The sequence below is a fragment of the Staurois parvus genome, unplaced genomic scaffold, assembly GCF_062004578.1.
Source record: "Staurois parvus isolate SC_StPar_1 unplaced genomic scaffold, SC_StPar_1.0 ptg000013l, whole genome shotgun sequence".
NCBI classification, from domain to species: Eukaryota; Metazoa; Chordata; class Amphibia; order Anura; family Ranidae; genus Staurois; species Staurois parvus.
Window position 1 is genome coordinate 5,685,881 of NW_028317809.1, and position 263,669 is coordinate 5,949,549.

A 263,669-nucleotide genomic window follows, 5' to 3' on the forward strand; every position below is an offset into this window, starting at 1 on the left:
AATGTGCAGGAGCCAGAAGTAGGTAGCTGGGTGACAGTTAGAAGAAGGGGTAGAGGGAAGAGCCCTAGAGAGGCTAGTGCTAAGTTGATACATCCCAATAAATATGCCAAGTTGCATGATGTTGGGAATATCAGCTCAGGGGTGGCATTGCTGGAGCGGTCTCTCTCCCCTAGCTGCCAGGGGAATTTATGCTCCGGTAAGGAGAGGGGCAAGGATACAGGCAGGGCAAGGCAGATACTGGTGGTAGGGGACTCAGTTATTAGATGGACAGATAGGGCAATCTGTTACAAAGACCATGATTGCCTAATAATATGTTGTTTAACGGGAGCTCAGGTTCGGCATATCGCGGATCGGATGGACAAATTATTGGGTGGGACTGGGGAGGACCCATCTGTCTTGGTACATGTTGGTACCAATGACAAAGTTAGAGGAAGGTGGAGCATCCTAAAAATGATTTCAGGGACTTAGGGACTATATTGAAGAAAAGGACCTTCAAGGTGATATTCTCAGAAAGGAACACAATAGAGGGCATAGAGTACCCTCAGAAACCAGTAGTTTAAAAGAGAACCAACGGCGGTGTAAATAAAACCAATAGCTTTATTATACTTCATAAAAATTTGGTAATAGACTTATTAGGTCAAAGGATCCTCCATTCACATCAATAAAATGGATAATGTTATCACTTTAAAATGGCCTGGGCCACACTTACTCAGAATATAATATAGTACTACTACCTTGCGTCTTATGTGAGCATAATATGGGGGTCAATAGGTCAGAGTCTTGCATAGTGAACTAGCCACTCTGGTCAGTGTATCAAAACCCAAGACCCTGAAGAACCACTCTCCAACAAGGACAAGGTCCACCATGGATCCAGGACACTTGTAAATGAACAAAAATTGGGGTAATTAACTCATTGAGTTTAACCAATATTAAATCAGCAGGTTAACAGTTTACCTCCCATATAAAATGGCGGTCACAAAAATTGTTAATATTAACCACATCAATTTGACACCTTACAGTGATTACTATATAGGTTGACACATTAACTTTCCCTATAGGGAATGGCAGTCACAAAGAATTGTAAACGTTGACCTCACAGTTGAATACTGCATATTGAGTGATTTAGTGGTATGATCAGATATTCTCAGAAACACTGCCTGTACCTCAAGCCACACCAGAGAGGCAGCAGGAGCTAAGAGAACTTAACAAGTGACTGAGGAATTTATGCAGGAAAGAGGGTTTCAAGTTCCTGGAGAACTGGGCTGACTTTTAAATCAGTTACTGGTTCTATAGTAGAGACGGACTGCACCTTAAACTGTTGCTAAACCCATGACCCTGCCTTCACTATATCTGGTCTCCCACAGAACATGAAAATGCGATAATTTTAGTAAATATAAACTGCAATATACCTTTTTTTATCAGCAGTTAGAGCAGTCTTGTGACTTCTATCAGTGTCCAGCAGAGCACTGGTTAAAGCTTCTAGGAGGAGTTTTCATTCTCCTCTCACTATCCTATGAGACTTCAGGACCCCTGACCCTCTGTATGGACAGTGCTGATTGGCCCTGTGCTGATCACATGCACTCTCCCAAGAAAAAAAAAAATCTCTAGCAATACACACTAAACTGAGCATGTGCAGCTTGCCCCCAGGCTCTGTTCTATCAGCAGATGGATTGGGGACTGTGGAAGAAGGGGAGGATCAGAGAAGACGGGATCAAACATCCTTTTTACACAATGCAGAGGATTAACCCCTTAGACTCCACAGTGAGTATAACAAGCATGCTTTACTGCATATAAAGACTGATTTTACTGTTGTGGGTTTAGTAACACTGAAATAGGAAAGGTGCAGCTCTGTTGGGAGAAAGAATGGGCAAAGAGCTGGAGGAGCTTTTAAACTAGGTGGTGGAAGGGAGAGATCAGAGAAAGTGATAGCCAGCAGTTAGCAAAGGTCAGAGGGTTCTATGACCATAATACCTAAATGTCGGGTGAGTACGTTGGCAAAACATAATCACAACCACAGAAAAACTAAGAAGGAAATAAAACTAAGAGGTATGTACACAAATGCTAGAAGACTAGCTAACAAAATGGAAGAACTGAAGCTTCTGACACATGAGGAGGATTTTGCCTTTGTGTGAATAACAGAAACTTGGTTTGACAGCTTACATGATTGGCCGGCATGTATCCAGGGGGTATTCCTTGTATCGGAGGGACAAGCAGGGTAGAAGGGGTTTGCCTGTATATCAGAAAATGATTTGCTAGTGAACGTGGGGGTGATATTGCAAATGGGGCATGGGGAAGGTGGATCCCAATGGGTGGTACAGGTACCCATAGATATTGAAGATCTCTGAAGTTTCAAACTGTACTACATTGAAAAATAAATGTTAGGCCCAAAAAACAACCAATGTATTTATACAGGTGTAAATGGGTAAAAGTGAGCGCTTATCCTAATAAGCCGCTGTGCACTCAAGGCAACCAACAGAAATCCTTATAAAATGAGAAATAAATAAAACAGTGCAGCGCTAATAGTGATAGTAAAGATGTCTAGATAAACAATGAATAGGGTAAAAAACATATGAATTAGTTATGCCAATATAGTGCAAATAATCACATCTGAGATGTGTAATAAATGTACAATACTGGAAAGCTATAAATAAAGTGCTGGAGGAAAAAAGTCCCACAATTTCAAACCGGTGTTGGTGTCCTGTGTTAATATGAGAAATGCGCACTCACCGGACGTGCACTATTACGTGCATTGTATAATATATCCTGGTGTCAATGAGTGGTTATCTGGATCAAAAGGTGAAACAGGCTCCCTCTTAGAATGGCCAGGATCCAGGGACTTGATGTTGTTACTCCAGGGGTGTCCAGATTTCCCCTTTGGGGATGAATGGGTGCAGCTCTCACAGGATTAGACAGGAGGCTCCCTCTCTGGATACTTAAGGCATTGGGTGTCTAAAGAAAATGATACTCCCCGCAAGGGGTCAAAAACAGAAGAAAGCCCATAGTGTAGTAGGATTAAAAGCAATTTATTGAGTCAATAAAACAGGATGCATCCAGGAAAGTGAAAAAACGGATAAAATCGAGCAAACGGACTAACCATCCCTAAAGGTAAATGGCCGCCGGAGCTCCTGTTTTATTGACTCGCGGGGAGTATCATTTTCTTTAGACGCCCAATACCTTGAGTATCCAGAGTGTATCCAGAGATGAAACCAAGATTGAGTTGTTTGGGAAGAACACACTACACTATGTGTGGAGAAAAAAAGGCACAGCACACCAACATCAAAACCTCATCTCCACTGTAAAACATGGTGGAGGGAACATCATGGTTTGGGCCTGCTTTGCTGCCTCAGGGCCTGGACGGATTGTTGTCATTGTTGGGAAAATGAATTCCAGAGTTTATCAAGACATTTTGCAGGAAAACGTACAACCATCTGTCCGCCAACTGAAGCTCCGCAGAGGATGGGTGATGCAACAGGACAATGACCCAAAGCATATAAGTAATTCAACAAAACAATGGCTGCAACAGCACAGAATACGCCTTCTGGAGTGGCCCAGTCAGAGTCCTGACCTCAACCCGATTGACATGCTGTGGCATGACCTTAAGAGAGCAATTCACACAAGACATCCCAAGAATATTGCTACACTGAAACAGTTTTGTGAAGAGGAGTGGTCCAAAATTACTCCAGATCATTGTGCAGGTCTGATCTGCAACTACAGGAAACATTTGGTTGAGATTATTGCTGCCAAAGGAGGGTCAACCAGTTATTAAGTCCAAAGGTTCACATACTTTTTCCTCCCTGCACTGTGAATGTTTACATGTTATGTGCAATTAAACCATGGTAACATCTAATGTTTGTGTAGTATTATGTTCAGCAGACTGTGTTCTTCTATTGTTGTGACTTAGATGACGTTCAGAGCACATTTTATGCCCAATTCATGCAAAACTCCACGTAATCCCAAGGGGTTCACATACTTTTTCTTGCAACTGTAAATGCATTGAGTTGCTGCCATGTCATTGGCTAATCTGCAATTTGTGTTGCCAAGCAGTTGAACAGGTGCACCTGTAAAGTGGCCGGTGAGTATATATATATATATATATATATATATATATAGATACTTACCATATATGCTTGTCAATAAACTTTACGGATGAAAATATGTAAGTAAAGAAATGTACAAAAGGTTGTTTACATATATTTCAGTTATTTTACTGGATAATCCATCAATCATTAGCCAGTCCCCTGTGCAAACTTTGCTGCAAAGACATTGCTGGACCCTAGGAGATGAGAGCACTGCTAGGCTAGTCTGTACTGGAGGTATAGTATGTTTATGTATACATGAATTTGCTCAGGGGCTCAAGAAAAGAGATAGGGCTTGCACATATCCTTTTATTTTTAGCAATTCCTAAGAACTCCTTGTATGTGTCTAAAATACATGATGTGTTTGAAAGCATTTACTAATTAGGAAGGGCTGATCATGGTGAGGAACTATCTCCATTGTGTGGCTTTTTACAGCATTCTTCCTGTTATTGATTTGAGGTCTATAAATGGGTGTTAAATGGAGACACTATGCATCATTATCCTGGTTACTCATTCACAGTAACACAATATACAGTATATACATAGTGATAGATTGCTTTACTTGCTTAGGTCATTTGCATGGGAAAAGCACGTGAAAAGTTATAACAAACTGACTAAATTATATAAACCAGAATTTTATGTGTTATAACTTTGTACAGGTTCAAAATGTTGCAGATGTACTAATTTTTATTTTTAGGGATGCTTTAAAGAATGACCTTATAGCTGATAATTTTGGAAGTTTTTATGTGTGAAGTTGTTATCATTATGACATGCATAATAAGAACTTCCAGGACTCTTGTAGACATACGTCAGTTCTGATTTAGGCATAGAGGTCAAATACAATTCAAAAAGAGATTTTCTGAGTGTACCTGTCAAACTTGCTAATCACCTTGTCTTCAGTCAGGAAGAAAGACTACAGAAGAAATGCCAGAGAGAAAGTATTACATTGCTTAAGTAATCCTGGAAAGACGCGTGAACATTTTTTTAGCATGATCCAAAAACATCAGACATAAATGCAAACATTTTTTCCATCCAGCAGTGGTAATAAATTAAAGGATAAGTTAACTTTTGAGTGCCTTATATGTTTTACCTATTTTTAGGGTGGAACATGTAGCATGTTCCCACCGCTGCAGCAGCTCCCCAACCTGCTGCCTCTGGTGACAGCGAGCCGTGGATCTTCTCCCTGAAATCGCTATCACAATTCTTAAAGAAGTGGCCATGCAGCACTCAGCCCACCCGGTGGCGTCATTCATTCTGTGAATAGGTATACTGCAAGTACAAACAGCCTTTGTGGCTGTCGGCTTGTAGTTCTTAATGAACTACCAAGGCTCTGTTGGGTGCTCTAAGTAGTTAATTGAGTCTTCCTCTCAGTGTGTACCTGTCTGTATGAGGTGCAAGCAGACAGCATACTCTGACAGTGGAAGACCCTTGCATTGCACCTGCATCCTGCTGATCACAGATGTAATGCTTTGCAGGCCCCTAGTAAAAGAATCAATATATGCACATTTTTTTACCTGCAAAAAACATGTGCATTTATTACTTTTTTTTATAAAGGCACACTTATCCTTCAACCGCTTCCCGACTGCCCTGTAGAAGATATACTGCTACAGGGAAGCATGGGTGCGCAAAATCACGTATATATATATGTATTGCATTTCCAGGTAGAGGGCCGCGGCTGTCGAACACTGGGTCCTGGCCGGTGATTACATGTCGGCGCCCGGTGATTGCCAAGCATCTCCGACAAGTAGGAGAACTGTATGTAAACAATACAGTTCTCCTCCCTGTCAGCATGTGCACACTGCTTTGGACAGCACAGCATAGCCATGCAAAGCAGCGTGATTACAGTGTAAAGCAGATACAAGTAAAACAGCACACAGTTAACCCTTTGATCTCTCCTCATGTTAACAGAAAAAGCAAGAATACAAAAATTCAGAGGGGAGCTCAAAGGCACCTACATCCCAAATGGCAACATGATGCAAGAGAAGGGAGGAGGGATAAAAAAGAGGAGAATGAACTCTTCACTAAAAAAAGGGAGCTGATCGGGACTTTAAAGGTGCCAGTAATGATGAGAGAAATTTTATAAAACATTACAACATTTATTTCAATCATTTAAAATAGACAAGTATAACATCTACATTTGAGTGTTCAAAATTGGTAATAGTACTACAATAGAATGCCGGCCATGAGCCTGAACAGATGTCTATCGGTTCTCAGCACAGCAAGCTCCAACGTCACAACACCACCTCCGCATCACACAAAAAAGATATCGCAAGTGGAAATGTGTACTCCCAAACCACAAATGTTCAAACCCAGCTCAAAGTGATTAATATTTCTTCGATTCAACTGTATCCTGATGAGGTCCACATCCTCAGTCTGGGCCTGACATTTTGTCCGGCCCAGAGGGTGGACCAGTTTGACCAGATTAAGGATATACATTTATTTGCACGATGATTGATGTATAAAGTAATTTTTGATAAAGATTGCACCAAATCCAACACTAATTCTCTGGACAATCCTATTTGACAGGATATAACTATACAGGACATGCGTTCACTTGGTGACCTCATGGAACTATGGGAGGAAGGTAACTGTGAAACCAGTGATAATGATAATGAAAACAATTTTTCTTTTCCTTCTCCAATATCCCTCAATTTTTTTAAATGTGAAAGATCCAAAAACGTCCACCCTATATGCTCTGCCCAAGGTCCAAAAAATTCTACAAAACCTCCAGGCCACCCTATAGTATCGGGTAGAGGTTGTCTTACTGAAAAGGCTAGTCAATTAATAGACGAGTACTTATATCCACATGTTATCTCCTTGACCTCCTTTGTCAAGGACACGATTCATTTGTTAAAAACCTTAGATGTTATGCATGTCCCCGAGCTTGGTTAGTTGCTGTAGACGTTGAGACTTAATTCAATCACCATGATCTAGGGATGTCCACAGTCAAACAATTTTTGTCTGAACGAGGCCATTCTGCCCACCAATACAGCCAGTTTATTCTAGAACTTTTGCAGTTCATTTTGACACACAATATTTTTCTATTCAAAGCTTCTATTACCTCCAGGTACAGGGTTAGCTATGGGGCCTGTTGTGCTCCCTCCTATGTGAACTTGTACCTGGGGGGTTTGGGGCATCAACTTTTCTCAAGGGAGGACCCAGGATTATGTGGGTCATATAATCACCTGGCATCGTTTCATCGATGACGTTTTGTTTATTTGGGAAGGCACCTATTCTGCATTACAATAATTTTTGTCTAAAATGACTAACAACCAATTCAATTTGAAATTCACTGTAAATTGTGACCAAAGAGCTATTAAATTTCTGGATGTTACAATATTTGCTAACAACGATCGTAGCATTGGTTCCTCACTATACAGAAAACCCAGAGCAGGCAATACTATCCTTCATGTCTCAAGTTCACATCCCAAGCCCCTGATATTGAGCATTCCCTTTAGTCAGTATCTCAGAATCAAACACAATTCTACAAATTTTATGGATTTTGCCAATAAAGCCAAAGCCTTACAGACACGTTTTCTACAGCGTGGTTATAGTAAGTCCTGCTTGAGGAAAGCCTATAATAGAGTTTAAAACGTTAATAGGTCTCAATTAATTCATCAATCTAAAATTCAACCACTTCCTTCGACTACTAGAGTAATTACTCGTTTTTCAGGCGAAGAGTATCTAGTGCGTGACATTTTAGGAAACATTTTGGTATTTGTTGCAGGCAGACAATACGGTTTTCAAAACAAATTGGTCCCTCACCCCAGATTACATTTTGCAGATCCAGATCCTTGAAGGATCATTTGGTACAGAGTCACTATGTTAGAACAAATATGCCCAAATCTAGATCAAGGGGAACATCTCCCTGTGGTAAATGTAATTATTGTCATTATCTGTTAAAGGCTACTGTTGTCAGTTTCCGCAACGGACGTGTTTATACACCAAGATGTTTAGTCAGTTGTCAAACTATCGGTGTAGTCTATCTAATGTTTTGTGACCGAAGGGCATTCTATGTGGGTAAAAAACAAACAAATGTTTTTTGAGCGCATCCGTGACCATATTTCCCTAATAAACAAAAAAAGACCAGAAACACCTATGAGCATACATGTAGGTCTTTATCACAACTATGACTTATCCAAAATAATTTGCTTTAGAGCACATCCCTATCCACGAGAGAGGTGGGGAAGTGGACCGTCTTATTCTGCAGCGTGAAACCAAGTGGATTTTACTCTGCAGGCCACTAAACCTCAAGGTTTAAAGGTTCAAATCCTTCCTATAGTTCCAATATCTCAGTTGCGTCTGGTCCTATCAATGGCCATTTATGGTTCCATATGTTTTCTGCCTTTCATTGAATTTGTTATGCATTTTCATATTAATATTTTTTATCCTTGAAGGGCATCTTTGTTTGGTCTAATTAGTTTATGTATTTTGTAGTCTTCTTCGGATGCATACTCTTTTGTTTTCAACTTGGATGTGTGACGCTTTGATGAGTGGTTTACATCTAATGGGATGTTCACCGTGCCTTCCATGTACGACCGAGATGGATTAATCTCTGATGCATTGTAATTCGCTGGTTGTCCGCTAGATGGCAGTTAGGTGCACTGTCGAGCCCTTGACACTGCATGGTGTGTAGATAGGTATATTAGTGTTGATAAAGGGGTACAGAGGCCCAGATATATGGTAAGTATAACATATGTATCAAGGAGTGAAACTCACCTCCTCATTAGGTGAACATAGTAAGGCCACTGACTATTCCCGAGGTAGTATACACCTTAGTTAACTCTAAGAGGCCAGTATTACATATAGAGGTCTGTGAAGAAACACAAAAAAAGAAAATAAATTGTTTATAAGGCATGTAAGCCCTAGCAGCTTACAGACAGGACCCCGGTCTTAGGTATCTGGTTCAGCAACACGGGAAGGGGACAAAAAGGAGGGGGATCATCATACCTCACTAAAATGTTCAACGGGGAACTCAAGACTCTTGATCGCCCCCCAATATTGACCAGATGGCTTAATAGTACTCCTTCTGGGCTGAAATAAATATCCATATTAAGGCTCTCCTGTGTGGTAGGTAGCCAATCGCCAATTGTATATTTGTCTACAAATATAAATATATATATATATATATATATATATATATATAGTTGTGTTCAAAATAATAATTTACTAGCAGGTGTAGTAGAGTAATAGAAATCCAACAGACCCAACAGTCATGACATGCATGCTGCTGATTCTGTGTAATTGAATCACTAATTGAAAGGGGCATGTTCAAAATAATAGCAGTGTGGAGTTCTATTAGTGAGGTCATTCATTCTTTGAAAAACAGGTGGCAATTCTTGCCCTTATTTAAGGAAGGAAGGCAGCAAATGTTGTACATGCTGGTTACAGTGCATTTCTCTCTGACATTCTGAGGAAAATGGGTCGTTCCAGACATTGTTCAGAAGAACAGCGTACCTTGATTAAAAAGTTGATTGGAGAATGGAAAACATATAAAGAAGTGCAGAAAATGATAGGCTGCTCAGCTAAAATGATCGCACATCTTTTAAAATGGCAACCAAAACCTGAAAGATGTGGAAGAAAGTGAAAAACTACCATTCGAATGGATAGAAGAATAGCCAAAATGGCAAGGACTCAGCCAACAATCAGCCCTAGGAAGATCAAAGAAGGTCTAAAGTTACCTGTGAGTACTGTTACAATTAGAAGACACCTATGTGAAGCCAAGCTATCTGGAAGAAGCCCCCCGCAAAGCCCCACTGTTGAAAAAAAGACATGTGCTGAAGAGGTTACAATTTGCCAAAGAGCACATTGACTGGCCTAAAGAGAAATGGCGCAACATTTTGTGGACTGATGAAAGTAAGATTGTTCTTTTTGGGTCTAGTGGCCGGAGACAGTTTGTCAGACGACCCCCAAACACTGAATTCAAGCCACAGTACACTGTGAAGACAGTGAAGCATGGTTGTACAAGCATCATGATATGGGGATGTTTCTCATACTATGGTGTTGGGCCTATTTATCGCATACCAGGGATCATGGGTCAGTTTGAATACATCAGAATACTTGAAGAGGTCATGCTGCCTTATGCTGAAGAGGAAATGCCCTTGAAATGGGTGTTCCAACAAGACAAGGACCCCAAACACACCAGTAAACGTGCAACATCTTGGTTCCAGACCAACAAGATTGACGTTATGGAGTGGCCAGCCCAATCCCCGGATCTTAATCCAATAGAAAACTTGTGGGGTGACATCAAAAATACAGTTTCTGAGGCAAAACCAAGAAATAGAGAAGAACTGTGGAAGTCCAATCATCCTGGTCTGGAATACCTGTTCACAGGTGCCAGAAGTTGGTTGACTCCATGCAACACAGATGTACAGCAGTTCTCAGAAACAGTGCTTATACAACTAAATGTTAATTAAGTGATTCAAAGGAAAGCAAAATCTTCAAACATATTTCAGTTTATATAGTGAATGTTTGAGTTTGTAAAGAATACAAACACTGCTATTTTTTTGAACAGTCTAATATTCACTTTTCTTCAATTTTTTTAGAGGAACAACACAAATTTGATATATTTTTCTTCATGTTTTGATTTGGAATAGAATGTGTAGTGTTCCCAATACATTTGTGTGTAGGGAAATAAAAGCTATTAGAAGGATTTTGAGCTTTATTCACTTTTTTCAACACACTGCTATTACTTTGAACACAACTGTATATATATACAGTATATATATATCTATATATAGATATATATAGATATATGTCTATATATATATATATATATAAAACCCCTTAGAAAAGGCCCCAATGGTTAGCATAAATCAAAATCCCATTATGACATGTGCCATGTCTGCTGTATCTTTAGATCCTTATACTCACCTTATTTTCCCTCCCCCAGTTGCCAAAAAAATAAAATAGAAAGTAATGTGTAAACTGCAAAGTACAACTTCGAGCTTAAATTTGGTTGTGGACTCCTTGCCCCCTGGTCACAAGGCATCCCCAATAGGAACAGGAGCACAATCTCTTCCTCTGGTAACTTCACACTGTCAGACCATGGACCTCCATAGTATTGGTCTCTCGAGTTGCTGACTAAACTAGCTGTCCATTGTTGTACCATTTGGTACAGTGTCCAGTGTCCGCCTGGCAAAAAGTTAAAAAAACTGGCAAGCCAAACCTCTATTTTCCCTCGCTTTTCGACAGGGGTGACAGAGGATATGTGCAGTGCTGATTAGCATGCATATTATGCATTATCAGTATGGGAAGACTGTCTCTCAGTGCCATCTAATGCAATTCTCCTTTACATCTGCTAAATGAAAACGGTAAGCATACTTTCAACTCAAATTACTACCCCCCCCCCTTCTCAGCCCTTGTATGCTAAATTATACAATAGCCCCTATTACCCTAGCTGCTCAGTATCCTTAGGACAGGCATGGCCCATTCTAGGCAATATTTATATCCTCCTGGTGCAATGTTCTAAAATCTAGGCGGTGCGCCGACATAGATTTGTGTAGGGCTTTTTCTTTCAACTACAGTTACATGGGAGATGACCCAGCTTTGAGAAAAGATTAGCTGTACTTAATTGATTCTCTCTTGAGAAGAGAAGGTTAAGGGGGGATATGATCAACATGTACTGTATAAAAACATATAGTACCTAGTCCATATAGGTGTTTGTTGGTTTTTTTTCCCCGTGGGTTGAACTGGATGGACTTTTTTAGACTAACTATGTAACTATGTACGTAACTATGGCCATATACATATCTATGAGGCCAACATTAAATAGAATTGCTGTCAAGGGGCAGAAACAAAGCTGTTGCTTGGAACACAGCCTTCCTCCAGAGGTAAGCAAGTAGATAGGATGGTATGGGGTTTATAATAAAGTCTAGCTCAGGAACACTAAGGAGCAAGGTGGGAGTTACAGAACATTCCTTGACATTACACTTACCCTTTAAAAGTCATGGCTTTTAGGGAATCTATAAAGAATTAAACATTATATGTATTTTCTTAGAGATAGTTTTGTTAAAATGTTACATAGAATCAGTAGAAATTTCAACATGGATGATTTTTTTTCCCTTGATTTTCAACTTAAACACATATACTTGTATGTCCAGATAATAAAAATAGAATATCACTTCTGATATCTTTATCAAACTTAAATAAAATAAAACATAAGCAAAAACTGAATGTAACATTTCTGGAAATGTAGAACTTGCCATTAATCCCATTTATCTATTAGGCTGATGTCAGAAAGATGATTCTACAGTACTGATAGTGACAATATCACCAGAGTCAGAATCGTTAAGAGGTTGCCTGTTTGTCCTTATGGAATTGTTCCCTCACCAGCTGAGGCATCTAATTCGCTCCCCTGAATGCTGCTGAATCTTAGTTACTAGTGATGGGAGTGACTGCTCGCTGCTTCAGTTAGCAAGGGAACAACTCCATAGGGAAAGACAGCCAGCCTCTTAACAATCCTGTCTCTGGCAAGTACAGCTAATCACCAGCAACAGAAGCAGCAGAGTTTCCAGTCTAACATCATCCTAAAGCTGGCCATGCACTGTTCAGCAGACTGAAAATAAAACCAGATTCCTCCATCTACCCAAACTTGGCTGATGGAGAAATTAGGTCTGCCAGTACAGGAGGGAGCGGATGAGGAATGGAGGTTTATGATCCTGAATGCATGAGGAATGTTTCAGCAAAGAGGACAACCACAAATTCTGTGCCGTGTTTATGTCAAGTTCATGTTTTGAAATGCTTATACTCAGAAGGTCAGAAATTTTTGTTGAGAGTCTTCTATCTACTTTTATTACTGAAGGCTGAGGTTTTTTTTTTTTAAATCATTTGCTGTGTGAGGTGATTTATGTGTGATTGTTATATGGTTTTTGAGATTTACCTCACTATGGAGTTGCTGATATTTTGATACCAGTATTGCACTGATGGGAAGCCGATAAGAGGAATAGGAGTACGTTCTGCTGGCCAGTACTTGCCTGGTGCAGGGGCGGACTGATCATTTGGAAACTCGGGCACTGCCCAAAGGCCCGGGGTCATTAGGGGGTCCCATGAGATGCCCATGGTACCTTTTTCATAGGCTTTTTTGAGTTTGGGCAAGGACACAGGGGCCCCATGATCCCCTATTGCCCAGGTCGCCCCATGAGTTGTCAGTCCGCCCCTGGCCTGGTGGAAAAAAAGGGGGAGAACCTGGATGTCCTGGCAGATATTTCATGGAAAGCATTTTATGACTCACTGTTAAACCTGTAGTAAAGTCCTTCAATTCAAAAAAAAATTGGGCTGCGGTTGGTTTAAGTCATGCACTACATACTAGCACATTATGACAGACTCATTCACACTGGATGTTTTTACAGCTGCTGTTTTTGACGTTTTTTTCTACAGCCAGTAAAGTCCCCAGCATGTTATCCTATGTGTCCATGTACACAGACTGTAATCAACGTTTTTTGGCAGGGACGTTTTTGTGGCTGGAAAAAAAAAAGCCAGAACTAGAGGGTTTCTAGAGGAGTTTTTTTAGCTGTAACAACGCTCTAACGCTGAAAAACACAGTAAATCACAGCAAACCAGCGTTTTTTGACTTTTCTTGACCAAAAAAACCTCCAAAAAAGGCAGCAAAACACAGCTAAACGCTAATACAGAAATATAAAGAACGCTAAGAACTCGCGTTCTAACGTGACTTTCTACAGCTAATGTTACCATCGTTATTAAAATGCCCAGTGTGCATGGAGCCAAAACAAAGCCCTTCAGCTGTGTGCTGTCAACACTATCAAAACTTCCATCTTCATCCGTTCTTCCTTCTGGTTTCATGCTCTCTGGACTTTTGAATGGCCAGGCCTTAATTACATCACTTCGGCACATTTGCAAGGGTGACACAGTTGAAGCACAGCTCTATCAATGGACGGCATACTCCAGTGTGCCAACCATTCAGAGTGCAGTGTGCATGGACCGTTACAAATGTCAATATCTCCTAAACGGTGCACATTTAGGAGATACTCACTGTACCTATTATAGGCTTACCTGCAGGTACAAGTCATAAAGTGGAGTTTACTACCACTTTAAGGAGTCATAAATATCCAGTAAGACTTTTACTTATCCGGTATATTTTTGAGCATGGAGGTGGAAAGATTTCTGAATCACCTAGTTAAGGATTATAGACTATATCATATGGACAATAAATCATTGATAATTACACTGGATTCACTTTCATTTTATATATATATAGATATTTCACATTAGTATAATTTGTCACTATTGTTTGAATGGTAATTTTTCATCACATAGTTTCCTGATCTCATAGTGCTTGATTGCATTAGTTTCATACGCTAAGACTGGCCACACACTATACAATTTTCTGTACAATTTCTGCCCAATTTCTTTTAGATGTACCTTCAACTATGTAGTGCAAAGGCCTGCCTAACTGGATACAATTGAAAGTGTTGTTTAGGTTTGACCTCATATTATATGGTTTTTGCTAAATCTAAAGCAAAAATCTCAAGAAAATTGTATAATGTATGGCCAGCCTATGAGGTACTAGTTTATTAACAATATCTGGGGATGTTTATTTTACTTTTGCTAAAGCACAGGGTAATTATTATATATTTTCAGCTTTAGGTAGTGCTACAGAAGGTCATTGTATTGAAGTCTTTTGGGCAGATACTAAATCAAACACACAGCAACGTTGAGTTTGAAAGCCCCAGCACACTTAGGTGTCCTTTTATAATGCAGCGGTAAATGACTGCTGCTCAGTTCTCCGGCATTCTCAGAGGAGACAGTTCTCCTCTGAATGCCTTTTTATGAAGCGGTGTAGATCGCTTCTCCAAATGAGGAGAGAAGTGATCTACAAACGCTTTGAACTATAGAAAACACCTGCTGTTACTGTAATCTCGTGAGATTACAGTAAGAGATCAATCAAACATGACGCCTCCTGCATGGAGTTTGCATGTTCTCCCTGAGCTTGCGTGGGTTTCCTCTGGGTACTCCGGTTTCCTCTCACACTCCAAAGACATGCTCGTAGGTTAATTGGATCCTGTCTAAATTGTCCCTAGTATGTGTATGTATGAATGTGAGTTAGGGAACTTAGATTGTACACCCCTTGAGGGTTAGGGACTAATGTGAATGTACAATATATATGTAAAGCGCTGCGTAAATGGATGGCGCTATATAAGTACCTGAAATAAATAAATAACATCATTTACTAAGCAGCAGTAAATTATCGCTGCTTCGTTTTTGGTTCCCCTGATTCTCCAGCTCTGGGCTGGAGAATCTGGAGGGAGAACACAGATCGCCAGTGAAGGGCTGACATCGCTCCTTCATATACTGGCCATCTGTGTGCTGAGATGATCAGTAAAGAACATGTTCTCCACTGATCATCTCTGTTTCCTAAACCACAAATGATCGGAGATCAGCAATGATCCTTAGGATCGCCACTGATCTCTGTTTCATAAAAGGGCACCTTACTGCATATTTACAACACTAAATACTGTTCTTAGTAACTATTATATTTGGGTATTTTTTCAGCAGATAGAAATGCTTGATCATTTTGAATAAATATAAAAATACTGAAAATGTAAGTTTGCCTAAAACGGGTTTAAACATCATTATTGTTTAAGCCCACAGATGATAATATGATTTGACATTATGAAATCTCTCCTGGGATGAAAGCATACATTTTAACAAAAATCCATCAGCCCTTTTATTCTTGTCCCTCCAAGTTCCCCTTTTTTCTCTTCAAGCTGATTCACTGCTTTAAAAATAAAGATCATGAACAGTCAGCTGCTTGTGATTTTCTCAGTCACTGATCCTTTTTAGAAGCATGCAACCCATGGTGATAAGAGACTGTTGAAAATGATTCTGCCCAGCTATTTTCCTTTCTGTTTATAAGAATTATATGAGGTTTTGTTTGTAAGTATATGTAAACCTAATCAATAAAATCTCACGTAGGCTTTATTATGTTTAAATAAATTCTATATTTTCTAATAATTTCTTTATGTAATTATTTTCTATAAAATTTGCAGTTTTCATTAAAACAATACCTGTTGATCCTGCCAGGAAGGTGTTTGTTCAGACACTTCAGGTTATAGGATGGCAACACTGTCTTTTTCATCTATTAGTACTCCTGCTTTGTCACCCTGTCAGACAGGTATCCAATAAAGGCTGCAAGTGGCTGTTTCTACACACATTACATGGGCATGATCCACTGTTGTCACCATCAGGATGATATATGCCATGCAGCTATAGTTGAAGCCAGGGGCGGACTGACAACTCATGGGGTGACCCGGGCAATAGGGGATCATGGGGCCCCTGTGTCCTTGCCCAAACTCAAAAAAGCCTATGAAAAAGGTACCAGGGGCATCTCATGGGGCCCCCTACTGACCCCGGGCCCTCAGGCAGTGCCTGAGTTTCCAAATGGTCAGTCCGCCCCTGGTTGAAGCGCATGCTTGTAGACATGAAGTGGGTGCAAAGGGGTTGCAGGGGTTCAGCAATATTTGGAACAAAAAAAAGTATTTTATTTTTTATAAAAAAAAAAATCACAAGTTTGATTCTTTAATGAGTCAATTACCTTTCTTTAACCTCTTCTGCTTCACAAAAAAATGGATCACCTTCCTTGGGATGAGCTGGCTATCTTAGGCAGCAGACTTTTTCTCTTCGTTGATGAGCAGGATGTTTTAACCGATAACGATATTGTGAACAAAAAAATCCAGTTGAACAACAGTGAAAAATGTTGTCGTTTCGCATACAAACGACCGATTTGACCGGTATGACGGTTGCACAAAGAAAATCTATCAAGCGCTATCATGCATGAGCGGAAACAGAAGATGACCCGGATGTTTATGTCCAAGGAATATTCGTAAACACGAACAAAAAATCCAAATGTTAAAAGTAGATTGGCTTAATGAGATAATGAAACCAGAATGATGCATATTATATTTTACGTATCACTATTTATGTGTATAGATAAAGTAATAAACTATATTAAACTCATTGCTGGTAATTGTTGTGTATATCGCTCGTTCTGGCCTGAAGGGCGTGGCTACAAGGTCACACGCACAATGCATCACTTCCACTTGTACGGAAGACATCAACACTACGTATTGCCTGATGAATGATTTTTTTTAGATTGGTTAATGTGGACCACGATTTCGACCAATGAATTAATGACTCTCGGTCGTCGGATGACCGTTGATTTTCTAATCGTGTATTCCCACCTTAAGTATAGCCATAGAAACCCACACAGCTGCTATGAGATCTGGAAGTGAGATGGAGACCTCATTAGGGAGGCTGTTGAGGCAAATAAGCAGAGTTAAAACTGCTATGACAGCTAAGGTTTGTAGTTCTACCAAAAAAAACAACAAAATCTGAGCTAAAAGGAGTTTGTATGAGGGTTTTAAAGTAATTGCGTACAGGAGCACTAAAACTGCTTCTACAACCCTTTTTTTTATTCACCAGCAGAAAATGAAAACCTAACAATTGGGCAAAGCAAGAAATCCCTCTCCCCTCTAGCTGATCATTAAAACATAAAAAAAAATTCTATTTACTTAAAGCCATGGTCACATAATGTTTGGGTCCCGAGTCTCCACTTCTTTCAGGTGTCCACATTACTGCCTGTGTTATGTGTACACTTCCTATTGATGGAAGCACAAGTTTCAGCAATGTGAGTCCTATTTCAGAGGCAGCAAAAATACAGGGGGCAGTTAGGGGACCAGTCCCCAAGAAGATAATGAGCAGCTGAAGCATTTGGTTCCCAGGGCAGTAAACAAGATTTCTAGAGCAAGGAAGAGATGAGTGCTGAAGACTCCATCTTGTTATGTGCCAGGATGAGGTGTTTATGGAACCCACCAAGGAGAAAGGTACGTCATTTGCTATATATTGTTAAAATTTTGCCCAGAGTTGGGCTTCAAGGAAAAATTTATTCCAGTTCACTTTTCCTTGGCAACTTATACCCACAGCACTTGGTCTTTGTAGTCTGTTGACTATTGTATGACTTGCTGTTTGCACTTGGTTTAGTATTGACACAGCTGATACTGCCAGGAGCCAAGGAGAGAGGCCCGATGGGCCCTATAATCTACATGTATGCCCTTTCCTGCCCAAAAAAGGAAAAAGCCTTCTTGTGTTTAAAAACCCGGGACTGTTTATTCAGTCCCAGCCCCAAACCCTGAGCATCTGCCATTCTGGGACCCAGCACTCTTGTACATTCACCTGTCACTTTATTAGGTACAACTGTTCAATTGCTTGGTAATACAAATTGCTAATCAGCCAATCATATGGCAGCAACTCAATGCATTTAGGCATCTAGATGTGGTGAAAACAACTTGCTGAAGTTCAAACCAAGCATCAGAATGGAGAAGAAAGGGGATTTAAGTGACTTTGAACGAAGGCCTGGAGCCTTCTGGGACCTGTCATGTGTCCCAGAAGACACCAGACCATTCACAAAGTGTGGCGCTTCTCGCGCATGCGCAGTGGGCACCCGGCTGTCACAGAAGCCACTGCGGGAAGACTGCAGCGCTGGAGCGAGGAACAGGTAAGGTCCTGCAGGAGAGAAGAGCTGAGCGGCCGGCCCGATATTCTGACATGGTGACGGCAGAAATACCGGATCAGCCACTTTACATTCGCTCCATAAGACGCACTGACATTTTCCCCCCTTTTTTGGGGGGAAAAAAGTGCGTCTTATGGAGCAAAAAATACGGTAACTATGTAACGGTTCAGGCTGGTGGTGGTGGTGTAATGGTGTGGGGGATATTTTCTTGGCTCTAGCAAAGTGTACCTAATAAAGTGGATGGTGAGTGTATGTCAGTACTATAATTGGGAAGGCCACTTTTTTAAAACAGCACTGGAACTAAAGCAGTTAAGCAGCTACTGGAACTTGGATGAAAAAATTCCATAAAGTACTCTGAGATTTAGAGTTGACACCACATTTATAAATAAACTGTAAGCAAGGAATCTAGATAAGCATGTGAATTATCACCCTTTGTGATCAGTTAAACACTGAGGACGAGGTTTTACAAAAAGCCGCTGCTGAACATTTCTACCCTTTTTTTGTGCATTCATTTGTTCTTGAAAAGACACAGAAAAATGTATAATTCACCTAAAACAGAAGACACTTTGCAGTACTAAAAGTAGGCTAATTAAGTAGAGTTTAAGCATATTTACACCTTAAATCAGCAAATTATCAGTATTTCCATGGAAATGCAAGAAATATTTAGCTTGTATAAAAAGAAAAAGCAAAAAGACTTACATAATATAGTCTTTAACAGAAGTCTGCTGAACCCAACTAAATCATGAAAGCAAACCAGCATCATGCCAAATAACCTTAAAGTGGAACTGTACTGCATCTGAGCACCACAAACCAAAAATTCTATTTAATTCATTGTTAATATTCAAAGCAAACTCACCCTTCCATGCATGTATGCATGCTTTATTTTGCTGAGAATTAATTTTGAAAAACACCCCCTGGTATTTCTGGCAGTGGCCATCTTGAGTAAGGGCAAATGATTCAGTAGCATTTACTTTCTGAAATCTGTGTGCCCTTAGCTCAGGCAATGGCTGAGCTGAGAACCCTCCCTCCTCTCCTGAAGGCTCCTGGGATGTGTGACATCATTTGCCTAGGCATAGAAACCAGGAAGCAACTGAAGAAATGTAAAAACATTTTTTAAAACAAGTAAATATGATATACTTTCCTATCTATTTACTAATGCTAGCAGCATAAGGATTAAAAATAGTCAATGTTGTTTGAGAGAGTAAAGTTCCACTTAAAAGAACAACTGTACGGACCTCTTCCTCAGAGTGCAGCCCACCTAAAGAAAGACTTACCTTTGTCCCTGATCCAGCAATTTTCACTGTGCAGCCTTGGCTGATGCCACGCAGTATGCTTCAGAATGTGCATCTGCTGCGTCCTCTTTAGCCTGGGCATGTGCGCAATGGCCCTGTTAATTCTGATTCAGTACTCTGAAGGACTACTGAATGCCACCATGAATGGGATTGCGACATGCATGCACTGGATGAAGAGGACCTGGCTTTCAAAAGCAAGACTGTGTGGTTCTGAGCAGGTCCGAACAGTGAGGACTGCTGGATGGAGGGCAAAGGTGCATATTGCCCCAGGTGAGCTATACTCAGATGGGTAAAGGCATGCCTTAAAGCACAACTTGCACCACTGGCAAAGAAAAACAGCTCCCTAAAGCTTCTCCTCATGCCATAATCAAGCAGAAGCAGGAAAGTGGAGGAGCAAGAGGCGAAGAAGGAAGGGTAACGGAGGTCAGTATCTAGCACAAGCAGCCCATGGTGAAGAGTAGTGATAAAAGACTTGTAAAACATTCAGGTATCTTTATTTCTAGGTAACATCTTTTTTTGGGGGAGTAAATAGGGAATATCTGGGCGCCCCTTCTTATTAAAGTGGATTTCCAAATTCGAATAACCCCTCCACCCACTGATCCCCCACAACCATTGGTTAGGGCATGTGGCCTTGTATGCTTTAGAAGGGTGTGCCCCTTTCTTTCCTTAACAGCCAGGCTGCATGCTAGGGTTAAGGGTCTGGTATGGATTTTTAGGGGGACCGTATACATTTTTTTGTGTGGAGACATCAAGGTCTGGTTCGGATTTCCTGGGGGACACACACTTTTTTTTTTTTGTAAGGTACCCTCTTAAAATCCATAACAGACTGAATCGGTATGTATTTTAAGGGGGGACTCAAGTTTTGGTTTAATTCTTGCTGTAGCTACAGCAAAAGTGACATTTAAAAGGAAAAAAAAACAGTACACTGACCCCCTCCAAATGTGCCCAAAATACATAGCAGACCCTTTGAGGGGCCTGTGTGCTTTTTTATTTTATTTTAAAGAAGCCAGGTGTGAAATGTAATTTGTCAGCAATTGTAAATACTTTTTTCTTTGTATATTAAGTGTTACTCTAGTTCTTTTTGTACAGGGAGGATTAGTGCACCCCTAGGCATGTTATTTAAAAGAATTTGACATGTTTAATGTTTCATTTTAAGCATTATTTTTATTATTATTATTATACAGGATTTATATAGCACCAACAGTTTGCACAGCACCGTAACCTCCCTAGCGGTATTCCCGAGTGTAGCCAAAAGCGGTAACCCCGAGCTACACTCGGGCTTACCATGCGGCGTTGCTCAGGGATTCCCTGCAGCGCTTACCTTGTCCTTCACTCCCGCGATGCGTCCCCTGCAGCATCCCCGGTCATCTCCTCCGGCCGATGCCGGCATCCGGCTTCCGTGTTCTGGTCCCTGCAAGCTTCGAGACGTATGAGACGTATGGGGGCCGGAACCAGTGGCAAATTTAAAAGTTTTAGAAACTGTCATTTTCTAATAAACGAATATGACATAGTAAAACATTACTGTATCAAACCATTTCACATACATTTTGTCCCTACTGCTTTGTCCTGTGCCCTGCCTGCATTTTGACTGTTCTTTCTGCCTGGAAACTGAGAAATGTCCATGGCGTCCAAAAAGCGTCCCTTTAGGTCAAAAGCGGTTTTAGACCAGCTAGAGAACAGCGATAGTAAATCAGAACCACTTGCAGAATTGAGTGGGGGAATTCCTCATCAGACACTGAAAACGATTTTGCGACTTTGCTCAGTGATGTGCGAACTTGGCGCTATATTTCAAATTTCAGTGCTTTTGGTTTTATTATATTATTGAATTAAATTTATTATTATTATATTATTATTTTTTATGATTATTTAATATATTATAATTTATGATTTTGTGTTTCAAGTTTTATCCTACCCGGGATGTTTACTAGACTCTTGTTCGGACAGATTTCAGTGAGTTATTCCTAAAAATTACAGGCGTACAATAAAAAAAATACATATTTCCATGCAAAAAAATGTACCGCTTTGAGCACAGAAATATGGACATAATCATACCGCTAGGGAGGTTAATATATAAGTGAGACAGTACAATTACAATACATTTCAGTACAGAAGGAATAGGAGGGCCTTGCTCATAGAGCTTACATTCTAAAGGAAGGGGGAGGTGATAGCTGCGGGGGATGATCTGGTGGAGGTGATTCAAGTACAGTTCTTAGGTGGAGGTGGGGTAGGCTTTCCTGAATAAGTGAGTTTTCAAAGAGCGCCTAAAGGCAGACAGGGTGGGGTCTGACCCAACATACTATGGTAGGGAGTTCCAGAGGATGGGAGAGGCTCTGGAGAAGTCCTGGAGGCAAGCTTGGGAGGAGGTGATGAGGGAGCTAGAGGGGAAGATGTCTTGGGAAGAGCAAAGCGGGCGATTTGTACGATATCTGTGGATGAGGTTGGTGATGTAGCTAGGAGCAGTGTTGTGGATGGCTTTGTAAGCTGTGGTTAGTATTTTGAATTGTATACACTGGGTTAGTGGAAGGCAGTGAAGGGATTGGCAGAGAGGGGCAGCAGATGCTGATCAGTTGGTAAGGTGTATGAGTCTAGCAGCAGCATTCATAATAGACTGAAGTGGGGGGGAGCATTTAAAAATCCCTGGTGCTGGCTGAATGGAATTTTTTGAAACTTTTTTGCATTGTTACATGTTCCCCAGGACAATGCCTAACCCCATACTATTTTTGACATCATCCATGTCTATTAGCCTAGAAAAAGGGCATTGTTATTTGACAGATTCTGCTCCCATTGATATCAATATGGTTTGAGTTCAGCATCTGAGCTTCTGTGAAGTTTGCTTTGTTTGAACCAATGTCATCTATAGACACTTATTCGGATTATTGATCATTACGAATTAGCAATGCAAAAGAATAGAAATAAGTTGCTTTTTATTTTTCTACAAATTTTAAATAATCTTTACTCCCCAGCCCCTCAGGATTTGGTGCCTCTTACTGGCCTTCCCATCTTGAGAGTAACACCATCAACCAGCAAACTGACCAGGCATATTTTACAGACAGTTAAAATAGGAAAAACAATTGAAAAACAAAACCAAAGCACACCAGATTGTGCAGCAGATCATTTAATAATAATGCAGCCCATCCATAATGTACACATAATGCTGGTATGAGGAAACTGTTGTAAGATGTAATCTACCCTCTTTTGTCCAGCCTAATGAGAGAGAGACCATGAAATGAATGGAATAAATGGCAAAAAAAAATGCTGATGGCAATAACCAATAAAACATTGTCAGCTTACTGTAATCAGTGATTTTGGCTGCTAAAGATTGCTGCATTTTGCATATTATAATTACTTTGTGCTAGTTATTGTTACTCTCTAACTTCTGTTTAGCTGGAATTGGAAGTCTGGGGAGGTTTGTACTATTGCAGACCACTCTGAACTTCCCTTTCCTTCTTGGTCAAAAACATACACTTGTTGGTATTATTTTACAGCCACACAAATATACACATGATTGTATCATATGAGTTACTATTTTCTTTTAAAGATACAATCATCATGTTTCACAACTGCATAGCCACAAGCAAAGAAAACTACAGATGTGTAACACTTTGTATCGCTATGGCTAATGTTCTAATATTTTTTCGTTTGAATGTGTTTTGTAATGGAGTAAGTAGTTACTGTATGTTGAGCAACACTGCACGCTATCCAGTGCAGCAGAGTGCAAACATTTTCACTGCAGACGTCCGACATTTCTTTCATGTTGAATTACAGCTCTGTCATGTGTTTTTTTTTTTTTTGCTAGAAAATTAATTAGAACCCCAAACATTATATATGTATATAAATATTTTAAGCAGAGGTCCTAGAGCAGGCATGTCCAAAGTCCGGCCCGCGGGCCATTTACGGCCCGGGGGTCGGTTTAATACGGCCCTCCAACAGCCCTCCCTGCTTTGTGTAATGTGGCCCTCCCACGGCCCTCCCTTCTATGGCAGACAGTCTTCTGCTTGAGAGCAGAGGGCAGTGCGCATGCCTGACTGCGGCGCGTTCTCCCTGGTCTGTGTAAATGCGGCTGTCACACGGCCCTCCCTTCTGTGGCAGACAGTCTTCTGCTTGAGAGCAGTGCGCATGCATGACTGCGCCGCGCTGGGAGCGACAGAGGGCGGTGACGTCAGGGCCGGGCTTCCAGCGTGAAGTGTGTTTCTCTTCTCTTCCCGGCTGCCGAGCAGAGACTTCAGCTCCAGCTACCTTTTTCACCCTTCACATTAGTGCAGGTAAGTTTTTTTTTAATTTATTTTCAATACATTGTGAAAACTCAGCTGTCAGTTGATCTTAATGTTATGAAATGAAATGTCGTTTGCAATTAACTTGGCATAAAATAATTTATTTCCATTTAATTGTAATGGTTCAAAGAATGTTCGGAAAAATGTTCGGCCCTCCACCATGTTCACTTCATCCAATCTGGCCCTCTTTGAAAAAAGTTTGGACACCCCTGTCCTAGAGAGTAAAATAGTGGGTGTTGCATGTCACACAGTATTTGTACAGTGGTTTTTCAAACTTAATTTTTTGGGGAAAAAATACATTTTAATACATTTTAGTGCACACAAACCCAATATACTGTAATATGCATTTTTTTGTGCAGTGGTTTTTCAAATGCAATTTGTTTGGAAAAAATACATTTTAATTAATTTTAGTGCACACAAACACAATATACTGTAATACACGATTTTTTTTGTAAAATATAAAATGATGTCATGTCGAGTAAATGGATACCAAATATGTCATACTTTAAAATTTTTCATGCCCATGAATGATGACAAACTACGGTACATTAGTACATTACATTATCCATAGGTGACGTTTTAAAAGTCTGTACAGGTTACCCGTTTAGAGTTACACAGGATGTCTAGTGCTAGAATGATTGCTCTTGCTCTGGCGGTCACAGCGGTACCTTACATGTGTGGTGCAATCACCATTTACATATGGTTGCGGAATCTAAGCGTGCATTGGAGCAATTATTAAATACTACTGGGTCTGTGCCCCAGCCTTGTGAAAGCCCATCACTCCCCCCATTTCTCTGTGGCTGTCCAAAATTAGTGATACCTAAGTTATGGAACATCTTACTGCTTCTCTCCACCAGTCTGAGGTAACATTTTGAGATATGTGATTCCAAGGTTGATTTTTTCCTTCTCTGATACCGACTAGGATTTAATGTGTCCCTCGGGACGCCTCATAGGTAATCTTGACCTTCCCCCAGATCTTGATCCAATGGTTCAACCTAGTCAGTCACAAGTCAGCCTATACTTGTTAATTTTGGTATCATCTGCAGGTCCCCCTTCCTTCTAGAGCACCCCCCTCTCCCTCCCCCACTTCTTTCTTTTCTTTCCCCTTCTTTTTCCAACTCTTTTTTTCTTCATCTAAAGTGTAAACAAAGGTAATATGGTGCAGCGCTAGAAGAATAAAAACTGAAGACAGTCAAAAGTCAATGTGATAGTATCCGTGGTTTCTTATATAGGGTGCAGACTTTCAAAGCTCTTGCGGCCTTAAATAATAGCAATGCGCACTCACCAGAAACGCATGGATTATGCGCATGTAGGAATAATCATTCCATATGTCAGATCCTCCAACATTCAGATGGCATGCATCCCTCTCACGGTGGGTCCCCGAAGACTCAAAACCAGATCCTGAGGTCCTCCTTAAGGTGTACCAGGCACTTCACAATGGTGGTGGGACTCTCTCCACTAAATGGTAATGGCACCTTCTCTGTGGGGGTAGCAGCTCCAAAAGAGGAGCCCCTTGATTTTTCTACACAAAGGGATCCAGGGTTTATGACTCTTTCTTTTCTCAGAATCTTATTAGGTCCTGTTCTGGGTCTTGGAGTCTTTGTAAAGCTTTGAGTGGTAATTAGTTCTTATCCTTAGGTCCACATCTTACCTAGAAGCCATATCTCCTCAAAAGTCTCTGTGCATATATGAGTTGACTGATGCTCAGGGATCTCTCTTTCTATTGCTCTGTTTTCTGTGGGAGCCTACTGCTGGTTGAAAAGACTGAGTGCTATTGTACACAGAGGGCTGGAATGAAGAGTTGATTTAGAGCTGGTTGCAGACTGTAGATGTTTTTCACCAACCTGAAAAACATCTACAGTCTGCAACCAGCTCTAAATCAACTCTTCATTCCAGCCCTCTGTGTACAATAGCACTCAGTCTTTTCAACCAGCAGTAGGCTCCCACAGAAAACAGAGCAATAGAAAGAGAGATCCCTGAGCATCAGTCAACTCATATATGCACAGAGACTTTTGAGGAGATATGGCTTCTAGGTAAGATGTGGACCTAAGGATAAGAACTAATTACCACTCAAAGCTTTACAAAGACTCCAAGACCCAGAACAGGACCTAATAAGATTCTGAGAAAAGAAAGAGTCATAAACCCTGGATCCCTTTGTGTAGAAAAATCAAGGGGCTCCTCTTTTGGAGCTGCTACCCCCACAGAGAAGGTGCCATTACCATTTAGTGGAGAGAGTCCCACCACCATTGTGAAGTGCCTGGTACACCTTAAGGAGGACCTCAGGATCTGGTTTTGAGTCTTCGGGGACCCACCGTGAGAGGGATGCATGCCATCTGAATGTTGGAGGATCTGACATATGGAATGATTATTCCTACATGCGCATAATCCATGCGTTTCTGGTGAGTGCGCATTGCTATTATTTAAGGCCGCAAGAGCTTTGAAAGTCTGCACCCTATATAAGAAACCACGGATACTATCACATTGACTTTTGACTGTCTTCAGTTTTTATTCTTCTAGCGCTGCACCATATTACCTTTGTTTACACTTTACATTTAAAGGCATTGTGGTTGCCTTCGGTGCTTTAGCTGCTGTGTTCAATAAGAGCGCTCACTATTATTCGTTTTTACCTTTTTTCTTCATCTGCCTCTGTTTATAATTTGCTCATTATAGCATATTTTTCTTTTTAACTCACATGCAAAAAATGTTTATGTCAAAAAGCAGGGATTTGGATCTTCAGCAGGCAACCAGTGTGGGAATCTTATCTGGTTCTTATGGAGGGTCACTTCCGTTTCTTATTTTTTTATATTGTTTCTACATAAGGTCTTGATGTTGTTATTAGAGGTCTCCAACATCATGCACATTTCTTGTTCTACCTTTATAATGCCTCAGCTGTGTCTGAGTTGCCTTATTTCTGTTTCTTTTCTTGTCAATGTAAAATGAGATTGTAAACCCTTGTCTTTTGCTAAATAAAGAATTAAAAAAATGAAAGATTTTGGGCATCCCCTGCAACAAAAATGTAATTTTTGGTGAGATAATTCCAAAGGCAAATCAGGTCTAAAGAATGCAGACCCTGCCATTTTCCTTTTGAGAGCTCTTGATAATTATAAAATCACTATTATCAATCAGCTGATTGATAATTATAAAATCACTCCCATTAGATTCACATTCCACATGGAAACAAATAACTATTTCTTCAGAATAATAAAAGGTAGTAATCTGCAGCATATGTACAACACAACACAACTATATGTACAACACAATCTTTTTTTTGTTAAAGAAAAAAAAAATGTAATGCCTCTCCACCTCAAGTGAAGCAGTCCAATAAGGGATTGGTGATTTCCCTGGCTTGTTATCTGTGTGTATAAATTTTCAGTTAATGCTTGGAATAGACTTCAACCAGTGTAACACTTCAGAATGCTCAGCAGTTGATGCTTGGAATAGACTTCCAGCAGAGGTAGTAGGTTCATCACAGTAAGTGGATTCATACATAAAAATTAACAACAGGTGCACTAGACGGGGAACAACGACCCCCAAAACAGAAATGGTTTTACAGGTGGAGACCACCAACATTTTTTTCCCTATTCATCTTTTCTGACTGTTTTTCCACTAGTTTTGCATTTGGCTAGGGTCAGTGTCACTACTGGTAGCAAGAGGCAATACCTGGATCGTACAGAGGTTGCACAGACAGTCCAACTCCTCCAGGATGGCATATTAATATGTGCCATTGCCAGAAGGTATGCTGTGTCAGGCTCAAGAGCATGGAGGAGATTCCAGGAGAAAGGCAGTTACTCTAGTAGAGCTGAACAGGGCCATGCAAGGTCCTTAACCCATCAGCAGGACCAGTATCTGCTCCTTTGTGCAAGGAGGAACAGGATAAGCACTGCCAGAGCCCTACAAAATGACCTCCAGCAGACCACTGGTGTGAATGTCTCTGACCAAACAATCAGAAACAGACTTCATGAGGGTGGCCTGTTCTCTAGTGGGCCCTGTGCTCACTGCCCAGCACCACAGAGCTCAATTGGCATTTGCCATTGTACACCAGAATTGGCAGGTCCGCCACTGGCACCCTGTGCTTTTCACAGATGAGAGCAGGTTTACCCTGAGTACATGTGACAGACCTGAAAGGGTCTGGAGAAGGTGTGGAGAACATTGCTGCCTGTAACATCATTCAGCATGACTGTTTTGATGGTGGGCCAGTGATGGTCTGGGGAGGCATATCCATGGAGAGACACACAGACTTCTACAGGCTAGACAATGGCACCCTGACTGCCATTAGGTATTGGGATGAAATCCTTGGACCCATTGTCAGACCCTACACTGGTGCAGTGGGTCCTGGGTTCCTCCTGGTGCACGATAATGCCAAACGTCATGTGGCGAGAGTATGCAGGCAGTTCCTGGAGGATGAAGGAATTGATACCATTGAATGGCCCCCACGCTTGCCTGACCTAAATCCAATAGAACGCCTCTGGGATACCATGTTTCGGTCCATCCAATGCCACAAGGTTGCCCAGGAGCTCAGTGATGCCCTGGTCCAGATCTGGGAGGAAATACCCAGGACACCATCCTTCATTTCATTAGGAGCATGCCCAGATGTTGTCATGCATGCATACAAGTGTGTGTGGGCCATACAAACTACTGAGTACCATTTTGAGTTGCTGCAATGAAATTTCAGCAAAATGGACTAGCCTGCTGCATAATTTTTTCACTTTGATTTTCTGGGTGTCTGAATTCAGTCCTCTGTAGATTGATCATTTTAATTTCCATCAAACAATGGGGCATACTTACATTCCTAACACATTACCCAGTCCATATCAGTAGAGATATCCAGCATGATTTTTTTCCCCATTGAGATCTGATCAAAGTGTTCCTTTAATTTTTTTGAGCAGTGTATACAGTATATAAATGGGGCAGACTTGATGGACAACTTGGTCTTTTTTTGCCATCACTCTTCTGTGTTACTGTGTTTCTAGTTCTATAACCAGCAGTCTTTTTTTCATCAATGTGGCTTAAGAGCATGTAGAATGAGTGGAGCATTACAGATACTGGCTAAAAAATGTACAAAATATTATTATGATATATTTCATTTTTACCTGACTAAAATATAAACATATTTAATGTGTATAATAAACAATGCATAAGTAAAAAATATATATATACAAAACCACTATATATTCCTTTTAATGGTATAACTTTTTCACATGGGAATTCAAGAAACATTATAAAGACTAAAGCCCTTTTCATCTCTGATCAGAGCAGAATATACAATTGCCTTCCATAGTGTTCATCTCTGATCAGAGCAGAATATACAATTGCCTTCCATAGTGTTTCTTTCAACACTTGTGTTTTACACTTACCTGACCTTAATGTGATATTGAACTTTTTTTTTTCTTTAAATAATAGACATGTCATATTTACTTGCTCTTTGCAGTGGTTTTGCATAGAGCAGCCTCGATCATACTCATCTTGGGTCCCCTACCACCAGTACTCAAGCACCCTCCCTCCTGCCTAGTTCCCCCATAGCAAGCAGCTAGCTGTGCGGGCATTGGAGCAGGCTTGCTTCCTAGTCACTGCTCTGTGTGTCCATTCACACATGGAGAGCATCTCAGCCATGCCCCCGCTCTCTCTTCATTGGCTCACTGGCTATGATTAACAGTAGCGGGAGCCAATGGCTACCGCCGCTGTCTCAGCCAATGAGGAGGGGGAGACCCAGGGGAGTTGAGGCACTTTGCTGGATCTTGATGGGGCTCAGGTAACATTTAGGGGGGCTGGGGGCACTGCTGCACACCGAAGGTTTTTTACCTACATGCATAGAATGCATGAAGGTTAAAAAACACCTTGAGCCTTTACAACCACTTTAAATTCACAGCAAATCAGAAAGCCAAATTGGATTTACATACCTCTTATACTTGTAAGATGGGAAACAGGGACACCCTTTTGCAAATAATGTTTAGGTAATGACCACACCAGGGGCGGACTGACCATTTGGAAACTCGGGCACTGCACGAGGGCCCGGGTCAGTAAGGGGGCCCCATGAGATGCCCCTGGTACCTTTTTCATAGGCTTTTTTGAGTTTGGGCAAGGGCACAGGGCCCCATGATCCCCTATTGCTCGGGGGCCCCATGAGTTGTCAGTCCACCCCTGGACCACACCTATACTACACATACTGATTACATGGCCCTTGGCTAATCAAAGAACTAGAATGAACCATTTAATTTTGTATACTTTTTCATTTCTATTTTTCCTTTATAGTAGCAGTGAAAGTTATCAATACAATAATCCAAAGGATGAATATAAAGGTTAACACTATAAATAACTTTGGCAAGATATAGTACATACAATCTCTACAGCAGAGTTAAGAGAGGGACATTTTAGAAGGGATAAGGGACAGATAGATTTGTTGCCAAAACAGGTACAGTCCCTTGCAATGAAAACAGTTCAGAGATATGGATTTACAGCAGATCAGGCTATTTTTCTCAATTGCAGACTTAAGGTATAATGTTTAAAGTAAAACCAGAGAAGACATTTCTTGGAACAAAACAGATGCCAAAAAGAACATAGACAGTGTTGTATTCTATTTGTTTAGTTACCAGCCAGCCCATTAGCTATTTCTGTCTACATTATGTCAACTGAACCCTGTTCCACAACCACATTAGCCATCAGTGACTAAGTTCATGCCTTGTTACACGTCTGGACTTGGTCTGAAGGTCACATGGTAGTTGAATGCAAATCAATGGAATTAATTGAACAGCACCTACCCAGCCTATCATGGTTTGACTCATTACTAAGTCTGTTGCTAAAATGTGATAAGAATCTCTAAGCAGTCAGTACACGTCTAAGCAGTCAGTTACCAGAGAAAGAGCCTGTGCAAGGGGAAACACATGACACTTGTAATACATTTCTTGCACTGGCTTGATTTTTTAATTAGCCAGCATATCAATCTGTTTAAGTCACTTTTCACATACAAGTTAAAATTAGTCCATATGCTAGTTTTATTTCTGTCAGTCTGATGTCTGTCTCCTGGCCACTTCATGTCAGCATACCCACAGGTCAGTACATCCTTCCCTGACTCCATAGGACCACCCCTAACTAGTTCCAGATCACCTACATTACTTTATATTACCCTCTTTATTTTATCACTTGCCCACCCAGGTTAAGCCTCTCCTGGGATGGAAAGTTTTCACTAAAGTTAAATACACTGGGGTCAGGGTATGAGAAAAACATAATAAAACTGCTTTTAAAATGTCTATGGGCTGACTTGTAAGTACAGGGTCACTCCGAGATGTACTGTTTTCACTGCCTTTGTGGGTGTCCTATGTGTGTCGATTTGGGATAGTGTATGCTGTCAGAGAACTAATTTATAAACACTGGCAGGCTGTAGATAGGAAATCAAGATCCAAAACAGATTTGTGAAACTTTATCAGTTGTAGATGTCAGATTACTTGTTATGGGACTCTCCCACTGGAGTTGATGGTTCACTCTGCCCATGGACCCTCCTTAAAAGAAACCATGGACAGAAGACTGGATTTGGATGTGAAGACAATCTGTACTTCAGTTTGACTTGGATGCTGACTGTTGCTTAAACATTGGTGGCAAGAGCATTAGGAGCAAAAGGGGACAGCCTTAAGAGTGCTGTTTAGCTGGATGCAGGGAAAGGTATTTTCATATGGAATCTTTGGAAACTATTAATTATCTCTGTATAAAAAAAAAGGGTTGGATGGTGTCAATAAATCCTTTGAATGCTTACTTCCAAATGTAAGAAGCCTTATCAGAGATACAGATTAGTCATGGGACAGCATCATTTTTAGTCCAAGTCCCTTCCCTTCAGAATGTCAACATCTCCCCACACCTTCTTGAAGATTCTGCTGTTAGTCATAGTGATCCTACGGACCCATGTAATAAGGATTTACCATTACTTTGATAATATTCTAATTCTTGCAAGCTCTTCAGACAAGCTGCAAGATCAGGTATGTTCTATAGACCCTGTCCACATTTGGGTGATTGATCAACAAGAAAAGAATCAACTGATTTCTTTCCAAAGGATGGAATATTTGGGGGTGTCCTTCAACACTCTGGTGGTGAACTTTACTTACTACCAAGGAGGATCAAAGAACTAATTCTCTCTTCACAGAAGTTCCACCTGTTTTCCCAAATCCCTGCCAGAGAATGTTTGTCCTTCATGGGAAAGATGTCCTTGATGATTCTGGTAATCAAATTGGACCACTTGCATCTCGAACAGTCAGTCGAACAAGAAGTCATTGTCTCAACTCATTTTTTCCCATCAAAAGTAAGTCAAGATCTTAATTGTTCGAAGTTATAACAGAATCTGTTAAAAGGTAATCCCTCTATCTGGAAAAATGGATGACTCTTACCACAGTCCCTTTGTCTGGTTTTCCATATACATACAGAAGTGGTCATGCCCCCACCAAAGTCCTTGAACTGCTGTGAAATAAAAGCTACAATGGAAATACAACAATTTTGCATTCTCCTGGTAAAACAAGTCATATTATTAATTGGCAACAAGACTACAGTCTTAAATTTGTCCAGACAAATATTCTCTGAGCCCTTATATTGTTACCAGGACTGAGTGGATATTAAACTCCAACATACTAAGAAAAGTATTTAAGGAAAAGGTGGAATCCTGTTGTGGATCCTGCGGCTTTGCCAAAAAAAAAGCAACTGCCATTGTTCTTTTCTCATTTTGAAGATGATGGCTTTTGGCCACAATTCTTAGTCAATCGGTTGCAATTTTCCACTGGTGTATGTTTTGTCCCCTGACAAGTCTTATTCAAATCAACAGAGCGGAGGTCGTAGTGATAATCCAGTATTGCCAAAAGACTATGGTTTCCTCTTATGCTGAAAATGTCCATTACCCCGCCATGGCAGTTGCTATCCAAGAAAAATCTTAGGGAAAAATTCTCCATCCAGAACCAAGTAATCTTTATTTGACAGCAAAAAATTGAGAGGAGAAGGCTTTCCAAGTTAGGTCTCTCCGTGCAGGTCATGTGGACTTTGCTGAAATATAGAAAATTGTTGACAAATAGCATCTACTTCCTAATTTGAGAAACATTCTTTTAGTTGGCATCAGCTGTGGGTTTGATCCTTTGAAACCACTACTGGGAACTACTTAAGTTTCTACAAACAGTTCTAGATAAGAACTTACATAATTAGTCACTCAAGGTGCAAGTTTTGGCATTATTGGCACTGACTGGGTATAGGTGGGCAACCGTCACCTTAATTTCTTGGTTTGTGCAGGCTGCATTTAAGTTGAATTTGCCAAAAGTGGGACCTACCTATCATTTTATACGCTTTACACAACCCTCCTTACGACCTTCTCTACAACACTTACCTAAACTTTCTACACCTTACCCTCAGAGTTGGGAATTGGTGTTGCCACATTCCCTCTGGCATGTGGAGACAAATCCAATCTAAGAAGCCTTAAAGATACGGTATCTTTAAGGCTTCCAGTCTTCTTCAAACAACTTTGCTAGCCCCTTCTGTGTGGATATGGTTGTTTCTTTTTATTTCTTTGGGACTTCAGTTATCTTTTCAACTATGGCTTCTAATAAAATATTCCTTTTTTTTCTATGTTCCTCCCTGTGATTTTTAGCTGGCTACATTCTGTGAATATGCTGCCATAAAATAGCTAACAGGGGCATTCGTACCATAAGATAATTTGAGGAGGCTTCCTCAGGCAGCAACTATAGAGCAATGGCACTGAGGCCAGAATGTCTGCATGGACACACTGGTCTCAGCACTGTTCAGTAAGGCTGAGTCTGGTAAAATCACAGGCTCAGGGTTACAGATCTGCCTGTCTTAGCCACTGCACCTGTCACACAGGCAGGTTCAGCATTCAAGGCTCCTTAGTGCAGACTCAATGGGATTGATTTACTAAAATATTTTCACATTGCAAGGGAGTATTACTTTAGCTTAGTGAATGCGGTGAAAATTCACTTTGCAAGGAATACCCAATCACATGCAAGGAAAAAAAAAAATACTTTAGTTTGCACATGATTGGACAATTGGAAGTTGTACTGGGTCATACCAGAATTTCCGTATGTTTAGTAGTACTTGATATGAGATCAGAATGCAAAAAAAACATGAACAATCATTCACCCGACATTCTTATGGTGTGTACTAGGCATTAGGGTGGTTTGTTAGCGTATGTATTTAGTCCTGGCAGCATCACTTCCAAAAGTGATGTACCCTGCGGGCTGGTTCACACCAGATGCGTTTCTGCATGAGCATTTTTTACATGCTTTTGATGCATTTTTGCATTTTTTTTGCATTTTGAATTGTGGTGCGTTTGTATCCCTTTTTTTCTTCGTCTTAATTGGGACATGTGAGTTCCGGTGCATTTTGTCATGTTCCAGTACAGTTCTGTGAAGAGAAAATGCTGCATGTTCTACTTTTTTTCTGCACTGAAACTGACTGCACTGGCACAAACTATGCTATTGGAATCCATATACCTTACTACCATATACTATACTACTGTCCATGCATTTTTGATGCAGAAAAAAAGCACTGGACTTTGCATCTGGTTCTCTTTCAGAGCTCTCTCATGAATGAAGACACTTGTGCATCCTCATTCATGAGAAAACATGTAAGATCATGAATGGTGCAGATCTGGTCAGGGCTGGATGGGACTTGGGTGACATCAAGCTTGGAGGGGCTGTGCTGCTTGAACAGACACCGAAAAGGGTACCAGGAAGTACCTGTGAGCAGCCATATTCGGTTGCACAGGCACAACATTATCGGCGAAGGAGAAGAGGATCACTAAATATCTACATTAGATGGTTGTTTCTAAACAGACAGTTAGCAATTCAAATAAGGTTTCTTAAAAAAGTTTATTATAATATTCATACAAATAAAGGGTAGTTTTTTTATTTTTAACTGGAATTCCACTTTAAATCACTAAATGAAGCAATGAATCCGATGAAAACAGGCTTTTTGTATCAATAAATTGTCAAATATATCACAATTCTGTTTCTTTGAACTTTGTAACACTTTGGAACATCAGGTCCTGTGCATACTGAACAGGGCTGCTGTTAGAAACCATACAGCCAACCTGACAGCCCCCCCCCCCCCCAAAAAAAACCAAACAAACCTGCACTTCAGTTATGAATGAACACAGTGAGAGATCTGGATTTATCACTTATTGTGTTAACTCAGGAGAGAAATGGACTGGTAAATATGACGTTTATCTGACCCTTCTCCCACTCTCTATCCTGAAGGATCCTATTGTGTGCTTGCAGCTGTCGGTAAGAATGGGCTTGGGCAGCAGGGGAGAATGTATCAAGCACAGGGAGGGAGATGGGTGTGGCGGGGGGAAATTACTGGAACCGATCCTTTATAGCAGCTGAAAGCTAGTGAGAGGGAGAAGAGAAGAAGCCAGCTTTCAGCTGCTGTGGAAAGAGCCATACAGGGGATCGGTTCCAGTAATTGCCCCCACGCTGTGCTGATCACCCTATCTGCCCTCATCTGATTCACCCAGCTGCCTGGACCCCCCAGGTGGCCTGGGCCCTGTGCAGGAGGACTGGTGGTACCCCCTTATCCACAGCCCTCATTTGGAAAGGGACAGAGATTTGACTTGCATTACAGTAAGCAATATCCCTTTAGTTGCCAATAGTGTTGCCAATAGTGTAGACTTCAAAGTGAGAAAAAAAGGTGCTATATTTTTATACATCCTGTAAACATAAGGATAAAGGCTCTTGCCTCCTGCTGTGTTTCAGCCACTAAACTACTGTAGACAGTAATAACAGGCACTCAATTAAAGTTAACTATATTGGTTTTAAGTTGATTTTTGTTCAAAATTTATACCTTGTAACTGTTGTTTTTTATCTGTTTATAACCACTTGCTGCCTACCCACTGTAGTTTTACTGGGAACGGGTGGCCCATCAAGGCTGGGTGATGTACTGGTACATTGCCCAGCACATATGCACTAGCACATTACCCGGAGTGCACAGTGGCACAATCCTGTCACTGCTGTTGTGTCCAGCGAATCATAGCGATCACGATATTTATGTAAGCAAACTGTCATGAATGGGTTTCTGGGTCGTACATACAGCTTGAATATGGTTGTGATGCTGTGATTGGCCCACAGCTATCACATGGTACCTGGCTACCACTATCATGACACTGAACTACTCTGATCAAAGTATGTGAAAAAAAAGTAAAAAAAGAATAGAAAAGTTAAAATATTAATAGTTAATAAAATATTATTTAATTTTTTTTCTTTTTTGTTTTAATATACTGTCACCAGTCATACGATGATGCTGTACTGCACCGGTGACAGTATGTAAAAAAAAAAGTGAATAAAAACACAAATTTTTTAATTCCTTCATTTTCCATAAAATTGTGACAAAAAAATTACAACTTCAAATAACTTGCAATGCCTCTCACTAAATACCTTGGAATGTCTGCTTTCCAAAAAGGGGTCATTTGGGGGGGTATATGTACTGTCCTGGCATTTTAGGGCCTCAGTGAGATAGTCCTTCAGTACATTAGAATTGATCAATTATCAAAAATATATACAATAGTTTGTAGACTCTAGAACTTTCACACACACTAAATAATATACACTATTTTGGGTTGTTTTCACAAATTTTTTTTAGCAAAATTCATTTTGGCCTAAATTCATGAAAAGAGTGCAAAGTTTTATAACAGAAACTAAGAAAACTAAGAAAATAGTTAATACATTTTGGTATTTTTTTTATTTATATAGCACAAAATAAAAAACCCAGTGATTAAATACTACCAAAAGAAAACTTTTGTGTCAAAAAATGTATAAAAATTTAATTTGGGTGCAGTGTTGCATGACCAAGTTAAAGTAGCACAGTGCTGAATAGCAAAAAAAAATGCCCTGGTCATGAAGAGGGTAAAACCTTCTGGAGGTGAAGTGGTAAGATAAGTAAATAATCTTTGTTTTACAAATAAAGTATTCTCAAAACACTATGGCTTAGCTAACAAGTAGCGATGAGCCAAATTTGGGTGGGTTCACCGAACATTACTGAAGTTTGGGTGCTTAATCCAAACAACATTGAAGTCAATGAGAGCCAAATCTTACAAATCAGTCATGGCCATTTTTTAACCTCCCTAGCGGTCTGATTATGTCCAGGTCAGACCCCACCCTGTCTGCCTTTAGGCACTCTTTGAATACTCATTTATTCAGGGAAGCCTACCCCACCTCCACTTAAGAACTGTAGTTGAATCACCTCCACCAGATCATCCCCCGCAGCTATCACCTCCCCCTTCCTTTAGAATGTAAGCTCTATGAGCAGGGCCCTCCTATTCCTTCTGTACTGAAATGTATTGTAATTGTACTGTCTCACTTATATGTTAACCTCCCTAGCGGTATGATTTTGTCCATATTTCTGTGCTCAAAGCGGTACATTTTTTTGCATGGAAATATGTATTTTTTTTTATTGTAGGCCTGTAATTTTTAGGAATAACTCACTGAAATCTGTCCGAACAAGAGTCTAGTAAACATCCCGGGTATGATAAAATTTGAAACACGAAATCATAAATTATAATTTAATAAATAATCATAAAAAATAATAATATAATAATAATAAATTTAATTCAATAATATAATCAAACCAAAAACACTGAAATTTGAAATATAGCGCCAAGTTTGCACATCGCTGAGCAAAGTCGCAAAATCGTTTTCAGTGTCTGATGAGGAATTCCCCCACGAATCATTATCACTCAATTCTGCAAGTGGTTCTAACTATCACTGTTCTCTAGCTGGTCTAAAACCGATTTTGACCTAAAGGGACGCTTTTTGGACACCATGGACATTTCTCAGTTTCCAGGCAGAAAGAACAGTCAAAATGCAGGCAGGGTACAGGACAAAGCACTAGGGACAAAATATATGTGAAATGGTTTGATACAGTAATGTTTTACTATGCGATTTTAGTGAATTTAGGGAATGTCACTTTTTGTCATTTTCAAATTTCCCGCCGTTGCGTCCCCGTACGTCCCGACGCTCGCAGGGGACGGAACCCAGATGACAGATGCCAGCATCCGCCGGATTACATTGCCTGGGACACCGTAGGAGGGACATCGCGGGAGCGCAGGACAAGGTAAGTGAAGAACAGATGCCGGAGCAGCGATGCATGGTAAGCCCGAGTGTAGCTCGGTATACCGCTTTTGGTACTGAAACTTTACCCCGAGCTACACTCGGGAATACCATCAGGGAGGCTACCCTAATAGGCAGGGGCGTTTGAAACAAATGGAATTCTGTATGATAGAGAGCAGCAATTTTAATAATGCTTTATGGACAACATTAAAAATTAAAAATTCCTCTCAATAACATGCTTGGGGTATGCCCTCACACAAAAATATGGTGTAGTGCCCCCCTAAAAATCAAGGATAATGGTGCAGTATAGATTTTAAATAGGACCCCCTATGCAAGTAAAAGACAAGTAAAAAAAAGTGTAGAGAACCCCCAAAACCCATAGCAGACCCTTATCCAAGCATGTGACATGGGTAACCAGGAAAGGGGGGGTAAGAGTGCACCCCAATCTTTCTGAACCATACCAGGCCACATGCTCTCAATATGGGGAGGGTACCTTTCAAGGGGAGACCTGGCAAAGCACCTTGTGTCCCTATTGATGAGGACAAGATCATCATCCTCACAATCCTGACCCAGTAATTTTGGGGATCTTTGGGTGGGGGACTTCTCAGAATTTGGAATTCCCCTTTAAAATAAGGGGGCACCCTAGTACTGGCCTACCCTACATAAATGACTAAGGGGCACACAATACCAATACTCATTAAAAAAAATGTAAGTAGTAAATAAACACACTTTTTGACTAGCCCTTTATTTTAAAAAAAACAAAAACCACTATGTAATTCTATCTTCAAACACATCATCCATTGATTTTGCTCCTCCTCAATCCCAATGAATGATACCGGATGACCTGCACGATCCCGTTGCCCACTCACAGCTAATGACAGCTCCCAGTTTCCACCACTGGAGGTAAACTAAGGGGCGGAGTCTCCCAGGTAATATCACTAAATAAGGATATGACCCTTTTGTTTTCATTCCACAGCTGGGAACAGGAGCCCCCCCCCACCTACACACACACACACTCATCCCACCTTTCCTGGCCTGTTTGTGGATGGATTTTTTTCATAAACTCCCATAGAATGAATTAACATCATGTATTTATCAGAATTAAATATTTTTTTTTAGGGACATAGGTCCTTCAAACGCTATCTAAACTGTTGTTATGTAGGATGACAGGTATTCAGGCATCCACCCTGTGTCAGGGCTCCCGGGTATGACCAGAGGTGTGTGACTGACGCAGGGAAACGCAGACTTCAGATATGTTATAAACAATGTAATTTATTAACACTAACCATACAAACATAAACGCAGTGCAATACTAAAACATAACACAGTGCAAACAAACCAACCAACCACCCACAGATAACAGTACATACAATGCAAGCGTCGTCAGGCAGGCCGGGTCAATATCAGTCGGGCAGGTAGGTACAGGGGGAGCAAGCGGAGAATGGTCGGGGTCACAAGCCAGGTTCAGCAGGTAGCGGGCAGCGTGGTACAGAGGGTCAGGCAGAGGAGAATGGTCAGACAAGCCAGGGATCAGAGCAGGGTCAGCAGAGAATCAGACAGGAACAGAGAGCAGGAACAGGATACAGGGCCCAAGAGAAACACAACACCAAGGCAGAGTCTGCAGGTCTGAATGTCCCTTAAATACACCAGTATAATTAGTTCCAGGTGTTTGACTGGCTGCAAGGTTGAGTCTCTGATTGCTGGGAGCACCCGCTGGCCAGCCCTGGTACTGCAGCTCATAAGGCAGCTGAGTCCCACTATTGCTGGCCAGTCCATTCCTGACAGTACCCCCCCCTCAAGGAGCGGCCTCAGGATGCTCCAAACAGTCCTAGCTGGGCAAAATGTTCCACCGCCCGGGTCTGGTAACTGGCGGGATATCAAAGACTGGCACACCGGGCAGGACTCCGGGCAGCGGCACACCGGGCAGAGGCACATCGGGCTGGACTGCGGGCAGAGGCACATCGGGCTGGACTCCGGGCAGAGGCACATCGGGCTGGACTCCGGGCAGAGGCACACCGGGCAGAGGCACATCGGGCAGAGGCACACCGGGCAGAGGCACACCGGGCAGAGGCACACCGGGCAGAGGCACATCGGGCAGGACTCCGGGCAGAGGCACATCGGGCAGGACTCCGGGCAGAGGCACATCGGATTACCAGGCGAAGCAGCAGGCAGCGGGCCACCAGGCGGAGCAGCAGGCACCGGGCCCCCAGGCGGGGCAGCAGGCACCGGCCCCCCAGGCGGAGCAGCAGGCAGCGGGCCCCCGGGCGGAGCAGCAGGCAGCGGGCCCCCGGGCAGAGCAGCAGGCACCGGGCCCCCGGGCGGGGCAACAGGCATCGGGCCCCCGGGTGGGGCGACCGGCATCGGGCCCCCGGGCGGGGCGACCGGCATCGGGCCCTCAGGCGGAGCGGCGGGCGCCGGGCCCCCAGGAGGGACGACAGGCATCAGGCCCCCAGGCGGGGCGACAGGCGTCGGGCCCCCAGGCGGGGCAACAGGCCTCGGGCCCCCAGGTGGGGCAACAGGCATCGGGCCCCCAGGCGGGGCAACAGGCATCGAGCCCCCAGGCGGGGCAACAGGAATCGGGCCCCCAGGCGGAGCGGCGGGCGCCGGACCCCCAGGCGGAGCGACAGGTCTCGGGCCCTCAGGCGGAGCGGCGGGCGCCGGACCCCCAGATGGAGCGACAGGTCTCGGGCCCTCAGGCGGAGCGGCGGGCGCCGGACCCCAGGTGGAGCGACAGGTCTCGGGCCCTCAGGCAGAGCGGCGGGCGCCGGACCCCCAGGTGGAGCGACAGGTCTCGGGCCCTCAGGCGGAGCGGCGGGCGCCGGACCCCCAGGCGGAGCGACAGGTCTCGGGCCCCCAGGCGGAGCGACAGGCCTCGGGCCCTCAGGCGGAGCGACAGGTCTCGGGCCCTCAGGCGGAGCGGCGGGCGCCGGACCCCCAGGCGGAGCGACAGGTCTCGGGCCCTCAGGCGGAGCGGCGGGCGCTGGACCCCCAGGCAGAGCGACAGGTCTCGGGCCCTCAGGCGGAGCGACAGGTCTCGGGCCCCCAGGCGAAGCGGCGGGCACCGAGTCACCAGGCACGACAGTGGGCTCCGAGTCAACTGGCATGACCGCTGGCACTGGGTCAGACATTGGATCGTCTGGCTGGACAGCGGGCATCGGGTCACCAGGCATCAAGTCATTTGGCTCGACAGCGAGCACTGCGTCATCTGGCAAGGCAGTGGGCTCCGAGTCAACTGGCATGACCGCGGACACTGGGGCAGACATTGAATCGTCTGGCTGGACAGCGGGCATCGGGTCACCAGGCATCAGGTCATTTGGCTCGACAGCGGGCACCGCGTCATCTGGCAAGGCAGTGGGCTCCGAGGCAACAGGCACGACAGTGGGCACCGGGTCATCAGGTACCGGATTGTCTGGCTCGACAGCGGGCATCGGGTAACCAGGTATGACAGCGGGCACTGGGTCACCAGGCATCAGGTCATTTGGCTTGCCAGCGGGCACCGCGTCATCTGGCAAGACAGTGGGCACCGGGTCACCAGGCATTGGATCGTCTGGCTCGACAGTGGGCATCGGGTCACCAGGTATGACAGCGGGCACTGGGTCACCAGGCATCAGGTCATTTGGCTTGCCAGCGGGCACCGCGTCATCTGGCAAGGCAGTGGGCACCGGGTCACCAGGCATTGGATCGTCTGGCTCGACAGCGGGCATCGGGTCACCAGGTATGACAGCGGGCACTGGGTCACCAGGCATCAGGTCATTTGGCTCGCCAGCGGGCACCGCGTCATCTGGCAAGGCAGTGGGCACCAAGTCACCAGGTACGACAGCGGGCTCTGAGTCAATTGGCACGACAGCGGGCACCGGATCAGGTACCGGATCATCTGGATCAACAGCGGGCATCGAGTCAACTGGCCTAATAGGATCGTCAGGCTGGATCAGTTCATCATGCTGGGTAGAGGCATCAGGCTGAATGCCGGTGTCCGGCTGAGTAGAGGCTTCAGGCTGAGTAGAGGCTTCAGGCCGAATAGAGGCTTCAGGCCGAGTAGAGGCTTCAGGCCGAGTAGAGGCATCAGGCCGAATAGAGGCTTCAGGCCGAGTAGAGGCTTCAGGGCGAGTAGAGGCTTCAGGCCGAGTAGAGGCTTCAGGCTGAAGAGAGGCATCAGGCTGCGTACAGGCATCAGGCTGAGTACAGGCATCAGGCTGAGTACAGGCATCAGGCTGAGTACAGGCATCAGGCTGGGTACAGGCATCAGGCTGGGTACAGGCATCAGGCTGAGTAGAGGATTCAGGCTGAGTAGAGGCTTCAGGCTGAACCACGGAAGGCAGGTTCACCGGTTTGGATACTGGCAGGATGGTATTGGTTGGAAAGAATTTTCGCTTTTTTCTGGTTTTAACTACTGGAGCACTGCAAGTAAACGCAGGTCTGCAAACGAATGGAGCAGCTGGAGACAGAGAAGAGCTGGAGGATGGAACAGGGGAGGGAGCAGTTGCTACAGAGGGCTATTTTACAGGGTTAAAGGCAGGATAGGTGCAGCGAGTGGGAACAGGGTACTGACATGCGGTAGATAGCAGGGCAGGAGGAGCTGTTGGGAATGCAGGAATAGAGTTTTGAGGAAATAGATTAGAAGCAGGACTGGGTCTTTGTAAGCTGACTGAGGCTGGGTGCAACAAATCTGTCCATGTCTGCAGTATGGGTTGAACAAAGCTCAGCTTACACAAAGCCTGTCTGACCAAAGACTGCACTGCGTTTCTACAATCTCTTAGTGTCTGTGGTGAACATGTGGATTAACGCTCCAGAAAGTAACCCACATCATCCTCTAATAACCACACCAGGGACTCTACCTGGTCTGCACTAAATGGTAGCAAAAATTCATCCCTGCATTCGGGGGTACCAGATGAAACCAACTCAGCACAAACCTCAATCAAAGGCTGCACCTCAGAGAATTCTGTGCCCTGATCTACTAGAACATGAGCGAGCCGTATACATTCTAGCAGTTCATCCCGGGGATACTCCTTCAGAGTTTGATAAGCATACTCTCTGTCATCAAACACTAGCAGATATAAATACACAACCTCATCAAGATCCATCCTTCCCATCAACAAACCAAGATGGCTTCCCTGTGCAGCCACTTCTGGTCAGGAATGGCCTTGGTGTAATGTCAGGGCTCCCGGGTATGACCAGAGGTGTGTGACTGACGCAGGGAAACGCAGACTTCAGATATGTTATAAACAATGTAATTTATTAACACTAACCATACAAACATAAACGCAGTGCAATACTAAAACATAACACAGTGCAAACAAACCAACCAACCACCCACAGATAACAGTACATACAATGCAAGCGTCGTCAGGCAGGCCGGGTCAATATCAATCGGGCAGGTAGGTACAGGGGGAGCAAGCGGAGAATGGTCGGGGTCACAAGCCAGGTTCAGCAGGTAGCGGGCAGCGTGGTACAGAGGGTCAGGCAGAGGAGAATGGTCAGACAAGCCAGGGATCAGAGCAGGGTCAGCAGAGAATCAGACAGGAACAGAGAGCAGGAACAGGCTACAGGGCCCAAGAGAAACACAACACCAAGGCAGAGTCTGCAGGTCTGAATGTCCCTTAAATACACCAGTATAATTAGTTCCAGGTGTTTGACTGGCTGCAAGGTTGAGTCTCTGATTGCTGGGAGCACCCGCTGGCCAGCCCTGGTACTGCAGCTCATAAGGCAGCTGAGTCCCACTATTGCTGGCCAGTCCATTCCTGACACCCTGGTAAAAGTCTTAGGGGACACCTCACTAAAGATTATCGCATGTGTTATGTCGGTTAGATGACCACATATCGCATGTGATACTGAAAATGTCAATTCACTATTGCTAGTATGCGATATTTACTTCAAGTAGTAAAAACGCTCTGTAAATACTGCATGAAAAGACATTAAAGTCATTTCAGAGGGAAAGAAATAATTAAATGCATGCAGTAATTAAGAAGTGGCCTGGTATGGATTGATATGGATTGAACTCATGCAGTATTTTAGTAGCGTTTTTTAGTGAATGCCAACAAATGTTTTGAAAAACGCTGTGTGACATTTTACTGCATACTTGGATGTGCTAAGATACTGCTTTGTGAATTGTCTCCTTAGTGAGAAACCTAGAAGACAGGTTTGCTTTTACCAATCTTTGTTAGATGGGGAGTGTGACCTGGGTTTTTATTCCTAAAGCTGAATTTCACATATACATACATTTGATTTTAACTATAGTCAAATGACGGCCGCGCGAACCTCTTGTCCCTCCGGTAGGGTGTCATATGACATCCTTCCTGGATCGTGCCTTGCGCGTGCCTGTAGGGCCGCTCTGTGGCGAGATCTGTCACTGGCTGTGTACCTCAGACAAGGTCGATGACAGATCTGTGTACCGACCCCATTGTCAGTCCCATGTGACCTGCTGTGACCAATCACAGCAGGTCACATGACAGTTGTATACAATGGATGGCTTCCTTTCATGCCATCCATTGTATACAAGTGTGTCTAGCTGTGAATGGTCAAAAAGATCACATGCACGGGCTGGACCAGTCACAACCCAACTGTGTCATGTGATTAGCCATGGCTAATTACAGCTAATCACAACAAAAAAAGCTGAATGAATCGATTTCATTCAGTTAAATGCTTGCTTATAGCAAAGAAATTCTTTGCTATAAGCAATCAAATTGTGTAAAAAAAAAAAACAAATACTGATCATTTCCCCAAAGTAGTACAATATTACTATGGTAACATTATACTACTTTGGTCATAGTGTAATATGAAAAACAAATCTTAAAAAAGAGAGAAAAAATGTAATATAAAAAAAAAAAATTTTTTTTTCATACTGTCACCAGTCAGTGTCCCTGATCACCTCCACACCAGTTATATGATGACGCTGTACTGCTTTGGTGACAGTATGTAAAAAAACAATTGGGAAAATAATTTTTTTAATTTCTTAATTTTCCGAAAAATTATGACAAAAAAATTACAACTTCAAAAAACTCGCCATGCCTGTTAAGAAATATGTCGGACTGTCTACTTTGCAAAAATGGGTCATTTGGGGGATATTTGTACTGTTCTGACATTTTTGGGCCTCAAGAAATTAGATTGGCTGTCAGTCCTTCACGATTAGTCAATTTTCAGATATATCCCATAGTTTGTGAACTCTATAACTTTCCTACAGACTAAATAAAAAACACTGAGTTGGGTTATTTTCACCAAAGAAATGTAGCACATTTCTGTACATACTGGCCTAAATTTATGAAGAACAATTATTTATTTGCAAACTTTTATAACAGAAACAAAGAAACGTGTTTTTTTTTTCAACATTTTCAGTCTTTTTTTGTTAATTTAGCAAAAAATAAAACCCCCAGTGGTGATTAAATACCACCAAAAGAAATCTCTATTTGTGTGAACAAAATGATAAAATTTTAGTTTGGGTACAATGTTGTATGACCGCGCAATTGTCATTCAAAGTGTGAGAGTGCTGAAACCTGAAAATTGGCCTGGGCAGGAAGGGGGTAAAAGTGCCCGGTATTGAAGTGGTTAAATGTAAAGCCCACTCTTCTCCTAGTTTGAATAAATGTATTTGACCATTATATACTTATTAGCTTACCTATATAAAATTGTGCCCGTAAAGCTTTTAAATTGGAATGATAGCAACTGACAAATCAGTATAGGAGCAATATTTTGCAAAGTGTGATTTCGAAAATCGATCTGATGTTTTGCATTTTCCAGTGTCATTTCCAGTTTTATAAAAAGTGATGTAGTTTTTACATGCAATTATATTGATGTTTCACAGCTACTTCTAAAAGGTTCCCTGAAACAAATATTTACTCAAGAAATCAATAGGAAAATTATAGTTTTGCCTCAAAACAACTCTTCTTAGCAGAACACCTTTTTATGGTTAAAAAAAAAAGATACACAATTAGCATCCATTTTATGCATCAAAGCGGGATTAATTTTCTGTATAGCCGAAATTGGCTGGAGGCCTAAGATGACAGGGCTGCCATGGGTGGCACACAGCCAGCTACAAATATTACAGACCAGGGGCGGACTGACCATTTGGAAACTCGGGCACTGCCCGAGGGCCCAGGGTCAGTAGGGGGCTCATGAGATGCCCCTGGTACCTTTTCATAGGCTTTTTTGAGTTTGGGCAAGGACACAGGGGCCCCATGATCCCCTATTGCCGGGGGCCCCATGGGTTGTCAGTCTGCCCCTGTTACAAACAATAAGTAACACATTCCCATGTATGAAAACAATGGAAAGTTAGGCACTTTTCGGATTTCTGGCTAATCAACAGGTATTTTGTTGTACTTGCAGGAGGTTTAAAGGGATAAAACATGGGAATATGGGCATGTTTTGTAAAAATGCACTGAATATGTTTTTATAGATTTTCATTTTAATATAAACCAACATCTTAAAGATTCTCTGCATTTGTTCTTCAGGCAAACTCACTGGAGCAGGGGCGGACTGACCATTCGAGCACTCAGGCACTGCCTGAGGGCCCGGGGTCAGTAGGGGGCCCCATGAGATGCCCCTGGTACCTTTCATTGGCTTTTTCATAGGCTTTTTTGGGTGTGGGCGAGGACACAGGGGCCCCATGATCCCCTATTGCCTGGGGGCCACATGAGTTGTCAGTTCGCCCCTGCACTGGAGTAAAAACAAAAAAAACTTTGAGCCATTTCTGCTGTTCCTGTGATTCCAAAGTGCATTTTCCCCCTACTCTATTTCCCATTTTTATTTAATGAACAATTGAAACAGGAGGTCAATGATGACTTAGCAGCATAGAATGAGCATCACTGTAAAAGTAATGTGTGGATTTCTGAATTGTCATTACAGAGTAGTATTAATACAGCATTGTTTATTTTAATTTTAACAAAGAAGACGTTTTGGCTGGGTTGATAACAAATGCTTTGTTTTAGTAGGCATCTTTCTGTCTCAATACGTTTTTATAGAAGTTTTGTATTGTACATTCCAATACAAGTGAAGGATCAGGGGCGGACTGACAACTCATGGGGCCCCCAGGCAATAGGGGATCATGGGGCCCCTGTGTCCTTGCCCAAACTCAAAAAAGCTTATGAAAAAGGTACCAGGGGCATCTCATGGGGCCCCCTACTGACCCCGGGCCCTCGGGCAGTGCCCGAGTTTCCAAATGGTCAGCCCGCCCCTGTGAAGGATATTAAACATTGGTGTTGCAACACACCAATACAAATTTGAAGAAAATATTGTAAGATAAGCTCCATACATAACACAATACGCAATAGCATAAGATCAATTTTTATTAGTTCAATAACTAGTAGGCATCTTTAACGTGTATGACGCTGATCTTTTTGCTATTTTAGTGCTTGTTAGATCCCATTTTTGTCTGTTTTGCTAAATTTTTAATTTGCATATTGCTATGATAAATGCAGCAGAACACAGTAAAGTGCAGAAAAAAAGCATTAAAGTGGTTGTAAACCTCAATCATGAAAAATGAACTAAACACATCCCTCTATAGTGTGTACTAGCCTGAACCCAAAGCACTGAGCCTGGTTCTTCTATGATCTCTGCCCTCTCTCTACTATCTGCATGACCCAATTCCCCGCTACAGCGGATAACTCATAGCCCCAGCTCTATGTTTCTCTGAACCTGTGGAGGAGGGGGGTAACATTTTTCCTCCAATCAGCTGTGTGCTTTAACTCTGCAGGTTGTGTGACATTAGATCTCCACCCCCTGCTTTCTGCTACTGAGAGATGCCATGTAAAATGAAAGCTTTAGGCCTCATGTACACTGGGTGACACACAACATAATGGGTGACACACAACATAAAAAAGGCAGAAGTTATCACCATTACCAAAACTAAACAAAAACTTTTCAGCTTTAGACTGGTCAGAGTTGAGCTGATTATACTAACTCAGGGCGGACTGACAACTCAATGGGCTCCTGGGCAATAGGAAATCATGGGGCCCCTGTGTCCTTGCCCACACTCAAACCACACCCAAAAATGCCTATGAAAGGTACCAGGGGCATCTCATGGGGCCCCCTACTGACCCCGGGTCCTTGGGCAGTATCCAAGTGGCTAAACGGTCAGTCTGCCCCGTACCAAATCAACCTGTTTGCTGTGACTTTTATAAAAAAAAACAAAAAACATGAGAAATGTCCTCATTAGTAATATACTATAGGCTTGCAGTTATGTGGGAATGGTGGATCTTTTCCTTGCTGGTTAGATAGAAAGACAAAGACATAAATATATACTGTAAAATGGGAAATAAAATTAGGAAATCATTTAGGTAAGCATAAAAAATACATATTAAAGTGGTTGTAAAGGTTAAAGGTTTTTTACTTTAATGCATTCTTAGCATTAAAGTGATTGTAAACCTTCACCTTGTAAAACAACCCATTCAGTTTAAAAAAGAAATGTAAGGTAAACCATTTGTGTTTATATAGTATCTCCCAGAACTGAGTACACCCCTCACTTTTTTGTAAATATTTTATTGTATCTTTTCATGTGACAACACTGAAGAAATGACACTTTGCTACAATGTAAAGTAGTGAGTGTACAGCTTGTATAACAGTGTAAATTTGCTGTCCCCTCAAAATAACTCAACACAGCCATTAATGTCTAAACCGCTGGCAACAAAAGTGAGTACACCCCTAAGTGAAAATGTCCAAATTGGGCCCAATTAGCCTATAAAAAAATGTGCAGCGCTGATCAATAAATTGAGTAAATGGAGCATGAGTAATGCCCCCACTATGAAAGACATAAATCAGTGACAGTCTATAAAGTGAAGATATTGCGGTATACAACTTCAATCCAGTGGTGGTGCTCCCAGTGGTAAGGTAAGAATTACGCACTCACCAGAAGCGTAATTCAATTACGCAGTATGTAAATCAACACGGGTCTCCTTCACAGGTATAGGTCCGGACTGGAACTCAGGGTGATTCTCCCTCAAGATGATAAGGATATGAGCCCTCAGAGGATGTGGATAGATCCAGCTGGCCAGAGGTTTCTTTAAGGGATAGGTGGGTACAGATGCCTGCTTACAGGTGCTTCCCTCTCTGGATATGATGGACTTGTAACTGGATCGAAGCAGGGCTCTATAAATAATATAACTCCTTCCAATTCTTGCTTGCGAAGCAGATCAAATGCAGACTCTGTTTTATGAGTAGTTACTCATTAGAAAGATGAGGTCACAAGGAAACACATAACCACACCACCTCCTTACCATCTTGAGGAGTTCCAGTCCAGACCTATACCTGTGAAGGAGACCCGTGTTGATTTACATACTGCGTAATTGAATTACGCTTCTGGTGAGTGCGTAATTCTTACCTTACCACTGGGAGCACCACCACTGGATTGAAGTTGTATACCACGATATCTTCACTTTATAGACTGTCACTGATTTATGTCTTTAATAGAGGGGACATTACTCCTACTCCATTTACTCAATTTATTGATCAGCGCTGCACATTTTTTTATATGTTTATGACAAGGTTTTATTTGGTTTCCTTGAGTGTCCAGCTGCTTACCTCAAGAGCGCTCACTTTTATTGCCATTTTTATTCTGGGCCCAATTAGCCATTTTCTCTCCCCTGTGTCATGTGACTCATTAGTGTTACAAGGTCTCAGGTGTGAATGGGGAGAAGGTATGTTAAATCTGGTGTTATCGCTCTCACTCTGTCTTACTGGTCACTGGAAGTTCAACATGGCACCTCATGGCAAGGAACTCTCTGAGGATCTGAAAAAAAGAATTGTTGCTCTACATAAAGATGGCCTAGCGTATAAGACAATTGCCAAGACCCTGAAATTGAGCTGCAACAAAACAAAGCCAGTGATAAGGGAGGGGAGCAGAGCCGAGTCCTGATGTTTGTGCCTATACAGGGCTTGGGAGGGTGCATGCAAGTGGGCCCCTATAGAAAGCATTTACCTATGGGGTACCACTGAAAAGGAGTCAGGAGCCCTGGCTTGTAACCTAAAAAGAGGAGGATCAGGGCTGCCCTGTGCAAAACCATTACACAGAGTAGGTAAGTATAAACCTGTTTGTTTTTTTATTATTATTATTATTATTGTTTGCAATCACTTTAATTTCTTGGAATTTGCTGATTTGGGTTAATTGTTTTTGTTATGTGGCTCCCTTTTTTGTTTACAGATTCCAATGGTTTCTTTCATTTTAGAAATTTCAAATAAATCTGAAATAAAGTTCAATTTATTATCCTAGTATATCATATTCTGTGCACTGAATTTCTTTAGGATATCTGTGCTTATCTAGGCGTTTTCTCCCTCTTATCCAAATTCCAACCCGTGATCAGGTGTTAGACACTTCCTAGCTCCCCACTGTGCAAGGAGTGTATTGACCTATGCATAATATTGATGAACACCCAGCAAAATTCTTATGACAGGAATCTGCCAGAATGACTTTTTTCTGATACAACACCAAGATGTGAATCTAGTTCCCAGACTCTGCAGTGTGTATCTTTCCACACATGCATGCTTTTCCCACTAACTGGCATCGATTCCAGGAGTCTAGAAACAGCAGCTTCTATTGCTGGAAGGACACTTCAGTTGTGATAACAGATTTCCTGAAATGTTGATTTTGTTTGTGTTACAGTCCTATAGTAGCACTTTATGACACCTTCCACCTTACTCCTGTCCTGGAGATCACCAATGCTGGGATCAATATAATAAAAAATACCTTTATGCTGGTATTGTTATTCCAAAATCAATCACCATGATCAGCAGCTGACATCTAATAACATTCTCTATGTGCTATCATAAATAAAATAAATCAAAATAGTGCAGCGCTGTACATGCCCTTCAGAGGATTTACCCCTCTCCTGACCAAACCATTCTTTGCGTTACGCAGCTGCTTTATTTTAGCTGACAATTTCCATGGTCATGTAATGCTGCATCCAAACAAAATTTATGTCTTTTTTTTCCCCACAAATAGAGCTTTCTTTTGGTTATATTTGATCGCCTGTGCGGTTTTTATTTTTTGCGCTCCAAACAAAAAAAAAACAAAAACTACAATTTTGAGAAAAAAACTGTATTTGTGACTTTTTGCTATTAAACATGCCCAATAACAAAATGTAAAAAATCAAATTTCATCATAAATTTAAGGCAAAATGTATTCTCCAACATGTCTTTGCTAAAAAAAATTCCAATACGTATAAATTAATTGGTTTACTTGAAAGTTATAGCGTTTACAAATGACAGTATAGATATTAGATTTTGTTTATTTTTTACTAGTAATGGCAGCGATCAGTGACATATAGCGGAACTGTGGCAGGCATTCTGACACTGGGGGGAACTGACTTGGTGTCACTGACATCCCCAGTGACACCAATACATTGATCAGTGCTAATAAAAAGCACTGACACTGTACTAATGGCACTGGGCAGGAACGGGTTAACATCTGGGGTGAGCAAAGGGTTTACTGTGTGCTGTTTCACATTATGTGCTCTGTGTGCTTTCAACTGTAAGCACACTGCTTTGTATGGCTCTGCTATGCAGAGCCATACAAAGCCGTGTGCAAGAGCTGACGAGAGAGAACTGTATTGTTTACATACAGTTCTCTCCCCTTCTGTAATACTCGCCGATCACCGGGTGCCAGCGAGTAATCACCGGCCAGGACCCAGTGATTGACAGCCGAGTTCACAAATGGTGGCACGGGTAGGGCGTGCCGCCCCCTACCCGGAACTGCTAAATCATGTATATATACGTGATTTTGCGCACCCGTGCCACCCTGTAGCAGTATTTCTGCTATAGGGCGGATGGGAAGCGGTTAATCAAGGTGACCATAAACATAAATAAAGCATCTTTCACATCAACAGCCCCAAAGTGTATCAGTTCTTGTGCCTCTCCCTGTAAATGTGCTTTCACGCTCTTGCAAATAGGTGTCCAAACTGTCACTCCTTTACCTTCAGTGCTATCGTAACACTAGGTATATTTGACCCACATAAAATGTCAAGGTCAAAAACAGCTCAAGTCCCCTTTAAATGGAATTCTGTATGCCAAGCGGGTCACAGCACCAGTTTCCCTTTAAATTAAATCCAAAAGTGCAATAATGTAAAAGCACGTTTAAAGGAAGAGCCACAAGGGCTGATCTACTTTGGGACTGTTGATGTGATAGATTATTTTTGTTTGTGGTCACATTTATCAAGAATTCTAGAATGACAGCTTCCGTTTTTTGGAGAGGTGTATGAACTTTTGCATTTCGAATAACAGTCTCAGTAGGTAACTAATTTAACCCATTTCAAAACAATTTGTAATAGTTTTAGGTTTAAATTGACACTTCTGTATTGTACATGTAAATATAATGACAATAAAACGGAGAAAAGGGTTTTATTTATTATGATTTCCAGATTGATGTACAGTGGGGCAAAAAAGTATTTAGTCAGCCACCAATTGTGCAAGTTCTCCCACTTAAAAAGATGAGAGAGGCCTGTAATTGGCATCATAGGTAGACCTCAACTATGAGAGACAAAACGATGGGGGAAACTGTTGTAAGGGGGGAGTATATTGGACACACTGATGTAAGGGGGCATTCTGATGGGGTCCCCTGATGTAAGGGGGTCTCCGATGGGGACCCTGATGTAATGGAGCACTCTGATTGAGGTCCCTGATGTAAGGGGGCACTCTGATGGCGGCACCTAATGTAAAGGGGGTACTCTGATGGGGTCACCTGATGTAAGGGGGTCTCTGATGGGGACCCTGATGTAAAGTGGGCACTCTGATGGGGGCACCTGATGAAGGGGGTCTCTGATGGGGACCCTGATGTAATGGAACACTCTGATTGAGGACCCTGATGTAAGGGGGCACTCTGATGGGGGCACCTGATGTAAGGGGGTCTCTGATGGGGACCCTGATGTAATGGAGCACCCTTATTGAGGTTCCTGATGTAAGGGGGCACTCTGATGGGGGCACCTGATGTAAAGGGGGCGCTCTGATAGGTAGGCCTGATGTAAGGGGGCACTCTGATGGGGGCACCTGATGTAAAGGGGGCGCTCTGATAGGTAGGCCTGATGTAAGGGGGCACTCTGATGGGGACACTGATTAAGAGGGAGTAGTCATGATGTAAAGAGGGACCCTGATGGGGACTCCGGATGTAAAGGGAGATTCTGATAGGGACATCTGATATAAGGTAGCACAGGTTCTGTTTAGTCACCCTAATTTAATGAGTCTAATACATAATAGTGTTTCCCATGACCTGACATTGTGTGACAGACTGTCAGAAACTCACACACAGTGTTACCATTATGCCTTTTTTTTTTTTTACTGCTCCCCCAGATCAGATTGGCTATATCTGGCCCTAGTCAGCAACATATGTGGGTGAATAAGAACCCTCCCTGGCAGCCCTATTGCTCTAGGTCATCTATGTAGAAGTCTAGCCCTGAGGGTAAAACCTATGCACAGTACAAGCTAAGATTTGCTCAAACCATTCGTGAACAGAAACTCTCAGCAAGAATAAGCATTCAATGTTTCTGTGTATATAAGATCTCTTTTTTGTGACTTTTTCTGTAGACAATAATTATTAAAATTTCATGCATTTTAGCATGACACTCAATGTTACTGATATCAAATATAGAATATGTAATTCAAAATAAAATATTTAATTAAAATGCATTATAATAAGTTATACATGTTAAAAGATTTTGTTTAATTAGATTTTGCTCTTCCTTCTGGTGTACCTAGAGCAATATTCAGTACAGCCTTTGACAAATGCAATTGACTTTATATAATCTGTTTTACTCTTCTCATTTGATTTTCATATCATGTTATCAATATTAATCCCTACCCTAAACGCATTAGACAGCATTTTTCATAATAAGAAAAAAGAACTCCAAGATGCTAGGGCAATGACCCCACATTTTGAATAATATGTCTTGTAAAACGGCAATTAGAGGCAAGCTGTGCATTATGGCACAGTTTAGCTTCTGCTTTATGATTATTTAATGCATTATATATGATTAGCATTTGCACATTCATTAAGAGCCCATCATAGGGTTTTGCACAAAGATTTTTTTATGACTTCATTTTATTTATAGCATTTTAAAACAGTTTTACTTGCAGAATGCACAGTGATTTATGGAATGGCATTGAATTACTTTATGTACTGTAGATTTATATTATATCTTCCTACCCTGGGTGTTTGCATTTGCACAATGGGCATATCTCTTGTACAGTTATTTTCAAATACAATATGCTACAAGACACATTTATGAAAATGAAATACTTTAAAATATGCATGATTTGGTGCCAACATATAGAAACACCTCTGGGTCCAAAAAATAAGGACAAATTGTCTATGGCAGCATTGCCAATCTGTTCTTCAGATGTTATGGAATTAAAAAATATATTGTGGCAAATCCTGTGCCATATGTATAGCAGGGCATGCTGAGACCTGTAGTTGCAGAAGTTGGAGAAGGCTACTCAAAAGCACCTCAGTTTTATAATGGCCATGTAGCAACCGGGTAATAGATAGATGAGACTGTCTAGTGTGTTCAACTCCTGCTCCAAAAGGAGTTGCAACTTTCACAAGAATTCTGCTGTGTTGTAAACTGACCCTGATTATTTTTCTCTAAGAGCTGGTTCGCATACATGCGGATTGGATGTGGTTTGAACTGAATCCAATCTGCATGACATAAGAAATAACAACATTGTTTTCTATGGTGTCTGTTTACATATGTCCGGTGCACTGGCAGTACAGATTCAATGCAGATTGAAAAAGAGTCCTGTCCTATTTCTGAGCAGTACAATCTGTTTCAGGTGTGGATTACAGGCTATTGCCTTGTATGGGAACTGCGTCTGAATTGCACATATCATATTGTGAAAACGATTTCAGGCCATTTATTTCTCTTGATCCTGATGTAAACCTGATCTAATCTATACCTGATCTGAACTGCTGAACAACTACTCTGTCAATTAGCTGTGAAAACAGAGCTTCAATTCACAATGCACATGTGTGAATTCACACTAAAGCACCTATTCAGTTTTGAGTCTTTAAGTATTAAGTCAAGTGTGATTTAAAGCAGAACTTCACTCTCCCAATCAACATTGATTTTTTTTTAATCCTTATAAAGCTAACATTAGTAGATAGGAAAGTATATCATATTTACTTGTTTTAAACTTTTTTAAAACTTATTTCTTTGGTTACTTACTGGTTTCCATGCCTAGGCAAATGATGTCATACATCCCAGAAGTCTTTAGGAGTGGAGTAGGGGTTTTCTGAGCTAAGCACACCCTTCTGTCTCCATGCCTAAGCTAAAGGAAGATGGATTCCAGGAAAAAAATGATACTACCCTTATGGCCACAGCCATAAATACTAGGGGGTATTTTTCAAAGTGATTTCTCAGAAAAATAAATCATGGAGACATGGATGGATGGGAGAGTTTGCTTTGAAAATTAAAAATGGTCTAAATAGCATTTTGGGTTTGTAGTGCTCAGAGGCAGCGTAGTTCTGTTTTAAGTATCAAGTCCATTTCATTAGAGTCCTGTGTACAGAGCTAGAGCTCAACACATGTGCTACTGTGCCGCAATTGTGAAGCTCTACGTGGTAACTACTAAAACTAGGGGTCCATTGGCAGCATACCTCACATTTTTTGGAATAGGCTGGCAGGGCACCTTTACACGGAGTCCTGTGTACAGAGCTTGAGCTCAACACAAGTGCTACTGTGCAGCAATTGTGAAGTTCTACGTGGTAACTGCTAAAACTAGGGGCCCATTGACAGCATACCTTACATTTTTGGAATAGGCTGGCAGGGCACCTTTACACTGAGTCATGTATACAGAGCTAGAGCTCAACACATGTGCTACTGTGCCACAATTGTGAAGTTCTACGTGGTAACTGCTAAACCTAGGGGCCCATTGACAGCCTTGGAATAGGCTGGCAGGGCACCTTTACACATAAAAATTTGGACTGTTTTTTAATTCAGAACACCTTAACGCACAGTCTATGCCATATTGTACACTGCAGTGTCAATGAGTCACCTGCTACTGTAGTAGTTTATTGAAACGCCATTTAAAATGAACAGCACCATAACGCACCAAAGTGTGGTGTGCACATTACAGCATTGTGCAGTAATACATGCACCATGCTGTGGTACATGCAATTACTCAGTCAAGCACATTGTTTCAATCTAGACGTGGGGAGGAACGATGCACTACTGCAGTGCGTCATCCTGATATTTAACATTTTAATGTCATGCCTGAGTGATGTTTTTGGGGTCTACACATTGTTTTCAGTTGTTTTCAGAAATCTGCTCCGCAAGTTTTTTTTTTATAAGATCCATTGAGTCCAGTAAGCTTGGGGAAAGTGATGCCTTTTCTTAAATGTATGCCTAACTTTCAGTTAAGAACAGAAAGAAGAGGAAATGGCTAAATCTATTAAGAAAGGAGACAAAACCTTTTTAGGTACATCAGCGATGGAAGGAAAAATATAATGGGATTGCTAAAATAAAAACTGGGTACAACACTTATGCTGGGGGATACCTGAATGTACCAAACAATTTAAACAATTAGTTCTGTTTAGTCTTCTAAGAAATAAATTGCATTAACAAACAAAAGCTACAATACCATATTGATTCTAGGAATGAAGGCTAATTTTTCGGATTTCTAGAGACAGGAACTAACTGGGTTAAAGCAGTGGTGTATTTTGGTTTTGTGCTGCTCTAGGCAAGACTTAAATCGGGCACCCCCCCACATCTAAATTTGTCCCACCCTTTACTGTTTAAGATCCACCCCTTCACCTGCAAACTCCACCCTTTCCTCTTTAGACTCCACCTCTTCCTATTAGAGCTCCACCCACTGACAACAACGATGGGGCACTATTCCTCCCCCTGACAACGGTGGGGCACTATTCCTCCCACTGACACTAATGATGGGGCACTATTCCTCCCACTGATACCAATGATGGGGCACTATTCCTCCCACTGGCACCAATGATGGGGCACTATTCCTCCCATGGACAACAACGATGGGGCACTATTCCTCTCACTGACACCAACGATGGGGTACTATTACGTCCACACTTATACCAATGATGGTGCCCCATCATTAGTGTCAGTGGGAGGAATAGTGCCCCATCATTGGTGTCAGTGGGAGGAATAGTGCCCCATCATTGGTATCAATGGGAGGAATAGTGCCCCATCATTGGTATCAATGGGAGGAATAGTGCCCCATCATTGGTATCAGTGGGAGGAATAGCACCCCATCATTGGTGTCAGTGGGAGGAATAGTGCCCCACCGTTGTCAGGGGGAGGAATAGTGCCCCATCATTGGTATCAGTGGGAGGAATAGTGCCCCATCATTAGTGTCAGTGGGAGGAATAGTGCCCCACCGTTGTCAGGGGGAGGAATAGTGCCCCATCGTTGTTGTCAGTGGGTGGAGCTCTAATAGGAAGAGGTGGAGTCTAAAGAGGAAAGGGTGGAGTTTGCAGGTGAAGGGGTGGATCTTAAACAGTAAAGGGTGGGACAAATTTAGATGTGGGGGGGTGCCCGATTTAAGTCTTGCCTAGAGCAGCACAAAACCAAAATACACCACTGCTTTAACCCAGTTAGTTCCTGTCTCTAGAAATCCGAAAAATTAGCCTTCATTCCTAGAATCAATATGGCATTGGTGTCAGTGGGAGGAATAGTGCCCCATCATTGGTATCAATGGGAGGAATAGTGCCCCATCATTGGTATCAATGGGAGGAATAGTGCCCCATCATTGGTATCAGTGGGAGGAATAGCACCCCATCATTGGTGTCAGTGGGAGGAAAAGTGCCCCCTCATTGGTGTCAGTGACACCAATGAGAGGGGCACTATTCCTCCCACACTGACACTAATGAAGGGGCACTATTACTCCCACTGATACCAATGATGGGGCACTATTCCTCCCACTGATACCAATGATGGGGCACTATTCCTCCCATTGATACCAATGATGGGGCACTATTCCTCCCACTGATATCAATGATGGGGCACTATTCCTTCCACTGACACTAATGATGTGTAAGACACAGCAGCCCCTGTCCCTATCCCATGGAAGTGTCTCTTCCATGGGAAAGGGGGGGGGGGGCGGCGCAATGCTGCCACTGCGCCGGTCCCCTGAGAAAAGTGCTGCCCTAGGCAAGCGCCTTGTTTGCCTCACGGCAAATATGCCCCTGGGTTAAAGCTTAATAAATCAATGGGTCCTGATGGTATTCATTCCAGAGTTCAAACAGAATTTCGAGGTATAATTGTTGAACCATTAAAGTGTTACTAAACCCAGAACCCTGCATTCACTATATCTGTTCTCCCACAGTACACCGAAATGCAATCACTTTAGTAAATATAAACTGCTAAATACCTTTTCTCATCAGCAGTTACTGTCACAAGTCTGCTCTATCAGTGTCCAGCAAAGCACTAGTTAAAGCTTGTAGGAGTAGTTTTCATTCCCCTCTCACTGTCCCTCTGTCTGGACAGCGCCAAATGGCCCTGTGCTGATCATATGCACCCTCCCAAGAAAAAGAAAAAACTGCTGTAGTAATACACACTAAACTGAGCATGTGCAGCTTGCCCCCAAGGCTCTGTTCTATCAGGAGATGGATTGGGGACAGTAGAAGAGGGGTAGGATCAGAGAAGACAGGATCAAACATCCTTTTTACACAATGCGTAGGATTAACCCCTTAAGTTCCACAGTGAGTATAACATGCATGCTTTACTGCATATATAGATTGATTTTACTGTTGTGGGTTTAGTAACACTAATTTTTATTTACTCAATCTCTTCTAACAGAAGTTCCTCCTGACTGGCAGACCTATCCACAAGAAGGGCAGCAAGGTAGAAGCTGGCAATTATAGGCCAGTGAGTTTAACATCGGTTGTAGTCAATTTAATGGAATCACTTCTAAAAAGAAGCATCGTTGATTACTTAAAAACACACAAATTGGTGGATCCAAAGCAACATGGCTTTACTGAGGGCAGATCACATCAGACAAATCTGAAATTTTTAGACTATATCATTGTTTTGGATGAGGGTGGTGCTGTGAGCCTATCTTGATTTTAGCAAAACATTTGATACAGTTCCACATAATGATTTGATAAAAAAAAAGTTGTACAAGCTAGAAGTTAACCCTTGGGTGGTTCAGTGGATATGCAGTTAGCTGAAGGATAGATATCAGAATGTGGTTGTAAATGGGGTTCATTTGGAACAGAGAGCAGTCACCAGTGGGGTACCACAAGGCTCTGTGTACTAGGTCCTGTTCTATTTCATCTATTGAGATATAATTAAAGGGTTGGTAGGTAAGGTATGCCTTTTTGCTGATGACAGAAAAGTGTGCAATAGGATTGATATCCCTGGAGGTATCTGTAACACGGAAAATGATCTAGCATTGATGGAAGATTGGTTGAAGCAGTGGAAACTGCAGTTCATTGTTTCTAAATGTAAAACAAAAATGTTTAAAATAACTTTTCACAGGTCCATTTTTAGCCCAAGAGGGTGGAGATTATAGAACAGAGATCTTGCCAAAATTGCTTATTGGACAGGACCATTAAACATGGTAGTAGCTGCCTTGAACAGGGCAACCCCTAAACCAGCAGGGAAAAGAGCCAGAAAATGCCTTGGCTATATGCATTGGTGCAAGATAGCAGCAAATCAGTAATTTGTTTCTGAGGGAAAAGTTTTACTCAAAGACTTTGAATATTAATCATAGCCAGCCAATTGGTAAGAGGGGTTGGCATATATCCTTCTCCCATTTCTGTATATAAGAAGGGGGTGATGAATGGCCTGAAGAGGATATGGAAAGAGAGGAGGTGGTAATTCTTTTGGGTGAATGGGGGTTATTCTTGCAGATAGATTCGTAGGGAGTAAGATGTTCATTTATGAAGCTGGGATCGCTGCTGATTTCAGTACATTAGTGGTTTATGAAACAGAGACGATCAGCAGAGAACATGTTCTCTGCTGATCTTCTCAGCACACAGAGAATCTGCAATTGACAGACACAGAAATGGCTAATATATGAAGGAGCGGTGTCAGCCCTTCACCGGCGATCTGTGTGAAAATTCTCGTTCCCAGATTCTCCATCCCAGAGGTGGAGAATCTGGGAGAATCGCTGGAGTTCTGAGGGGGAAGGAGAAAGTTTTCAGACGTTCTTCTTCCTTCAGAGCCTCCAAGACAGTGGGAAAGCCCCCCCTGCGTTTCATAACATCCCCAAAACTCTAGAGCAGTTTATAAATATATTTGTGATTGTATGTAGATATATATATAAAATGTTTTATTATTGTGTATATGTGTACAGAGAAGAGCAGCCACCTCAGCAGAGGTCATTTACCACTGCTTAATAAACTGACAGCTGTGCATTTTACTGATCTCGTTATTGTAATCTCACTAGATCTCGCGAGATTACAGTAACAGCTGTTTTCCATAGTTCAAAGCGTTTGTAGATTTCTTCTTTCCTCATCAGAAGGGATCTACATCGCTTCATAAACAGGAGCTGTCTCCTCTCAGACAGCCAGAGAACACAGTAGCAGTCATTTACCACTTTATGATAAACGTACACCTAATTCTGTATGTCATAAGAGAGGAGGTCATTTTTGAGATGTAAGAATCAGATTTTGAAGGATGGAATATTGTCTGTGTTCTGCAGACATTCAAAAGACTTAAGGCTATTACGTAGTTTTACGTTTTAAGAATTTAGCTGAATGCTACCATTGGAAGGATTATGGGATTTTCCCTCAGGACAGAAAGCGAATGGGGTAATAGATGTTTTCAGAATTTATTGTTGGCCCATATCTGTAATTGATGTTTAATGATCTGATTAGTAATATTTTGTCTACAAAGAGGGGGAAGCACAAGGGTTCCAGTGTTGTTGAGTGGGGCAGCAGCATATGCTTCCATGCTTACAAATAGTAAGACGTTGGTATACACATGAAAAAAAAAAAAAATTGTACAATTTGGGCAGCACAGTACTTAATTGTGGGACATTCAGGCCCACAGAGTTTAACTCTGTAGAAAAGAGAAGGGGTTATTCTGGACAGCCCAAATAATTTGTCATTCTTAATCGCTGACTGCACACATATAATGTATCCTCCCTGATGTAGGTCTTATTCTGTGAGGCCGTATAGATGCGTACCGGTGTTTGTGCTGGACATGCACTGCACAACATGCTCCCAGCACAAAGACTGAGATCTCACAGACAGCCCTGGGTCTTGTACTAATGATCAGGGTTGGCTATCACAGTGATCAGTCACTGTTCAGCCTGCCCGTGTTCATTTCTCCTCCGCTTAGGGAGAAAGATTAGTGGTGCACCAAAATGAAAATTCTGGTGCCGAAACCAAAAATTCAAAGTACAGTTGGCTAAAAAGCGAATGGCGCAGTTTTTAAAAATGAATATATATTTTTTGGAAAAAAATACAGTTTGCTTAAAGAAAACAATATATACCCCAATTTTTTTTCTAAAATATGAGAGGATGATAAGGCAAGTAATTAGATACCCAACATGTCACGCCTTAAAATTGCGCACACTTGTGGAAAGGCGTGAAACTGCGGTACTTAAAAATCTTAATGGGTGATACTTTAAAAATGTCTACAGGTTAGCAGTGTAAAGTTACAAAGGAGGTCTAGTGCTAGAATTATTGCTCTTGCTCTGACGTTCGTGGCGATACCTCACGTGTGTGGTTTGAACACCGTTTACATATGTGGGCATGGCCTACGTATGCATTCACCACTATGTGCGAGCACGGGGGGACGGGGGCACTTTAAACTTTTTTTAAAAAAATTATGTTTTTGGTTTTTTTGTTTTTGCACTGGCCGGAACCAGAAATGACAATGCTCTGGTTCTCCAAGGGCATAGAGATGAGTGGAGGCCATCTTTCCTTCACTCATCTCAATGCCCAGCACCGGGATCACTCGATGGTTTCTCAGGTAAGGCTCAGAACTACCGAGCGGCGGCCAGTGGCGGCGGCGGCAGCGGCAGCGGCAGGGTTTTTTCAACACCTCTATCGGTGCTTTTTTTTTTTTTTATTTCGGCTGCCGGCCGAAAGGCGAGTTTTCGGCTGAAATGTGTCAGCCACTAAAATGTCGGTGCATCCCTAAGAAAGATACATTGTATTTTTCTCTCCTAAATAGAGGAGAAAAATGTAAGAAAACAAAAGTGTGTAAAAAATAAAAAAAAATAGCCAAATCAAAGTTTGATCTAGGCCAGTGTCAGGGATTGAGTTGGGGGGCAAAAATTAAAGTCAGAGCCAATGGCCAGGTTCAATGGTTGGGATCAAAGCTCAGGGTCAATTTATCCTAGATTGTAAGCTCGAAAGAGTAGGGCCCTCTAACTCCTCGTGTGCTGTTTGTTGTTGCTTCACTGTTTCATGTATTGTCCCCCCCTCTCTATTGTACAGCGCTGAGCAAACCCTTTGGCACTATATAAGCTCAATGTAATAGTAATAATTTTAGGCAGGATTATATATATATATATATATATATATATATATATATATATATACACACATACACACATATATATACACACACACACACACACACACACACATACATACATACACATACACACACATATACATACATACACAACCCCCCCCCCCCCCACAAAAACAGTATCAGTGTGTTTTAGGTAGGATAAAAACAGTGTGTTTTAGGTAGGATAAAAAAAAAAAAGCATGGTTTCTGAGCCCTATTACAGGAACAAATAACATAATGTACATACAGTATCTCCCAGAAGTGCATACGCCACTGATTTTTGTAAATATTTTATTCTCTTTTCATGTGAACACTGAAATTACACTTTGCTACAATGTAAAGTAGTGAGTGTACAGCAGTGTAAATTTGCTGTCCCCTCAAAATAACTCAGCACACAGCCATTAATGTCTAAACCACTGGCAACAAAAGTGAGTACACCCCTAAAGTGAAAATGCCCAAATTGGTCCCAAAGTGTCAGTATTTTGTGTGCCCACCATTATTTTCCAGCGCTGCCTTAACCCTCTTGGGCATGGAGTTCACCAGAGCTTCACAGGTTGCCACTGGGGTCTTCTACCACTCCTCCATGAGGACATCACGAAGCTGATGGATGTTAGAGACCTTGCGCTCCTCCACCTTCAGTTTGAGGATGCCCCACAGAGGCTCAATAGGGTTTACGTCTGGAGACATGCTTGGCCAGTTCATCACCTTTCCCCTCAGCTTCTTTAGCAAGGCAATGGTCGTCTTGGAGGTGCGTTTGGGGTCATTATGTTAGAATACTGCCCTGTGGCCCAGTCTCCGAAGGGAGGGAATTATGCAATAAAAACAGCCTCCCTCCACCAAAAAAAAAAAACAAACAAAAAAAAAACATTATTAATGTTGGTGCAAAATAACAGGAAGTAAGGGAGAAGTCTTCCTGACCGATGCACAGCAGTTTCCAACAGTGCGTTAAGGGGTATTAAACCCAAAAACAGAAAGTTTAATATATCACAGCTGATCTATCCATAAATATGGACCTGCAATATTTTTTCTTTTCCCTTATTTTTACCCTGTGACCCATCCAGCAACACACTTCCTGTCTCAGGGTGGCTCCTCCATCTATGGAGGAGCAACAGAATACAGCAGCATTGTCTGGAGTGGGTAAATATTAGATAGGCCTTAATTTCTTAGTCGCATATGTTGAGTCTAACACTTTTAAGCAGTTACACAAATAGTTTCTTTTTCCTTTGAATATAAAGGTTTTACGTAAATGGAAAAAAAAAACTTCCACTTTTCCTGCACAGCTTGGTCTGTTAAAGAAATTTAAGAAATTACAGCAGGATCAACAGGTAAAAAGTTACAGGGCAATGCAGAAATACAGACTTTGTATATGCTCGTGGTAGACTGCAACATGTATGGCAATCAGCTGTAACATTGTAAAACTGACAGATATAGGGAACACTAGGCTTAAAGGATCTGCTACAAATAGCTTGGTGCCAGATACCACAGCATACCTTCAGAGTGAAGTCCTAAGCCTTGAGGGGTCAGGGTTGTTTTGGTGGCCAAAGGTGACCTACACAATATTAAGTGGGTGATCATAATGTTATGGCTGATTGGTGATCATTTTTTATTTTGCCTTTAATACACTTTAAATTTGCCCATTCCCTGCATTAAAATTTAAAAAAAAATAAAAAAAAAGCCCCAAAAACGATATTGCCACCTGCTGTTCCCCCCCCCCCTTTTACTCCAAACACTTTACAGGGTACAAGATTGCCAGAAGTGGAACCCAGAAAAAGGGGTTCAGGACCATTCTGTGCAATAGTATAACATGTTTATTAACTTAATTTACAAAAAAGTTTTCCTTTAGAAACGCTTTAAATAAATAAAAAAAGTTTGGCTTGAGCTACATTTTAAGCCTTTAACACCTTCCCGCCCGGCCTATAGCAGATTGACGGCTGGGCGGGACACTTCTCATTGTGACTGGGCGCCATATGACGTCCTGTTAAAAGGAGCCACGCAGTGGCACGATCTGTCACCGGCTGTATCCATGGGACACAGCTGATGACATATCACTACACCAGCCTGTTGCCAGTGTCATGTGATCGCTGTGACCAATCACAGCAGATCAAGTCAATTGTATACAAAGGATGGCTTCCTGTCATGCCATCCATTGTATACAATTGTGTTGTTAGCTGTGATTGGTCAAAGCAGTCACATTGTACAGACATGGCCAATCACAACCCATCTGTATAATGTGATGAGCTTTGCCCAATCACAGCTAATCACAACAAAGACTGAATGAATCAGTTTCATTGAGTAAAAGTGGTTTGCAAATATCAATGAAATACATTTGTATTAGCAATCATAATGTGTAAATAATTCCTGATCACTTGCCCAGTGTAGTTCAATGTTACTATGGTAACATTGTATTGCTTTGGTCACAGTGTGTTAAAAAAATAAATAAATAATTTGCAAAATTTTATAACAGAAACGAAGGGGGGGTTAGTGTCCAGTACTGAAGTGGTTAAAGGGTATACCAAGAAATATCCTGTATTTTTTAGGATTCTGTTTAGTCGGTTTAATATGCAAGTTACACTTGCATATCTTACTTGAACTGGCTGGTAAAAATTGGGTATTGAGAAATAAGCATAATCTACATTGTTTCTCCACTTGTTGAAACTGTAATATCACCTATTACTAAAAATTCTAATGTATTAATGCAGCTCTGAAAACATTGATAAACTACTTGAATTAAAAATAAACATAATGGTTTAACCCCTTGACTCGGATGTCACACAAATATGCAGCCTCACAGAACTGGGCTTTTTTCCGTGGGGCCACATATTTGCGTACCTGTCTTTGTGCTAGGAGCGCGCTGCACTGCACGCTCCCAGCACAAAGACCGCGGAGTCACTGAGAGCCCCGGGTCCCATTTTAACGATTGGGACCCGGGACTCCTGATTCTGGGTCACATGATCGCTGTGATAGCCTCTGATTGGCTATCACAGTGATCAGTCACTGTGCAGCCCGGCCCCCTTGTTTTTTCTTTTTCTTTCTATGAATGGAGAAGAGAGATACATTGTATCCAACTCCTGGCATAGAGAGAAAAAAAAAATATTAAAAAAATACCTAGATCAAGGTTTGATCTAGTTCAGTGCCAGGGTTATTGTTTGGGTCAAGGTCAGGGTCAAAGGTCAAGGTTAAAAGGTCAGGATTTAAAAAAAAAAATTGGTGTAAGTGTCTTTTAGGTAAAATAAAAAAAAAAAAAAAAAAAAAGAAAAACAAAATGCGCACTATTATTTCTGGGCTGTACTACAGGTACAAACAACAAACATACACATATATGGTACTGCTGTGATCGTCAAGAGCTGGAGAATTTATTTTGGGTTGTTCTTTGGTGGTAGGTTATGGTAGTAACAAGAAACACAGCTAAATAAAAAAAATGATTTTTTTTTTACTATTTTGGGCCAGTTTTCTTTTGATAATAAAAAAAAAAAAAATAAATAAATCTATCCCTTACCATTTGCCACCAAATGAAAGCCCAATTTGTCCTGAAAAAAAACACGGTATAATTCACCTGGATGTACAAAGTAGTTGTGATAAATACGGTTTTACTAACACGTCAATGTTGCAAAATTGTGCTTAGGCATTTAGATTTATTTTACCCTTAGGTGTGAAGGGGTTAAGTATTTGGATTTGTCCTGGAATCAGCTTCTTACAGGGCCTGTATAGCAGAGCTGGAATATGACCAGAACAAACAGTACAAGGAGCATGCTGAAACTGTAAGCAGAGTGACAGTGTGATGAGCTCATCAATGTGCTGCTTCTCCTTTCACTGTCTAGGCTGGGGCAGGTCCAGGACAACCTGGGCTCAGGGAGTAAACGGTTCTGGCCGTCAGACTGGAAATATCTAGCAGCAGCATAGTACTGTGGTGGAAAAATCTGAATTTAAAAGGTGAATACTGCAGCAAAGCTGCTTTTTAGTTTATTTTAGGGACAATTAGCTTTGTTTTTTTGGCTGCAGTTCAGCTTTAAGCAATTTAACCCATGAGCTGACACAGGCCATGCAAATGCTGCACAGAAAAAAAAATAAAAAAAATACAGACACGCATTTTCCCATTGGAAGTCATCACTGGATCTGCCTATTTCACAGTTTAGTATGATGGAGCATAAAATTCTCATAGAGGAACTAATGAAGCGTAACAAGCAATCTTCAGTACCTAATATGTAGAACTTTTGGAAAGAATTTAAGACATCTATGGACTACTTACAGCCCTTGCAGTTGATCTAATGACCCACACACGGTTTTCTTTCAATGGACTGTTGAGCACCATAGAGATATAAACTGTTTTCTGCAGAAAGATACTTTTGTAAAGGGTTTAAGCATAGGGGAATGGATGCTCTTTATACTATATTACTATATTTATTACTACTATATTTATTCCCCGTGCCCCCCCTACCATTTTTTTGTTTTTCTTTTCTTAATGTGTTTGAGGTTTATGTGTAACATTTAAGTAGTACAATTGTAACGTCCAGACTAAGTCTGAACTGGAGAATGAAGTGTTTGAGACTACATTTCTCTCTCAATGAAAACAAAAAATACAGATATACCTTCTAATTAATTCACTTGTACCATGACAAGATGGCTAATAAAAACACACAGTACACAGTATGTTTTAAGATTTTATTTTCCAGAATCTTATTTTTGTCATGGTATAAAATAAAATGTGCCTTTAATACATATAATTTCTAATATATTCACACAATTCCAGAGTTGCTTTATGTTAGATATTTTGCTATAGCTTAGCACAAAGTTCATTTTATTTCAAGACCTTTCATTAATATTGAATCAGCAGCCTCTCCTAACTGTGCGTACAGACACATACAAGTACAGATCAAAACATTATATTAAAGAACAGGGTTTCCCTGAAACTTTATACTGCATTTGTGCTGGTTCATGATCAGTGCAAGCTGCTTTATGGCACAGTTTGACACACACACACAAAAAGGTCAGCTATCTACAGACTGAATGTAACTCACATGACAAACACTATGAACGATGCACACCAGACAAAAATAGATTTTAAGCCAACTATATTAAAATGCTGCATCCAGTGACTACACTAACAAGAGTTCCTGTGGAAATGACAAAAATAACTACCACAGAAATATATGGGGCTTTACGTGTAGGTCTAAATAAGTCATTTAGACCAAATGTTCTTAGATGGACTGACATATGCTAAAATTAATAAAATGATGACTGCTGATAAAAGGAAGATTCTTACTAGAAATAATTCTAGTAAGGCTAGGTCATTTTGCACTGCAAACTAATGCATATCATAAAAGGTCTAACCACTCTAAAATTGGGTGCATCACTAGCTACATACGTTATATGTACTTTGGCTTACAAGTACATATGTATGTATGCAATATATGATGACTAACCAAGACATGGAAATGAGAAACATTTAGAATGAAGCAGAGGAGGGATAAACCATGTACAAATTGAGGGTTTCATAATGAGAAATTAGAAAAAAAATAGCAGCATTTCAAATAGAAATCAAGATCAAAATTTCACCATGAGGATGGAAGACAGCCTCCAAATATTTGTACAATGGCAGCATCAGTGTAACTTTTTTTTTCCTAGGTAACGTTCATACACTGAACATTTAAACGTGCTCAACAAAATGATCAAAGTAACAGCGCTAGTTAAGAGCGGACAGCATCAGCTTTTGCCCCCCTAGCACTGCTGTCAGCTAGTGTTGTTTTTAAGTCTCTATGATGAGAACAACAGTTCACTTTAAGTACTCTAAATCTGTTAAGTGCTACACATGGTTCCTGTAAAAATCCTACTTAAATCACAAATGAAATGTATTCTTGAAATATGTCATAGCAAAATAATATATTTATAAAATATATTTAAAATTAGAAGGGTGCATCATCAATTGACATAAAGGCGCTACCAAAATTACATCTCTACATATATCTGCATATAAACTGTGCAAGAGTCAAAGCTCCAGGGATTACTCAGAAACGGATATGTAATACACTTGAATATGTCTCACAATGATTAAAACAGAACTGCTTGTAACATTTGGTTCCTGTCACCTTAAGGGCATCAGTTAAATTCAATGTATTTATCTTTGTGGCAGATATTAAAGCAGAAGTCAAGGCTACTTTACATAAACAAGCGTGTATGTAGGGCAGAAACAGCACCTTTCAAATTGCCTAAGATTTCTTTAGAATCTCACCTCAAGGTATCTTTATGGAGTTTCCTGGCAGTCACCTGACCACTGTCTTACTCTCTCTGTGCTCGTGGATGAGGCTGTGAGTGGGGAGATGCACTGCCAGAACATTTCTTCAGTTTGCACCATTTCTGTCAGTCAGCAGGGACTGACAATAAATGGCTATAAAAATGGCAAACTTCAGCCGCTAGTGACAATGTTGAGCCACTGGAGGAGAAAGCTGCGTTTCAACATACAGAAGGCTAAATCTGTAACAATGCTGTAGCTAATTTTATAAGTGTTGTCACATATAGGTATGTGGTCACCCAGGACTGCCATTTCTAGCAGGAGAAGGAGACAAAAACTAGACAAGGAAGGATATGATGAATGGTAATGTACTTGTCAAAAGATATGCAGTTTTCAAGCGAACAGCCAAATTCATACTCTTGGCTAAACTTATACTTTAAGCTAATCAAACTAGATATTTCTGAGGATGTTTGGAGAATCTGATGGTATATGGGAAAGCAGCTGTACAGCCACCGGGCATATGAATGAAGCATTCTTGCAGCCCTGTGGAAAAGGAGGAGCACAGAGAGGTAAAGGACACATGAATAGGTGGTATAGTATTCTAAGTAACAATCATATGAGGAGGCAGGTCTCAGTAACAAGTTATCCAAACTCTCAGTGATTTTCACACCAATGGCCGGACCATAGCTGGATATGTTGGGGTAAGGCTGGACCATTTAAGGCATTAAAAAAAAGGAAAGAGTTTATTCACTCTTTAAGGCAGTAAAATGAATCATCTTATATTTTCCCTTTTTAATCAATGTGTTAGTCTGGTTTTGCAGCAGAGGAGTATTTGGAGTAAATACTGAAAGGATTTGTGTCACTTAGCAATTATGCTGCCGAGCAAGCGTACTGATTTTATTTGCTTCAAAAAAAGTTAAAAGAAACTACAATCAAGTCACATCATCCAAACTTTGAAATTAAATAATGTACTTTTCAATCTGGAACCAGTATAACAGGTATAGTCTGGTATGTATAAGTATTAAACTGCCAATTTTTGCTACAGCAAATAGCACTAAGAAAAAGGATTTCCTTTTGCTCATGATAATCACCTACTTCCTTAGACTTTTTTTTTTGTTGAGCTAATTCAGAGGTCCATTTGTGAGGATGACCAGTCACAAAATGGTAATTAGGGAGGCAGTATGCATACAGCGCCATTGAGATGGTAATCAAGGAACAACTTGTACCTATTCCAATAGGCAATGTGGTTAGGACTTCAATATTGGTCACTGGCTTTAGAATGGACTAGTTAACAAAAAGGAATTTGGCCTACATAATTTGATCAAATTCTAAGCCAGCCATTTCCTGACCTTTCACTAAACACATGGTTTTCCACATGTCACAGCCAAATGCAGTTGCTAATCTATGAAGATCTGAAAAAAGGATTTAGTAAAACTATATCATTCCAAAGCTGGGAAGAGTGACAAATGCTAAACTGGTGATCTGCAGCAGCAGGTCACATGTTTATATGTCTTGGTGCTACTCCACACTTATTAATAGGATTAATTTGGCTTCATGACAGCACTACTTGACTGGTTTAAAGACTTGGGCAAGATGAAGTTATGATACACAAGTAACTCCTCATCTCTAATAATGCAGTGCAAGTTCCCTCTTTCTTTGGTACTCTCCTATACTTCTCAATAAATTTGGGAAATGCACCAATGAAAATATGCGTATATATTTACAATGACAAACTGCTATACATATAGATCTAGTAATTGGATGCAATGTTTTTTTCTTTACAACTTATGATCATCTCATGTGTTTTTTTTCCAGTACTTCTAGCACATAATCCATCATAAACCTACATCTGTGTATAAAACTTAAATATACCTCCCGTACCTCGCTTATCACTTACAGTATTTATCAAGTAGACATGGGAATCTTTAATATTCCATATTATTACTGAATATTAAAAAAAAACAACTCACAAAAATAATACATTATGTACAGCTCTTATCTAGATATAAAAGGCTATGCGATTATTCCCATCCCAAATGGTGATACTCTGGTAGTGTTACCTACTATATGCAGTTAAAAAAAAAAAAAAATTATATATATATATATATATATATATATATATATATATATATATATATATATATATATATATATATATAATTTTTTTTTTTTTTTAAACGAGCCACAACTCACCATGTCACCAATATGACATTATATACAGCAGAATAGTCACATCAAGATGATGATGATGCATTGATAAGTATTAGGGCCTGTTATGTTCAACGCTGCTAGTGAAATAGCGGTCTAAAATATTGCTGTAGCTCTGATTTCCAGTATACATTAAAACTGAAAATGGATCTTGGTTTAGAAGTCAGAGGTTACATGATCAGACGTAGGGAAGGATGCCATACTGGAAGATTGCCATGACTCCCGCGCTGAAAAGACCAGCTACAGGTACAGTCACAAACCAAGCCAAAAAGATGTTTCTAAACAAACGCCAATCAACAGCTTTTCTTGAGCGGATCCAACCAACAGCCACCACCGATCCAACCTTGTGGGGAAGAAAAATTAAAACAAATAAGTACCCCATAATGAAAATAACAAAAGACAAAATCCAATGTGTTAAAGTTAATTGTTCTATCTGTACTAGATGATTTTTTTTTTTAATTCAAATAGTTACTTAAGGGTATACTACAACATAATGTGTTTGCAAATGAAAAATGATTCTGTAATAATATAGAGTATTACATGAGCTATAAACTAGTGATCACAAGGTAGATAAAATGGAGAGCAGTGGTATCAACTAGAACTAAACTTTGCTTCTAGAAGAAATATTTGCATATTGGAAGAGAACTTTATTAAATATTAGTCATGGAAAGGAAAAGAAGCGGTTATGGAATATAAGCAGATTAGAAATAATTTGCAGGTATATAACATAATAGAATACAATACAACAGACAGTTGGCTAATCATTTCAGCATTTTGCCTTTATTAAGCAACACTTGTAACATCCCAACACTTCACTGTATGTGCATAGACAAAACATATACTTCATCCAATGGGAGATAGTGTTAAGGTATGGCCTTTGCCACATTTATGATTTTTTTTTTTGTCCTGTTGGCATGTTTCCTACTATAGACAAACACGTAGCAAAACACAAACATGTAATTGCACAGAAGTGCAGTTCAGTGATATGAAAGGTGTCACAAAGTGTTTTTTTTTTTTTTTTTTTTTTTTTTTAAGAAAAGGGAGCTGTGTGATGTGATGAAACATGGATCACACTGACCCGCAGCCAAAATTGCTGTGAGAGAAGCAGCGGTTTGGACTACAAATCAGTATTAATGGCTCTAAAACTTATATCCTACTACTTAATATGTACTCAACTAAAAACAAACTGTTCTCAATTCTGAACAGTAAAGTTATGAAAAAACAAAAAAAACAAAAAACTCTATACATACCCAGTGCAGATACCTTTTCAGGAATATCGAAGGTACAGGAAACCCTGCTTAAAATGTGTTACCAGGCCTGTATGTTATTGATGCATTTTAAAGACCAACTACCCTTGCACTTCCCATCCCCAGTCCCCATAGAAAGACTGAATGCTCATTAAGCCTGAGGAGGTTGCAAAAGAGGCAGCGTTTATTTACAGTCGACTCACTCTAGCAGGCTATCTGGATTCGTCTACCAGTTCACCCCAGCCACCTTTTGCAACCCATTTCTAACTTTGGTCGTACTCCTTTCCCTACCCTGTACTGCCCCATGAACAGCCCTGCACTGTATGTGATGAAGCAGAGGCTTTGGGGAGGGGAGAACAGTGCCAGCACTTCCTGAGACAGTGATTCAGGCAAGTAATACAGCCTCTTCTGCAACTTCTTAGCCTTAATAAGGATTTAACCCTTGCAATGTGAGGGGGCCCCACTGCAAAGGTTTTTTTTTTTTGATGTGGCTGGAATTGGGCTTTAACATATGAAGGCAAATGTGCAATGACTAGCCATCTGTATAATTTTCAACATTAACACCAAAATATGTCTATTACCACTGCAAACCCAATACCTTGCAATGAGTGGAGCTTATGGGTATACCCACATTAGAGGATACTAGTACAGTTAGCGCACACATAACTTCAATGCAAAATCCACTGTAGGGAGAAAAAAATTACAAAAAGATAGTTTGAAGAGTGAAAGATAAGCAGGAACCACATGCCATGCATGCACTGAGACTAGTGGATGTGACAACAGGAGAGCATGCAGTTCTCAGTGACTGGCTGTAGATCAAATGTTTAATAGCACAAGTGGAATAATCATTGTCCTTTAACCTGACTGCACTAATGTAAAACTTTATAAGTATGCTGTGTTTATAACTAAAGGAAAGCCAGTATTGCTAGCCTCTTATCAAACGCCAATCTCTTTATGCAAACTTTATACTCGTTTATACCCATGTGCTAAATCAGGCAACAAGAGCAAGAATGGCAATTCAGTCCAGTTCTTTACCGGATACCCTCATGCCACTAAACATTGATCTTAACCACAGAAGGGGAAATTGGATAGTTGAACTACTCCAGCAGCAGTCACATGACAAAAGCATACCTTGCAGTGTGTGGTACTGATAGGGAGTCCAATATTTGAAGCTACCACAACTGTGACCGCCGAAGCCAACTCAATAGTGAAACCACTGCAGGGAGCATAAGAAAACACTTAAAAGTCACATTTTGCTTGCAATTGTCAACCTGCTCTGCAGGTCTTCAACAATTTCCTTACCGGAATAGTCTTCTCACAGAACGTTGTACAGCAGACAGACAATTCGTTCATAGACCACAACAAATATGCACATCTATATGTCAATGAATAAATCCAGGACTAGAAGAACAATACAGAGTTGACAGAGATACACAAGAACTTCACCTGGAATGTGAAATAATTCGGTAGAGGGAATCATCTAACTGAAACATCTGTTTTGGTGGCAACTGTCAGAGGTGGGATTTTCACACAGTGCACTTATTCTTTTTGTTCCTTTGCTCTGACCTAAAACGATCCCACTCTCCCCTTTGACAGCTATATAGTTACCTAGATCCTATAGTCACAGCCTCCAATGCTTGTACATTTAGCGGTAAAAAGTTTTCTCCTGGCTGCACTTGCGCAGTACAGCGCCATCGACTTGTACGGAGTTTGTCTACCTCCATCTCCCAGCTGGGAAATGCCTCTAAAGAAGTCTATATCAGGGCTGTAGTATGCAGGTGTTGCCAAGAGAGGGGAGCTTTTTACTACTAGATGTACTGTAAACAAAATGTTGGGTCTTGGCAAATATATACCTGTGGAGGGGGGGCTTAGGATCATGCACTTTGAAAGCAAACAAGTTTGTAAAGAACTTGTTTGCTTTCAAAGTCCATGATCATTACCATTTAAATAAATGTCCACTTTAACTGCTTGGATGTAAAATAAATTATATATATATATATATATATAGTAATATTTAATGATAAAGTATAAATTACAGAAAACCTGTGAAAAACCTGGGTACTTTAAACTGACCATATAGCATTCAGTGAAAAATGCACACCCAGCAAATAATGGACCCAGAGTAACAGTCAGCTGAAGTTACTGTATATGGAAATCTTGACTAACTGTAAAAGTAGACTTTAGTGGGAATAGTCAAGAAATGCATACAATTTCAGCTGCTTACCTTTCTGATCTATGGACGGTTTTGAGATGGGGCTTTCCGGGAACCACTGCTCAGCCCAACTGTATGTAACTGATGCAGTGCTCCCAGCAGGAACATCTGTCATTAAAACAAAGTTTGTTTTGGACTAGCTTGGTCTAAACTACCCATTTACAGTCACAAGACTTGAATTTGAAAAATCTTCTTTCATGTTGTGTCTGACTGGTCGCCATCTCTTTCCGCATCTTTCTGGATTCCCAGCATGTTTTGTGGCCTCTGCTGGTCACTTTCAATTTCTAAAGACTACATATCCCATGGTACCGTGCTGCCTGCAAGCAGCGATTCCTGTGCCTCCTCAAACTCCTCCTCTCAGAACCACTGTAGTTCAGAAGTCAAAATCTGTGACATATGTGACAGTACTGCCTACTCACAGGGCATAATGAATAGTGAATATTGTTACAGATATCAAGGAAGTAAATGTGTGAGGATCTTCACAAAGTACATTTACATACTTCAGATTAAAAAATAAAAGTAAAAGTAGGCTAGAAATAATTGAATTACAATGTGGAAATGAATATAGGATTTTAAGTTTTGTCCACAGATACGCTTTAACCACTTAAGTCCCAGGTGCTGCTGGGAGGCGGAGGGTGCTATAGTGATCTATTGCTGCCCAAGTGCAGCCAGCAGTAAATCACTATTGTGATTTGTTGCTTCACAACTACATTGGGGGGGAAGGGGCCTTGGTCAGATCTCCACTGCCACCAACAAGAAAGCAAGTGTAAAATAAATCATTTTAATGACCTTGTCAAAATAGGCGTGTTTTTTTCTTACAAATAAATTTAAGAAAAAACAATATAGATTAATCCCCAGTTCCCAAAAATGACAATCTGAATGATATTTGCATCTACTGTGTGAGTGTCAAATGTTCACAGAAATTAATGCATTTAGATTTTTAGCGACAGCAAGCTTGTAGGAAGGCAAACCATCATGCTAATTTGTGTGCTCACCAACCTGACCCAATTTTATCTTAATGTTATGAGAACAGTTTATGAAAACCAATATGTTCCCTGGAAAAAGTACAAGAAATTTATTTTTCACTGTAAAAAATAAACAAAAACCTCTAAGATATTTACAAATCTGCTACCAAAGCCCTATTTGTCCAGTAAAAACAAAAATGAAAAAACAAAAAACTGTATAAATAGATTAAGGTAGGATACAAATGCTAAAAAGGCATGATGTTCAGAACAGAGATCACCAAAACTAAAAAACATGCTCCAGGATTCTAGGAGGATTATGAGAGGAAAAAAGCCTGGGAACTCAGGTGTGTAAGAATTGTTCAGGGTCAGGTTTTATTTGTCGCAGTGCCACTTTAAAAGAATATGTAAACCCAACATTTAATATTCCTGATATGTACCTGCTGTACCATGTACTTGTATGAAAATGTATCCTGTTCTCTTTGTATAGCTTTGTGTGAAATCCCTGGTATTCCTGGCCAGTCCCTCTGCTTTCCTATTAAAAACTGACCACACTAGGCATGAGAGCATAGCATGGTCATGCTGGGAACTCAGCCTGCTCCTCCAACGATCAGGCCTGTCCTGAAATACCTCCCCTGCACAGCAATGCACTGGGAAGATCTGTGTGCTGCTGTTTCTCCTCCCTGACCCCCTGATGCAGCTAAGAACAGAGATTATATGGTCACTTATAATGATAAAAAAAAGTGTGACAGAAGAATGGATTTTTTTTTTCTAAATCATACTTACCTAGGTGAATGCAGCATTGATCTGATGCTGCATATGTCCCCCACTGGCTCTACAGCCCTGGCCAAAAGTTTTGAGAATGACAACTATTAATTTCACAAAGTCTGCTTCTTCAGTGTTTTTAGATGTTACTATGGTATACTAAAATATAAATTATAAGCACTTCATAAGTGTCAGAGGCTTTTATTAAATTACATCAAGTTTATGGAAAGAGTCAATATTTGCAGTGTTGACACTTCTTTTACAAGACTTCTGCAATTCATTCTGGCATGCGTTCAAATCAACTTCTGAACCACATCCTGGCTGATGGCAGCCCTTTCTTGCATAATCAATGCTTGGTGTTTGTCAGAACTTGTGGTGTTTTTTTTGTTCACCCGCCTCTTGAGAATTGACCACAAGTTAGGATTAAGGTCTGGGGAGTTTCCTGGCCATGGACCCAAAATGTTGATGTTTTGTTCCCCAAACCACTTGGAGCACCTTGCCATGAGGCAAAAGTGATAACTATCATGCTGGAAAAGGCATTGTTCCTCACCAAACTGTTCTTGGATGGTTGGGAGAAGTTGCTCTCGGAGGATGTTTTTGTACCATTCTTTGTTTACGGCCATGTTCTTAGACAAAATTGTGAGTAAGCCCACTCCCTTGGCTGAGAAGCAACCCCACACATGAATGGTCTAAGGATGCTTTATGGTTGGCATGACACAGGACTGATGGTAGCGCTCACCTTTTCATCTAAAAGGACAAGGTTTTTTCTAGATGCCTCAATCAGAAAGGGGATTCATCAGAGAAAATAACTTTACCCCAGTCAACAGTCCAATCCCTGTTCAGTTTGCAGAATATCAGTCTTTCCCTGATGTTTTCCTGGAGAGAAGTGGCTTCTTTGCTACCCTGCTTGACAATAGGCCATCCTCCAAAAGTATTCGCCTCACTGTGCGTGCAGATGAAACCCACACCTGCCTGCTGCCATTCCTGAGCAAACTCTGCACTGGTGGTGCGCCGATCCTGTAGTTGAATCAACTTCAGGGGACAGTTCTGGCGTTTGCTGGACTTATGGACACCCTGAAGCCTTCTTCACAACAATTGAACCTCTCTGCTTGAAGTTCTTGATAATCTGATAAATGATTTATTTTAGGTACAATCTTAGTAGCAGTAGTATCCTTGCCTGTGAATCCCTTTTTGTGCAAAGCAATGATGACTGCGCATATTTCCTTGCAGGTAACCATGGTTAACAGAGGAAGAACAATGATTTCAAGCACCATTCTCCTTTTAAAGCCTCCAGTCTGTTATTCTAACTCAATCAGCATGACAGAGTGATCTCCAGCCTTGTCCTCATCAGCACTGACACCTGTGATAACGAATCACTGACATGTCAGCTGGTCTTTTTGTATCAGGGCTGAAATGCAGTAGAAATGTGTTTTGGGATTAAGCTTATTTTCATAGTGAAGAAGGACTTTGCAATTAATTGAAATTCATCTGATCACTCTTCATAAAATTCAGGAGTATATGCAAATTGCCATCATAAAAGCTGAGGCAGCAGACTGTTAAAAATTAGTATCAGAGTCATTCTCAAAACTTTTGGCCAAGGCTGTAAGAGTGAGAACTCCACCCCCAGCGCTCACTGCAACGCTAGGTCGTGATCTGCCCTGGACTGGCACTGTGACACCAGCCGACAGCTGGCTTTAGCCTGCTGTTGGCTGAAAATCGGTCCAAGGAGTGTAGGACAAACTGCACTCCTGTGATCAACAGGAAAAGTGCGGCCGAACGAGCTTTGGTTGTACAGCTCCATTCATTTTTTTTTATACCTATATACGATTGTTTTGCCTTTCATTTCTATTTTACACTGAATGGGTTATTTTTGGTGAGGGTTTACATATACTTAAAAAAAAAACAATTAGGAAGAATATTTAAAAGGCTGAAATAGTATAAATCAACTCCCTTAGATAATAGAAAGTTTCTAACTTTTATTGGGTGTGCATTTTCTACTTGACTGAACAAGATTGTAATAATGACAAGTATGGTGTGTGAAACCCATTTAGCAAACTTAATTTCTTACCACAGAACAAGAACATTTATGAAACAGTTTTACTTTTAAGCTGAGCACCGCACAAAAATGCAACACAGAGGCAAGCAAGCAATGTCATTTTACAGAATTTTCTTGTTTTTTTCTTTTACGTAAACATTTGCATTGTCCATGCAAAGCAACAGTTTTACTATAATGATCCCCTTACTTTAATGATCCCCTCACCAGGGGACGGGGGACGGGGGTCTATTATTGCTGGCTGCAAGGGATCCATTTTACTGCTTTTCTTGTTATCCATACAAATTTAGCACCACATAATTATACTTGGTTCTGCATTCTCTAAAAGGGGTTGGACTGGGAGGTGTGTGTGTGTGTGTGTGTGTGTGTGTGTGTGTGTGTGTGTGTGTGTGTGTGACACACACCAAGGGATGGGTGCTCAGAGGGTGGGGGGCACGGAGACAAGGTGGGACTCAGAAAGGGGGAGCTCCTGCACCTATTCCGAGGGAAAAAAAAGCCCTGGTTATTAACATCAACATATATATTTCCCTCTGAGCTTACTGACTATTTAGCTATTAATTTTAAATCATACTACATGTTAATACCCGAAACATGTCAGAAGTTACCAAATTAGACAACCCCAATTGCAAGAAAAACAAAAAATGGGATGCCGATCTACATAAAAGCAGAAAGTAATAATTTGCAAAGCTTATAAACCATTATTTGTTGACAACAGAAACTCCTCCTAATACTCCTTCTTTGGAATTGGGGTTGTATGAGGAACACAATGTAAGGGCTAGTTACACCAAAGTGACTAGGGAAACAAAGCTTTAAGACATTGCCTCTATCTGTAATAGAAAAGAGACATGTTTGATCTGTACACAGTCACAGCTCTTTATGATCAAATAGACTAGCTAATCCATAAAGCCCAATCATTTTAGCCTTAAAGTGTTACTACACTCAGGACCCTGCATCCACTCTATCTGGTCTCCCACAGTACACAGGAATGCAATTATTTTAGTAAATATAAACTGCTAAATACTTTTTCTCATCAGCAGTTAGAGCAGTCTTGTGACTTCTATCAGTGTCCAGCTGAGCACTGGTTAAAGCTTGTAAGAGTTTTCATTCTCCTCTCACTGCCCTATGCGATTGCATAACCCCTGACCCTCTCTCTGGATAGTGCTGATCACATGCACCCTCCCAAGAAAGAAAACCTCTCTAGCAGTACACACCAAACTGAGCATGTGCAGAGTGTCCCCGAGGCTCTGTTCTATCAGGAGATGAAATGGGGAACGTGGAACAGCGAGCATAACAAGCATGCTTTACTGCATATACAGACTCATTTTACTATTGTGCGTTTAGTAACACTTCAAGCTACCCACAGACAATCATACAGGACATCAAAGGGAAATATAAATTATTATGATTTTGATCATATGCATAAACATAACTATTTTTAGGAGTAGGAATACTGAGAAAAAAAAAAAAACAAACTAAAAAAAACTAGAGACACTAAAAAATAAATTGACTCACACTGGTTTCACTTCCTAAAGCTTTCAATTCATATAAAAATCTTTATTTTCAAATATCACTGGATGCAGCTGAAATAATTTTTTTAATCACATAAAGGCTCCAATCTCACGCGCTTGAGTTGCACAGAATCGCATGGCAATGGAAATCACATTGTTTTTAATGGTGCCTATTCACATCAATGCAACTCAGCATTGGGCAAGTTTGGGAAAAGGTTATGTGCTACTTTTGGTGCGATTCCAGCCCCATGTAATAAGCAAATCCCATCTAATAGTAATAGAAAGTATAATTTTCCCGGTGTGCCTGCTTTGTGAACGGATTCTGCTGTGTTGCTTTTTGGTACTTTTTAATCCAATTACTCTGAAAAACCAAGATATAGATTTTAATTTTTTAGTGAAATGGGTGGAATTGATGCTAGGCTTCTTTTACAAACCACTGCATCGGAATGTAAAGGAAAGACATAATATAAAACACACTATTATCTTAAATCACATTTATTGATTTACTCTAATTCAGCCCTTCTATTGATCTGACGTTCTTCAAATGAGAAAGGAAAACCACACAACTTCAAAATAGCCAGAATAGCAAGCAGAATATTTACCTTGATGGTGTTATTGGGGTAAGATCTTTACCCATTGTCTGGATGACTCGCCGACCCCATACCCAGAGACCAGCACAAATACCCACGCCCCCATACAGGAGCAGCCACACGGGTGTAGAGGCTTCTTGCATTACTCCTCCTTGTTGGTATATTAACCACAAAGCAACTAGGGGCCCAATAGCATTGCTGTAACGGTAAAAATACTTTTTTAGTTCAAATATCAATGCAAGATGAGCATTTACACACATCAGGAAAACCAAACAAAAAAAAAAAAAAAAATTTGATTTCCAATATAATTATGTGGAATACATTTATATTTTCAGTTGTATGACCAACCCTGAAGATTTAAAGTATTACTAATACCAGGAGCCTGCATTCATTATATCTGATCTCCCACAGTACAAAACATGGAAATGCAATTATTTTAGTAAATATAAACTGCTAAATACCTTTTCTCATCAACAGTTAGAGCAGTCTTGTGACTTCTATCAGTGTCCAGCAGAGCACGGACTAAAGCTTGTAGGAGGAGTTTTCATTCTCCCCTGATTGTCCTATAAGGCTGCAGGACCCTGACCCTCTGTCTGGACAGTGCTGATCGGCCCTGTGCTGATCACATGCACTCTTCCAAGAAAAAAAAAAAAAAACTCTAGCAATACACACCAAACTAAGCATGTGCAGCTTGCTCCCAAGGCTCAGTTCTATCAGCAGATGGATTGGGGACAGTAGAAGGGGAGGAACAGAGAAGATCGGATCAAGCATCCTTTTTACACAGAGGATTAACCCCTTAGGTTCCACAGCGAGCACAACAATCATGCTTTACTGCATATATAGGCTGATTTTACTGTTGTGGGTTTAGTAACACTAAGATAGCTCTGAGGAGTATCACTATGTAAGTGGTCAGGCTGCAAAATCAACTCTAAAGAGTTATATAAAAGGTATTTTTTTTTTCGTTTGGCATATAGTAGGGAGGGGTTAGACTCTGCTAAGATGTATTGCTGTATGTGCCACCCCCTTATATTTGTCCTGGTTACCTTTGTCACTGACAAAATTATTGGGAAATCCAAAATTTTAGTGGTCTCCAGAGCAAGAGGTGAACAAAATGATCTCTTGACAAGACAACTGTCTAAGGGGGAAATTCTCCTCACTTTAATGCGATTCCTTCCCAATTTCCCACTGCATCTCCAGGACAAATAGTAAAATGTCCTTAGTGGGAGAAAGTAAAAACAACCTACCAGGGAATAAAACCCTTACATACACTTTAACTTAAAACTGTTCTACAAGAAATACGAGGTCTGATATTGCTAAACCCTCCCAGACTACAGTTGTTGACCATTTGAACACCGCACTCTCTTGTGGTCACAGTTTATTTCTAGCAGGATAAAATGCCACCAAAAAGCACTCATCTCCAACTGGTTCCACACACTTTAAAGGTCTGTGCACACGTTTATTTTGGAGCCACTGTAAACTGGTAGCAACTCTGGCATCAGATGGAGCAGGAGGTCCTTAAACTAATGTGTGGCCCTTAAACCTAAGAGCATGGACTAAAATCCAAAAGAGTTTTCCAAGCAACCTGTGGCAAACAATTTAGGCTGTTTTGGAAGAATCAAAGCTCTCTCTCTCTTGAGATAGAAAAAAAAAAAAATCTAACCGAGTGGAAACCTAACTTCTAGTTAAACAAGGTAAGGTATATGATAAAGAGGCATATTCACAATACTAGTTATGTTCTAACATACCAATAAAGTAGAACAGAGTTTGTTTCTAGGACACAAATGCAGACTTTTTATTTGCATAGCCTGCGACTTCTAACCTGGGCCAGAGTTATAGTTAACACCTACTCTATCTTGCAACCAAATGGTGTTTATAATTTTGATGTTGTTAAGAACACCTAGATAACATGATGCAAACAACACAATATACAACCCCTGGCAAAAAAAAAAAAAAAAAAAAAAATATGGAATCACCACTCTTGGAAAATTTTCATTCAATTGTTTAATTGTGTAGAAAAAAACAAAAACAATCACAGACATGCCTCAAAACTTGATTTCATTTAACATTCCAACCTTCTAGCTTTAAGAAACACTTAAAAAAAAAAACTAGTCGATTGCAACAAATTGTAGATCAAGCAGAGGGAAAAAATATGGAATCACTCAATTCTGAGGAAAAGATTACGGAATCGCCACGTACTTTGCAGTTCTAAAACAAACATCTGCATCAGATCACATATGCTAATTAGTCTGCTATTAAAAAAAAAAGTGCTTCCACACCTTGGTGACCTGTTGTACCAAGCTGATTGACATGAATCATGGCTCCAACAGGAAAGGTGTCAGTTGAAACAAAGGAGGATTATAAACCTTCTTCAAGAAGGTAAATCATCACAGAATGTTGCAAAAAAGAAGCATACTGGTAGACCAAGGAAGACATCAAAGCGTCAATATAGAAAACGTAAAGCAATATGCTTTGAAAACAGAACAAGCACAACAAAACAAATGAGGAACAAAATGGACAGAAGCTGGAATCAATGTCTGTGACCAAACCGTAAGACATCGCCTAAAGGAAATGGGATTTACATACAGAAAAGCCAAACGAAAACCATCAACAACACCTAAAAAGAAAAAAAACAAGGTTACAGTGGGCTAAAGAAAAGCAATCGTGGACTGTGGATGACTGGATGAAAGTGATATTCAGTGATGAATCGTGAATCTGCATTGGGCAGGGTGATGATGCTGGAACTTTTGTTGGGTGCCGTTCCAATGAAATGTATAAAGACGACTGCCTGAAGAAAACGTGCAAATTTCCACAACCATTAAGGATATGAGGGCGTGGCCTAAGGATATGGGGTTGCATGTCAGGTAAATGTACGGGGGAGAGGAGTCATTAAATCTTCAATAAATGCACAAGTTTAGAGATTTTGGACACTTTTCTTATTCCATCAATTGAAAGGATGTTTGGTGATGACATTTTTTTGGGATAATGTATCTTGCCATAGGGAAAAAGCCATGAAATGTTTCCTTCAAGAAAGACATATGATGTCAATGGCATAGCCTGCAAATGGTCCAGACTTCAATCCAATTGAAAATTAGGGATGCACTGAAATGTCGGTGACCAAAACGTTTCAGCCGAAAAAGCACTGATACAGGTGCCGAAAATAACCCCGCCCCTCGGTGGTTCTTAGCCTTATCCCGATGCTGGGCATAGAGATAAGTGAAGGAAAGGTGGCCTCTGCCCTTGGAGGACCAGAGTGACAGCACTTCCAGTCTTTTTTTTTTTTTTTTTAAAAGCACTAGATCAATGTATTTTTTTATCCAATGCTTTACATTGTAGAGGAGAATTGTGGGGTCTTATTGACCCCATATCTCTCCGTAAAGAGGACCTGTCACTACTTATTTCTATCACAAGGCATGCATGCATTCCTTGTGATAAGAATTAAAAAATTTTTTTTTTTTTTTTTTAAAAAGGGAGTGTAAAAAAAAAATTTACATAAAAAAAAGTGCCCCATGCTCTCCTGTAGTGGTGAACACATTCGTAGGCCACGCCCTCATATGTAAACTGTGTGTTCAAACCACACATGTGAGGTATCGCCATGACGGTCAGAGCAAGAGCAATAATTCTAGCACTAGACCTCCTCTAACTTTACACTGGTAACCTGTAGACAATTTTAAAGTGTCACCCATGGAGATATTTAAGTACTGTAGCTTGATGCCATTCCACGAGCGTGCACAATTTTAAAGCATGACATGTTGGGTATCTATTTACCCGGCGTAACAGCATCTTTCAAATTTTACAAAAAAAACTGGGGTATATATTGTGTGTGCTTTTTTTAAATTATTAAAGTGTATTTTTGAGTCTGTGATTAGTGTTCTAAACAATTAAATGAACAGTTTCCAAGAGTGGTGATTCCATACTTTTTACCAGGGGTTGTATCTACAGCTGTAGTAATATAAACAAATATTGTAAAAGTATTGGAACAGGTAGCAACCAGATTCTTACCCTAAAGTGGTTGTAAACTCTTATACATGTCCAGTGAAAGTACTGGCCTCAGGTGATACAGAGATGAAACAAATCCACCTAGATAAGTTGCACCTGTTTATCTGCAGTTTTCACTTCTCTACAGTCCTTCAAAGTCCAGAATGTATACAGCTTTTTGGAGCTTTTAGAAAGCAGGAGGAAGGCAGCTGAAGTTACACTCTGCAGAGCTCAGTTAGAGCTGACTGAAGGGAAAAGACACACCCCATTTACACAGTACACAGGAATAGAGCTGAAACTGTCAATCACAGGCCATCACCTTTTTACCTCTTGTTAGGAAAACTTATCAGAAGTGACTCATACCCATAGCGGAGAAAGAGGCAGCAGGCAGAAATTACACTTGGTGCTCTGGATTAAGACAAGTACAAACTATAGAGAGCTTTGTTCACATCATGTTAGGGGTTTAAAACCACTTCCATTCTCACATATTGCAAAGGAAGAATCTGGTTGATGTGGGGCAAAACAGACTGGGATTTAAAGTATGATTTGGAGATCACTTTAAAGTTGTAAAACACATTACAGAAAATGCCTTGTCCAGAAAAGGTTCCTGTACCATTTTGCATTAATAGAGGTCTATATATACGTACATACCTGCATAAATACAAACCTTTTCAACACAGTGCAGCTTTCATATAATATGTTGAAAAGGTGGACTTAGCCTTAGCAAACGTAAAAAGGCTAAATGCTCCCCCCCCAAGTTTTGGAAAGTGTTATATAAAGGGCTAAAGCCCCTTTCAGGTTATTTCTGCTCTGTGCGTCTCATTGGGGAGATGTTCTGTCATTTCCTGCTTAGAAAGTTCTAACTAGGTCATTTCTCCCAACTCTATCACTTGCTCTGAATAAAATATAAAATGTTGGATTTACAACTCTACATTCTCTCAGTAACAATGGTCACCAGGACAAATATAGGGGTGAATCTCCATAATGCAGACACATACAACAATAAAATTTTGACAGAGGGTACATGCCTTCAACCTATCCAAAAGTAAATTTTTGTAATGGTTTACCTCTATAGAAACGTTAATGTCATATATGCATTTGTCAAAGAGAATGGAAAAAAAAGCCTGTAGCACAGTTCAGTGCTTCTCACCTGACATCATTTCCTCCATGAGCAAAAGATCCAAAGCAAGCTGTCAAAATCTGCAGAAAGTGGAAAAGCAGGTGAACTTGTGACTTGTCTTTCTCCTCTTTGTCCTCTTCTAATGAATCATCTGGAACTGGATTTTGGTCAGTTAACTCCGTAGCAAGCTTCATCTCTACTCCACCTTCCTCAGCTTCAATCTCTGCTTCTGCCACCGCATTGCAGTAGCTAGAATAGCTGTCATAGCGGATACGTTTCTTAGAATAAGACACAGTGTCTGTTACCAACTTTTCACTATCCTCTGGAGTTACAGGATCAAAAGATTTGAATGTTGAATGAACAGGCATACCACAGATAGCAGCAGTGTAACATGTATAACTATTGTTACGTCTCAAAACTCTGTAGTTGTTTTCATGTGCAGGGCGATCATCAGTTACTCTGTCCAGATGTATTTTATGTAACAAGTCCTTGTATAGCCCTGAGTCCTTGTGTACAGTATGGTACACATGAACATCACTTTTAACGTTGTGACCATCAAAACTAAATGTACCATTGGAGATTGGAGATCTAACCGAGCCATTTGTCATAGAAGCAGCCCTCCCTGGTAATAAAGAAAATCAAGGTAGGATCAAAACATAACCTTCTACATGAAATAATCACTGAAAAAAAAAAAATTTAATACTTCAAAGTCACCCTGTTGCTAGAAAAACAAGTACAACTGAAATAAGATTATTAGAAATACTTAACAGTTCAGCCTCAGCAGGTACTATCTCAAATTTGTTTTCTAAGCTACAGGGCACATAAAAAAAAAAAAAAGAAAAAAAAAAAAAGAAGGAAACCACATTGTATATGACATTCTACCCAGTTCATGGCAAAGAAACTACATTTTAGTTAGGCCTGCATCATTCTGTACTCGAGTCCCTCATTTTGCTAGAATTGGGTGGGCTTAAAAAACATAAAATCCTAACCCCTTCATCTTCTGTCTGATGCTAAAAGCAGCACCACTACAAAACAGTAACTATGAATGGGAAGCTTTGCCAAAAGGCAAAAGAACAGGTCCTATGCACCATATTCTCAAAATAATGCAGGATGACCAGAAATTCCAGCTTACTCACAGTGATATGAACGCCCATGAAAGCTGTAAGCCTAGGTTCACACTAATGCTGGTGCAGCATGATATTTCCAATGCGATTTTGTAGTGAAACATAGCTTGTTGATGCGTTTTTTTGTAGGAGGAGACTGGATTTTATACACAAAACTCTACTAAAAACGTATTAAAAATGCACATACATGCATTTTGGGTCATTTTCATTGACATCTATGGGGCCGAAATTGCACTGTACCAGTACCAAAGTAACACCTATACCTTTTCCAAAAATGTGCTGCAGCTGCACTGCACTGATATGAACAGGCACCTTACAGAATAATGTGACAATGACAAGGCCAAGCTGTGCTGTGTGTGTATGGACGCCAAAGTCTGGCTCAGGAACACACTTGCATGGCTTGATAAGGGGGTATCTTGATGAAGAAGGAGTAGAGAGTGCCAGTGGGAAACTCCAGAACAGGAGGTAAGAGGCCCCTCCGTGCAATATTGTTGCACAGGAGCAGGTAAGTAGAATATATATATACACAAATACACTTCTTTAATATCTCTATAAGCAGACATAAATGTAGCTTTATTTCCACTTACGTATTAAACCCTAAAGCAAACATTTAGTATATTGCAGCTTACAAATTCTTAAAATGTGATAGCTGCATTTTATTTATTTATTTTTTTTTAAGGTCAGCAACAAAAAGGTAAAGTCGCTGACAGCCAGGCAACTAACAACCTTACAAAAATTTAGCATTGGCATCCAATCATACTTTCAGGGCAGGTTATGTTTAAGACATTCTAGAGTGAATTTAAGTGTCACATAGACATGGTCAAACTATGACAACAAAAAAAAAGCAACAATCAGCTAAAAAGATTTACTTTCCTGACATGTGAATGCTAGCTTATCAAAAATATCTGTATAATAGAACAAAAGCCATACCATATGGTATTCTGGTGTTTCCGTTTGCAACTGTGTCAGATCCATTAGCACCTTCAGTGGTGGCACTAGTAAGAGGGACCACACTTTCATCATTGCCCTTTGCACCAGGCAACTCTTTAAAAACAGCAGCATCTTCATCCTGGATTTTATCAAGGCTTTCCTCTGACATATGGGACAGCGCATCTTTCTTTAATCGACCTGCACAAACATTAATAGAAATGCATTTATATTACAAAAGAAATCTAAACTCAAAATACTTCCTGCACAAATATGGCTTTTACAGAGATAACAAGACACAAACAGTAATGGCAATTATACACACTATACATTATTTAAAGGAAAGGGGTGCTAGAAAAAAGATGTTAACAAGACATAAGGATGGGAGGTCAATGTCTTCATTGAGGTGGAATGCTGAAACCACCTTCAGAGTAAAGGATGGCCTTGGGTGTAAGAGATCCTCGATCCAGGCGATGGCGGCTGAGAGAATCCACTTACGAGTTGCTCACACCGAGGATATGGATAGCAGAACACACTAGAGCGCGAGTTTCTGTCCAACAGATCATCTGGTTCGCTTTTTATCAAGACAGCCAGACTCCTTGTGACCCCTTGATGGTTGATGCAGGTCATCGTTGTTGTACTGTCTGACTGCACCCTATCACTTCAAAAAAAGGGGGGGGGCAGTGCTGCAGGGCCAGCTTGATTGCTCTGAGCTCCAAGGTGTTCATGGGTAGCTTTTAAATCTAGAAAAAGGACAAATACCCTTGTTCGGTTTTGGTACCATGAACAGGTTTGAGTAGAATCCTCTGAATCCATCTTGTGGCGGTACTAGCACAGCAACTCCATGAAACAAGAGGAAGTTCAGGGCAGTGTGTAAATCTAACTGTCCTTGGGACGTTTTTGGTTGATTTGAAAGAAGAAAGTAGTAAGGTGGTAAAGCTTTGAACTCTATTTGTACCCTATTTGAAACTACCAACTGAACCCAGGAGAGATGCAAACTGTAAAAGCCTTCATCCACACTTAGAAGGGTGCCCCTTCATTAGGAAGAAGGCTTTGGGAAAGACTTGGTGGCCTTGGTGGGCAAAGCCTTGCACTGAAAAAAAAGGCTTAACTAAGGTTTTGAATTTGAAGCCAGGTAAGAGCAAAGAGTTGCTCTGTATTTAGAGGAGCTAGGGGATCCTAAGGAGGGTGGGTTTGGGACCATCAGATGTCTTCCTTGAAAAGGAATACACTTGAGGTGCCTTTTGCAGGCAGATTCAGCAGTCCAAGCCTTTAGCTATAAGACTGTGCCCTTGTGAATAGAGATTAGAGTTATTCTGGAAAGGTTTCTTTTAACATGTTCAGTCTAGGGTGTCTACAAAGCAGAAAATCAGAGCAGAAGGCAACTGCTGTAATTGCTGTGTAACAGCAGGATCCCAAAATATTGGATCATGCTGCTTGTTCATTGTCTTAATCCAGTCAGCTGCAGTTTGACATACTGAAATTGCAGGAAGAGCTGGTTACAGGGCTTGACCTGCAGTATTAAAGAGAGCCTTTAGGAGTGTCTCAAACCTCAAATATTTGAATGATAGAACACCTTCAATAGGAACAGCAAGATGTTTGTTTATGACAAAGACCGCAAGATCAACTACAGGAATAGCCTAATTCTTTTTTGAACACTTTTCTACTGGATAGAATTTAGTACAGATTTTGGGGGACATGACCCAGTCATAGACTGCACATTTCATAATCAGGTGTTTTCCCACCTAAAGGGTTACTTACTTACAGTTAATTTTAGTTGATATTATGTGGTTGGTTTGTCTTTTTTGAGTCACATAGTATTTGAGAGACTACCTTGGAAATGGACTAAGCACATAAGAATTTATGGAATCTAGGGATAGGCAGTTCATAGCAGGAATAATATTTTTTCATTAAAACATGACCATGAAAAAAAAAAAGCATACTTGCTATTTTCTTTCTCATCCATGGGCAAACAAAAAACCAGACTACTAAAGCAAATAAGATGGCAATGCCTATAGATAACAGACCGGTGGCCCACACTGGAAAGGTATGCATTCCCAACACTGCAAAAAAAAGAAAAAAAAATATTTTACTTCACAACTCTGCTGGGTACAAAAACAAAGCTGGTTATAAACCCATATCTGAACAGTCATAGGTAAATAAGGCCCTGAATTCAGAACTACAGTTCTATCCAATGTATACAATCAAATTCACCACACCTCCTATGTGAATAATATGACAAATTAGGGTGTAAGCATAAATGAATGCTTTAAATCAGGGCCTTTTTTAGCCGAAACGTGGCAGAAAGGAGTTCTGTCACCCCGGGCAGTGGCCAAGAGCCTACCACTATCTACAGTCACTAAGAAACACAGAAGTGCGGCTTCTGTGTTTCCAAGTGACAGTGCAGCTGAGCTCTACCATCAGCAACCACACTACACTCCCTGCCACTGCTCTCAGGGCTGGGACAAGTAGGAAACAGCACTTACTTTGTTGGTGGTGGTAACTGATGCCCTCTGAGCTGCAGCTGCACCTGGCACTTGTAGCTTAAGCTCAAAGAAAATAGTCTCTCTCTGCACTGCACCTGCCCTCTGTAAATGGGGGTGCAGAGATGATGTTTGGACAAGGATTGCAGAGGCGAGCTGTGGCCTGTGAAATCCACTGGTTAACCCTGGAGTGTGTGTATTATGCACCCATGGTTTTATTTAACAATGTCCCTTTAAAATGGACCTACTGTTTGTGTAATTTGGTGGCCACACTTACATGACAGTGCACACAGCATGCCAACCTCTGGGGGGGGGGGGGGGGGGGTTTCTAAGATCCTGCACTTATCTGACAAAAAAAGCCCTGCTTTCAATGGTTTAAATAATGGTTAAAAATAAAGGCTTCCACTGCTGCAAAAGGCAGAATGTGTGTGCAGGAAACACTGCTGATAAATTGTTCAATCAGAGGCAGCCAACATGCGTGCAAACCCCTGACCTGAAAATTGCCAGTTATTTTGTTATCAAAACATTCAGAGACCATTTTTTCCTGCTTGTATACATGTATGCCACATTGGGATCTCTACCAATTATTCTAGAATTGGAATACTCAAAACAATGAGGATGGAACCTAAAAGCTGTGTATTATAAGATCACTTTATCACCATATTTAAGTGGAGTTCAAATGGCAAGCTCTGAGAACAAAAAAACAGTCCCCTCTGGGTGACTGAGATGTAAACATTGAAAGGTTTTTTTTACAAAAATAGTCCTATAAGTTTCTGTTTTCAAGAAAAATGTTCCCGAAGGTTCGTGGAATATGGATTCCTAAAGAGGAGTGTCTGTGTTCAATCTAATCTGCTGATGCACTTGCAGTGCTCTAATGAGAAAACATGCAGTGTTTGCATTCCATTAGAATTACCCCTTGGGGAGTATCTCACCAAAAATATAGTTTTTTCTGATTGCGGGTGATGCTTAAAAGTTTACTTGCACCTTGGTGCAGACTTATGGGAAAGTCCATGAGCCAATCACACAAGTAGAAGGGGATTTTTTTTGTACTCACCATAAAATACCTCTCAGAGTTTATTGACGAACTCAGTGTCTTCCTCTTTAACAATAACCAACCAGGGTTTTATAGCTCCACCTATAGAAATAGGACACTAATGAAGAAAAAAAAAAAAAAAAAAAAGGACTTGGCACCTCCTATGGACAGTCGTCCTTGGGTATAAAACCCCCTCTGTGCTATAGGTCTCCAGTCCATCACAAGCAGTATCAGAGGAAATATCCCCCTAGAGGGGTGGGTGCTGTGTCCGTCAATTAACTCAGAGAAAGGGAATTTACACCGAGTACAAAAAAAATCCTGTTTTCTCTTGCATTCACTTGACAGACACAGCATCTTCCTCTAACTACAGCCAAGCAGGGATGTTCTCAAGCAGTGCCATAATGAGGGATGGGCAAACCATTCAATGGAGAAAAAACTCCCAGGTCAACAAGCCAACACTCCAAAAGAACCCAAACATGGTGCCGAGGAGCCCTAAACAGCCGCCTGCAACACTGAGGCCAAAACTAGCATCAGAGGATGCAAAGACATCAACTTTATAGAACTTCGGAAACATGTACACAGATGACCAGGTCGCTGCCTTGCAAACTTGAGAAACAGACGCCTGAAGTCGGAATGCCCAGGAGGCACTAACTGCCCTAGTGGATTGAGCCGTAATCAGGAAGGGAGGTTCCTACCCCTTAATAGCATATGCCTGTACAATAGTCTGCCGAATTCAATGAGAAATAGTGGCAGAAGATGCTGCCAGGCCCTTCTTCGAACCATCCGTGAATACGAAGAAAGAAATTGGACCTCCGGAAGGCAGCAGTTACAGAAAGGTACACAAGATTCGTGCAGACCACATCCAGGGAATGCAGAGCCACCTCTTTAGGATGCGTCGGTTGAGGTGGGAAAAACAAACAATATCCTCATTCAAATTTGACATCAGCGTTGGTAGAAAGGAAGGAGAAGGTTAAAGCACCACCTTGTCCCTGTGCAAAACCAGATAAAGGCAGCTTACAGGGCAAAGCTGCCACTCCGACACCGTCCGAGCAGAAGTGATAGCAACAGGGAAGGCAACTTTTTGCAAAAGTACATGCAAGGGGTTGTCCCGAATGGCCTCAAAGGAAGACTCTGAAGAGCTGACCGCACCAAATTCAATTACCACGGTGACAAAGGTGAGCACACACGTGGGACCAAGTGACAAAACCCATGAATGAAAGTGCGAACCAAAGAATGCGTAGCTAAAGGCCACTGAAAGAAAACAGCCAGAGCAGAAACTTGACCCTTGACTGTACTCAATGCAAGCTTCTGATCCAGGCCACGTTGGAGAAAGGCCAATGTGAAGGAACGAGGATGGAACCCCAAGGCTTCACATCAACCAATACAGGCTCTCCAGGTGTGAAAATAAATCTTCTGGGAGGTAGACTTACAGGCCTTCAACATAATGGGAATCACCAAGCCTTGTCTTTCAGAACCTGGCTCTCAATAGCCACGGTGTCAAAGCCAGCGACGGTAAAGCAAGGTGGAAGACCGGCCCTTGAGCCAGAAAGTCTTTCCGGAGAGGCAGCCACCAATCGCACCATGTCGGAGTGCCATCAATGACGAGGCTAGTTCGGAGCAACAAGGATGACCGGGAAACCTTTGGCCTCTATTCTGCGTAGTAGATGAGGAATCAGTCAGAGGGGTGGGAAGACATAGATGAGAGTGTACGGATCCCACGGCGCCACTAGTGCATCTGTTGCTTCTGCCAGGGGATCAAACGATCATGCCATGAACTGTGGAACCTTACAATTGAGGCGGGAAGCCAGAAGATCCATATCTGATGTCCCCCAGCAAAAGCAGAGCTGATGGAACACTTCCGGATGTAGGGACCACTCGACCAGATCCAAATGCATGACAGCGAAGATAATCCACTTGCCAGTTTTCGACGTCCGGAATGTGTACGGCAGAGCCGGAACAAACCTCTCCACCCATTGAAGAGTGTGAGATGGCTCCGGCACTGCTGCACTTCTCGTGTCCCTTGATGATTAACATACACCACCGCAGCGGCGTTGCCCAACTGAATCCTGGTCGGCAGACCCGACAGGTGGTCCATTCAATGTGTCAGCAGCAACCTGAATGCCTGAAGCTTCAGGGTATTGATGGGTAAGCAAGTTTCCTCCACAGTGCAGCGACCCCGAGTAGAGTCCAATCCCTGAACTCCTCCCCAGGCCGACAGGCTGCCATCTGTCGTGACCATAGTCCAGGGAATGGGGAAGAAGGACTTTCCATTCCATAGAGCTGGAGATTGCATCCAAAGAAGGGAGGCCCTAGTCGATGGCTCCAGGTGAATCCAAATGTCCAAGGAGGTGGAAGCCCTGTTCCATTTAGATATTTCCCTCTGCAGTGTTCTCTTATGAAAGTGGGTATATGGAATTGCTGTGAAGGTAGCCACCATCAGCATGCAAAAATGCAGGGAGGGCCACCTGCAAGCCAAGAGTTGTTGGAACGCCAACTGGAGCTTAAAAAATTTATTTGATGGAAGGAACGCCTTGGCCTGCTCCGAATCCAGGATCAGCCCCAGATACTCCAGGCACCTAGACGGGGTCAATACCGACTTCCTGAGGTTCAGGACCCACCTGAAGTCCCATAGAGAACGCATGGTGATCTCCACACTGTCTAGTAGTAACAAGCAAGTTCCCGCAGGAACAAATTGTCCAGGTAGCTGATCACTGCAACCCCCCCTTGTCTCAAATAGGCCAGGACCTTGGTAAACACCCGGGGTGCAGAGGCTAGACCAAAGGGCAGATCCACGAATTGGTGAAAAGGACCCGCCGGAGCACCACGGCTACGACAAATAGTTTGGAGAGAAGGGGTATTGCATCAAGGGAGGTGTCACAGATGTACTTTACTTTAATCTCAGGACCAACCGGTCCACCAGTTCCACATACTGTTGGGGTAACTGACTAGATGTTAAAAGGATAAGTTCACCTTTTAGACAAAAATAATAAATGCAGATTTTTTTTTTGCAAGTAAAAAAAAATGTGCATATATTTTTGTCTACAGGAGCCTGGAAAGCATTGCACCAGAGATCAGTAGGTCGCTGATGCCATGCAGGTCTCCTCCAGACCTGTCAGAATATCTGCTTGCCGTATGGGATGTACGAGCAAGCAGATATTCTGACAGTAAGCTTCCAGCGCTCGCTGGTCAGACTGCGCTGACCACTGGATCTAGATTATCCAGCCCGTTTGTAAAAGATCTCCGCAGGAATACAAAATTCCAGGAAAAATTAAAAAAAAAAAAAAGTTGTGAGACCACAAGTCCCAGCAAAACTTCACGTCCATACTCCTGAGACACTAGGCAGAAAAGACTGGAAACCAATAGCAGAGAGGGGATTTTATACCCAAGGAGGACTGCCTAGTAGTGTCCTTGCTCCTGTAGATGGGGCTATAAAATCCTGCTTGGTTATTGTTAAAAAGGAAAACATGTCTGTCACTGAACATAAGAGGACATTTTTGGGAAAGTTCTTAACACCAACCGTGTACAGAAAGGTCTTCCGGTTGCCTTATTGCATTGAGTATTACAGAAAATTACAGCAGCTACAGACTGAAAAGGAAAGTTTATTTCAGTATTAAAATTACAATATAGTTTGAGTAGCAATTGTATGCTATATTATCTTTTTTTCCCCCCTCTCTCTTCACAAAAGCAGAGTTAGCCTTCAATTTTTTTTTTCTTTAAACAGTGGACAATAGTATATGAATTTAAATAACTTACGTGGGGCCCCTGTATATAAAATAGAAAATACATTAATTCCTATTGTAGCAGCATAAAATACTGGGAGTGCTCGCAGTCCATTAGGCACTGGATCCTCCTAGGTGGGAACAAAAAAAAAAATATGTTTCTCAGATTTGGTCATAGAAAAGTTAGAACTAAGATATATAGTTAAATCACTGGAAAGAGTTTAAAATTCTAGATTCCCCTCTCCAACGATAGAACTGTATTTATTAAAAGAACACTTTTATTATTTAAAACACTTACTATTAAAATAACACAAATACTCTAACCAATTTGTGTCACATGGATTCTAAAACGGGTTTCTTGCTGCACAGGTTTAAGAAAAACAAATTACTAGCAGGTTCTAATCTGTTACTGCAAGCATAATCTCATCTCTTCATGGAACTGGAACAGGAAAAGCATGATTATACAATTTTTATTATATTTAACAAAAGTCTTCCAGAAAGGGATCTTAATACACACACACACACACTTGTATATACAGTACATATACACATCGTGCAAAGGTTATACCACGAAAAACTTGGGAAGCATTCACACCACTGTGATTTACCCCCGGTTCACATCTATGTGGCTGCATTTCGCACGGGCACCAGAGCCCATTTATTTGAATGGACTCCCGTGCCCGTGACACGCAGGGAAGAAGTCCCTGCACTTCTTTGGAAAACGCAACCCACACGGGAACCTCAGTTCCCAGTACGGTTGCGTTTTGCAGTACGGGCTGCGTGCCATTAGAACTAATGGCACCCGCCCAAGGGTCCGCATTTCTCTGTGCGGGTGGTGCGGCTGCACAGATTTTTGTGCAGATCTGCAGCGGCACCACCCGCACAGATGTGAACCTAGGGTTAATGCATGTTTAAAAACACATGTATAATGCATGGCAAGTTCTGCTAAACAGAACTATTCTCATCATGCTTTAATGCATGGTGCGTTTTTTAAAATAATTGTAGCAATGTTTTAATGTGGTTTTCCTTGATAACAAGTGCTAAATAGGTATGAGCAATGACACATTAAAAAGCATGTAAAGTATTGATTCCTACTGCGACAAGCTGTCCAACTCCCAGTGAAGCCTTACCCTCTCTGCCCTTAGCTGGAAGAGGGACGACTTGCGTCACCCCCCCTCCCTTCCTCTTTCCCTTGCCTCTTTTCACCCCTTACCCCTCATTCCATTTTCCCCGCCACACTCACATCTTTACGCCCTACCGACTCAGAACTTCCAGTTATTGGCAGCATTGCTCTATTCTAATGTATGTTGATGCCTTTAGTACATCTCTAGTAGTATTGCTACCTCTACTGTATACGTCACTCATCGGATCTCAGGACTTGTATGACTTAGCCTTGGTGAATGTTCTTTGTTATGTTTGGATACTAGAGGATTTCACAGATTTCTCTCTGTTTACTCATTCGAGACTGTAATACTAGAGTGACCATATGTTTCTGGTCAATGTTTGTGATTTACCTGACCCCTGAAGATAAAGGAATTACGCAAAAAGCAAACAAAAAAAACCCCACACACATGTAAGAGCATTTTACGTGCCTTAATGCACAAAAACACATTTAAATGTGCATTAAAAATACACCCTGTAAAATCAAGAGGCTGCCCATCATTTCTAGTTGCCTATCACTATCTACTAATTGACAAACCATTTTCACTGAAGGCAATTTTTCCTTCAGCATTTTTGCATTATGTCCAAGATTGTGACTTTTAATATTTAAAACGTTTTAACCTCTTCATTACAGAGGGTAAAACAAATCCTGACACCTGATCAGAGTTTTGTGACAGACATGTGTTAGTAAACCTACGTAAAATAAAAACAAAAAAAGTTTGAATTTTCTTGCCATTACCATAACCAACCACCACACAAAAACCCAAAATAAATTCTCCATCTCCTAATGATCGCAGAGATACCGCAGATATGTGTATGTTATTTGTTGCTTGAACCTGTAGTAAGGTCAAGAAACAGCATTTTGCTTTTTTATCCTGCCAAAAATATACTGACCCTAACTCTAACCCTGACTTTGATCAAACTCTGATTTACCTACATTTTTCTTTATTCGTATTTATTTTTACACACGTTTTTGTTTACATTTTCTCCCCGAGCAGGTGAAAGATATACAATGCATCTTTCTCTCCAATCAAGAGAAGAAAAAACAGAGGCACAATGACTGATCACTGTGATAGCCAATCAGAAGCTATCACAGTGATCGGGTGATTGGGAACCAGGATTCAGCGAGAGCCTGGTCCACGTGCTGGGATTGCGCTATGTGGCACAATCCCGGTACAAACACACATATGGGGTTTGCGGAAAGAGACTCACTTCTGTGAGGATGCATGCGTGTGTACACGTGGCATGAAGGGGTTTTTAACAAGCAAAGCAGTGGTATGCCCAAATTACAGAAACCAAGATAAGTTTATAAACTAATATGTAAATATATATTGTAACTGTTCAAATAAAAAAAATTAAGAGCATTTGCTTGACATAGGAGATCATTACTAGGATAACTAATGTAGCTATCACATCAAAGAATTGGTAAGATGCAACATAACAAATATGTCCTTTTGGGTTTAAGACCTTTAACCACTTGCCCTCTAGAGGATTTACAACCCCCCCCCCCCTTCTTGACCAGGCCATTCTTTGCGATACGGCGCTGCGTTACTTTAACCAATTGCACGATCATGCAATGCTGCACCCAAATTAAATTTGTGTGCTCTTTTTCCCCCACAAATAGAGCTTTGGTATTTGATCGCCTCTGCGTTTTTTTTTTTTTTTTGTGCTATGGGAAAAAAAAAAAAAAGACCAACAACTGCGAAAAACAAAACACACAATATTTTTGACTTTTTGCTATTACACATGTCCAGTAAAATTAAAAAAAAAAAAAAAAAAAAAAAAAAAAAAAAAAAAATCAAATTTCATCATAAATTTAGGCCAAACTGTATTCTGCTACATTTGCTAAAAGAAAAATCCCAATACACGTAAACTAATTGGTTTACGTTAAAGTTATTTATTTTGTTATTTTATTTATTTCAGCGTGTACAAATGGTGGTATAGATACTGGCATTTTTTTTTTTTAATATAAAATACTAGTAATGGCGGCGATCAGCGACTTATTGCGGGACTGTGGTGGGCATACTGACACTGCTGTGCAGTGCAATACAGGGGAGAGATCTGTATTGTTTACATACGGGTCTCTCCCCCGTCGGTGATAGCCGGGTGGCAGCGGGGAATCACCAGCTGGGACCCGGTGATCGACAGGTGACTGTGGGTGGGGGACGTGTGCCCCCTACCTGCAAATGCAAAATCACGTATACATACACACACATGATTTTGGACACCCCTGCCGCCCTGTAGCAGTATTTCTGCTTTAGGGCAGTGGGAAAGCGATTAAGCAGCAAATAATGCAACTATTTACCAAAGTGCAAGAGTGAAGACTTCACTTGCACTTAGCTGTAAAAATGACTGTTAAACAAGTAAGAATATTAATGTGATTTACCTTATTCAAGATGAAATACCTAATTAACAAAAAGAGTGCACCAGACATCAGGCCGGATAGCAGGGGTGAAATGAACCAGGAAGCAACTGCAATGGAGATTCAAGAGTAAAATACTTACAAAAAGCATAATATACATTCCATATGCTTAAAATGAAAACTAAGCACAATATAATTTTCACACCAACCCCATGCATTCAAGCTAGCATGCAAAATCATCAGGCCACTGTACAAATTGTCCCATGGTCACTTTGGTGTCAAATATATAATAAATAATAATTAAAAGAATCTAGAAATTGGCATCAGGTATACTCAAGCAGTGCTTATTTATAATCCTCATGATGACAAATAATGACAATGAAAGCCTAATACTCCTAATATTACAGCAATGCAAATACAAGAATTTAAATATTCAAATTGAAATTGCATTATCCTAATATTTACACCTATTAATCAAAAACGTATGCTCTAATTTCAACTCAGTATTGGGAAACAACACTTCTCTCTTAAGAAGAAAGGGATACAAATAATATTGGTGGATATTCAACATCCCTGCCTTTCACTCCTGTAGCTTCAGCTACCACCAATACCATCTGTGGCTGCAGTAGTCAGACCTCATGTTTCCCACAATTTCCTGAGTAATGGCTGTGGTTGTATTTTTCTTGAATTAGCACTAGCAAGAGTAAGTGCAGGACTGGAAGGTTGCATCGCTGAAGCTGGAAAGATCACATCAAAGTATTAGGAACCTTTTCTAACACCCGCTATGCTTGTACAAACCAACTGCGTGTCCAGAGGGAAACAATATCATAGGAAGTGATCTATTAGAAGAAAAACATACAGAAAAGCAGAGCCTGATGCATCGCTGGGCATACCAAAATGCATGGAAACATGTACCCCCCTACTTTTCCTGTTAAAATGTAGTGTTTGGGCTATACTCGCCGTATAAGACTACCCCTCTTCCAATGCACACCAGTGGGAGGAATAGCGTCCCATCATTGGCGTCAGTGGGAGGAATAGCGTCCCATCATTGGCGTCAGTGGGAGGAATAGCGTCCCATCATTGGCGTCAGTGGGAGGAATAGCGTCCCATCATTGGCGTCAGTGGGAGGAATAGCGTCCCATCATTGGCGTCAGTGGGAGGAATAGCGTCCCATCATTGGCGTCAGTGGGAGGAATAGCGTCCCATCATTGGCGTCAGTGGGAGGAATAGCGTCCCATCATTGGCGTCAGTGGGAGGAATAGCGTCCCATCATTGGCGTCAGTGGGAGGAATAGCGTCCCATCATTGGCGTCAGTGGGAGGAATAGCGTCCCATCATTGGCGCCAGTGGGAGGAATAGCGTCCCATCATTGGCGTCAGTGGGAGGAATAGCGTCCCATCATTGGCGTCAGTGGGAGGAATAGCGTCCCATCATTGGCGTCAGTGGGAGGAATAGCGTCCCATCATTGGCGTCAGTGGGAGGAATAGCGTCCCATCATTGGCGTCAGTGGGAGGAATAGCGTCCCATCATTGGCGTCAGTGGGAGGAATAGCGTCCCATCATTGGCGTCAGTGGGAGGAATAGCGTCCCATCATTGGCGTCAGTGGGAGGAATAGCGTCCCATCATTGGCGTCAGTGGGAGGAATAGCGTCCCATCATTGGCGCCAGTGGGAGGAATAGCGTCCCATCATTGGCGCCAGTGGGAGGAATAGCGTCCCATCATTGGCGTCAGTGGGAGGAATAGCGTCCCATCATTGGCGTCAGTGGGAGGAATAGCGTCCCATCATTGGCGTCAGTGGGAGGAATAGCGTCCCATCATTGGCGTCAGTGGGAGGAATAGCGTCCCATCATTGGTGTCAGTGGGAGGAATAGCGTCCCATCATTGGTGTCAGTGGGAGGAATAGCGTCCCATCATTGGTGTCAGTAGGAGGAATAGCACCCCATCATTGGCGTCAGTGGGGGGTGGAATAGCGCCCCATCATTGGCGTCAGTGGGGGGTGGAATAGCGCCCCATCATTGGCGTCAGTGGGGGGTGGAATAGCGCCCCATCATTGGCGTCAGTGGGGGGTGGAATAGCGCCCCATCATTGGCGTCAGTGGGGGGTGGAATAGCGCCCCATCATTGGCGTCAGTGGGGGGTGGAATAGCGCCCCATCATTGGCGTCAGTGGGGGGTGGAATAGCGCCCCATCATTGGCGTCAGTGGGGGGTGGAATAGCGCCCCATCATTGGTGTCAGTGGGGGGTGGAATAGTGCCCCATCATTGGTGTCAGTGGGGGGTGGAATAGTGCCCCATCGTTGGTGTCAGTGGGGGGGGGGAATAGTGTCCCATCGTTGGTGTCAGTGGGGGGGGGGGGGGGGGGGGAAGTGCCCCAATGTCGGTGTCAGTGGGAGGAATAATGCCCCATCATTGGTATCAGTGACACCAATGATGGGGCACTATTCCTCCCACTGACCCCTGTTCAGTATGGTGCTGCTGCAGCAAGCATATATGGTTGCAGCAGCACCTGTGCACGGCACACTTACCTTCACTTGATTTTCGTGGGGCCGCTCGGCTCCGCCTCCTCCCCGGTGATTGGCCGCCTGTGTGCCTTTCCTGAGCTACAGTTCTGGCGGCCAATCACCGGTGAGGAGGCGGAGCCGAGCAGCCACACGAACATCTAGTGGCCGAACTGAAGGAAGGAACAGCTGCGCTTCCTGGACCGGATCGTCGTGGGACCGGAGCCAGGTAAGAAACAGCATGTCAGCATGCCGTATACCGGCGTATAAGACGACCCCCGACTTTTGAGAAGATTTTCAAGGGTCAAAAAGTCGTCTTATACGCCGGAAAATACGGTAGGTACTATTGGTAGTGGTAGTCTGTGAAAGCTTCAGGTGGAAACCCCATGGAAACTAGGATTTTGAGGCACTGGCAGCCAATTTGAACTCAGAGTGGGGATAAAAAAAAACAAAACTTTTTAGGTAAAAAAAAGACTAAAGATTAATCTGACCAATATACTGCATACTTTTTTTTGACGACATCCTCTATTTTGTAACATATGAGTTTCATCACATCTACTGCGAGGGTTGGCTACAGTAACGGATGCCAAAATATAAGTAAATCTCAGCTATCGAGTAATGCATTAAGATGTAATGAACTCCAGCCAAGAGTTTAGTGGCAAAGAATAGATGAAAAGAAAATTCAAATTTACTTGAAGAGGAAATCTCATTTGAGGAGAAGCCCACAGACAGGAAAATCCTCAGAGCTATTATAGACTCTGCTTGTCCATGCCACTGGTGAACTTTTAAACCTACCACAAAATGTTGTGTGATGGCTTATGTAAAGTAAATCATCACTTTATACATAAAAATTCTCTGACACAAGACCACGGTTGCACTCCTTATAAGGGCTCGTTCACACTAGGCTGTTTTGCCAACGCTTGCCAAACACCCCTATAGCGTTTGGCAAGCGTTGGTCCGGCGTTTGCGGAGCGTTATTAACGCTCGGCAAACGCCGCATGCGCGGTTTAGCGGCGGTTGCTAGGCGTTTGCCGAGCGTTAATAACGCCCCACAAACGCCTATAATGCAGTTTGAGTGGTGTTACCGCTCCACAAACGCCCCGCAACCGCGTCGCAACCGCACCGCAAACGCCGGCCGGGCGTTTGCGGAGCGACACCATAGACGAGAATAGGAGGCTTCAAAGCCTCCTGACTCGTCCAGAGGCGTCCGTTTTGCCACGACGCGACGCAAACGCTCCCGTTAGAACAGCACCATGTGCTGTAATGTGCAGAATTGGCAGAGGCGTTTGGGAAGCGGTAAAAACGCTTACCAAACGCCTCTCTGCCGCCTGCACACAAGGCTAGTGTGAACGTAGCCTAAGAGTCTTGTCCCTTACACCAGTCAATCATTGCTTGCAATTTTACTTCTGAACATTGGATATGGCATGTTTCCTTTCTGATGAAAGATTGGATCATTTTAAGATAAACAAGCTGCCTGCAGGATGCATCAGAAAGCCCTACATGATCAATATCCACCTAAATGCTGAATAGGTGTGAAAGAAAATCAAGTTCCAAGATGAATGAGTCTGACCTAAATATATTTCTGCTTCATCATCCAGCAGTTCCACTCAGTCACCAAATACAAGGATGTATGTACATCCAAAAATCAGGCCACTTGAATCTAAATGGGCCAGAGAGACCTGATCACAAAATGAATGCCTAGTTTAAATGTAAAAAGTACACATCACCATGTACATCTATTTTATAATTAATATCAATTTACACTTTCTACTGTAGGATTCTTCTTTTAGACAATTACCATAAGAATTAGACAATTGTTCTATTGCATTAATTAGAACACTTAACTACAGAGGGACAAAAAGGCGGAACGGGATCATGCACACACACCACAATATAGCTGCTTTTCTGTTCACATAAAACTAAGAAAATTAATAAGTTGTATGTAAAAAAATGCAATCATATTTAAAAAAAAAAAAAAAAAAAAAAAAAGAGAATAAAGTACAATGTGTGTGTGAATTTATTATGATATTCATGATACCATGCCTCTTACCTACACCAAGTACATAGATTTACTGACATGTGAGTGAATGTTGTGCATTTAGGGAAGAAAATTGTAACTGAAAGAAAAAAATCTTCCACACTATATATTGTGACAAATACACTATGTTTAACCCAGATATTTCTTGAAATGTATTCCACATACCCTCACTCAATAAAGGAAATGTCAATTACCAATCTTGACAAGCTGCATCCACTGCACGCCATGTGTACCAATGGCAACCAGGGAGAAGCCAATTGTTGCTCCGACAATGCAATGCGTTCCAGAGATAGGAAGCTTCAAGAAAGATGCTATCAGCTGCCACACAGCGGAACCTGCAAGAAATAATTCTGATATCAGATAGTAATACATACGGTTTAGCGGTTACACTGGTAAATTCCCCCCACAATCAACATGCTAATGAAATGTTCAAACATATCCTCTAGGTTTCCATTACATACTTTATTTTAGACCCAGTGACATCATAACTGGTTCTCACCATTTCTCTATGCAATGCAAGCAGAATATGGCTTGTGAGAGGGGCCAGCAAGGTGGTGAAATCATCACAGCACCCTGTCTCAGTACTTCTCTCAAGAGCCATCAACCCTGATACACGCAAGGTTCTAGCTCTTGGGATGAGTTATGCAGATATCAAAATGTCTTGATGGATGGATGTCAGTCAGGAGGAGTATACTTTGCTAGGCAGACTGTATTTGCATCTAGTCTCCACTAGGTAATGACCACATAAGGGCATCCATTATTGCAAGAGCTGAAATCCAATACATGAAAAGGACAGGCCAGGGACAATAAGGCTGGGAAGGAAAGAGTTAGATAATACTGGACATCCTCCAGACAAAATAAGTCAGGCTCTGCCTGAGTTGCTACAGCTTTTAAAGTACATTTTAAGAAGGTCACATAAAGAGTAAGCAATTTTAAGAGCCTGTACAACTGTGCAAAGTAGGTTGAAGGTGAAGGCTGGAGTTCCATTTTAAAATGGAAAATATAATGATTACAGTAAGTTGGTTTTTTTTGTACTTTTTACCAGAAAATACTTCTTGATGCAATGTTTAGATTTTCTCCTTTTCACTCAGGGAGGAACTGTAAAGGCCCATAGAGATAGTCACCAAAACTAGCCAATAGCTTTATGTTCCTCATCTGCTGGGCACAGCATTAAAAAAAAATAGTGCTGCAGCATCTGAACAGCTTTGCCTGAAATTATGACAGCTGCTATGAATTGTATTCTACTGTTTCACTAGCCTTTAGAGCTTGTTCACACATGTAGCTAGGTGTGGTAAAGACATGGTTTTATCGCCCCCCCCCTTAACCTTACACAGAGCCAGAGGGAGAAGTACGCATACTGCAGCAAAAATTATAACCCTTCTAAGGTGCTCTGGTGGGGGCTTTTCATGGTTAAAAACAGGATGTGGGGAAGCTACACATTGCCTCCCAGCCACCTGTCAAAAGCCCTCTGAAAAGGAGAGGCAAGGGTTGCCACCAGTATAGACGAGCCTTAAAAAAAAAAAAATAAATAAATAAAATCATGGCAGTAGACTTTAAAGCAAAAGCGATATTGCACTCTAATGTTTTGTGTATGAAATTTAATCATGCAGCAATACTAAGCTGAAAGCACTGACTGCATAGGAATAAGCATTTATGACTGCCATCAAATCTGTAGGAGTAATATCAGAATGAAGCCATCACCAGCAGGATGCATGGGGATTTGTGAAATATTATCTTTGCCATCTGAATATTCCTATGTGAAGGTTTGATGATGGGAACTCAGATGATGCCATTTCAGGAGCAGCACAATAATGTCATTACTTTATGTGCACATAATCCTACAACAATGAAGCAAAGCTACACTTCTTCAATCCAGGCACTTTTTTTAGTTGTTGACAGAGAGGTGAATAATGGGAATCTCTATGACAGGGCTACTGAATTAAAATTCATGGAAGTCCAGCCAGTAAAATATTCTTCCAGATCACGTTTGTGCGATGACTCATTGTTCACATCACAACCCCCCCTCTTCTTACACCAAGTTTACATGAAATCTAACGTGATCTTGACCTGCATAGAAATGTGCTGCACTTTAGTGAACATGCAAGAGTGCCATTCATTCTTAAATGCACCCCCACACATCGCCACCTATGGCAAACGTTCGCATGCACCAAACTGCATGGTGCTGAAGCAACATGAGGCTTGGTGCAGCACGAAAAAAAAAAAAAAAAAAAAAAAAAGGCCAGGGACTCTCTCACATGTAGAGTTGCCCTTTGGGCTGCCCTACCTACAACGTGCATGCACGTCCTCTTCACATTACGGTGCTCTGGCCCCATTGCTGTCCTTCGCCCCCCCATTACTGTCTTTGCTGCCCTAAGCCCCCTAAAACTGTCCTAAGCTCTATCCTCAGTGTCCTTGACCTCCCCATATTTCTCCTCAGCTCCCCATTACTTTAGGTCCCCCATATACCGGTCCTCAGTGCCCCCCCAATAACTGTGCTTATCTCCCCATCTTACTGTTCTTGGGTCCACTGTCTTAAGCAGCCTCTCTTCACATTGCCTCCCTCCTGTCCTATATTACACAGGCAGGGCAGAGAGCAGGAGGGACAGCTGGCCTGGACAGTGGGCAGGAGCTGCAACCAGCCAATCACCTGCTTGTTAAATCAGGAAGCAAACCCTTCATCATGAGAATGACAGTAGTGACAGCTGCAGGGCACAACAGTCTTCTGAATGGCGGGAACGCAGCGGTCTAGACAAGACCGTGAGTTGGTCCAGATGCGGACGGCAGTCCACCATTTAGCCATGCCTGCTTTAGAGGTTCTACATAATGGTGCACCGAAAATTTCGCCGATACCGAAAATTCTAAATGCACTTGGTCGAAAACCAAAATGCGCAGTTTTTAAAAATGAATAAATTTTTTGGGAAAAAAAAATACACTGATTAAAAATAAAAAAAATATATAGATATAATTTTTTTTTTTTTTAAAATCAGTGTATTTTTTTCCCCCAAAAAATTATTCATTTTTAAAAAAACTGTGCATTTTGGTTTTATATATAAATTGGGATATATATATATAAATTGGGATATATATATATATATATATATATATATATATATATATATCCCAATTTTTTTGGGAAATATGAAAGAGGATATTACAGTGAGTAAAATAGATACCAAACGTGTCACGCTTTAAAATTGCGCACGCTCGTGGACTAGCGTGACACCGCAGTACCTAAAAATCTCCATGGGTAATGCTTTAAAAATTTCTGCAGCTTAGTAGTGTAAAGTTACAGAGGAGGTCTAGTGTTAGAATTATTGCTCTTGCCGACGTTCGTGGCGATACCTCACGTGTGGTATGAACACGGTTTACATATGTGGGCACGGCCTACGTATGCGTTCACCACTGTGTGCGAGCACGCGGGGGCACTTTAAACTTTTTTTTTAAAAAAAATGTATTTAATGTTTTATTGTTTTGTTTTTTGCACTGTCCCTTTAAAAAAATTTTATACACTTTTATTCTTATCACAAGGAATGCATGCATCCCCTGTGATAGAAATAATCAATAACACCCCACATCTCTCCTCTGCAATGCAAAGCATTAGAGAGAAAAAACCAAAAAAAAAAAAAAAAACCAAAAAAACCACATTGATCTAGTGCTTTAAAAAAAAAAAAAAAAAAATGACTGGAAACGGGAAGGGACATCACTCTGGTCCTCCAAGGGCATAGAGTGGCAGCCATCTTTCCTTCACTCATCTCTATGCCCAGCACCAGGATCGATGGTTTCTCAGGCAAGGCTGAGAACTACCGAGCGGCGGCCGGTGGTGGCGAGGGACAGGTTTTTCCCGCACCTGTATCGGTGCTTTTTTTTCATTCAGCCAACGGCCCAAAGGGGTGTTTTCGTCCGCAACGTTTTGGCCACCGAAATTTCCGTGCATCCCTAGTTCTACAGCCATCCAAAGCTCTGTTGAAGAGATTTATCTTTACTTTCTGTCATGACCTTGATTTCACCAGACAGAAAGTGAAGGAAAAATCTGCATAATGAAAGAAAGCTCATAGAGGAAGAATGTTCTGGTGTTTTTTTTTTTCTGTGCTGCCACTATAAACTGTGTGCATGAAATCAATTTATTAGCAACAGATGCAAAACACTGGAATTTCAGTTGTAGGGCGATTTGGGAACTCAAATCGACAGAATGTTTTCTTGTTTTTGAAACCCACATTAAACAAAAGTTAGAGATTCCCATTTGCTTCAATAGTGCAGTATAGACGGTCATTGTGAGGATTTGTTTGACCCGAGTTTGCATTGTAGGCAAAACAGATCAAAAACACAACGCTGCTGTATTTTTAATTTAAAAGATTACTTCACCTATTTAGAAAAAATAAATAAAACAAAATGAATACATTTTTTTCCTGCATAAATTTCTGCATTTTTTTTCCTGCAGGAGCCTGGAAAGCATTGCACCTATGATCAATGGATCAAGGGTGCAATGCCAGGCTTCAGCAGATAAGCCCTGCAGCTTTCAGCCCAAACCTCTATACAGACTGTCAGCTTGAAAGCTGAAGGGCTTGTGAATGAACTGCAAGGGTGCTCATCTGTGACCTCACAGTCCATTCTGAACTATAAGCCATCTGCTGCAGTGGCTGATGGTACATGTAGGTAATTAATTCAAAGGAAACTGTGAATGAATGACATGGTCATGGGAGTGGAGACCCGCAAACAGGGCTATTTTTGAATTGTGACAGTGAGAAGATCCCCTGCTCACTGTCACAAGGGGGGTGGGCTTGGAGGAAGAGGCAGCAGGAGTAGGTTACATTTTCCACACCTTAAGTACAGGAGGAACATGCAACATTCTCCAAAAAGGTGAACTTGTCCTTTGAGAGCTCTTGCCAGCTCTTACACAGGCCAGCACAGCCAAAGATGGCACAGGGGCCTGAGGAAGAAAAGCAGCAAAAAGAATTAAAAATGTATCCACAATATTCATGCTAGATTATATCTTTAAAATAATATGATTTGTAGGCTAAAGCATTAAAAAGTATCCTGCATGCAACAGAACACAAAATATTTATCCTTAGAGGCCACAGGTCCCTGTGAACTTTTCTAGAAAGTTCAGTGAAAAGGGATAAAAAAACAAAACAAAAAAACAAAAACAAAACGCAAACATTCCTTTCCCAAACTTGTCCCTCTTTCTCTATTCTAATTCTCTAGTCATCATTTCAAATGCCTTTACTATAAAAAGGCATAATATTACTCCAATTCTAAGACTCATTTATTGGCTCTAATGGTCAGTATATTGCATTAGACTAAGTATTTGTGAGCATCCATTCTATAACAATTTAATGACAAACAGTAAAAGATATGTTTGAGTTTTCCATTTCCTGCACAAAAGTCTTCATTTTATAACAAACATTTTTAAAACTAAGCAGTATGAACAACAAAAAAAACCCTAAAAAACCCCAAAAAGCAAAAAAGGAAATATCCAGCAAAGTCACTTACGTTAAAAAGTTAAACAAGCAAGTGCTGCATAAAAAAAAGAATGTTGGTCAGGTTTTGATTTTTTTTGTTTTTGCTTGTTTTGATTGAAAAAATTGATAACTAGGTCCAGTCTACTTAGATTTTCCACAAAGAAAGCAGACAAGAGAAACAAAAAGAAAACAAAAACACAGGCATGAGAATACAAAGGATGTTTTTAGCACACCCACAAGAAACTACACTTTGGATTCCCTATCTTGATGTGAACAAGCTTAAAGACCCATCATGGGATAAGGCACATGAGGAAATGCATCATTGGACAACGTACATGTAGTACTTTATCCCATGAAGCTAGATGCTTCCTTAGGCAGCTCAAAGATCAGTTTCATCCCCACTTAGCTAATGTATTCTGGCAGCGGGAAGACGTCCCCGCTGTCAGAATACACACATCAGCAATGCTGGGTAAGACTGCAAAAACTGAGTGGGAAAAATCCAACAGGGCGGTTGTACAGAAGTAGAACAAAAATCAACTTCTGTACAATCTATCTCCCTGCCCATACATGGATTGAAATTCAACAGGTCTCTGCTGAACCTCAAACAAGGGGGCAGTCCTTAATGCCTGAAATTCATAGCCACACCCTTCACATCATCCTACTGGTCCTCCCCTGCATCTCCGCCTCGGTTCCGGTCTCTGGTTAGCAAGGTATCCCATGCAGGCTTCCTGAAGACGCTTTTCCATCCTGCCCGTCTTCGGTACTGCCCTGTCATCTTCAGCAGAGCTTCTGTAGTAACCTTTCTGCACAAGACCATCCAGCACACCTCCTGGCACAGTTCTACCACAACTCCAGCCGTGATTCTGCCAAGCTTTGCAGATGGGACTGAAGGATGTCACATGCTTTTATCCACTTGATGTGAGTGCATTTGAACCCTTTACTTGATTTTAATAAAATGTCTACACTCAGGAGGTTGCACTCTTTTCCCTTTCTTGTTTTAGACTACAGCATGCACATCCTATACTCTCCAAGGGGGCTGCAGCCATGTAGCGCGACTCTCATCAGACTTCGAATAGGATTAATTTTTTTTTCCCCATCTGCCACCCCAGCTTTTTAGCATCATATATACATGTACATTGACAGAGACTGTGTTTAAACTGCTTTGAGTTGCGGTGTCTGAAGAAACGCATGGCAGGTCAAATGCACCCTTTTCCTGTCAAGCATTATGCTTTCTATTCAAACACATGAGTTTGAAAGGCACTGCATTCAAATAGAAAAAGCTGCCTTTGACAAAAATGCCCATCTACATGAGCAGTACATGTGCAAAGGTCGAAATTTTCCAGAAGACTATACAGGGCTTGCATCAGTAACCCAATTACAAAAGAAGAGAGATAGGGATTCTAGGAATGCCTGTCCACAAATGGTACACTCTTGTCACAGAAAATGTTTGGGGATTAGGCCAGCTCAGTAACTGAAATTTTTGCTAGCTGTGTTGAAACAAAAAATTAAAAATTGTAAAACCAACAGATTGTGAAGCACAACTGCAGTTTTGAGTATGTGCAGCCAAAATCCTTCTTTTCCTAATTAGTTCTGGATGCAGCAGAGAATGTTAAAATCCATCAAGTTTATTTTTCAATTTCTTTTCATATTCAGTCTCAGAGGCAACAGAAAAAAAAGGCAAAAATCTCTACAAAGTCAGGACAATTCCCTTCTTAGACAGTTGTCAGTAGAAAAGGTGAGTAGAAAAGGTGTCCCCATTGGAAGATTTCCCCTCACCTGTTTTTGTAGTTGACAGCACCAAAAAAATGCAAATTTCTGACAATGGTCACCAGGACAAACAGAGAATTTGCCTTGTGGGGTCACAGACAGCATTAAAAGCCTAAATTTAATTAAAATATTTATATATAATATATTTACACACATACTAGCAGTGCGATGTGATCTGTCTGTGCTCTCCTACCACCCACTCCCCCCGACATCTCTCTGTAATATTTCAGTGTGGAAGGGGTTATTAGAACCAAGGAAGCTGTGATAGGCACTCCTAAAGACTGCCTGACAATGTGTGCCTTTCTTTCTTAGAGGCTGTTCTATCGCTCCTATGAATGAAAAGTAATCTATGAATAGAGGGTGGTTGGAGGATTAACCGCTTTTGGACAGCCCACAGTAGATTTACTGCTGCAGGGCGGTGCATGTGCACAGGATCGCGTATATATATGCAATTCTGCATTTCTGGGTATGAGGCGCACGCCCGCCCTACCCGCGCAGCCGATCGAGGCCCCGGGTGTCAATCACTGGGTTTCGCAAGGCATGATGGACCTTGTAGTTTGTCTTCCTGTGTAGCATTTGGTCGGTTGCTGGCTGGCAGTTCGGAGTGTGGATCGCACATCAGGAGGTGAACTTCTCCTTTAAACTTCAATCCTTCTGCATATTTTGTACTAGAGTGCTGGCAATACACACGGATCTTTTTTCTGTCTTATTAATATGATCCTGAGTGGGGAGTGAGCTGTATTTTGGTACCTGTGCCAGGAGGAACCTGAGCGGATAAAGTGGTGTTACTGAAGGGAGCTTATGTGGCATCTTTCTCCTGTGACAAGAGAACATCCATAAGGATCGTGGACCCTCTCGGTACAGATTGGCGGCAGTGTACAGAATCTGCTTAGTACATTAGTGCATGGTTTATTCATTTAACCCATGTACTAAAGGTTGGAAGCTTGGTAGAAGCGACTGACCTACAGAAGCGCACTCAGTGCAAAATTTTTGTTTTGTAGAAGACATACTTGGCTATTTGCTCCCCCCCCCCCTTTGTTTTTCTTTTTCTATCTTTTATTTGGGCAAAAACGTGAAGATGGTAACCCAGGAAGATCAGTTAATACGCCGGTACCTGAGACTACCCGATGAGACTGATTGACCTCTGTGATCTAAAGGGCATCAATACAGTTGGCAAGACAAGGTACCAGCTCCTAGGTGCTCTGATAGAGATGGCGTTAGAAGAGCTCACCATGTCGGTGGAACCCTGCAACTGTGCCACTCCAGATGACTGCGTGAATCGATCTGACTGTTCTCAAACCCTCTCGGTACAAGGATTTTTGTCTGGGAACAGCCCTACAGCTTTTGGGAAGTGATAACCTCGAGTTGCAGTTTCAGCTCATTTCCGAGTTACTACAAATTAAGAGAAAGCACCAACAGTGGGTGGAGCAAACAGAGAAGGCACAAAGCCGAGAGGGTCCAAATCCAGCAGGGTAATGCATTGTTTCCTCCATCTGCATCAAGAACTACAAGAGCCAGACCTACATTTATGGAGACCTGGAAGTGTGTTATCTGTAACCAAGTGGGACATTATGCACGGCCCTGTCCAAACCTGAGAATATCTAGCCCACCAGCAAAAGTGGAAAATGTACCTCCTACTGTGTTTCTTCTTGGAGAAAATGGAGGAGGCCGAGCGGATAACCGACCACTATTTACTGCAATTAACAGCGTTACAGTTGGACTACAAGGTACGTGATCAGAGAATGCCCTAGCTTTTCCAGAATTGAGGAGCTGTGAGGATGTGATCCCAGTGGAAGGCGTGGCTGTCACAGGGGCTGGAGGAGCCATCCCTGCTGTGCCTATGGCTTGTGTTTCTTTGAGCCAGGGATCTGGAAGTCAAGTGAAAGTGGGCAGAGCAGATCCCACTAATGAAGGAGGCCATGTGGATAGCCTGCAGCCAGTTACCGCAGGCAACAATGTTTCAGCTGGACTCCGAGATAAGGGACCCAAGGATGTCCTAGCTCTTTCTGGATGGAGGAGTCGTGAGGAAGTAGTCCCAAAGAAAGCCAGTTATAGGGGTTGGAGGAATCACCCCCTGTACTTCCTACAGCTTGTGTTGCTTTGCCCCAAGGATCCAGAAGCAAAGTGAGAGAAGTGGGCATAGCAGATACCACTAACATACTATCGGGTACTGACCTGGGGCGGTTGGTAACCCAGAACAAGTCAAAGTCAACACCCCTGAAGTCTACATTTCCACCTGAGGCCTCGGATTCACGTAACGTACTGTTGAGTGACTCAATGCACACTGGGAATTCTGGGGAGGGTCAGGGGGTGAAAGACTGTGTACCAGGGCCTGGCTCTAGTGGATGTCTGGAGACAAGGCCTGGAGAAGAGTTTCAAGTCGCAGAGGACTCTGTAACTGATGTTTTATGTGATTCCAAATGTAATGACATGTGCAAGGCAGACCTTCCCTCTGCTGCAGTGGTGACTCGGGGTGCCCACCAGGTGGCCCCGGACCAGTCATTGCCCACTGCTACAGAGGAACTGTCTGTGGATGGCCCCAATCTAACTGGGTTGGTCCCTAAGGTCTCATCAGACTGTTGTCCACCGGGCAAATAGCTCTAGGTCCCCTGCGGCTGTGAAAATTGATGGCAGCCCAGAGGATCTCAGGGGTTTTGCTGAAGGACCGCCAGCGGTGGATGGCAGGATGGGGTTGCATGGGCAAAAGGCACATTGTGTTTCAGTAAGTCCTGGTATAGACCAGTGTTGTGTGCCTCTATCCCCTTGTGGGATGAAGTTTTCTTTTGTCTGCTCCCCTGTCCCCACAGATACCAGTCATGCCATTTTGGATACTGGGCTGTGGAGCACAGAGGAGGGACCACAGGGTGAGGGTTTAAGTCTGACTCATTCCGACTCTACCCCCTCAGTAGCTGTGGCTGAAGGCACTGAGTTTCCAGAGGCTGTTACATTTGATGCCAGCCCAAAAGGAACTCAGGTGTGCCGACAGACGCTCTGCTGAGGATAGGGTAGAAGTGTGTGACGTGGGACGGAGGACAACCCCTAGTGAATCCTTTCTCCTGTAACTTTCCCCTCTGTCACCACAGTCGCGGATGCTGCCAGTGCAGACTCATTTCTGTGTGTTGCAGAGGGAAATCGGCAGGATGTTGGGGCAAATTCAGCCCAATCAGTCTCTTCCACCTCAGCAGCTGCAGCTGACATCACTGAGCACTTCCAGGCTGATAGGTTTGAGGTTGGCCAGGAGGAGCTCAGGGGTTGCGCTGACAGATGTTCTGCTGAGGAAGACAGAGTAGAAGGGTGTGGCACAGGTCAGAGAATGACCCCTGGTGGAATAAAGTCTTCTGTGGATTTATCCTTTGTCCCCACAGCTATGAGTATCATGATTGAGGATTCATTGCTGTGCACAGCAAAGGGAGGATCACAGGATGATGGGGGAGCACTGACCCCCTCTGAATCTGCTTTCTCAGAGACTGTATCTGACAACACTGTATTCTCACTGGCTGATAGGTTGGATGTCAGCCCGGAGGAACTCAGGGGTTGTGCTGACCGGTCTCTGGCTGAAGCAGAAAGAGCAGAAGTGTAGGAGACAGGTCAGAGGGTGGAGGTTCTGGTATCCAAGCCATGGAACCAGGACCCGATCACCCAGGAACAACCTTATGCCAGGCTCAGGCATCTGGGTGTTGCAGCTAATAGAGAACCACCAGATGACCCTGGCCAGTGGCTGGAAATGATGACAGCACACAAAGACAGGTTTGCCTGTACCCATCCAGTAGAAAGTTGGAGGCCAGTGGATGAAATGCATCCACGGGGTGATCTGCTGGCCAGTGGTGACCAAACCCTTTAGGATCAGTCAGAGAGCTGTACAGGAGCCCTCTCCCATCGGCAGGGGGGACGGGCTGAGCTGTCGGCAGTGTCAAGCTTTAGCTGGGAGAGCTCCCCCCAACCTAGGGAACCTTCCTGGCAGACGCGTTAGCCAACCCATTTAGGCTCAGCTATGCGTCGTCTGGAAGAGGGGAGATGTAACGTACGTGTAAGATTTGAGTAGATGAGATGTGATCAGTAGCAATATGTAATCGTAACCATAGTGCATGCACGTGTGACATAAATGTACAGATTTGAGTAGATTAGATGTATATTCAGTCAGATGTACTTAGACAGTGGTCATCAATTACCATCACTTGCCTTCTGAAAAGCCCGGCTTCCTGGATGTGACACCTTTTGTGTTAAGGTTGTCACCTTCTGGGAAAATCGGTTTGGAGGAAATGACAGCAGACTGGTTGTCTGCCTGACACTGAAAGCTCTAAAAGGAATATACATACAAAGAAGTACGTTTTCATCCTTCAAAAAAGCTAAAATATTAGTTGCAGAGAGATGAACATGCTCCCTTCCTGTAGGGCATTCTGTGCGCTACATCTGCATATAAAAACCATAATTGTGGCTTAGGTAGAATGCCAGGAAAATGTAGGGAATCGTTAGGTGGCGATGGATTGCGACAGTCGAATGGTGTTTGGTACGGTCGCGATCGGGCCGATGCGCTGGTGTCGGAAGTTCAATCCCCGACTTGGTGTTTGGGCCGGCCTTGGTCCGATTGAACTTGGGTAGGTCAGCAACCAGAGCATCCTGTGGGTGGGTGCAGGAGCAGCTCCCCATGGTCGATTGGCCGAGGACTAATGTTCCGCCTACGTCCATATCCAGATAAAAAGGAGTACCCGGGCATTGGGACATTGGCTATTCATACGGAGCTGGTTCGATCGACCAACGGATTGCTGATTCTCTGACTTGCTCCAGTCACAGGGTAAATACTGGTAAAGTTTTACTTCTGTCTTTTATTCCCTTTTACTTTATAGTGAATAGTCATTTGTGGGTCTTCTTGTATTTTGTACATATTTTATGCACTGCCCATTTCAGGAAATTAAATCTTAAAATAATTAGTGACTTCTGTGTATTTAAGCAGGTGCTCATATCTTCAGGAGAGATTGGATCAGAGAGATTGGATTAGATTGTATTGTATTTTAGTGCCTTTAAACGCTCGGTCAAGCCCATTGCCAATCCGTATGCAATTGCACTGTGTGTGGGCAGATTGCGTGCAGATTGTAAAAGGTAACAGATTGGCCAGACGGAGATCTGTGTGTGTGGGGTGTCCCAGCAGACCGCTCTGCGAATAAACTGTTGTGTGGTGGCAGGCTACCTTTTGGTGGTGGGTCTGGTACGGGGGGGGGGGGGGGGTGTGGACAGTAGAAGGGTTAACAGCTGGGTTCAAGCTTTAGCTAGCTGGAGGAACCTTAGAAGGGTGTGTAATTACTAAGCTGGTCCTCAACTCTAATCAGTGCACCAGATTGTATGTAAGATTTGTATCTGCCAGTGTGTGGTCGACCTGCTGGATTGCAGTGGAGTCTCCATCTGGTGGTGGCCAAAGGTAGTGTGGGCTGTGAAAGTGTGGCACGCCTGATCTTATATATGGTTTTATATATATTCAAAGTTAAGTCCCCTTTATTCCCTCTTCACCTGTCACAGCCGCACGTGCGCACCTCGGTTAGCCAGTCGCTGTGCACGAAAGTAGAAGCGCTCTTGGCTCTCTCCCACTGCCGTTGATCATAGTCAGTGAGGAGAGAACAGGGGCAGGGCCTAGCGGCTAGTGTCAAGCAGCTTGCAATGGGGGCATATGCTGGAGGGGGGAGAAGAACAGGAGCCAGCAGCGCCAGTGGGGGACCCTAGAAGAGGAGGATTGGAGCTATTCTGCGGAAAACTACTGCACAGAGCAGGCAAGTATACCATGTTTCTTATTTTTTAAAAATGTGATCCTTTACAATCACTTTAATGCAGTGAATGCATCAAATTAAATAAACATTTTAACTTTAGAACTACTTTAACCACTGTAAAAAATATTGCCCCTTCAATGGCTTTAGTAAATACCTAGGGTCCGAGGAGTGCAGGTTGGGCACCAAGAGCTAGTCACTGCCAAAGAGTACAGGGCCACACTGTTGCTAAAATGTTAATCTTGTTGCCAAGAACATTGTATTGGGAACATCATGCCCTAATCTACTTTGAATGAATGAAGTAGGGGATTCCCATCTGTTCCTTTAGTCTTTCAACTCTTGAATGTCAGAGTAATAGGTCTCCATCCAGCTCTCTCTGCTTAACTATTGGCTCCTTTTCTAATCCTTGGCATTTTCTTTCTAGATCCTCTCCATATAGTTCCAGCTCCCTCTGATTTCATTAGGTCACCAAACTTCACTTCTTCCATTTCAAGTCTCTGAAGCCTAGTCTTTTACCATTCTGGGCAATACCTACTACACACTGAATACACTATACCCTACAGCAGCTGCTCCAGAGGAAAAGAGAAAAGCAGCTAGAAGGGGAATGACTGAAGCAAATATTAAAGGCTTGGGTTTTTAAAAACAAACAAGCAACCATATACCGTATTTTTTGCTCCAGAAGACGCACTTTTTTCCCCCCAAAAAAGGGGAGAAAATGTCAGTGCGTCTTATGGAGCGAATATGGAGCGGCCGGTCCGGTATTTCCACCGCCGCGTCAGAATACCGGGTCGGCCGCTCAGCTCTGCAGCAGGACCTTACCTGTTCCTCGGTCCAGCGCTGCAGTCTTCCCGCACCGGCTTCTTTAGTGTAGGATCTCGGCTTGACAGCCGGGTGCCCAGTGCGCATGCGCGAGAAGCGTTGCACTTTGTGAATGGTATGTCGTCTTCTGGGACACATGACAGGTCCCAGAAGGCGCCGGACCAATCACAAAGCACAACGCTTCTTGCGCATGCGCACTGGGCACCCAGCTGTCAGCCGGGTGCCCACATTAAAGGGAGGACAACTCCGCGGAAGTGGGAGCGGGTACCTGTCAAATTCAGGTACCCGCTCCCCCTCCCTCCCCAAAGGTCAGCAGTCTCTGGTCATCTCCTGTACCGTGTCCGCAGTCTCTGGTCATCTCCTGTACCGTGTCCGCAGTCTCTGGTCATCTCCTGTACCGTGTCCGCAGTCTCTGGTCATCTCCTGTACCGTGTCCGCAGTCTCTGGTCATCTCCTGTACCGTGTCCGCAGTCTCTGGTCATCTCCTGTACCGTGTCCGCAGTCTCTGGTCATCTCCTGTACTATGTCCGCAGTCTCTGGTCATCTCCTGTACCGTGTCCGCAGTCTCTGGTCATCTCCTGTACCGTGTCCGCAGTCTCTGGTCATCTCCTGTACTATGTCTGCAGTCCATTGGTTCAGAATATTTTTTTTCTTGTTTTCTGCCTCTAAAACCAAGGTGCGTCTTATGGTCAGGTGCGTCTTATGGAGCGAAAAATACGGTACAGGTCATACTTACCTGCTCTGTGCAATAGTCTTGCAGAGAACAACCCCAATCCTCCTCTTCTTGGCACTTCTGGCCCCTGAGTGCAGCTTGCTCTAAGAGTACTCACATGTGCTTGCTCCTAAGCTGCTTCTGTGTCTATAAAGACAGAGGGCAGCTCAGCCCCATCCCCCACTCTCTCAACAGCTGTGATTAGCAGCAGTGGGAGCCAATGACTCCCGCTGCTGTGTTTCAGCCAAAGAGGAGAGAGATCCAGAAGAGCCAAGGCTCCTGTGCACATCACTGAATCGAGACTGGGATCAGGTATTATGGGGGCTGTGGGGGGAGCAGCACAAAAGGTTTTTTTTACCTTCGTGCATAGAATGCACGAAGGTAAATAAAAAAAAAAAAAAAAAATCAAACAAAAACAAAAAAACCCTTCAGCCTTTACAACCACTTTAAAAACCGTTATTAAACTCAAATATAATCTGTTGCAGCTTACGAATCATTGAAATCCCTTTTGGGATAAAAGGTTTTACATAAATTATTATTATTATTATACAGGATTGATATAGCGCCAACTGTTTGCTCAGCGCTGTAAATAAATCAAAAGCTGGTCATTGTAAGCACCTCTGCCAGTGTTGAATGGTTATTCCCATCTCTAAACAAACATCAGAGCATCTTCTTTTGTAAAAACAGCAGCCTTATTGTCTGGATCACCAGATGGAAACAGAAGAAAGCAAGAGTAACCACTAGCCTACCGGGCACTTATACCCCCTTCCTTACCAGGTCAATTTTCAGCTTTCAGCGCTGTCGCACTTTGAATGACAATTGCGTGGTCATGCAACATTGTACCCATATGAAATTTTTATAATTTTTTTCTCACAAGTAGAGCTTTCTTTTGGTGGTATTTACTTGCTGCCGGGGGTTTTATTTTTTGTGCTATAAAACAAAAAAAGGTTTCTTTGTTTCTATTATACAATTTTGCACAGGTAATTTTTCTCCTTTACTGATATGCGTTGATGAGGCTGCACTGATAGGCAGCACTGAAGGGCAATAATAAGCGGCACTGATAGACAGCACTAATGAGGTGCCATGGATAGGCGGCACTGATGATGGGTACTGATAGTCAGCACTGATAGGCCGCACTGACTGGCGGCACTGCTGGGCACTGACTGGCACAACTGCTGGGTGGCACTGATGGGCGGCACTGATGGGTGGCACTGATCATCAGTGCCCTGATTATCGGTGCCGATCCCTGCTCTGACAACTGCCGGTTCTCGGCAGTACTTTCCCCACGTTCTGATAGTGTGAGGAAAGTGCAGCTGAGAACCGGCAATAGCATTTCCCGCAGATTAGCGTGTCATTGGACATGGCTGATCACGTGGTAAAAAGCCTTTTACCACATCACGTGATCAGCTGTGTCCATAGAACACAGCGATCACGGAGATCACCGGGGGGCGCGCAGGAGTGCGCGTTCTGGGAGGACGTCATATGACGCCCTCCCAGAACTGGCCAGCCGCAGTGTAGCCATCATTCGGCTATCTGCGGTCAGCAACTGGTTAAAAAAGAAAACTAATGCAGCCATCACATCCAAGAATTGGAAAGCTGTAATATAACAAATTATTGCTTTGGGGTTTAATACCACTTAAAAATATTATTAAAAAAAAAAAAAAAAAAAAAAAAAAAAAGGTACACAGACTAGACCTTCTAAACTGAAATTTAATGAAACAAAATTCAATATCTGTGAATAAAATGCCCCTTCTTGTTTGAACACTGCTGTATTTTCAAACATAGTAAGTTGTTATATGAGGTAATTTCTTCAAGAACATACCGTTTCAAGGTTCACAAGCAATGATTACGCAATTAGCAGATAACATTATAAGGACCAGTCATAACAAGCAGAATCATTAGTTTCTGATAGTGGAATACCCAGACATACGATTAAACATTTATCCCTCCAGGCATGCCTTTCAGCTCACTGCTCCTACAACTTAGCTGCATGTCTACAGAAAGCTGTTGGCCAAAACTCCCACACAGTACTATTTTTTTTTCCCCAGCAGAATTTTCCACAATGACTAGTTTTCAAGACTGCCCAATAATAAAAATCTTGTTTCCATTTTTCTTTAAGCAACTTTCTATAAGATTTGTTGGTTTATGTTTATTAGGCAATTTACTACAAAAAGGATAAGTTTTAACACATTATGAAATAAAGCAAGTTGAAGTTATTTCATAGTCAGTAGCTAAAATAAATTAAAATAAAAAAGCTGAAAAGCATCAACATTATTAGAAATGCTCGAAATACCCAGAGTTTTCAATAATCTTCAATACATCAGAAGAAAACATCATGCAGTACTGTATATTCAAACTGCTAGATTTAACTATTGTAAGGAGAAATGTTATTTCAGTCTACACAATCCTTTCGTTGTAGCTTTATCAGTTATAACATTATTCTACCCCCATTCAAACTACCATACGCCACGTATGCACACATTTTCATGCTTAGCACAGGGCATTCATTTCGATGAGATGCCCTACATGTGATAAACATGGAAAAAAAAGCTCAAGTATCTTTTTGAGCTCTGCATGTTTAAGCAATCTCTTCTAACAGAAGTTCCCCATGACTGGTGGACAGTGAATATTGCACCTATCCACAAGAAGGGCAGCAAGGTAGAAGCTGGCCATTACAGGCCAGTGAGTTTAACATCGGTTGTAGTCAAGTTAATGGAATCACTTCTAAAAAGAAGAATCATTGATCACTTAAAAACACACAACTTGCTGGATCCAAAAAGCAGCATGGCTTTACTGAGGGCAGATCATGTCAGACTAATCTGATTGGTAATACAGTAAAAAAAAAAAAAAACTAAACATTTTTTAGAGAAGGGTGACACTGTGGACATAGCATATCTTGATTTCAACAAGGCATTTGATACAGTTCCACATAATGATCTAATACAAAAGTTGTACAAGCTACGACTTAGCCATTGGGTGGTACAGTGGATATGCGGCTGGCTAAAGGATAGATACCAAAGTGTGGTTGTAAATGGGGTTCACTCAGAACAGAGATTAGTCACTAGTGGTGTACCCCAAGGCTCTGTATTAGGTCCTGTTCTATTTAATCTATATGTCAGTGATATAACTAAATGCTTTTTGGGTAAGGTATGTCTTATTGCTGATGACACAAAGGTGTGCAATAAGGTTGATATCCCTGGAGGTGTCTGTAACATGGATCATGATTTGGCATTACTAGAAGATTGGTGAAAAAAATTGGAAATCACACTTCAATGTTTCAAAATGTAAAAATGCACCTAGGGGAAAAGCATCCCTTGAGAGAGTACAACATTGGGGGTACAGTGTTGGCCAGCACTAAAGAGGAAAAGGACTTGGGGGTACCTATTTCAGATGATTGCAAAATGAGGAAACCGCGTGGCCAGGCAGTGGGGAAAGCAAATAGAATTCAAGGATGCATCACTAGAGGGGTCATCAGCAGGAGGAAGGAGGTCCAGATTTCCATATATATTTCTTTATAGTTAGACCTCATTTAGAATACTATGCCCAGTTCTGGAGACCTCTTTATAAAAAGATTGATAGGATAGAAAGAGTCCAGAGACGGGTAACAAAAATGGTGAGAGTTCTGGGGGATTAAACAGATCAAGAGAGACTTCGGGAACTAAACATGTACAGTCTGGAGGAAAGAAGGGAAAAGGGAGACATGATTGAGACCTTAAAAATACATTGAGGGGGTGAATAAGGTTCAGGAGGGCAGGATTTTCAAAATGAAACCACAATCAAGAACACGGGAACATGACCTTAAACTGGAGGAAAGTTCAAAACTAATCTCAGAAAGTATTATTTTACTGAAAGGATAGTTGATGCTTGGAATAAACTTCCAGCAGAGATAGTGAGCCAGTCAACAGAAAATAGCTTCAAACAAGCTTGGGACAGGCATAGATCTACACTTAGGACAAAAAAAAAAAAAAAATCCCCCCACAAAAAAACAAACAAAAAACCAGTCAGACTCTATGGACCACTCGGTCTTTTTTGGTCATCACTTTTCTATGTTGCCAATTCTTTCTGCGCACAAAACTGAACATCTTGTTTTTCACATCTGAGGTGCCATTGACCATGAAAGGCACCACACATTTTTTACATTTTTTTTGAACATATACATAATTGTGCGATTATGCGCTCATGTATGCACTACACAAGTGCAAACGTGCTTTTAAACAAAATGTAACTTTAAAACACTGTCAGCAATAAAAAAAAAATCAAGAAAGCCAAATTTTCATTAACACGACGATAGGACCGATGGATAAAGTGAGATGCCAGACTAACAAAAATGAAAAGGTTAGTGGATGTTATCCTGGGCTAAACTATTACAAAAATGGTTTTAACAAAAGATTCCTACCACGTGGGTGCAATTTGGGGACCCAAGACACAACCATGAAGTAGTGGTGCACCAAAATGAAAATTCAGGATGCACTTGGCCGAAAACCAAAATAGGCAGTTTTTAAAAATGATATATTTTATGGAAACAAATACACGGATTAAAAAAAAAAAAAAAAATTGGGGTATAGATTGTGTTTTTTTTAACATATGAAAGAGGATGTTACGGCGAGTACATAGATACCCAACATGTCACGCTTTAAAAATTGCGCACGCTTGTGGAATGGCGTTAAACTATGGTACTTAAGCAGTGATGCTTTAAAAATTTATACAGGTTAGCAGTGTAAAAAGTTAGAGGAGATATAGTGCTAGAATTATTGCTCTTTCTCCGACGTTCATGGAGATACCTCACGTGTGTGGTTTGAACACCGTTTACATGTGGGTGTGGCCTAACTATGCATTCACCACTACATGCGAGCACGGGGGGATGGGGCACTTTACATTTTTTTTAATTCATTATTTTAACACTGTCCCTTTAAAAAAAAAAAAAAAAAGTTAAAATCACTTTTATTCCTATGCATGCATCCCTTGTGACAGAAAGAATTAGGGAAAGGTCCTCTTTATAGAGAGATATTGGGTCAAGCAATAGATGGTAAAAAAAAAAAAAAAAAAAAAAAAGAAAAAAAAAAAGACTTTACAAGGTGCTGGAATCGGACGTGACATCACTCCGGTCCTCCAAGGGCATAGATATGAGTGGAGGCCATCTTTCCCTCACTAATCTCTATGCCCAGTGTCGGGATCGTTCAGTGGTTTCTCGGGTAAGGCTCTGAACTACCAGGTGGCGAAGTACGGGGTTTTTTTCGGCACCTGTATCAGTGCTTTTTTTCATACTGGCCAACAGGGTGTTTTCGGCCAAAACGTTTCGACCACCGAAATTTTGGTGCACCCGTACCATAAAGTATGCTTGCTTAAAGAAAACGTGCCACCAGAGCAATTATTTCACCAACACTCTTTCCACAAAACTACAGAATATATTTAAATATTTTAAACATGCTATTTACTTGTAAAAGGCTCCCTTGTGTAGAGAAGACATCAAAAATCCTTGAGACTGCTGCTGGGCAGCCTCAGTAGATTCACAGCTGTCACTTAGCCCTGCACACACTGATGCGAATTGTCATGTGATTTGATTGTTCAAATCGCATGACAAATCGCATCCAATGATCAGCAATGGAACCACTCTAACTGATGCGACTCAGACTTCATCAGTCGCATCAATTAGAAAAGTAGTTGCTGCACTGCTTTTGCAGATTTGGGGTGCGACTTGCATAGACATTTGTGCATGAAGTTGCACTGATGTCCATGAAGTCACACCTAAAGTCATATTGCCATCTGACTGACTTCACTTCAAGTCGCATGATTTCAAAGTTGGATCCTGTGTGAACCAGGGCTTAAAGTGGAACTGAACTTTCTGTAACAATATTTTATACTTTATCCCTCTCCCTCTCTCAAACAATTACCAACATTTTTTTTCGTTTTTTTTTTTTGTGCTGCAAAGCAGCACTTTTGGGCTTCTGGCCTAGGCTGGGCCCTGCTACCTTCTGGGATTGCTATATCACAGCTATACCAGAAGGCAGTATGTTACCAAGTCGCAATCGTGCGGCACATGTGCAGCGGACTTCCATAGAAGCACGCTTTAGAAACAAATCTAAACACTAATGTTTACACATACACTATATTGCCAAAAAGTATTGGGACGCCTGCCTTTACACACACAAACTTTATTGGCGTCACAGTCTTGGTCTGTAGGGTTGGCCCACCCTTTGCAGCTATAACAGCTTCAACACTTCTGGGAAGGCTGTCCACAAGGTTTAGGAGTGTGTCTATGGGAATATTTGACCATTCTTCCAGAAGTGCATATGTGAGGTCAGGCATTGATGTTGGACGAGAAGGCCTGGCTCACAGTCTCCGCTCTAATTCATCCCAAAGGTGTTCTACTGGGTTGAGGTCAGGACTCTGTGCAGGCCAGTCAAGTTTCTCCACCCCAAACTCGCTCATCCATGTCTTTATGGACCTTGCTTTGTGCAATGGTGTGCAGTCTTGTTGGAACAGGAAGGAGCCATTCCCAAACTGTTCCCACAGACACGTCCATTGGATTGACAGACAGAGAAGCACGATTTGTCACACCAGACAACATGTCTCCACTGCTCTAGTTTCCAGTGGCGGTGTGCTTTACACCACTGCATCCGACGCTTTGCATTGCACTTGGTGGTGTAAGGTTTGGATGCAGCTGCTCTGCCATGGAAACCCATTCCATGAAGCTCTCTATGCACTGTTGTGCTAATCTGAAGGCCACATGAAGTTTGGAGGTCTTTAGCTATTCACTCTGCAGACAGTTGGCGACTGTGCGCTGACCCTGCTCTGTCATTTTACATGGCCTACTCCTTCATGGCTGAGTTGCTGTTCCCAGTTGCTTCCACTTTGTTATAATACCACTAACAGTTGACCATGGAAGATTTAGTAGCAAGGAAACTTCACGATGGACTTATTGCATAGGTGGCAACCTACCTACGGTATCACGCATGAATTCACTGAATCCCTGAGAGCGACCCACGCTTTCACAAATGTTTGTAAAAGCAGTCTGCATGCCTAGGTGCTTGATTTTATACACCTGTGGCCATGGAGGTGATTGAAACAGCTGAATTCAATGATCTGGAGAGGTGTCCCAATACTTTTGGCCATATAGTGTAGTGTTGGGAGTGTAGTAACGTCAAAGTGATGTCAACATCTGCTGCACCTCTATCCAGCCACTCCCTACAGCAGTTATTGTGATTACGGCTGGATGATTGTGTAAAAAATATAAAAATATTGAAAAATAACATGATAGATACTTACTAGAAATAAAAAACAGACCCTCCCAGAATGGTTACCTAGGTCTTGCAACAATGACAGATACTCTAGATCAGGGGTCTCCAAACTATGGCCCTCCACCTGTTGAAGTACTACAAATCCCATCATGTCTCTGCCTCTGGGAGTCTTGCCTGTGGCTGTCAGTCTTGCAGTGACTTTCAGTTCCTCAACACATGGAGGGCCATAGTTTGGAGGCCCCTGCTCTAGATGGCAAGGATCAAATGCTCATGTACATAAATGCAACGTCTTTCAGAATTTTAGCTATCGCACACCTGTGAAAAAAAGTCACTGTGCTAATTTGTGCCCTTGACCGACAACCCAACTTGGGGGAAAAAAAGTGTCTTATGGAGCAAAAAATACGGTATCTGGGATAGCAAGACTGAATTTTAAATGGCTCTATCCACTATATACATGTACAGGGCAACACACACACACACACACACACACACCTGAGTACACCCCTCACGTTTTTGTGACAACACTGAAGAAATGACACTTTGCTACAATGTAAAGTAGTGAGTGTACAGCTTGTATAACAGTGTAAATTTGCTGTCCCCTCAAAATAACTCAACACAGCCATTAAACCGCTGGCAACAAAAATGAGTACACCCCTAAGTGAAAATGTCCAAATTGGGCCCAATGTGTCAATATTTTGTGTGGCCAGCATTATTTTCCAGCGCTGCCTTAACCCTTTTGTGCATGGAGTTCACCAGAGCTTCACAGGTTGCCACAGGAGTCCTCTTCCACTCCTCCATGACGACATCACGGAGCTGGTGGATGTTAGAGACCTTGTGCTCCTCCACCTTCCGTTTGAGGATGCCCCACATAGGCTCAATAGGGTTTATGTGTGCACACATGCTTGGCCAGTTCATCACCTTTACCCTCAGCTTCTTTAGCAAGGCAGTGGTCATCTTGGAGATGAGTTTGGGGTCATTATGTTGGAATAGTGCCCTGCGGCCCAGTCTCCGAAGGGAGGGGATCATGCTCTGCTTCAGTATGTCACAGTACATGTTGGCATTCATGGTTCCCTCAATGAACTGTAGCTCCCCAGTGCCGGCAGCACTCATGCAACGCCAGACCATGACATTCCCACCACCATGCTTGACTGTAGGCAAGACACTTATCTTTGTACTCCGCACCGGTTTGCCGTCACACGCGCTTGACACCATCTGAACCAAATAAGTTTATCTTGGTCTCATCAGACCACAGGCCATGGTTCCAGTAATCCATGTCCTTAGTCTGCTTGTCTTCAGCAACCTGTCTGCAGGCTCTCTTGTGCATCATCTTTATAAGAGGCTTCCTTCTGGGACAACAGCCATGCAGGCCAATTTGATGCAGTGTGCGGCGTATGGTCCGAGTACTGACAGGATGACCCCCCACCCCTTCAACCTCTGCAGCAATACTGGCAGCACTCATACGTCTATTTCCCAAAGACAGCCTCTGGATATGACGCTGAGCACGTGCACTCAACTGCTTTGGTCAACCATAGCAAGACCTGTTCTGAGTGGAACCTGTCCTGTTAAACTGCTCTATGGTCTTGGTCACCATGCTGCAGCTCAGTTTCAGGGTCTTGGTAATCTTCTTATAGCCTAGGCCATCTTTATGTAGAGGAACAATTCTTTTTTTTTCAGATCCTCAGAGAGTTCTTTGCCATGAGGTGCCATGTGACCAGTATGAGAGAGTGAGAGCGATAACACCAAATTTAAAACACCTGCTCCCCATTCACACCTGAGACCTGATAACACCAACGAGTCACATGACACCAGGAGTGAAAATGGCTAATTGGACTCAATTTGGACATTTTCACTTAGGGTTGTACTTACTTTTTTGCCAGTGGTTTAGACATGAATGGCTGTGTGTTGTGTTATTTTGAGGGGACAGTAAATGTACACTGTTATACAAGTAGTGAGTGATGAGACCAAGATCAACTTATTTGGTTCAGATGGTGTCAAGCGTGTGTGGCGGCAAACAGGTGAGGAGTACAAAGACAAGTGTGTCTTGCCTACAGTCAAGCATGGTGGTGGGAGTGTCATGGTCTGAGGTTACATAAGTGCTTCCGGCACTGGGGAGTTACAGTTCATTGAGGGAACCATGAATGCCAACATGTACTGTGACATACTGAAGCAGAGCATGATACCCTCCCTTCAGAGACTGGGCCGCAGGGCAGTATTCCAACATGATAACGACCCCAAACACACCTCCAAGATGACCACTGTCTTGCTAAAGAAGCTGAGGGTAAAGGTCATGGACTGGCCAAGCATGTCTCCAGACCTAAACCCTATTGAGTAACTGTGGGGCATCCTCAAACGGAAGGTGGAGGAGCGCAAGGTCTCTAACATCAACCAGCTCTGTGATGTCATCATGGAGGAGTGGAAGAGGACTCCAGTGGCAACCTGTGAAGCTCTGGTGAACTCCATGCCCAAGAGGGTTAAGGCAGTGCTGGAAAATAATCGTGGCCACACAAAATATTGACACATTGGGCCCAATTTGGACATTTTCACTTAGGGGTGTACTCACTTTTGTTGCCAGCGGTTTAGACATTAATGGCTGTGTCTTGGTTTATTTTGAGGGGACAGCAAATTTACACTGTTATACAAGCTGTACACTCACTACTTTATATACACACACATATACATATATATATACATATACATATATATATATATACATATACATATACATATACATATATATATATATATATATATATATACACACACACACACACACACACACACACACACACACACACTCAAAAAAAACTCAAACAAAGCTAACTCAGCAGACTGTCAGAACCAATGACACAGTGTACCCAGTGTCGTTTGATGCTGCATGAGCAACTTGCCGTCTGCATTCTGAACACATACAGGGGGTTGCTTGCTTGGCACCTCCATTATTAAGGAAAAGTCTTTATCTTTTTTTTTTTTTTCTTTCCAATGAATACAAAGTGTTCTCTCACTGGATGAGGAAGAGAGCAGGGGTGAATGACATCACTAGGTGTGCTTCTTCCAATCAGAGAACCCCTTATATTCACTGAAAACATACAAGACATTCTCTGAGTGGCAGAGGTGCAGAGTGAGAGACCACTGCCAGTCTTAAATATATAAGCGGGCAAGTTTCTCCAGAAGCACCTGGAAGAGACCAGCACTGACTATGTGTAGCACAGGCTACTATCGTGAATTTCTGTATGCCCAGCAACCCTCTGGATTAAAGATTAAAAACAATTAGCTGTAACCAAGCAGAACCAATGCAACTTTAACTGCTTCCCACCCAGCAACTGCACATAAACGGCCAGGTGGGAGCTTTCCAGTTCTGTGAGGACATTCCTGAACGCTCTCATAACATGTGCCGGGTGGCGCGCTCCTGTGATGGCTGTGTCCGTCAGACACGGCACATCACAGATCAGGATACGGGCGCTGTGATTGGCCCTCCCGATCATGTGAAGGCTGTGTCCAATCACAGCCATCATTCAGTGTAAACAGACACACATGTAGCTGTGTCGGCTTTACCCACCGAGCTCAGTGTGGGGTGGGGGAATGCTGCATGCCTGTGACAGCTCTCTGCATAGTTGATGATTTTAGTGTTCAGCTATGCAAAGAACACACAGATTGCTGCCATCCCCACACAGTACATGAAGCACCATCATCTGTCCCTGTCCAAGTGTCACATCAGCATCTGTGCCAGTGCACAAAACATCTGTGCCAGTATACCAATGTCCCATCAACATAGGTCACAGTGTAAACTGCAATAGTGTTCCAATCACAACAGAAACATCTGTCACGTCTGCCGGTGGGCAAACATCTGTAACGATGTACAAGTGCACAAAAACCTCTGTCAGTGAATCTGTGCTCAGCAATAAATAAGAAATTCAAAGCAGCCCTGTCCCCCTGTGCAAAGGTGAACGTACATGTAAACGGCAATTGCACCACATGTGAGGTATTGCCACAAACGTCAGAGCAATAAATCTAGCACCAGTCCTCTTCTAACGCTAAATTGTAAAGGCCAATAAAACATGGTCTATTGAGATTTTTAATTCCCGAAGTTCGGCGCCATTTCACAAGCATGCGCAATTTTAAACCATGGCATGTTTGGCATCTATTTACTCGGTGCAACACCATATTTTATATTTTACAAAACAAATGTGGTATTATATTGTGTGCATTAAAATATATTAAAGTGTATTTTTGCACTAGTGTGTAAAATTGCTTTAGGAAAAAAAAAATATATATATATTTTTGCTGTGCAAATACCATGTGACCCACTATTTTATGCTCTATGACCTCTGATAAAAAATATATAATGTTTGGGGGTTCAAGGTTTTAAAAAAATACTGCTTTTTACTTTTAAACAAAAAGTGTCAGAAGGTGGCCTGGTCTTAAAGTGGATAACGCCTGAAGGTTCTCCTTGGATGTTGGGCCTCTTTATGCGGCTATGCTGTGAAAAAGTTTAACGCATGGGGTATTGCCATACTCAGGAGGATTAGCAGAATGTGTTATGGGGTGTAGTTGCAAGTATGCCTGTGCTGTGTGTGAGAAATTACTTGACATTTTATTTAGTTTCTTAATTTTCCAAAGAATTGTGGAAAAAAATTGCAACTTCAAAAAAACTCGCCATGCCCCTTACTAAATACCTTGGGGTGTATACTTTCCAAAAAGGGGTCATTTGGAAGGTATTTGTACTGTCCTGGCATGTTAGGGCCTCAAGAAATGAGATAGGCCATCAGTACATCAGGTGTAATCAATTTTCAATGATTGGTACCATAGCTTGTAGACTTCAGAACAGAAACTAAAAACACATTTTTAAAAATTTTTTTTTACAAATTTGCGGTCTGTTTGTGGCGCAAAAAAGTTAAAAAACCCAGTAGTGATTGACCACTTGCCTACCGGGCACTTATACCCCCTTCCTTACCAGGCCAATTTTGAGCTTTCAGCGCTGTCGCACTTTGACAATTGCGCGGTCATGCAAGACTGTACCCATATGAAATTTTTATCATTTTTTTTTTTTATCATTTAATCACCACTGGGCACTTTACTTTTTGCGCTATAAACAAAAAAAGTGCAAAAAAATGTGAAAAAAAAATTTTTTTCTTTGTTTCTATTATAACATTTTTCAAACAGGTAATTTTTCTCCTTCACTGATGTGCGTTGATGAGGCAGCACTGATGGGCACTGATAGGCGGCATTGAAGGGCACTGATAGGCGGCACTGATGATGGGCACTGATAGGTGGCAATGACTGGCATCACTGCTGGGCACTGACTGGCGGCACTGCTAGGCATTGATTGGCGCAAATGCCAGGCACTGACTGGCACAACCGCTGGGCACTGACTGGTGGCACTGACTGGCAGCACTGCACTGATGGGCACAGGTGGGTGGCACAGGTAGGTGGCACTTATGGGCACTGGTGGGCGGCACTCCTGGGCGGCACTGGTGGGCAGAACTGGTGGGTGGCACTGCTGGGCACCGATCATCAGGGCACTGATCATCAGTGCCCTGATGATTAGTGCCGATCCCTGCTCTGACAACTGCCGGTTCTCGGCAGTACTTTCCTCACGCTCTGACAGCATGAGAAAAGTGCAGCTGAGAACCAGCAATTGCATTTCCCCGTGATCAGCGTGTCATTGGACACGGCTGATCATGTGGTAAAAGGCCGCTGTGATTGGCCTTTTACCACATCACGTAATCAGCTGTGTCCTTAGGACACAGCGATCACGGAGATCGCCGGGGGCGCGGAGGAGAGCGCGTTCTGGGAGGACGTCATACGACGCCCTCCCAGAAATGGCTGGCCACAGTGTAGCCGTCATTCAGCTATCTGCGGTTGGCAAGAAGTTAAATACCACCAAACGAAAGCTCTGTCTCAAAAACAATAAATGTCATATGGGTACAGTGTTGCATGACTGAGTAATTATCAAAGTGTGACAGTCCTAAAAGCTGAAAACTGGCCTGGTCAGGAAGGGGGGGGTGAAAGTACCCAGTATTGAGGTGGTTAAAGAAAAAAAGATATAAAAAGGTCATGTTTATTTTATTTTATAACTGTAGGGGATGGTGGGGAGGAAGAGGGTTGCACTTTTTTTTGTATTCTTTTAAAAACAGATAAGAAAGAACAACAGACAAATGTAACACACAGGTATCCAGAAAGATACAGTAAATATGTGGCACCTCCTTTTGTAGACTAGCAATATTTCACTTCCAACCCTGTAGTGACAGGGTTGCTTTGCAGCTGTAAGTACCTCTCGCTTCTACAACGAATACTGGCTGGGAACATTACATAGATGTATTGCACAGAGTGGCCCCAAACCCCCTACTCTGGGGTCCCTAGCCAGCGCTCTCTGCTCCTCCACTTCCGTGTTTGTCCCCAGAAGCGAGATGCTTATTATGGGAGCACACCAACAGGCTCACTCCTGAGCCGGGCTGTGCGCATCCATAAAGACAGACACCACAGCTCAGCTCCATCCCCACTCCCTTCTCACAAGATTCGACTGACAGCAGCAGGAGCCCTCTCTTCTCTACAGCCTTCTAAAATAGCCTGATCAAAGGCTATTTTTCAGTCTGAAAGGCAGGGGACGGGGATATGATGTCACACTCAAGAAGTAGGGAGCAGAGTAGAATCTGAGACCTAAGTGGAGGGAAATGACACACTCCCTCTAAACAGTGTCATGGGGAAACATGCACAGCATAGGCTGTCAATTACCTTCTGGAGGAAGGGGGGGGGGGTTCCTTCTTCAAAATGTGTGGTGTTGGGATAACCAGATATGTGTGGTGTTGGGATAAATAAGAATTGACTTTGTAGATAGAGGGCATAGAGACGAGATAGAAATCACGCTTGGTGCTTAGAATTGAAAGTTAATACACGCTATAGAGGGACCCGTTTCTTTTTTATTTCAGAGGTTTATAACCACTTTAAGGGAATCTTAAATCTAATGAAATAAGATGGCCTATTTCTGAACCCCGAGCATGCCTAACGACCTATGAAATAACAGGATTTCAGTTGCAGCAACTATAACAATCACTGCAATTCTGCCAGTTTTCACACAGTTTATGAATAGGCTTGCAAAAACTTCCATGTCCATGACCCCAAAAAGCATTACTGGCATGTCTTTTGGCTGGGCCTCCACTTTAAACAAAGTCATCCAAAAGATGCTGCCAAGGGGGACAAGAGTCTTGCTGTATTGGAACAATTTGGCACAAAAAAAAAAAAAGAAAAAAAAAAAAAAAGGGTACCACACGTAAATATTATATTTTTTAAGCAGCAGTAGTCTACAAATGTGTAAATTGAAATAAAAAATAGGACAAAACTACAAACAAATTCTGTATTTATACATAAAATATGTTACTTACCAACCATCGCACTAACTTCCCCAGCCATCAGTAAATCCACCGAGTTGTTGTAAAGGTTCACATCGATGATACCCTTTCGGATAGTTTCTCCAACCTTTGCTCCCAGCAGCACCGAACCCGTTGTTTCAAAGATTGACGCCAATATGCAAGCTTGCTTTAATGTAACCACTCCAGAACCCACGGCTGTGCCAAATGAATTAGCCACATCATTGGCACCCACAGAAAATGCCAAGATAAAGGCTATGATAAAGCCAACAATAACCATCCACAAGTACTCATCCAGAACCATTTTGGCGGTTTGTTTTTCCTTACGGTGACAAAAGTAAAGAAAAGAAATGTAATAAATAGTAAACTATAGGAGAATTGAAAGAACTTGTGCCGAGCGAAGTTATGTAAACAAAGATCAGCTCGATCTGGAAACTGCTAGTTGGTGTTCAAGAGAATGAACAAACTGCTAACTGAGGATTTTAAAAGTACTGTCAAAGTTTCTTTGGGTGTGCTCAGTCAACAGTAAAATGCATTCCATATTTTTCTCCCAAAATGAGTTAGCTTGGTTTTCTTCTTTCCTGGAAAAAAAAAAAAAGAAGATTATTTAAAAATGGAAGCAAAAAAAACCACTGGGAAATAATCTGCTAGAGGGAGCTGAGCTGTAGCATGTGACATTTCAAACGTAAAAGGAGCAAAAATAAGATTATTATAAGACCCGGGCTTTGTTACATAAGCGTGTTTGAAATTTAGTACTTCTTGGCCCCAAACAAAAAAAACTGTCTGGTAAAAAATAAATCTCAGCATCAATATTATCCTCATTACATAAATGTCTAGGTCAATAAGATTCAGTCTCTTAAACCCATGCTGCAATACATACATTATGCAACAAAGTCACTAAATCACTAAAGGGTGAGTCAGTCACCTAGTTTTATTAGTACTCACCATTTGCTTTTTTGTGAATTTCTTCACAATGACTACACTAGTCGGTCCATACCAATGTAAGATAGGAGGATCTATCATTTGTTAGCTAAAATTTATGTTTAACAGGCTTTTAAGCACACTGTAGTTCGAGCTTAATTCTTGCAGCACTGGGACCCTTGGTTCAAACCCCAATCTGCAGAAAGCGTGCATGTTCTCCATGCGCTTGTTTCCTCCAGGCACTCTTTCTTCCAACACTCCACAGACACACTAGTAGGGTAATTGGTTTCTGCCGAAATTGTTCTTAGTATGTGTATGTATGTATGTATGTAAGGTAGGTACATTAGACCGTGAGCTCCTTGCAAAGGGATTGATGGGAATGCACAGTATGTAAATCACCGAATACATGGTCAATGCTATGTAGAATCCTGTAATAAATGTGATGCATTCTTATCAAGCAAAATTACTGACGGATTCAAATCTCTATCATGAGCTACGCTCTGTGTGTCAATAGACACACTGTGTGGCTTGGCCCGCCTCCTGCTCTCTCCCCATAGGCTGTGATTAACTGCAGTTGGAGCCAGTGGCTCCCGTTACTGCCATCCAAGTCAAGTGAGGAGAGAGAGCGAAAAGAGCCAATGCTCTCAGGCACAGCGCTGGATCGAGATTGGGCAGATAAGTATTTAGAAAGGCTAGCGGACAGAAAATGCATTAAGGTAAAAAACCTTCTGCCTTTACAACCACTTTAACATCTACATAGCGGTAAAGCAAACCTTTCCTCTACTTTAACTGTCCCTTCCCCCATGGATCCTAGGGACCATAATCTGCCAGATGAAAACTTTGAAGTGTCCCCCTCCATGAAGTGTAGCTAAACCCAGTATTAGCTCCTATACAAATGCCACACTTCAGAAGCCTATATCTACATACATTAAAGTATACCTATAGCCAATTGTTGGATAGAAAAGGGGAAGGGTTAAAATCCCTGCCAGGTTATTTTTGAATTTGTCCATGTACCATCGGCGACATTTCTCTTCACTTCCTGTCCCAGAGAAAAACCAGGAAGTTGAAGGCTCTACCTTTAGCAACATGTTATGTCTGTATTAAGGGTGTAACATGTTACTAAGCACTCCACCGCCAAACTCCAACTCACACTTCATAATCAATTACAACAAACTTTTTTTCCCCTTTTGGGATAAAGGCTTTACATGAATATTGTAATCACCCCTGCCAGTGGTAAACAAATGATCTCATCCATGTACACTGATACACTCTGCTCATGTTCCAACGCCTGTATACTTTATTTCTCTTGTGAGTAGCCATTTGGCTATATTACAAATAAACTTTTCATACATACTGCATTTAGGTTGGCGTCCCCTTTTGTTTTCTTATATTTCTACATAGTCTGCTTCACTCTATGGGGAGCTACCTGTAGTGCCTACACTATGAACTATATACACTTGCTTTTAAATGTTTTTACCAATTTACACTTGTGTTGTTACTGTGCCATTGTCAGCTCTCACCGTCAAATACTTTTTTTTATAATTCTAGCACCAGACCTTCTCTGTAAATCTAAGGTAATCTGCAAAGCTGTGAAAAAGTGGATGGATAGTAAAATTTAGTTTAGTATTGTGTTTTTTTGCATTAAAATTTGTAAGTGTATTTTCTTCAAAAAATTCCATTTGAAAATACTGCATTACATAACACAACATTTCAAAACCAACCAATGTATTCTCTATGGCCTCTGTCTTAACCTCTTGGCGCCGGCCAAACGCAAATGTGCGGCCTCCTGGCGTCTGGTCCTAGACACCGAGCGACCGCACATTTGCGTTCTATTAAACAAAAAAAAAAAAAAAAATGCTGAGAGCGTGCGCCCTGGGCGCTCCCAGCACACGTCCGGTACTCACGGAAAGGTCCCGATCTCTTCTTTCGATCGGGACCTTTTTCCAATCATGTGACCGTCTAAACCCCACCCTCCCTCCTGGCTTCTGAAACCCTTAAAGGGTCAGGAGGTGCTGGCGCCAAGGGGTTAAAATAAAAAAAAATTATATTTTTTTTGTAAGGGTTCTAAGACATTTTCTACCAGTTTAAGTTGCCGTAAAGCCCTTTGCGTTTTAAAAGTACCTCTGCCTAATGGAAAAAAAATTTTTGCCAGGATAGAATTGTTGATTTTTTTTTTTTATCAGGACAAGTAGATTGTCATGAGGGACAAGTAGATTGGATCTCCAGTTTAGTCCTTTGGACAAGTAGTTTTTTTAAAACTATTTTCACACCCCTGTAGGTCTCCATTTTTTCATGAGATCACAAATACTACTGGTCAATTTTAAGGAACCTACCCAAAAGTTGAACTCAAAACACATGTGAAGCAGAACTAATATCCCACAAATGAATACTTCATTTTGCAGAGTACTGCAAGTAAAATAAAATTATTTCCTATTGTTTAATAATTACAATTCTCCCCTTAGGACCATGTCACACCAGCAACTTTGAAGCACAGATTTTTACAAATCACTGGTTATTTTCTCAGGTGATCTGTAGCTAGTCACAGAGCGGATGTACTTGACTGCAAAGCTTACTTAAGTAACTACAACCTGCTGCTGTGCCATGGTCATCAGAAGCTACATTGGATAATATGAGTAGTTACTAAAGCTGGTAATCCTGTTGCTAACTCCAAATGCTGCAAAAAGTCAATTGCTTAGCAACGGAGCGAGAAATCACTTGGAATTTCAATGACATACCTTTCATTGACTGCCATTCATATTTTCCTAGCAACAAAATCACCAAGGAAAGCTATTCTGTAACCACCACAAAATCCCCAGCGTGACATGGACCTTTGTACAGGTTTTCACTCCCCATTCTGTGCACATCCTGTAGACTCTATGTACAAACTTCCTGTGGATGTGTGAATGCTCCAGCAGCAGCTGATTGTCACAGCTTTATTTTGAGAACTACAGCAAAATGTACTAGCGCACTGTACATCGGGACAGCTGCTTTTAGTTCAACTCAGGAGTGCCAGAAAACAGTAACAATGATGCACCTCAACTATGTGCTGTCACCCTAAGTAAGAAAGTATCCATACATCTTGCTGGCACAATTTACTTGAAATCAGGACTGCAGCATTCACTGTAGCTACAGTGATCACTGGGGTGATTCCCCACTTCCAAGATGAACAAATGTAATTAAAGGCCAGCTTTAGGGCCTCATTCACAATTAAGGGTATGGCAGATCAAGGCTCCGAAATGCTCAACATCCAAAATCCCATGTATTTCAATGATGCCTGTTCAGATAGGAGCACACAGATGTCCGTAGTTTGAAACCTGAGGCTGTATTTGTATTTAGCGTTTCGTGAATGTGCACAAAATAACGCTGAGCACATGTATAGGGCAGTCCATTCGTTTCAACAGGCTACTACACAGCTGCCAAAGTAGCTCATACGCCTTTTTTTTTTCAGTGTTCAGTGTCACGTTTTGCTGCATCTGATGCACATTTGGGGCATCATTACCAATGCATGGCAACGTGACTGCAGCATGTATTTCAAGCACGTTTCGGAAATGCAAGTGTTAAAGTGGTTGTCCAGCCCTATGTTTTTTTTTTATTACCTTCATGCATTATATAAAAAAAACCCACACCTGTGTGCAGCTCTCTCCATAGCCTACCTAATACCTGAACCCCCTCTCGATCCAGCGATGTCAACAAGAGTCTCGGCTCTCCAGGGACTCTCCCTCTTCATTGGCTGAGACAGCAGCGGGAGCCATTGGCTCCTGCTGCTGTCAATCACAGCCAGTGAGCCAATGAGGAGAGAGAGGGAGCAAGGCTGAGCCACAGACATACAGAGCAGCAGCTTGGCAGCAAGCCAGTTAAGATGACCCTATACCAAGCTGCTTGCTGGGGGCACTAGGCAGAAGGGAGGGGCCAGGAGCGCTGGCAGGGGACCTTGAGAAGAGGGGGAATGGGGCTGTGCAAAACCACTGCATACAGCAGGTAAATATGACATGTTTGTTATGTAATAACAAAAAAAAAAAAAAAATTTGCCTTTACAATCAATTACTTTTAAGAAACCCTATAGTCAGGGGCGGACTGACAACTCATGGGGCCCCCAGGAAATAGGGGATCATGGGGCCCGTGTCCTTGCCCAAACTCAAAAAAGCCTATAAAAAAGGTACCATGGGCATCTCATGGGGCCCCCTACTGACCCTGGGCCCTTGGGCAGTGGCAGAGTTTCCAAATGGTCATTCCGCCCCTGGCCTATAGTGTTAATGCAGCCTGATGCTCCAAAAGCTGCAGAACTACTTTTGAAGCAAATTTGGGCCCTATAGGCTTCAATAGGAACATCTGAAAACACTTGAATTAATGTTTTTTCAGGTGTAGTTATATTTCAGACAATTTTTGGCCTGTAAGAACTTATCTCCTCCCTCTAGTGCTTTTCACTGGCTAAAAACAAAAACGCCTCAAGCTTGAATACACATGTAAAACATTTTTATTTTTTTCACGCTAAAATGCCCACACCCTGCAATTTTCTATGCTCAGGTGTAAGTGCACTATTACAAGATGCATTGCATTGGATTAGGTGGCAATGTGGCCTAGTGTTTGGTCCCAGATACACTTGAATGATTTTGTAATAAATGGAGAACTTTTATTAAGCAATGCTTTCTATCTGCCTTTAGCCAGTTGTCAAAGTCCTGGGCTGATGTCAGTGGGTGTGAAAACACATGCAAATCCCTCACAAATCTGTCATCTTAGCTGCTCTTGGTTGGTCTTTATAGCTGAACATACTGAACAACCCAAAAACAAAATTAATATACACACCTACACACTATATAAAAGCAGTACAAGAATAAGTGCAACAGTGTATGAGTTTGTGTATACACACACACACCTACTTACATACACACACACACACACACACACACACACACACACTAGTGAAGCACCGAAATGAAAATTCTGGTGCTGAAAACAAAAATTCAAAATGCATTTGTCCGAAATGCACAGTTTTTAAAAATTAATATATATTGTTGGGGAAAAAATACACTGATTAAAAAAAACAACAAAAACCCCTATATACACCCCAATTTTTTGGTAAAATATTAAAGACGATGTTACGGCGAATAAATAGATAACCACCATATCAAGCTTTAAAATTGCGAACGCTCGTGGAATGGAGTGAAACTGCGGTACTTAAAAATCTCCATGGGTGATGCTTTAAAAATGTCTACAGGTTAGCAGTGTAAAGTTACAGAGGAGGTCTAGTGCTAGAATTGTTGCTTCTGCTCCAACGTTCGTGGTAATTCCTCACGTGTGTGGTTTGAACACCGTTTACATATGTGGGCGTGGCCTAAGTATGCGTTCACCACTATGTGCGGCCAGCTTTCCTTCACTCATCTCTATGCCCAGTGCCGGGATCGATGGTTTCTCAGGTAAGGCTGAAAACTATACAGACACACACACAAAGACATACATGAACATGATGAATATGTAAAGAAAAGAAACAAGAAATTATATTTTACATTATATCCACTTGACTGCTGGAAGATTACCCCCCCCTTCTTGATGACCAGGTCATTTTTTGCTTTTTGGCAGTGAGTTAATTTAACTGACAAATCATGCAGTCACGCACCGCTGTACTCAAATTAAATTAATATTTTTTTTTTCCACACAAAGAGCTTTCTTTTGGTGGTATTTGATCACTACTGGGTTTTTTTTTTTATTTTTTGTGATATAATTAAAACAAAAAAATCTAATTTCTTCACAAATGTAGGCCAACATGTATTCTGCTATTTTTGGTAAAAAAAAAAAAAAAAAATACACCAATACTAGTATTTTTAAACACTAGTAATGACGGCGATCAGCAACTTATAGCAGAACTGTGATAGTATGGTGAGCAGTCTGACACTTTGTTGGAAACAATAACTGTATTAATGACAGGCTGGGAAGGAGTTAAAAATCTAGGGCAATCAAAGGGTTAAACGTGTACTGCGAGATGCTTTCACTAAAGAGATGTGCCAGTTTTTATTCCTTGCTTTTCAGGGAAACAAAAACCAGCACATCCCCACTGACAGTACAGAACTATGCTTTATATATATATATATATATATATATATATATATATATATATATATATATATATAGGCTGAGCTCTGCCCTGTCTTCCTCCTTGCTGATCAGTGGGTGCCAGCGGTATAATTAATGGCCAGCACCCGCTGATCGGCTTGTGCTGTGTCCAATCACAGAACAGCCGACGAGCCCCCCTACCTGGAAGTGTAGGATCACGTACTAGATACATGATCAGGCACAGGAGGGCCACTCCGTCGCCGTATTTCTACGGGAGGTGGTCAGTAAGTGGATATTTTAAATACACACAAAAATAAAGCATGATTTTTTTTATATATTTTACACACATACATCACGTGATCATATATATCTATATCAGTGTTGCCAACCTCCTGCAACATTTTTTACTGACAAAAAATGGAAAAGTTACTGATGGAGTACTTTTTTTTTTTTTACTGACAACCTGAAAATGACATTAAAAACTAAGACAATCAATATTTAAACAGTATAAACACAAGATGGAAACACTGACAATACCAAGAACAAGTAGTTTGACTGGTTTACACTTACAAAAGGTCAACACAGCATTACAAATAATCAGCCACTGATGTCCACAGACAGTTGCAAAAATCACTGATTTTTACAAACTGTCTGTAAAATGACTGATGGCTGGCAACCCTAATTATACAAGTCATGTAATGTATGTATGTATATATAAAACACACACTATAGATCTATACATACATACACTGTTCAAAAAAATTATAAGAACACTGAAGACACAGGAGATCTCAATGGGAAAAAAATCTCATGCTGGATATCTATACTGATATGCACTGGGTAATGTGTTAGGAATGTAAGGATGCCCCATCGTTTGATGGAAATGAAAATGACCAACCTACAGAGGACTGAATTCAAAGGTGACCTGAAAATCAAAGTGAAAACATGATGCAGCAGGCTAGTCCATTTAGTTGAAATTTCATTACAACAACTCAGAATGGTACTCAGTAGTTTGTATGGCCCCCACATGCTTGTATGCATGCCTGACAACATCAGGGCATGCTCCTAATGAGACGAAGGATGGTGTCCTGGGGTATTTCCTCCCAGATCTAGACCAGGGTATCAATGAGTTCCTGCACAGTCTGAGGTGCAACCTGGCAGCATTGGATGAACAAAAACATGATATCCCAGAGATGTTCTATTGGATTTAGGTCAGGCATGCGTGGGGGCCGTTCAATGGTATCAATTCCTTCATCCTCCAGGAACTGTCTGCATACACTCGCCACATGAGACCGGGCATTGTCCTACACCAGGAGGAACCCAGGACCCCCCTGCACCAGTGTAGAGTCTGACAATGGGTCCAACGATTTCATCCCGATAACTAATGGCAGTCAGGGTGCCATTGTCTAGCCTGTAGAGGTCTGTGCGTCCCTGCATGGATATGCCTCGCCAGACCATCGCTGACCCATCACCAAAACAGTCATGCTAAGCGATGTTATAGGCAGCATAATGTTCTCCATGGCTTCTCCAGACCCTTTCACGTCTGTCACGTGCTCAGGGTGAACCTGCTCTCATCTGTGAAAAGCACAGAGCACCAGTGGCAGGCTTGCCTATTCTGGTATTCAATGGCAAATGTCAATCGAGTTCTATGGTGTCGGGCAGTGAGCACAGGGCCCACTAGAGGACATCAGGCTCTCAGGCTAACCTCATGAAGTCTGTTTGATTGGTCAGAGACATTCACACCAGTGGCCTGCTGGGGGTCATTTTGCAGGGCTTTAGCAGTGCTCATCCTATTCCTCCTTACACAAAGCATATACCAGTCCTTCTGATAGGTTAAAGGACCTTCTATGGCTCTGTCCAGCTCTCTTAGAGTAACTAGTGACTTTCTGAAGACGCCTTTTTGGGCGAAACGTACGTCGGAGCATCATTGCACCACTTCCAGGTCCGGGAATAGCTAAGTGAAAGAGAGGCTTGAAGTGCAAAGCGGCCATCTTTAAAAAAACATATACCTGAAACACTGGTGCTGGTTTACAAGCACCTGTACAATATTTTTGTCTATGTGATTTTGATTCCTATTAAAATTACTACACTTAGATAAGCTATTCACTTGTCTGATACATTCAATGGCTGACTGCATTCCTTGGGGAGGAATAACTAAAACCAACCTAAAGTAGATTACTGGAAAAACCTATTAGAATCCCTTATATCTGGCTCTAATCCATGGAGATTTAGAGGTAGAAAAATGGAGAAACCAACAAGAAAGGGTGGTTCCCTATATAACCAAAGGCGTATTTGACCACCATAACTGGGGTCAAAGGATCTGGTGAGTGAGTCATCTACACTTCACAGTTATGAACATGTGGTGAAGATCACAGTCACATTTATTTTTTATATATTATATTTTTTCACATATTTTGAACCTCTGTGGAATTTTCTAATACTCTATTTTGGGACAGTTACAAACGTTGTCATCATATTCATGTTTTGCATGGACCAAAATTGAGATATCCCTTAGGTGGCACTTATCTTGTACTTATTGCACTATATGAAGTTTATTGTTTGGGCAAATGTAGCACCTATTTATATTATATTTGCTCCTAGAGTAACTGCCTGTCTCTGGGAATCTTCTCTATGGTCTTGAGACTGTTCTGGCAATAGCACAATGTGCCACCCTGGAGGAGTTAGGCTGCCTGTGCAACCTCTGTAGGGTCCAGGTATTACCTTATGCTACCAGTAGTGACACGGACCCTAGCCAAATGCAAAACTAGTGAAAAACAGTCAGAAAAGATGAGTAGGGAAAAAAATGTCAGTGTCCTCCACCTGTAAAACCATTCCTGTTTTGGGGGTCGTCTCACTTTTGCCCATCTAGTGCACCTGTTAATTTCATTAACACCAAAGCAGCTGAAACTGATGAACAACCCCCTCTGCTACTTAACTGACCAGATCAATATCCCAGGAGTTTCATTGACTTGATGCTATACTCTGATTAAAAAGTGTTCCTTTAATTTTTTTTGAGCAGTGTGATATACAAAAACACGCATACACACAGCATGACTGCAATATATACATACACACAAATACACATATAGCACTAATTTTATATTTTTTATATTATACAGGGTTTATTATATGTTAATAATATTTATAGGTAAAGTTGATCCAGGGAATATCCGATTGCCTCTCGGGGGACCAGAAAGGAATGTTTTCCCCTGCAGGAGCAAATTGGATCGTGCTTTGCAGGGTTTTTTGCCTTCCTCTGGATCAACTGTGGGTGTAGGATTATAACTTTTTTTTTTTTTTTAATGTTGAACTGGATGGACTTGTCTTTTTTCAGCCAGGCTAACTATATATATATATATATATATATATATATATATATATATATATATACACACACACACATACATACACACACACATACATAACAATGAGTAAAAGAAGAGATGTGTGATGTGACATATGGCATAGGATCCTGAGATGTGATGGGTCTGATTGTGGATGCAGTGTTGTAGGAAGCCTGTGGATCCAGGTTGTGTATCAGCACAGAGCAGCTCCTCTCTCTCTCCATACAGAATGAAGTAGTGTCTTCCCCGAGCTGTCAGTCTTCATGCAGGGCAGCGATCAGTTAGTGTAGCATTGGTGTAAAGCAGAGCTCATCCCGGACAGAGCAGAGGGGAGCTGCGTGTAGATTAGGGGGAGCCCCGGTCTCCTCTCCCCCAGCCATTCAGCACGTTGATAAGGATCGGCTCCGGTACATCCACACCCCGCGCAGCATTGCCGGAACCCCGGGCTCTATGTCAGTGCGGTGTACGTCCTCTCCTCCTCCGTCCATTTCCTGTCACACTTCTCCTCGTGTTCGCAAATGCAGAGAAGCCGCCGCTGCTCCCCTCCGCGGTGCGGACTGTCACTCCGGGGTAACAGTGACAACGGGACCCTGACAGACACCTTCTGCCACCAATGGGAGCCGCTGGGGGGCGAGAAGCCGTGCTGCCTCTTGACAGAGAAGAATCCCCTCACACCTTACAGAAAACACCGAACCGAATTCCCAGAACCGCCCGCCACAGCCCTTCACTCACCTGGCTTTGTCAATGACAGAACACAGCGCTGCTCCTCCGCGGCCACCGCTCAATGCCGACTATTCCAGCGGGAGCTCGGCGAAGGGGCTGAGCACCGCGCCACGTTCCGCCCCCTGGGTGATGTAAATGCGCCCAATTGCGTCATGCGCAGGGAGTTGCACGCACGAGATAGTGCGCAGCAACAGGATAGTTAGCTGGAGGGGGGAGGCTGGGGATGGAGGAATGTTCCTGGTGCTGGAACACTGCACCTAGGTGTGAGGAGAGGAGGGGGAAAGGGAGAGGGTGATTAGACGCAGCAATAGCGCCGCTGCCAGCTATGTCACATGCTTCTCTCTGTAGGCGTGTGGACGCACACGGGAACTACTTGGACGAGTTTGTTGCTCTCACGTCCCATGGTGCTGAGAGGAAATGAGATCTCCCGCTCCTTTGGGCCATGAATGTTGTGGGTGAAGGAAAAGAAGACGAGCAAACACCACCTGAGCTAGTATGAGGAGCTTATTGTCTGCTGAGGGGCCATGTGCTGCCTACTGGAGTGTACAACGTGCAGCACAGCAAATAGTATATTATACTTAATAGAGTATATATAATTAATATTATACATTATATAGCGCCAAAAGGTTTGCTCAGCGCTGTATATTATAGTGGGGGAAAGAACATGAGACAATACAGTAACAAAACAATACACGAGGGGTTCTAGGGCCCTGCTCCTTGGAGCTTACAATCTAGGAGGGAGGGGATAGTGGTACGGGAGGAAGTGGCTGTGGGGGATGGAGTGGTAGGAGGAGGGTAGAGTGTAGATCAGCTGTTAGGTCAGGGTGGGGTAGGCTTCCCTTGTTTTAAATACTTGCCATTTACATGGGATATGTTTTATCTTCCATGGATTTTTTATTTTGTTCAATCAGACTTATGGTCTAGGCAGCATAGAGGTGAGGAGGGAAGGTGACAGTCTGATGGATTGGGGTGGTGAGTTCCAGAGGATGGGGGTGGTCCTGGAGAAGTCCTGGAGATGGGCATGTGAGGAGGAGACCAGGGAGCTAGAAAGTAGGAGGTCTTGTGAGGAGCGAAGATTACGGGTAGGGTGGTATTTGGGTATCAGGTCGGTGAGGTAGTTTTGGGGTAGCATTATGAATGGCTTTGTATGTCAGTGTTAATCGTTTGAATTTAATGTGTTGGGCAATCGGGAGCCAGTGGAGGGAATGACAGAGGGGGGTGGCAGAGGAGGAGCGGTTGGTAAGGTGAATGAGTCTGGCAGCTGATGTCAGGCTCCTCCCAACGGAATCTCTAGTGGTCCACGGCACGGGGTTTCCCAGGACGCGGAGTCTAAGTCCCAGTCTGCCTTTTCACCAGGGCCCCTGATGGTGGGGATGGACTTGGTGCAAGACTGAAACCAGGTCGCATCCCTGGGCACCCCCGGCGGCGGCAGAGGGGTCCCGCTGAGGGTATGTGCCCGGGTTGAGCCTGCTGTGAAGGGGACGACAGATCCCGATCTGAGCGGGATGGATGGGATGACAGATCCCGAGCGGGATGGATGGGCAACTATCAGGAGTAGGCGAGGTCAGACTAGCCGGGTCGGTATTGTGCGGGCAGCGTGGTACAGGGGGAGTAAGCGGAGAATGGTCGGGGTCACAAGCCAGGTTCAGCAGGTAGCGGGCAGCGTGGTACAGAGGGTCAGGCAGAGGGATGGTCAGGAACGAGCCGGGGTCAGAGCAGGAGAAGGTCAGCATAAACAGAACAGGCAGAGTTTGGCAACAAGGAAGCGTACTTACAGGACAGGAACAAGACCTTGCGGCAACTTGGAGATGCACAGGGCAGCTTTAAATAGAGCGCCCTGCTGTCCCATTGGTGCGGCCGCGATCGCTACTGCGCATGCGCGACCGCCGAGGACTCTGCGCTCGCCGGCTGGGACGGATCGGCGGTCTGCGCATGCGCGCGCCGCCGAGGACCCGGGATCCCTGACATTGCCCCCCCCCTACGGGCAACCTCCGGATGCCCAACCGACCCCTACTCAACGGCTGGTTCCGAAAAAAATTCCCGCACAAGCCTTGGGGCGTGCACATTTTGGGCCGGCTCCCATGAATTTTCCTCCGCCCCATATCCTTTCCATTTAACCAGAAACTGAGTTTGGCCTCCCCTCTTCCTGCAATCTAAGATAGCTTTAACTTTAAATTCCTCCTCCCCATCCACGTCTACTGCCTCCGGTGGCTTAGACCTTCGATCCGGGAAGGGGTCTGGAGTTGCTGGTTTCAACAGGGACACATAGAAGACCGGATGAACCTTCATAGATTCGGGCAGGGCCAGCTCGTATGCCACCTCGTTGATCTTACGTTTGACCCGGAAAGGCCCCAAGAACTTGGGAGCCAATTTCTTCGAAGGGCAGGACATTTTTAAATTTGCGGTGGACAACCAAACCTGGTCCTCTGGCCGCAAACTCAATTCCCCTCTTCTTTTCCTATCAAACGCCCTCTTATTGTCATCCTGGGCCTTTGCCATTGCTTCCTGCAATACCTTCCTATTGGTTGACAGAAAGGTCAACATATCCTGCGTGGCTGGTACTGTGACCTCCGGGATTAGATCTGGCAGGAATACAGGGTGGAACCCATAGTTTGCGAAAAACGGGGACTGTCTAGTAGCAGAGTGACTTGCATTATTATATGCGAATTCCAAGCGGCAGGAGAGTAACCCAGTCATCTTGGAGGAAGGTGGTATAGCACCTGAGGTACTGCTCTAGGGTCTGGTTTGTACGCTCCGTCTGGCCATTGGTCTGTGGGTGATAAGCGGAAGAGAACGATAACTTAATTCCCAGGGTTTCACATAGAGCTTTCCAGAACCTGGACGTAAACTGAACCCCTCTGTCAGATACAATATCCCTGGGAATTCTGTGGAGTCTTACCACTTCCGTAATAAACACACGTGCTGTCTCAAGGGCCGTAGGTGTGTCCTTTAGAGGTACAAAATGGGCCATCTTGGACAGGCGGTCTACAATCACGAAGATTGCTGTGTGGTCCTGAGAGGGTGGAAGTTCCACGATAAAGTCAATGGAAATCATGGTCCATGGCCTGTCGGGTATGGGTAATGGGCGCAAGAGACCCCAAGCTTTATTCCTAGTGGGTTTGTTTCTCTGACAAACGGGACAGGTCTTTATGTAGGTTTCGCACTCTCTGGCCATATTAGGCCACCAGAAAGTACGCTGCAGCAGCTCCAAGGTCTTACGTACCCCAAAGTGCCCGGCCAGTGGGTGATCGTGGCAGTATCCTAATACCAATGTACGGGCCTCCTCAGGGACCACAATCTGATCCTCCTTCCAAAAAAGTCCTTCCCTATTTAGTAAGGGGACACCAGGTGGACCTTGCATCCCTACGGACGCGGTCTGCAGTTGCGAATGGAGCTCCGATTGGAGGGCTAGGAAATTTCCTGGGGATAGGATAGTGTCTGGCTTGGGATTCTCTTCGGGATCCCCAAACATGCGGGAGAGCGCGTCTGGTTTTGTGTTCTTAGACCCTGGCCTATAGGTTATATGGAAAAAGAACCGTGAAAAGAACAGCACCCACCTGGCTTGACGTGGCCTCAGACGTTTAGCTGTCCTCAGGTATTCTAGGTTCTTATGATCCGTAAAAATCAATATTGGGTGTACCGCCCCCTCTAACAAGTATCTCCATTCCTCTAGTGCCACCTTAATCGCCAAGAGCTCCCGATCCCCGATATCATAATTCCTTTCCGCAGGAGTTAGTTTCCTGGAGAAGAAAGCCACCGGGTGCATGAGTTCTTTGATGCCCTTCCTCTGGGACAGGATCGCCCCGACCGCATTCTCGGATGCGTCCACCTCCAAGATATATGGCAAGGACGAATCAGGGTGGCTCAGAATAGGAGCTGCCGTAAACAATTCCTTTAAGGCTTCGAAAGCCATCTGTGCCTCAGGTGTCCATTGGAAGCGAACCCCCTGCCTGGTCAGCTGGGTGATAGGGGACACTAGGCCCGAAAAGTTCTTAATGAACTTTCTGTAGGTTTGCGAAGCCGATGAAGCGTTGGACCGCTTTCTTATCGGTGGGGGCTGGCCAATCTAAAATGGCCGAAACCTTTTGGGGATCCATGGCTATTCCCGTGGGAGAGATGGTTAGACCCAGAAACGAAATGCTACTCTGTTCAAAGCAGCACTTGTCTGCCTTGGCATATAAGCTGTGTTGGCGGAGCCGTTCTAACACGCGCCTCACGTGACCTCTATGGTCCTCCAAGGTTGGGGAAAAGACAAGGATATCGTCCAGGTATACGATGACGAAGATATCTAGGTAGTCCCTGAACACATCGTTTATGAAATGTTGGAAGGTGGCAGGGGCGTTGCATAGGCCGAAGGGCATAACCAAATATTCAAAGTGTCCGAATCTGGTACGGAATGCTGTCTTCCACTCGTCCCCCTCTCTGATACGAACTAAATTATAGGCACCCCTCAAGTCTAGTTTAGTGAAGACAGATGCTGACTTCAGCCTCTGAAAAAGCTCGGGTACTAGTGGTAGCGGGTAACGGTTCTTTACTGTGACCTTATTCAAGTCCCGGTAATCTACGCAGGGCCGGAGGGACTTGTCCTTTTTCTCCACAAAGAAAATGCCCGCCCCGGCTGGTGACGTGGAGGGTCTAATAAACCCCTTATGGAGGTTTTCATCTATATATTCTTTTAGTACCCCTAATTCCCGCTCGGATAAGGGGAATATCCGCCCAAATGGGATTTCCGACCCTGGGAGGAGATCAATTGGGCAGTCATAAGCTCGGTGCGGGGGGAGAGTGTCCGCCCCCCGCTTGCTAAACACATCCAGAAAACTATGGTAGACTGACGGAATGACTTGCTCCAGCTCCGCATCTGTCTCTAGACACAACAAAGTCGGTGGAATCGGGGAGATCTTAGGGAGGCAATGCTGCTGGCAGTATGGGGAGAGGAACTGCATAGAACCCGCCTTCCAGTCCACCTGGGGATTATGGGCTCGTAACCACGGGAGCCCCAAAATAATTGGAAATAGTGGGGATGCTATGGCGTCCAACCGAAGGAGTTCTTCATGATGGGTCGATACGGTAGTACGGATAGGTGGGGTCTCGTGGTCCACCACCCCTGACTTAATACGTGATCCATCTGCTAGAAAAATATCCTTTGCTGAACTGCAAAGTCTAAATCTATGAAGCAACTACACGCCCCAGAATCCACAATAGCCGTGGTCACCACTGTTCTCCCCGGCAGCTGAAGTGACACAGGTACCGCTAGATAACTAGTGTTGCCCACACTGTTAGAAGTGACTGTAGAGAAAGCAGCGGAACACTTACCCCTCTTGGCTGGACAGGTACGTACCACATGGCCTGCTCCCCCACAGTAGAGGCCGAGATGGTTGGTAAGACGCCTCTGGCGTTCCTCAGGCGTAAGTGTCGGCCGGATCCTTCCCGATGGCCCGGTCTCGGGTGTATCCATAGCATCCTGATTCTGGCTTGCCGGCTGTAACTGGGTTGAGGCCTGAGGGGGTGTTCCAGTTGATCCTTGTCCTTGGTTGCATCTTTCCTGCCTGCGCTCCTGCAACCGGCGGTCAATTCGAATAGTCAAAGCTATCAAGGCCTCCAAAGTGCTAGGTATGTCTATTCGGGCCAATTCGTCCTTCAGGGATTCAGCTAACCCTACGTGGAACTGGTGGTGCAGAGCCGCCTCGTTCCATTGGCAGTCACTATGCCAACGCCTGAATTCGGCGGCATAGTCCTCCACTGTCCGGTGACCCTGCCTGAGTGTATATAGGGCCCTCTCGGCCGTTGAGGTGCGCAGCGGGTCGTCATACAAGAGGGCCATAGCCTCAAAAAATACCGTCACTGACTTCAACAGTGGGTCTCGCTTCTCTCAGAGCCGGTGGACCCAGTCTTGGGGTCCCCCCTGTAGTAGGGAAATAATGAACCCTACCCTCACCGATTCGGAGGAAAAGGTCTGAGGCTGGAGGTCAAAGTATAGCTGACAGGAGTTACGAAAGGCCCTGAATCTACTTCGGTCTCCGGAAAAATGTTCCGGTGTGGGGACACGGGGTTCTGGTGCGGGTAACAACCCCGGAGTCTCCCTAGTGGGTTCCCCAGACCCCCTGGTAGAGGTAGCTAAGGTCTGCATGCGTCTGTCCAATACCGTATAACCTTCCTGTAGGCCCCTAATTCCCAGTGTAAGGGTCTCCATCTGTTGGCAGATGTCGTCCAGAGGGGAAGTTCCCCTTCCAGGCTCAGTCATGGCCGCAAGGTACTGTCAGGCTCCGCCCAACGGGATCTCTAGTGGTCCACGGCACGGAGTTTCCCAGGACGCGGAGTCTAAATCCCAGTCTGCCTTTTCACCAGGGCCCCTGATGGTGGGGATGGACTTGGTGCAAGACTGAAACCAGGTCGCGTCCCTGGGCACTCCCGGTGGCGGCAGAGGGGTCCCGCTGAGGGTATGTGCCCGGGTTGAGCCTGCTGTGAAGGGGACGACAGATCCCGATCCGAGTGGGATGGATGGGATGACAGATCCCGATCCGAGCGGGATGGATGGGCAACTATCAGGAGTAGGCGAGGTCAGACTAGCCGGGTCGGTATTGTGCAGGCAGCGTGGTACAGGGGGAGTAAGCGGAGAATGGTCGGGGTCACAAGCCAGGTTCAGCAGGTAGCGGGCAGCGTGGTACAGAGGGTCAGGCAGAGGGATGGTCAGGAACGAGCCGGGGTCAGAGCAGGAGAAGGTCAGCATAAACAGAACAGGCAGAGTTTGGCAACAAGGAAGCGTACTTACAGGACAGGAACAAGACCTTGCGGCAACTTGGAGATGCACAGGGCAGCTTTAAATAGAGCGCCCTGCTCTCCCATTGGTGCGGCCGCGATCGCTACTGCGCATGCGCGATCGCCGAGGATTCTGCGCTCGCCGGCTAGGACGGATCGGCGGTCTGCGCATGTGCGCGCCGCCGAGGACCCGGGATCCCTGACAGCTGAGTTCAGGATAGACTGAAGCGGGATAGTCTGTGATGAGGTAGGCTGTTGAGGAGGGAGTTGCAGTAGTCGAGTCGTGAGATAAGGGAGTTAACGAGTTGTTTAGTAGTGTCTGGGGTTAGAAACGAACGTATTTTGTAGATGTTGCAGAGGTGGAGCCTACATGAGTTTGCCAATGATTGGACATGGGGTTGGAAGGACAGGTTTGCGTTAGAGTGACACCTAGGACTTTGGCTTGCGGGGTGGGACTGATGGTGTCGTTGGTCGTGATGGAGAGGGTGGGGGCACGGGCTGGGGGGAAAATTAGGAGCTCGGTTTTGGAAAGGTTCAATTTTGAGGAAATGGAGCGACATCCAGTCTATGTTGTTCAGTAGGTGGGTGATACGGGCGGAGACTGAAGGGGTGAGGCGAGGGGTGGAGAGGTAAATTTGCGTGTCATCGGCGTAGAGGTGTTAGTTGAAGCCGTGGGAGTGTATCAGTTTGCTGAGGGAGGAGGTGTAGATGGAGAAGAGAAGGGGCCCAAGGACAGAGCCTTGGGGGACCCCAACAGAGAGGAGGGTGTGGTGGTGTTATAGGTAACGCTGAAGGAGTGTTGGGATAGAGAGGAGGAGAGCCAGGAGAGAGTGGAGTCTCTGCTGCTGAGGGAGTGTAGTTTATTAAGGAGGAGGGGGTGGTCAACTGTGTTTAAGGTCGCGGAAAGGTCGAGGAGTAGGAGGACTGAGTAGTGGCCATTAGCTTTGGCGGTTAGCAGGTCATTAGTGATTTTGAGTAGGACAGTTTCGGTGGAGTGTAGGGGACGAAAGCTAGACTGTAGTGGATCGAGGAGGTTGTTGTCAGTGAGGTGGGCGCTTAGGCGATTGTAGACTAAGCGCTCAAGGAGCTTGGAAGTAAATGGCAGCAGGGAGATGGGTGTAAGGTTGTTCAGGTCGGTGGGGTCCAGGGAGGGTTTTTTGAGTATGGGAGTGATGTGCGCGTGCTTTACGGGGGAGGGGAATGCGCCAGTGGAGAGGGAGAGATTGAAGATGTGGGTGAGGGAGTGTAGGATGGAGGAGGAGGGTGATCGGAGGAGTTGTGTGGGGACAGGGTCAAGGGGGCAAGTGGTGAGGCGGGCTTCTGAGAAGACCTTAGTGACCTCCTTAGTGGTAGCAGTGCTGAAGGAGCGGAGTATTGGGGAGGATAAGGTATGCGGGATGTTAGGTGTGGTGGGGGGCAGGGTGGTTGCGAGGTCAGAGGAGGGAAGAGTTGATGGGGTTATAGTGGGAAGGAGGCTAGGTGGGGAGGTAGGTTGAGCATTGGCGATGTCCTTACGGATTGCGTCGATCTTATTTTGGAAGTGAGTGGTAATCTCGTGGGCGGTGAGTGAGGTACTGGGTGGGGGGGGGGAGAGTAGGGAGTTGAAAATAGAGAAGAGCCGGCGAGGACAGGTGGAGAGGGTGTTGATGAGGGTAACAAAGTAGGCTTGTTTGGCGGCATGGAGGGAGGAGGTGTAGGTGAGGAAGGTGGATTTGTAGAGGGAGAAAGCTCGAGGGGATCTGGTTTTACGCCATAATCGCTCCAGCGCACGACTGCGTCGTTTAAGATTTTTAGTGTGGTCATTCTGCCAGGGTTGAAGCGGTCGGGGTCTAATGCTACGTGTGGTCAGGGGTGCTAAGGAGTCTAGGGCAGCTGATAGCGAGTCATTGTACGCGGTAGTGGCCAGGTCAGGGCATGAAAGTGGGAGGATACTGTCGTACAGACGGTCAGCTGCAGAGTGGAGAGGAGCTGGGTTCAGGTTGCGGAGGTTACAGCTGGTGATGGTTTGAGGTTCGGGGGGGGGGTGTTAGAGGACGGGGAGATGGAGAACGTAATGAGGTTGTGGTCAGAGAGAGGAAAAGGGGTGTTTGTGAGGTTGTGGAGGGTGCAGAGATGGGAGAAAACGAGGTCCAGGGTGTTCCCGTCGGTGTGGGTGGAGGACTGTGTGCACTGTGTGAGTGAAAAAGCAGAGGTTAAGTGGAGTAGTTGGGATGTAGCCGGGTTGTTGACATTGATAGGGATATTGAAGTTTCCAAGGATGATGGTGGGTAGCTCAGAGGAAGAAGGGTAGCCAGATGGAAAAGTCGTCAAGGAAGCGGGATACGGGTCCAGGAGGCCAATAGATTACTGCAATCCTCAGAGGGGTGGGGGAGAAGATACGGATGCAGTGGGCCTCGAAGGAGGAAAAGGATAGAGAGGGGGGGTTTGGGAGGACCTGGAAGGTGGTCAGCAGTGACGAGCATGCCGACCCCACCACCTCTGGGGCCGCTCGGTCTGTGTGAATAGGACCAGACGAGACCTCCATAGGAGAGTGCTGCAGGGGAGGTGGAGTCAGTGGCTTGGATTCAGGTTTCGGTGACCGCTAGGAGGTTGAGGAAGTGGGAGATAAAGAGGTCATGGATGGCGGTGAGCTTGTTGCAAACCGATCGGGCATTCAGGAGTGCAACTGAGAGTGGAGGGGTAGATGCGGGGAGGAGGGGGACAGGTATAAGGTTGAGGGGGTTGCGGCGGTTTGTTGGAGTAGGAGGGTGCCTAGTGGGTGAGTGAGGTGGTGAGGGACCAGGGTTCGGGGAGATATCCCCGGTTAGGAGGAGGAGAAGGGTGAGAAAGGTGGCATGGGAGCGGGATGTGCAAGAGCGTGAGGGTCTGTTAGTGGTGGCGTGTGGGTCGGTGGGAGAGTAGAGTATCAGGAGGAGGTGGTTAGAGCCATAGTGGGGAGATGGAAGTAGTGAGGGTCCGATGTATAGTTGTTTTGGGGGGTAGAGGGAGGAGATTTTGTGAATGTAGGAGAGTACAATGAGGGGGAGTACACGTGGCATTTTAGGAGGGTAGGCGGAGTGCTGGTCAATTAAGGGAGGTGAAAGCTTTCACATCAGGCCGTATAGATGCGGAGAGTCCGTCGCGCAGTGGAGGAGGAATTCATCTGTGGGAGTGGAGGGAGAGTGGTGGACAGCTGGATCTGCTGCTGGCTAGTCACGGCAGTCTGTGGGTGCTGTAGGCCGGCGTCTGGAGGTGATGTAGGGGCCAGCGTCTGGAGGTGCTGTACAGCAAACAATCAGGTTTTAGGGGTTCCTACAACCTATTTCCATCCCCCAGTGACATCATCACAATCTCTCTTCTCTCCTTTTTCCTCTCTCTTCTCTCCTCCTCTCTCTTCTCTCCTGTTCTCTTTCCTCCTCTCTCTCCTCTCTCTCCTTTCCTCCTCTCTCTGCTTTCCTCCTCTCTCTCCTTTCCTCTCCCTTTCCTTCTTTCTTGCTGTCTTTTAACCACTTGTCCTCCAGAGGCTTTACCCCCCTTCCTGACCAAGCCAATTTTTGTGTTACTTTAAATCCTTCACGCCGGTGCCTCCTGGCTCTTTAAGAGTTTCAGGAGGCGGGGCGGGGTTTAGGGTCATGTGACACGCCGTCACGGTGGTCACATGATCAGGAAAGGTCCCAATCGAAAGAGGAGATCGGGACCTTTCCGTGAGTACCAGACAGTTGATCACCTGTGCGGTTTTTATTTTTTGCACTATAAAAAAAAAAAGACCAAAATTTTTTTAGAAAAAACAATATTTTTTACTTTGTTGCTATTAAACACGCCCAGTAAAAAAAATAAAAAAATCTAATTTTGTCAAATTTAGGCCAAAAATAATTCTGCTACATGTCTTTGCTAAAAAAAAAAAAAAATCCCAATATGTGTAAAGTAATTGGTTTACGTGAAAGTTATAACGTTTACAAATGGCAGTATAGATACTGGGATTTCTATTTATTTTTACTAGTAATGGCGGCGATCAGCAACTTATAGTGGGACTGCGGCGGGCATTCTGACACTGGGGGGAACTGACTTGGTGTCACTGATATCACCAGTGACACCAATACAGTGATCAGGGCTAATAAAAAGCACTGACACTGTACTAATAACACTTGGCAGGAAGGGGTTAACATCTGGGGCGATCAAAGGGCTGTGTGTGTTTTACTGTGTGCTGTGCTTTACTATGTAAGAACACTGCTTTGTATTACTCTGCTATGCAGAGCAATACAAACTAGCGTGCTGGAGCTGACAGTTGAGATCTGTATTATTTACATAATAATATAAAAAGCGAGCGCTCTTACGATAAATGAATACATCAATATACTAAATAAAGCAGCTTGCAAAAGGATAAAACCTCTAAATCCTTAAAAACATCTATATCACAATTGCAGCGCTACAAATAGTAATAACAATATATAGTGATAAGTGAAAAAGCGCTAACTAGGAGCGCAAATAGAGTGACAAAGGTGCGTCGTCCTATATGGATGAAATTATAGTGTCATAAATGCACAATGTAAATGTATAACCATCCACATAAAATCTTCCTTAACCACTAGCCTACAGGGCACTTACAGTTGCAAGAAAAAGTATGTGAACCCCTTGGGATTACGTGGAGTTTTGCATGAATTGGGCATAAAATGTGCTCTGAACGTCATCTAAGTCACAACAATAGAAGAACACAGTCTGCTGAACATAATACTACACAAACATTAGATGTTGCCATTGTTTAATTGCACATAACATGTAAACATTCACAGTGCAGGGAGGAAAAAGTATGTGAACCTTTGGACTTAACTGGTTTACCCTCCTTTGGCAGCAATAACCTCAACCAAACGTTTCCTGTAGTTGCAGATCAGACCTGCACAACGATCTGGAGTAATTTTGGACCACTCCTCTTCACAAAACTGTTTCAGCGTAGCAATATTCTTGGGATGTGTGGTGTGAATCGCTCTCTTAAGGTCATGCCACAGCATTTCAATCGGGTTGAGGTCAGGACTCTGACTGGGCCACTCCAGAAGACGTATTCTGTGCTGTTGCAGCCATTGTTTTGTTGCATTACTTGTATGCTTTGGGTCATTGTCCTGTTGCATCACCCATCCTCTGCGGAGCGTCAGTTGGCGGACAGATGGTCGTACGTTTTCCTGCAAAATGTCTTGATAAATTCTGGAATTCATTTTCCCATCAATGACAACAATCCGTCCAGGCCCTGAGGCAGCAAAGCAGCCCCAAACCATGATGCTCCCTCCGCCATGTTTTACAGTGGGGATGAGGTTTTGATGTTGGTGTGCTGTGCCTTTTTTTCTCCACACATAGTGTTGTGTGTTCTTCCCAAACAACTCAATCTTGGTTTCATCTGTCCACAGTATATTTTGCCAGTAGTGCTGTGGAACATCCAGGTGCTCTTTTGCAAACTTCAAATGTGCTGCAATATTCTTTTTGGACAGCAATGGCTTCCTCCGTGGTGTCCTCCCATGTACTCCATTCTTCTTTAATGTTTTCCTTATTGTAGATGTGTCAATAAAAATGTTAGCATGTGCCAGAGATTTCTGTAGGTCTTTAGCTGACACTCTGGGATTCTTCTTTACCTCATGCAGCATTCTGCGCTGTGCTCTTGCAGTCATTTTTACAGGACGACCATGCCTAGGGAGAGTAGCAACAGTGCTAAACTTTCTCCATTTGTAGACAGTCTGTCTTACCGTGGACACATGAACATCAAGGCTTTTGGAGATACTTTTGTAACCCTTTCCAGCTTCATGCAAGTCAACAATTCTTGATCGTAGGTCTTCTGAGAGCTCTTTTCTGCAAGGCATGGTTCACATCAGACAGTGCTTCTTCAAACCAGTAAACCCAAAACAGGTGTGTGTTTTTTAAGGGCAGGACAGCTGTCAGCAACACATCTAATATCACACTGATTGGAGTCAAGGTTGGCTCACTCCTGGCTCCAATTAGCTCTGGGAGAAGTCATTAAGCTAGGGCCTCACATACTTTTTCCTCCCTGCACTGTGAATGTTTACATGTTACGTGCAATAAAACCATGGCAACATCTAATGTTTGTGTAGTATTATGTTCAGCAGACTGTGTTCTTCTATTGTTGTGACTTAGATGACATTCAGAGTACATTTTATGCCCAATTCATGCAAACCTCCACGTAATCCTAAGGGGTTCACATACTTTTTCTTGCAATTGTATACCCCCTTCCTGCCCAGGCCAATTTCCAGCTTTCAGCACTGTCACACTTTGAATGACAATTGCGTGGTCATGCAACACTGTACCCATATGAAATTTTGTATCATTTTTTGGGGACAGAGCTTTCTTTTGGTGGTATTTAATTACCTCTGGGATTTTCATTTTTTCTTAAACAAACCAAACACCACTGAAAATTTTGAAAAAAAAATGTTTTTACTTAGTATTTGTTATACAATTTTGTAAATAAGTGATTTTTCTCCTTCACTGATGTGCGCTAATGAGGCTGCAGTGATGGGCACTGATAGGCTACACTGATAGGTGGCACTGATGGGCATTGATGAGGAGGCACTGGTAGGTTGCACTGATGGGCATTGCCAGGCATCACTGGGCACTGAAAGGCAGCACTGATATATGGCACTGATAGGCAGCACTGACAGGCGGCACTGACTGGCACTGTTAGGCGGCACTGACTGGCACTGATTTGCACTGATAGGCGACACTGGCACTGATAGGTGGCACTGATTGGCAGCACTGATAGGTGGCACTGATTGGCATTGATAGGTGGCACTGACTGGCACTGATGGGTGACATTGAAAGGCAGCTCAGATGGGCACTGATATGTGGCATTGATGTGCACTGGTATGCACTGATATGTGGCATTGATGTTGCACTGATGGGCACTGGCACGTGGCACTGATGAGCACTGACAGGTGGCACTTCTGGGGCCACATTGATCATCAGGGCACACTGATCAGTGCCCTGATAAGTGTACATGTCCCCTCCGCGGAAAGCCGACAACCGGCATTTCCGTGTTTACATGTGATCAGCTGTGATTGGACACAGCTGATCACATGATCGAGCCGACATCTTCGGCTCTTTCCGTGATCCGCTGTGTCCGAGGGACAAAGTGCACCGGCGATCGCCGGGCTGCACGCTCCCTGAGCCGCACATGCGCAGTGAGTCTGGTAGGACATCATATGACGTCCTATCAGAACGAGAGAACCACCTTGCGCCCATCATTTTACTATAGGGCGGGCGGAAGGTGGTTAAACACGTGCTTGTATCATCCAGCATGTGCAGGTAACAATAGCTCCTTTACAGATAAAGCGCTCGTGACTCCTTGTGGGTAAGGAAAAATAGGTGTGCTTGCACTCACCGGACGCACACTTTAAATGTGCATGTAATCAGTAGATCTAGTGGTCATCCAGGAACTGATGGGAATATAGTACTTCTCAGGTACTCACTACCCCCTTCACCAGACTGCAGACCTCTCCGCGGGACCCTCACAGAAAATAGGACTGCTCCTAGGTGTCAACTCCACCCGGTTATTACAGCAACCTAGTAGCGCTGGATTTCCACCTTAATAGTAGCTCCAGGAATAAGCCACCAGAGAAAAGCTAATATAGTGTAGTAATTTTTATTAGCCAATGATGAACAGCTTATAATTCAATATAGCTGGCAGCCATTTTTACATTGGAAAATGTCATTTTTACAATTTTTGGGATTTTAGCTTCCAGCAAGTTTTCCTGTTAATGTCAGCATATGTTCACATATATGCGTATGCCTGCTTGACTTACATGCTGGATTAAGCTGTTATACATGGTTTTTGACCGCTATATTGAATTATTTTGAATTCATTATTTTCACTTATCACTATATATTTATTATTACTATTTGTAGTGCTGCAGTTTTGATATAGATGTATTGTTTATTGGTTATGATGTATAACCGATCTTGTATCTAAATACCCAAACCATATACTCCGCTCCTCGCAAGACCTCTTACTCTCTAGCTCCCTTATCTCCTCCTCCGATGCTCGTCGCCAAGACATCTCCAGGGCATCACCCATCCTCTGGAACTCCCTACCCCAATCTATCAGATTATCACCTACTCTACTTGCCTTTCGGCATTCACTGAAAACCTTTCTCTTCAGGGAAGCCTATCCCGCCCTCTGCTAATTCTGGTATCCTCTACTCTTCCAACCACTCCATCCCCCACAGTGACTACCTACTGTACCACTCACCCCGCCCTCCTAGATTGTAAGCTCCAAGGAGCAGGGCCCTCTAATCCCTCTTGTATTGAACTGTATTGTTACTGTATTGTCTCCTGTTATATTGTAAAGCGCTGAGCAAACCATTGGTGCTATATAAATCCTGTATAATAATAATAAAATTTTTTACATATAGACCTCTCCCCTGTCAGTGTTCCTTAGCAATCGCCAGGTGCTGGTGAGGAATCTCCAGCTGGGACCTGGTGATCGACAGCTGAAGCCGCCAATGGCAGCACGGGCAGGGCACACCGATGCAATTTCCAGTTGCCGGTGGGGAATCTCCGGCCGGGACCCAGTGATCGACAGCTGAAGCCACCAATGGTGGCATGCACAGGGCACGCATGCGGCGCCGATGCACCCCCATGGCACTGGGCAGGAAGGGGTTAACATGAGGGGCGATTATAGGGTTAACTGTGTGTTGAGAGTGTTTTACTAGGGGGTCGTGTCAGTGTGCTTCACTGTAAGCACACTGCTTTGGATAGCTGTGCTGTGCATTGGCTCTGTTGTGATCCCACTGCACACCAGGAACACAGCAGCTGCTGTGAACTATTCCTTAGTGTTTAAACATTGTTTTGACACTAAATAGATACAAAGTAAGATTGTTACTTTTGTATCTATTCTGTTCATTCCTCGCAGATCAAAGGGATTAACTTCCATCTGCAGATGATGTCAGTTAAAGCAACCTGACAAGTGGAAAAAAAAGTAGTTTTTTTAATAAAATGTTCCTCTGTTTTCCTTATTAACCCTTAAGCTTTATTCACATTTAGGCGTTTCAAATTTTGGAGGGAATCGCCACGAAAGTGCGGGACATGCGACGCTCAAAAAATTCCAAAACCGTTTTTGCGTGATCGTGGCATTTTTGCCACAGAGAAAAATGTGCCACGATCGTGGCAAAAATGCCCCGCATTTTCAGATGCCATTGGAATTAATGGCACCTGAACACGCGAATGCGCATTTTCACAGATCATTTTCAAATCGCGGGCAGAATTGCAGTGTCTCTATCCATGATTTGAAATGCCTAAGTGTGAATGGAGCCTTAGTTTACTTTAATTAGCCCTAATTAACTCCTTATTAACTCACCATATTCTCTTCAACTATTATTTTCCTGCTGATTTGTTCTGTTCATTTCTATTTTATTAAGCATACACATTTCAACTTTTTTTTTTTTTGTTTGTTCATTAATATTTTTACACATTTAGGGTTCATGCACACTGGCTTAAAAAAATGCTGCTCCTAGAGGAGTGTTGTGTTTTGCCTGTAGAAGCAGCTCAGTGTTACCCTATGTATCCATGCAGATTGGTATGTTTAGAGACATATTTTAAGCTCAACAAATGTTTTTGGGGAACCTACCTAATAATGCGGTAGTGTGATATTTTCTTTCTCTTGCTTTCAATTTGACATTATATGTAATTTTTTTTTGTATTGCAATAAAATTGTGCAAACATTTTTTAGAAACATTGTGCTGTGTACATGGAGTACCGATAAAGTCCATACTTTTTTTTTTTTTTGAATGCTTAGTCAATAGGATTTAGAGGAACACTTTTGTCATTGATCCCATTTGTTTTTTTTTTTCACTAACTATGGCAGATGCAGTGCAGGAGAGGCTGGAGAATGGGCAAGTTAGAGCATGCAGGATGGTCCTATATTCTACATCATGTTTTAAAAGCAGCTTGGGTGATGTGCTTGCCCCTTTTAACCTAGTGAGTGTTGCTGTTGGGAATGAAGTGGGATAGAGAAGCTAACTAGTAGCAGAAATGTGGGCAGAGGCATAATTTTGCATCCAATTGGCTAGCTTGACGGGGTAGCTCCACTTGGGTAACTATGCCACTGACACCAATAATCTGTGCGACTATTCTCCCCTTGGGAGCCACTATCCCACTGTCACAAATGATCTAGGCGGTTATTATCCCCCTGGGGGCCACTATGCTACTGTCACAAATTATCTAAGGGATTATTCTCCCCCTGGGGGACCATTATCCCACTGTGTCAAATGATCTAGGGGACTATACTCCCACTTGGGGGCATTATCCCACTGACAATGATCTGGGGGACTATTATCACACTGCACCGGGGGGGGGGGGGGGAGGTCACAATTCTACTGATGCCAGTGATATTGTTTTCCCATTGGGGCCCCACTATCCCACTGACACCAATGATCTGAGGGACTATTCTCCCTCCCACTGGAGGGCGCTATCCCACTGACACCAATGACCTGGGGAACTATACTCACACTGGGAGCCACTATCCTACTGACATCAATGATTTGGGGGGGGGGGGGCTAGTCTTCCACTGGGTCCACTAACCCACTGATACCAATGATCTGGAGGACTATTCTCCCACTGGGATCCCTTATCCCACTGACAGCAATGATTTGGATGACTATTCTCCTGCTGGGAACCCATATCCCACTGCCAGCAATGATTTGAATGACTATTTTCCCACTGGGGGCACTATCCCACTAACACCAATGACCTGGGGAACTATTCTCCCACTGGGGCCCACAATCCTACTGACACCAATGATAGAGGACTATTTTCCCACTGGGGCCCACTATCCTACTGACACCAATGATACGGAGGACTAATTTCCCACTGGGGCCCACTATCCTACTGACACCAATGATCTGAGGGACTATTCTCCTGCTTGGGCTATTGTTCCATTAACACCAATGATTTGGGGGACTATTATCTCACTGGGGGCCACCATTCCACTGAGACCAATGATTTGGGGGGCTATTCTCCTACTGGAGGCCACTTTATCTTCCTGTTTGTTTAAGTTACAGTCACCTATATTTTAACTGATTAGTCTCTTTTTAATACATTTAAATTCATATATGCATTCCCGTACTTTTACTGTATGAGTATTAACTTTTTTTTTTTTTACTCTTGGAGCATGGTAGGGCATGGTAGAATTTTTCATTATCTCGTCCTCAGTGTTGAGGAACAATGATATAGAATATAAAAGGCAGTGTACACTCTTTTCATTGTATAAAAAATGTAAAGAGCAGTATACTGTGGGGATTGTAGAACATATAGGAAGAAACCACTTGGAATATAAAAGGTACAGCACAGTATACAGAGTGGCACAGTGAGCAGTGTAAAACTGCGCAGTAGGAAATGCAACCTTATGTAGAAACATAAACAGTATTACAGTGATTAGTGATCTGGGATATTATTTCCACAGACAACTGTTCTTGGAAACAATGGACAATTGCCAGATATGAGTGTTTTATGAACAAGTGGCAAACAATGGGTGAATGACATCTAAAAGAAACTAGATATCGTAATGGGCTGTTACGCACCTCTGTCACATGATTTATGTGTTCTCAATGTTGCTGGTACTCCAAGTACAAAGACCAAAGGATTGCAGCTCCCACAAAGGACTCCTATGCCAAAGCACCCACACCCCAACATATAAAGTTTTCTTACTTGAACACAGATTCTACCCCCTAAAATGAGTACTTAACAAGTAGGGCCTATTCACACTTTGCCATTTTGTGTATTAGCTTGCTTTGTGGTACCAGATCTTCGTGAACTTACCCCTTGGGGGTTTGTCATCCACCAGGCCTACACTCACAGTATATCTGCACAATCTGTGTTTACATATGATCATGATTTATTATAACATTGGCTGTGTAGATTACACTCTGTGATCTGGGTCCTCCAGAGAGGGCATACACTTAACTGCCACTGTTGCAGGAGTTATGGGTGGCAAGTAGACCTTTCTGGTGCACCCAAAAATAAGTAACTACCATTTTGTGTTCCAAGCCTATCTTTCTCATTTTAAAAACAAGACAGCATGATGTAAAATTAAATGATTCAGATGTATACTTACACAAATGGGAAAAAGAATATAGTAATTTGTAGGCAGGCCATAGAATATGCGATTTTCTGTCCTTCAACCACAGGTAACTGCTCGGTTCCCCTATCAACATAGTCAGTGTTGATGGGGGATCACTCCTGTGGCGATATTGTCTTCTCCCAGTAGGGGGGCTGCCAGGAAAACACAGTGTTGATTGCTAGTGGCTATAGCTGCTGGCAAAAATTGCATGCTAAAAATCCAACATGCTGGTTGTACCCAAGTTGATTGATCGATTGACATGGGTCCAATCAGCCTGCCCATAGGTGGATCAAATCTTGCCCAGTCTAGTAAGTATACTGGTAAGTATAAAAATCATATCATTCCCGTGTTCCTCAATAGACTTTAAGAAAAAGATTTTAAGGCGACTACAAAAATTGTCCTATTTTTAACAACATATTCCTCACTAATTAACAGATTGCAAACCATGTTAAAAAAAAGCTTACATTATAAAAGAAATAGGTGGGTAAGTGGTTAGCACCTCTACCTGACAGCGCTAGAGTTGTTGATTTGAATCCCACCCATGACGCTTCTTCCTGCGCCTGCGTGGGTTTCCTCCCACACTCCAAATACATGCTGGTAGGTTAATTGGCTCCTCTTTAAACTTGTGTATATGAATGTGATCATGTAATGGGATCTTGTAAGATTGCAAGCCTCTTGAGGGCAGAAGGTGATATGAATGTACAATTATATATGTAAATTAGCAGTGCTATATAAGTATCTCAAGTAAATAAATTAGATGTCTGTTTTGTACGGACTAGAAATAACATCTACATAGCATTTGTTTATGAACAATATAGTCATTCAGCCAGTTCCTGGCATCCCTGGGTAAGTGAGCTAGGAACTGCAGTATTAATGCTAGTGTGCTCTCATATTAGTGCCACACTAAACAATGTAGTATATCATTTTACATCTTACATAGTATCAGTCTAGGGGCCACTGTACAGTTTCAGTACAGTCACTGGTAAGGAGTGTTCAAAAGTATATTGTAACACATGCTGGACACAAGTGTGAGATAGTGATAACGGGATGATTTAGTTAAAAGATTAACGTGTTATAATGGGTCGTTGTTTCAACCTAAAAGTTATATGGTTAACATGGGTCTTTGGAAAGTAAAGTGTCTCTAAGTCTAGGTGCACACTTGCTTACAGTTTGCGGGCTGGTTGCGGGTGCAGGAATCACACTTTCCCACACCTACAGCTAAATTGCACTGCTCTTCATTCTCAATGGCTCCCCCACTCATCCCAGCGTTTGCAGGTGCAGGAACTGCAGGGAAACCATGCAGCCACATTTTTTTAAAAAAGGTGCATGTACTATTTTTGCAGAAAACAGGCACAGCAGCCCATTCAAATGAATAAGCTGCCGTGCCCGTGTTTTCCTGCTTGTTTTCCATGAGCTCTCAAATCTTTCCCACTCATTTTCCAATATTTGAAATGAGCAGTGCATGTTAATTGTAGTCACTTGCACTGCTCTATGTACACCAAAGATCCCATTTTCCAGGAATTTGGAGGAGGCCGAAAGCAATGAAAGATACTTTTTTTGAGTTAAAAGTACATACTTGAGTAGAATATATTTTTTTAAACCAAAGTTTAGTGTCAATTTAATTTGGAAAATGGCTAGGCTAGAATTTTGTTTAAAATTGAACACATATTTCCTTATGCTGTAAGAATGGAATATCTGTTTACTTGCCAGATTGGAGCAGAGTTTTCAGGCTTATTCGCACATGTTGGTGGAATGCAGTGCCATTTGTTCTAAATGGCACTCTCAAAGTACTTTGCCGACAGATGTACACTGGTGCTAAATGGTGCCAAAGGTGCTACCTTTTTTGTGCATTTTCAAATGAATGGGCTGCCTAAAAGAACTCATGCTTTAATGCAGGACAGTAATGTAAATGGTCTCTTATAGTTAGGGTGGCAGAAGTTAGGTGATCAGAGGTTCTGTTATTTGTCCTAGGGGCTCCACAGAGTTCACTTTGAAAACTAGTGAAGGTACAGTACGCACGTCATGCTTGCATTTCAACATTATCATCACTTCAGAATAGGGATGAGGTTGGAACTTGTCTGAACATAAATTCTCAGTACATATCACATTCATTTTGGACAGGTACATTTTAAGCATATTCCCAGTCAGTAAATTTATTTTACAACTCCACATTGAACCATTTGAAAAGTTATATCTAAAAAATGTAAAGCTGGTGTTCATTAAAAGCACCTCATGTCATCACCTTGCATCTCTGCATCCCTCATGTGACATTGTTTGGGCATGGTGATTGGCTGCTTGGACCAGGTTGCTGTTATATGGTTCAGGTTAAATGCTCCTCTGTACCCAGAAAACTTGCTCATGGCAATGGAAAGAAGGTCACAATAGAGCATTAAGGTAGCAAAGAGCATGGCTAAGAGAACATACCCTACTGAGTCAATGGGTAATCCAAAGACACTGCTGTGGATTGAAGAGGGTACTTTACTAAGGGTGTGGGCAATCAGGAGATGCTGTAACTTTGCCCTGAATAGTCAAAGTAATAGCAACATATTAACCACTTGCGGACTGCCTACCCGCAATGTACTGCGGATAGGTGGCCCGCACAGGCAAAGCGTCGTACATTGCTGCCTGTTTCCGGGTCTCAGGCGCATGATTGTACACAGCAGGAGTCTGTCAGCAAGTCCTGGCCCATAATTCATGGCTGAGACCCACTGATCAGCTGTGTACAATCACAGCCCAGAGCTCTGTGTTGACAGTCAACACAGGGCTCTGTACAGCGGGAAGGAGAGACTAAGATCATTTGTAAAAAGCAGCACACTTTACACATATTACACATAGTTAGGCACAGATGACAGATTTGTCATTAGTACTGTGACAGTGTATATTATCAGCACTGATTACTATAATAATATCGCTGGTGATGTCAGTGGCAGTTAGTCAGTTCCCCCCAGCATCAGTTAGTGTCAGACTACCCGTCACATCACTGATCGCAGTCACATTATAAGTCGCTGATCACCACCATTAGTAGTATAAAAATGAATTCTAGTATATATATATCGTAGTGTGTAGGCTCTATAACGTTCACACAAACCAATCAATATACACTTATTTGGACTTTTCTTACCAAAGACATGCAGCAGAATACATTTTGGTCAAAACTTATGAAAAAATTGATTTCTTTTATTGGATATGTTTTCTAACAGAAATACTGGGGGGGGGGGGGGGGGGGTGTTTCAAAATGTTCAGTCGTTTTTCATTTATTTCTAAAAACACAGTGGTGATGAAATACCACCAAAAGAAGGCTCTATTTGTGTGAAAAAATTATATAAATTTTGTGCAATTACCAGTTAAATGATAAAATCTTAGGGAGCTCAAGTGGTTACAGTACGGATGCCTAAACTATGAAAAACTATGAAGCCTCTATTGCCGACATCTCCTGAAATTGCTAGTTTCCTTGCTATTATGCTGTTTATTTTATCTAAATCCTGTAGATGAACCCTTACAATTCTAGTTGGATATGCTTACTTACAGGGGTTTAGTTACTAAAGGCAACTAGACTGTTCATTTTACAAGGAAAGCTGCAATTTGCAAAGGAATTTTCTTCAAAGGTAAAGCACTACTGACTTCCATCACCCAATCATGTGCAAGCAAATATCTTTTTTTTTTTAATTTCCTCCACGTGATTGGGTATTTTTTGCAAAGTGAAATTTCACCACACTCAATAAGCTCTGGGTAAAATTCTCTTGAAAAGTGCAACTTCCTTTTGCAAAGTAAACGTCTATTTGCCTTTGGTAAATCAACCCCACTAACCTCAGTGCTTTCTTATCAGCCCAAGACAAGTATGCTGATTATGAAATTCGGAAAAGAGTCAAAAGTTTTTATCTGCATGCTTGTTCTGGTTCAGTGGCTCACTCGAAACTTAAGCGTCAGCATAAAATCCAGACAACTAGCATTTTTAGAAGAAGATGTCTGTAATGGCAGACTTCAGGTTTCTCTTATAACAGGTGTTCTTTACTGCTGTTGTTTCAAAAAAATATGAAAAGGAACAAAAGCTCCCTGCAATGGAAAGCTCTGAACACTTACCTCTCAGATAGGGAGCAAGTACAGACTCTGTAGCCTTCAGCAGTTAGCATTTATTACTTCCAGGAGTGTCAGATGCCTTCCACCTTGCTGCATAACGTATTACTTGCTGGCCCCCATGTCACTCACAGAATATAATATTCACCTAAGGGGTGATGGAGGAATCTTTCATAGTTGGAGACCAGAAATTTGGCACACCTTGAAGTAGGTCGGATGCAAGGAACGTGAAGTTCAGCAAGGTAAGTATTTAGAGGTTTCTATTGCAGGGGGCTTTGTTTACTCTTGTTTTGAAGAAACAGTCCCTTTTACCACTTGCCCTCCAGAGGATTTACCCCCCTTCCTGACCAGGCCATTTTTTGCGAAACAGCACTGCGTTACTTTAACTGACAATTGCGCAATCATGCAACGCTGCACCCAAATTAGATTTATGCCCTTTTTCCCACAAATAGAGCTTTCTTTCAGTGGTATTTGTCTTTGCTAAAAAAAATCCCAATACGTGTAAATCAATTGGTTTACGTGAAAGTTATAGCATCTACAAATGGCGGTATACATAGCAGAATTTCTGATAATAAATGGCTTCATATGATCATCATCCTTCAATAAAAGAGCATTTTGTGGCATGATCAGTCATATTTTCAATATCAATGCCAAAATTTCACAATTTCTGCCAGATTATGTAAACATTTGAGCACAACTGTATATATTTGATTTTGCGCAACCCTGCCACCCTGTAGCAGTAGTTCTGCTATAGGGCAGTCAGGAAGCAATTAAAGAATATCTCCTTTTTGTGATTTATTTGGTGTTCACTTATGTGAATGTGGCTGTGTACCAACCACCCTGCACTGCACGCAGTAGCAGCATTTTCACTGTTAAAGCAGGTAATGAGGAGGTAATATATTGTCTCTGTAAAGCAATCCACTGCGGATTACTTTCCAGAAGGGCGGAAAGGGCTACTGCACATATGAACAGTCCCTAAATGGCAGGAAAAGCATATACAGGTAAGACAGAAAGAATCTTGGAGGGTTTATTTAGAACTCTAAATGTGGTCGAGTGTACAGTTGTGTTCAAAATAATAGTAGTGTGTTGAAAAAAGTGAATAAAGCTCAAAATCCTTCTAATAGCTTTTATTTCCATACACACAAATGCATTGGGAACACTACACATTCTATTCCAAATCATAACATGAAGAAAAATATATCAGATTTGTGTTATTCCTCTAAAGAAATTGAAGAAAAGTGAATATTAGACTGTTCAAAAAAATAGCAGTGTTTGTATTCTTTACAAACTCAAACATTCACTATATAAACTGAAAAATGTTTGAAGATTTTGCTTTCCTTTGAATCACTTAATTAATATTTAGTTGTATAAGCACTGTTTCTGAGAACTGCTGTACATCTGTGTTGCATGGAGCCAACCAACTTCTGGCACCTGTGAACAGGTATTCCAGCCCAGGATGATTGGACTACATTCCACAGTTCTTCTGTAATTCTTGGTTTTGCCTCAGAAACTGCATTTTTTATGTCACCCCACAAGTTTTCTATTGGATTAAGATCCGGGGATTGGGCTGGCTACTCCATAACGTCAATCTTGTTGGTCTGGAACCAAGATGTTGCACATTTACTGGTGTGTTTGGGGTCGTTGTCTTGTTGGAACACCCATTTCAAGGGTATTTCCTCTTCCGCATAAGGCAGCATGACCTCTACAAGTATTCTGATGTATTCAAACTGATCCATGATCCCTGGTATGCGATAAATAGGCCCAACACCCTAGTATGAGAAACATTCCCATATCATGATGCTTGCACAACCATGCTTCACTGTCTTCACAGTGTACTGTGGCTTGAATTCAGTGTTTGTGGTCGTCTGACAAACTGTCTCCGGCCACTAGACCCAAAAAGAACAATCTTACTTTCATCAGTCCACAAAATGTTGCGCTATTTCTCTTTAGGCCAGTCAATGTGCTCTTTGGCAAATTGTAACCTCTTCAGCACGTCTTTTTTTCAACAGTGGGACTTTGCGGGGGCTTCTTGTAGATAGCTTGGCTTCACATAGGCGTCTTCTAATTGTAACAGTACTCACAGGTAACTTTAGACCTTCTTTGATCTTCCTGGAGCTGATTGTTGGCTGAGTCCTTGCCATTTTGGCTATTCTTCTAGCCATTCGAATGGTAGTTTTTCGCTTTCTTCCACGTCTTTCAGGTTTTGGTTGTCATTTTAAAGCATTTGCGATCATTTTAGCTGAGCAGCCTATCATTTTCTGCACTTCTTTATATGTTTTCCCCTCTCCAATCAACTTTTTAATCACGGTACGCTGTTCTTCTGAACAATGTCTGGAACGACCCATTTCCTCAGAATGTCAGAGAGAAATGCACTGTAACCAGCATGTACAACATTTGCTGCCTTCCTTCCTTAAACAAGGACAATAATTGCCACCTGTTTTTCAAAGAATGAATGACCTCACTAATAGAACTCCACACTGCTATTATTTTGAACATGCCCCTTTCAATTAGTGATTCAATTACACAGAATCCGCAGCATGCATGTCATGACTGTTGGGTCTGTTGGATTTCTATTACTCTACTACACCTGCTAGTAAATTATTTGCCATGCAGAAATATCATTTCTACCAAAAACAGTGACTGATCAGGTTAGTGATGTCTGACTGCTATTATTTTGAACACAACTGTATGTTTCACTAGTTATCTTTTTATTTTAATTTTCTTGCATTTTCTTGCCCTGTTATGTATGCTTCTTTAATCAAATAAGCTTCACTTTTTCTCTATTCCTAGTATTCAGTGATGGTGATAGGTTGACATAAATCATTTCAATCAAATCATTCACTGTACCTTTAATCCCATAGTCTTTAAAAGTTGGCTCCATCATGTGAGTTGACTGCCCTATTCCATCTTTGTAGTGAATGCCGCTACCATGTATTTGCAGTAATATACCTGTAGCAGTCAGTCTGCGTGATTCTACAAGGTTGCATAGGTGCATGGTTGTACAGCCAGCTGTTACAGAGATAAGGAGCTGGTGTTTACCTAGGCTGGATATGGTGTAATTCATTCCAGCATGTTGTCAGCACTCCAATTATATATAAATGTTCAATAGGTCAGTGCTAAAGACATGGGTGCTCACTTGTAGTAAATCTAACAATAAATTGTGTTTAAAGCACTTACAGGAATTTTCAAGAAGCAAAATTCAACTCTGAAAACTGGATTAGGTAACCACCTAACAAAATTGGGTCGTGTCCCACTGAAACATACTGTTAACTAATTTCCCGAGTTGAATTTTGCTCTCGAAAAATTCTTTTGAGTGCGGTATCACAACTGAATAATGCTCAGAAGTGTGTATCCTAAATAAAGGCCATAAGGTAAATCCTTTAATAAAAGACAGTTAAAGGCTGAAAGGTAAATCATTAAAAAAACACAGTTAATGCATCAGAAAATTACCATAAGAGACAAGTTAGTTAAAAGGGTTGTAAAGGCTATTTTTAACCGCTTGCCGCCCTGCCACTGTATACGTGTGCAGGGCGGGAGTGGAGCGTGGACACATTCCGTTCCAGACAGAGAAGAAGACACAGTAAAAGTGAGTACAAAGCACTACACTAACAGTTAGAACACACCTAGGACACATTTAACCCCCTGATCGCCCCCCCCCAGTTAACCCCTTCACTGCCCTGTCACCAGTGTCACTGATCAGTGAAGCGATTTTTACTGATCACTGTATCAGTGTCGCTGGCGACTTCCGATAGAGTTAGCGTCCCTCCCAGATAGCGCCAGTTTGCCCGCCAGTACACCAGTAATCCCGTTTAACCCCTTGATCGCCCCCCCCCCAGTTAACCCCTTCACTGCCCTGTCACCAGTGTCACTGATCAGTGAACCAATTTTTACTGATCACTATATCAGTGTCGCTTGCGACTTCCGTTAGTGTTAGCGCCCCTCCCAGATAGCGCCAGATTTCCCGCCAGTACACCAGTAATCCCGTTTAACCCCTTGATCGCCCCCCCCAGTTAACCCCTTCACTGCCCTGTCACCAGTGTCACTGATCAGTGAACCGATTTTTACTGATCACTGTATCAGTGTCGCTGGCGACTTCCGATAGAGTTAGCGCCCCTCCCAGATAGCGCCAGTTTGCCCGCCAGTACACCAGTAATCCCGTTTAACCCCTTGATCGCCCCCCCCCAGTTAACCCCTTCACTGCCCTGTCACCAGTGTCACTGATCAGTGAACCGATTTTTACTGATCACTGTATCAGTGTCGCTGGCGACTTCCGATAGTGTTAGCGCCCCTCCCAGATAGCGCCAGATTGCCCGCCAGTACACCAGTAATCCCATTTAACCCCTTGATCGCCCCCCCCCAGTTAACCCCTTCACTGTCCTGTCACCAGTGTCACTGATCAGTGAACCGATTTTTACTGATCACTGTATCAGTGTCGCTGGCGACTTCCGATAGTGTTAGCGCCCCTCCCAGATAGCACCAGATTGCCCGCCAGTACACCAGTAATCCCGTTTAACCCCTTGATCGCCCCCCCCAGTTAACCCCTTCACTGCCCTGTCACCAGTGTCACTGATCAGTGAACCAATTTTTACTGATCACTGTATCAGTGTCGCTGGCAACATCCAATAGTGTTAGTGCCCCTCCCAGATAGCGCCAGCTTGCCCGCTAGTACACCAGTAATCCCATTTAACCCCTTAATCTCCCCCCCCCAGTTAACCCCTTCACTGCCCTGTCACCAGTGTCACTGATCAGTGAACCGATTTTTACTGATCACTGTATCAGTGTCGCTGGCGACTTCCAATAGTGTTAGCGCCCCTCCCAGATAGCGCCAGATTGCCCGCTAATACACCAATAATCCCGTCTAACCCCTTGATCGCCCCCCCCCCCCGAGTTGACCCCTTCACTGCCCTGTCACCAGTGTCATTGATCAGTGAACAGATTTTTACTGATCACTGTATCAGTGTCGCTGGCGACTTCCGATAGTGTTAGCGCCCCTCCCAGATAGCGCCAGTTTGCCCGCTAGTGCACCAGAAAACCCATTTAACCCCTTGATCGCCCCCCTCCCCCCCAGTTAACCCCTTCACTGCCCTGTCACCAGTGTCATTGATTACAGTGAACAGATTTTTACTGATCACTGTATTAGTGTCACTGGTGACTTCCGATAGTGTTAGCGTCCCTCCTAGATAGCGCCAGTTTGCCCGCTAATGCACGGGAATTTTTTTACCAAAAACATGTAGCAGAATACATTTTGGCTTAAATTTATGACTAACTTTGAGTTTACGATATATTTTTTATAGCTGAAAGTAGAAAATATTGTTTTTTTTCAAAATTTTCGTGTTTTTTTTGTTTATAGCGCAAAAAATAAAAAGCGCACAGGTGATCAAATACCACCAAAAGAAAGCTTTATTTGTGTGAAAAAAAAGGACGTAAATTTCGTTTGGGTACAGCATTGCATGACCGCGCAATTATCATTTGAATTAGTGCAGCGCCAAACAGCAAAAAAAGGCCTGGTCATTAAGGGGGGTAAATCCTCAGGTGCTCAAGTGGTTAAATTAAAGTAACAAGCAGGTTTATGCTTACCTGCTCTGTGCAAAGGTATTGCACCCAGAGTCCCCAGTCCTCCTCTTCTGGGGTCCCCAGTCAGAGTTCTTGGCTCCTCCTCTTCTCTGCATATCACCTTAGGATATCGCTTCCTATGGGGGCACTCTTGCTGGCTTGCTCCCAAGCCGGACTGAGTGCGTCCATAGACTCCAATGGCTCCCGCTGCTGCCTTTCTGTCCTGTGAGAAAGGAGAGCCGCTGCAGATGGGCACAGCACTGGATCCAGTGAGGAATCAGGTAAGTAAGGGGGTGAGGGGGCAATACAAATACTAGAACATTTTTTATCTTAAATCAGGCAATGTACTAAGGTAAAAATGTTTTCCTTTTAGAGCCTCTTTAACCGCTTTCCTGCTGCCCTATACCAGATATATTGTTACAGGGTGGCAGGGATTTTGCATTTCCGGGAAGCACGCTCTACCAGAGCCGCCATTCACGGTCGCGGCTGTCAATCACCGGGTCCCGGCCGGTGATTACTGAGCATCTCCGATGGGGAGAAGGACTGTTTATTTACTAACAGTTCTCCGTATCAGCTCAGGCACACTGCTTCGGATGGCTGTGCACAGCACAGCCATCCAAAGCAGTGTGCTTACAGTTAAGCACACTGACACAGCCCCCTAGTAAAACTCCCAGCACACAGTTAACCCTCTGATCGCCTCTCATGTTAACCCCTTCCTGCCCAGTGCCATTAGTACAGTGTCAGTGCTTTTTTTTTTAGCACTGATCACTGTATTAGTATCGCTGGGGATGTCAGTGACACCAAGTCCGTTCCCCCCAGTGTCAGAATGCCCACCGCAGTCCCGCTATAAGTCGCTGATCGCCGCCATTGCTAGTGAAAAAAAGATTCCAGTATATATACCGCCATTTGTAAACGCTATAACTTTCACGTAAACCAATTAATTTACACGTATGGATTTTGTTTTAGTAAAGACATGTAGCAGAATACATTTTGACCTAAATTTACGACAATTTGATTTTTTAAATTTTTTTTCACTGGATATGTTTAATAGCAAAATGTCAAAAATATTGTTTTTTTTCTCAAAATTGTCAGTCTTTTTTTTTTTTTAAGAGTGCAAAAAATAAAAACGCACAGGCGATCAAATACCACCGAAAGAAAGCTCAATTCATGGGAAAAAAGGACATAAATTTCATTTCGGAGCAGCATTGCATGAATGCGCAATCGTCAGTTAAAGTAACGCAGCACCATAAAGCAAAAAATGGCCTGGTCAGGAAGGGGGGTAAATCCTCAGGAGGGCAAGTGGTTAAAGCCCAACTACAGTCTTATGTTACATTCTACAGATGGCTCAAGAATGTAGGCAGAGATGCATTGCTAAATGTCTTACTGTCCTTTGGTAATATTTTTTTGAGTTTTGTTGATCGCAGTTTTTATCTCTGCTTCAGCAGGGGGGGTTAGACTTCTGTAGAGAGACCGCTGCTCACACACAGATAGCAGCCTGCCCTGGGCCTGAAGTTTGTTTGCTGCTGTCGTAGGTAAAAACAGTAACAAAGGACAATATTCATTTAACTATGTATGTTAAACTGGATCCTCTAGGTATTTATGGAATGTAAAATAAAACTTCAGTTGGGCTTTAAAATGCATTTGGGTTGATTTACTAAAACTGGAGAGTGCAAAATCTGGTGCAGCTCTGCACAGAAACCAATCAGCTTACAGTTTTTTTTCTTCAAAGCCTAATTGAACAAGCTGAAGTTAGAAGCTGATTGGCTACCATGCACAGTTGCACCAGGTTTTGCACTCTTCACTTTTAGTAAATCAACCCCACTATTTCACTTTTCACAATATTTTTTAACCTTTTACAATATGCATTGTATGACATACACTGTGTGTCTGGAAATCTATCCAAATTCATGCCATCAAAGTAACTACAATCTATATTAGTTTGTATTTGAAAATACTGTATGTACCAAATCTCCCAAGTATACATTCTATTTAATTTTTAAATAAATCTGATGAAAATCAAATTTTGTTAAATATTTTTGATGAATTATGACTGTACACCAAAAATTCAACCACCTCAGCTTATCTCAGTTAGCACCTGCTTTCTTGTAGGCAACGTGTGTGTACCTGTTATGTTTCTTTGGCTTATGTAAAATAACTGAATGTGCATGAACTATAAGAGTGGCAGCAAACCTATGGGAACTGCTCTCATACAACCATATAAAATGTGCAATTGTAAGATGTGTGCAAACCAGGACTAAACTAGCGTTTGTTTCTATTTTGGTAAATGAAAAGCAAATGAATAAAAAGAGCTTTCTTTGAAGACTGTTTTGTTGATCACATGTTTCTGCTTCAGTATCATTTATTCTCGGCTCCGCTATTTGGGCTGTTGCTGTAAAGCTTATCACTAGACATGGAAATAAATTAAAATTCAGTTGGTTATAAATGGAGCTTGACAAGCAATACAGCTTGGCAATGTTCCTAATAAGAGCAGAAAATATAATCATTGTTCCATAAAGTGAAATTGCGTCTGTACTCTGAGGGTTGTCCCATAAGTCTCTGCTGGACTATGAAGGTTACATTTTCTACGTAAACACCCTTAATTGCTTTCTGCCTGAAATCTGTAGATTAATATTTTCCTGCACAATGCCATTCCCAGTAAACAATAATTACCATCTGACATAGAGTGTGACTGCAAGCTGTAAAACCCCAGCTATAAACTATGACCTAGTGGTCACTTTCAGGCTGGAAATTTCATTTCAGAAAAAGCTTTAATACCTCAGATCCCAACATGCATCTGTTTAATACTGGAATTGTCAGATACAATTATATTATTAAAAATATAGTACATTAATTTTCTTAAAGCTCATATCCAGGCAACAGCTTTCATTAACTCCAAACTTCCCTCACCTCTGTATACTATCACCTACTGTATATATACAGTCTTAAGATAGTATACTATGTATATAGTATACGCGATGAGAAAATCGTATGAAAGATCCCACAGTGTTTTTTGAATGCTAGTCTCATTTTGAATCCAAGGGGGATTACTAATGGTACAAAAATGATCGTATGACAGAATAAAACTGAATACAACTTCCCGTGTACATAGCAATGTTCCAATGTACAGTAGGAAGTGATGTCATGTGACCTCTCTTCTAGCCACGCCCAGAGATATACTGTACAAGTTCAGCATGCTGAGGAGTTTTCGAGCATCTTTCTTCATAAACATTTGGTGTGTCAACATGATAACTAGAGATGAGCGAAGAAATGAAAAATTCGATTCGGCTGATTCGGCGAATTCCAGTGTGAAATTCGATTCGATGCGAATTTCTCCGCTACGAAGATGACTTATTTAAAGGGTTTCTAGGCTTCAGAGAGCCTTTAAATTAGTGCAGAACACTGTACCTTTAATTTAAATGCCCTTGGAGATGAGGAAGGAGAAGGAGAAGGAGAAGGATGAGAAGAAGGAGAAGGAGAAGGATGAGAAGAAGGAGAAGGAGAAGGGTGAGAAGAAGGAGAAGGATGAGAAGAAGGAGAAGGATGAGAAGAAGGAGAAGGAGAAGGATGAGAAGAAGGAGAAGGAGAAGGATGAGAAGAAGGAGAAGGAGAAGGATGAGAAGAAGGAGAAGGATGAGAAGAAGGAGAAGGATGAGAAGAAGGAGAATGATGAGAAGAAGGAGAAGGATGATAAGAAGAAGGCTGAGAATAAGGAGAAGGATGAGAAGAAGGAGAAGGAGAAGGATGAGAAGAAGGAGAAGGATGAGAAGAAGGAGAAGGAGAAGGATGAGAAGAAAGAGAAGGATGAGAAGGAGAAGGATGAGAAGAAGAAGGATGAGAAGAAGAAGGATGAGAAGAAGGAAAAGGATGAGAAGAAGAAGGATGAGAAGAAGGAGAAGGATGAGAAGAAGGAGAATGATGAGAAGAAGGAGAAGGATGATAAGAAGGACAAGGAAGAGAAGAAGGAGAAGGAGAAGGATGAGAAGAAGGAGAAGGATGAGAAGAAGGAGAAGGATGAGAAGAAGGAGAAGGATGAGAAGAAGGAGAAGGATGAGAAGAAGGAGAAGGATGAGAAGAAGGAGAAGGAGAAGGATGAGAAGAAGGAGAAGGATGAGAAGAAGAAGGATGAGAAGAAGGATGAGAAGAAGGAGGAGAAGGATGAGAAGAAGAAGGATGAGAAGAAGGAGAAGGATGAGAAGAAGGAGAAGGAAGAGAAGAAGGAGAAGGAGAAGGATGAGAAGGAGAAGGATGAGAAGAAGGAGAAGGATGAGAAGAAGGAGAAGGAGAAGGATGAGAAGAAGGAGAAGGATGAGAAGAAGAAGGATGAGAAGAAGGATGAGAAGGATGAGAAGAAGGAGAAGGATGAGAAGAAGGAGAATGATGAGAAGAAGGAGAAGAAGGAGAAGGATGAGAAGAAGGAGAAGGATGAGAAGAAGGAGAAGGATGAGAAGAAGGAGAAGGATGAGAAGAAGGAGAAGGAGAAGGATGAGAAGAAAAAGGATGAGGAGAAGGAGAAGGATGAGAAGAAGGAGAAGGAGAAGGATGAGAAGAAGGAGAAGGATGAGAAGAAGGAGAAGGAGAAGGATGAGAAGAAGGAGAAGGAGAAGGATGAGAAGAAGGAGAAGGAGAAGGATGAGAAGAAGGAGAAGGATGAGAAGAAGGAGAAGGATGAGAAGGAGAAGGATGAGAAGGAGAAGGATGAGAAGAAGAAGGCTGAGAATAAGGAGAAGGATGAGAAGAAGGAGAAGGATGAGAAGAAGGAGAAGGATGAGAAGAAGGAGAAGGAGAAGGATGAGAAGAAAGAGAAGGATGAGAAGGAGAAGGATGAGAAGAAGAAGGATGAGAAGAAGAAGGATGAGAAGAAGGAAAAGGATGAGAAGAAGAAGGATGAGAAGAAGAAGAAGGATGAGAAGAAGGAGAATGATGAGAAGAAGGAGAAGGATGATAAGAAGGAGAAGGAAGAGAAGAAGGAGAAGGAGAAGGATGAGAAGAAGGAGAAGGATGAGAAGAAGGAGAAGGATGAGAAGAAGGAGAAGGATGAGAAGAAGGAGAAGGATGAGAAGAAGGAGAAGGAGAAGGATGAGAAGAAAAAGGATGAGGAGAAGGAGAAGGATGAGAAGAAGGAGAAGGAGAAGGATGAGAAGAAGGAGAAGGATGAGAAGAAGAAGGATGAGAAGAAGAAGGATGAGAAGAAGGAAAAGGATGAGAAGAAGAAGGATGAGAAGAAGAAGAAGGATGAGAAGAAGGAGAATGATGAGAAGAAGGAGAAGGATGATAAGAAGGAGAAGGAAGAGAAGAAGGAGAAGGAGAAGGATGAGAAGAAGGAGAAGGATGAGAAGAAGGAGAAGGATGAGAAGAAGGAGAAGGATGAGAAGAAGGAGAAGGATGAGAAGAAGGAGAAGGAGAAGGATGAGAAGAAAAAGGATGAGGAGAAGGAGAAGGATGAGAAGAAGGAGAAGGAGAAGGATGAGAAGAAGGAGAAGGATGAGAAGAAGGAGAAGGATGAGAAGAAGGAGAAGGAGAAGGATGAGAAGAAGGAGAAGGAGAAGGATGAGAAGAAGGAGAAGGAGAAGGATGAGAAGAAGGAGAAGGATGAGAAGAAGGAGAAGGATGAGAAGGAGAAGGATGAGAAGGAGAAGGATGAGAAGAAGAAGGCTGAGAATAAGGAGAAGGATGAGAAGAAGGAGAAGGAGAAGGATGAGAAGAAGGAGAAGGATGAGAAGAAGGAGAAGGAGAAGGATGAGAAGAAAGAGAAGGATGAGAAGGAGAAGGATGAGAAGAAGAAGGATGAGAAGAAGAAGGATGAGAAGAAGGAAAAGGATGAGAAGAAGAAGGATGAGAAGAAGGAGAAGGATGAGAAGAAGGAGAATGATGAGAAGAAGGAGAAGGATGATAAGAAGGAGAAGGAAGAGAAGAAGGAGAAGGAGAAGGATGAGAAGAAGGAGAAGGATGAGAAGAAGGAGAAGGATGAGAAGAAGGAGAAGGATGAGAAGAAGGAGAAGGATGAGAAGAAGGAGAAGGAGAAGGATGAGAAGAAGGAGAAGGATGAGAAGAAGAAGGATGAGAAGAAGGATGAGAAGAAGGAGGAGAAGGATGAGAAGAAGAAGGATGAGAAGAAGGAGAAGGATGAGAAGAAGGAGAAGGAAGAGAAGAAGGAGAAGGAGAAGGATGAGAAGGAGAAGGATGAGAAGAAGGAGAAGGATGAGAAGAAGGAGAAGGATGAGAAGAAGGAGAAGGAGAAGGATGAGAAGAAGGAGAAGGATGAGAAGAAGAAGGATGAGAAGAAGGATGAGAAGGATGAGAAGAAGGAGAAGGATGAGAAGAAGGAGAATGATGAGAAGAAGGAGAAGAAGGAGAAGGATGAGAAGAAGGAGAAGGATGAGAAGAAGGAGAAGGATGAGAAGAAGGAGAAGGATGAGAAGAAGGAGAAGGAGAAGGATGAGAAGAAAAAGGATGAGGAGAAGGAGAAGGATGAGAAGAAGGAGAAGGATGAGAAGGAGAAGGAGAAGGATGAGAAGAAGGAGAAGGAGAAGGATGAGAAGAAGGAGAAGGATGAGAAGAAGGAGAAGGATGAGAAGGAGAAGGAGAAGGATGAGAAGGAGAAGGATGAGAAGAAGGAGAAGGAGAAGGATGAGAAGAAGGAGAAGGAGAAGGATGAGAAGAAGGAGAAGGATGAGAAGAAGGATGAGCAGAAGGAGAAGGATGAGAAGAAGGAGAAGGATGAGAAGAAGGAGAAGGATGAGAAGAAGGATGAGAAGAAGGATGAGAAGAAGGAGAAGGATGAGAAGAAGGACAGTTCTGTGACAGTTTCTGTCTATTTCTGACAGTTCTGGGACATTCACTCCATACAGCGGTTTCAACCGCTGTATGGAGGGAATGTCATAGAACTGTCAGAAATAGACTATTAATGACAGTTCTGGGACTGTCCTTCCATGCAGCGGTTGAAACATTGTATGTATTTGTTTCCATAAATGGATCCATTTATGGAAACAAATACATACAATGTTTCAACCGCTGCATTGAAGGACAGTCCCAGAACTGTCATTAATAGTCTATTTCTGACAGTTCCATGACATTCCCTCCATACAGCGGTTAAAACAGCTGTATGCAGTGAATGTCCCAGAACTGTCATAAATAGTCTATTTCTGATAGATCTGGGACATTCACTCCATACAGCTGTTTTAACCGCTGTATGGAGGGAATGTCATGGAACTGTCAGAAATAGACTATTAATGACAGTTGTGGGACTGTCCTTCCATACAGCGGTTGAAACATTGTATGTATTTGTTTCCATAAATGGATCCATTTATGGAAACAAATACATACAATGTTTCAACCGCTGCATTGAAGGACAGTCCCAGAACTGTCATTAATAGTCTATTTCTGACAGTTCCATGACATTCCCTCCATACAGCGGTTAAAACAGCTGTATGCAGTGAATGTCCCAGAACTGTCATAAATAGTCTATTTCTGATAGATCTGGGACATTCACTGCATACAGCTGTTTTAACCGCTGTATGGAGGGAATGTCATGGAACTGTCAGAAATAGACTATTAATGACAGTTCTGGGACTGTCCTTCCATGCAGCGGTTGAAACATTGTATGTATTTGTTTCCATAAATGGATCCATTTATGGAAACAAATACATACAATGTTTCAACCGCTGCATTGAAGGACAGTCCCACAACTGTCATTAATAGTCTATTTCTGACAGTTCCATGACATTCCCTCCATACAGCGGTTAAAACAGCTGTATGCAGTGAATGTCCCAGAACTGTCATAAATAGTCTATTTCTGATAGATCTGGGACATTCACTCCATACAGCTGTTTTAACCGCTGTATGGAGGGAATGTCATGGAACTGTCAGAAATAGACTATTAATGACAGTTCTGGGACTGTCCTTCCATGCAGCGGTTGAAACATTGTATGTATTTGTTTCCATAAATGGATCCATTTATGGAAACAAATACATACAATGTTTCAACCGCTGCATTGAAGGACAGTCCCAGAACTGTCATTAATAGTCTATTTCTGACAGTTCCATGACATTCCCTCCATACAGCGGTTAAAACAGCTGTATGCAGTGAATGTCCCAGAACTGTCATAAATAGTCTATTTCTGATAGATCTGGGACATTCACTCCATACAGCTGTTTTAACCGCTGTATGGAGGGAATGTCATGGAACTGTCAGAAATAGACTATTAATGACAGTTGTGGGACTGTCCTTCCATACAGCGGTTGAAACATTGTATGTATTTGTTTCCATAAATGGATCCATTTATGGAAACAAATACATACAATGTTTCAACCGCTGCATGGAAGGACAGTCCCAGAACTGTCATTAATAGTCTATTTCTGACAGTTCCATGACATTCCCTCCATACAGCGGTTAAAACAGCTGTATGCAGTGAATGTCCCAGAACTGTCATAAATAGTCTATTTCTGATAGATCTGGGACATTCACTCCATACAGCTGTTTTAACCGCTGTATGGAGGGAATGTCATGGAACTGTCAGAAATAGACTATTAATGACAGTTCTGGGACTGTCCTTCCATGCAGCGGTTGAAACATTGTATGTATTTGTTTCCATAAATGGATCCATTTATGGAAACAAATACATACAATGTTTCAACCGCTGCATTGAAGGACAGTCCCAGAACTGTCATTAATAGTCTATTTCTGACAGTTCCATGACATTCCCTCCATACAGCGGTTAAAACAGCTGTATGCAGTGAATGTCCCAGAACTGTCATAAATAGTCTATTTCTGACAGTTCTGGGACATTCACTCCATACAGCGGTTTCCGGCAAAAAGTGTATGTGCAGAGTTCCTCTATTCTGCAGATACACTTAGAGGAGCTCTGCAGATACACTTAGAGGAGCTCTGCACATACACTTTTTTCCGGTTTGGAATTATTCTTATTTTCATCCTACTTCTTCTTCTTCTTCTTCATCCTCATCCTCATCCTCTTCTTCTTCTGAGGATGAGGATGAAGAAGAAGAAGAAGAAGAAGAAGAAGAAGTAGGATGAAAATAAGATTAATTCCAAGCCGGCAAAAAGTGTATGTGCAGAGCTCCTCTAAGTGTATCTGCAGAGCTCCTCTAAGTGTATCTGCAGAATAGAGGAACTCTGCACATACACTTTTTGCCGGCTTGGAATTATTCTTCTTTTCATCCTACTTCTTCTTCTTCTTCTTCTTCATCCTCATCCTCAGAAGAAGAGGATGAGGATGAGGATGAGGATGAGGAAGAAGAAGAAGAATGAAAAGAAGAATAATTCCAAGCCGGCAAAAAGTGTATGTGCAGAGTTCCTCTATTTCTGACAGTTCTCTCACAGCTTCTTCACATGTACAGCGGTTGAAATATCTGTATCCTAAATGGAAACTAATAGATACAAATTGTATCTATTAGTTTCCATTTAGGATACAGATGTTTCAACCGCTGTACATGTGAAGAAGCTGTGAGAGAACTGTCAGAAATAGAGGAACTCTGCACATACACTTTTTGCCGGCTTGGAATTATTCTTCTTTTCATCCTACTTCTTCTTCTTCTTCTTCTTCTTCTTCTTCTTCTTCTTCATCCTCATCCTCATCCTCTTCTTCTGAGGATGAAGAAGAAGAAGAAGTAGGATGAAAAGAAGAATAATTCCAAGCCGGCAAAAAGTGTATGTGCAGAGTTCCTCTATTTCTGACAGTTCTCTCACAACTTCTTCACATGTACAGTGGTTGAAACATCTGTATCCTAAATGTAAACTAATAGATACAATGTTTCAACCGCTAAACATGTGTTCCTTCTGTCAGAGAACTGTCAGAAATAGCGGAGCTCACTGCAGGGACACTTTTGCCGGCTGATCGGGAAATGTTCGATTCGCGCACCCGAAGTAGGCAAAATTTCGGTTTCGACACGAATCGAATATTTCCTGAAATTCGACTCGAATTCCGGTTCGCCTAGTTCGATTCGCTCATCTCTAATGATAACCAAATTTCATTCTGAAAACATGATTTTCAATCTTTATCAGAAGGTCAAAAATATGCAAACTATGTTTATTTTTTCCTGCTTGATAACTTTTTTTCTGTACACAATTTTTTTCATTGCCCTTTTCTTCTTCCTGTTCATTCTTTTGTTTTCGCTCATGAGTGATCTTGTAAACTCAAATTCTTTCATAGGTACACCATACTAATTACACAATCATCATTCAATCTGTTATCTAACGAGAAAAAATTTTGCTCATATTCCTCTGGAAACTTTTGTATAAGCAGTTGGGATTGGCTGTTGGAAGCTGTGTACTAATGATTAAATTATCAAACGATCACTCTGATTGCAGTTATTTTCATCCGATTTTCTCATCATGTGTACTAGCCATTGGTCTCTTTGATGTCATCACAGGGACTTAAAAAAGCCTGGAGTTTCAAGAACTGGTAATAAGGACTGATGTAGGCTGTCTTGCAGAGCTATGTTCTCCACCACTCCACCAGCACTGTGCCTACAGACTGTGTGTAGGCTGGCTCCTGGGTATGCGGGCACTTCCTTGAGTATATATGTAAGCGGAGAAAGGAAAGTAGACAACTCTTCTACCTTCCTTGGAAGCACAAGCCCGCAGATCAGTCAAATAGTGGCATATTTTTGGCACCAAAAGGAGCACATCCCTCTCACATTTTAGACAGCTCATGTGTGACCAAGCTTCCCCCTACAACCACTGTGTATTCTGCATACCAGCAGTCTATACACTCTAGGATTTACAGTGAGGAACAGAAGTATTTGAACACCCTTTGATTTTGCAAGTTCTCCCACTTAGAAATCATGAAGGGGTCTGAAATTCACATTGTAGGTGCATTCCCACTCTGAGAGACAGAATTAAAAAAAAAATTCAGGAAATCACATTGTATGATTTTTAAAGAATTTATTTGTCTTGCATTGCTGAACATAAGTATTTGAACACCTGAGAAAATCAGTGTTAATATTTGGTACAGAAGCCTTTGTTTGCAATTACAGAGGTCAAACGTTTCCTGTAGTTCTTGACCAGGTTTGCACACACTGCAACAGGGATTTTGGCCCATTCCTCTACACAGATCTCCTCTAGGTCTGTCAGGTTTCAGGGCTGTCGCTGAGCAACACGGAATTTCAGCTCCCTCCAAAGATGTTCTATTGGATTTAGGTCTGGAGCCTGGCTAGGCCACTCCAGAACCTTGATATGCTTCTTACGGAGCCACTCCTTGGTTATCCTGGCTGTGTGCTTCGGGTCGTTGTCATGTTGGAACGACCCATCTTCAATGCTCTGACTGAGGGAAGGAGGTTGTTGCTCAAAATCTCACAATAAATGGCCCCATTCATCCTCTCCTTAATACAATGCAGTCGTCCTGTCCCCTTCGCAGAAAAGCACCCCCAAAGCATGATGTTACCACCCCCATGCTTCACAGTAAGGATGGTGTTCTTGGGATGCAACTCATCCTTCTTTTTCCTCCAAACACGACGAGTGAAGTTTAGACCAAAAAGTTCTACTTTGATCTCATCTGACCACATGACTTTCTCCCATGTCTCCTCTGGATCATCCAGATGGTCATTGGGAAACTTCAGACGGGCCTGGACATGTGATGACTTGAGCAGGGGAACCTTCCGTGCAATGCATGATTTGAAACCATGACGGCGTAGTGTTCTACCAACAGTGACCTTTGAAACTGTGGTCCCAGCTCTCTTCATGTCATTGACCAGCTCCTCCCTTGTAGTTCTGGGCTGATTCCTCACCTTTCTTATCATCAGTGATACCCCAGGAGGTGAGATCTTGCATGGAGCCCCAGTCCGAGGGACACTGACAGTCATCTTTAGCCTCTTCCATTTTCTAACAATTGCTCCAACAGTTGATCTATTTTCACCAAGCTGCTTGGCTATTGCCCTGTAGCGCTTTCCAGCCTTGTGGAGTTCCACAATTTTGTCTGTGGTGTCTTTTGACAGCTCTTTGGTCTTGCCCATGGTAGTAGTTGGCATCTGACTGACTGTGGGGTGGACAGGTGTCTTTAAAGAGCTCAGACAGGTGCTACCAAGTTAGATTAATGAGTGGAGTAGAGGTGGACTTTTTAAAGGCACAGTAACAGGTCTTTGAGAGCCCGAATTCTTGCTGTTTCTTAGGTGTTCAAATACTTATGTTCAGCAGTGCAAGACAAATAAATTCTTTAAAAATCATACAATGTGATTTCCTGAATTTTTTTTTTTTAATTCTGTCTCTCAGAATGGGAATGCACCTACAATGTGAATTTCAAACCCCTCCATGATTACTAAGTGGGAGAACTTGCAAAATCGCAGGGTGTTCAAATACTTCTGTTCCTCACTGTATGTGGGTGAGTTGCAGAGCTGCACAGCAAAGACAATGCGCAGACTGGACAGAGGTGAAAAGAGGGAAAACATACAATTGTCACTGCTGTACACCATGGTTCCAATAACTCCTATTCAGTGATAGCCAAAAGATATTATACACCAACCTTGAAAATGTTGCAGCATGGAAAGGCTATAATAAGCGTCATAACCCTCTGTGTACTGCTTGAATGGGAGATAGAGGGACCAGGCTGTATGGCACAGATAACTCCCCATCTCTGTCCTGGTATAGCTACTGTGTCTACTGCCCACTTAAATTGCCCCTTCCATATTCCCAGATCTTCAGCCATTGAAAGCTGCAGTACACAGAGCTGTGGGGAGATACAGGAGCAGAGGTAGGGTGGTAGAGTGCTGGGAGAGAATAAGCTTTACTTTGGCGAGGGAAGCTCTTCTCTTGAAATGGTGATGTCAGCACTGTCTGGCAAGAACAATGGGGCAAGGGTAGTTCAGGAGACTGGTCACCCTACTGAGGTGCTAGCACCCTGTATGAGTACCAAAGCTGCATATAACATTGAATTGCAAGCTACGGGAGTAAGCTGCACAAGAAACACTAAAAAACATTTTTCCTAAGGGGCGTGAGCACAACATAACCTTACATTTTTGCCTGTGGCTAGAGTTTGAATTATTTACATTTTTGTTTTGTTAGCCTAAAATAAAAAGCAGAGCTGAGTTGTTATGAAAAGAGTGTGCCAAATAAAAGCCTTATATGACTCTAAAATAAAAATGTAAAAAATATTTTGGTTGGCAAGTTAGTCGGTTTTTATTAGGTCAGCTGCTGCATACTGACGCTACCTAAATTGACTTGGGAATCTAGGCATCGTCTGATGTCTGGGCATGAAAGGGTTAAGGTTCACACAGTTTCCGCAGTGGTGTTACATGGTTCTTCTTCTATTCTAATAAAATGATTTGTCAATAATGTCATCACCTATAGCATCAGTAACTTAATCTATCCCAAAAATTGTTCCAGAAAAGGTAAATATGAAAGGTGTTGAAGTAGCTCACAACTGCATTCATGGATGACAGACTATAAACACAGAAGAAAATGCGCACTTAGTGCAAAAAGAGGTAATGCAGTAGCCTATATTCCAGATGCAAAAGAAATTACAAAAAATATTAATCAAAAAGGTTTGCAAAACCAATATAGTGATCAATACAGAAATATGTGTGTGAAAAAATAAAGCTATGAACAATGCGCATCACATAAACAGTGAAATAGCAGTTCGATAACATATAATTTACTTGTGCATAAGAAAGAAGTAAACTTCAAAGAGAAATATATAAAAGTCCAAATGTGAAATCTTGAGAATGATGAAAGTCCATGTGTAAGAATCCCAAACCACCTCACAGACAAGTGTTCCAGTTCCCTTACCAAATGGTAATGATTTACAAATGATAAAAGATCAACAGCGCAGAAATGATCCAACTGGGGGGGCACCACTCATGGTGCCACTAACTCCAAGGTCCTTCAAAAAGTCAGAGGAAAAACACACCACACCAGGAATCAACAGCGGGTGTACAACATCATATGTTACTGGGTGAGGCCAGTGGCATATAATGTTGTACACCCATTTTCGATCTCTGATATGGTGTGCTTTGTCTGGGTTATTCTGTAAGTTTATGAAGGACCATGGAGGTGGTGGAGTCAGTGGTATCTTGAGTGGTGGCCCCCCAGCTGAATGATTTCTGCTCTGTTCCTACTGTTATACTTCATATTCTATTGGTGTTTCTCCAACAAGAAAGCGTAGGATGTCCTGTGTTGGTTCCTGTGGTAGCATGTAAGGTAATTCACCATCACCTTACCTCTATATCCCACAAAACTTCACCTTTTGAAACCAAGCTTACTTATCATTTTTATCACAATAGGTGACTGACACCAGTCACCAATTATGATACATTTCAGCTGTAAAAAGTATACTCAGCCCTTTTTTCATTATTTTAGCACTGCTACTTTATTACTGCATTTGTCTAATTACCACCAGTCAGGCTGGGAAGTACCGTATCTGAAATGTAAGATCCCTGGATGTACAGTGAGCATGCTTTGTGCACTGGTTCTGAATTGTAAGCAATTATGTTGAGGGCCTACCCACATTTCAGTGTGGGAGGAGAGAAGAACACAATGCCAGCTGCCCCAGGCCAGGTGAATAATTGGGGGGAGGCGGCACTATTTATTTTTTGGACCATGGCATGGTTAGCTTTAACTGCCTCTCCACAATTTACTGTATATGGTAAATGATACCAGTCATATTTTCTTATTACATGTGCTGGCTCTGATTCCTGGTTAGCAGTGCTGATTGTACAATATGCTCAAATAAAGAATGTTAATTCTTGCTATGCTTCCACCTTTGTACATAGTAGTGCGAAATTCTTAAAGCCTAACAATGGGTTTTAATGAACATTAACTAGTCTGGACCAAGCTGGTCCAAAAAAACTCTTCATGTAATGGCTGTGTGCACTGCATAAACTATATACATACTACCATTAGTATACATTGTTGTGGTCTGGTAGCAGGATGGGAACTTCCCACCCCACTTCCAGAACAAAATTGAATGCTGCTCAGCCATTCACAGGAGGCTTTGTATTTTATGAAGGAATATAAGGCTTCATCTGATTGGCTCAGGTGGACTTTGTGATGTCATCCGCCCAGGGGCAGACTGACAACTCATGGGGCCCCTGGGCAATAGGGGATCATGGGGCCCCTGTGTCCTTGCCCAAACAAAAAAGCCTATGAAAAAGGTACCAGGGGCATCTCATGGGGCCCCCTACTGACCCTGGGCCCTCGGGCAGTGCCCAAGTTTCCAAATGGTCAGGCCGCCCCTGCATCCGCCTGAACAAATACTAACATTTTTAAATCAGTTACAGCAATAGTGTTTTTTTCCTTTCAGAGTAAAGGTTTTACATAAATGAATAAATCACAGCAGGTCACATGACAGTTGTATACAATGGATGGCTTCCTTTCATGCTATCCATTGTATACAACTGTGTCTAGCTGTGAATGGTCACAGTGATCACATGCACAGGCTGGGCCAATCACAGCCCATCTGGGTCATTTGAATAGCCGTGGCCAATCACAGCTAATCACAACAAAAAAACTTGAATGAATCAATTTCATTCAGTTACTGTAAATGCTTGCTTATAGAAAAGAAATTCTTTGCTCTAAGATATCAAATTGTGTAAAAAAATAAAAAAAATAATGATCACTTTCCCAAAGTAGTACAATGTTACTATGGTAACATTATACTACTTTGTTCATATATGCAATATGTAATAAAAAAAAAAAAAAAATTGAAAAAAGTTATCTTTTTTTTATTCATACTGTCACCAGTCAGTGTCCCTGATCACCACCACATTGACACTGTACTGCACTGGTGACAGTATGTAAAAAAATATTGTGAAAATAATTTTTTTAATTTCTTAATTTTCCAAAAATTATGACAAAGAATGACAACTTCAAAAAACTCGCCATGCCTCTTAAGAAATAAGTTGGACTGTCTACTTTGCAAAAAGGGGTCATTTGGGGGATATCTATACTGTTCTGACATTTTTGGGCCTCAAGAAATTAGATTGGCTGTCAGTACTTCAGGATTGATCAATATTCAGATATATCCCATAGTTTGTGAACTCTATAACTTTCCTATAGACTAAATAATAAATACTGATTTGAATTATTTTCACCAAAAAAATGTAGCAGAATACATCTTGGCCTAAATTTATGAAGAACAATTATTTATTTGCAAACGTTTATAACAGAAACAAAGAAAAACGTGTGTTTCTTTTTTAATTTTCTGTCTTTTTTTGGTAATTTTGCAAAAAATTAAAACCCCAGTGGTGATTAAATACCACCAAAAGAAAGCTCTAGTTGTGTGAACAAAATGATACAATTTTAGTTTGGGTACAGTGTTGCATGACTGCGCAATTGTCATTCAAAGTGTGAGAGTGCTGAAACTTGAAAATTGGCCTGGGCAGGAAGGGGGTAAAAGTGCCCGATACTGAAGTGATTAAAGGAAGCTGAAAAATAACAAACTATCTAGATCTACCCTGGAACCAGATTTATGTGCAGGACAGATTGGGGAGCAGCCATTTGCTTATATGGAATTCTTTGTGGGGGATGTCCTGCCATCTAATCAGCCTCTAATTGCGAGGGGCTAAGCGAATGAGAAGCCTTATAACATTTGACACTCACCACAAGTGCGATTGCCTATCAAGTTTAGATGGGCTACGATATGTGGTGAGTACCAGTAAATTGGGGGAGGCTTTCCTCTGGAGCACGTGGTGACCCTTGAGTGAAGTTTTATGCACATGTTCAAGTAATCTTATTTGCTCACATGGTGATTTTAGTGGATTAGAAGGACTTTTCATTTAACCACAATTTTTTACAAATTTTTTTCTTGGTGGACTCATTTGAAGTATTTATGCATTTGATGAATTAGACTTTCACTGATTTAATTCCATTGATTTATAATTATTTATATTTATATGTCATAGCACATTATTTAATTGTATATTACTGTAATTTATGTCACTGTGTTATATTTTATTTGTTGTGCTGCTTTCACTAGTCAATTCTATGAACAGAATATGTAATCATGGACTTTGTGTGCACTCACCGGTCACTTTGTTAGGTACACCTATACAATTGCTTGGTAACACAAATTGCTAATTAGCCAATCACATGGCAGCAACTCAACGCTTTTTTGCATCTAGACGTGGTGAAGACAACTTGCTGAAGTTCAAACCGAGCATCAGAATGGGGAAAAAAGGGGATTTTAGTGACTTTGAACGTGGCATGGTTGTTGGTGCCAGGCAGGCTGCTCTGAGTTTTTCAAAAACTGCTAGGATTTTCACACACAACCATCTCTATGGTTTACAGAGAATGGTCGTAAAAAGAGAAAATATCCAGTGAGCAGCAGTCGTGTGGATGCCTCGATGTTAGAGGTCAGAGGAGAATGGGCAGACTGGTTGCTGCAACATTCAGATGGTAGGGTCAGGATTTAGCGTAAACAACATGAAAGCATGGATCCATTCTGCCTTGTATCAACGGTTCAGGCTGGAGGAGTAATGGTGTGGGGGATATTTTCTTGGCACTAGCAAGGTGTACCTAATAAAGTGGGCGGTGACTATAGAAGAGAAACGAAATCCTGTAAAAACAACTTTATTACGTTCCATTAAAAATCTATTACACAACATTAAAAATTACTTTCCAGATAGGGGTTCATAACATGCAAAGATTCCGATTACAGCTCGCATGTGGACTTGACACATTTTGGGAATCCTTCTTCTGGAGACCATGTGACAGAATCAGTATGATACCGCATAGCATTTTAAAAAAAAAAAAGTTTGAATTCACTAAAAAACACTACTAAAATACCGCATGTGTTATTTTATCAAGTCATACAGTATTTTAGTAGTCAAAAACCATGTGTTAATGTTTCAGCTGTCAGCCGGGTTCCCCACTGACAGCTGAATGCAAAAGAAATCATTGCCAGCAATTCAAAAAATATAAAAACGGCATGGGGTCCCCCACTTCATCCATATCAATTGGGTCTGGTATTGATTTTGAGGGGAACCACTCACCCCCAAAACTTTTTTTAAGTGGTGTGGGGGCCTCCCAAAATCCATATCAGACCCTTATCTGAGCATGAAGCCCTGCAGGTCAGGAAAGGAGGGCGTGAGCTAGGGACCCCCCCCCTAAACCAGTCCATGCCACATGCCCTCAACATGGCGGGGTGCTTTGGGGCAGAGACCTCCCCCCAAAGCACCATATGTTCTTAAATATGTAAGGGGTGGGGCCACGCCTTGTGACATCATTGATCGCGGGCATGCTGGGTCAATGATGTCACACGGGGCGGGGTCACATATGCGTGGCCTCGCCCCTTACACATTTAAGAACTGTCAGGCCGGCAGAGCTGTCAGACGGCGGAAGCCAGAGTCGAGTGCGGAGCCTTATTTTTCTTTTTTCAGGTAGCGGCGGTGGAGGGCATCGTTATTGACGTTGGATCTACTTTGGGGATATTCTTTTATTTTCCTTCTTTTAATAAAGGTCAAAGACTGTCTCCTGTCTTTATTCACACCACAGGTTTTTTTTCTGTGAATGGGTAGCGGTACCATGTACCCCATTCTCATTCACATGGGGGGGTGGGATCTGGAGGCACCCTTGCTAAAGTGGGCTTCCAGATTCCAAAAAAGCCTCTCGCCTGCAGAGCCCCACAACCACCAGCCATGGTTGTGGGGAAGAGGTCCTTGTCCCCATCAATATGGGGTCAAGATGCTTTGGGGGGCGGTTCCCACCTCATCTCAAAGCCCCCCCCCATGTTGAGGGCACGTGGCCTGGTATGGTTCAGGAGGGGGGTACTCACTCATCCCCCACCTTTCCTGACCTGCCGTGCTGCATTCTCGGATGGATTTGGTATGGATTTTGGGGGGGACCCCATGCCATTTAAAAAAAAAAAAATTCTTATTTTTGAATTGCTGGCAATTTTTTTTTTTTACATTTAGCTGTCAGTAGGGAACCCCACTGACAGCTGGGGGCTCATAGGTTGTTAAGGACTTTGCAGTCACCCATTCCTTAACAACCCATGACAGTACTGACAGATACCAGTACATACCGCATGCCTGGACCACCACTTAATTACCCCATGCATTTAATTATTTATTTATTTTTGTGAATTGACTTTAAGGTCTTCTTATGCGGTATTTACCAGATGTTTTTGCTATTTTCGGTAAGTACCACATACTAGCAATAGTGAATTGACATTTTCAGTATCACATGCGATATGCGGTCATGTGACTGACTCATGCGATAAGCTTTAGTGAATTGTGTCCATAATCTTAAAAGAGAAGGACCTACTTCTGAATGGGGAACCATCCAGACCCAATATTAGTAAGTCACCATAAAGGCAGCATGGTAGTCAAGGTAGTCAAGGCACATATCTTCCAAAGAAGGGGCACTTGATAAGTATCTACAATAACTAAAACAAACTCAGTTCACATCAGTCCAGCCTGGATAGATCAACAGGTAAAAATAAAAGAAAAAAAACTCAAAAAAGAAATTATTGCATCTGCCACAGTTAAGGATTGGTAATCTGAAATATATTACATTTTTATTGGTGGTAAGTGGTCTTCAAAATAAGCCCATGACAACTTAATGATTCGCCCCCTGGAAGTGTGTCCTTAACAGCCTGGGCTCACCTGAAGTGGGTTGAATGATGCTGGCAGCCATTTAATCCAGAAGAGGACTAATGCTAGAACCTTGGAACACTGAGGGTAGCAAAATGTCCTTTATTTTGTAATATGGTGAGATATTTATTGTTTTACAATTTATTAAAATGGTTGTTCCACTTTAAAGCAAAAAGATCAGCCTTAGGACACCTTTACTTTTTGCACCTCTGTTCTTTGTCTATTTAAAAACTCAAATACAAAAATTGAAATATAATCAATCAGCCTTATAGCCAGCTAGCATTTTCACAAGGAGGATAATGGTAGCCTGCATGTTTCCATGACATATTTTGGCAGGCTGGTTTAAAGATGTTGTAAAGGCTAGACTTTTTTTTTACCTTAATGCATTCCTTGCATAAAGGTGAAAAATGTCCCAGTAACCGTTTCACCCCCTCATCCCCCTAAATTGCTGAGTTCTCAGTCGATACAGTGCTGTGCCCAACTGTAGCGGATCTCTACCCTCTCCCTGCATTCACAGGACAGAGAAGCAACAGCGAAAGCCATTGGCTCCTGATGCTATCAATCAAATCCTTTGAGCAGAGAGTGGGAGGATGGGCTGCACCAAGCTGTGTGTATCTATGAATGCACACAGCCCAGTTCAGGAGCAAGTCCACATGTTTGCCACCATAGCAAGCTGCTAACTTTGGGGGCAGACAATGAAAAGATGAGCCAAGAAGACTGCCGGGGGAACCCAGAAGGGGTGATTCAGGGCCACTCTGTGCAATTCAATTTTCAACTGCTTTAATTTAATTTCTGTGCAGTAAAAATTAAGACATGGAAACTATTTTTTTTTGTGTATCATTATTATTCTTAAAACTAAAAATTATTTTATTTGCTGCTAGTTTTATGCTGTAAGAAAAAAAAAAATCTAAACTTTTTTTAAATGGACTTAACGCCCTCTACTTTTAACCAAGCAAGTAGAAAAGAACCTTTATGTAACAGAAGAGCACTCTCTCTTTTGCCAAACAATTATGGCACACAAGTGAAGTGTTTCTTTGTGCAGGCTTGAGTGTTTTAGATACTGAACTTCAGATAACCCACTGGAGTCTTGAAGCACAAGCAGGTTGTAGTATTCTACAGTCCTATTTATACTGTCTCTACTAAAGATTACTGATTACTGTCGCCACTCATCTTAATTTAGGCAGAAGGTCATGGTTCAGCTCAGCATTTGAAGCTCTGCCAAGCTCCTTTTTAATAGCTTCCAAAGTTCTATTTTAGTTGCAGAGTGAACAGACAAGGACCCGAAAATATATGAAGATCTAAGGATTTAAAAATTGTTCTAGGAAATCTCACATTGCAGAAATGTCTGCTTTATTCCAAAAACATCACAAAAGAATATGTTTATATTGATATTTATAATGCAGAAAGTTTGGAGTTTAAATGCTACTGCATTAATTGATGGCTAACACAGTGCAATACCCTTTTTCTACATTGAGGAGTATAACTAAACCTTCGCGGCAATATTAATGGATCCTTAAAGCATAACATAAATGAAAACAAGTGTAGTCTAATTTTAACTAACCTACCACTAACTTACCCTCAGGCCCTTCTTAAGTTCAAGTGCACCAATACCTCCCTTCCCCATCACTACCTCAGCCTACTCCACCTTGGTACCAAAATTAATTGAATTGAATAGGGCTGTATATTGAGATACAACTCTACTTATGCGAACAGGGCATCATTTAGGCCAACGAGTGGGTATATATGGAACTATTCGACGGGGGGACATTTTAGCATAAGGCCTTGCACTGATCGAAATATAAATTTCGATCAGTGTGTGGGCTCTCTGGCTCAACAGAAGTTGATTGTTTAATTAACTTATGTTGAAGGGCCCTGTTGGAAATGTGTTATTGATCAGCAGCTGCAGCCAATCAGCTGCACCCACTTAGTGCAGTCTGTCAGCGGAGGGTACAGCTGTCAGAATACAATTTCCCAACAAGGGGGATTCCTCCATCCACCTGAAAAAAAAAATTAACAATGTTTGCCCAGCTTTAGGCCAGTATGGGAAGGGGGTAGGTTGGGATAGTGATTGTTTAGTAAGTGGCACAGCTGTGCTTTAAATTACACCTGTATCTAGAGAAATATGATGGCTGCCATTGCTTACCTCCTTCTAAAAATACTAATTGCCTGGTTGTCTCTGACTTTAATACTTTCTGACCCAGTGCACAGAAATTAGAAAGTCAGAGCACTTAATTTGCATACTTGTTTCATATCAATGACTCAGAAAATATTGAAGCCTCTGGATCAACACAACCTCCATTATTTTGGAGAAGTCAGTAATAGCAGCCTCCAATAAATGTTTCATTCTATATAGTTGGAGTAGATCTTGTTTCTGTTTAAAGGCCTACTAAAGGCCTTCTGTTAAAGGCAGGTCTACTTTACGAAAAAAATATAAGTACTGTTTTGAATGGAAATGATAGGAGCAGGTTGTGCATAATATCACACCGAGCCCGATGTATAGATCCAGCACTGTGCGTTACCTTTGAATCCCAGTAATTTCCTTCCTTCAGTGAAAACTATTACTGTATGTTCTGTCTGTCAGGTGCTGTATCTTTCCCTACTGAAGTCAGTAGACCTGACACTTAATGCTGACAAGTTGAAGCAACGCAGGCAATTATGAGTAGATCACTGCAGGGACTTCACTGTGGTAGACTGCAAAAGCACAAAAGCATGTATAACAATACACACCGGCTGGATCATTAGCTTTCACTGTAAAAAAAAAAAAGTCTTTGGAGGTTTCCCTACATTTGCATTTACTATCCAACCCTTTCCCCTGAAAAATGATTGCTATGTGCATCAGTTAGAATGACTGGGTACAATTATCATAGAAGAAACCATTCAGTTTATCTCTTAGAGGTATGGAACCTCATACTGACACAATGCCATCTGAAACAGGTAAGCAGTGGCAAAGGGGTATGATGAGAAATTAATATATCACATTTATATGGAATAAAAAAATATATTATCATAGAAATACACATACTCCCACATGTTATCTCTTGAACTGAAATGGGAGTGTAGCATCAATACACTATCTGTTTTTTCAATACCAATAGCTAGAAGGCTAGCTAGTAATTGATAGCAGCATCAGACATCCGCATTTAAATTTAGTGCATTTTTTAAAAGGAGCTCCGGCCAAGTAAATACACTGTTTTACCTAACAAAGGGTTTGTAATTCTGTCCGGCCAATTTTGCTGTTCCCAAACCAATGCCACACTGCATAGCAAGGCAGGTAATACCATATTTCCTGGTTTAGCTTTGTAACTTCCTTTTTTAACCATATCCATCCTGCTCACAGGACAATGAATTAGTATTATTATTAGTAGGGAGGTGACTCAGGGAGCTGGAAAGTAGTTAAGGAAATACTGTAGAAGCAAGTCCTTTTCTGGCTGTATAGTATGGCTCAGGTGTGTGAACCACTACATTAGCCAAACAGAATTATAAATCCTTTGACAGGTGAAAGAGTTCACATACTGTACTGTATATGAATTTCATTTGTGGATTTATCTGATTATGTACTATAGTTAACTAATATGATTTTGCACGATCCAATGAAATGTTTGTTATTGTTTGTTATTCTGTTTCAGAATTTTCCTGCTTTATTTTATCTCTAATTTGTTTTGTGACCGTCTAGAGAAGAAATCCTCAAAACCTTTAAATAAAGGGTCATTTTACCATTGGTGGTCAGGCCTGTGGCATAGGAGTAAAAAACTGCTCATTGGCATTGCTCTGGCATTGGTGGTCAGTGGGAATAAAAAATCCCAAAATCCCCATGTGTTTGTGAACAGTGGGAGTATAAAATTCTCCAGCTTAATGTGCCTAAAAAAAGAAAATAAAAATAGTCTGGAGTCTGGAATGGCCAGTGGAAGTAAAACATGCCCCACCTTTGGTTTCAGGAAGGGTAATCAACTCCCCATCATAAGTGTCAGTGGGAGAAGCAAATTTCCCATCATTGGTGTCAGTGGGAGGAAAAATGTCCCATTATAGGTGTTCACACCTGACAGTGCCTAAGATACATTGTTCTGTGTTTCAATACCAGGCAGCCGCTGCCAATCTTCTACACTTCAAAGCCCTACATGTCAGAGCTTCTCATCACAAGGGCCAGTTTACAGGAACCAGCGGACCTAGTTTCAGAACTGCTGCTGTAGAAGTCTCCACACTGAAACCACATGTCCCAAGATATACACTGATTTTGTCACTTTTGCGGTCTGAGATTAACTATGTGGATGTACCATATGACTCTACTATTTTCAACAGCAGCCTTATGATGTCACCCATTGGTCTACAAGGGGTATGTTCATGACAGCCATGTCAGGGATGAAACATTTTGATGACACTGGTTGTCACACAGCCTAGAAGTAAGGGGGATTACCCAGATTCCCTGTGACGATCCGAGTAATAAGTAAGGTAGCTGGAGCAGGCTTTCAGGGCAGGAGAAGGAAATTAAACTCCTGGACAATATCTCCTATGCAAGTAATTGAAAAAGTTTGAGCCTGGAGTTTGGCCCTAGGTGGTGAAATCATAAAAGGAATATTCTAAAAGGGGATCTTATAGAGAGAAAAAAAGTTTCTCTCAGAGAGGCATCTGGGTTCCCCTTTTCGCTGCCAAAAATCTTTTCTATAAATCAGTATGAGAACTATACAGAAAGGTGTTTAGACGTCTATGTGTAAAAGGCTGAACTGACTCTTACATTGCTCATAAAAAGAGTAGTTAATGAGTAGTAAATTATTGATTAGCTAAACACTGTTTAGGTCAGGCTGCTCTTTTCCCCTGTTTACAATAAAATGGCTTAAGCTGTTTCACCAGTGCATTTTTCTAAGAATCAAGCTTCTGAATGACATCCCATAAAACTGACACAGAAATATATTGCACTGAAGCATTAAAGAAGACCTCTGTGTTAGGATGTCTAGAAGAGGGTACGTTATGTGCTGTTATGTGCATTATACTTACCTCAATTGCCCTGATCCAGAGAGCTTCATGTGTAATGTTCAGCAGCTGGCAATCCACTTTTGGCAAGCCCAAATTAAATATTAAAACCACTGTGCTACCAATGTGAAAAAACTAACAGAAACTGACGGAACCTTAATTGACTGCTGCCAGTACTGACATGTGTTCCACACCAAAGCAGCTAAATAGTTATATTAAGAATGCGCAACCCTTTTGGGAAGCCGGGTATCTATTTAGAGATGAGGCCTTTTAAGACTGGAGGTCTCAGCGGCTGCCAGGTTAATGAGCTGGTGGTTGGGTTTCTATGGTGGCGTTGGCGGAGTGTGAAGCTCCATGTGGGGATGAGGTGACCCATATGCAGAGCTCAGGTTGGCTCTAGCTTCCTCTCCAGCAGGCAGTGCAATGGGGTGCAGGAGGAAGAAGTACAGGATTGCTGGGAGGGGACTGCTCAGGAAATGGGGCAGGGCCAGGTACCTGATTAGCATTAAAATATCAGAGCTGAGAGTTATGGGTGAGTCTTAAGTCTAAAGGGACAGGGAGCAAGGTCATTTATTCAGTTATTGTTTGAGAAAGATGTTGGGTAGAAGGAATTTTAGACAAGAGAAGATGGAGAAGGTTGTGGTGCAGTAGGCTCCCAATCTGCAATCGTCTTTCACACAGGCGGTAATGACCTGGCTAATAGAAAGTATCTGGACCTGTTATTTGATATAAAGGTGTATGTTATAGGGTTTTGGTGTGGTAGCCAGGTGTCAAAATATTCTGGTTAGCAGAAGGTCATGGGGAGGAGAAGCATCACATGCAGCTATTGTGAGGGCTAGGACAAATACGAACAGTGCTACAGGTCATTTCAACAGAAAAATGGGATTGTCAAGGTCTCTACAGACAGTATGTGCACTTTTCCAATGTGGCATTTTCAATAACGAAATACAGGAAGAGCTGGAGAGATGGTTGGCACATTGTGGATGAGTTGGATAAACAATGTTGGGGTTAGTTTAAGTTAAATGGCGGTCCAGAGCTCTACTTTGTTTGCAGTAGTGGATCAGGGCACCTTGTAAGGTGGATTTGGCACCCTCTTAAAGCTGCACATGAGAAAGAGCTCTGACCATATGATATATTTCTATTACTGATAGCAGAAAATGGGGAAGGGAGGTAGAGATGGTGCAGGCATAGCACAAGCGTTACCCCCACAGGCAGCTGATTAAAAGTAGGGTTTAGCTGCATTATGGGGTCAGAGCTGACCAGACATATGGAATGGGGACTTGAGAGGGCTCACCTGAAGGGGTCCTCAGTTAGGCTAGGTACCACAAATTGCAATAGCGCTAGATAGTGTTCTTGTTGTACTAGTTTTTCACTGTTGTTGTTTTGTTGGTTTTGAGGTTACAACTTCTGGAAAGAGATGAAGTGGAGCATCTAGATCTTAGCAACTCCATGCAAATCTATAATGATCTCAGTGACAGCAGGTAGCCTGCAGAGTAGTGTGCTAATAGCAGAAGCTCACCAACAGTATCTGTGGATGCATGAATCTGGTAAGTGCAATACATACAATTACATTTCCTAACCTTTATGTAGAGATCTATACTACCTAAAGTTTTTTTGTTTTAGTCAATTAGTCACACATTTTTTCATGATATGAAGACACGCGGTTTGATAAACTTATTCACATGTTGCCCCAATATACCAAGCCAAACTAAGTTCACAAAACAAGTACAGTAAATTCTATACATACATAACAAGATTCTACAAAAGAGTATTGCTTTTGGCACCAACAGTTGTGAGTCTACAGGCTAGAGTGATGGAGATCCAGTCCTGTGTGAAACTGTAAAGATATATAAGCAGAAATACTGATGTATTCATGTAATATTAATGTCAAAAGCCTTATGTCTGCCCACTGCATTATATTAGTGTAACATAAATGTAGGATTCGGATAGCTGAGATGTGATCAGTAGAAATATGTCTCTGTATATCTAGCTTAGTTCCATGTTATTAAAGATAAGTTAAGTGTTCAGAATTCAGTCAGAAACATATGTTCACCAATTAGCATCTGAAAGGACAGAGCAGCTTCTAGACTGGAGGTGATACTTGGATGCCAATAAAAAGTTGTCACCTATGTAGTCAGACTTTGCCACCTTCTCCAAGTTTAAAAGAGGAGCTCCAGCCATTTTGGTTTTGAGAATCAGCAGGAGACTAGGAGAGGGCTCTGATCTGTCTGCCAAGCGCTGAGGTATATCCACAGATCAAAGGAATATATTTCATCTCTCATGAAAGCTAAAATATTAGTTGCAGAGAGATTAAAATACTTCCTTCTGATTGGACACACTGTAGGCTACATCTGCATGTAAAACTGTATTTGTAGCCTCTGTAGAATCCCAGAGAAACGCAAAAAACGGTCATATGGTGCCTGATTGCGATACCTGAACATTGATTGGTACTGTCGCGATCGGACTGATGCGCTGGTGTCAGAAATTCTATCCCTGACTTGGTGATTCAAAACATTCCTTGTCCAATTGACTATGGGCACTTCAGCACCCAGAACGTCCTGTTGGCTGGTACAGGAACACCCCCCAGGGTTGATTGGCCAAGGGCTAAATTCCAGCCTACATCCATATTTCAATTAATTGAGGAACCTGAGATATGGACAGTGTGATTCGTATGGAGTCGGTTCTATTTGACTGGCGAATCGCGGACTTTCTCTGACTTGCTCCAGTCGCAGGATAACTCTTGGTAAAGGTTTTATTTCTGTTTTTATTCCCTTTATTTTATAGTCAATAGCCAATTGTGTGTCTTTTTGTATTTTCTGTAATTGTTTTTTCTTTGTACGTATTTTATGCACTGCCCACTTTCGGGATATTAAATCATAAAATTAATAAGTGACTTCTGGGTACTTAAGCTCGGGCTCATATTTCTGGAGAGATTGTATTGTATTGCAGTGTCTTTATATGCTCGGTCAAGTTCATTGCCTATCTGTATGCAATTGCACTGCGTGTTGGCAGATTGCATGCAGATTGTAAAGTAGCAGATCTGCCAGATGGAGATCTGTGTGTGTGTGGTGGCCCAGCAGACCAGTCTGCTGACAAACTGTTGGATGGTGGCAAGCTACCGTTTGTGGTGTGTCTGGTGTGGGGGTGTGTGGACAGTGGAGTGAATAACACTGGGGTTCTAGCTTGTAGGATAGCTGGAGGAATCCTAGAAGGGTGTGCCAATTGCTAGGCTGCTCCTCAACCCTTAGAGTGCACCAGATTGTATATAAGATTTGTACCTGCCTGTGTGCGGTCAGCCAGCTGGATTGGAGTGGAGTCTCCCTCTAGTGGTGGCCAGAGGTAGTGCGGGCTGTGAAAATGTATCACGGCCGGTCTTATATATATGCTCAAAGTAAGTCCCCCTTATTCCCTCTTTAACCCAAGTCACGGCCGGACATGCATGCCTCGATTAGCTAGTCGCTGTGGGTGTGTGCCAGTGGGTTGGATCTGTGACAATTAGCCTTACTAATGTTACATATAAACAGAAGCACTCAGAGTGCATGTGGCTTTTCGATCATCAGTCTACAGTAACTAATTCTTTGAAACTGAGCAGTCAAATGGAATGGGTTGAAATCATCAAAAAAGGACATACATTGTAGTTTATGATCATTCTGTCATCATGCTTGCTTGTATTAGCCTGCACTGAGGGCGGGGGAGTCCACTGAAGGAATATCACGTTTGTATTGTCAAGAGGGGATAAAGTAAAACTACACGTAAAGTAGAACACACCTACAGTATATGGTTCTTAGCTTTCATAAAATTCCTTTTAATAGGATAATTACATGCATTGTTCATATCTGTTGAGAAAACTGTCTTTGGGCATTGATGAGCATGGTTGCCTTATCTCCTTACTCTTTAGAAAGCAATAAAAAATCAGGAAAACATTCCAACTTTTTATCTCACGTTTAGATGCCTGCAGGTGCTCTATTGCGATTCATTTCTTTTCACATGTAAACATATTGTAACATTGTGCTGCTTTAACATTATACAATAGTTTTATGTGTATAGGTAGCTTAAGAATACCAAGAAAGAGAGGAAAGGTTCTTAATATGAACAGTTAAGCTCCACAGGCAATTTTAGTCTTACATGACTGATCACATTTTTCACATCAAATGGACTTTTGTAACCTCACACGAGTTCCAAAATATTCAGTTTCACAGTTTAACTCATACAGTTGTAAAATGCTGCAATATAACTGTATCATGTAATCTTTTTGCACTCATTGACTATGGACCAATTGCAAATTCTTCCTTTTTTTGAGCATAGTGGACCATAGGGATTAGTTGCACAGCAACAACCCAGAAGTTCAGTACAGTTTAACGGATGTACGCAGTCTAGACAAGTTTGCAAAGTGAAAATCACCCATATAGTTCATTCTAATTCTGACATATACATCCTCTTGAAAGTTTTTTCTTTTATTGCCATAGAACAGTAAATTTAACTTGGTATTTTTTACACTGATAAACAGAAATATACTCTTTAATGCCAAGTACAATCTTAAATCAGTGTCTCCACACCAACATTCCAATATACTTACGATAACCTATCATACCAAAGAGGTATAAACAATTAAAATTTCAGAATAATATATTTTTAAAAATTGTCATACACAATAGCAGTGTAAATTATCCATAAACATCAAAACTATTAATTCCGAAAGTCCTAATGTTTGATAATACATCATTTGGAAAGGCCAGTTAAAATACAGTTATTAGGAAATAAATATATTCAATATAATTAGGGCAAAAATTGATCCAACATATTTATACATAACTAAATAGAAGTGTCTACATGTAACCTTGTCTTAGCTTTTGGATAAATGGAATGGTTAGGACCCAACAGGATTTTTTTTTGCTGTCTCTGTCCTGTCAGGGAGATTTCCTTTCATTTCTTGTCTCAGAGACAGAACAGGAAATGAGAAGAAATTACTACAAAGTGAAGAGAAATCAAATTTTTAGACAGTCGTCACCAGAACAAGTGTCCCCATTGGAAGATTTTCACTTTTCTCCTGTTCTGTGACAGCGTTAAAATGTTGGATTTACCCTCACTTTTTGTAGCAGAGACAATGGTCACCCTCGAAAATGTGACAAAGTTTATAATCCATTCCTAGTATATCCAAAACAAAAAAAAACAACACTTGCATACACTTTAAGCAATACAGAGGAAGGGCTAAACCTGAAAAATACATTCTGGGATCAATGCTTTGCATAGATAGCCACACTTTATCACTTAGATCAAACTGTGAAGCAGGCATCAGTTTTTATAAGCTGATCTCTTAAAGCAAGAAAAGAACCTTAGAAGTGTCTGCCAGATTTTCCAATACTTGTTCTAATGAGTAGAAAACCTCAGAAGTGTCTGCCAAGTGTCTTCCCAAACTATAAATTATCAGGGAATTTATTGGCAGGTGTTACTTCCAAAGGGATGTGGATGAGTAGAAGATTAGGTGGGCAGGAAGTTTATAAACAAAAAATTATGATGATCTTTAGGTTTAGTAACATGATTTGTATATGATAATTTTGCCAGCTGACACAATATTTTGTCAGGGTGAAAAATTGTTTTGTAGAAATAGTTCTTAAACTTGGTTGATGTATACAGTTCTAAGGAAAGAGGACAGTATTTATTCCAATCTAATATCTAGTTAATAGTTGGTTTCTGGATCTCCAAAAACAAGAAGTAAACTGTAAGCCCCTATTAAAGATGTAGTGACTATAATGACTATAGTCCTGCACAGCCAGTCAGTTAGCATTTTCCACACTGCTTTCATCCACAGACAGAAATCAGGCCTTGAACATTGGTTCTATTATTTTATTCAGGGGATTAAACTTGGATAGGGTATAGGGGTGTATAGGATGCCCAAGGGAACTGAAACCTGAGAACAAACTTCCTGAACTATTAACAGCTTTTTCTCTCTGACCCACAGTCTCTGTTGGAGTGCTAGCCAACAGCTCCAGTTGTACTACCCCAGACCCTAAATGAACTCTTCACCCAACAATCTGAAGGTTTTCTTCCTGAGCAGGGGATCTAGCTCCTGTTCCCTTAACCACTTGCCCTCCAGAGGATTTACCCCCCTTCCTGACCAGGCCATTTTTTGTGATGCGGCACTGTGTTACTTTAACTGAACATTGCACGGTCATGCAGCACTGTACATAATTTAAATTGATGTATTTTTTCCCACAAATAGAGCTTTCTTTTAGTGGTATTTGATCACCTGTGTGTTTTTTAATTTTTTGCGCTATAAACAAAAAAAGATTGACAATTTTGAAAAAAACCAAAACATTATTTTTTACTTTTTTCTATAAAACATATCCAGTAAAAAAATCTAATTTCTTCATAAATGTAGTCCAAAATTTATTCTGCTACATGTCTTTGCTAAAAAAAAAATCCCAATACATGTAAATTAATTGATTTACGTGAAAGTTATAGCGTCTACAAATGGTGGTATATATACTGGAATTTGTAATTATTTATTTTCTATACTAGTAATGCCGGTGATCAGCAATAGCGGGAGTGCAGCGAGCATTCTGACACTGTGTGGGAACTTACTAACTGCCACTGATATCCTAATAACACTAATACAGTGATCAGTGCTAATAAAAAGCACTGACACTGTACTAATGACACTAGGCAGGAAGGGGTAACATCTGGGGTGATCAAAGGGGTTAACCGTGTGCTGTGTGCTGTTTCACATGATGTGCTGTGTGTGCTTTACTAGGGAGACATGCTGCTGTATATTTCTCTGAAAGAAATACAAAGCTGCATGTCCTTGGTGGCAGGAGAGAGACCTGTGTTGTTTACATACAGGTCTCTCCCCTGTCAGCTTTGCCCAACAATTACTGGGCTCTGGTGGGGAATCTCTGGCCGGGATCCGGTGATCGACATTCCTAGCCGCCAATGGCAGCGCGGGTAGGCAGCGCACGTGTGTGCGTCCCATATCCAGGAGTGCAAATCATGAACATATATGTGATTTTGCACAGCCCTGCCGTGCTGTAGCAGTAGTTCTAATATAGGGCAGCGAGAAAGCGAGTGCTCCTTCCCCTATCCCTCCAGGGGTTGCAGGTGTACTCACTCAGATCCTCTTCTGTACAGCTTGTGGAATGGCTGCTGCTACCAGGCTTATCAGCTGGGCTGCTTCTTCCTTGCCACACAGGTGGTCCTCTCTCAGGGGACAAGTGAGTCCTGAGGCTTCCTCCTTTCTAGCGCCAGGCTTTTAGGCAGGCCCCATCCCAGCAGGCCTCCTGGCAGCCTTCTTCCTCAATCCTCACATCTTCCTGACTCAAACTCCTCTCCCCTCCACCACTCTCCAACTTCACCAACTGAGCAGATTCTAACACCTCTTAAGGGAGTCCAGTCCCTTGCCAAGCTTCCTGTTGGGGATTGGCTGAGGTACCTCAAAGGTGCAGCCAACCACTCCTCAGATCCACCCACTGCCTCAAAGGCCCTCCTCCAAAAAGCTTAAAGGAGGGGGAAATTCCAGAGGGGCTGGCCAGCAGAGTCTCTCAGCCCTGACCCGAATTTTACCCCACTGTCTATTTCACCTGAGCTGCTAGTCAGCTCCTGTCTAACCATTAGGGATCTAGCTCCACCTAGTGTAACTTGGAGGGTGCTACAAAGATAATATGAGATTGCAGACTATGAAGATCATTTACTGTAAAAATATTTGTGTAGAGAGAAAGCTATTGGTATTTTTTTTAAATGAAGTTCATTAGAAAATAAGTCAACAAAGATCAGAGACAGCCCAGTTAACTGTCTATGATTTCCAAGGTGAAGGCATGTCATTAAATTCATGGATATGTGAGTCCAATGTAAATACAATACAGACTGCCACAAAATCCTTGATGTCCTCTTTAATAGTAGACCACCAAAAATTGTGAAAATTAATTTGAATCATTTGCTTATCCACAATATCCTACAAACTTACAAAGGAATAATTTTGGAAAGATAGTATAATAAGAGCAAAATGCTCCTTTTGGGGGTGCTCAATTTAGTTGAAGATGTGTAATTAGTAATTACACTGTCATTAAAATGAAATAAGGACTGTATTGTTGATGTGAGTTAGTCAGAGTTCTCATCTATGGGTGTAAAGAAAAAGCTAATGTCTTGATATTCTCCACTGGATGATAGATAAAGAATAAATAAAAGCAGGCAAAGAACAGACAGAACAGAATCCTGAAGGTTTGGCATGGATTTGACCTTTGGATCGTTTGGACATACATGAGACTTTTTGTGGTCTTTATAAATAATCACCCCTCAAGGGCAAGCTTGACAGAAGGTAATAAGCAATCACTGATTTCATAAATAATTTTTTTTTCCAGAAGTGAACTTTTTGCAAAAACAATCAGCAGGAATGACTTTTCTGTTATATTGCTCTTGATTGGGATTTCTCTTACTCCAAAGCAATAAAGAAGGCATTGTATCAGGTTAATAACCCTTGGAAGCTGCTGAAACGTTATGATAGTGGGGAAAGAAACAGAAACAACCAGTGTGGTATAGTCCTTTAAAAAGTGTTGATAATAATATAGAAAATAAGATTTTCCAAATCTTAGGGACCTTGCAAGGTCCATTCAAAGTTTTGGGTAAATACATAAACTGTACATTATTCTCTAAAAGACAAGTCTTCCATTTGTATATAGTGCATTCTACTAAAGTATGATCTTGCCATGGAGCTGATGGGATTCTGAGTTGGATGAGAGGTTCAGAACATCACTGATGATATGATAACACATGATAAGGAGATCCTGGAAGACATTGTTTATAAGATTAATAATGACAGGTTCATTACACGTTATGACCTAAAGTGACACCGAACTCTGCTTTTTTTAAAAAAAATTCTATTAAAGTAGGTTTTTTTAACTCAAAAACCAAATCCAAATTCCTTTTTTTTTTTTGCTACCAGGATCTCACTTTCTGTTAGAGGGTGGCTATGTTCATTATCTATGGTCCCTATGTATGTAGGAACTTAGCCACTTTCACTTGCTGCTGAGATGAACTAGGGAGTATGGGATTTGTGGTGCTCATGACTGTAATAGCACTGTTTGTTCCAAACAAAAAAAAGTGTGTGTGTGGGGGGAGTTTGGGAGTTCATGGAGGATGTTACAAGGAGGCAGGAAAACAGTAAGAAACCATTTTAATGAAAAATGGATTGCAGGGCTATTACCTAGTGAATGTGTTGTAGTACTGTACATTATTTGTGTAGAATAAGATATCGTTTAGTGTCATTTTAATATTGGCAGTGCCTATCCTGAGCACTGACCTTGTCTTTCAGTCATCCCAAACTTTATAACAGATCAATTTTTAGGTTTACAAAGCTATAGCTTAATTTAAACCCCTTTAAAATTGGTCAAACAATTCTGAAAATAAGTGATACCAGGTACTGGATTTTTATTGTCACCTTATATAAGCCACAGTAGTCAATACAGAGGCTAACTGGGCAATCTTTCCTCTTCCGGAATAAATCACCACATGCTGATAAACTGGCTTTGCTAAAAGTGGCCTGAAAAAGAGGTAGGTAACAATTTGATAGCACAGTCATAGTGCTGGTCAGGTGGAAGTGAGTCATTGTATACTTCAGAAAGTTATGACATACAAGGACCAAATAAGATAGGGGTAGGCAGAGCAACTGAAAGGTGTCAGTCATGTACATTATATGGTAGATAAAAAAAAGCATATGCACTGCTAATGATAGGTGGGTCTCCTTACCAACTAAGGAATAGTCAGATTAGGGGGATGGTTTGCATCAAGCTTCCAAGTTGCATCTGGACAGCCAAGACAACCTGTGCCTTGCCAAGGCAAACTGTGTTGGCTATCCAATTTGTTTATAATTATATTTACAATGTAAGACTTTTTGCATACATTTTCTGCATTTTTTTTTACTTTGTTATGAGGCCATACCTGGGCCTAAGCATTCTTGGCTTTCAAACTTGAGGTCCACTTAAGAGTATCCTCTCAAATTGACTCAGGCTATAAAAGGTTATGCATATAAGGATGTTATGATATTTGATTGTGTGAATACATCAGAATTCAAGACTCATATTCAGAATTCAGGACTGCATAATGGACAACAATTGCAGATACATAAGATTATCAGCTCTAGTAGCAGATTAAGTCCTAGACCCCTTTCACACATGTGGTCCGATAAGGTCCACCTGTCAGTTTTTCAGATAAACCTGATTGGAAGCTTAATCTATGTCTATGGGCAGCAAGATCTAAACCCCTGAATTTGTCCAGGTCTGAAAAAAAAAGGAAATTGCCTTTGTCCTTTTCCATATTTCCAGACCTAAACATGATAAATTGGCGGTAGGCTGGTCTAAATGGAAGCAAGTACATAGGAACTTGCTGCCAGCAAGATTCTTCATAGAATTATATGCCAGTGTGCATGATATGCATTATAAGCCCATGTGAATCAGAAAAGTCACACCAAAACTTCTTTTGGCAGTGGGGAGTGATTTATGAACAAGCTGCAATTTTATAGTGAATCTCATAATAAGTCTTACTGCTCAGTGTTTTGCAATGTCTTTCTATGTAGCAAAGTTGATCTATCTCTCCCAGAAAAATCTGAGATCAGGTGCTAATTGCTGGTAAGCTTTGGAATGTAGCAATCTGCTGTACAGACATAGTACAATGGTATTTTTGTTTCAGAAGGGTGGATATTGCTTTTCACATGACCATAAATATTTTAATGATTAATCTCACCCGTGCAGCCACAGTGATAATGTGAACACATTTTAACTGAATGGCAAGCTGCTTTGGTTCATTACATTCAAAATACAAAGATTATATCATTTGTGAGCCACCAATCATGTTTCAATTTACACTCGATAAAAGGTTCTGACAGCTTGGTTTGTCAGTATGTGCATTGCCTTATTTGCTAAACCTATACTAGTTAAATCAAGATTTCTTATGCAGTTAAAGGAAACAATTATAAAAAGTATCTCCTAGATTGTAAGCTCCAAGGAGCAGGGCCCTCCTATCCCTCTTGTATTGAACTGTATTGTTGCTGTATTGTCTCCCGTTATATTGCAAAGTGCTGAGCAAACAGTTGGTGCTATATAAATCCTGTATAATAATAATAATAATAAAAAGTGTGGGTGCTACTGAACTCCTGAAATTGCTAGTTGCATGGCTGTCTCTGTGAAATACTGGGGTTCATGTGCTTAAAGCAGACCTTCACTCTCCTATTGCAGATGACATATTCTGGGCCCTCACTTTAAAAAAAACATTCAGAAACTTTTTTTTGTAGAAAGTACTTTCTCCATAAGGTACTTGCTCCCACTTTCTTATTCCTAACCTAGGCGAGAATAACATTTGCTGCTCCACATACTAAAGATAGAAGATTTCAGGTTGTACAGAGATAACAAATAATGTGCAAGCAAAATTTTTTTTTGTTCAATAGCACTGACTTAAAGAAAAACATTCAGATCAGAAAAATTAAAGGGAAGTCAGAAATCAAAAAATGCATGCTTATTCTGTGTTAGTGACTCAAACAGTAATAAAGACACTGGGTTATGATGTCAGCGAGACAAATATAATTTTCAGCAGACAGCATCAACATTGGACGCCTCTCTGTTAACTAAGCTTAGTTTTCCTTTAAGAATAGTAGCAATACAGTAATTATATTTAAAAAAAAATAGAGAAGACGGATAGAATGTGGCAGAAGCACAATATTCACTTAGATATCCTCACCAGACTCATCTTCAGTTTAGGTTTATGTCAACCTGACACTATAAAGCTCAATTCCAGTTATAAAGCACTTCAACAACTGTGTTATTAACCAGAGCCTCAAAAACATCTAAGCCTTCTGCCTAACAGAGTTCTTCAAAAAGCATATAGTTTGTTCACGAGATAGGAACATCTTTTAAGGACCTTATTTGACAGGTACATTGCTTTATTTGAATGACCTCAGGGCAAAATAAATTAAAAAAACATATGAAGTACATCTCTGCAAACTTCTTTCCCATGTTTTTCTCCTCTCAAGTACAAAAAAAACCGTTGATCTTCCTGAAAAATCACTCGGTTCCTGAATCCAATTGTAGACTGACAACACACACCATTTTTGTGGACAAAGTGGTGTCAGCCCTGTCCAGTCTTTTGCTAAACTAATCAAACCCTCCGCTTGTCTTATTCTCCACAATATAGATGTTAATTAGGCTGCAGGATAAAAACTGGGGGAGATAACACAGGAATTGTGCACAAGACACAGAAAAGCGTTATTTTGCACTTATTGAACAGCTTATACTTAACAAACCAAAAAGTAACCAATAAAAAAAAATCCATTGTAAGGGTTTTCATAAACTTTAAACTGAAAGTATTTCATTTTACTGCCCCCCAAGAAATATATCCAAATGCCCTATTCAGTATGATGTTAAACAATTGCAAAATGTACATGCAGTATATGATTTTTTTTTTGCTCAAATCCTAAATCTGACTGTCCTACCAGGAAATATGTGCAATCATTTTTGTAACTACTCTAGAAACTTAAACATCTTTTTTTAGCCATTGCATACTTGTGTGACTTCCCCCGTCAGACTTAAATATAGCCATGGTCAAGTGCAAAAATAACGGATGGTTTCCCCTTGTGAAAGGTGTTTGAAAATCATTTTGGTATGCTGTCTTTTAATTGGTTTGCATGTTAAAAAAATATAAATATATTTTTATCATGCAGCACTTTGTTACTGTCTTTCCTGAAAACACCTTTACAAGTACGAATAAGAAATTTACTTTTTATGTATTTTATATAATAATGGCTCATGTACACTATAGCTGCTAAACTGATGTTTAGGAGCAGTTGTGCATTTTTTTCAGCAGCCCCTGAACTCTCCTTTATGTTTTCCTATGTCTCCATATACACATAGTAGTTTACAGTCGTTTACAGGCAGTTGAGTTTACAGGCATTTTCTTGAAAGCACAAAAATCGCGTTCAAGAGTAGAGTTTACCATAGTTTCAAACGCCAAATGCTTGTAAACGCGTGTAAACGTGTTTATGCGTGATTACGTTTAGATGCAGTTTTTGGCTGGTCCATATCCAGATGCTGTCCAGAGCCTTTTTTCTTTATCAAAAATGCATGCACAGCATTTTCCATGTATTCAAATGGACCTATACACCAGTGCAGTCAGTTCCAGGTTTCGCATGAAGGAAAAAATGGTGGAACGTGCTGCATTATTCTCATGATGGGATTCATAGTGAATACAACCAGAAAAGACAGGTAATCTCAAAACATACTGCTCTCTCTACTTCTACTCTCTCTATTTCTCACAAAATGTATTTAATAGTTAATTATTTACTATTTTTCAGTGCATTCTGGACATTTGGGAGGGTGTCCTTATCTTTTAAAAATGCTTCTAAATGCAAACGGGCATAAATGCGGTAGGTAAATGCAGCTAAACTGGCGTTTTTAACCTACGTTTTCTAGCAGTCAGTTTCCAGCGGTCAGAAGAGTTTTTCAAACACCCTGTGTACATGAGCCCTAAAAAATGCAACATATCCTCATTGCTAAGCAGTTGAATTGATTTCCTAGGGGGCAAATAAGCTACTCACTTTGCAAAAGGGAATTTGCACTTAGATTAGTGAATGTGGTTGAAAATGTACTTTGCAACAAATATCCAATCACATGCAAGGGAAACTAAGAACAATATTTTCATTTTAACTCATTTAATGGTTAAGGAAAAATTCCCTTGCAAAGTGAACAGCCTATTTGCCTTTTAATAAATCAACTCCAGTGTCCTGCATGCTGGTCAATGCAGGCAAACTGCAAATATACTAAGGCAGTGCAAATGTTTATTTCCTGGAATATAGATAGAGCATGCTAACTACAAATACACAGGCTTCACAGAAGATAATCTAGGCAAATACTAAAGCTATGACTAGTTTTATCCTTCCAGCAAACCGTACCCTTATTTGTACAGAGATTCAACAATACAATACGATAGCCTGGTTATGATTTGAAGGAGATGCATAAACACTACATGGTACAGACGTCTTGCTAACTGCCAAGAAAAAAAGCATACTAGACACCAGCACAACACATAAATTCATTTTCAATTTTATCCATTTACTATATTTCTTTTTAAAGGTAAGCTAACAAAGACAAAATTTGGATGTTAACGCAAATAAAAAAAGTATCACAGACAGCACTCGATAATCTTTTGCAAGTGAACTAATACGGCTACAGCCACTTTCAGCATAAAGGCAAGCAGAATATTTGTATTTACACACTTTTTTTAATAAAGGGATTACACAGGCTACTGCACAACAATTCTAAAATAAAAACCAAAATTACCTGCATGACACTTGTGTGAAAGACTGCAAATGGTGTAGCTGCAAAGTCACACACTAGTTCTTACCAGTTACACTTGCAGCAGCTGCTATAATTCCATGCTAAGGCATCCCAGAAAGAACCATATATAACATGATCGCATGGGGGTGGGACGCAAAGGCAGATCGGTGTGACAGTTACCCTTCCTAAGTTTCTCTTAGAAAAAAAAAAACATTTTTCTCCACACCCTCTGCTGTCACTCAAAACCCAACTATTTCCTTGAAGCTGGAGTACAAAGCTGCAACCAAATCCATAGCAGGTCACAACACACTGCATAGATGCAAGGAGGTTACAGTATGATCATTTTTTTAGTCTGGCTCCATAGCTGCAACACTGCATCCTAAAAATAAACTACTCACACTGGACTTCTCATAGTCTCCCACGGGTCTGGACAGTGCTTCATAAAATCGGTAGTAAGAAGACTGGGGCCAGAATGGAATTCATTTTTATTAAGCATATTATTAGAATTTATTTTAATACATGTATAAAAAAGAAAGTTGTTGCCTTTGATATTCATTGATGACTTGACACTTGGCTCATTAGCTGATTACTTGTATTCAGCTCAGAAATGTTGGCATAAGTTTCCTGGTGCTGATTTCTTGGCATATGAAGTGTCAAACTTTAAAGTGATATTAAACCCTCTGCTCACTTTCAGCAGCTGATTTAATCAATTACTGAGTATGCAGCTTCTTTGTATTTTAATCCTTGCCTATGTTCCGGTCCAAACTGGTGCCCTGATCATGGCATCAGGTTTCTGGTTTCAGGGTGGCTCCTTTCTCTTTCAGTGTCCTATGGAGCCAACCTTGTATGCAGCAACTAAAGGTTTGCCTTCCTTCACCTTGTGCATCAACAGAAACACACAACCCCATAGCCTTGGATGGCAAGGTACACTCCTGCTCCTCCCTCATCCTCCATTCTCAAAACTAACACACTGACCCCAGACTGCACAGTCAACTGTTAACTCTTTCCCATGAAGACCAAATGTCTAGGAAAGCAATACTGAGAGAGCTGTAGCCAGCTAAAATATTAAACTGCACGTGTAGAGGTAGGAGTTTGAGCAAATAGTTTAGTGGAGAATGTATTTTTTATTGTGCTTATTGTGCTAAAGTGGTTCTAAAGGCACAGGGTTTTGTTACCGTCATGTATTCTATACCTGAAGGTGAAAAACCTTCTGGTTGTAGTTCCCCCCTCAGCCACCCTTATACTTACCTGAGCCCCATCTCAATCTAGAAATGTGCATGAGAGCCACAGCTCTCCCAGGTCTCTCTCTCCTCATTGGTTCACACAGTAGTGCGATCCATAGGCTCCTGCTGCTGTCAGTTATATCCAGTGAGCCAATAAGGAGAGGGCAGGGGGCGAGGCAGAACCATGCTCTGTTTGTAAATAGACAATGTTCATTCACAGGATCGTGGCTCAGGAGTGAGCCTGCTTGAGTGCCCCCATAGCAACAGGCTTGCTATTTAAGGCACTTGGTAGGAAGGAGGAGCCAGGACTGCCGACGGAGGAGCCAAAAATAAGAGGATCGGGGCTGCTCTGTGCAAAACCATTGTTTTTTACTACTTTGTTTATTACTACTGTAAGATTAGGAGGTAAGGGATGAGATTAGGGTTTAAAGTAGATGTGAACCCTAACTGGCCAAAATGTAGTTAGCTAAGGCACTGTATATCAAAAACAATTTCTATATTTTTTTCATAAAGTTCTGCTTTCACCTTTTTTCACATTTGTTACATATCAGTGCCTCTGTTCTGCTCAAGCCTCTTTCAATCATCACCTGTCTACATGCAAGCACTGTATGCAAATAGAGAAACAGAAAAAGGGCGCACCGACCTGGAAGAAACAAAGTAAGTGTCATACTCACAATAGACATAAAAACACAGGCATGTCAAACTGAACAAGATGTAGGATCCAAACAACATCTGAGTCCATACGATGGAACCCTGGATGACCAACTGGCTAATGCGTTTCGAGGACACAACCTCTTCCTCGGAGCCAGGTGTTGGCTCTGAGGAAGAAGTTGTGTCCTCGAAACGCGTTAGACAGTTGGTCATCCAGGGTTCCATCGTATGGACTCAGATGTTGTTTGGATCCTACATCTTGTTCAGTTTGACATGCCTGTGTTTTTATGTCTATTGTGAGTATGATACTTACTTTGTTTCTTCAATAAATCTTTAAACGATAATGCACTAGGTCGGTGCGCCCTTTTTCTGTTTCTCTATTTGCATCCAGTGTATTTGGACCACCCCGGTCTAATGAGGGCAGCAAGCAGTGCATATTCCAGAAAATTCCAGAACATTCCTATTGGGTCTACTGAGTCTTTTACTAGCGCAGGAGAAAAGTGTTTGTTGTGTTGTACATGCAAGCACTGCAGTATCAGCTGCTCATCTATGTTTGGGAACAATGATGGCACTTGCCTTTGCAATGTGTTTTGGCGTGTGATGAGTGAACTGAGCAAAGTTTGGTTTGCTGTGGGTTCATTGAACAAATAGAAAAATCTGCAAACCCTGAACATAACACCAAACCCAATCCAAGCATCACCTTCAGGGTTTTCGAGGGGTCTAAATAATACATCTGATTTCTTGACTACCTGTCACATTTCTTGAGTCCCTAAAGTGCCAGGACAGGAGAAAGGCCCCTAGTGGCATGGTGAATCTTTCGAAGATCACATTTTTATATAAGTTTTTGGATAATAAAGAAAGAAAATAAATTGTATTTTTTTTACACACACAGCTGTCAATTAACCACTAGCCTACAGGGCACTTATACCCCCTTCCTGCCCCGGCCAATTTCCAGCTTTCAGTGCAGTCACACTTTGAATGACAATTGCGTGGTCATGCAACACTGTACCCATATGAAAGTTTTATCATTTTTATGAGACAGATAGAGCTTTCTTTTGGTGGTATTTAATCACCTCTGGGATTTTTATTTTTTCTTAAACAAACCAAAAACCACTGAAAATTTTGAAAAAAAAAGTTTTTTCTTAGTTTTTGTTATACAATTTTGTAAATAAGTGATTATTCTCCTTCACTGATGTGCGCTAATGAGGCTGCAGTGATGGGCATGGATAGGCTGCACTGATGGACACTGATAGGTGACACTGATGGGCACTGATGAGGAGGCACTGATAGGTTGCACTGATGGGCATTGACAGGCATCACTGATGGGCACTGAAAGGCAGCACTGATACATAACACTGATATATGGCACTGATATGTGGCACTGATAGGTAGCACTGACTGGCACTGATAGGTAGCACTGACTGGCATTGTTAGGCAGCACTGACTGGAACTGTTAGGCGGCACTGACTGGCAGTGTTAGGCGGCACTGACTGGCACTGATAGGCGGCACTGACTGGCACTGATGCGCACTGATAGGCGACACTGACCGGCACTGATTGGCAGCACTGATAGGTGGCACTGATTGGCATTGATAGGTGGCACTTATTGGCACTGATGGGTGACATTGAAAGGCAGCTCAGATGGGCACGGATATGTGGCATTGATGTGCACTGGTATACACTGATATGTGGCATTGATGTGGCACTGACACGTGGCACTGATGAGCACTGACAGGTGGCACTTCTGGGGCCACACTGATCATCAGGGCACACTGATCATCAGTGCTCTGATGATCAGTGTACATGCCCCCTCCGCGGAAAGCCGATTACCGGCTCTCCTCTCCTCTCGAGCTGTCAGCGTGACAGCTCGAGAGGAGAGAAATGCCGATAACCGGCATTTCCGTGTTTACATGTGATCAGCTGTGATTGGACACAGCTGATCACATGACCGAGCCGACATCTTCGGCTCTTTCCGTGATCCGTTGTGTCCAAGGGACACAGCGCACTGGCGATCGCCGCATGCGCAGTGAGAATGGTAGGACGTCATATGACGTCCTATCAGAACGAGAGAACCACCTTGTGCCCGTCTTTGTACTATAGGGCGGGCGGAAGGTGGTTAATAAAAAAATTCTACCACACTGCATGTGCATATTTAGAATTACACCCCAAAACACTCTCTGCTATTTCTCCTAAGTGTGGTCATTCCACATATTTGAGACATTTGTAGCCTAGCTGCAAAGATGTGGCCAAAATCCAAGGAGCACCTTCAAGCTTTAGAGGGGCATAAAGTAGGCATCAACATTTCTGACTTTCTCTCACATGTTTGGAGGCCCTAGAGTGCTAGAACAGTAGAAACACCTACAAAATGACCACATTCTGGAGGGTAAAAACCCCAAGGTATTTTTATGAGACATAGTGAGTCTTTTGAAGATTTCATTTTTCCGCCACAAGTTTTTGGACAATGAAGAAGAAAAAAAAATTTTGTTTTGCACGCCATTGTAAATTAATAGGATATCTGTACCACACAGCTTAGGCATATGTAGAAATACACCCCTGCTACACTTTCTGCTACTCCTCTCGAGTATGGAGATACCACATAATTGAGAGTTTTTTGTTTAGATGTGGCCAAAATCCAAGGAGCACCTTCAAGCTTTAGAGGAGCATAAATTAGGCAATCATGTTTTTGACTATCTCACATGTTTGAAGGCCCTAGAGTGCCAGGACAGTAGAGACATCTACAAAATTACCACATTTTGAAGAGTAAAGACCCCAAAGTATGTTTTAAGTGGCATGGTGAGTCTTTTGAAGTTTTTTTTTAAGCCGCAAGATTTGGAAAATGTGGAAGGACAATGTCTTTTTTACACAAAGTTGTCAGCTGTAATAATTCTCACACACAGCATGTGCATACTTAGAATTTCACACAAAAACTCATTCTGATACTGCTCCCAAGTACGGGGATACCTGTGTGAGACTTTTTCAATGTTTGGACTGATTATCTACCACATATTGTATCTTCTGCATTACAAAAATCAACCAACATTGTATCAAAAATAGAATATTGTAATGCTTGTCTCTGTAAGAGTTGTCAGGGAATATAGCTTTAGTGTTATGTCACCTAATAGTCCTCTTTCTTATAAGACAAACAAACCTAGCTTACTGGTAGGTGGCTTCCCTCAGGAATGCCATATCCACTTGGCCAGGAAGTGAACAAAGGGTGAACAAAAGAGTCCCTGTGGTTTCAAGAGTGCAATTGTCCACAAGGGACAGCTGAGACTGGTGTCTCAAAGGAACATAATCAGTGGGAAATGCAGATATGGCAGTTTAGGTGGCAGGCAGAGACATGGCCAATAACCAGGCAACTGACCTATCCAGGCAGCATGCAGAAATGTAGTCAATAAAAAGGCTAGGGTCAGTATAGATGGCAGGCAGAGGCAACACTGCAATGGTGTGGCGGTTCTCAGGAACACGGTTGCTGGCTGCATTGGTCTGCTGACATGGCCACTGGTGTGGCAGCAATCAGTAACATTGAGACTGGTATTGCATCGATCAGGAACACTGTTGCTGGCTGCACTGGCTTGGCAATACTGGCACTGACATGACGGCAATTAGGAACACTGTTGCTGGCTTACACTGGTCTGGTGATGCTGGAACTGGTGTGGCAGGGATCAGAAAACTTGTTGATAGCTTACACGGGTCTGGTGAGATTGGGACTAGTGTTGTGACAATCAGGAACACTGTTGCTGACTTGAACTGGTCTGGGGACACTGGGACTAGTGTGGTAGTGATCAGGAACACTGTTGCTAGCTTACACTGGTCTAGTGATTCTTGGATTGATGTGGCGGTGATCAGAAACCCTGTTGGTGGCTTACATGTGTCTGATGACACTGGGACTGGGGTGTCACAAACACTGTTGCTGGCTGCACTGGTCTGGTGTGATGGCGATCATCAACAATTTTGCTGGCTGCACGCTGGTCTGGTGAAACTGTGATTGTGACACTGATCAGGGAAACTGTGGCTGGCAGCACTGGTATGGTGACACTGTACCAGTGTGGTGGTGTTCAGGAACACTAAGGCTGGCTGCACTGGTATAGAGACACTGTACAGGTATGGTGGTGAATAGGAACAGTGTGGCTGTCTACAATGGTATGGTGACACTGTATTGGCATGACTAGTGATCAGGGTCTCTGATCCAAAAAAGACATTATAAAAATGGTTTTATGGCTCAAACCAATCCCAGACTTTATACTAAAATCAATTTAAATCTGATGCTAGAGGTGAACAAAATAGAGATTACTCCCTGACAGATGTTCTTTTAATTCTTTATTCACTTTCATAAAAAATATCATTGTGAAAACATATAGCAAATTACACCAAGTGGGTTAAAATGTACACACAAAACACCTGTCATGTCTCCAAATGTGTGTCTTGAGCATAATAGAGATGCGTACTGTCTTAAATGCTGGGTAGTTGAGGTGGTACCCTGGAACCCTTGGGGAGGTAATTTTAATTAGGTCAGGTAGATTTGGGAGCTTCAGGCAACCAAACCACCTGGCCTCAATGACAGTTGGAGCTTTGCCCCATTTTTACATACATATTGATGCTGAGTCCCTTGGAGGCTGCTTCCCTCCATTGTGTTAGCTGTTGGTGTTTTTTTTTTCTTTCCTTTTTTTGGAAGTTGTTGTAACATGATGTTATAAAATATGAAGCCTAGATCAGAAAAATGATAAATTAGATGTATTTTCAAAGGTGATATAGTATTGCAATATTGGATAGAAATGATTGATGTTGTCCCCAGTGACAGCTGTCCTTGAATTAATGTTTTATTATGTATTGTTTTTCTTTTAGACATTTGTAATCAATTTGGATGGTAGGTCCATGTGACTTGATTTGACTTAACTGTGTAGTAGATATTGATTATACAGTCCATAGTGGTTGGTTCTCCCAAAATCAAGTATATACTATTTGGCCTGACCAATATGTTTAGACCAGTATGGTACTGTCAACATCTTGTGGAGACCACTGGACCTGCATCTCTTCTTTATAAGCATGCCTTGCATTATAGAGTGACTCCCTATATTATATTACATCTGTACATGGATCCATCGCTGGGTCTGGAATCCTAAGATGGCCGCTACATATGACGTCATGATGATGCGTATATCATTATGTGATGCACGTCATGACGTCATTACGCACCGTGCATGCTGGTAGCCATCTTGACTAAATAAAAGCTTACCAATTTGTTTGACATGTGCTTGCCTCTGATGCAGCTGGTTGGAGCAGGCAAAACCAGTCAGGTTTTTTTCTACACCCACCATGGTCCCCTCAATATGAGAGACTGATAAGTATACTGGGACTTTTATAATTGCTACATAAATGGCTTCACTAGCTTTACTTGTTTCATATGCTTCCTGGAAACTGTGCGGCAAATTTATGTTATGGATGAGGCAATTTATACATGTTGGATATCTGAGCGAGGTACGAGGTGATCATGCAATATATGAAAGATACATCCTTTTCTCTATCAGCGTACCATTTCCTCCTCTGGACCACAGAGAATATGTTTGCTCATGATGGATGTCTATAATCACTACAGTCTTTGTCTCGTATATAATGAGTAAGACTGTTGAAGTGTGTTAATGCTGGATATCCGTGTGAAGAAGGTATGAGGCGATAAAGATAAAGCATCCTCATTCATCTATTTGCTTATTGTTTTCTTCTCTGGACCACAGTAATCATTCCTGTTTAAAGTTGCTTTCCAGCATTACATCCATATCCATGATGTTTAATGATATCCTTTCAATGCATGTTATGGAACATTTCCCTTTCCCTGGATCACTTACATTGTTGACAAATTGCAAATAATCTAAAAGGTAAAGATATTCCTCAGCAAACTATGGGAGGACTTTCATGTCAATGAGATATTTACAGTTGTGTTCAAAATAATAGCAGTCAGACATCACTAACCTGATCAATCACTGTTTTTGGTAGAAATAGTATTTCTACATGGCAAATAATTTACTAGCAGGTGTAGTAGAGTAATAGAAATCCAACAGACCCAACAGTCATGACATGCATGCTGCTGATTCTGTGTAATTGAATCACTAATTGAAAGGGGCATGTTCAAAATAATAGCAGTGTGGAGTTCTATTAGTGAGGTCATTCATTCTTTGAAAAACAGGTGGCAATTATTGCCCTTATTTAAGGAAGGAAGGCAGCAAAAGTTGTACATGCTGGTTACAGTGCATTTCTCTCTTAAATTCTGAGGAAAATGGGTCGTTCCAGACATTGTTCAGAAGAACAGCGTACCTTGATTAAAAAGTTGATTGGAGAGGGGAAAACATTTAAAGAAGTGCAGAAAATGATAGGCTGCTCGGCTAAAATGATCGCAAATGCTTTAAACTGGCAACCAAAACCTGAAAGACATGGAAGAAAGCGAAAACCTACCATTCGAATGGATAGAAGAATAGCCAAAATGGCAAGAACTCAGCCAACAATCAGCTCCAGGAAGATCAAAGAAGGTCTAAAGTTACCTGTGAGTACTGTTACAATTAGAAGACGCCTATGTGAAGCCAAGCTATCTGCAAGAAGCCCCCGCAAAGTCCCACTGTTGAATAAAAGACATGTGCTGAAGAGGTTCCAATTTGCCAAAGAACACATTGACTGGCCTAAAGAGAAATGGCGCAACATTTTGTGGAATGATGAAAGTAAGATTGTTCTTTTTGGGTCTAGTGGCCGGAGACAGTTTGTCAGACGACCCCCAAACACTGAATTCAAGCCACAGTACACTGTGAAGACAGTGAAGCATGGTTGTGCAAGCATCATTATATGGGGATGTTTCTCATACTACGGTGTTGGGCCTATTTATCGCATACCAGGGATCATGGATCAGTTTGAATACATCAGAATACTTGAAGAGGTCATGCTGCCTTATGCTGAAGAGGAAATGCCCTTGAAATGGGTGTTCCAACAAGACAACGACACCAAACACACCAGTAAACGTGCAACATCTTGGTTCCAGACCAACAAGATTGACATTATGGAGTGGCCAGCCCAATCCCCGGATCTTAATCCAATAGAAAACTTAGAGTGGGGTGACATCAAAAATGCAGTTTCTGAGGCAAAACCAAGAAATAGAGAAGAACTGTGGAATGTAGTCCAATCATCCTGGGCTGGAATACCTGTTCACAGGTGCCAGAAGTTGGTTGACTCCATGCAACACAGATGTACAGCAGTTCTCAGAAACAGTGCTTATACAACTAAATATTAATTAAGTGATTCAAAGGAAAGCAAAATCTTCAAACATTTTTCAGTTTATATAGTTAATGTTTGAGTTTGTAAAGAAGAATACAAACACTGCTATTTTTTTGAACAGTCTAATATTCACTTTTCTTAAATTTTTTTAGAGGTACAACACAAATTTGATATACTTTTCTTCATGTTTTGATTTGGAATAGAATGTGTAGTTTTTTTTGTGTGTATGGAAATAAAAGCTATTAGAAGGATTTTGAGCTTTATTCACTTTTTTCAACACACTGCTATTAATTTGAACACAAATATATATATATATATATATATATATATATATATATATATACACACACACACACACACACACACACACACACACACACACACACACACACACACATTTGTTATATGTTTTCACAATGATCTCTTTTATGAATGTGAATAAAGAATTAAAAGGTCATCTGTCAGGTAATCTCTATTTTGTTCACCTCCACCATCAGATTTAAATTGATATTAGTATAAAGTTTGGGATTGGTTTGAGCCATAAATCCATTTTTAAGATATGTCTTTTTTGGATTATGGTTATTGTGGTTGGCTTCCACCCAGATATTTGATAATATAGTTTGCATACGCATTTTTTTTAACCTAGTAGTATACTTTTTTCTTTTTTCCTTGCAGTCTCTGATCACTAGTCTCCCCATTACAGTGCCACCATATCAATGCAGATAATAATAATAATAAGATAGTCACAGTGTCCCTAACACACTAAATCACACACAAACAACATAATAAAATTTAACAATATTTTAACCACTTGCCAACCGCTCTATAGCCGAATGATGGCTACAGCACAGTTGTCCAGTTCTGGGAGGACATCATATGAGGTCCTCCCAGAACGCACCCTCCTGCGCGCCCCCGGCGATCTCCGTGATTGTTGTGTCCTACATACACAGCTGATCACATGATGTGGTAAAAGGCCAATCACAACGGCCTTTTACCACATGATCAGCTGTGTCCAATGACACAGCAGATCACTGGTAAATGCAGTTGCCGGTTATCGACTGCACTTTCCTCACACTGTCACAACGTGAGGAAAGTACTGCTGATAACCAGCAATTGTCAGAGAATGGATCAGCACCGATCATCAGGGCACTGATTATCAGTGCCCTGATGATCAGTGACCAGCAGTGCCACCCTCTTATGCCTAGCAGTGCCCAACAGTGCTACCCACCTGTGCCCATCAGTACCTAGTAGTGCCACCCACCTGTGCCCAGCAGTGCCACCAACCAGTGCCCAGCAGTGCCCCCTATCAGTGCACAGCAGTGCCCCAGTCAGTGCACAGCAGTGCCACCAGTCAAAGTCATCAGTCAGTGCCACCCATCACTGCGCATCAGTGTTGCCCATCAGTGCCACCTATCAGTGCCCATCATTGTTGCATATCAGTGCAGCATCATATCATTGCTGCCTCATCAATGCCAGCTCATCAGTGCCGCCTATCAGTGCCCATCAGTGCTACCTATCCATGCCGACTATCAGTGCTCATCAGTGCTGCCTATCAGTGCCCATCAGTGCCGCCTCATCAATGCACACCAGTGAAGGAGAAAAATTACCTGTTTGCAAAATTTTATAATAGAAACAAAGAAAAACTTTTTTTTTTGCTATTTTTTGTTTATAGCGCAAAAAATGAAAGCACCCAGTGGCGATTAAATACCATCAAAAGAAAGCTCTATTTGTGTGAAAAAAAATGATAAAAATTTTACATGCGTACAGTGTTGCATGACCGCACAATTGTCATTCAAAGCGCAAAAGCATTGAAAGCTGAAAATTGGCCTGGGCAGGAAGGGGGTAGAAGTGTCCGGTAGGCAAGTGGTTAATGAATAAAAAATAAAATACACTCACCTCTCCCTCCAGTTTGCCGCTTTCCCAATTTACTAATTCCTCAAATATTTGGGTTTACATACACTTTAAATTGTAATACTAATAAAAATAATAATGCTGAACTGCCACTCTCACAGAACAAACTTTTGTTGGTCTAGCTTTTGTGAATTCAAATTAGTGTGTGTTTGTCTACAAATGATTTGTTGTTTTAAATACACTAAGTCTATATTATTAGATGATGATGGCATGTTCACACTAAACCAATGCAAGCCATGGGATAATTAGAGTTATATACAGATACAGTGCATCTACTAAAAATGGTCATGGAAACTAGGCAATGTGCCTATTTTAACTAACAGATGTTCATACAGGCTGCTCAATGAGCAGATGCAAGTTGATAAAAATGATGTTAGTCTTATGAAAATGGTGTTAGAGGCATTTTTCTTTTTATAGAATATTTCCTTGAGTACAGCAGTCTCCTTTTTAGTAAAAGTTGCTGTTTCACTGATCTTTAATAGGATTTTCTGGGACCTTAGGACCATGGCACCAGAAAGCGAGAGACGCATTAAAGAGATTTAAGTTACAAAATACTGGAACTGAATTTAAAGTGACCATATCACAATGAAAATCGGTTTGCCCTACATAAATACACTACATATAAAAAGAAGAATATTTTTTATATGATTTTTTTTTAATGAAATTAAGTTTTTTTTATTCTTTTTACTTTTAATGTACTATATCATAGGTCACAAAGCCTGCCAATTATTTCTGACATAAGCAGGTTACTAGCCACCCAATAAGCTGGTGCATTTTGAAATGTCTCTACTCCACCCCCCCTGGTGTCCAACCTGCAGTTCTCTCAAGCATTACATATACTGAACATTATATGTGGGCCTTTGATGATAGCAGGAGCTACATGTGATGCCCCCTTTAGCTGATAAGTTTACAACCACTGGTCTACTCAATTTATGTATGACAGAGTTGCTTTTCATGGGAAATGATCTGTTGCTGGTAGAAGATGCAGGATAGTGCTTGATTTGTCCCACCCGTTACAAGATGGCCACTGAGCATACAGTATAGGAAATCCAAGTGACATCACTGGACTTTCATTGTTTTATACAATGCTGGATAAAGAGTGCCCTTGTGGTGCACACTGTAGCACTATTGGAAGCCCAGGAGCTGATCAATTCATCTTCTGTGTCTAGCGAAGGACCATAGAAATACAGAAAGGACCTCCAAGCCAAAACTGGATGGAAGAGTTCAATATAATTTTAATTGTTCGTAAATAAGTCATAAAAAACATTTAACAAATTTCAGGGGCAACACCACCCCCTTCCTCATAGGAGAAAGCTTTAATGGACTCCTTTGTTGCTCAAAAACTGCTGTTGAGTTCAACACTGAAAACATAACGTCTGTAAAAATATCTACTTTTATAGGACTTCCAGTGGACTTTTATAGGGCTAAAAAGTGGATAAATTACAGAAGTTGTGTCCTGAGGTTTCTGTTCCATGGATTTATTATCCATTTTTGGTTAACTATGCAAGGTGGGCTTTGAGGTCTGTGTTCATAGTTGGTTGTTGTTCCAAGCTCAATACTGGTTCTTATATAGATCTGTAAAGTCACAATTTTCTCTGTGGCCATCCAAGTTTTATCCTGAGTTGAACCCTGATGAATGGTGGGATGCCTCTAAAACATATTGCCTGTTTTGTTACCAAAAATTAAAATTATTTTGTAGTCCTTCAACTGGTTTTGGTCCGGTACCCATCGAGGAAAGCCTTGCTGTGAGGGAGCTGCTTTGCCAGAGCTATTGAGCCTTTTTTTCTCTTGTTTTCCTTTGTCTGACTAGCTATGCAAGTCTAAAAGTTCTCATCACATCTTTGAGTATGTTGTTCTTTAGCAAAGGGCCATGGCTGTCAATGCCAGCAGTTCTAAAAAAACAAACACTGCCAGGACCCACTGCAGCTTACACCAAGCACTGTTTTAATTGGTGCTGGAAGAGTAAAATTGTAATGCAGGGCAATAGAAAAAAAGATTAAAAGAAAAAGAACAAATGCTATTAAAATGATGTAAGGTGAAGTCTCCTATGCTAAACTTCAAGAAGGTAAAACACGATTAAATGGGACACAGATCAATTAAAAACTGACTGCTAGGTACACAAGAGAAATTTCCTAAAATTTGGTCCCTATGGATAGCCTACTCCAAATCTAACCCTGGAACCTTGAATATATAGCCATAGGTCAACCCCTGGGAATGGGAGGTTTTCCCTTGCCCTCTACATCTCTTTTCCTCCCTCCCTCATTGCTCATGCTTCTCTTTTCTCTCTCTCCTTCTGTTCTCTCATACACATTCTTTTCCTTATGCCTCTGACACTGCCTTTGGGTAGTGCAACAATAGTATACTTGTACTTTAAAATTAGCTTTGGTTCTTTACAATTCGTTCTTTATCATACATTAATGGGCACACACAGACGTCTCTTGCTCTGGACTAATTTATGCTATAGCTCCTACAATTGGAAAGATATTAGATCCTTAGACCAGCTGTAATCTATTAGGTTATGAGTCAAGGATCATTTTTTTTATTTGTACCTTATTATAATTGCCTTGTGGATCTTGAGTTGGCATTGCACAGTCTAATTCAGTGTATGTGTATGTTCTTGTCTGCATCACTCACTTTGTACTTGTTAAAACTTCATTAAAAACTTTTGAGCAAGAAAAAAATATTAAAAATTAGCAAACCTGTGAATATAGTTGCAAGCCCTTCCCCCCCACCTACCAGTCCAGCCTCTGCAGTTAGTCTATATTTACTTGTACCATGAAGAAAGGACAATTATACTTGGGGCTGGGCTAAAGCTTAGGCAGAAGAGGTGGATGTCTTGGGAGCTTCAGCAGGAGGGGGTGTAAAAAGGGCAGGACCTGCTGAAATAGTTCAAAACTCTTGGGGGGAGCACTTTGGCCCATTCTGCTTGGGCCCTAGGAGACCCTGTCCCTGCACTGTTTATTGTCAGGATTGAAGCAGTGTTTACCATTAATACATCTGCCAACCTGAAGACAGGAAATGTGCAGATAGACCCTTAATTTCTGTGGCCAACCCCAGCCTGGGCCCAACTCATGCACAGAAACCCAAAGGGGTGCAGCAGATGATAATGTCTTCACCAAAACCTTTAAGGCAAAATTAGTACAAAATACAGAAATATTGGCCAGTTTTTAAATGACTAAGTTTGAATCTGGTGCAGGCTGTTTTAAAGGATAATTTCACCTTTAGGAACATGTTACACGTTCCACCCGTTTTTAGGGTGGAACATGTAACATGTTCCCATAGCTGCAGCTGCGCCCGCCACCCCCCCTCCCCCCCTCTGACAGATAGTACGGGGAGAAGTTTCCCATACTATCTGTCAGCTTTGAAAACAGCGAGGCCGCATGGCTGCGTCACTCATTCACAGAGTTCTGGGAATGAGTGCCTACAAGTCCCGACGTCCCGACAATTCGGTTTGTAGTTTTCAGTGAACTACCACTAGCTTCATTGAAGCCTCCTGTCAGAATATCTGCTTGCTCACACATCCCGTACAGCAAGCAGATATTCTGACAGGTCTGCAGGAGACCTGCATGGCATCAGCAATCTACTGATCACTGGTACAATGCTTTCCAGGCTCCTGCAGACAAAAACAATAAATGCACATTTTTTTACCGGGAAAAAAAATGTGAATTTATTATTTCTGTCAAAAAGGTGAGCTTATCCTTTAAAGAGCTGTACCAGCAGAAAAGTGTCATTAGGGCTTTAGTGAATTCCTCCAAGTGTCATTGAGCAGGGAAGGCTGAAGACATCTTATGGGGAAAAAGAGGTACTGTAGGGACAGCTCCAGATTGAAGATGAATATTGCAGCTTGAGCTGTTTTCTCATTTTATTTGTTGGCAAGGGGATATTTAAAAAAAATATGTTCATTGTTGCGTATAAGGAATAGAGACTGTTCACTAGTGTCTAAAGCAGATTTTCTAAACCTTTTTTATCCTGGTGGAACCCATGAAATAGTTGAAATGGCAGGGAACGCCTGCTAAAAATAAATATACCTACAGTTCACAGTGCATTAACATGATCAGTATATTGTAGGACATTGTAAATATAATAAATATTAAAAATTAAGGTATAACTAGCATATTTCTGCCCCCCCCTACTCTGCACAACAAAATTTTTACTAATAATCTTGAAGTTAAATGAATAATAATATCAGAAAGGTAGACAGTAATTTTTGTGGTGTTCCCTAACATTAGTGGTCAGTGTCAAAGTGGCCCCTTGCATTGGTGGTCAGTGTAGATAGGAGATCAATTCGCTTTTGCTCACTCTTCAAGAAACCCAAAGCAACCTCAGGAGGAGTTCTAGAGTACCATAGAACCCTGATTGGAAAAGGCTAGCCTATAGTGAAGTTGTGTTCAAATCAATCATCCAATCACTTGCAAACAATCCTGCATCTCTTAAGTTCTCTAGCACTTGATTGGGTATTTAATGTGAATAAAGTGTAAGCTTATTCGCTGTGAATGTTTCTTTGGCCTAGGTTCACATTAGTGATGCTGCATAATCATGCATTTCTCAGTGCGTTTTTGTAGCATGCTTTACATGCGTTGTTTATTTGTTATTATTTATTTAAGGTACTTATATAGCACCATCAATTTATGCAGCGCTTTACATATATATATTGTACATTCACATCAGTCCCTAACCCTCAAGGGGTGTAAAATCTAAGGTCCCTAACTTACATACAGACATACTAGGGCCATATTTCATGTGTTTTTTTGTAGGAAGACACTGGCTATCAAACACAAAACCCTGCCAAAAATGCACCAAAAAATGCATATACATGATTTTTTCTTCTGCTTTTCATGTGCTCCCATTAAAGTATATATATATAAAGTAAAGTATATAGGCCAAAAACCCTCTATGCCTCACCACAAGAAGCACCTGTACATTTTCATAAAACACAACACACCATGTTGTATTGATGTGAATGGGCATCCAAAAAACTGTGATTTCCATTGTCATGCCTTGCAGTGCTACAGCAAAAAAAAAAAAAAGGAGAAATCACACTAGTGTGAATGGGGCTTTTGTAAGGGCTCATTCATGCCCTCAGCGCTGAGCCACTTTTCTCAGTGCACTTACATGTAAGATCAGGCAAAGGCCACTGTTTTAAATGGCCCATTTAACACTGCATCTGCTGAAAAAAATGGGATAGATTATATTTTGTCGCAGTCAAGTCATTTTATTGAAGTCAAAAAATAAAAAAGTTAAAAAGCATTGCAGCACATCATAATAAAATGCCTTTTAAAACTGCCCATTTACTTGTGCTTAGATCCTTTATCATTTTATATGAAAGGATACTGTGACATTGTCTAACAGTACAAGCTTGGATGTGCTTTCCTTTGCTTTGGGCAAGAATATTATATTACTGACAGGGAAGTGCCCAAAATCAGTAATATGCTCTGCAGCTTTTTTGGGGAGGGGTGATCAGGGGAATCTAACTACAAGTCCCAGATATAAGAAATCATAAGACCAAGCAAAATCCATGGGCTGTCATCTGCAGGTGTGCAAAATGATATAATGCTCACTGTATGCTCAGTCGGCTTGGCCTACATTTTCCAGCAAGTACTGTTAACCCGTTCACCACACTTGTGCAAATAGCAAACCAACAAAAATGTCTGTAATTGAAGTTCACATTTCCTTTTCAGCAATAAGCACCCTCTCTTCTGTTTCCTCAATTCAGCAACATAGGGTCACTAGGGTGTTCTCTGCAAAAGCAACATGTTTGCAGAAGTAACGCACAGACATGAGTCATATACTGAAAGTATGTCACTGAATCTTTATAGCTGAAATCCCACAATAAAAAAGACAATATTGCTTTTATTCCATGCTGTTAACATGAATTTCTTTGGTAGACGTTTGGTGTGTTTTACTCATTGAAATGAATTCTTCCCCTGTCCTGTCCTTTCTGTTCTGCAGAGCACCAGTACCTCCTGAGTATCCAGACCATGCCCTGGTGACCTCTAGAACTGTAGGAAGTATCTGAATCTCTTTTGTGTGTAACTTACACACTATCTTTATCCACCAAGAAATGTCCTTTACCCTTTATTGACAAGACTGCTGCTGTCAAGGAGTGCTGTGATAACATGAAGAGAGTAAAGTCAGAAAAAGGCTTTAAGTTAAAGCCCAACTGAACTTGCAGTTTAAATGGACAAAATACACCCCAAATGCTTTAATTAAGGGTGATCAAAGCCTTAGCATTTGTTTGCTTTAGAAATCAGTGACATCCTGAGTTCTGCTAGCATGTTGCACAGTGGACATTTCTTCAAGGAAGCAGTGATCTCTTTGCAGAGGTCCGACATGCTTCCATCTGAGTCCGAAGAAGAGCTCTCCAATCAGCAGGGTGCATGAGCTTTCTTGGTTGCAGACAGGGGCGGAATGACCATTTGGAAACTTAGGCACTGACCGAGGGTCCGGGGTAAGTAGGGGGCCCCATGAGATGCCCCTAGTACCTTTTTCATAGACTTTTTTGAGTTTGGGCAAGGACACAGGGGCCCCATGATCCCCTATTGCCCGGGGGGGCCCCATGAGTTGTCAGTCCGCCCCTGGTTGCAGAGCTATTGGTCTGATGCCTGGTACACACAGTAAGTTTTTTCTCTTGTTCAATCCAGCAGGCTGAACAAAATAAACTGAGGAGGTCTCTGTACTAACTATGTGATGTTAGTACAGCTATCTTTCCACTATGCTATTGTTTTCTGACAGGGAGACCCCACCTTCTGGCCAGAACACAGCGGCCAGCACTCGCTGAGATTGCTGATTGGATGCCAATCGGTAGCTGGTTTTTGCAGCATGCTCGTTTGACAGAAGCCGGTCATGGGATCGGCTTCTGTCAGGCAAAGACCTGTACACACAGTCCAAATGTGGGCTGGTTTCTACTGTACTGACTGATATTCGGCCCGAGTGTATAGGGCATGACTCAGTAGGGGGGCATGTCAGACCACTGCAATAAGACCACACAGAGAGCAAGGGTCCCACTCCTCAACTACAAACTGTTTTTTCTAGTATGGCTGTCTTTGCAATAAAAATGCATGAAAATTGATCCAACAGCTCAAATCAAACCTCATTTCAGGCATCTTAATTCAATCTCACTGCTAGTCCAACTGTGTCCATGGCATTTGGAAGGGGGGAAGAAGGGGGATGTGATTGCTTCGACATGCACTGGCTTTTTTTCAATACTTTATATCAGGGGTCCCCAGACTTTCTAAACAAGGACTGGTTTATTATTCTTCAGATTTTAGAGGGGCCAGAATGTTGCCAGTAGGAGTAGAAAATGTCCTGGCATTAATAACAGTGCCTCATCAATGGAGGACTAGTACACCATCACTGGTGTCAGTCGGAGGAATAGTGCCCCATCATTGATGTCAGTAGAAGGAATAGTGCTCCATCATTGGCTTCAGTGGGAGGAATAGAGCCTCACTGTAAGTGTCAGTGCCAGGAATTATGCCCATTTGTTAATGTCTGTGGGAGGAATAGTGCCCAACCATTGGTGTTAGTGGGAGCAATATTGCCCCATCATTGGTGTCAGTGGGAGGAATAGTACCCCATCATTGGTATCAGTGGGAGGAATAGTACCCCATCATTGGATTCAGAGGGAGGAATAGTGCCTCACTATTGGTGTCAATGACACAAATTATGCCTCATTGTTAATGTCTCTAGGAGGAATTGTGCACCAAGGGCTGGATAAAGTCAAGCAAAGGGCCGCATCCAGCCCTAGGCCACAGTTTGGAGACCACTGCTCTATATGAATAAAAATTGTCACCCAAAAACTTTACACCTACTGTATGTTCACTTTTATGACTATCAGAGAGGCAACAGTCAAAGAATAGAACAAGGTCAAGTCTACACTGTTCATTCACTGTTCGCCATACCCCTTTGAAGGGGAACTCATTCTGGGTTAAATCCAAACCTACCAACGTCCCTCATCAACCAGTTCAGTTCAGAACTATCACACACACACCAGCTTTGTAATAAAAATTACATTAAACACTTTAACACAGAAGAAGGAGCACTGTGAATGCTTCAACAAAGGCCTGGATTGTTTCTTAGATACACAGAATATAACTGGATACTAACATTTATAGGTAAGGTTGATCCAGGGAATATCCGATTGCCTCTCGCGGGATCAGGAAGGAATTCTTTTCCCTGCAGGAGCAAATTGGATCTTGCTTTGCTAGGTTTTTTTGCCTCCCTCTGGATCAACTGTGGGTGTAGGATTATAACTTTTTTTTTTGTATGGTTGAACTGGATGGACTTTTGTCTTTTTTCATCCAGACTAACTATGTAACTATGTAAATTTAGGGTGTCATAGGCTTGCCTCCTGAGGGGTATTACAATGGAACCCTTAATTCACAATGCATGAGTGTAGAAAGTGGCACTGGCATTGTCATGTCTGAATCAGTAAGAACTGCCCAACCAGGAGAAAAGGCAAACAGGACCCTGAGGCATCACATGCACAATCTGATGACTTTGAAATAAATAAGTATAAAGAAAATAACAATATAACAAATATGCTGGGGACCTTAAAGGAAGGAAAGGGGGGGTATGGCCTAGAGGCCGTGTGCAGCTCGGAGCTCGGCTGTCGGTGAAATCAATTAGGGTGATGTGAAACTTGCTTCTGGCATCCAATCGTATATAGGAGCATTTTAAATTGAGGCACTGCAACAACTAATTGAAGAAAATGTCAATTTACTTTACAAACCAGGAAAATATAAATACATGTTGTAGTTCCTTTTTTTTTTTTAAACATAGTGTTAAGCAATAAAACATTATTATGTGTGTGCTTGTCTGTAATATGAAAATATTATTTGTTTCCATGGTTTTTTTCTAGTGATCATCTGAGTCATATACCATGAGCGGTGAAGAGACTGTTCTCCCTTAGGCACTTCCACTCCCTTCTGGAATGTACCTAAACCAGCAATAGTTTTACCTGTAACTTAATCGACATGTTCTGTAGACATGTGGTTAGTGCATGCAGAGGACACCACCATGAGTCACAGGGCACCACAATGATTTAATCTGACTTCCTTTAATATATGATAAGGCTAACCACGTTTTAAAAGCTTAAAAGCTCAACTGGAAAAATTGTGTTTCCCTGCATTTTTAGTCCACTATTGTTTTCTTCAGACAAAGAAATGTAAAAAAAAAGCGTGAAATTGTTTTACCCACATAGAATTCACTTTTTTTTTTTTTAACCCTTTAGCTTTTAAATAGTAACACAGTGGGGTTGATTTTTTAATGGAATAAATGGAAGCTGTTCAGTTTACTTTGCAAAGTGGATGTTAGTAAGTACGCTGTTCACTTTGAATACTTAAAGTGATATTAAACCTTCACTTTTAAAAAAAACAACAAACATGTTATACTTACCTGCTCTGTGCAATGGTTTTACACAGAGCGACCCTGATCCTCCTCCTCTGGGGTCCCCTGCCGCCACTCCTGGCTCCTCCCCCCAAGCCACTTGCCAAGGGGAGTACTCGTGCGGGCTCCATAGACACAGACAACCTTCTTCGTTGTCATAGGATTTGATTGAGAACAGCAGAAGCCATGATCAATCTGCCCTGTAAGAATAGAGAGAGCGGCTGGCTGTAGATCGGACTCAGGTACATATGGAGGCTGGGGTGGATCCTAATTACAAAAGCTTTTTTATCTTCATGCAGAGAATGCCACGTTAATCTTTTAGTGAAATATAAATCAGTATCCTAAAATAAATCTAGAATAAACTATGATATAATGAACACCCTTTTGTAATGACACTTCAAAGTCCCACTTTCACCCTTGAAAGTCCAAAATTATAAGAATTAAACCTTTTTAGTGTCAGTGAAAAATTCTTTCAAAACTCCAAAAATTAAAAAATGTAAAAATTATTCATCCAAGTTCTGATTCATTATCACCGTGTACCTCCAAAAAGAAAACAAAATAGTGTATTATCCTTAATAAACAGTGATAAAATCATATATATGCAATTGAATCCAAAAAAACCTTTTTTGTGCAAATAACCCCTTATGAGAAGTCAGGAAGTGACGAAATGCACGAGAACCAGAGATAGCGGAGCGGCCATTTTAAGTGAGGGTACAATACATCTCAGAGTTCCAGGAATCTGCTCAAGGTGGAGTAATGGGAATATAAGCAGTTTAAATCATTTTAAATGTAAGCTTAACTATTAAAGTCTGGATCTTTTTGAATATCAAATATTCTACACTATATGGCTATCATTTCTTGCATCTATAAATGACATGGAGAGAAAGAAGGCATGAAAAGAAAGAAGGAGTAACTTGTGGATCTGAAGGCAATCCTATGGGATGTTTTCTAATGGAGAATCTACTGAATTACTATCTTTGGAGGGTTTTATAACACTGATTTAGGGTAAGGGTATGTTATTCAGCCAATTAGATGTGTTCACAGAGTGTTCACAAAGGAATGTATATATAGAAGTGTGCACAGATTGTGTCACTATTTCACGTGTTTTTCACGTTAATCATGTACAAGGAAAATCTAAAAAACAGGATTTTTTCTCACATCAATTGGGTATTAGGTAGAGCTTCCCTTTTCTAACATTTCCTTTTCTAGGTAAATACCCTCTACTTCTATTGTAATTCAGCCTCAGTAATATTATTATACAATCACGGAGCAGATGTATTATACATCACGGCAGCCAATCACAGGTCAGCACTGAGCAATGCTTGTTACTATGGATTAAAGCCCCACTCTGGGAAATCTGAAAATTCTCCCTTGCAGTGGGACTGCATCCACATTGCAAGGGTTAACTGCTCATATTGATCTAGGGGAGAGTAGAAGTATTTCTACTTACCTGATCCTCTGCTTCCCAGATGCGGATCCCTTGCTTCCCCTTAGTTTCCCCACAACCGGCTAATGGACCATGCATCAGTCTTGAAAACTTCAAAACTTTATAGTGGTTGTAAAGTTTGAAGTTTTTCACCTTCTTGCATTCTATGCATGAAGGAAAAAACCTTCAGTGTGCAGCTCCCCCCTCAGCCCCCCTAATACTTAACTGAACCTGATCACAATCCAGTGATGTGCACAAGAGAAGCAGCTCTCCTGGGTCTCTTCCTCCTCATTGGCTGAGATACAGCAGCAAGAGCAATTGGCTCCTACTGCTGTCAATAACAGCTGATGAGGGAGGGAAGGGGTGCAGGGCCAAGCAGTGCTCTGTATGTCTTATGAACTTACAGAGCTGGCTCAAGAGCGAGCATGCACAAGTGAAAAAGGCAGCTTGCTATGGGGGCACTCAGCAGGGAGGAGGGGTCAGGAGCACCAGTGGGGGAGACATGAAGAGGAGGAGCGGGGCTGCTTTGTACAAAATCATTGCATAAAGCAGGTAAGTATGACATATTTGTTATTTTAATTAAAAAAACAAGCTTTCCAACCACTTTTAACCACTGGACCATATGGGAGAATATGCTACTGGGAGCTGTATAGCAGCACAGAGTGGTGGAGGATTAGGTAAGTAAACCTACTTTTCTCTGTCCCCTAGAAATAAACAAGCAGTTTAACTTTGCAGTGTGGGCACAGCCCCAGTGCAAGGGGTCATTTTTATCGGCCTGGAGTTGGACTTCAAAGAACCTCATTACAAAGCGACCATGAAGCTGAATTAAATATCATAAAAGAGGGTTATATTTATAGAAGAGACATTATATTTGCTTCCCCCTACTCATGCTGCCAATTCTCACTCACATTCCAGGCCAACAATGCCGAGAGAATCCTCTTCACCTGACACAATTTCACAAGTGTCAGATTCGTGTTTCACCACCGAGCACAGTGGTTCCTTCTGCCAGCCCCAAGGTCACTGCAGGACATCCAGAACTGTATTAGGTGAAGAGAATTCTGCGGGCACTATAGCTCTTGAACAGAGTGGGGAGGAGGGACAGGTCAGTATAAATTTTCTTCTTTACAGACTGCCTTGTTTTAAAAAGTGCATAAAGCATTGAGGTGCTTTAATCAAAAATAATCTTCAGTTTGGCATTATTAGACTGTTTATTGTTGATCTGTGATTGGCTGCCATGAATAATAGTACATAAGTGAATGTTTTCTATTCGTTTACTTAAAAAAAAAAAACAATAAGCATATTTCAATTCCTTTTCTTTTATAGAAAGGGGAACAGTCTCCCCTCACAGAATTGTCATTACTCCAACACACACTGCCAATATGGCTGCTTAGAGCCCATCAATTTATAGAAAAGGGACTGGCTTATCTATCCTTTCCAATTATTGGCTCTTGTGACCAGGATCGCTGATACAGGGGGGCCCAGACTGCAGGGGAGTTGGTGCCAGGGGGGAGGGGGGAATTAGAGAACTATGCCTTTTGTCTGTGTCTCTACCTGCAGCAGCTGAAAGTCAGTTTATCCTCCTCTCCCTCCCACTGGCTTTTAGTTGCTGCAGGTAGAGGCAGGGGGCATCGTTCTGTAATTTCCCCCCCTTTCTGCCCTGCTCACTTCAGATTCCAGTATGTGCCCCCCTGTGTGTCTGGGCCCCCCTCCCACATCTCTGCTGGCTTCCCTCTCCTGCAAGCAGCTGCTGGTATACAGGGGGATATGTCTGGATGGAGAGTGGTGGAAGAGGCTGGTAAATATGTAGTTTACCAGCCCCTTCCTTTTCCAAATGGATACAGTGAGTCATTGGTATAAATCACTCCTGTGTCCATTCATAGCTTAAGCATAGTAAATTATGTTTACTGCACTTCAGTTAATGAATGAACAGGAACTTCTGACTTCTGTCCATTCATCTTCAGTGCGGCGGAGGCTGCAGTGAAAGGAATTGAAGAATCCGTGTCCTCAATTCCTTTCTCTGTCTCAAATCTGAGATGTCAGGGGTCTGTTTGACCTTTGATATCTCACCCATCCCCCCCCCAACAGCGTTGTAAAAAAAAATATAAAAACATAATAGTAAATTGTAAAAAATAACGTTTAAAACTTGTAAAAATTTTTAAATAGTTGTAAATTTTTTTTAAAAATTAAGGGCTTATGTTCATGGTTCTCTGGCCCATACAGTGTGAACAAGCGGTTTGCTGGAGCCGCCTGTTACTCTATGAGAATGGAGCGGCTGTATGAACACAGTCGTAGATCCTAATTTGATAAGTGTGCAGGTGTGGGTGAGTGGCCCCAAATACACACTATTAATGTTTGAAGGCCATATACCTGCACCCACACGCCTGTCAAATTAGGACCTGCTGCTGTGATTGTACAGCTGCTGTGTTCGTACAGCTGCTGTGTCCCCATAGCATAACATAGGCTGCCTGCACACAGCTCCAGCCGGGAAAAAAAACACTGATTCACACTGCACAGGCCAAAGCACCCATGTGAAAGAGCCCCAAGAGCTCATTTACACACACAACTTTATGTATTAACTCAATACAGTTAGGTTTGTGTCCTCTAATAATGATTTTAGCGTATTTTTATTAAAAACATTGTTTTGATATTTTCTGGGGGACTGTTAGGCTGCATGAGACCCCATGTTTTTCTTAACAGCAGCCTTGCTTGTGACTCTGTTGAGCAGGGGCAATTCACAAACTTCACAAATCCTGGGAAATTCCTGCAAGCCCATGGTAGCTGCAAGCCTAAGCCTCATCCCTGATAGTTTAAAAATACAGAGCTCAGTGTTGAGCATATGTCACATATGGATGCTAATAGGATTATGCAAGAGGAATCAGAAAAAAATTCACAAAACTTTCTCACAAATATTTATGTAGTGCTACCCCTGTGAGGGATGGCTTGTCTCCATTGTTTGGCTGTTGGCATCAATGGCTTGTCTCCATTGTTTGCCCTGACCTTCTGAACTCCCCAACACCTCTGACACTCTGGGTTCTGCCATACTTTCATTAAAACAGAAAAAAAATGCACAACACCAATAGTTGTTACAATTTGTAAGCCAACACTTTACTAAATATTAAGTCAAGTTGATAACAAAAAGGGGGTACAGGTTGTAACCTGAATTGCAAGATACACAAAAGATTGTCAATGTAATAAATGAAATGATTAAGACAAACAGGCTGGAATGCGTTTATGACCCCAGAAACAAGAGGGGGAAGAGGAGACTTTTAGTCAGTCCACTCCTGCTAGGACCTGATGCCACAAGCAAGATGGAGTAAAAATCAATAGGAAGACTAATGTAAGAGTTCCTCCTTAATGAACCATAGAGCAACAATAAGAAAGTTATGTTCTGCCACTGGCTCTATGAGCAGAGATTTCTTTGAGGGAAAAGAGGTCCTTGAAATATGGGTATCCTTTAATCTTCAGCTAGCTATGATGGGGCTCAGACATATATGATATAGTGGTAAACCAATGAGACTGAGTTTAAAAGGTGTTATGTTATCTCTTATGTTACCCTCCAACAGGTTAGGTGTAATGGTGTCTGCATGCACTGTCCTTAGGTACAATGTTAAAGCATAGCATGGGGTTTTGCCCACTCACCACTCCGGTAAATACACAGACTCAGTGAATAGGACGTCCCCGCGCAGACTATTGAATGTGCACAGCACGTTGTGAGGCATGTGACTGGCACCCTGAAGGCTCGGGAACTCGGTGATGTCCGAATAGCCATGCAGTGAATGAGGGCCCAAACAGCGATACAGCGATATGGTGACAGCAACAGCCACCAGGAGCCCAGCGATGCAGTGCTCTGGAAGGGAGGCCCCAACCTCTGACTAGGCCGCAATGCCCAACCGCTGCACTTGGCATGATGACCTTCGGTTTTGGTTGCCCTGAATCCTGGATTTTAAGACAACAAGCCCGCCCAGCACAGTAAATTTAGCTCCTTCTCCAGAATCCCTTTCAGCCCTCTGGAAATTGTAGTTTCAAACATGGCTAAATGGTTAGCACTTCCACCTGGCAGGACTAGGGTCGTTGGTTTGAATCCCAACCATGGAACCACCTGCCTGGAGTTTGCATGTTCTCCCTGTGCCTGCGTGGGTTTCCTTCCACACTTCAAAGACAAGCTGGTAGGTTAATTGGCTCCTGTCTAAATTGGCCCTAGTATATGTATGTATGAATGTGTGTTAGGGACCTTAGATTGTACGCCACTTGAGGGTTAGGGACTGATGTGAATGTACAATATATATGTAAAGCACTACGTAAATTGATGGCGCTATACAAGTACCTATAATAAATAAATAAATATTAAGTCACCTGGACTACATGTCCCACAGTCATCTGCTTTCAGTCAGTGGCTTTTTCCTCTGCATTCAGGAAGTGATGTAATTATCTGCTTATTGAGCACTAGAGGGAAAAAGATGTATGCCACTTGGTGAAGCATCCCTTGTTGAAGTTAATAACTCAGCCAGCACTTGGCTACATTTAAAACAAAATGAGACATATTTTTCTTATTCCTAAGAGCACCAAATGCAAATTCAGGAAATCAGGACTTTTATTTTTTGTCCTCTGTTAAAAATTACCTTCTGGTGGCTATTAGATTATTCTTCATGAACAGTTTCATCTTTTTCCTCAAGGCTCAGAATTATGCAGACCTCACTCATAAAAGTAGAACTATAGGCAAATCTTTTTTAATATTTAGCATAAAGAAAGGAATGGTTAGAACCCCTGTCAGTTATTTTTTGCCATCTGTGTCCCATTTGGGAGATATCCTTTCACTTCCTGTCCCATAGCCAAAACACAGAGCGAGAGGAAATCCTTGCAAATTAAGGTAATCCAAAACCAGTGTCCCCTCTATTACTGTTCTGGGGACAAACCAAAATTTGGAATTTTCTTTTACTTTCATTTTCAATGATAATGGTAAACAGCACTAATACAGAGATTGAATCTTCCTAACAGGGGCAGGGATAGCAATACAAACTTGACAGGTATTCTAATCCACCTCCACTCTGTCCAAAACTAAACAAAATACCATCGGTTATATTTTAATGCTGCCTAATGCACTTTTACTCTAAAAACACTGAATTCTATAGTGAAAATCATATCGTGCCTCTCAGTAGACTTCTTTACATATTGACTTGTTCACATCTTTCACTGCATGAGCTTGGCATTTTTACCTAGTAAATTAGATACCAACTGGTAAATGAACACACACCAATGGTTTAGGAGGACGGATTTCAGGTTGTTTAAATTTTATTAAAGATTTCCCCCTCCAATTTGCTTTTTAGACTTATTTTTAGGTTGTAACATTTATATGAAATAATAACTATGCCATTAAACAAATTTCACTCTTTGCTGATTTATGGCTTGGAGATTTTTTGCACTTTGTAGGACCTCATGGCTATTCTAGTAAATACATTTTTCTTTCACAACTATGTTGGGAAGTTTCTGTAGTAAATTAAAGAATCTTGCAATCTTTAAAAACAGATATACTTTTAGTACTACTTACACTAAATCCAGATCCCAAGGTAAACTGTGCTAACCCCTCCTCTTCAGGTGTATACTTACCGGTACTTAAGTTCCACAGTTGTGCCTCCACCAGGGTTTCCAGCCTGCACACTGAGTACCTATTGACCTAAAAGGAGCTATATAGTGAGGTTCTCCAGTCTCTGGATATGGTCCCAATCAAGACAATTGGGTCCTAGTGAGAGGCGCATCCAGCACTAAAGAGATTTTCATCCCACAAACTGGAAACATCAGGGGAAGCTGTGGTTCTGAAATTAAGATAAGTGAGTAGCTGGGGGAAGGGGGAGTTAGAGTAGTTTATTTTGGAAGGGGAGTGGATTTAGCAAAATTGGTAGCAAAGGTACACCATTCCTTTAATAAATGACAGGTATCTACCTTTACCTGTATTTCACTATTATTTGTTTTTCCTTATTAGCTCATTGCTTAGCAACAAGTTTCTACATTTTATGCAAAAAAATGCCTTTTGAATATCATATAATTTATCTACTACATCATATAATGTAATCTGCTATTCAGGACAGATTAACAATATTTCTGGGTAGGTGGGTGGTGCTTCCTCCATGTTCCCTTCCACATTGGGCACCAAATCTGGGAAACATAACAGGCCTACCCACAGGGTGAGTTCTTCTGAGCTACACTAGGCACCTGTGACAGGATCACTCTACTTTACACATAGGGTACCTTTACTTTATGATGTTTTCATCAATGCCCTGGGACAAAGCTAAGGCTGCATTGCGGGAATACTTAAGGTGGGCCTCCACTCTTGGAGATAAACTTATACCATTTATACTTGCACAATAACGGTCCTCCAGTTAACTCTTGGGTCCCCGTGACAATGTACACCTTCACTGTCAAATTGCAATTAGGAGGGACATGCTTAGCCTTGTCCACATTCACCTGTCCAGCGTATTTCGCTACCTCTGCCAGTAGCGGAACAGGCCCTGCCATGGCCTTACTGCAGCTCCGTACATGCACTTAACTTAGACATTGAGCTTCCATACCTCTGTACCTTGGCAATGCCAATCTGCTCCTGTTGCTATGAGAGACAGACCACTGGAGGAAGGAGTGCCGACAACATCTCCCTCATTGTTAGAAGTCGTCCCACCTGTAACAGGTGCATGCTAACAACAGGCTGCTTGACTGTTAGCTTCTGTTTCCCTTGGTAACCACTTGACTAACTTCACACCAGGATGACTATTAGTGTTGTGTCTTCATACCCCAATGTGTTTAGTGACCCAAAGATATACACCAAGTGTAAAATGTGCCAGTTACTTGCATTGCATTGCTTTAATAACTTCAGACCAGTCATGAAACAATGTTTATCTCTTTACTAAAGAAAATGCAAAACATAACAAAGTGCACATACTTGAAAACATGTCTTACCTACATCCCTAAACCCTACCTCAGGCTTGTGTGCTGCCCCGACATACCTGCAAAGGTAGATTCCATCAATGATAAAGTCCATAGTTATCAGCAGTGTCCAGCATCTGGTGTCTTCAAGGTAAATCCCCAGGTTCCTACATCACTGCAGCAGGACATAGGGCAGACGTTGTCTGGACCACTGACCCTTAAAAATTTCCAAAATCAGTGGGACCCAAAAACCTGCCAAAAGAAAAACGTGGGAATTAAGGTTAACCCTAGCCCTCCCATTCAGGGCAGCACCTAGCTAGTTGGATTGGAACCCGCTTACAAGTTCAACTTTCAGACACTGTCAGAATGTACCTGGAATTATGGCATGTTCCTTCAAGCCCAGAAGACCGGCTCCATTAGAGCAATAGAGTGAGGAGTTCTATGGTGCCCCTGCAACCATAGACTCAACAGATGGGTAAGTATAACATGCTGGGCATGTGGGCTATTAGGTGGTAATGTGATTTATTTACTAAAGGCAAATAGACAATTCACTTTACAAGGGAAGTTTCCCCAAAGCTTAGCAAATGAGGTGAAGCTCTGCTGATTCCAATAATCCAATCATGTGCAAGTAAAAATGCTGTATTTTTTTTCCTTACAAAGTGAGGCTTCCCCACATTCACTAGGCTCTGCGGAAGATTCTCTTACAGAGTGCAATTTCACTTGCCATATGAACAGTATAATTACCTCTAGTAAATCTACCCCAATGTCTCTTTGAATGCTTAATGTGGAGGCATTGTTACTTGATTGCCTCGAATGGGCAAAGTGTCAGTGTCCCTTTAAAGATTAAATCAAGAGAAATGTACATCAATTTCACCTTTTAATGACTTCTGCAGTTATAGTCAAGCATTATGGTCAGTTTCAAAGCAAAAACCTCTTTTGCAACTGTTGCCAGTTTACCAGATGTAATAGATCCTTTATTATAAATTCAGTGTCCATTACCGAGATCTGGATTCCTCATTAAAATGAAATAACGGGAAATATAGATCTTTGGCAAATGATGGCTAAAGAGACTCAATTTAGCAAGTATGGGTTAATCTGCACCTGAAACAAGACAGTACTGGCATGGAAGCCAAGGGAGACCCCAGTTCAACATCCAGATGCAGGGAAAAGTTTCATGCAGAAATTATTGCTTTATTACAGAACCTTGCATTCTAACGGAGGTGTTAAAGCAATGTTGGTAGTCTAGGATTCTGCTTGTGGATATCTGCAAGTCTTCAATCCTCTTGCCAACTCACTTGTGAATGAAAATACTAGGAGCATTTCAGGAGCCATAAGCAACATTATGGATGCCACAGGAAACCTTACATATGCCTATAAAATTCACTGCAATGGGTATTCTTGGGAACAGTAGTGAATAGTTAACAGGTAAGCCAATGACTGTACAAATTTAAATGCCAAGTTTGATGTGAACAAGAAAAAAAATATTGCACATTGTGTGCTTCATGACTGTCCACAAGAGATAAGGAAAAGCCTTTCTGCTGTTTTCTCAAGACTATGAATATGAATTGCTGGTTTTTCCTCAGTTAAGTGCTCTGGAACTATGGCTCTCATAGACTGCTTTTACCTGGCCACTTGAGTAGTTCTGTGGGATAAAACTAGAAACCTCAAAGCTGTTTGGCAGTACAATGTGCTCATTAGCTGCATTTTTAAACTGATATACTTAAAGGAGAACCACAGTCAAGGTAAAAAAAATACCAGGAACACAAGGCATTCGTTGTTGGGCACTGTTTTCTCAAAGGGGTAGGAGCAGTTATGTAAAGTGATCTTGGGTCAAATTTACTAAGCAGAAACTGCACTGACGGAATCTGTGTTCACTTCATACATATAGTCAGGTGTAGGAGAACACCCTTTTTAAATGTACCTACACCTAGGTGGAGGTTTGATGCAAACATCTATTTTAGTTCATTTTACATGTCAACAGATTGGGCCCAAGATCACATACCTTCACTGCATCTCATCATGTACCATTGAATAAAGTATATGTAAAGCCAAAACATTTCTTAGTTTTTTATAAAGTAGAGAATGATAAAACCCTTGCTTTACTTTATTTTTCTGTCTGTGTCCCATCATTTAATTTCCTGACCCAGAGCCACAGCAGGAAGTAAGAGGAGCTGTCTCCAAAATAAAGGGATATCCCCTCTAAGACACCAGAATTGTTTTTTCCCCACGGTAAGATATACCCTTACCTCCTATGTCTGACAACTCAAACAATTTGGATTTCCCATCAATTTTTGGGGGTGGTAATAGTCATTAGGAAAACCTCGCCATCAGGGATAAAGACACCAATAAAAACCTATTACAAGTTCTAACACTTCCACTTTTTAACTAAAACTAAAACTCAAATTTAAAAAAGTTTTAATTTACATAGACTATAAATCAGGCCATCAGTGATTTTGTCTTCTGAACTGTAAAAGTAACTGCACTGCAGATTACCAAATGAATTCCTGCAGCAAAGTGCTTTCACCTAACAACAGGTGTTGACTGGGGAAATAAAAGGGATCCACTGAAGCATTTTGCATTGTGTGTAACAACACAATTGAAATATAAAAATATGCAGGTAAGTAGCCATTGACTAAACTGTATGTATGCACTTGGGTTATGCATACCGTTGGCTCAAGGATTACTTTTTAATATATATATATATATATATATATATATATATATATATATTTATTTATAAAATTCACTGCATGGTTTCAACAGTATGCTGGAAACACTCCCTAGTGATTTTGGGTCATGCTGGCTGTACAGCATCATGTTGTTCTTTCAGATTAGTTGGCCACATATACATGCTTTGAACCTCCCTTTCCACATCATGTCAAAGGTGTTATTGGTTTGAGACCCGGGGACTGTGAGGGTCATTGAATTATTTTCATATTTGTGGAAACTACTTGAGATGATAAATGCTTTGCTATGGCAAACTATCTATCTGGAAGTAGCTGTTTTTTGCAAATTGGTGCTTACATACATTGGCATGGGTCTGAAAGGACAGCAGTAATATGTAGTAGCTGCAAATGACTACAGTTAGTGATCTTATTGCTTTTTTCTGTATTGAAAGTAATCCATGGTGGTCAACTTGAAAATTACAGAGGACCCTATAAGTGTAGCTTTGAGAGCTGAACAAGAGAAATTGATAAATTCTCACACCCATGCAAAAGAGGATGGATGGAGGAAAATGCCCCGGAAAATGTCATCTGTGACAAAAACGTAGGATAGAGCTTTTTATGGTATCATGACCTTTTACCGGAAGTGAGCGGAATATTCGTGAATTTGGTTATTTTTTCTCTCCCAAGAAAAAAAACTTCTCATGCAATACACACAAAACTGAGCATGTGCAGAATGGCTACGGTTCAGTCTGTATTATCAGGAGATAAGATGTGGACATTTAAACAAGAGGAGGAGCAGAGAAGTCAGGATCAAACAGCCTTTTTACACAATTCAGAGGATTAACCCCTTAGGTTCCACAGTGAATATAACAAGCATGCTTTACTGCATATACAGACTGATTTTACTGTTGTGGGTTTAGTAACACGTTAAATTATAACACAGCACAATTTGTATACCTATAGACTGCTGTGATAAATATATCATATCGTATTTTTAAATTACTGTAATTTCAATTGTATGTTTCCACAAGCATGGTCACTGTTAGACAGCTCCTTCAATATTCAAATCCAAGTTTGTTGAGCCAGGTGGTGCCAACAGGGCCACCTACAGCTCAAATTTCAGCTGATTCAGCAGATATTGTCCAGAATTCAAGCCATGTATGCCAAACATATCTGTAACTTGCAGTTTACTAAGCAGATGTAAAGTTAAAAGGAATACTGCAAAACAGTTTCAGGTTGGCAAAAAACATGCATACACTGCAAAATATTCAAAAACAGGTTTTAGGATGGCAAAAAACATGCATACATTGCAGAGTCTAATTACAAAAGCTGCACAAACATTGACCCATCATAACAAAGTCTCCATGACCCTGTCAGGGAAAAATGTGGTTGCATAGCATAGACTCTATAAGTGTCAGTTCACATATACAGTGCCTTACAAAAAAAGTATTCATACCCTTTGAAATTTTCCACATTTTGTCATGTTACAACCAAAAAATATTTTTTATTGGGATTTTCTGTGATAGACCAACACAAAGTGGCACATAATTGTGAAGTGGAAGGAAAATGATAAATGGTTTTCAACATTTTTTTACAAATAAATATCTGAAAAGTGTGGTGTTTGTTGGGCAAACCTATTAGCATGTGCAGAAAACAACTGCATACGTGCACACGTAGGAGCACTGACGCCAAACGGCCAATTTGAGCTGCACTCTGACATGGATGGATTGCTGAGTGGTCTTCAGCTAGTTCCTGCTTTACCTGAGCCTTGACCTGTTATACCTGCTTACCTGTGCATGACTCGGATTGCCCCTGACCTGTCTTTGGATTGCTGCCTGCCTACGGTGACCTTGGCATGTATTCTGACTCTGCTCCTGTCTTGCGGTTCTGTACCTTGCTGCCCGGCTGTGTACTGATCGATGCTCATATCCTGACTCTGTCTGTGCCTGATGTTCCTGTACCTTGCTGCCTGGCTGTTGATGACCTGTTGGGTTGTGTCCTGGCTACACTCCTGTTTGCTAAGCAAGTGTCACTGTGTTCCAGTTCCTGCCCGGTGATCTATGGTCATCTGCTTCCTGCAAACCTCAGCTGGCGCTACCTGCTATACTGGCCTTTGTGCCACTCTGTGTACACACACTCCCTGTCATCACTACCAGGGGTGTTGGACAAAAGGTGTAAGAGAAGCCCCCTCTCCAGCTCGATCTCCACCAGGTACGTGATGTGACCAGGGGCGGATTGAGCATTTGGAAACTAGGGCCCTGCCCAAGGGCCTGGGGTCAGTAGGGGGCCCCATGAGATGCCCCTGGTACCTTTTTCATAGGCTTTTTTGAGTTTGGGCAAGGACATAGGGGCCCCATGATCCCCTATTGCCCAGGGGCCCCATGAGTTGTCAGTTCGCCCCTGGGCGTGACACTAATCCTATGGATAGCACGGTCTCCTAGAAATGAGATTTCTTGCCCAGGCTCTTGGCTGTTTGCAGGGAAGTGTAGAGTTACTGCCTGATGGCCTGTCAGGGCGGTAAGGAGAGATGTCTGTGTGAAGACCAGACAGTGACAGTCCAAATTCAGAGAAGCTGATGAGATCACAGTGTGGCGATCACCCTCGCCGCTGTGCTGAACTGGTATGCTGAGTCCTGCAGTAGTAGCCAGCAATCTGTCTCTGGAGGTGAACAACAGTCCCCCTGTGTTCAGCTCTGAATCCCACACCAAGAGAGCGAGCCAGTCCCTTGCTGTAGAATATATTTGCTTTCCCAGCATCCTTCTCATTCCCCAGCTCTCTGGTATTTGTAGTTCAATTAGCATTCAGGAATACAGGATGTATTGGCTATAGGACTACAAGTCCCAAGATCCGCTGTTGTCAGAAAAACTGAATCCACTCTAACAGAAAGTGATGTAGAAGTCCCAGTACTGGGCACTGGGGGGAGAAAAGGATTTGCCAAAGTCTCATCTGTAAATGTCCCTGAATGGCATTTTGATACAGACAGCACCTGGCAACATCCTCGAGTTGTGACATTTGTATTATATTGTGACAAAGTGCTCTTTAACCACTTGCCCGCCAGAGAATTTACTCCCCCTCTTCCTGACCAGGCCATTTTTATGGCACTGCGTTCCTTTAACTCACAAATGTGAAGTCATGCAACGCTGCACCCAAATTAAATTTATGTCCTTTTTTTCTCACAAATAGAGCTTTCTTTCAGTGGTATTTGATCACCCCTGTGGTTTTTATTTTTTGCACTATAAACAATAAAAGACCGACAATGTAAAAAAACCAAAACAATATTTTTGACTTTTTGCTATAAAACATATCCAGTTAAAAAAAAAAACAAAAAACAAATTTCAACATAAATTTAGGCCAAAATGTATTCTGCTACATGTCTTTGCTAAAAAAAAATCCAAATGCGTGTAAATGAATTGGTTTACGTGAAAGTTATAGCGTCTACAAATGGCGGTATATATAATGGAGTTTTTTAAATTTTTTTGTTATACTAGTAATGGCAGCGATCAGTGACTTATAGTGGGACTGTGGGACTGTGGGACTGTGGGACTGTGGTGGGCATTCTGACACTGGTGGGGAACTGACTAACTGCCACTGACATTCCCAGTGATACTAATACAGTGATCAGTGCTAATAAAAAGCACTGACCCTGTACTAATGACACTGGGCAGGAAGGGGTTAACATGTGGGGCAATCAAAGGGTTAACTGCGTGCCATGTACTGTTTTACTGTGTGCTGTGTGTGTTTTACTATGTAAGCATGCTGCTTTGTATTGCCCTGCTATGCTACACAGAGCAATACTGTAGCAGCAATTTTAGCAAACCAGGGAACTCCGGACACAGACTTCAGGAAAACAAGTGATTTATTAAAATAGCGCTGTTTGACCTAACAGATGGCTCATGCTCTCATGTGCTATGTGAGTTATAGAAAACTTATTACAAGTGTATATACCAATGATTAAGTCACAATGCACAATTCCTTCTTTCACTTTCTAAATACTCAAAAGCCTTTCTAAACTCTGCAAAATATAACCGTGGAATAGCAGCTGCAGATAAGGGTACTAGCTACAAGCTGGTACATATTATTCACAGGAAATAAGGAAGGGGGAAAATGAGCTGAAAAACTTGCTTTTACAAACACAGGCTGCTATAAGTGCTAGTGTCATATCTGGGTGCTGCCACAATACAAAGCAGCATGCTGGTGCTGACAGGGGAGATATCTCTATTATTTACATACAGACCTCTCCCTTGTCAGTGTTCCTCAGCGACCGCCGGGTGCTGGTGGGAAATCTCTGTCCGGGACCCGGTGATCGACAGCTGTAGTTGCCAATGGCGGCGCAGGTAGGGTAACGCGCGTGTGAGCCCCCTACCCAGAAATACAAAATCACATGCAGTATATATACGTGATTTTGGCTGCTGCCCTGTAGCAGTACTTCTGCTATATGGTGGAGGGTAAGCGGTTAAAATCATTCCTGAGTTTGAGTTGTACATAATCACAGGAACAGCTCTGTAGCCAGTGCCCATTTCTAAATTTTTGATTAAGACATATTTAGCCCACATCTCATGAGAAAACAGTGCCATATTTATTCATAAAAGGGTATTTTTTTCTTTTCCCCGAAGTTAAATCAAGCTGCCCCGAAAGTTGGAATAATAAAATCTCTGTGAATGACATATTTCAGGCAGCTAGTGAGAAAGAAAATGTAGTGTTCTATGTACTTGGAGACTTATAACGGCCTCCACTGGCAGATTGTAGTTGTAGGCCTAGCTGGTGGAAACCACAACACCCTCTTTTATGCTCTCACATGGTTACAAGCACAGCAAGTATATCTGGGACAGCAGAACAATGACAATGTTGTACAAGACTTATTGTGACAACATAATCTTGTAGAAGTTGTTAAAACACAAATCTGCATGAGAGAGCAGGAAATGAGATCTCTCTTGTTTAATTCAAAGCCAATCTGTAGCAGGGGAAAATGTGCAAAGTGAGCCTGACTTTTACCAAGCAGGAAAGATGCCCCCCTAGCACCCCAATCCATCACTGGGGCTATACCAAAAGATTTATAGGATGCTTTATCAGAAGATTTGGGTGACAGTGAAGGTAGGGGCTGGCCAATTAGTGTCATTTGCTCACTTATTTTTATAGTGTTTGTATAACCAAAACCTTTTTTATTTTGGGTAGAATATGGAAGGATTAGAACCCCTTTTATGTTTTTATTGCTGTCTGTGTCCCTGCTAGGGGAATTTATTCTCTCTACTTGCCCTTCTGTCCATTGAAAAAGTGATTTGAACTCCAAAATGTTACAATTGTCAGCAGAACAAGAAGTGAAGATAACTCTTCCACTGGGGACACCTGTTCCTGTAAAAATATGATAGGCTGGCTGTATACTCAGGGCCAAAGGGCTAAACAGGGGTGGACTGACCATTTGGAAACTCGGGCACTGCCCGAGGGCCCGGGGTCAGTAGGGGGTCCCATGAGATGCCCCTGGTACCTTTTTCATAGGCTTTTTTGAGTTTGGGCAAGGACACAGTGGCCCCTTGATCCCCTATTGCCTGGGGGCCCCTTGAGTTGTCAGTCCGCCCCTGATCATAACACAATTTATTTATTTATTACAGGTACTTATATAGCTCCATCAATTTACATAGCACTTTACATATATATATATACAGTTGCAAGAAAAAGTATGTGAACCCCTTGGGATTACGTGGAGTGTTGCATGAATTGGGCATAAAATGTGCTCTGAACGTCATCTAAGTCACAACAATACAAGAACACAGTCTGCTGAACATAATACTACACAAACAGATGTTGCCATGGTTTAATTGCACATAACATGTAAACATTCACAGTGCAGGAAAAAGTATGTGAGGCCCTAGCTTAATGACTTCTCCCAGAGCTAATTGGAGCCAGGAGTGAGCCAACCTTGACTCCAATCAGTGTGATGATATTGGATGTGTTGCTGACAGCTGTCCTGCCCTTAAAAAACACACACCTGTTTTGGGTTTACTGGTTTCAAGAAGCACTGTCTGATGTGAACCATGCCTCGCAGAAAAGAGCTCTCAGAAGACCTACGATTAAGAATTGTTGACTTGCATGAAGCTGGAAAGGGTTGCAAAAGTATCCACGTAATCCCAAGGGGTTCACATACTTTTTCTTGCAACTGTATATATACATATATATATATATATATATATATATATATATAGTACATTCACATCAGTCCCTGACCCTCAAGGGGTGTACAATCTAATGTCCCTAAGTCATATTCATACATATACATCCTACGGCCAATTTAGACAGGAGCCAATTAACCTACCAGTGTGGGAGGAAAATGGAGTACCCGGAGGCAGAAGTGCTAACCGATTAGCCACTGTGTTGCCCAACACAATAGACCAGTCTGAATGGACCCTACTATCTTAACATAAAATTTCTATAGTTTCCAATGATAGAGTTATTAAGTTTGGGAAAGATAAACATTTAACAGTTTTACTTCAGGCTCCGCTGGTTGAATGAAAAAAAAAAAGATTTATCTATGGGTTGCCTAACTCCACACAGCAGGGTCTGTTATTGTAGTAAATCAGGGGATCTAATCTTTCCCCACTCTATCCAAAAGTAGAAAATATGTTTCTGGCTTGACATGCTTTCAAGTGTATGACCTATGTCACAGTTCATTATCTTGAACATTATAATTTATAACACAAGGATATTATATAAATTACAGAAAGTTAATGCAATGTTAAACTGATGCTAATACTTTTCAAATTCCAATAATGAACATGATGTGTATTTTCACTGTCCTTTGCTCCTTTACAGTGATCATAATGCACACTTTAATTAAATTCTCTTTTTCTGATCAACTAAACTTTCATATTTGCATTTAAAGAATTCACTAGTTCGTTTTTGCTGTGTTCTAGTGCAATGAAAATTTTTAAAATACAAAAGTGATTTTATAGACAAAGTAAGTAAGGTTAAAAATTGACACATGACGATCAATTTGCTCTAATAGGGAAAAAGGGGAGCACCTTCAGAAGAGCTTTGCTCAGTCAATTACATCTTGGGCTTAAAGGTCCACAACTACAAATTGCAAGACTAAGCTTAAAGATCTAAAGCTACAAATTGCCAGACTCAGCTTAAAGAACTAAGCTACAAATTGCCAAACTCGGCTTAAAGATGCAAAGCTACATATTGCCAGACTTGGCTTGAAAATACAAAGCTACAAATTGCCATATTCGGTTTGAAGGTCCACAACTACAAATTTCTAGATTCGGCTTAAAGGTTCACAACTGCAGATTGCCAGACTTAGTTTAAAGGTCCACAACTACAGATTGCCAGACTTAGCTTAAAGGATCACAACTACACATTGACAGACTCAGTTTAAAAGGTACACAATTACAGATTGCCAGACTTAGCCTAAAGGTCCACAACTATGGGTTTATAGGTTCACAACTACAGATTATTGGTGCCGACTTAAAGATTTAATCAGGGGCGTATTTACCACAAGGCAAACAACACATTTGCCTATGGTGGCATTTTTTAGTGGGGCAGCACTGCCCCCTGGAAGAAAGGACATATGTGCCATGGGGACCAGATGGGATCCAAGAGTGGCTGTGGGCTGCTTGATCGTGTATGCAGAACCCGATTATCATTCCCAGGATGTCCAGAGCTGTGAAGGTGAGTCTTTTTCTCTTTTGCCGGGGAGGGGATCATCCGATTTCTGTGCTGCCTAGGGCAGCACAAAACCTAAATACACCACTGGGTTTAATACTAGCTTGAGAGAGGGACTGAAGATATGTTTGCTAGAAAGTACAAATAAGTGGAGAGAATTTCCCATCCTGCTTGTGTTACTCCTAAACACTGAGCCAATTAAATCTGCAAAGAGAAGATACAATGAGTGGACGTCTTTCTTAGGTCCCCACTGGTGTAAAGTAAGCTTTTGGTTTCAGCTATAGGGAAAATCACCAGTAGAAAGACTAGGAGAACCAGTTAAATCCAGCAGCTGCTTTGCAGGTCAGTGCTACAGCAACAAAAACCTTCACCAAATGTTACCTACAGGAGCTGAGCTACAGGTGCTGTTTTACTCCTTCTTGCAGTCCTCCTTATAAAATTGTTTCTTAACTCACACATCATGGTGCTGTAGCCCATTATGCATCTTGGTATCATATTAGATTTTTAATCATTATCTTTTTTTTATTTACAGAATGAGGTTATTAGGCCCATGCCCAGTCCCATAATAACCATGTAAATGGAGGCGTAGAAAATAGTGGGTATCGCTTTAAATATCAAGTATTGCCCAATAACCAAGAAACCTTTACAGAAAAAACAATGTGAACAGACTGTTCAAAAGAGAAAAGTGGTTACATAAAGGACAGTGTGATACACATACAGTTGTGTCCAAAATTATTCAACCCCCAATGCTGTAAAGGGGTTTAGGGACTATAGTGTACATTTGGAATTGTATTCAGAATCAAATCCTACAAGGACGTTGTAACTACCCAAATGCAACTAAAATGACATCAATTGTTTATGTAATACAGTAGTAAATGGTTCTTATGTGGTTTCTTCATTGCCACAATTATTCAACCCCTTAAAGACTACCACTCTGAAGAACAGAGGTTCATACAGGTGCTTTCCATCAGGTATTGAAAACACCTGTGGATGTCACCGAGCAGCAATCAAGCATAATAAGCACCAATTAGGCAGCTTTAAAATGACTGTGATACTCAGCTCCTTCTAGACATTTACTGGTGTGGTTACAAACATGGTGAAGGCAAGAGAATGGTCCAGGAAGACAAGAGAAGAGGTGATTTCTCTTCACAGGAAGGGCAATGGCTATAAGAAGATTGCAAAGATGTTAAACATACCAAGAGACACCTTAGGAAGCATCATTCGCAAATTCAAGGCAAAGGGCACTGTTGAAACGCTACCTGGTCGTGGCAGAAAGAAGATGCTGACTTCGACTGCTGTGCGCTACCTGAAGCGTAGAGTGGAGAGAAGTCCCCGTGTGACTGCTGAGGAACTGAGAAAAGATTTGTCAGATGTGGGTACAGAAGTTTCAGCCCAGACAATAAGACGCACACTGCGTAATGAAGGCCTCCGTGCCAGAACTCCCAGGCGTACCCCCTTGCTGTCTCCAAAGAATAAGAAGAGTCGACTGCAGTATGCCAAAAGCCATGTGGACAAACCACAAAAGTTGTGGGATAGTGTTCTGTGGACTGATGAAACAAAATTAGAACTGTTTGGGCCCATGGATCAACGCTATGTTTGGAGGAGGAAGAACAAGGCCTATGATGAAAAGAACACCTTGCCTACTGTGAAGCATGGTGGAGGGTCAATCATGCTTTGGGGCTGTTTTGCTTCTGCAGGTACAGGGAAGCTTCAGCGTGTGCAAGGTACCATGAATTCTCTTCAGTACCAGGAGATATTGGATGGAAACGTGATGCAGTCCGTCACACACCTGAGGCTTGGGAGACGTTGGACCTTTCAACAGGACAATGATCCCAAGCATACCTCCAAGTCCACTAGAGCATGGTTGCAGAGGAAAGGCTGGAACATTTTGGAGTGGCCATCGCAGTCACCAGACTTAAATCCGATTGAGAACCTCTGGTGGGACTTAAAGAAAGCAGTTGCAGTGCGCAAGCCTAAGAATGTGACTGAACTGGAGGCCTTTGCCCATGAAGAATGGGCGAAGATACCCGTAGATCGCTGCAAGACACTTGTGTCAAGCTATGCTTCACGTTTAAAAGCTGTTATAACTGTAAAAGGATGCTGTACTAAGTACTAAGATTGAATGTCACTTGGGGGTTGAATAAAACTGATAATGCTGTGAGCACAGAAAAGACATTTGTGGTTATTTCATTATAACTGTTATGTTATATTTGTCTGACCTACAAGTGCCTCTTTAATGTAAATGTAAGCAAGATGACTGAATGATCAAAAGCAATGTCAAACTGGCCAAAACACTCAATTTCAGTGGGGGTTGAATAATTTTGGACACAACTGTAACTGTTATCAGGTAATGCTTGAATTAGCAAAATTGCAATATGAAACAATTGAATAAAGACTGCATAATAGCCATCACCTCAACCAATGACAATACAAAACAACCTAAAAACGAAAAATAAAAAAGAGAGATGTCATGGCTAGGCCAAGTACAAAAAATATGCTGTGAAAGCAACGACTCAAAATTCTTCTACCTAAACAGCAAACACATCGGGGTGCACCACCGGGATAGGGATATATGTATAGATATGAGTGATGCAATATCGGTGCTGTAGGACCAATAGAAAATATAATGTTGGGGCAGGTGTAATCCACTACTGACATGGAAACTGAGGCCCAACTTAGGTGAGAGGTCACTTGATGAATATGTTCCTGATATTGGATGTGAATGAGTAAAGTCAGCATGCACACACATGTAACAAAGTGGCAGCAGATAAGGCAATGGACTCTGCCCAAATAATATGTGGCCCCATTGGCCAATCCCTGAAATCAATGTATACAACTTCAGTATGTATCATACAGTTGTAGTCTTGTGGGATCCACAAAGGATCAATGGATATAGCATAATGATGTCCTTATGAAGATATGAAGTGCCGTATCATCCAGATACAGGTGGAATATGCAGCTCACCGCCGACTTAATATAGAAATATATATTCACCTTTCCTGGAGTAGATAGTTCCTTTTGAGGAGTCCGTTAGGCAGCCACTGTGTCAGGACTCCTATAGGCAGGGCCCTGCCTTCGGATAATTGCAGTGTTTCCTCCAGGTGTGAGTGAAGTGTGCAACTCACCAACTACTCCGTCAGTTGGAGATGAAGTGACCTTTCCTTAGATGTGCAGTTCTGTGCTGCGAGTCCATATGGCAGCCGCCGTGTCAGGACCCCTAACGGCAAAGCCCTGCCTCCAGAAAAGTGCACTGTTTGTGGAGGGTCTGCACCGGAAACTTGTGTGGTGCATCTCCTTCTCCATACCCAGTCCCACCCCAGAGGACCAGACTATCCCTTGCTGTTTGTCTCATCACCAGAAACTGGCTTGGATGGCCCTACTATTAAATAAGGTATTGCTGGTATATATGTATGCATGTAGGAGTTGAGAATCTTTACTTATAAAATTGTGTCAGTATTCACTTCAGTTACATATTCACGTGAAAAAAAAAATTCCTGCTGTATTTGAAAGCCCAATGATGTGCAGATTCTTTTCACATGAGTATATAGTTTGAGGACCAATTCACACTACATGCATTTCAGTTGCTTTTTTTCTGCATACAAAACAGAAAGTAGGTTACATGGTTGTCAATGTCATAGTTCACATCAGTGCTTGCAGTTCCAGTACGTTCCAGTTGCAGAAAAAAAAGTAGAACATGCTGTATTTTTTCTGCAGAGCACTGCACTGGAACGCGGTAATACTCATCAAAAATGCACTGGAATTCACCAAAACACACCAAAAATGCACTGGAATGCACATGTCCCTATTTTAAATTGAAGAAAAAGAAAGGGAAAAAAAATAACTGGAATGCATCAAAAACACACTGGAATGAGTCAAAAATGCATCAAAAACACACTGGAACATGCCAAAAACATGTCAAAACCGCGCATTCAAAAAAGCACCCGGATTGCATCTGGACTGCACTTCTATAGTGTGAACAGGAAACACATCATCAGCCCGCCCCATCAGTGGAAAGGGCTACAGGAAACACATCATCAGCCCGCCCCATCAGTGGGAACGGCTACAGCACATGGCAAAGGACAATGGATAGCCATGTGTCCGAGAACAAAGTTCAACACACCAATACACAATACCAGGACATTCACATTCACACCCTGTACCCCTTAACAGAAGATTGTGCTTCCAAGCTGTAAACACATCCAAACCACCACCGGGATTCAAGATCAGGAAAAGAGACGTCAGTCACCCCAGTGGAGATATGGACCTGGCATCAGAGTTCCCAGGGCTGCTGCAGACTGTTCTTGCAACATACCCCAGGACTGTGTCTACGGATCAGTACCTGGAGCTCAGGCAGCGGATTTGGGAGGTCCTTTGGAGAGGAGCCCTCCAGGTGACTGGTATGGAGAAAGGCAAGTGTTATCAAACCCCAAAGGAAAGGACCAGGGACCATCGGAAGTTACGGAAGCCATTCCTGGGAGAGCGACCCCAGGAGCAATGGGTGACTGAGTTGGACAGGCTGGTCCAGCAGGAGATACAACTGGACAATAGATATCGGGCTTTGCGGTGGTATGCAGAGCAGGAATATTTAGGGGTGTCAGCGGAGTGCTCTCCTGAGGGACATGACTTTGGTGGGCCTGGATTGCTGTGGGAGAGCCTCACAGATCTTTTTGTGTTTGGCGATGAAGGAGAACCCACCCTGGAGGAGTTGCGAGAAGGCAGAGAGGCTATGTTCGGTCTCACAGGGGTCTCAGAGCTTGAACCAGATCTGGAATACCTGCTGAAGAAAGAACTGCATCTGGAAAGGGCATACAGGCAACTGCTAAGACATGTTCGGCAGCATGCCCAAGAATCAGCAGTGGAAATTCCAGAGACTGGGGATCTGATAGACTTCTTGGATGAGGAGGAACCAGCAGTAGAGCTGGCAACAGAGCCAAACAGTAGTAGTGAACTCTGCCCAGCACTGGTAGCATCTTCCACGGACAGGAGATGGTAAACACCTATCCCCAGACGACACCAGTTCCAGAGGCTGGGGATTTTTCTGCTGAGGAGGAACCAGTCGGCACATCTCCCACAGAAGAGATAGCACCAGGGCATGGCGTTGTCGACCTCTGCCCACAACAACCAGCACCTCAGGAGCTACAGGAAGAGGATGCAAGCGGCACCTCACAACAGCAGCTGGAGCTGATGTCCATGGATGGGACTACAGACACCACCTGGATACCCCAGGGATGCTGAGCAGTCGGCCCAGATCCCCCACAGCATGATGGAGTTGGCCCAGCCACCCTGTCTTCTCTCCAGCAGCTGAGAGGATTTCAGGGAGAAGGACCAGTCTGCGGGTATGTTCTATGGGAGAGGCAGAGGTTGGCTGGGTGAGTAACGCTTGGTGTGGGACAATTTGCATGGGGTACTGTGTGGGTGCTGACATTGAGGGTTTGGAGGTAAAGACTAACTTCAGAGTACATCCGTCTGGGATCTACTCCTGCGTTAGTCTCCTGCCGAAAGGGGAGATATGTGACGGGAGTGACTTTTGGGGGTGGGGGGACCTCTGTGTCAGCTCTTGTTCCCCTCATTATGTTTAATTCACCCTGTGCCTGTTAAGGGGTACAGGGTGTGAATGTGAATGTCCTAGTATTGTGTATTGGTGTGTTGTCCTTTGTTCTCAGCCATGTGGCTGTCCATTGTCCTTTGCCATGTGCTGTAGCCCTTCCCACTGATGGGGTGGGCTGATAATGTGTTTCCTGTAGCCTTTCCCACTGATGGGGCGGACTGATGATGTGTTTCCTGTTCCTGGTTGTGTTTCCCTGCCCTGTGTATATAACTTGTTGTTTGTGTAAAAATAAAGGGGTTGACTTCCTGTTTTCAGAAGAGTCGGGTGCTGTCTATTTCCTGAGGTATTTCAAGGATGTGGTCCATGGATTTGTGTTCGGACAGGGAAGCTGCAATATAATGGAATATACCCAAGTGCGGTCTGGGGTTCGGTTCCGTTACAGACCCCACACATGAAGTGGCCGCAAATAGCCAGAGGGGAGAATCACAATATGCACAAAAAGCCCAATGATCTATACACTGTACGTCAAGTATAAAGGTGAGTGGGCAATGCACTTATTGGTGGAGTGGAAGACGTGCACTAAAGCATTATTATTTGATCACCATTTTATCAAGTCATCAACTTATATATAGTTGGTCATTTGATACAATATTTAAGGACCCTTATTCTTGGGTGGTAAAGGGATTTTGATCACCATTGGATGTTGCGTATTCATATATTCATAGAAAAAATGTTTTTTTGAAGATATACAGTATGCACTGGTTGATATATTGTTTATATTGAATATTTGAAGATTGCAATATTTATATTCATTTTATGATGTGAGTGGCATGATCATTTAAAGAGACAGAGCACACTCACACGTATATATAAAAAAAATATATATATATATATATATATATATATATATTAAACATTTAGATATTTGAGTGTGGGAGTACACTTGCTTTGGTTGCAGCAGTCTCACATAGGTATTATTAATTATTTTGTACACACTTTTATATATTTGACACTGATCACATATAGTAGCGCACAAGTTTATTCAATGCATTTTTGGAACAATGGTTTTCTCTGTGTTGATAATCTATGGCCAACATTCTTTTTCAGTTTTTTTTTTCTAAAAAGCAGCAAACATCAATATTTTTTTTTTTACCAGCTCAACTTTTTTTGTACCAAGGCCTCATGTACTTGTCACAGATGACACAGGGCCTCACATATCTTATATGTCATCATTGACAACTAAAGCTTATGCAACAGCTGGAACTACTTTATAAATCAGTCATAAATGAACAAACAATTAAGAAAAATATAAAGGTTTTGGAATGAAAAGTCGTTTTTAAACAATATTCTGATATTACTAGAATCAGTTTACATGGAGGATTAATAAACTATTTTACAGCTTTTATGTAGCTTAGCTTTTTCATCAATGAAATAGTCATGGGTTTCTTTGTGGCCACCTTAGAGTAACTTTCCACTGAATTTTTTTGTATGGAACATTCATATATTTGTAAAAATTATATTCCTTTTAATGACCTATTCTCAAGGGTTAAAAAAAATAAATTTTATTTATTTATAATTAGTAGCTAAAATCCTCTGTGCCTCTTATTAATTTATTTGCCCAGTTTCAGCGCTGTTTATAGTTCCATGAGAGTCTTTTTGTGAAACTGCGTCAATGCTGTCTTCACATTGGAACTAAGGGGCTAAGCCCAACTGCTGAGAAACAACCCCACACCATAGTCCCCCCTCCACCAAACTTTACACTTGGCACATTGCAGTCAGGCAAGTACCGTTCTCCTGGCAAATGCCAAACCCAGACATGTCCAGAAAAGCATGATTCATCACTCCAGAGAACACGTCTGGACTTCTCTAGAGTCCAGTGGCAGCGTGCTTTACACCACTGCATCCAACTCTTTGCATTGCACTTGGTGGTGTAAGGCTTGGATGCAGCTGATTGGTCATGGAAACCCATTCCATGAAGCTCTGAAGCTGTCCACTGTTGTGCTAATCTGAATGCCACAGAAAGTTTGGAGGTCTTTAGCTATTGACTCTGCAGACAGTTGGCGACTTCTGCACACTGTGCGCTTCAGCATGTGCTTCCCCCGATCTGTCATTTTACGTGGCCTACCACTTTGAGGCTGAGTTGCTGTTGTTCCCAGTTGCTTCCACTTTGTTATAATACCACCAACAGTTGACCGTGGAATATTTAGTAGCAAGAAAATGTCACGGATGGACTTATTGCACAGGTGGCAACCTATCATGGTACCATGCTTGAATTTACTGAGCTCCTGAGAGTGACCCATTCTTTCACAAATGTTTGTAGAAACAGCCTGCATGCCTAGGTGCTTGATTTTATACACCTGTGGCCATGGAGGTGATTTGGAGGGGTGTCCCAATACTTTTGGCAATATAGTGTATGTATGTATGTATGTATGTATGTATATATGTGTTTCAACTGTGTATTTAGCTGTACAGTCGGAATTCACATTTTGTGCAATGTAAACTCAGACTAGATTTTTTATGGGTCAGTGAAAATACAGACATTTTTGTCATGGCAGAGGTTCCGCAGACAGATGCGTAGGTGGAAGAGATCACTCAGGAAATGTAATGTGTACATATGAATCAAAACCATTTATCTAAGTAATATTATTGTGAGCGTGTGCTACCATTAGCATTTTCTAGATTATATAGACATAATTTCAGACTGTAACAATCATATATGCAATTTGTCATTGACAGGGTAATTACTATGGCCCAGCTGTTGCACTTTGCACAGAAAGCAATTAAAGATCATAACAGTTATGTAGCAGCAACCATTATTTCCTATAGCAGAATACAGTCCTGCTTTCACCTGATTTGTATAATGCATACTGAACTGTATTTGTTGTGTCTGCTACTTAATGATGTGCAGCTCTTTAATAGTTCAGGTTACTGAGTGCTGGTTCCTTCTAATCCCTCCCTCCTTCCCACCAGCATGTGAAAAAGTTCTATTGTGTAACAGCTATGGATATGTTTTCCTAAGCAGTACTGATGGGCTTGCTATTCATTTTCATTCTCTCTATGTGCTCATCAATATCAGAAAGTAAAAAACCATAAAATCCTATAAATCCTAATTATAGCTGCATTACTGCTTGTAGGAGTTATTTACAGTGCAGACCAACTCAGAATAAAAGGTCATAACTTTAATGATTTCACCTGTCTAATTTAATTTGGCTAAATGTAACCTGGAAAAGTCCTGAAAATGTATTTTCGCATTATCTACAATGTTAATATTCTGCATATTAAAGCGGAGTTCTACCTGCAAAAAAGAAAAAAGTCAGCAGCTACAAAAACTAAAAAAAAAATACAGCCACTTACCTCTCCCTTGGTCCAGTGGTGTCTTCACCACCGCTGATTCCACCTGCCGTCTTCTCTCCTTGGCGCCGGCATCTTTAGTGTGGGTACCCGGCTGTGTCAGCTTGCGGCTTCACAGCCGGGTGCCCACTGCGCATACGCGAGAAGTGTTGCGCTTTGTGAATGGCCCCGTAGTCTTCTGGGAACTGTTACGTGTCCCAAAAGACTATGGGGAGGGAGGGGGGGAAGGCCAGCTTTTGCTTCCGATCACCTAGGCCAGTGGTGGGCAAACTTTTTGACTTGAGGGCCGCAATGGGTTCATATATTGGACCCGGGGGCCGGACCAAGAGTAGATGAATGAGCCCCGCCCCCCACTAGCTGCTGGCCGGCCCAGCCACTACCATGCCATCCATAGTAAGTATAGTAATATTTCCCTATAGTAAGCATAGTAATTAATCCCCCATATAGTAATTCATCCCCCATAGTAATTCATCCCCCATAGTAATTCATCCCCCATATAGTAATTCACCCCCCCTATAGTAATTCATTCCCCATATTAATTCATCCCCCATATTAATTCATCCCTCATATAGTATTTCATCCCCCATAGTACTATTCCCCCCCAAGTAGTAAGCCAAGTCCCCCCTGTGTCAATTTACTTACCTTTGCTCCGCGCGTTCCTCTCGCTGTATTCCTGCGCCGTTCCGGTCTTCAGAGCGGACTGTGAGAGGAGCCTAGCTCCCCTCACGTTCGTCACGCTGCCCTGCCTACACACATCCTGACAGCCAATGTTTGCCTGCCCTGGCTGTTTTTTTTTTTTATCACGCTCCGCGGGCCGGATTAAAAGGTCCGCTGGGCCGTAGTTTGCCCATTGCTGACCTAGGCGATCGCAGCGGAAGTGAGAGCGGGTACCTATCAAATTTGGTCATCCGCTCCCCAAAGCTGCCAATCCTTAATGTGGAGCGGCAGACAAAGGCTTAAAGCGGAACTTCCCCTTTTGGGTGGAACTCCGCTTTAAAGACTCTATAATGCATTTTTGTCCATGTGTATTTATATAAGTACTCCTATTTTCTGTTTTGCTTTAAAAATTACAATGCATGTCTGGCCCAACTGTCCAAGCGTCACTAGCCCAATCCAATGTTTCTATGGAAATAATACATAGGGCATAATAAGTGAAATTATCTGTAGTTTAAATGTTCATTTCTTTTGCAGAAGACTGGTAGGGATGAGTGGGGCCTTGTGTCAGGAATATACAGTATATATATATATATATATGTACAGGCAGTCCCCGAGTTATGAACTTTCGAGTTACGAAAGACTCGTACTTGAGAACGGAGGGAGAAACAGGAAGTGAGACGAAATCTACCCCTAGGAAAGGAAATTCACTCCTGTAAGAGTTATTATGGGAAAAAGATGTCTCCACTGAAGGTTTCTCACTAATCCTTGTATCTACGAACACCCAACATTTTCAAAATCCAATTGTCACAGGGAGGATGGTGAGGTGAAATCTTCTGAACAGGGGCACAGACAGCAAAACAAATATTACAGGGATGTTAAACTCTCCCTATGCTACTCAGAAAAACATAGAAATATTTTTTTTGGCTGGAGCTACACTTAAAAAATGTACCTGTTCCAACTTACATACAAATTCGACTTAAAGTGTTACTAAACCCACAACAGTAAAATCAGTCTGTATATGCAGTAAAGAATACTTGTTATACTTACTGTGGAACCTAAGGGGTTAACCCTCTGCATTATGTAAAAAGCCTGTTTGATCCTGACTTCTCTGCTCCTCTTCTTGCTCAAATGTCCACGTCTTATCTCCTGATAAGACAGACTGAACCGTAGCCATTCTGCACATGCTCAGTTTAGTGTGTATTGCTAGAGAGGTTTCTTTTTTTTCTTGGGACAGTGCATGTGGTCAGCACAGCGCCAATCAGCACTGTCCAGACAGATGTCAGGGGGTTTTCATCCTCCTATCTCAGAAAGAAAACTCCTCCTACAAGCTGTAACCAGTGCTCTGCTGGACACTGATAGAAGTCACAAGACAGCTCTAACTGCTGATGAGAAAAGGTGCTTAGCAGTTTATCTGTACTAAAATAATTTAATTTCCATGTTCTGTGCACTGTGGGAGAGAGGATATAGTGAATGTAGGGTCCTGGGTTTAGTAACACTTTAAGAAAAGACCCTATCTTGTTTGTAACCAAGGGACCGCCTATATACTGTGTGTATATATATATATATATATATATATATATATATATATATACAGTATATAGCACCGAAATGCACTTCAAGTAATGATTTGTATGCATGTCTATCCAGCTCTGAAATTTACAAAGCTCTGTCACACAGCACAGCCTTGTCTGGCTGAACAGGAGACTTGATTTCCCTCTCTTGAAGACAATTAACACTTACAGGTCTCTTCCCTACCTCTACCCTGTGATTATGGCAGTAAAAGAAGCAGCATCTTTGTGTTACTTTGTTCCCTCCTCCTATCAGTGTGCTCCTTGTACTGCAGCACGACTGATTGACTCCTTGTGCTGCTTTTCTCTTTTACAGTCTGAGCTCTGCTGTACAATGACTACAAGAGGCTGATACCAAGTCTTACACTGCCTGCATTTAAATATGAATGTAATTATGTATTAATAAAAAAAAAGAGCTCCATACATTTTTAGCTTTTATTTCTGCCTGCCGTTCAGCTTTGAGCAATGTTATTATGCAAGATCAATTGAATAGAAAAAAAACACCTGATATCATTTGTGAAATACAAAAGGTGTTTTGCAATTACATTTTACATAGCATGATTGGAATTGAATGGTGTAGCTCATGGTCTACTTTAATTTGTTGCAATTTCTGCTTAAGCTATCCAATTTCCTCTGACTTACTTAAATGAAAAACATACCTTTTATAACAAAGGTTTATCCTCCCATAGATAGCCAGTTAAACAGTGGAGGCTTAGTCTGTTTGCAGAAAATATGGGCTTTCGGCATCCATGCATCCGTACAATACATGCCCTTAGGGATGCTGACATATGGGCTCTTGTGAAGCAAATATTAAAGATGAAACATCATAATTAATTAACTGATCCTCTACCAGGGTATGGAGGTTCTTCTATTTTCCTATGGTATATCAACAATTTAAGACCACCAGCTGCTTCATTTAAGTGCACCTGTAATAAGAGGAGTACCAGCATGACCATTGCTGATCTCCTTATAAAAAAATCAAGTTTACTGGCTGTGTCTGGGTTTCATAGACCTGGAACAAGAATGCTAGAAATGAGCAACAGAATAGTATCCTTATCTCTATTCTTCTTCCACATCAGTGACTCAAAAAAGCATCAAAGCACAGCATCAGAATGATAGCCAGGGACCTAACATTCACAAAAGGAAAGGTCAGCAACGACAGCCAACATCATTCTTTCATGACAGGTGTACTTTAACTGAGTGTATAGCAACCAACTACAATGCATGTGTTACTGATCTGATCACAGAAATCTGAAATTCACCATACTGTGCACTGAAAAAAAAACCTGTGTGTGGTGCAAAAATGCTGCTGACCGTTTGACGACTATTTCTTCTACTGTTTTTGATTTATTATATTGACTTGCAATATTAAAGTGTTACTTAACCCAGGATACTGCATTCACTGTATCTGGTCTCCCACAGTACGCAGAACATGGAATTACAATTATTTTAGTAAATGAAAACTGCTAAATAGCTTTTTTCATCAGTAGTTAGAGCAGTCTTGTGACTTCAGCAGAACACTGGTTATAGGTTGTAGGAGGAGTTTTCTTTCTGCTCTAGGAGGATGCAGAACCCCTGATCCTCTGACTGGACAGTGATGATTGGCCCTGTGCTGATCACATGCACTCTCCCAAGAAAACAAAAACCTCTCTAGCAATAAACTGAGCATATGCATGTGGCTATGGATCAGTCTGTCTTATCAGGAGATAAAAGGTGGACATTGAACAAGAGGAGAGGCAGAGAAAACAGGATCAAATTTCATTTTTATACAATGCAGAGGATTAACCCCTTAGGTTCCACAGTGAGTATAACAAGCATGATTTACTGCATATACAGGCTGATTTTACTTTTGTGTGTTTAGTAACACTTTAAGTGATTCACTAACTGAATCATAGCTTTATTTAATTCTTTATTCATCTAAATCCATCTAACAGTAACCCAATTGTGACATGAGCAAAGCTTCTCTTACTCTTGTGTTTTGATTATCTGGTTTGCTGAGTGTTGCGGCACACAAACATACAGTACACTGCCTTACAAAAAAGGAAAATGTGATTGCAATGAAACAAAAGTGCACATGACATCAAGGTGAAAAGGATCAGCATCAATGGCTAAGCTCCCTTTGAACAGGAGAACAAAACTAAACTGAAACCCAGCAGTGACTCAGAATCAAATAATGGGCGATTAGAAATGGACTGCTCCTTGTTTTCCATTCTTTATTGGACTATGCTGGTTATCAAAATGACATTGAAAAACAGAGATGAATTGTAATTTCTGATGAGGCTCACAGTGTTTAATGATGCATTATTAATGTTCTTTATCTTTCTAAAAATAGCTTTAACCATGTAGAGCACTTTAAAAGGCTTGTTGTGACCGGGACTTCTAATTGAAATGGTATACCTGTCTTAGAATCAAATGCAATTGTAACCTAGGCTGTTATGATTATTTGATTTTAAGTGCTTCACTTTTATACAGATTATTACAAAAGGATTATCAGTGCCACATCACTTGATGTTGATTCCTTTGCAATGGCTTTCACTGTCATTGAAAGACTATAAAATACTGTGAACTGTAGGATCCTTTTATTACCCAGATTGGTTGGAAACTGTGTGCAAGTGCTTTCAAAAATTGAATGTCAGCATTGCTTTCAAACACATAACTCAAAATCAATTTTGTGTCAACAGTTTATCTTGGAATATTGTTTCATTTCACAACTCCCATATGTGCAGTATAGTGGCTAAATGGTTACCACTCAGGTTGTTAGTTCAAATCCAATCCAAGGCTGGTGGGAATGCCTGCTTCTCCATGCTTTTTGGGCATTGGTCCTGTGATATTATACTGCTATTGCTGGGGTGACTGCTCCCAATGCCCCCTAAATAACCTTGCTCTCCATGCTTCCAGGTACTTTCAAACACATAAAAAAAGCATCCTTCATCCTGACAGTGTTGAGAATGGTGAACCCTTGCTATTGGCGTAAGACTCAGGTTCCCTCCTTGGCAGGGGCAGACTGACAACTCATGGGACCCCCGGGCAATAGGGGATCATGGGGCCCCTGTGTCCTCGCCCACACACAAAAAAGCCTATGAAAAAGCCACTGAAAGGTACCAGGGGCACCTCATGGGGCCCCCTACTGAGCCAGGGCCCTCGGGCAGTGCCCGAGTGCTTGAATGGTCAGTCC

The 263,669-nt window shown here is 42.0% G+C and overlaps 1 protein-coding gene across 3 annotated transcripts; it reads right to left on the minus strand.

Annotated features, from left to right (window-relative positions):
• Positions 1 to 67,293: 67,293 nt before the first annotated feature.
• SLC20A2 (solute carrier family 20 member 2) lies at positions 67,294 to 210,441 on the minus strand. 3 transcript variants are annotated; one of them, XM_089675386.1, is made up of 11 exons: positions 210,292 to 210,441; positions 131,984 to 132,549; positions 103,051 to 103,191; positions 98,348 to 98,433; positions 94,835 to 94,931; positions 89,509 to 89,628; positions 87,569 to 87,766; positions 85,545 to 86,136; positions 80,432 to 80,617; positions 73,461 to 73,545; positions 67,294 to 71,425 (listed from the first exon to the last, which is right to left on the minus strand). In XM_089675386.1, exons 2-11 carry the CDS (start codon positions 132,270 to 132,272, stop codon positions 71,261 to 71,263), a joined length of 1,959 nt encoding a protein of 652 aa, XP_089531512.1. In that variant the 5' UTR covers positions 132,273 to 132,549; positions 210,292 to 210,441; the 3' UTR covers positions 67,294 to 71,260. The 3 variants fall into 3 exon arrangements, with proteins under 3 accessions (XP_089531512.1, XP_089531513.1, XP_089531511.1); XM_089675387.1 differs by lacking the exons at positions 73,461 to 73,545; positions 210,292 to 210,441 and adding exons at positions 72,928 to 73,012; positions 143,014 to 143,233; XM_089675385.1 differs by lacking the exon at positions 210,292 to 210,441 and adding an exon at positions 143,014 to 143,229.
• Positions 210,442 to 263,669: the final 53,228 nt, after the last annotated feature.

Excerpts from the sequence above, each read along its gene's own strand:
- SLC20A2 (XM_089675386.1), bottom strand. The coding sequence starts at position 132,272 with ATGGTTCTGGATGAGTACTTGTGGATGGTTATTGTTGGCTTTATCATA. Across the intron at positions 80,618-85,544 it reads CATGGAGGAAATGATGTCAG|CAATGCTATTGGGCCCCTAG; the intron begins GTGAGAAGCACT and ends TTACCGTTACAG. Across the intron at positions 71,426-73,460 it reads TCAGTACCACACACTGCAAG|GTTGGATCGGTGGTGGCTGT; the intron begins GTATGCTTTTGT and ends CTTCCCCACAAG.